The sequence below is a fragment of the Archocentrus centrarchus genome, chromosome 24, assembly GCF_007364275.1.
Source record: "Archocentrus centrarchus isolate MPI-CPG fArcCen1 chromosome 24, fArcCen1, whole genome shotgun sequence".
Taxonomy (NCBI): domain Eukaryota; kingdom Metazoa; phylum Chordata; class Actinopteri; order Cichliformes; family Cichlidae; genus Archocentrus; species Archocentrus centrarchus.
Window position 1 is genome coordinate 28,272,190 of NC_044369.1, and position 254,030 is coordinate 28,526,219.

Sequence of the window (254,030 nt, forward strand, 5' to 3'; positions counted from 1 at the left end):
TCCCCTCACCAAACACCATCCTGACCGTAAGCAAACGTGTGACATTGGGCATCACAGACATCCTGGAAATGAGATCATCGGAGGAGGGGAGAGCAGGGGAGAGAAGAGAGAAAGAGAGGAGCAGGGAGTGGTGGGGGATGAAAAAAAAAAACATCAAACAGATTATTTCAGTGATTCTGGAGGAACAAAGATAAGAAGGAGGACCAGAGCAGAGGAAAAAAAAAAAGAAGGGGGGAGCAGACGGGAACACCCATGGGAGAAGTTGGGAGAAGAGTAAGAAAAATGCTCTTGGGGAAGCAGCAGGAAGGATCAGACATTTTACAGAACATGAAAGTGGCTGAATGCAGAGATGAGGAAGACAAATGGACAAATTCAATCTTTCCTCCATAAAAAAAAAAAATCTCTGCTGATCGGCTCTTCAGTTGGTGGTGACCTGGTTATTGTCTTCTTCACGATCAGTAAGTTAGAGGTTCAGCCTGCAGTTTTTTTTAAGATTTTTTTTTTTATTTTAAAACAAAATAGACAAGCAGAGAAGGCAGTATTCAGCTCAGTCATTGTCTTGCAGCCACTTAAAGACCTGCAGTGAATGCGCACACACCCTAGCCTGCAGACCCTCATGGGCTGTAAAAACATAAACAATTACAGCAGCTCAGCAGCAGCACGAGAGTCCTGAGCTCAAGTCTGACATCATCCGCTCAGTTTCTCAGGATGAGATCATCATCTCAAACTACTGGCCTTACTCATTCAGCTAAACGTGTGTGTGTGTGTGTGTGTGTGTGCGTGCGCTAAAGAGACTGCGAGCAACTTTTGTGAACGTGTAAGTGGACAAACTGTGCGCGTGCACATCAGTGCTCATGCAGGTGTAGGAGACTCAGATTACCTGTAAAGCGCTGTGCGGTGATGAGATTAAAGCTGAAGGGCTTTTAAAAGCATCGATTTGAAGGACTATCGAGGGGAAGCTGCTCCCACATCAAGTGAAGAATAATCCCTTTTTCCCCGAACTATAGTAAAGTTAAAGCGCTCTTCAACTCAGCCGAAACATGGATAAATTTATCCTGCATTAATGCTTAAATAACAGAAACTGTAAACTATGTTTTAAATACTGGGCAACACCACAGCATGAAACACACAGTTTTACATGATTAGACTGTAATCTCTGTACATGTTGTCACAGAGCCGCTGATCTCAGCAAAGCTGTCTTGATTGTCTTGTGCAGACTTCATGTTTCTGCATGTTCCACTCGTCAAAGACAGCCTGTCTGGAACTGGCTGTTACCATGGAAACAGAGGACTGACGAGTACAGTGAGAAAGAGGTGAATGACTGCCGGAGAGAGTGAGTATCTGCTCATGCAACTATTTTTGTTCACGGGTTGACGACACCTCAGAAACTTGTTGGTCAGCAGTGGCTACGGTGGCCTTCTGGAGCTGTGTCGCTGAATATGTACATGTAGATGCTCTTCACTGGACCTGTGCACCAGCGTGGTCCATGTATGCCTATGGATGCAGAAACAACTATACAGGGAGTAAAATGTTATAAAACCCACCAGTTTAAAATGTATTGAGGTGTGGAGTCATAGATTATTAGGACCATAGCAATCTTTAGGTGAAAGATTGGTATAATGCAGGTGTTTAGTTGCAAGCTCAGCTAATTCAAGTCACTAAATTTACCCTATCAAATGCATTTGTGTTGGTGCCTTCTTGGAGCATTTTAATGCATTATCTGACAAATAACGTGGCATGCTGTGTGGTAAATTACACTAACAGCCCAGCCAAGAAGTCTGTACAAACAAAACTGTTGGCCATCAGAGATTCTGGCTTCATTCTTTAACCCTGGAGGCTGCCACTTGGATTTAGCATTAGGCCTACAGCTCTGCCAGACTCACAATGAACAACAAGAATAGGACCAGACGTATTAACTTTAATAATTAATTTTTTTTTTTAAATTGAAACTCAGCGATTCTATAGATCAGTGGTTCCCAAAGTCAAGAGCGCTGCGGCCCACTTAAAAACCAGAAAATCCCATGAACCTGCTCTCATCTGTGAAAAGCAAAGGGTGGACCTGCCAATTCTGGTATTTAATGGCAAATGCCAATCAGCCATTTACCCCTCTGCTATTTAACGGAGCAGATCAATAACCCAGAAGTTTAACTGACTTGGTGTTGTCCTCTGATTAAAAAGTGTTCCTTTAATTTTTTTGAGCAGTGTATGTATTTATATTATATTGGTTGATAATACAGTTTTCGGTCATAAGCCTCAGGCAGAGATGCTGAGCGGGCTGTAGATAGTCAGTGGTCTCAGTTCCTTCATCCTCCAGGAGCGGTCTGCATTTGAAGGGTAACATCTCATTTCTTAAAATGTGCCTTATTAGAATGCTGCTGAAATAAAACCCAACTATTGCTGATAAACTGGTAGGAGTTCACCTAATCTTGTGCTATAGGAGCATATATATATATATATTAGACATTCATAGTAACCCAGCAAATGGAGGAAAAAGTTCTTATCTTTTGGATTCTTAAACTGAAAATCCTAAACTCAACCAAAAGGTTTCAGCGCCTGAAACGAATAAGAAATGTACTTTAGTTGCACTGGAAGCTCAGGTCTAATGTACACATGTGCTTTTGTCTGTGTTAAAGCTCATTTCCTGAAGTCACATCATGCATTGAAGAATTCTAATAAGTTTGAAAGTCAGTATTTGGTGTGACCACCTTTATTCTTCGGCACAGTCTGAACTCTCTGAGGCAGCTTCCTTGTCATTCCTTTAAGTACGGTAGTCTCAGGAACAGCTCTCCGGGCGTCTTGAAGGACATTCAAAGCTCTTCTTTGGATGAAGATTTCTTTGTCAGGATGATCCCACACTGCTTCAGTAATGCTGAGGTCCAGGCTCTGGGGAGGCCAGTCCATAACTGATGGTGTTTGGGATCATTGTCATGCTGAAAAATTAATCCGTTTTCAATCACATGCTTTCCATATGATGCTGCATGGTGGATCAAAATCTGATGGCACTTTTCTGGGTTCATAATTCCATTAATTTTTTATTTATTTATTTTTTTTAAGCCTGTCATGTCTGGCAGATCTTGCAAACAGAACTGTGATCTGAATGCGTTGTTGTGCCAAACATATTTGCTCTTTCAAGGTGAGCTCTATAGGTTCTCTATAGGCTTCTCTTGTTAGTGTGTGACCTTTTATTTTATTTGAGTTATTTTTAGCATACTGTGTGACAAATTTTGCCAGAGCTGACAGGCTTAGGAAAAAGAAAAGAAGAAAAGAAAAAGGGAGAGAGAAAGAGAAAAAAAAATAGGAAAGAGCACAAGTAAAAAAACCAAATAATTAGTCACTTGTTAAACATAAAAGATACTAACAATACTTGCAAAATTAAAAACTGTGTGGGGAAAACAAAAATTGCTTGGTTACACAAACCAACCATTTTGTATTATGATTACGTGAGTGTTTGTGTCTGTGTCAAGAAATGTGATACCAATGAGGGCAGAACGCCACAGCTCTGCCCATCAGAAGCTAGAGGCAGGCAAAGAGAGCCCCAGGAAGCCCAGGCCACCAGCAGCCCATCAAGACCTACGAAGACCCGCGGCCACTCATTCCAAAGACAACCGTACACCCACCCCAGCAGACGGGGGAGGGAGGTCTCAGATGGAGTCCCTCCACTCAAGGAGCAAGGGCACCAGAGAATCCGAGGCAACGAGAAGCCAGCCCCCCCCAGCGGCCAGCTCCCTGCACGGGCCGGCAGCAGGGCCCCAGGGCCCCAGTACCCGAGGACCGCCCGAGCCCCCACAGTGCCCCCCCACCCCCACCCCCACCCCCCCACGCTGAAGAAGCCAATGCAGCCCCGCGCCGCAGCACCCAGGGGAGCAGGCTACCACCCACGTCAGAACATCCAGCCCCACCCAGGAACCCAGAGGTACCCACACCCCAGGGGGGCAGGAGGCAACCAGCAAGGAGCGGCCAGGAGGCAAGGCACAGGCCCAGACCCAGGTCCAGCCAAACATACCTCCACACGCACACCTGCAAGCACACCCGAGGTGTAAGAAATCAGGGTGTGAGATGACCCACCCCTCCTCCCCCCGCCCAACTTGTAAGTGTATGTGTTTATGTTTGTGAATGAATGAGGTGTATAGGGTGCAGTTAAAATTGAGGGGGCAGCTGTGCCACAAGCACCAACTGCTGGTCGTCAGTGCTCGCCCACACTGCCCCCCCAAAACCTTCCATGTCTAAAGTGCAAATAAAATTTGGGGACAGGCAGTAATGAGGATCTGAATGGGGCCACCTCAGCGGCCCCATTCATGACCATGACCAGGAAGGGAAAAAAAAAAAAAAACCCAACCTGGAAGAAAAGAGCCAGCTGTCCACTGGCTCAATAGGCACCCCTACCTCCCACACCCCAGCACAGGGCAGGGGGGGTTGAGCCCGGGGCCGCGGTGACAGCATCCCAGAGCACTGCAGCACCTGAGACTGGTGCCGCTGCCCCCATCGCAGAGGGTAGCCCACTCACACTTCCATTAATTTTGACAAGAGCTCCAACAGCTGAAATGCAGCTCCAAACCACGGCAGAGCCTCCACCATGTTTTACAGATGGCTGCAGACACTGTTTGATCTCTCCTAACCTCCATACATACTAACAACAATTTAAAGCAAAAAATTTCAAATTTGGACTCAATGCTCCATCAAACCTGTTGCCACTGATTTTCAGTCCAGTTCTCCAATAATGTGGCATACCTCCTCCTTCCACTTAGACCGTTTCTGATGAGGCTTCAGTGAACAGTAGATGGATCAGCTGAAAGGCTGGATTCATTTCTCAGGTCCTGTCTCAGGTCTTTGCTGCATTTCTTCCTGTTTCTTAAGGACATGACTTTCAGATGCTGTTGATCTTCTTTTTTCCAGTTTCCTCAAAATTGTTACACTACACACCATGCCAAAACATGCCAAGTTTTCGGCTAATAGCTCTTTGGGAATCACCTTGTTGGTGCAAAAATATTTATTTTATTCTGTCAAACTGGGATATTATTGCTCTTTTTAATATATTGAACAAAAGAAACTGAAACAAATGAAGTGTTTTTGCCTAAAGCTGTGATTTAAAATCGCTTCTTTGCTAAGTTGTCTGTTACGTGTAGACTCAACACTGGTTCATCCTTAGTGTTAGGTGCCTTTTTAATGCTTGAATGATTCATAGGTCTGTGTTAAGTGGCTTAGCAAACAAACAAAAAAAATCTCCTGAAACTGGTCAGATACAAAGACTGGACCCAAAATGAGTGAAAAAGCAGCCAGTGTCCTAAGAAAAACTCTGAAAGACCTTCAGAAAGTCTGTGCAGCTATTGCTGAAGACCACTTTAAAAGAATTAAAATAAAGTCTGGCTCCTTGGAAGCAAAATATAAAGAAATGAGGGATGCTCAAAATTTTTGCACAGTACTGTACAAAAATCACAAAGAAAAAACAATCTAAAGGCAGATAAAACTATACCCACGATCAGCTTCATCAGTCCTTTATAAAAAAGAAAGTACGTCTCATATCCGTGCTTTACTCTTTTTTTTCTGCCAGGGAAACAAAATCTGCCTGTAACGAAGATCATTTGCTTCCTGTCTTCCTGGATTTTTACTTATTTCCTGAGCACGTGTGCTGATGTGCCTTAATGGGCATAAATGATTTACAAATGATTTCAGTACAACAGCATGAACATCATTAAAGTTGTTCATTAAAGCATGAAGACAGTGTGAAGGAAAATACGCAGCAAACCATGTAAGACGAGAAGCATCTCAGTGGAAGAAGAGCTCAGCACCAGACTGGTGTAACGGGTGGGTGTGGGTGCCATCTTCTGGACAATAATGGTCATGCATCTTGATGTGGGACATTTTAACCCGAGTTTGAACTTCTCCCAGTAAACCTCTCATGCTGAAGCCCGACACTCAGTCCTCACTCTTTGCCCTGCAAGGACAATAAATCAGATATCGGCCCCTGAACGCCCGTCTGTGTTATCTGTCTGCCTCTTTTTGTTTTCCCTTTGTTTCCTCTTCTCTGCGCATTTACCAGAATCCTCTGAGTGCTACCCCTGAGGTCAGGAGTGAGGAGTGCCAGGTATCATTTCTAATGTGTACGCATAGTCTCTGATGGTTTTATCGCTACGTTCTCTTCATGTGAGGCAGATGCTCTCAGAGGTGGTGCATGTGTGCATGTGCAGACACAGGTCCCCGTGCAGCAGAGGTCAGGGGTGAGTTTTGCAGCGATGAGACTGGATGACAGTTACGACTCTCCGGAGTGAGGCTGAAGGAATCCTCAGTGACAATGATGATATAATGGTTTTCTATAAAAATGCCGTGCGCTCGTCGCTCTCACTGAGCCCTGCTGATCAGTGACTGTAGCACAGAGTTCATTTTGTGATGTTTCATGATAAACATTTACCTACCAAGCTCAGCGATGCATGACTAATATTGCTGCTGTGTTTGCAAATGATCCTCACACAGAGAAGCTGATGTTGATTTCATGCTGATTTTATAGTGTTCAGAATGAAGCTGCAACTGTCTTTCCCTCTGCTGTGGGATGACTGACGAACACGGACGGTTTCCTTTCTTGTTGCTTTCGCTCACAGTTGAAGTTGTCAAACGAATCCTTTAAAATCCTTCAACACAGAGCATTTCTCACCCTGTGTTGTTTTCAAATGACAGATGTCTTTGTGATTCAAACTAATCATGTCTATCAGTTGAAGAGCGTTGCTCTCCATAATATACGAGCATCATGTAATTGTATAAGTCATCACATGTAAGAACAGAGCATCAAACTGTCAAAATCCACCAAACCCACCAAGTTTGGACGGTATGAGGATTACAAAGCATAAATAATTATGCTTACAATATTTATGCGAATGCATAAATAATTATGCGAATTACTTATTTTTATTGAATTACTTGTTTTTATTCTTCTTATGAATTACTTATTTTTATTTTTATTCTTCTTATTTATATGTGTGTGTATATATGGTTGCAGGTACAAAATACATTTCACTGTGCATTGTACTGTGTATGTTATGATATTATGTTTTTTGTGCTTGTATTGCTCCTTATACTCATTTGTTGGCTTCATTGTAATAAAACGATCTTGTATATGTTACATATAATTCTGAATTTGATTTGCAGCCCAATTGAAAAGAAAACAAAACAAGATGAAATGTTCGTACATACTCTATATAATATGTGTATAATGTATTCTTCATTCATACAGTATCTGTGCATGAACATCGTAGGAAAAGAGTCCAGATTGTGTTTGCCTCTAACTGTGACTTAGATGAAAAAATACACTACTGTGCAAAAGTCTTGAGCCCAACACATAAAAAAGGCACCAAACACAAAGGTGTGACAACTTAGCAAAGAACCCATTTGAAATCATATCTTTCAGGCACTTTGTTGTTAGCAGACTGACACAAAAAAATTCTTTTTTATAAAAAAAATGGCAAAGATGACACAGTAACAGTGAGATGATTCCCAAAGATCTATTAGCCGAAAACCTGGCATATCTCAGGATGGTGTGCCGTGTAGCACCACAACATGAGCGGATGTTGTTTCTGCTTGTGTGTGTGTGTGTGTGTGTGTGTGTGTGTGTGTGTGTGTGTGTGTGTGTGTGTGTGTGTGTGTGCACACGCACACTGCTACCAGTAAAACAGATGACTCCATTTTCCAGTGCTCACAGCTTACTTTAGTAAAGATGCAATGATGTGAACTTCCCTGCTGCAGTTAGAGCAGGAAAATATTTCCTGACGTAACGGTGATTACCCACAGTGATAGATAGCATCATTACAGAGCCGCTGGACATTTTAAACAAGAGCTTCTCTTAAATGACTCAGCATAAAATCACTTTTAATGTATCTTGAATCTGTAAGCATATGATTGTACTATCCAAAGCAATGTCAGAATATAATGAGTGGCAATGACGCTGGAAAGGTGATTTCCTGGGAGTATTTGATTGAAGTGGTGTTTTTGAATATTGAGTAACAGATTTTCAAACATCCTCAGCTTCTCTAAGTGCTTTGGATTTATCTAAAGTGAAATGTTAAGCTTCTCAAATGTGAGCATGATTTGTTCCAGTGCTCTGGTGTACCTCCAATCTGTTTCTGAGGGCTTTAGAGGGCTGTTTTCAATTTAAAATCGCACTGCATGCAGCGTAGGGTATGAGCAAGGTTACCCACTTAGCTTGGACTGCACCATCATGTTACCATTGCATCCATATGGACACCATATGGAGTTGGAGCCTCAAATAAATCAACCATAATGTTCTGTATTACGCTGCAGAAGCAGGTCACATCTATTTATAGTTGTGAACGTTATTATTGCCAAAGCAAAGAGCATCACCTGAAAACTCAAAACAGACACACAAAATATATTCACAGCCATGAACGGGGATCAGCAGCTTCCTTTAACTGGCCAATGTAGCAACCAGTGAGAGTGAGCCTTCACAGGCCTCCCACACATCATTGCCAGTGGTGTTGTGTTGATCTATCCAAACCAGAGGGACCACAACTGGCAATCAAACCCAAATATTTTGTGGGTAAATGTTTTTTCCTGTGTTCCTCTCAACATCTCAACAAAACTGCTAGGTTTGGGATCTACGATCCAACGTCAGTCAGTGTTTAGTAAATGGACATAGACAGTTTTTTCTAATCTTGGCTCCGTATGCAGTCATAGAGATTTCCAGTTTCCTAATATGGTCATCCTGGGCACCCAACTCAAAAATATATTATTGTATTAGGGACATGACAGAACCATTTTACTTGATAATTATGGTAATAATAATAACCCTGTCCACAGCAGCTGTAACACATAAAGTGAGCAGCCTCTTGGTGACACACACACACACACACACACACACACACACACACACACACACACACACACACACACACACACACACACACACACACACACACACATTTCTGTTGTGGTTTAACACTTAACATCTAGTTATCATTTGCAAAGGGTCCCATCAAGACAGTGGGTCTACCTGGCCAATTAGTATGGTAGCATTTATGGGGGAAATACTTTTATTTCATTTCAGACATACTTTCAATACTGTACTTGCAAACTGGGATAAAAATTTGAGTTTTGTTGTTTTTCTTTTTTATCTAGCAGCGGGTGGAAACAATTATTTTAGCTGTTTAATGTTAGGACCATCTTGCAAGCATCCTCTACTGAACTGAACTGCTCTCAGTTTCTGTACAGTGGGATTAATAAGAACTGTGGTGGCTTTCCTAGATGGGCTCAGAGTGCGCCAAGGTCAGAGGTAAGATCACTGTTATACTGTGAATGATAAAAGGCTGCTCTACTAGAGTCCAAGAATAAAAATATGGAGCTGGAAACACAGGAATTCTTTATTCTTGTAATAACACAAGTCGTTGCATTTACTCCTGTTTATTTAAGTATTAGCATTAGCACTTCACCCTTGCTGTGACAGATAAAATAAGGATATGATCACATGTGATCACTCAAAATCAAGTCTAAACACCAAGAAACTGTTAAACTGATTAATCACAGCTTTTGAACTCGAAACAATCCCTCCATGCTGGAAACACTGCTGAGCCAAAACAACACAGCTGTAACCATAAAATGGAAATCAATGAAGCTGAAAGACACTAAAATTCTACATAAAGTTGAGAAGAAGCTGCAGCACCCACCAGGCTGATAACCCATCAGTGCTCACTGTTCATGTAATGATCCTGCCCTCAGCAGCTTGTAATCCTTTAAAAGCCTTCTCTTTTCACTCTTGCTAACTGACCTGTTATTTTTAGAGCACTCAGCACCGACTCCTATGTGTTTGTCTTAGGATAAGTAAATGTGCACTGCAGGCTAATCAACGAGGCTAATCAGACTGACAGCACTGCATGGAAACTGCAGCTGTCTTTGTTCTCTGCTCGTCTACCATGTGACAATTAACTGGGCCGAGTGACCTCCAAACAGCAGGGGAGAGAGAGAGAAAACAAAAAATAAGAAAGAGAGCGAGTAATACACACACACACACACACACACACGTTCCAACAATCAAACACACCAGTCTGAGCTGTCACCTGTTTAATAAATGACCTCAGCCTCTTCTTACTGTAACAAAGCCATATTTTAAGCCAGCATCCACAATTAGAAACAGGTCCAGGTGGTGACCCACTGAGCAAACAAAGAGTTGGGGTTATACTGCTCTGACCTTTGACCCCTTCAGGCAAGTAGGTATAACATCCTCTCCAGGGATATACAAGGCCTTTTCTTCTTGATCCTGAACATGTTTTTTGGGGGGGACTACTGTCAAGGCTCATTTAACAAAAGGTAACCTCCATATACAGCTACTATTAACCTCGTGCCTTGTGGCTGTAGGATTTTACATAAATATATATATATGCTGTAAATTTGGATCTACAATAAAGTGTAGGCAGCCAGCTAGTTTTGAACTTTCTCCCCAACAACTAGTGTTCAGTCTCATAAATAGGCGTGGCATGTCAGTCAGGAGTCTGCAATTTATTTTTAGATATAATCATATTTCCATGAATTGAGATCTGCCCCTCTAATTGTGTAAAATCCTATACACTGTTTCTTCTGCCAAAATCAGCTTGTACTTCTTTTTCATGCGTGGACTCATAATTCTTTCATTTTTGTGTAACCATGTGGTTTGAATTAATCACACTTCTATAGCTGATGGCAAACTGGAACATGTTAGCCTATAATATCAGGGTACACAAACATATGAGATACTGTTTCCCAGTGTTGAAGTCTGTCCAAATCTCTTCTGTTATGTTAGTTGATAAATATCTGGCACCTGTGAGGGGAAATATGTATAGAGTGCAAAGGTTAAACTGGTATTAAAAAGGACAAATAAATATACAAACTGGGGCTTTATAAATGAAATATGGGTCCATATTGTCACATGTAACTGATCTTCCAGGAATAGAAAATGTTTCCTGCCCCGGGCACACAGCTAAACATGGCATTCTGGCAACTTCTGGAGAGACGGCTTCCTTTGGGACAGTAATGATATTACACGAGGACAGGAAAAGCAATTTACAGGCGTCAGAGATAACAGAAAACCTTCTGAGGATCACAAGTCTCTGAAATTTGCAGAAACTGGGTGAAGAATTCTGAACAGACCATTTTACATTAGTTCAGCCTGCTCTCAGGGGCAAACAGGGATGTGTGCCTGTGGAGAAGCGAATTCCCCCTCTGATCTCGAAGCCTGTCGGCTGACTGCCACACTCTCATAAACTAAGGCCAGACCTCTGCCACGTCTTTGATCGCTGCACACCTCGGAGAACTGCTTCCCATATATCACTGCTTTAAAGGAGTGCTCAGTGATCTGATGATCTACTACATTCCTTGTGTGTTTGATAAGCAGCAGTTGGTAATTCTTATAGTGCTCCCCTCACAAACAAAAAGGTACTTATTTAAACCAGGGTCAGCTTTTAAAACCTTTCTACTTATCAGTCTTTCCAATATAACAATGGCTGAAGTGCAATGTAAAAGGCGTTATTTGTAGTGACAAACATACAGAGCAGGGTTATAATAGTTTTGGATTTTACATTATAGTTTAGTTTTAGTTAGTTTTTACTTTTTTTTCTCTAATTCAGTTAGTTTTAATTAGTTTTCAGAGTGGTTTTGCTCGTTTTTATTAGTTTTTATTTTTGGTTTTATGCTTAGTTTTAGTTAGTTTCAGTATTAGTTTTAGTATTTTCATACTTAATCAGGTACCCTTTAAAGATACCCTTTAAAGAAATATATTCAGCAACCAACTGTTCACAGACAGCAGAACTACATGCTAAATGTGTGTAATATTAAGGACACACATGAACATCAACAGGGAGAAACTGCTAACAATATGAACTCCAAAACTCGATAAATTCTACAATAAACTCCCAATAAAGTTCAGCCTCAGTGCAGCAGATTAACAACAGCTACATGTGGTGTTTGACAAAAACAAACTCCTTGAAGGAGTCAAAGCTCAAATCCAGCTGCATCCTGATGTTCTCTCCACCTGATGCTGCTTCTGTTTTGGAGCTAGCTTGGTTAGATGCTCGCTGATTAGACTTGCAGGGTCTTTGCGGCCTATGTAGCCTACGGAAGTGTCCGACCTCATGTCCGCATTTATGCATGTATAGCTGGATTGCGTGTGTTAATTACCTTGTGGTTGTGTGCTGGGGTTTTTTGGTCCTCGCTCTTTGTGCTGTTTTTAGGGTGCAAACATATTTGTTCCTGTTTTTTCACTTTCTTCATTCCTTCACGTCCATTCCCATAGTTTCAGCAGCTCCCTCCAGGAATTTGCTGACATTTGTGAGTCCTTATATTGATGCTTTGATTATTAGTCCTGATTGTTATTATCTGACTGATAAAGTAGCCGGAAACGCACAAGGACTAAACACAACATTGTGGCTGCGTTGACCCGACGAGTAGTCACGTTTCTCTGGAGGTGCAGGCCGGGTTGCCTTGTAGGATGAGAGCGGTTTCCGTAGCTGCCTTGTGTGCGCTTCTCAGGTCTACTTTGATGTTGGTGTTTTTTTTCTGACTAAGAAGTGTTCCGTACATCATCCACAACATCATCCACAACAAGACACTCGCTGCTATCTGTGCTATCATAGTAAAAAAAAAAAAAAAAAAACACCACATGGGACTCTCTGAGGAGCAGCGCGGTGTGCGCACACACACACATGCGCACACATTTGTCCGACGGCGTTCCGAGCTTAAACTCGGAGAGAGGAAAAAAATGATTTCATATCAATCCACAAGACTTGAAAAAATAACAATATCTATAATATCAGTTAGTTTTAGTTAGTTTTGTAAACTCACAATTCAGTTTTAGTTAGTTGTCGTTTCTTCCTTTTAATTTTAGTTTTTATTTATTTCAGTTAACGACAATGTTTTTTCAATTTCAGTTTTCGTTATTTCGTTCGTTTTCGTTAACTATAATAACCCTGATACAGAGATTTATCATGTGACTGATGACATCGTGGAGCATTCAGCAGTTAAAGAAACTTTTAGCCCAGCTGCTGAGGTGGAGACCAAAACAGAGCTAAAATTCAAGTAAATGTTGGATGAGTAAATAAGTCTGTATATAACTGATGTGCTAAATATATCAAATTTATACTGGATATGTTTGTCAGGTGAGCTTCCATTCAGCTGTTATTATGTGCCAGAAATAACAGTAAGAGTGAAAATTTGGGTAAAAAAAAAAAAAAAAAAAAGACTTTCAAATACATCATGGTTGAGGTGACCTAGCAAGCAGCAACATAAAGACACACCAGGTTATAGTGGCAGTCACTATGAACTCATCATTTTTCAGTGCGAAGGTTACTGGTGTGTAGGGTGAGTATTTTAATCCACATCACGTCTATTTTCCTTGGTGCAAATGAAACAAGCATGTGAAAATGAAATGCAAACATAGTGGAGAACAAAAAGAACCAAGTACAAAATATATAAAAGATCCAAATGGGATCCAAACCGCGGCTAACAAACCTATTCCTCATTGCCACTGGCACTCCTTCAACCTCCTAATGCAGAACTTCTAGGACTTTTAAAGGAGCATCCACACAGGAAGTGACTAGTGGTGACCAGAGACCACAGAAAGTCAATGACATTCAGCGACTTCAGGCGTCACAGTGAAATAACCGCTGGTGAAGTGAAGTGGGCCAGTCCTGAATTCAACTTTTCTATATTTTGAGGTGGGTGATTTACGTGACTACCAATGAGAGTGAAGTGAGGGGTACTGTATGGCCCATGACTGGGTGGCATTTTAGAGAGTTACCTAGGCAACAGGTGCCTGGAGTGTCTGCTAGCGATCAGCCTTCAGAGACAAAGTGATGGGTGACGAGGAAATTGCTTCCTATGTGGATGCTCATTATTATGGGGCTGTTATCTCTCAGTGGTCAGTGCCAAAAGACACATTATGTATAATTATTCACTGCTCAAAAGAGCCATTTTACTTTTCTGATTGGGATATAGCAGCAATATAATAACATTTGAAATCTTATAAACCACCACATGTGAACCACAATTAATGAAAAAAATAACATCATCTTTAAAAAGTGTAACCCCACTTTGGCTTTTTTCAGCCAAACCTCTGGTGTGGGTCTTTAAATTTCTCAGGTCTTACCTTTCCAGATCATAGCTGGCGTTTCCTCAGGGGTGCGCCTGTAGGCAGGGTCTCCTGCTGAAGCCTCTTTCTTTTCTTGCTCTAAATCCCAGCAGTAGGGCCTGCAGGGGGCAGAGGGGAACATAAAGCACGCCGCCCTGACATGCATGAAAGGCTGTGGCGGTGCTGTTCTGTGCAGGGGGGCTGCTGCAAGCTAAGGCAGGTCAGATACTGATGAATAAATGGATGAGAGACAGATTGATGGACACCCTGACCTAATGCCCACCCCCACGACTCAGACACGTGTTGGAGAGGAAGCCTGGCTACTAGTTGGCCTTTAGAATGGTGCCTCATGTTTCAGTAAAGCTACATAGCATCTTAGGCCCTGAGACGTTCAATAAATGTTTCAAGTTTTTATGTGCTTAGAAAAACTTTAGTGTTTGGCTGAATGCCCAAGAAGCTATTTAAAATGATATAATCAATGATTAACCTGATACAATCTCAGTTGTTCTGATAAGCCTTTCCATCTGGTCCAATGAGGAAAAACACACAAAAAAATTATCAGCTAATGGTTTTTGAATCAGGTCTGCTTCTAATCACTTTCAGAAACACAGCACACTACAACTGCTTCCGTAAACTTTGTCCAGGCTTATCATGTCCGCCTTTTGTTTTTAAAGGCTGATAATTTCCTTTTCACTCACTGCCTCCTTTCACCAGCCAGTTAAATGTTTCAAGATGGACAATCAATTAGCACAGGAGCAGCCCAGGAGCCTGTGTGTGTGTGTGTGTCTGTGTGTGTGTGTGTGTGCAATGTCAGTGACAGACTACTACACATAAAACACTGTAGACAGTTTTCTATGAATTTAGCTTAAAGCACATGATTTGAACACAGTGAGGGCCGATACATATAAGAGAGATGAGATACAAGATACAATATTACAATGCTCATGTCTGTCTGAATCGAGCGGTTACTTTTGCTGTTTGCAGTATCAGCTGCTGAAATGTCTCAACAATCCATTTTCACACGTCCAATGTTGGCCTGAACTTCTGCGTGCTCACTCCAGGAGGCTGCTCTGCTTAAATACCAGGAGTATCACCTGTGATGTGAATGTGTTTGAAGCAAGGAGAAAACCCCGAAACAAAACAAAACAACACTGCAAAAACTGCATGAGCCTGATTATTATCATTAAAAAAAAATATTTACAGCATGGTACAAAAACGGTTTTGGCCTCTATGGGTATGATTTTTATTTTTTTTTATTAGTCATCCACCTGGATAGTTGTGTAAGGGGAGTTTGTGTTGGCTAGGCCTCATCCACTACTATGAATCATTAAACTGAACCTGTGCCATTGTAGCCTTTAAGAACATTTTTAATAGACTTTCTGACTAATACTATGGTTCCTGTGTGGTACAGACCATCCCAGAAGTTTGTGTTTCAGTTTTGGTGTGTGAAATTCTAGTGTTGTATGCATCCACTACTAAGCACTAATTAGCTGATATGTGCATCTGTGCGTTGCTAACCAAGCTAGGTACCATAACCTGATAAATTAGCACTCCACTAATTTATCAGGTTACATATATGCTCATTTCTGCTCCAGAAAACTAACATGCAGTGGCCACATTGCTAACACTGAAGCTTCAAAATGTCCAAACTCAGTTGGAGGCATCACAGTTTTCATCTTTTACTGTCTTTGGTTTGTAGCAGACTATTTTCTACTATATGCTACATGTCAGAAAGGACAACTGGGAAGATAGAAATTTCACACTGTTAGCTTAAATGTCCTTGATTTAATAGTTCACTTTATTTCTACTTCATTTCATTGGTCTACCATAGCAAACGCTAGCATGCTAACACATTTAAATAAAGCTGGATTTAAAGCAGGAAAAAGAGGTTAAAAGGAGTCGCTGAGATTAAAAGGAGTCACTGAGTTTTTTGTATTATTAATTGAGTCTTTGATTTAATATTGCACCTGATCAAGTCATGTTATGACTCAGATTTATTCCAGCCCATTCTCATGTAGCGCCAAAGCCACCGGCATCTTACAGATAGGCAAAACGTTGGCAGTAAATGACACAACATTCATAAAAACACAGTGAGACAAGAGGTCAGGACAACATGCTGCACAGCAAGGATGGCTGTGGCTCAGGAGGTAGACTGGGTCATCGACTAATCGGAAGGTTGGTGATTCGATTCCTGGCTGCTCCAGTCTGCATGCCAAAGTATCCCTGGGCATGATACTGATCTCCAAATTGCTCTCTGATGCAACTGTCAGAGTGTGAATGTGTGTGAATGTTAGATAGAATGGGAAACAGTGCTTGGTAAATGCTGTATAAAGCACTTTGAGTGCTCAGCTATAGAAAAGCACTATAGAGTTAGACCATTTAACCTTGACATGCTGTAGTTCAATAAGACTACAGATGTGTAACTCAGAGTAGGGGTGTGCGATATATATTGTCTACGATAATATCGTAATTGCCGTGTTAATGATGTGCGAGCTGACATTATTGAGTATGCTAATTAGGGGGGGAAAACAACAATCACCACGCTTTCACTACTTTAGGCTTTTCTAGGCTGCTGCGCGTGCGCATTGAGAGCTCCCGTACTGTGCGCTAGCATAGCTGCCTAAACAACACACCTAAAGCTGGAAATGAATGAACACACTGCGCCAGGGGAGGAAATTCAGACATCGCCAGCCTCGTAGTCTACTGCCTTAATTCCCAGGCGAGGAGGTGGTTTGCAGTTTGCAGACTTGGTAAGAAAGCGGACAGCTCGACAACTAACCTGTTCTATCATCGGCGAGTATGAGGAATACGAAAAGTTTCGGGAACCGCCATCCAAGACAAACCAGGACTAGCGGAATAAAGAGGAAAATAATGAAAGGATGGATGTTAATATCCTTTAAGTTAAAGTAGGTATGTTACAATCACTGCGTCATAACCCAGCGACGTTCTTGGCACTCACCTGTTTGGAGCCTCGGATAATAGGCTGAAGCGTTCTTGCGAAAAAAGCAGGTTTCTGATCAGATGAGGGTGTGTAGTTTCTGTGATTTTATTTTGTTATAATGTAGGGGGAATCCCCTGGACAGCCTCTTTTTCGATTTTTTTTTTCTCATTCTGCCAAGCAATTGCTTTTTCTCTTTACATTTGTCATGCCCAGGACCAGGGGCGCAGCTATATACTTTCTGAGGTGCATGCGGACACATCTTTAGGCGCCCCCCCCCCAGGGGCGGGGGTGGTAATGCTAATTAGCAAGCTAATACTAACCGCTAAAAGCTGCTCCCGCTTGTTAATTGAGTGAAGGGGCCTACACATGTAACCAGAAAGCACATCTAAAGCCTAATCACAGTCTTCGTGAACCTGTAGTTACATTTCTCGAGGTTCATGTCATTTTTCTTGAAGGCCTTTCACAGCTCCACTGGTGCTGAAAACTAATGTTTGACTATGGCTTTCTTCCGTACTGCAGTTTTTCTCTGTCACATGTGTCAGACTCAAGGTCTGCGGGCCACTTCCGCCCCAGGATTTAATTTTATACGGGCAGCAAGATGATTTCATATAGCTATTATTAATTGCCTGCGGATAAATGTGCTCCCACCACTTATACTACACATCCCACAATGCACTGCAACAGCTGCCGGCAGGCCAAAAACTGTGCGCTAACCCGTTTTCCGTATTGCCGATTGATCAGTGATCAGTGGATAAAACATCAGTCAGCACTTTTTACAGTGACATTTAAGCTGCCTGACTCCCCAAAAATGACCAAAGGAAAAGTGGAAAACAGGGATTTTCCAAACAGGTGGGAGGCAAAAGACCTGAATGCTGACATCGGAGGTGAACCATCTGTCTCTTTTCCTCACTTGCGATGCGGGGAATAGAGCGGATTGGTGGGACAGATACGGAGAAGATGAAGAGGGAGACCTGCACAGGTGAGCTGACAGAGCATCACTGCGTCACACAGCAGGAAACGCTGCGCTATGGCAGGCCGTTTTAACATAAAATCCATTTGTCTGACTATCCGTAATTACATTTCAGATATCTAAAACTGCATTTTGACTAGACAAAACTACATTTTGACTATCCAGAATGGTAATTTAAGATATCCGCAATTACATTCTGGCTAGTAATTATAATAATTCAAGATATCTTCAATTACATTTTGACGAGTCAAAATGTAATTGAAGATATCTCAAATTATGTCACCGAATTCGTCATTTGACGGGTCACACATCCCTAATTACAATTTAAGATATCTCAAACGTAATTATAACTAGTCAAAATTACGTTTTAGATATCTGAATTTAACGATTGCGTGAAGGCCCCCTTGTGCTGTACTGAGCTGTCCAAACAATTGCCTGTGTAGATTTTCAGGTGGCTGCAAGGACGCTGGCCGTTATGGACAAAATTGTAATAAAATGCAACAATATAGAAAGAGCTCCTCAGTATGGGATATGCGGAGAGTGCGAGAATCGTGAACTTAAAGACTGCTTCAGAAATATGCACAGAATCTCTGATTTTATAGCAGGCCGTTTTAACAAACTGCCTTATAAACATTCCGCCAAAATGCTCCGTAACTCAAGATCTCAAACGTCACTCTGACTAGTCAGAATGTTAATTTAAGATATCTTAAATAGAAAAGCCGTCTAATTCAAGATATCTGTAATTCATTTTGAGATATCTTAAAAGGCATTTTGACTAGTCAAAATTACAGTTCCAGATATCTCTAATTTAGTTTTGCCTAGTCATTATTTGCTTTCAAGATATCTAGAATTTAATTTGCACTAGTCAAAACTATTTATCGCCTATCTAAAAATACATTTACGATATCTCGAAATATGGTGTCATTTAAGATATCTTTAATTAGAATTATGACTAGTCAGAATAAAAAACAAGATATCTTGAATTAACTTTATGACTAGTCATAATTTAATTGTAGATATCTGAAATGTGAGTTTCAGATAGTCAGTAATTCATTGAAGATATCTTGAATTGAAGCCGCCATACAAATGAATGGTAAATCTGACGTCATTTCGACTAGTCAGAATGTAGTTAGAGATATCTCAAATAGGTATTTTGTCTAATCAAAACATAATTAGAGATATCTCAATTTACTAATACGTCTAGTCATAAATCAATTTCAGATATCTGGAATGTAAGTGTGGTGAATCGGATTTTATGTTAAAACGGCCTGCCATACTGCGCAGCAAAGTCCTGAAGACAGAACGCGTCATAAACACCGAAACACAGACAGGGAACTTTATAAGCAACAAGAATGTGTTGGCTCTGCAGGTTCGGATGCTTTGTTGGATAACATCAGGTTGTTTAAGGCTGAAGGAGATTCCTGGAGTGGAAGAATTAATGTTTGCGTCCTACACTGACGGCCACACCACGTGTATGTGAGAGTTCCATGTTAAATTCACATGATTTGAGCAACATTCAATGCTTGCTTTGATATATGTTAGCAAAAAAAACAGCTAACGCAGTAGATTAGATGTTCACTTTGTATTACTCATTTGATTTTGTCTTAATTCATTAATGGCTTTGTGTTGATACCAAATGGTATGAAAGGGGGGGAAATGCAGCGATATTTTTTTAACACTTTCATTTATTATCTATACTTTCCTTACTGTCACCAGAGGCCCATTCAGTATTTTGTACTGTATGCTGGGTGGGTCTTTCCCACTGGTAGCAGCCTTACACTTTGCGTCATATACTGGATGGGACTTTCCCCGCCCATAGCAGTGGGACGTCTATCATTCCATACTATGTACTGTGAGGGCCGCTCTTCCACTGCCACGGGACTCATCCAGTATCTCAATACTTTACTTTCCCCATGGCTAATTACTGGCCCTGTTCCTAGGGGCCTCTGATGAGTCAGTGCTACTTTCATCTATTATCATTACATATATGGGAATATATCCACTGTATTGTCACTATTTTACTTTTATTACTTGAGACTATTTTATATTCTGTAGGGCCTTCATACTGGTGCATGGAGTCATTATTCTCATGTTTTAGATACCATGCGTCACTTTTATGGCCTGCGCAAAGTAAGAGAAAGCCCCCCCCCCCCCCCCCCCCCCCCCCCACACACACACACACACACACACCAGTGTATAGAGTGCTTTATATTCTCTGGGTCACTGGGGTGAGGGTGAGACCTGTTAGATCTTAGGTGTGTGTTTGAGGCTTTTGGAGAGTTGCCAGAGTGAGCGCTGCTCCTCATGACACCTGTAACTCTATGTTGTGCTTCAGCAGTGTTTTATGACAGGTACATTCCTAAAATGGAGTTCCATAGGCCCCCACCCTCATGCTCTTCTGGCCAGGAGGGGGTAGAGATAAGACTCGGCTAAGTGGAGTGGTACTAATGATGTTATCCTAGCAGATGTTTGAGTAGAAATGTTCATCATTTGTGACATCTGTCTGAACTGTCATAAACCAAAAGGTACCCCTGTGATGTGTGCACCTTGAACATGTGACTTTGGAGTGGGTGTAATATAGCCAAAAGACAATTGGTTGGGATTCAAGTTTCATGGGCTGAGACTTTATGTATATTAAAGGCAAGTCAACGGTAAGTGGGCAGTTATCATGTTTAAGATATAAAATGTTTGCTGCTCTTTATCTCATTCACCTCTCTCTGTGTGCTCTTCTCTTTCCTGTCCTCTCTTTTTTCCTGTTTCTGCTTCTTTCTCTGTCTCTGTGTTTCCCTCTTCTTTCTTCTTCTTCTGTCTCTGTGTGTATCTCAGGCTCAACTATGTTACTGTCTGTGTTTTGGTTTTTGTCTGTGTTGTGTGTAACTAATGTGTCTAATAAACAGCCTTCACCTGAACCTGCTCGTCCCAGTGAGTTTTTGGATATTTTGGGTTTAATTGGGTTTGAATCTTCGGCCAAAAGGAACATGGAGACCCTAAGAAAATGTCAGCGACAGCTCCCTGGCCAATCAATGGCATGCTGTTCTTCCTCGTCACATTTTCGGATAGCTTGAAACCCCGGCTGAGTAAGTACTAAAAAAGTACCTGGTACCAGGTACTAATGGAAACACTTTGAAAAAGTGCCGAGTCGAGTCGTGCCACACTGAGTAGATACTAATGGAAATGTGGCTTAAAATACCTGGTCAGTGTCAGTGTGGAAATCTAGATGGTTTTCCACAGTTTGAGTTCTTTTAATCAACTCATTTAAAGTTTGGATGAACACTGTCTTAAGTGATTCTCATGAAGGTCAGTTTTATGTCAAGATTTGTGTTCATTGTTATTTTGTGTTAAAGGTTAAGTGTATATGTTTGTGTTTGTGATCTTGGATTCACACCAGATCACGTTGTGGTTGATTTTAGGAAAGTGTCGACTGAGGAACGGTTCCCTCGCTGAGAGAAAATGTTTCTGAATAAAAGGGAAGTTCAGAAAGTGACCTCTGCTGATTAACTCAAGATCTCAGATTGATTTCACTGAAAATATAAAAAAACAGGATGTGAGACAGGGAACTAATCCTCTAAAAAAAAAACATTATGGCACACTTGTTAAAATGATGAGTGGGTATTTTCATACAGCCTGTGGCTGGATGGGTGAAAGGAGGAGGAGATATAAATCTTTATGTCTGATACTTTCCTCTTGCCACCTGAAACTTCAGAGGCAGAGCAGTAGCAGTTTCCTTCTTTATTCATTTATTTATCATCATTATTAGATTTGAAATCTGAGTCTGATTAGTGGCTTTAAAAGATGCAGTTTGATTTTTATCAGGTTATTCTGACATGAGATTAACACAGCTTCTGTCATGGCTCAGCCAGTTAAGGACTCCAAAACGCGGACTTGAAGACCAAGGATAACAGGTTTATTTACAACACAATACTGAGGATAAATCAGCAGGATTTCCATAGGAAGGTTTGCAGCGGTTATGGATTTCCACAGACTGACAGGGTCCAAAAGCTCCCAAACAAACAGACTTCAGCTGAGCCTCTCACCACTCCTCACTCAGGGACGCAGGTGAGGTCTGTGTGGAGAGAAACATACAGGTGAACAGATGTACTGTGAAGGTAAGTGGGGAAACAGGGAATGAACCAAGATCACTAACATGCATACTAGACAATCCAGCTTCAACTGATGGCCATAGCTCTGCATAAATACCGGCTAGATGAGCAGATCATCAACAGGTGTGCTGCAGCGGCCAAGCGGCGACTCAGAAGGACACACACACACACACACACACACACACACACACACACACTGAGGAGAGACAGAGTCACAGGCGTCTGGAAGGCCGACTGTGACAGCTTCATTTATAAGCTGAATATCTATTTTAATGGATGAAGGTTATCATTGTTAAATATATCAATAATATACTGTATACATTCAATTGTACCACTTGGCTCTATCGTGGACACTTTTGGCCAATTAAAACACATTAAAACTACATTTTTTAAAATTCGTTGTTACATTCAACATAAAATCACACATTTTGGGCACAACTGCCAAACTCAAGACATGGACTTTGTTATTTTTAACAGTTTCTACCAGATTTATCAATTTTTGGCCAAGCAGGCAATTTTATGTAATATTCTTACTTTCCAATGGGGGCATATGATGGCTTACTGCACTCCAGTGGAGCAAATAAATCACAAAATTTTGACAAAGGTGTGATGTCACATCAGCTTATGCTCCAGAGTTTGATTCACACAATTACCTATTAAAAATATACACTGTAAAAAAAATCCGTGAAAATACAGTACAATTTACTGTTTTTAAATGACGGAATTGTCCGTATTTATTTTTCACAGGCCTTTTTCCGTATTTTTTAAATCACGCATTGCATTCTGGGAAATCGACAAGAAGCGGGAACATTTAAGACACAAAGCAGCCATCTTCTTCGACATTCAGAGTCGGATGTAATTTTGCACGCTTTTCAGGTAAATATCATTTTAATTAAAAAATGACTATCTTAAAATGTTTTATTACAAATGCGCTATGTTGAAAACATTATTTTGTTGTAAGAATGGCCAGCCCGCGTCTGCCATTACCGAGAACAAAATTATAATTTGCAGAGTAATGTGGTGACTTAAGTCTAACATTATTTGTACTTCATTTTTAAAGTTTGTTAGGTGTGGCTGTGTAATCGTCAGCTTTTATTTGACAAGGACTGGTATAAAGAAATGCTAACGGCAGATGTCTGTTTCCCCATATCTAATAGTCTACACCTTTGCTAAATACATGTCTGCCAGCTAATGAACTAGCGAGTATTATCAAGATATTTGGCCCGTAGCGGATTCCCATTTCTGACGATTTCACAGAAGAGTCAGAAGGAGCCTGTGACTTAAACTAAGTTTTTCTGTCTGCTAGTTACGTTCAACAATTGCATTTAGATTCGACTCTTTATTGCTAATCCCACTTTTATCGTCAGGCATACACGATCGTTTGACAGAGTTTGGTAAACTCTTGTAATGCAAATATAATATCTGTATTTTGTGTTTTGTAACTCACTTTAGCTAATGTTGTAGTACAGAGTTGACCACTGCATTTCTGATTCTTATATATTTTATTCAAGGGATTACAAATGCTAACGTTAGCTTTGTTGACCAGCCATTCTGTAAAGGACTGCCTGCCTGGTGTGGAATGGTTTGTTTTAAACATGTACGAAAATGCGCATTCTTCGTGTCACTGTTTTAGGGTACTGTCAGAAAAAACTTTCAGCCCACGTGTGTGTTGGGAAGTGGGGGCTAATTAGTGCCAGTTTGCTAATTCAGGGACGGTGAACAGTTAGATAATATGCATGTAATATTCTGTGATAATGGTTGGTCCTACGGGTCATTGAATGCACCTGAATCTGATGGGACCACGTGACTTGATGCCGTATTGTGGCTTCCTCTAGTCTGTGTTACGATCATAGACGTATATGTCTGTGGTTACGATCCTCTGAAAGTAAAGCTGATCGCTATTTTGCCCCGCAAAATATAGTGTAAACAGGACCATTGGGAGATGGTGTTTGCACATTGTCCGCGTTTAGTTTGAAACTAATCAAATTAATCTAATCAAATTGTTGCAGACCTAACTGACTTACTACTTTTGTTAATAAAACAGTTTCTTTAGTATGTGTGCTGTTTAACTTGGTTTGGCAATTATATATATATATATATATATATATATATATATATATATATATATATATATATATATATATATATTAGGGGTGGGACTTTAACGCGTTAATTTCGATTAATTAATTATGGGGAAATTAACGCGTTAAAAATTTTAACGCATTTTAATCGCACTTTGCACCGTGGAACGTTTCTCAGTGCGCGAGTTCCCGGCATACAGATTATATCGACGCACAATGTCCAAATTAGGGGCCGCATCCTGCGAAGGACCCGGCTCACGTCTTTCGCATCCCACGAACACCACAAAGGCCGGAAGTGAGCGGCTCGCCTTCATATCAGCGTCACCTGCCGTCACCTCTGCGTAGCTCATGTCGCCTAGCAACCGTGAGTGCGAAGCACAGCTGTGTAAAAGCAGCTGGTTCAACTGAGAACGAACTTTTTCTCCTTTTTGTGGTTTAATTTTAAGTCTTTATTCAAAATAAGCTGTTAAAACAAGCATAACACATTTCAACATCAAGGAATACAGCTGAGAGAATGATTAATTTCCAACTATAACAAGTGAGACATTAATGTTGAATAAAACTATCCAGTTATGATGCTTAACTTTAGTTTCAGGTGTTTGCTTATCACAGGAGCACTTCCACCCTTCATTGGTCTGTGTAGTAGACTGGTGGGAAAATAAACAAAATTTTGAAGTTTAAGCTTATGTATATTGTAGGGTTTAATCCCGGGATCCGGGATTCCCGGGAAATGCGATCAGAACCATTTCCCGGGAAACGTTAGACGGGAAACCGGGAAAAAAGTCGCGCGCGTTGATTTGACTTTCAGAAAGAAAAGAAAGCTTCAGAATGTTAAATTTAAGGAAATATTGAGAGAAGGGTTCGTTTAATGCGAAAAGCATTATGCTTCATTTCAGGCACGTTCAGCCTCTGTTTAAGGCTTCAGCCTTCATCTCAAGCGTTTTAATAGAGGTATTACACAGTTGTACTTTTTTCCTCTTTAATTTGTTGAAATCGTAGGCAATGTGTTTACCCTAAGGTATTTTGTATTATATAATTTAATATAATTATTATATATTGTTATATTGCATTATATAGCCTATAAAATATGCCTGCCCTGAACAATAAAGAAATATCTGTTTAACTTCGAGTGTTTCTTTTCCTCGTTTGCAGCCGCTTACTAACAATCATGAATTAGGATGCGGGCCTAATGTGTGAAGAAATTATCATGAAATAGATTGCTTTAACATATTTCGCTTTTAAAATGGAGTTGAGTAAAATGTATATTTTTTAGGCTATAAGGATTGGCCAGTTTTTCAAAAGACGATTCACAGCGAACCTACTTTAACCCTCAGACACGGTGTTATAAATTTGCTGTTGCCAGAATGGCAATGACCAAGTCGTAGTGCATTACTCAAGGCCCTGTGTTATGCCATATTATAGTGTAGTACGGTAGTTAACTTTTCAATGACTATTACAGCGTTCCACTGGTGGAGATATAGCGCAACAGATGTCGCCACGACAGCGTGGCTGAGCCTTTATCAATGCTGTGGAGATGAACCGTATTGTTTTGCACCAGCAGTTGTAAAATATCTTGGTATAATTCCATGTACAATGGAGGAATATTCGAATTATATTTGTTAAGGGAGTGTTGAGGAACGATACAACACCGCATAGCTCGAGCACTCGAATGTCCAGATGTAGGTTTTATTGCGTTAATCAAGCCGACGTTACCCCCTACTGGGCATAACAGGACATAGCTGGAAAGCTACCTCTACAATATCACAATAGGTTAAGGCCGACACAGGCTACAGAAGGCCTAATTAAAATAAAAAAATAAATAAACTTTTTGATTCATGTCATTTTCGGGAAAAATATTAAACCCTAGTATGTTGATTTATTCATCAACTAAACTTAAATTAATATTTTTCATGTCAAACATTGAAATGCGATTAAAATGCGATTAATTTCGATTAATTAATTACAAAGCTTGTAATTAATTCGATTAATTTTTTTAATCGAGTCCCACCCCATATATATATATATATATATATATATATATATATATATATATATATATATATATATATATATATATATATATATATATATATATATATATGAGAGAGATCCATCCATTGAAAGTTTACCTGATATTTCTGTATGTACAGCAGATATATTTGTCTTTAAAACAATGTTAGTGGGTTTCTGTAGTGCTTAGCAGGTCATTTAACGTATGTGGCATATTCTTGAAGACACATAAGTGAGCTGTTGTGATTACATATATGAAGTAAAGTTCGGTTTGCTTCTGTATCATAGTTAAATATTTTCAGCAGCATTGGTACTGCAGATATAGCTTACTCTTCATGTGAGCCATACCTTTGAGGGTGTGGTTGGCCAGCTCAGGCGTGGGTGAGAGGGAGGAGAACGTGAACCATTTGAATCCAGTAAATTATCTTTCAGCAGCTTTTATTCTTTTTTTATAGGATGGCTCTGATGTGTGGAGCAAGAGTCTTAAATGCTTTCTGCAACGGAGAACAAGAGGAACTATGGAACGTGGTCATTTGAGCTTCCTTGCACTTAAAACTTTACCATCATTGTGAGCTCTGGTGTAAGTGAAAGAGGGGGGAGGAATCACTAACAATGCTTATCATAATTTGATTAAGAATTTTTTGTTATAGTAAATTGGGAATGATCACACTTTGCTGTTACTGTCTGCTTGGTTGCTGCCTTAGCTCTCCCACTAGCTTCTACTGAAATGTGGCAAGGTTAACTCAGAACAGGGCTGAATTAAATGGATCAGAACATAGATTGACTGATCTGATCCAGTTTTTGTGTCACAGTCCTTAGGAAATTATGTTGACTTGCAATGTGTCCACCTTTCTGATCACACAGAGAAGCTCCTTGGCTTTCTAGTTCAAACAAGGCTATCAGATGAACTGACAAGAAAAGAAAAGGCCATCAAGGAATTTCTTGACTTAAAAGGAATCGAGATGCATGAAAGGCCATTACCACTGGTTGCTGGGATTGCAAAATTCTTCAAGAAAAACCCTGACCATCTTTTGTACCAAAATGAGGTGGGTTTAAATTTTCTTTCTTTCTTTTAATTTTATTTCTGAGAATAAAATGTCTTGTTTTTTGTTTTTGTTTTGTTTTGTTTTTTGTTGGTCTGGTTTAGTTTACTCAAGTGTAAGATACACTTTTGAATGTAATGGCCAAAATACCTTAAACTTAATGCAAAATTATGCTTACCTCCCAAATGCCCATTTTGAGGCATGAAAAAAACTTTCAACACCTTTGTTCTAAAATGACATGACACATGGTAGGAAACAAAGGGGAAAAGATTATTTGCTACTTAGTAAAATTATTTTACACTCCTTGCTGTTTTTTAAACTTGATCTTTCAGCATCTCTGAATTGTTGACTAATTGGAGGAGCCTGGCAGTAAAGAAATCTATAGAACATTCATTGTGTTTCTTTGTTTTATTTTACAACAACAGATTTCCAGAAGTCCTGGAGTGAGCATCCCGTGCACCCCCTGGATACTTGTCATGGGTTTGTAGCCTATATTACTCTTTGCCAACTGCCATAGCAGGAAAAATTAATGTCCAATTTTAGCCGACTAAACGGGGGGGGGATGACTAAGGGATGATTCTAAAATTAAGACACTTACACCTTACTATTTACTTACTCACTTACTTACCTTACACCTTACTCAAAATAATAAACGAAGCAATTACAATCGGGCCCTAAATATATAATATATAATATTAGACCTAGTAAAAATATCAGGCCATGATTAACACGGTTGTCTTTATTTTCTTTTTTTTAATTTTTTTTTTTTTTTTTTTTTTTTTTTTAGAGCAAACTCAGGGTTGCACCTCCATCTGGTGGCAGATGGCTGCATAACATTTAGCACAGCCCTGAATGGCACTGGGTGTTTGTCAAAATCTTAACAATTAATAAATAAGTAAACAACATACTGCATTTGGACATGACAATTATCTTTTGTGATACTGGTGTTTTTATGATTTAAGGAGACCAACGATTCAAGATAGCGGTCGATCAAGAAATTGTAAATGACCACATCAGTTCCCCCATCGTGGCCTATGCTTTTGCTTTATTTTATGTCTTGAACATAAAATACCCGAAGGGGATGTCACTCACTCTGGAATTCATCCAAAGGTAGGCACTTAAAATTTTGATGTTAAATGGAGGATTGTGATGTATTAATTTTTTCATACCTTTGAGACATTTCACTGGTGGCACCATATATGACACTGCAAGGCTGGCAGGTCCACAACTGACTCTTTGTTCTCTGAACTAATAAGAGCAGGCTCACACTAAGCACATCTGACAGACATTAAAGAGTCTCTAGACATCGTGGCAGATTTTTTTTTTCCCCTACATTGTAAATTAATACTAAATTCATCCAAGCTATAAATAAATGCATATAGACTTCTTTTGTAAACAAAGTGTTAAACAAAGCAGAATATGTTTTAGATTTTTAGATTCTTTGAAGTAGGCACCTCGTGCTAAGATGACAGCTTCGCACATCTTGGCATTTTTCTCAGTCAGCATTATGAGGTAGTCACCTGGAATGGCTTTCAGTTAACAGCTCACACCTCAAGAGTTAATTTCTTGGCTACCATAGCATTTTACAGTGACATGCCATCCTATCTGATTTGCCTCCACAATTACCTGATCTAAACCCCCCTGAGATGGTTTGGGATGAATTGGACCACAGATTGAAGGTAAAGCAGCCAATAAGTGCTCAGCACCTCTGAGAACTCCTTCAAGACTATTGGATGCCACGAGTGTGCAAAGCTATAATCAAAGCAAAAGGTTACTACTTTGAAGAATCTAAACTCTAAAACATATTTTGGTTTGTTTAACACTTTGAAGTTTACTGCGTGATTCCTTATGTGTTCCTTCATAGTCTGGATGAGTTCAATATTAATTCACAATGTAGAAAAAAACACTGAATGAGAATGTGTGTTCAAACTTTTGACTGTTACTGTATAACTTGAACTTTTATGCTGTGATAACAGAGTGGATCAAGGTGCTTAGAATTTCTCTTTGCTTTCCTCCTGTTTTGTGAGATAAATATTACTGAACACACTGGCACCTTTTTTTTTTTTTTTTTTTTTTTTTTTTTTTTTTAATTCTTCAGTCCACTGGGTTAAAATGGAGGCTCTGCCTCTTATTCACTCATCATGGTAATGCGTGGTATTGGAGCTCTATTGCTGGTGGCTTTCTTTATCTACTCACATGCCTTTATCTCAAGGTGAACACAGTCTGAGTTGATTGAACTTTCTCTCATCTGCCTTTTATAGCAAATTCAGTTAATAAACTCAGGCTATTTTTTAACTCAGTTTGTTGAACTTGTTTCCTGGAATTGGGCAGGAGATGCATGAGTTCAGGTCTAGCATTTCCAATTTGGCTTAGCTTTATTTTGTATTTTTAACAATATATCAGTTTACCAGTATTGCAGTTAAAAAACAAAACCATGCATGCGCGCACATAGGTCTCTCTTGCAAACGAGACACTGAGTCTCAGTAGGACTACCTGTATAAATAAAGGTTAAATAAAAAAAAAAATAAATAACAAAAGTGCACCAAATGTGGAAGACCTTTGAATTGCATGTATGTCAATGTGGAGCACTTTGGTGGGATCTTCCCTTTTATCTTAATGAATAATTCCCAAATATACTCCCAAGTCTCTAGATCACTTTTGATATATTTGTTTTCCTTCAGTCTCATCTCATTCTACACATTACTCTGTAGTTGTCATTCACTTGTTTAACAAAAAATATTAAATATTCCACAGAGTTTTCCTGGGAATAAATCCTGAACGAGGGTCAAAGGCTGAGATGAAAGGGAAAAAGCAGCCACACATTCCACCAAGACTGCTCAAGTTCCTGACTGAACTCAACAACTTTGAAAATCCCTGGAAAATTTGAAATGAAACTGGATATCAAAATGGAACTCTTTGGGCTGCTTTTAGTAGCTTCTTCAAATGGACAAAGGTTCACTTACATACACATGGACAGCTTCCCTGCGCTTTTCCTTTAAAACTCCAGTTTTATCAATAGCAAGCATGACTATTTGGACAACTTTTTTACATAGAGTACAAAATGGAATCCAGTAATTTTGCAGAAGCATGCCAATTGATATTGTGAAATGCCACAGTTTGCATTTAGGTCAAACAAAAAGATCTTTGTTCTTAGCAAGAAATGTTCATAATGAAAAATACTGTAGCATTTGTATTGCAGCTTTGGTTTAGTGCTGCCAGAAAACACTTTTTTTTTTTTTTTTTAAGTTTTTGCTTGAAGTTTAAAGGGTTGTTTCCATTTTCTATTTTGTATGTGTGGTGGTTAACATTTTAGAAAGTAGCACTTTAATGTTGATTTGTTCATTGTTGCAAATGAATTAACATTTCAAATGTTTGTTAATCTGTTTAAAGAAGTCACTGATTGGACTTTTATCAGTAGCAGGGCCTTGATCACAGTAGATTTTATGCAGTTTACAGAAATAATTTCCCATTTCAGTTATTTATTCATGTTACTGGGGAAGAAAGAAATAACAATGCATAATGGTGCAGGTTCAGTTAACAGAATTTTCAGTTGTAAAGACATTTTCAGAACATTTAGCAAATTGCCAGTTAAGGTTAGAGAATATCTGTAAATTTACTGAATGATTTGTGGTGGAATTAACAGAAGTGTCCATAAAATGGTACAGAAAATGTACTGTAAATTTACAGAATTATCCATATTGAATTAACAGAAATGTCTGTGAGTGGTACGGAAAAGGTACTGTAAATTTACGGAATTATCAGTATTAAATTAACAGAAATATCCGTGAATGATATGGAAAAGGTACTGTAAATTTACGGAATTATCTGTATTAAATTAACAGAAATATCCGTGAATGATATGGAAAAGGTACTGTAAATTTACGGAATTATCTGTATTTCAGTTAACGGAAATGACCGTAAAAAAACAGGACAATGTCCTGGCAGAAAATTACCAGGACATTGTCCTGTTTTTTTACGGAATTTTTTTTTACTGTGTACATTTTCATAAGGTTCAGGCATTTCCCATAACTACACAAGTAACTGGACTGTAGTCATTGTTTTTTTGTTTTGTTTTTTTTATTCCAGTTATTACTGCACTATTATAAATGAAACAGATTATATAAACACAACTTAGTTTTGTTAATAAAATCTGAAATGTTCCCTCATGCAGTTTAATCTAATTCAACAATGTCAGTTCACAACAACAGTTATATGGCTATATAACTGTTGTTGTGAATATTGTAGAACAACCCCAACAATCATATGATCCCCTCTGAGCAAGCGCATGGCAACAGTGGGGAGGAAAAACTCCCTTTTAATAGGAAGAGACCTCCGGCAGAACCAGACTCAGGGTGGGGCAGCCATCTGCCTAGACCGGTTGGGGGTAAAATAAATATACATGTATATTTATTTTACACAGTAGATATTGACATTGTTGTAAATAAATCATTTAAATCGGGGGGAGGTGGAATTTCTTTTTGGAAATGGGTGGAAAGCATGCAGGTTTTGGCTGTTGTTTGTTGTCGCAAAGGAGAGGGAGGGTGGTGACTGGTTTGGCATTGCCAGGTAAATCTTTTATTGCAGGCGTTTTCCTGGCTTCTGCCTAAATTCCCGCTTTTATTTGCCGTGTTCCTCATACTGGACTAAATTAATCTGGCCAGTAGCAATTTTGGGCAGACAATCTTGTGGCTTTGGACACTTTGTCTGAAAGGAGGCCGTTCCTTCCCACATTAGTGTCTAAAATGGGAAGATTTTTTACGTGCAGCTTTGAGCTCTTAGGACAGATCACGATTTTGGCGTGTGTTCTTGGCGGCAGACTGTCGCCGAGACACCTCTGCCTTTAAAAATCACATAGGGATCCAGTCGCAATCAGGGAATAGCTCTTTTCTTTCCTCCTCTGCTGCTAGAAGACACTGTTCCCATTCATATCTCAGCCTTTCCCTCTCTTCATGAGCCTTTCTTTTAGTTTCTTTCATTTGGCGAGGTTTCCCTCTATTCAAGGCTATCCTCGCCTCTATGTCTGTCAAAGCTAGAAGATAGCGACGCCTTTGACTTTCCAGTCTCTTTTCCATTTCTGCCTGCTTTTCTTTCAGTTCATTTTCCAGTCTTATTCGTTCCCTCTCTTCATTAGCTTTTCTCTCAGATTGTGCTTTTATTTGGCGAAGTCTCTCTCTATCCATGGCTATCCTCGCCTGTCTGTCAGCCCCAGCTAGAAGATGGTGACGCCTTTGACTTTCCAGTCTCTTTTCCCTTTGTGCCTGCTTTTCTTTCAGTTCATTTTCCAGTCTTATTCGTTCCACCTCTTCTCTAGCCATTCTCTCAGTCATTCTCTGACGAGCGATCTCCCATTTTACTTTTCGGGCTTTATCCAAAAGAGGGATCGTGTCATAAGACTTTTGCTCTTTTCTTTCCTCCTCTTCTGCTAGAAGACGCTGATGCCATTTATATCTCAGCTTTTCCCTCTCTTCATTAGCCTTTCTCTCAGATTCTGCTTTCATTTGGCGAAGTCTCTCTATATCCATGGATATCCTCGCCTGTCTGTCAGCCCCAGCTAGAAGATGGTGACTCCTTTGACTTTCCAGTCTCTTTTCCCTTTCTGCCTGCTTTTCTTGCAGTTTATTTTCCAGTCTTATTTGTTCCATCTCTTCATTAGCCATTCTCTCAGTCATTCTCTGATGAGCGATCTCCCATTTTACTTTTGGGGCTTTATCCAAAAGAGGGATCGTGTCATAAGACTTTTGCTCTTTTCTTTCCTCCTCTTCTGCTAGAAGACACTGACGCCATTCATATCTCAGCCTTTTGATCTCTTCATTAGCCTTTCTTTCAATTTCTGCTTTGATTTGGCGAGGTTTCCCTCTATTCAAGGCTATCTTCGCCTTTATGTCTGTCTCAGCTAGAAGATAGCGACGCCTTTGACTTTCCAGTCTCTTTTCCCTTTGTGCCTGCTTTTCTTTCAGTTCATTTTCCAGTCTTATTCGTTCCCTCTCTTCATGAGCTTTTCTCTCAGATGCTGCTTTTATGTGGCGAAGTCTCTCTATATCCATAGATATCCTGGCCTGTCTGTCAGCCCCAGCTAGAAGATGGTGACGCCTTTGACTTTCCAGTCTCTTTTCCCTTTGTGCCTGCTTTTCTTTCAGTTCATTTTCAAGTATTATTTGTTCCATCTCTTCATTAGCTTTTCTCTCAGTCATTCTCTGACGAGAGATCTCCCATTTTACGTTTCGGGCTTTATCCAACTGATGAATCCAGCCAGAGTTTTGCTCTTTTCTTTCCTTCTCTTTTTGAATCCTGGTAATATGTTTTGTTGTGTTTTGTTGACCACTTGGCATTTTGATAAAACAGTTGCTTCTAAGACAAAGCGGTTTGTTTAAATTAAATGCTTCTAAAATGTCTGTAGAGGGTTTGTGTTTCGTTCACCGAGTTGTGTGCCTATATATACAGACTCGCATGTGACGTCATTTATTTTGATGCCTTAATGTTGTTAAGGTCCTTTGATTTCCGAGCATTCTAAAGGCCCCGCCCCGAGCACGAAATGTGCGAAGGACCTATTGTAATCCGCCCTTTTGGCAGAGTTCGGTGGCGTGTTTCCAGTTTAGTTTAGCAGTATAAATAAAGACGCGCTACAATGGAGTTCATTACATCACATAATCTTCCACGGATTTGTTTTGGCGACAGAACGATCAAGAGCCGAAAAGGGTTACAAACTCTTTTACGAGGGCTACATCTCCAGTTACGAGGGTGTGTAGTAATTTATTCATTAGCTGCTTGCTAGCTAGCTAGCGATAATCACCTAATGAGCATTAATCACTCCATCAGCTAACTTGACTAAGTGACTAATACCAACACGCTGTTTAAAATTTTCGTCTCCGTTTTAAGAGCTGTTATACTGCTTAGTATTTAGTTTGTTTATTTTAAGCTTTAAGTTGGACACAAGAAAGAACTGAGTTTCGTCCTTTTACACACAGTTTCATATACGGTCTGGAGGGATTAACAGTAAGGGCTAGGTGTCATCGGTCGATGAGAAAAAATGACGAGCCCCACGCAGTGCAGGTCTTTTAGATAGGAAGGTTCATCAAAAGCAAGACAAAATAATATTAAAATAGCAGTTAGCATTAGCTTGCTAATTAGCATTAGCTTGCTAACTAGCGGAGGCACTGGCCAGCTGTTGTCATCAGAATGCGATCTACCACTGAGCCCAATGTGCATGCGTGATCTAGCTACGGTAGTGCGCGCGCTCGATCTGGGAAAAACGACACTTTAACACGAGTGGATCGCTGACAAGTTTTTCCACGCCCCCACTGCTCCGTGCTGTGAGTGTGCATGTGTGTGAATGTCAGGCAAAAAGCGGGATCTGATGGCTGTCATTGGGTCATACAGTATCTGATGGGTGACATAAAGCCATCAGACACCGTTTCCCCCACAATAAACTGGGGGAACGGTTCCCATAATTTCTTTATATTCACCTTAAACAAACATTATATTAGCAAGTTTCTTATATTCACCGTAGAAACAAACAGCAGTCTCTTTATACTTCACACTGCTGGCTTACTTGTGGATCTTAAGAGTAGAATGGGAGGCAGAGCCTTCAGCTTTCAGGCCCCTCTTCTGTGGAACCAGGATTGGATTCAGGAGACAGACACCCTCTCTATTTTTAAGATTAGGCTTAAAACTTTTCTTTATGATCAAGCTTATAGTTAGGGCTGGATCAGGTGACCCTGAACCACCCCTTAGTTATGCTGCTATAGGCCTAGGCTGCTGGGGGTTCCCATAATGCACTGTTTCTTTTCATTCACCTTATTTACTCTTGTTTATACTTCACTCTGCATTTAATCATTAATTGATATTAATATCTGGCTCTCTTCCACAGCATGTCTTTTTTTCTCTCCCCTCAGCCCAACCGGCCACAGTAGCTGACTGCCCCTCCCTGAGCCTGGTTCTGCTGGAGGTTTCTTCCTGTTAAAAGGGAGTTTTTCCTTCCCACTGTCACCAAATGCTGCTCATAGGGGGTCGTTTTGATGTTGGGTTTTCTCTGTATTATTGTAGGGTCTTAACCTACAATGCAAAGCGCCTTGAGGCAACTTTTTGTTGTGATTTGGTGCTATATAAATAAAATTGAATCGAATTGATCAAAATCTGGCTGCCTTTAATCCTCCGTGACAAACCTGATCCATGAAACCTGCCTGCACCTGAGAATGAGCTGAAACTTACAGTGTATTACATTCCCATCATGGAGAAGCTTCCAGACTCTGGGAATCCTGTCAGTGAGCAGGGACTCATTCACTGTCCTCAGCTTTAAACAAACCCAGTCTCCATCTCAGGTTTTGACTCAGCCTGCTTTGGAGTCACTAATCTAGAAGCATCAGGCTACTTACTTTCAACACCATCTTTTTGTTACTGATTCATTAATATGTTTTACATTGTTGTTGTTTATCAGTGAAGGGAGCAGATTTGAGAACAGCAAAAAGAACCACTAAATCATCTTTTTTTTTCTTTTTTTTGTGGAAAAGGAGGTTCATCTTTAATACTTCAGGCTATATCAGCTACCAGTTTGTAAACCTGTTTTGTGCTGCAGCAACAATCAAACATGTCCGGTTCATACATCATTGTAGTTTGTGTCTTTGCTCTTTCAGAACTGAATTGGAAATCCAAAGGTGCTGCAAAGCTTCTTCTCCAACCCTCAAAGCCAGACTTCACCTATGAGAGCTGACAGCATGCAATCTTTTTCTCAGTGACATTCTCAGAAATAAAGGTGAGCAATAATACTTAATGTGTGCTTTTTGATTATCATGTTTAAAGGTTTGTCATTGCTCACAGTGGCCTTGTATTCATTAGGCATTTCCAGAATAGTATCCAGCAGTTTCTTGTGAGCTGAGCTGAATCATTTTTCTTTTAATACATGTGTAACATTCACTTGAGTATTACTTGTTATACATAACTGTGGCTGTTCATCCCCATAAAACTGCGTGGTGCAAGTAAAATGACCAAATCCTCTTTTGTCGCAGACGGCCTTCAGAAGAAGTCGAAGAAGAAATATTTGAGGCCACCAACTGAAATGGTATTTTTACCTGTTATCATGAGACATTTGGAGTGACAGTTCTCAGTTTTTGTTGTGCTTAATGCTTTCAGTCCAAGATTTCTGCTGTTGATATTTAACACAAAGAGAAAAGTTAAACAGCTTTTACAAGTTTGATATTCTGATCATTACTCTGTAGATGAGGTGCTGAGATTTCATTTCAAAGGTCCTGGTGAGCCATTTGCACTAGCCAGTGACAGTTTAATCAGAACATATTTGTAATTGAGATCCCAGATTTGGAAGAGATGTTTTGTGTTCTCCGTGCTTCAGGTTCACAGCAGATGGAAGGAAACTCAAACAGCCACTAATGTAGCCGTTGTGCTGACTGTAGACTGAGGGATCTCTTCAAATTGTTGTATTCCTCCTCTTCCTCGTCACCCACTGCTTCAGATCTCGCTGTCACCATCAGACTGCAGCAGTTATGTTATTTAGCCATGAAACATGTCGTCACCCTCCCAAAATTATGGTCTACTTTATTTTTTCAGGCTTTTCAGAAAACACAAAAAACTGAACCGGATGTTGAAAATCTAATTTAGACAAAAATAAAATTTAAAAAATGTCTTTGACCATTTTTTTAGGAGGGTGACGATATATAACCTTGTTCAGCCTGTTTAGGAATGCACTGAGATCAATAACCTAATTTCCAACGCAGATCTGGAGAAACAGCAAAAACCAACGGGACCCTACACAGCCACAGATGATGCTCCTGAGCTAGATGTTTTAAACCATAAACACCAACTTAAGAAACTTGCTAAGCCTGACAGGTCCAACGTAACCCCAGATACAGCCCAGCCACAAGGTGAACCAAATCTTTCAGATAATGACAACAGAGAACCAAATGCACCTCCCTCCTAAACTCACCAGCCTGCACCAACCTGACATTTCTCCTCCCTGAGTTAAACAGATGAATGGAAGTTAAGTGGTTACAAACATAAAAATCACTGGTCCACAGACAGGAGCAGTGAGCTGAAATCAACAGTTGAGGCTGTATTGAAATACTATATATCATTTCATTATGTGTCCTGACTGGTTTCACCTCAGATGGCCTTTCTCTTTTTGGTAGATTTCTCCCACCTCTGTTTTGATGCCAAGAAGAAGAAGAAGAAGCTGCTTCAGAGAGTGGTGCTTCATGTCTCAGTGCACCGGCTGCCTGTCACACTCACACAGCAACATGTGTTTTCACTGCCACAATCAAAACATTGAACAAAATCTGTGTTGTTTGGAAACGTGTCACATTACTGCATGCTAAGGTGTGTGATTAAAGAAAAAATTGAGTTCTATTTTTCTGGTTTGATGATATCCCAAGATTTTTGGTTACACATTTATTTCTCATAAGGAAATTTTTTTTTTTCCATATTTCTGTCTCTTGCTCTTGACAGTCACGGCTCTGTCTGGTCTCTGACAGAGCTCCTTAAAAATATTATTAGAAAGTACCTATTCATTTTACTTTCAAACAGCTTTATGTGAATGTTATCTTTTCATTTATTATTTTTAATCTATTAATCACAGTGTACAGTAGAGACCTTTTACTGTCCAAATGATGAGACTGGGCTGCTTGTCTGTGATTTGGAAGTTTGTGTCTTTGTGACTGCAGAGGTCAAAGCTGTGATCCAGTCTCAGCCTGGATCCACTGTTTGATTTGACTGGAGTTGCTAAACCAATTGTCAGACTCTAATTAGATACACAATGTGAAGTTCACAACTCTCTAAACAAATAAAATTCTAACGACAAACATGAACAGCTGTACTTATTTCAGAGACATGAATGTTTACAAACATAATATTTATTTTAAGGATATTTAAATCATTTTGTAGGCTGAAATTGTAATGGTGGACCTGAGATGTTCACTGGAATAATATTCAGGTGATGGCTGTGAAATGTCAACAGACTGAGACACAGATGTGAAATGCGCACACAATGACGTCACCTCATTAACTGCTAGCTACATCGTATCATTCATGATCATATATGTAAACAATGTTTAAAGATGCCGCCGCAGCTCTGCAGCTGTAATTGTTTCAAATCATATATTTTTGTTCGTTTGAACTCTGAGGATGTTTTTAAAACGGTCTTAAAAGGCTGTTGCTATGGCGGTTGTCATGGACGCCTCAGTAGCCTTTTGGGCTAACCTGGCGCGTCCGGTTCCTGCTGCTAGCTGTCTGCCGCAGGACCTTTTGTAGCCACTGATGACACACACACTAATGTGGACGTCACTGTGTGACTTCACTAAAACTTCTAAGGTATTGTTTATAAAATGGAAAATCTGATGATGGAGACTGGGGGCTCTGCACATGACGTTTCACAATCGTGAATGACTCGCTGTAGAGTCATAATTCATCAGAGCAAAGTTTAGACTGCACAGTGAGCGCAGCGCACTGTCATTGTGTCAGCTTTGAGCCTGCTGCCTTCATTTTTTTTTTTGTTTTTTTGATTTATAATCTTGAACCAAATGTTAGATATGACTGATGGGCTGCAGACCTGCAGGGTGCAACATAACTTTCACCCAAGGATCCCAGGATAGAGCCCATCCCCACCAAGACCCTGGGTGGATCAAAGGTGAAAATGAAGACTGATAATCAATATGGATATTAAATAATAATCCACTTATTATGCAATTTCCTACATATTTGTTGGATTCAGCAAGAGTAATATGGATGACATTTAGAGTCTGAATTACTAACCCTAACCCTAGCTCAGCATACAATGACGACCTGGACTGCCAGTATTATTAGTTTGAGAAGGAGAGTCGTTTTGGTCGCAGTTTTGATTATAAAATAAAAGGGGAAAATATAAACAAACAAAAAAGCTTAACATTGTGAAGACTTGGAAGAACAATGTGACACTGATGAGAGGATTAGGCTCATTTATGACGACAGACCAGTAATTCATGTTATATTGTAAATTGTCATTTTTTGGTATGCTTATGGTCACCACCCCTAATCCAGTTTTATATGTAAAAACAATAAAAATTGACACATTGATTATTCTGTTAATTGAGTATTGTATCGATTATTCCATCAATTAATCAAGTAATCAGATAAGAAATCATTTTTCGTACTAACAATTCATCTGCACATTTTAACTTCCTGTGGGGTTTTTGCTGAACACAACCCTTGTCAAGATGGCCACCCCATGGCTTGAGGTGCATGGAGATAAACAAAATGAGAGGTGACTCAATTATCCAGAGCTCTGTCTTTCTTTTACTTAGCGATTATACAAAAACAATAACGTCAACCACACATCTAACAATAACTCCAGTCCAGAAAAAAAAAAACCCAAAACCCCCTCTATTTATAGGTTACCTTCCTTATAACTACAGGGGAGTCATTCCCAAAGATATTTACAATTATGCACACACTATCTCATAAGATACCTGTATCAAACCCTAAAATGAATAACAAGAGCATCCTACCAAAACTAGCACAAATCTAAATAAAATTAAAGCCGCAAGCGGCGTTTTACGGCCCTCGCTGCCTGCGCGACCGCCAAACCCAGCGCGAGCCGCCAGTGAGCCCCCGCGAACCCCCAGCGAGTCACCTACGAGCTCCGCAAATCTCCAGCCAGCCACCTGCGAGCCCCGCAAACCCCACTGCATGCCGCCTGAGAGCCGCTGCTCCTGCAACCTGCGACCTGCCTTCCCTGCGAACAACCTGCCCTGCAAACAGCCTGCAACCCACCTGCGAGCCACCTGAGATCCCCCTTCAAGCTGTCAGAGAGCCACCTGTTCTGCCAAATGTAATCCCCACTGGCAAAAGATGAAAATCTGGGCAAGGACGGACATGATAACACTGTTGAATCTGTCTATTTGACTGTTGCGAAGTTTTCTAGCTTTTTTCATGCATATCAGAAAACCTAAATGTGATTCTCACCATCTAATGCTTTTGTTCTATCTGTAGGGGGCACTAGTGCACTTGTTGCTCTGAATCCACAAATCTAAATTAAGTCTTGTCCAGTACATAAGGGAAAGGAAATTGCAAGCAAAGTGCAGAAAGAGTGCGTGAGTGATTGCGCAATACGTGTGACAAGGTTGTGGTTTCTCCATAGTGACGTCATCTTGACATTGGGGTGGTGGTCACGGCTGCAGCGTGCAAAATAGGGCATAGGTCTGATAGACTTTTCTGATCAGGAGTATCTGAAGAAAATGTAAAAAAATGTTCATGCATTTCAAAGAAACTAATGCGGTGGGCCTCCATACAAAATTTCTGTTTCTTCTGCAGGGGGCGCTATTGCAGCAATCGCCATTGTTTCTCCACTTATGGATTCAGTGTAGGTGTGTTCATAAATGATTCCATTTTGGGGCAGATGGGGCAAAGCACGTGCGTTTGATGGCAGGAAAGAGGACGGGAATTTTTGGTCAAACGAACGCCAAATTCAGGGGCCTCATGTGACAAGCCCGTTGAATTGAATAGGAAGCCTTCGATAACTTTGGATGCCCCATGTCTCTAGATAATGCTGAGCCATTTTGGGTTTAGTGGGTCAAATGCCCTAGGAGAAGTTCGCACAAATACGAGGTGTCCAACAGTGCAAAATTGGCAAAAACAGAATTTCAAGCCAAGCTAGCGGATTTCCTGTGGGAATGTGGACATGGGTGTCATTGACTTTTTTGATCGTGCTGGGGTAAAGAATGTTTGTCTGGAATTGCATGCATGTCTGAGAAAGTAAATTGTTGGCTCCCCATATAAACGCAACGCACATTTGCGGTGTGGTGGCGCATGTGGCGTGCAAAATTGGGCATAGGTCTGATTGCCTTTTCTGACCAGGAGGATCTGAAGGTTGTGTAAAAAAATTTTCATGCATACCAGAGAAACTAATTTTGTGGACCCCCATACAAATTTTCATTTTGTTCTGTAGGGGGCGCTATGGCATCAATCGACGTGGTTTCTGCACTTATGGATTCAGTGTAGGTGTGTTCATAAATGATTCCATTTTGGGGCAGATCGGGCAAAGCATGTGCGATTGATGGCAGGAAAGAGGACGGGAATTTTTGGTCAAACGAAGGCCAACTTCAGGGGCCTAGTGTGACAAGACCATTGAATTGAATACGAAGCCTTCGATAACTTTAGATGCCCTATGTCTCTAAATGATGCTGAGCCATTTTGGTGTTTGTGGGTCAAATGCTGTAGGAGAAGTTCGCGCAAATACAAGGTGAGCGAAATTGCTGACTCGGCGAAAGCCAAATTTCAAGTCAACCTGGTGGATTTCCTGTGGGTCATGGAGGGGTGCCTCAAGAGGATTTATTGTTTGTCCAGACATGCTCTATGTGTGACGAGAATGTCATGACTCTAGGGCAAACTTGAATTTGGCCTCTCCCATAAGGGCACCGAAAATGAAATTTCCAGGGGGCGCTGTGGAGCCGTGTTTTGGAGTTAGTTTGTGGCGACATTAAAATACGTAATTTTTCGCCAGACCTGACCACCATGCAAAAAATGGTGACTTTTCGCGCATGTTCAGGGGGTCAAATTTGGGTTCAAAGAGAGAGAAAGTATAATAATAATAATAATAATAATAATAATAATAATAATAAAGAATAATGGAGAATTCGAGCAAAAACAATTAGGCGTTTTCCCAGTCACCCCGACGCATACCTTTTCGGAAACGTCTCGACCTGACCCACGTCCCTATGAGGTCGGGGGTCACTGGCGACCGCGTCCCATGCGACCGTGGGGATTTTAACGCATTTTGGGGTATGTGGCATAGTGAATCCAATAGGCTCCTCGCCGAGACTTCGTCGGCTCGGGCCTAAATAGAAAGCATTTTAACAAAAATCCCCATGGCAAAATAACCCCCTTCCCTGCCTTCCATATTCCATGGTTCAGTCCAATCCGTTGATTAAGAATGGAAGTCAGGTGGCCTATCCTCACGTGCGCGCTTCATGAAAACACCACCCCCCACCAATCAGAAATGGACCTCGGAAGACACAAGGGTTAATAACTGCCATAACTAATTACTTTAAAACCATCAACACCTTAAATACATTTAAATATATCAAATCGGTGCTCACATCATTCACTAGTATATGGTTTAACCAAATCTTTGAGATATCAAAATCTTCAGGCAATATCAAAGATATAAAATGATTCATCACCTATCAAGTGAAGGATGGCTCAGAGCTCCTTCACACTTCCGTACTGCAGTTTTGCTCTGTCACGTGTCAGACTCAAGCCCTGCGGGCCACTTCCGGCCCACATCTAATTGGTGATTTCATATAGCTATTATTAATTGCCCGCGGGTAAATGTGCTCCCACCACTTATACTACACATCCCACAATGCACTGCAACAGCTGCCGGCAGGCCAAGAACTGTGTGCTAACCCGTTTTCCCTGTTGCCGATTGATCAGTGATCAGCGGATAAAACATCAGTCAGCACTTTTTACAGTGACATTTAAGCTGCCTGACTGCCCAAAAATGACCAAAGGAAAAGTGGAAAACAGGGATTTTCCAAACAGGTGGGAGGCAAAAGATCTGAACGCTGACATCGGAGGTGAACCATCTGTCTCTTTTCCTCACTTGCGCTGCGGGGAATAGAGCGGATTGGTGGGACAGATACGGAGAAGATGAAGAGGGAGACCTGCACAGGTGAGCTGACAGAGCATCACTGCGTCACACAGCAGGAAACGCTGCGCAGCAAAGTCCTGAAGACACAACGCGTCATAAACACCGAAACACAGACAGGGAACTTTATAAGAGGCAAAGGTTTAAATCACACCCCTCTTTTCTGGAGTAAATAGCTTCTGAATTTGGTGACGTGCCTTATTACACAGGTGCGATGAGCTGCCTGAGGAAATCTGTCAGTTCATAGAAAGTGAAGGAAACGGCACCAAACAATCGCACAAACCAAACCACAACAGTGTGATTACCACCAGATTGTGGTTATAGTGATCGTTCTGGTGGCTACAGCTGATGTAGGGAAAAAATAACAGCTGACATTCTCTGCACAGCCAGTAAAACCACACAGACAATGGAGGCGTGGAAAAAACTTGTCAGCGATGATCCACTCGTGTAAAATCATGCCTGAAATTTTCATTTGATCTTCGTTTTTCTTCTTACTTCTCCTCATTCATGCTGGTTGTCATTTCGATTTCTGTAGCCGGGAAATCAAGTGCGCGCATGACCTTAGGGACATCAAACGTGCACATTGTGAACTTTCCCTGCTGTGGCTGATTGTAAATTGCAGTGAAATAATTCAGGCGTAAGCAGCGATAAAAGCAGCTCCTGTTTGCTAAATGCAGAGACAGCAGAGCTCCGAAGGTGAAGCGGAGAAATCCTCAGCCCGACTAGAGGGTGTCTCAGACCGGCGCGGCACCTTGCGATCAACCGCTAGCTAGAACACCACACACACACACACACACACACACACACACACACACACACACACACACACACACACACACACACACACACACACACCATCCGCATCCTCTCAACATTTACTGTGTTCATGTGTGCAGATCACTTATTCATGGACTTATAAAATACAAGACTTCTATGAGATCACTTGCCGACTGTCTTTAAACGGGACAGGAGGAAGGGAGGTGAAGGAGCGCAGGGGCGCCTAATCAGTGCCGCGCCTGTTATTGATCATGTCATATGCACAGCTGTTAAATACAGAAAATGCAACTAGAGAAATATTTTCCCACATCGTTTTGGCGCCCCCCTCTTGTGCGGCGCCCCTATGCATTGCGTATAGTGCATACCCCCTTTTTGCACCACTGCCCAGGACACTCTTGAAAAAGAGATTTTAATCTTAATGTGTTTTTCCTGATTAAATAAAGGTTAAATAAAATTTAAAAAAAATAAGTTAATGTCTCAAAAACACTGATTTAAGTCTTATATTTTACTAGCTTGCACTTCTTATATGAACACATTTTTAAATAATGCAAAATATCGTTTATTATGTTATTGAGAAAATTACAGAAAATATCGAGATATTATTTTTTGTCAATATCACACACCCCTAACTCAGAGGCAAATGTTTGGCTAGGTGAGTAACTGACATGAACAATCTAAAATGTTTCATCACAACTGCTTAAGTAGGTCTTCCAGTCAAAGCTGAACAGATTTGTAGTGTGCACAAGAACGTTATGTGTCTAATATAACCACAGCTAGTGTGTCAACACATAGATGATAAACTTGTGTATCTGTGTTGCCAGCAGTATCTGACAGAGCACACTGTATATTTTCCACTGTAACTGTCCTCGCAAATAAAGTTATGATAGGATCATTGTGTTTCACTGCAGACCCCAGCTTGATCTAGAGCCATTAAATGTGAAAAAAACGCTGTGATGAACCTGTTCAGTTCTTGTGCGTTTCCATCTACTTTATCAGTGAGAGAATAACGATCAGGAATAATAATCAAAGCATCAGTATAAGGACTCACAAATGTCAGCAAATTCCTGGAGGGAGACTGCTGTCGGAATGGACGTGAGGAAATGAAGGAAGTGGAAAAACAGGGACAAATATGTTTGCAGCCAAAAAACTGAACACAAAGAGGGAGGACCAAAAAAAGTCCCAGCTGGCACTGCAGCACACGACCACAAGGTAATTAACACACACAACACACACAGCCACACAAGCATAAATGCGGACATGAGGTCGGACACTTGTTGTGTACAGAGGCTGCAAAGACCCTGCAAGTCTAATCAGCGAGCATCTAACCAAGCTAACAGAAGCAGCTTCAGGTGGTGAGAACATCAGGATGCAGCTGGATTTGACCTTTGACTCCTTCAAATAGTTTGTTTTTGTCAAACAGCACATGTAGCTGTTGTTAATCTACTGCACTGACACTGGAGTTTATTGGGAGTTTATTGTAGAATTTATTGAGTTTGGGAGTTCATGTTTTTCTTTGTTTCTCCCTGTTGATGTTCATGTGTGTCCTAATTATTACACATTTAGCATGTAGTGCTGCTGTCTTGTGAACTGTTGGTTGTTGAATATATTTCTTTATGGTATCTTTTGTTGAGTTTTTATTACACAATAGTCACTTTTGTGCATTGAATCTTGCACCTGACAAAGTATGAAAATACTAAAACTAATACTGAAACTAACGAAACTAAACTAAAACTAAGCATTAAACCTAAAATAAAAACTAATAAAAACGAGCAAAACCGCTCTGAAAACTAATTAAAACTAACCGAATTAGAGAAACAAAAGTAAAAACTAACTGAAACTAAACGATAATGTAAAATCCAAAACTATTATATCCCTGCTACCAGCAAATAAACCTGTTAGTGACATGTGTAATAGCACGCTGTTGAGTAAAACATACTTCATTCAGATTTGATTCCACAAGACTGAATCACATCTGGCACAAAGCTACTGTTGTTAGACGCTGAAAAAAAACAGACTTATTGGAGATTCAAGGTTTTCACCTGACAGTCACCATAGCTATCAAGTGACCACTGCCCCCCCCCCCCCCCCAGACAGGAATATGGCTGTTTTTCAAACTGTCACCATGGCAGCTCGGAGGAAGCGTGGAATGATTATACTGCACGACAGGGAGCATGCTTCAAGCACTGGGGTTTTAGTGGGGAGAGGCTCAGGAGGGCAGAGTGTGAAATGTGTGTGTGTGTGTGTGTGTGTGTGCGTGTGTGTGTATTTGAAGTGTGCTACTGTGTCTGTCAGGTCTATTACTCAGAGAAACTACGCTCTGTGGGGTAACTGTTGGTGTGTGTGTGTGTGTGTGTGTGTGGTAAATTAACTTCTGTCTACTTCCATTTAGTCTCAGGGTCTAAACGTAAGTGACAGCCCACATTGTTGCTCCTGACCTCTACTCTCAACATCCTCCAGCTTCTGATCTGAGATCAGCAGGACTCCATTTTTCAGCACAGCATGGAGAAGCCACTGAGGCTGCAGTCACATGTTGTAATGGTCTCTGGAGCTTGAAAAAAGGCGACTGGACTTCTTTTTGTTTCTTGAAGACGTTTCACCTCTCATCCGAAAGGCTTCTTCAGTTCTCAACCAAATGGTGGAGAGACCCAGGTATTTAAACCCCTGTGGGCGTAGTCCCCTGGAGGTGGTTATGACCCTCTATTGATCGTGTGCTTGAACACATGTGCCCAGGTGTGAAGGGGGCGTGGGTCATATTTAATCAGTGGTTTCAGTTGAAACCAACTTAGGACTCCGCTCCATTGTTTCCTGTGGCCTATTGAGGTCACTGGAACAAAGGTGTGAATGGGGGTTGAGACGTCTGGGAAGGGAGCTCAGGACAGCACTGTAAGCGGGGGAAAGTTGGTGACGTAATCCACCTCCTCTGTTCAATGATGGTTGTTCACAGTGGACATAGATGGCTTCTTTCACTCCTCTTTCAAACCATCTGTTTTCCCTGTCCAAAATGTGGACATTGGCATCCTCAAAAGAGTGCCCTTTTTCCTTCAGATGCAGATGTACTGCTGAATCTTGTCCTGTCGAAGTGGCTCTTCTATGTTGTGCCATTCGTTTGTGAAGAGGCTGTTTGGTTTCACCAATGTAGAGGTCCGAGCACTCTTCACTGCACTGAACAGCATACACTACATCGCTGATCTTGTGTTTGGCGGGTTTGTCCTTGGGATGAACCAGTTTTTGTCTTAGGGTGTGACTTGGTTTGAAGTATACTGAGATGTCATGCTTGGAGAAAATTCTTCTGAGTTTCTCTGACAAGCCTGACACATATGGGATGACAATGTTGTTCCTCTTGTCCTTCCCATTCTCTGTAGTTTGTGTTTGGCCTTCATTCCTGTGCATCTTAGCTGATTTGATGAAGGCCCAGTTGGGGTAACCGCATGTTTTGAGGGCTTTCTTAATGTGTGTGTGTTCCTTATGCTTCCCTTCTGCCTTAGAGGGAACACTTTCCGCACGGTGTTGTAGGGTCCTGATCACCCCAAGTTTGTGTTCCAGAGGGTGGTGGGAGTCAAAGAGGAGATACTGGTCTGTGTGTGTGGGCTTCCGGTAAACTTCAATGTTGAGGCTTCCATCTTCCTCGATAAGCACCGCACAGTCCAGGAATGGTAACTTGTTATCTCTGGTGTCCTCCCTGGTAAAACGTATGTATTTATCCACTGAGTTAATGTGACGAGTGAAGGCTTCTACTTCTTGGGTTTTGATTTTGACCCAGGTGTCATCTACATATCTGTACCAGTGGCTAGGTGCCATCCCTTTGAAAGAACCAAGAGCTTTACTTTCCACTTCCTCCATGTAAAGGTTGGCTACAATGGGAGACACTGGGGAGCCCATGGCACATCCATGCTTCTGTCTGTAGAATCCATCATTGTATTTAAAATATGTTGTGGTAAGGCAGAGATCTAAAAGTGCACAAATCTGATCTGGGGTGAAGCTGGTTCTGTTCAGTAAGGAATCGTCTTCCTGTAGTCGTCTTCTGACGGTCTCCACTGCCTCAGTTGTAGGTATGCAAGTGAAAAGTGAAACCACATCAAAGGACACCATGGTTTCATCTGGATCCAGTACAAGATTCTGGACCTTGTTAGTAAAATCTGTAGAGTTTTCAATGTGGTGGGGTGTGATGCCAACAAGCGGTGATAAGATGGTGGCGAGGTGTTTGGAAATGTTGTAGGTGACCGAGTTTATACTGCTGATAATGGGTCGAAGTGGGACTCCTTCTTTGTGGATCTTTGGGAGTCCATAAATGCATGGAGTGGCTTCTCCAGGGTACAGGCGGTAGTAAGTGGGGCGGTCAATGGCTTTTTCCTTTTCAAGTTGTTGCAGGCAGCAAACAACTTTTTTCTTGTAGTTGCTTGTGGGATCACGTCTCAAGACCTCATAAGTATTGTTGTCACTGAGGAGTGTAGTAATTTTGTTGTGGTAATCCGATGAATTCAGCACAACCGTGCACCTCCCCTTGTCGGCTGGCAGTATGGTGATGTTTTGATCCTTGCTTAGGGCTGTGATGGCCTTCTTCTCCTGAATGGTGAGGTTGGATGGAGGAAGTCTTGCACTGGCGAGAGTGGCTGAAACTTTCATCCTGATCTGTTCTGCTACAGGATGAGAAAGTTTGTTATTTCTTATAGCGGTTTCTGTTGCTGTGATGAGGTCTACTATAGGAAGCTGTTGTGGGGCTATGGCAAAGTTGAGTCCTTTGGCTAGCACATTTTCTTCTGGTTTGGTGAGGACCCTGTCTGATAGGTTCTTCACCCACTTTCCTTGGTTTCCATTGCTTATCGTGTCGTCCTGTTTGTTAACAGATGAATGGTATGCCTTGGTTTGCAGAGTTTGAAATTTACGTAGTTGTCTTTCCTTGCCTTTGATGTGTTGTGCGAGCTGGGCTTTGTCCACAAATGTAGAAACTTCTTCTGCGATGGTGTGAGGTAAGAGTGATGAGAGTTTCTGCTGAGTCTGGTGGATTTTGTTCTGGAGTGCATCTATGGTGAAATGGACCTGTCTTATCCTTTCACTTAAAAGGTGGTTCTGTGCTCTCCATAGAATTTGGTCAGCTCTATGTCCTTTTACTGTGGACCCAAGGTGCAAACTCTTGGGAACCAGTCTGGACTGTCTGCATCTCAAGTTGAAACGAAGGTGGTTCCTGTAGTCCGCTAGCTTTCTTGAGTCCCTTTCATACTCCCGCACCAATTGAAGGGTGTTCCTCCCAAAGTGCAAGGCAATATGTCTGTGTAGATTCTCAGTTATCCAGGTCATAGTAGTCTCTGGAGCTTGAAAAAAGGCGACTGGACTTCTTTTTGTTTCTTGAAGACGTTTCACCTCTCATCCGAAAGGCTTCTTCAGTTCTCAACCAAATGGTGGAGAGACCCAGGTATTTAAACCCCTGTGGGCGTAGTCCCCTGGAGGTGGTTATGACCCTCTATTGATCGTGTGCTTGAACACATGTGCCCAGGTGTGAAGGGGGCGTGGGTCATATTTAATCAGTGGTTTCAGTTGAAACCAACTTAGGACTCCGCTCCATTGTTTCCTGTGGCCTATTGAGGTCACTGGAACAAAGGTGTGAATGGGGGTTGAGACGTCTGGGAAGGGAGCTCAGGACAGCACTGTAAGCGGGGGAAAGTTGGTGACGTAATCCACCTCCTCTGTTCAATGATGGTTGTTCACAGTGGACATAGATGGCTTCTTTCACTCCTCTTTCAAACCATCTGTTTTCCCTGTCCAAAATGTGGACATTGGCATCCTCAAAAGAGTGCCCTTTTTCCTTCAGATGCAGATGTACTGCTGAATCTTGTCCTGTCGAAGTGGCTCTTCTATGTTGTGCCATTCGTTTGTGAAGAGGCTGTTTGGTTTCACCAATGTAGAGGTCCGAGCACTCTTCACTGCACTGAACAGCATACACTACATCGCTGATCTTGTGTTTGGCGGGTTTGTCCTTGGGATGAACCAGTTTTTGTCTTAGGGTGTGACTTGGTTTGAAGTATACTGAGATGTCATGCTTGGAGAAAATTCTTCTGAGTTTCTCTGACAAGCCTGACACATATGGGATGACAATGTTGTTCCTCTTGTCCTTCCCATTCTCTGTAGTTTGTGTTTGGCCTTCATTCCTGTGCATCTTAGCTGATTTGATGAAGGCCCAGTTGGGGTAACCGCATGTTTTGAGGGCTTTCTTAATGTGTGTGTGTTCCTTATGCTTCCCTTCTGCCTTAGAGGGAACACTTTCCGCACGGTGTTGTAGGGTCCTGATCACCCCAAGTTTGTGTTCCAGAGGGTGGTGGGAGTCAAAGAGGAGATACTGGTCTGTGTGTGTGGGCTTCCGGTAAACTTCAATGTTGAGGCTTCCATCTTCCTCGATAAGCACCGCACAGTCCAGGAATGGTAACTTGTTATCTCTGGTGTCCTCCCTGGTAAAACGTATGTATTTATCCACTGAGTTAATGTGACGAGTGAAGGCTTCTACTTCTCGGGTTTTGATTTTGACCCAGGTGTCATCTACATATCTGTACCAGTGGCTAGGTGCCGTCCCTTTGAAAGAACCAAGAGCTTTACTTTCCACTTCCTCCATGTAAAGGTTGGCTACAATGGGAGACACTGGGGAGCCCATGGCACATCCATGCTTCTGTCTGTAGAATCCATCATTGTATTTAAAATATGTTGTGGTAAGGCAGAGATCTAAAAGTGCACAAATCTGATCTGGGGTGAAGCTGGTTCTGTTCAGTAAGGAATCGTCTTCCTGTAGTCGTCTTCTGACGGTCTCCACTGCCTCAGTTGTAGGTATGCAAGTGAAAAGTGAAACCACATCAAAGGACACCATGGTTTCATCTGGATCCAGTACAAGATTCTGGACCTTGTTAGTAAAATCTGTAGAGTTTTCAATGTGGTGGGGTGTGATGCCAACAAGCGGTGATAAGATGGTGGCGAGGTGTTTGGAAATGTTGTAGGTGACCGAGTTTATACTGCTGATAATGGGTCGAAGTGGGACTCCTTCTTTGTGGATCTTTGGGAGTCCATAAATGCATGGAGTGGCTTCTCCAGGGTACAGGCGGTAGTAAGTGGGGCGGTCAATGGCTTTTTCCTTTTCAAGTTGTTGCAGGCAGCAAACAACTTTTTTCTTGTAGTTGCTTGTGGGATCACGTCTCAAGACCTCATAAGTATTGTTGTCACTGAGGAGTGTAGTAATTTTGTTGTGGTAATCCGATGAATTCAGCACAACCGTGCACCTCCCCTTGTCGGCTGGCAGTATGGTGATGTTTTGATCCTTGCTTAGGGCTGTGATGGCCTTCTTCTCCTGAATGGTGAGGTTGGATGGAGGAAGTCTTGCACTGGCGAGAGTGGCTGAAACTTTCATCCTGATCTGTTCTGCTACAGGATGAGAAAGTTTGTTATTTCTTATAGCGGTTTCTGTTGCTGTGATGAGGTCTACTATAGGAAGCTGTTGTGGGGCTATGGCAAAGTTGAGTCCTTTGGCTAGCACATTTTCTTCTGGTTTGGTGAGGACCCTGTCTGATAGGTTCTTCACCCACTTTCCTTGGTTTCCATTGCTTATCGTGTCGTCCTGTTTGTTAACAGATGAATGGTATGCCTTGGTTTGCAGAGTTTGAAATTTACGTAGTTGTCTTTCCTTGCCTTTGATGTGTTGTGCGAGCTGGGCTTTGTCCACAAATGTAGAAACTTCTTCTGCGATGGTGTGAGGTAAGAGTGATGAGAGTTTCTGCTGAGTCTGGTGGATTTTGTTCTGGAGTGCATCTATGGTGAAATGGACCTGTCTTATCCTTTCACTTAAAAGGTGGTTCTGTGCTCTCCATAGAATTTGGTCAGCTCTATGTCCTTTTACTGTGGACCCAAGGTGCAAACTCTTGGGAACCAGTCTGGACTGTCTGCATCTCAAGTTGAAACGAAGGTGGTTCCTGTAGTCCGCTAGCTTTCTTGAGTCCCTTTCATACTCCCGCACCAATTGAAGGGTGTTCCTCCCAAAGTGCAAGGCAATATGTCTGTGTAGATTCTCAGTTATCCAGGTCATAGTAGTCTCTGGAGCTTGAAAAAAGGCGACTGGACTTCTTTTTGTTTCTTGAAGACGTTTCACCTCTCATCCGAAAGGCTTCTTCAGTTCTCAACCAAATGGTGGAGAGACCCAGGTATTTAAACCCCTGTGGGCGTAGTCCCCTGGAGGTGGTTATGACCCTCTATTGATCGTGTGCTTGAACACATGTGCCCAGGTGTGAAGGGGGCGTGGGTCATATTTAATCAGTGGTTTCAGTTGAAACCAACTTAGGACTCCGCTCCATTGTTTCCTGTGGCCTATTGAGGTCACTGGAACAAAGGTGTGAATGGGGGTTGAGACGTCTGGGAAGGGAGCTCAGGACAGCACTGTAAGCGGGGGAAAGTTGGTGACGTAATCCACCTCCTCTGTTCAATGATGGTTGTTCACAGTGGACATAGATGGCTTCTTTCACTCCTCTTTCAAACCATCTGTTTTCCCTGTCCAAAATGTGGACATTGGCATCCTCAAAAGAGTGCCCTTTTTCCTTCAGATGCAGATGTACTGCTGAATCTTGTCCTGTCGAAGTGGCTCTTCTATGTTGTGCCATTCGTTTGTGAAGAGGCTGTTTGGTTTCACCAATGTAGAGGTCCGAGCACTCTTCCCTTCTGCCTTAGAGGGACTCCCACCACCCTCTGGAACACAAACTTGGGGTGATCAGGACCCTACAACACCGTGCGGAAAGTGTTCCCTCTAAGGCAGAAGGGAAGCATAAGGAACACACACACATTAAGAAAGCCCTCAAAACATGCGGTTACCCCAACTGGGCCTTCATCAAATCAGCTAAGATGCACAGGAATGAAGGCCAAACACAAACTACAGAGAATGGGAAGGACAAGAGGAACAACATTGTCATCCCATATGTGTCAGGCTTGTCAGAGAAACTCAGAAGAATTTTCTCCAAGCATGACATCTCAGTATACTTCAAACCAAGTCACACCCTAAGACAAAAACTGGTTCATCCCAAGGACAAACCCGCCAAACACAAGATCAGCGATGTAGTGTATGCTGTTCAGTGCAGTGAAGAGTGCTCGGACCTCTACATTGGTGAAACCAAACAGCCTCTTCACAAACGAATGGCACAACATAGAAGAGCCACTTCGACAGGACAAGATTCAGCAGTACATCTGCATCTGAAGGAAAAAGGGCACTCTTTTGAGGATGCCAATGTCCACATTTTGGACAGGGAAAACAGATGGTTTGAAAGAGGAGTGAAAGAAGCCATCTATGTCCACTGTGAACAACCATCATTGAACAGAGGAGGTGGATTACGTCACCAACTTTCCCCCGCTTACAGTGCTGTCCTGAGCTCCCTTCCCAGACGTCTCAACCCCCATTCACACCTTTGTTCCAGTGACCTCAATAGGCCACAGGAAACAATGGAGCGGAGTCCTAAGTTGGTTTCAACTGAAACCACTGATTAAATATGACCCACGCCCCCTTCACACCTGGGCACATGTGTTCAAGCACACGATCAATAGAGGGTCATAACCACCTCCAGGGGACTACGCCCACAGGGGTTTAAATACCTGGGTCTCTCCACCATTTGGTTGAGAACTGAAGAAGCCTTTCGGATGAGAGGTGAAACGTCTTCAAGAAACAAAAAGAAGTCCAGTCGCCTTTTTTCAAGCTCCAGAGACTACTATGACCTGGATAACTGAGAATCTACACAGACATATTGCCTTGCACTTTGGGAGGAACACCCTTCAATTGGTGCGGGAGTATGAAAGGGACTCAAGAAAGCTAGCGGACTACAGGAACCACCTTCGTTTCAACTTGAGATGCAGACAGTCCAGACTGGTTCCCAAGAGTTTGCACCTTGGGTCCACAGTAAAAGGACATAGAGCTGACCAAATTCTATGGAGAGCACAGAACCACCTTTTAAGTGAAAGGATAAGACAGGTCCATTTCACCATAGATGCACTCCAGAACAAAATCCACCAGACTCAGCAGAAACTCTCATCACTCTTACCTCACACCATCGCAGAAGAAGTTTCTACATTTGTGGACAAAGCCCAGCTCGCACAACACATCAAAGGCAAGGAAAGACAACTACGTAAATTTCAAACTCTGCAAACCAAGGCATACCATTCATCTGTTAACAAACAGGACGACACGATAAGCAATGGAAACCAAGGAAAGTGGGTGAAGAACCTATCAGACAGGGTCCTCACCAAACCAGAAGAAAATGTGCTAGCCAAAGGACTCAACTTTGCCATAGCCCCACAACAGCTTCCTATAGTAGACCTCATCACAGCAACAGAAACCGCTATAAGAAATAACAAACTTTCTCATCCTGTAGCAGAACAGATCAGGATGAAAGTTTCAGCCACTCTCGCCAGTGCAAGACTTCCTCCATCCAACCTCACCATTCAGGAGAAGAAGGCCATCACAGCCCTAAGCAAGGATCAAAACATCACCATACTGCCAGCCGACAAGGGGAGGTGCACGGTTGTGCTGAATTCATCGGATTACCACAACAAAATTACTACACTCCTCAGTGACAACAATACTTATGAGGTCTTGAGACGTGATCCCACAAGCAACTACAAGAAAAAAGTTGTTTGCTGCCTGCAACAACTTGAAAAGGAAAAAGCCATTGACCGCCCCACTTACTACCGCCTGTACCCTGGAGAAGCCACTCCATGCATTTATGGACTCCCAAAGATCCACAAAGAAGGAGTCCCACTTCGACCCATTATCAGCAGTATAAACTCGGTCACCTACAACATTTCCAAACACCTCGCCACCATCTTATCACCGCTTGTTGGCATCACACCCCACCACATTGAAAACTCTACAGATTTTACTAACAAGGTCCAGAATCTTGTACTGGATCCAGATGAAACCATGGTGTCCTTTGATGTGGTTTCACTTTTCACTTGCATACCTACAACTGAGGCAGTGGAGACCGTCAGAAGACGACTACAGGAAGACGATTCCTTACTGAACAGAACCAGCTTCACCCCAGATCAGATTTGTGCACTTTTAGATCTCTGCCTTACCACAACATATTTTAAATACAATGATGGATTCTACAGACAGAAGCATGGATGTGCCATGGGCTCCCCAGTGTCTCCCATTGTAGCCAACCTTTACATGGAGGAAGTGGAAAGTAAAGCTCTTGGTTCTTTCAAAGGGACGGCACCTAGCCACTGGTACAGATATGTAGATGACACCTGGGTCAAAATCAAAACCCGAGAAGTAGAAGCCTTCACTCGTCACATTAACTCAGTGGATAAATACATACGTTTTACCAGGGAGGACACCAGAGATAACAAGTTACCATTCCTGGACTGTGCGGTGCTTATCGAGGAAGATGGAAGCCTCAACATTGAAGTTTACCGGAAGCCCACACACACAGACCAGTATCTCCTCTTTGACTCCCACCACCCTCTGGAACACAAACTTGGGGTGATCAGGACCCTACAACACCGTGCGGAAAGTGTTCCCTCTAAGGCAGAAGGGAAGCATAAGGAACACACACACATTAAGAAAGCCCTCAAAACATGCGGTTACCCCAACTGGGCCTTCATCAAATCAGCTAAGATGCACAGGAATGAAGGCCAAACACAAACTACAGAGAATGGGAAGGACAAGAGGAACAACATTGTCATCCCATATGTGTCAGGCTTGTCAGAGAAACTCAGAAGAATTTTCTCCAAGCATGACATCTCAGTATACTTCAAACCAAGTCACACCCTAAGACAAAAACTGGTTCATCCCAAGGACAAACCCGCCAAACACAAGATCAGCGATGTAGTGTATGCTGTTCAGTGCAGTGAAGAGTGCTCGGACCTCTACATTGGTGAAACCAAACAGCCTCTTCACAAACGAATGGCACAACATAGAAGAGCCACTTCGACAGGACAAGATTCAGCAGTACATCTGCATCTGAAGGAAAAAAGGGCACTCTTTTGAGGATGCCAATGTCCACATTTTGGACAGGGAAAACAGATGGTTTGAAAGAGGAGTGAAAGAAGCCATCTATGTCCACTGTGAACAACCATCATTGAACAGAGGAGGTGGATTACGTCACCAACTTTCCCCCGCTTACAGTGCTGTCCTGAGCTCCCTTCCCAGACGTCTCAACCCCCATTCACACCTTTGTTCCAGTGACCTCAATAGGCCACAGGAAACAATGGAGCGGAGTCCTAAGTTGGTTTCAACTGAAACCACTGATTAAATATGACCCACGCCCCCTTCACACCTGGGCACATGTGTTCAAGCACACGATCAATAGAGGGTCATAACCACCTCCAGGGGACTACGCCCACAGGGGTTTAAATACCTGGGTCTCTCCACCATTTGGTTGAGAACTGAAGAAGCCTTTCGGATGAGAGGTGAAACGTCTTCAAGAAACAAAAAGAAGTCCAGTCGCCTTTTTTCAAGCTCCAGAGACTACTATGACCTGGATAACTGAGAATCTACACAGACACATGTTGTAATGGCCTGCCTGCACTGGAAACCTGGAATGAAGAGGTTCTGCTACCTTGTTGCTGCAGGTTTTTAAGTTAAACTTTAACTCACATTGTCTCTCACTGTCCTCTATGAAGGATGGTCATTTCTGACCAACAAAATTCCATCCATCTGCCAATATCAGAGATGTAATCCAGAAGCCACTAAAATGGAAACCTTTCAGCAAAGGGTAAAATCCAGGATCCAACAAAACAAAGCCTAACAGAAGCACTTATTTTAGAAAATCTTGGAAATTGTCTGAATTTCTCAAGTAAAGTCATTTTTACAGCATAAATCAATTTTCATCGTGTTATTATTTGCACTTCAGTCTAACATTAAGTGCACCAAAGTGTTGGACTGACTGAGGAACCAGTGTAATCATAATTTTTAGTTTAATGTCATTTTGCTGCCATAGGTAGTCATGAGATGTTAATTCATTTTCTAAGAGTGACACACGTAAACCACAATATATCAGATTTCCTCAGCCTCCACCGGGAAATTGGGGACACATCTTTGGCAGGCTTAGATATGGTTATTATCCACCTCTTATATAAATTTTGCCACTTTAGATCATCTAAGCGTAAAAGCTTTTAACAGAGAAAGGTAATTAGTATGTGGCTAAAATAAAACCCAACCCTAATCCTAAACAGCCCCCCTGGTGACCTGGTGGATATTGTCTTCTAATTGTGGTATCTCTGATTTGCTGTACTTCACAGATAATACGGCTCTTATCTTATGTCTGACTAGCTTTGCTATCACCTGAAACGACAGCTGGCTTCCTCCACGGCTTCTTGGCTGTGATCGCTGTGTGAGTCTGTGAAACTCATGCAGACAGAAAACAAGCTGGAATCCACGCCTCTGTGAGCAACACCCTGAAGGCAACGCAATGACAGGCCATCTGACAGCAGCAGCAACACCAGGTCTTTAACATTACACTTTCTAAATGAGCCCCTACAATGCCATGATAAAGTCAGACTCTGGAAACCATGTATTATCAGAGACAGGAGTAAAACTGCCCACAGCTGGAGCATCAGAGACTTTTTATGAAGACATAAGGTAGACATAACACATAGAGTGACTGACAAAGAAAAAAGACAGCATGGGGCATCCCCAGTGATGCCTCATGCTGTCTTTGTTGCTGTCTGCATGTACATGCACTTAAAAGAGATAAACAGATAGTTCAGCTTCAGACACAGGTTGGTTATGACACTCAGTAGGAGCAGGAACATGGTAAGAGTGAAGCATGGTAACCAATAACTGAGAATAATTTTTATTTTTTTTTTAAAAGAGATCGAGAACAGAAGGCAGCGCTCAAAAAGATCCACATAATATCTTAAATCTTTAGTGTCTTCAGCTCACTGAGATGGTTTTACATTTAGCTGAGTTGGGAACTCCATTTAAGCCAGCCTTTATTCACTATTCCAGGTTTTTGGCACTTTCACACTGGCTTCAGTAGCTAATTAGCAACTTACTTTGCATAATAAAGGATATTTTTTGAGGAGCTGGGGGAGACCAAAAGAGAGCTAAAAGGTGAGTGAATATCAGAGCAGAACTACAGATAGAAGGAAATGTTACTCTGTAAGTTGTTTCCATCTGCCCAAGCAGCAAGCCAGTGACAGAGTAGCTTATTCAGCTCCTGATCCTTCACAGTTCACAGGTTATTGTAATGTAATTATGGCTGTATTGCAAAACCCACTAAGGAGTAAAGGAGGCTCAAACTTCCCTTCTTCTTTTGGCTGCTTGCGTTAGGGGTCACCACAGTGACCCTCCATCTACCGCCATATCAACCTCTCCCTAGCATCATCTTCTGTCACACCAACCCTCTGTATGTCCTCCTTCACTACATCCATGAGCCTCTGTGGGCTTCCTCTTTTCCTCCAGCCTGGCAGCTCCATCTTCAGCATCCTTTATCTAATACAGGGGTGGGCAACTCCAGGCCTCGAGGGCCGGTGTCCTGCAGGTTTTAGATGTGTCCCTGATCCAACACACCTGAGTCAAATATAGAAGTCATTAGCAGGACTCTGGAGAACTTGACTGCATACTGAGGAGGTAATTCAGCCATTTGATTCAGGTGTGTTGGATCAGGGACACATCTAAAACCTGCAGGACACCAGCCCTCAAGGCCTGGAGTTGCCCACCCCTGGTCTAATATATCCACTATCCCTCCTCTGCACACGTCCAAACCCTCTCAGCCTTTGTCTCCTAACCGCTCAACCTCATTCCTAATCCTGTCCATCCTAATCACTTCCCAATTAAAGATCTTAGAATCTTCAGCCCTGCCACCTCCAGCTCTGTCTGCTGTCTTTTTGGCAGTGCCACCATCTCCAAACCAGCCATCCCAGCAGGTCTCACTACCATCTTGTAAACCTTCTCCTTCACTCTTGCTGCTCTCGCCACAAAACAGTATAACACAACCCTACAGCGTTCTTGAGTCATGGATAAAGTTGAGTTAATCTCTGACAGATCAGAGAGCAGCCATGAAAATATTAGACTTTACACAGTAAGCAGGGTTCTAGCCAGCGTTTGATTGCACGGCGTTGGGCCATGCTGAGGTCATCTCGTACCGGGCTGAAACTTTTTTTCTGTCTAGAACTCCAAATAAGTATCACACAACAACAAAATAACTTGTGTGAGTTTAAGTGAGTGGCCATAGAGCTCAGTAATTAGCAGCAGGCTGACTGTTATTCCACCTCCGGCTCATTTCAGTATTAAATACACTCCAAATAGCCAGAGAAAAAGTGGTCTGCCATTGGCTAAGCTGCTGCCAATTTAAAATCACTTTTAGAGTCAACATTGGTGGCAGAAGTTAATGTACTGTGGTGTAGGTTAAATTCCTCTGTAAACAACCCTTCTGAATATAGTGACAAAGTAATAGCAGGCTGGGGTCAAGTAAACAGGTTAGCTGGATTCCTTCTGCTCCCCAAACAGTCAGTGGTTAGCCACCTGGTGCTAGGCTGCATGTCTACTGTACTGGGCCCCTTGGAAGTGTAATAGTGTTTCTGTAACTGATACTACACTCAATTCACACATACCTGCTCACAGAAAAGTGTATTCCACAGACTGGTTTTGGGTTATTTGCTGCCTTTTTCATCTTGGGTAATGAATTACTTACAAAAAGATGTTTTTATAAATGTTTGGACACTGAGGACATATACCATAAGGTACCATCTCCCACGCACTCATGCTTTCATACACCTACACACTGAAAGACCCACCCCCCACAACCTCAGCAGACATGCATCAGCTGGCTGCTGCTCTACTCCCCGTGAAAAGGGAGATTCCCAAAGTACAGCATGGAATTAAAATAGGAGAAATAAAGCAACGTCAAAGGAGTGTTTCACCATGACAGTAGACCTACAGGAGTAGGTGCTGACTCATTGGGTATATTTCCAACAATCCAGTGAAGCATAAAGATAATGAAAGTGCTTTATAATGATGGACAAATAAAGGCATAGAGGACAAATATAGACACAACTCATTATGGACCGTCAACAGAAACATTTACAGTGCTTTCAAATGTTTAACTGTATATTTTTAGACTTCCACTTGAACCCCATCTGAGAAATTTATCTGTAGTGTCCAGTATTTAGTGCTTCAGAGGCAGTGATGTCATGGCATGGCATGAGAACAGTCCTAACTCAAACCACTCTGTCTGCCAGTTCTCAGAGATAAAAGAAATCATGTTCACAGATCAGTGAGCCCTGCCTATCTGTGGTGTGTTGCTGAGGTCAAGGTGGCTGGCCTTCCCACACAGCTGCCACCCAGAGCCCTTGATGTTTATTAAAGGAAAACACTGGGATTTTTTTTTTTTTTTAGCTAAGGCCTTAAGGACCAGCCACCTCAATATTTAGGGTTTTCTTTGAAGCCGTTTTCAAGAATTAAACATGTTGCCAATGTGCAAACAGATTGGTACCCTACTTGTAAAAAAACCCCAAAAAATTCATTCTTAACTGTCTTGGTTGACTTTGGTCTAATTTATATCTGAATATCTTAGAATGGATTTTCTATGATATGATGTTTAGAGTATAAAAAGGGTGTGGCTGCCAGCTGTTAAACGAAGCCAATGAGGTGCCTTATACCTGCCTTCTTTTTCACGGTCAACAGGGGGCGATACCTGCAGTTGCAAAAACATGGTCCTATAGATGTTTATAGGAAAACTGCCCTCTGCCCTGACCATAGTACACTTTCCTAATGAGTTTATGGTCTCAGTCACTTGTTTCAGATTACACCGTTCGTTTTGTAAACTGTGGTCATTCTAAGGGTATGCTCATTGGCTAGTCATTAAGCAACAGGACCCTGCAGTTGACTGTGATAGAAAGAACTTCAAGCCCTTCTGCTGACTGAACTGAGTTTAGTAAGTCCACCAAAGTACTACTCAAGTATCAGGTACTTCTCCCCCTTCATGTGCAGATCCTGTAATCCAGGTTTAAATACACTGTCTTGTTCAGATTCAGGAGCTGCTGCAGCAGCATGAGCCTCACAGTTTCCCGAACGTCACAGAGCTCATTTTAAATGCTTGTGGAGTTTAAATGAAAGGAACGCCATAAAATATTTCAGCAGACCTGTGTATGGAGTAAGAAGCCTATAAACCAAGCTAGCTGTTTGATCTGTTAACTTTACAGCTGCTGTCAAGTATCCGGTTTAGAGTTTAAAGACATAAAGGTTTGAAGGAAGAGTTTGCCTTCGAACTTTGGGAGTGGACACAAGAAAATTATAAATAGCCGTCTCAGCTCCAAACCCTCAGACAGGCTTTTATTTTCTTTCATGGGATGTACTGTGCTGGCAGTCCCACCTTTGCTTTTCCTGATAATTTAAAGTGGTCAAGTTTGAAACACTGCTGTGTTGCCCTCAAAACACTACTCCTTCAGAATTCAGTGCTAAAAACTGTCTCGGCGTGTTGAGGGCACTGTTCATTCACAGTCTCTGTGTTTTTCCTTTCCATGAAATATCAGTTCTACGTTTCTCTCCATCCTGCTGGCTGCTGCTTTTTCTATGCTGTCAGAGCTGTGGGCGTCAAGGACGGTGTATGGACGTATGAATGCCTGGCTTTGTGTGCTGGCGTGCGTGGGCTGGGATCACCTCTAAGTCTTGCCATTTAGGTGGAGAAGGAAAAAACATTGAGCTCGTCTTTCTATAGTATATAAAATCCTATTTTTAGCATCAAATTCCACACATTTATTTATGGTTTTCAAATTAAAATGGATTCTATGGTGCTCATCCACATGAAAGCACAGGGAGGAGCTGCGATTGTTAATAAAGAAATACGTTGTTGCAACTGGAGGTATGTGCAGTAGTAGCAATTCACATTTCTCTGGCTAAAAGCTTTCCTTGGAGGGGAAAATGTGCAGGAAGGAAAGCAGAGGAGGAGGTGTGGGGTGCGGGAAAAGGTCTGTGAGGACCAGTAACCAACTTTGCTCCCAACTGTCAGTGTAATATATTCAGGTAGCTGTATGTATCTGTTTCAGCCAAACAGGCCCCATGGGCCAGCTTTAAGTAAGGGTGGACTCCCACGTGCCTCACCAGATAAATACACGTCAGCGGGGACAAAGAACACCTTTTAGAAAACAAAAATTCCAACTAGTGTGAATCCAGAGTGAAACAGAGGCAGCGTGCTGTTTGCTTTGGATGGGGTTTCACTGTTAAACTCCTGCCTCTGCAGCTGAACCTGCTGCTGGAGGCGACAGCCGGTGTAGGTGGTGGCGGACAAGCATGCACACACAGAAAGAGCTAACCTTGTTTTCGTCTCTTTCCTTCTCTCTCAAACCCCCAGGAAAAAGTGCTTTCTTCACTTTCAAGCCTTTAGCTTTTTTATTTTTATCTTTTAAACTCTGACTCTCATTAAAGGCGCTGCTGCTGCTGCTGCTGCTGCCAGTCTGGCTTTCTGCTACATGAGGGAATCAGTTGAGCGGTCAGGTTGGACCAAGTGCAGTCAAGCACACCTTTGGCCCCATAAGACCCTCAAGTCTCAGCCGGACTTTCCCTTGTAGGGACTTAAGTGTGGGATCCTTTCAGTGTTCATTTTGGACGTTTCAGAATGGGGATTATGTTGAGTTAATTTGCTTTGGTGACGTCTTTGTAAGGCGATCATCTCTGCGGAGCACCGACGCATGAATCTTGAATATTGTATGACTTTATCTTGTTTACTTTTTCCTTTTTTGTTTTCTTTTTTCCTTCTCTTTTTCAGCTACCGTAGCCATAATAACTTACAATACCCTGACGTATTCTTCTCATTATACCATGTGGACCGCTGCTGTTGCTTCTGGAAACAGAAAACATATGACCACCTATGGGGATATTTTTTTTTTCTGGGAAAGACCTACCTGACTCTGATTTTGGGAGAACAATGTAAATATTTTCACGAGTTGGATCATATAGTGTAGGATTACCAATAGGTTAAAGTATAGAGTGTAGAATGGTGCAAGAACTTAAGAAAAAATGTATTTTTATGTGTAGATAACATTGATTTTTCTTTTCATTTGAAGGGAACACTCACAGCTCTTCTGACCTTCTGACCTGGTCCTACAGGGGTCACTTTTTGGTATAAGGTCAACTTTGCTTGTCCTTCAGTTTAGGAAGAAGCACTATTTCTCCTTTGTTGGGGGACGAAAGGTCTTAAATAGTTTTTTCAGCACTCAAATGTTTAACCTTCCATTATAGTACAAAGCACAAATAAGCACTCAATCTGTAGAGCACCAAGTAAATGTCAGAACAAGCTTGTTATTGTGCCAGAATCTACCAGTTCTATTCAGACTAATGTTTTCCCTGGAGTACCAGCCTCAGAGTGAAAGTTCATATCGGGCTGCACCAAAACAGACAAAACAAGCAGCTAATAAAGACTATGCAGTTTCAAACACGAGTAAGTTTTCCCACGAGAGGGATGCTGTACACAGCGGCAGGGATGTATGCGATTCCTGCAAACACATGGTAATCATTAGGCAGCAAGTGAGGCGCACATAAATTGAGAAATTGTGCAAATCTGTTGTTTTTATTTACAGCTGTGTTCGAGTATGGTGACCATGTGTGGGCGATTATGTTGGACTTGGTTCAGGTGTAGGATCAAGGTTCAGTTTTGGCGGATGGACACCGAATTGATGGACTCTTCCTCTTTCTCTTCCTGTCTGTCTGTCCTTTCCTCCTGTGCTGAACTCCCCAATCTGGCCTCCCCTGCACATAATGTGAGAAAAGGACTTTTATAGTCCACTCACTGAGCACAACAAAATTAAACAGCACTTGTTAAGGCATTTTACTGAATATAAAAGTGGTGTCGGTGAAGTTTAGCTTGGTGGCGGTTTCTGGATTTACTGGACTTTGAGGATCTTTGCAGAATACACAGATTGGTATGCATGTGTTTATCTGTGGGAATGAGCGTGCATACGTGTAGATGTTTAGTGAGGGTCTCTGGTGTCTAAAGCCCTGCAGTTCCTAATTTATTCTACCTCACATCCCCATAAACATCCTGCTGCAACTCCCTCGAGGTTTGATTATGAGCTCAACCTCTTCAAACAAAGCCCACACAGGAGGCCAGTTTCATCTCGTAAGACAACAAGGGAATCGCACTAAAAGTCATCCCGTCATTCACGCACTGTGCCATCATTGGCAGCTATTAAGCAGCACACAAAGGGTCATAAAATAAAAGGCACGTAGACGTCGGCAATTACCCGGGGTAAAGAATACAAAAGAACTGGAGCTGTTCCTTTGTAGAATATGCCTGATTATTGCTTTTATAGAGGCATGTGGCACTTTGGAGTAAATTGATAGCTTACACCCTGCATCAGTTATCCATTTGCACTGCGTGGTTTCCCTAATAATCTCCTGCTTTCTTTTAAGCTAGGACAATAAGAGACCATGTGTATGGGAGCATGATGCACTGCCAGTGAGTGCATAAATAAATAAAATGAATGAACACGTACTTCAGAAAACTGAAATTCTTAGACTGAGCCAATTCAGGACATCCTCACCCTCATGAAGGATAATACTATCCCCATCCTCACAAGGCCTGTGTTAATGCAGACTTCTTAGACTAACATCCGTGATGATAAGGCCTGGGGGTAATGACTATAATGACAGAGAAATTGTTTCCCCTGCGCCCCACCCGGCATCCCTGGGACAGCAGCTAAAGCACAGCAGAATGCATATCAACGGCCAAGGCCCGAGTCTGCCTATTTATTTCCACATATGATCATAATGAGACATTATCTTTAAAAAAATAAGAGGAAGCGTGCCTGTGTTAGTGTGGAGGGTATCAGATTTTGCAAGTTTTTAAGGTGGAAGTACAAACATGAATCTGCGCATGAATTGCAGTTGAGTCCATTTTAAAGCTGCTGTAGTCAGTATTTGTATATTACCATTGTGGTTGGAAAACTGTGTGTAATGTTGAAGGTGTGGCCTGCAGTGACAAAGCCACAGTAAACTTTAAGCTGTCCCTGGAGATTAAACAGACTTATCAAAGTTTTTGGTGTTCAGTTTTTTTGGGTTGCAACTTTGGTTCAATCTCACCATTCTCACGGGACTTTTCCCAGCTATCACACACACACACACACACACACACACACACACACACACACACACACACACATACACACACACTTTCAGCAAAAAAAAGAAAGAAAGAAAAAAGCAGCCCTGATAATCCCACAACATGCTACCTGCCAGCAGCACAGACAAGATACAGTAAGTTTGTAGCTAGTGTAGACCAACGCATTAAATAAAATATGTCTGTTGTGCTTGTTTGTATTTTTATTCTAGTATAGTTTTACTGTGGGGAGGAAGAACTCCATCTCAACAGAACCAGCAGAACCAGGCTCAGGGAGGGGCAGCCATCGACTGTGACCACTTTTGGGGCTGAGAGGAAAAAGAAGAAAACAGAGAAACAAGGACTAAACCCAAAATACTGGAGAGAGGACAAAGCTTAATGACATGCAGTAGTGATGTGTAAATAAATGGAGAATGAAAAGAGGGCAGACGAAATGCTCAGTGCATCATGGGAAATCCCCCTGCAGCCAGAGCCTATAGCCGCATGACTAAGGGATGGTTCAGGACTACCGGACTCAGATCAAAATACAAGCTTTATCAGGAAAGTCTGTCTCCCAGAACCCAAACTGGAGTCTCATTCTTAACTGGAAATGGCAACATCACTTGTATTGTAATAGCCATTCTTAACTTGTTCAGTCTTGCTCCTGGCATATTCAGTACTTTTGGCTGCTCGCTTATTTCACTAAAGGTCGCCACAAGTTTAATACCGCCACAGCAGATGGATCTGTTTATTTGATTTGGCACAGCTTCTGAGCCGGATGCCCTTCCTGTCACAACCCTCCCATTTTTTTCCAGGCTTGGGACTGGCACATGGAGGGCACTCGTTTGTGATCCCCTGAGGCTGGGTTTGTATCTCCTCCCAGTCTCAAACAAATGAAATGTTAATGAAACAGGTTCAAACCAACACCGACACTAATGAAAACTGAAATCAAACATTTTCAAATAATAAGAACTAAACTGAAATGAACAGGCTCACTCTGGAAGCTAATAAAAACCGATTAAGGATTAAAACAACATAATTGGGAACCGATACTGTAGAAGTTAATTAACATTAAAAAGGAGAATTCAGAGGAGTCTGAAGCCTGAGCCGTTTGAAACCTTTGGCATTTTTTTACATAACAGTCCAGCCCTATAACCCTATACTGTATGTGTGGCTTAAACTAAGAAAAGGCATTAGATGGCTCAGTTCCATTAAGTGCTCAATAAGCCATGATAGTGAAGTAGCAATGACAAAAACAGCACCACCATTAGGTGGATGTCAGCCATCAATTACTTACCTTTTGAATCTGAACTTTTGGAGGGCAAACAATGCCTAACTTGAAGAGGGCTGTTAACGTTTTGGGTCTGTGCTTTTCTATTCTTTGAAAGGTACCAAGATGCTATGAGCCAGTAACTGCTGATTTTTATACATGCTGGAAATTCTCTGCTTTATTTTATTGCTCAGTGTTACCAGAAATATTTGACCACTGTGGCTAAATTCAGCAGGATTAAAGAAGTGAAACATAACATTCATCATCCTAACAGTGCTTTAATGCTTTGATCACAGTCCAACAACAGAATCCTGAAATCGTGGGAGGACACGAGCCATCGTAAACATGAGGCCGTCACAGCGCTGCAGCACTCAAATTTCAAGATTATTAAACTTGTGCTACAGCATGTGAACGAGGGTCACTGCCAGAAGGAACGTGTATTTACATGACCTTTATTTGGACCATGAACACACCACTGCCTATTATTTCCTCTAAATTTAGCTTTTGACATTTTGACTCTTGATAGCAACTCTAATAATGAAAGCCAAACGCTGCGTCTTAATCCAGTCAGGCTCACCACGTTCACTTTTATTTTTTGTCTCTCTCTGTCTGAGGTGAGTTTAAAAGATTGGCCACTTTTCTGCTGGGGGACTATAAAAGAGTGGAGATAAGTTTCGGAAACAGTGGCTCCTGCTGTTTGTGTAAAGTCTGGAAAACATGAAAGCACTTTGTGTGCGAGTTTGCTCAGGACTACTGTATGTTTGCTGTACACACAAAGCAGTGTGACATATGAAGCTAGTTTGTCTTGTGAGTACAAATGGCCTCGGGGGGGGGGGGACAAAAGCCTGCAAAGAAAAAAATCAGTCAGTGAGTTGAGACTCATTTAGTGAGTCCAGAGCTTCATGGAAATCCACTCCAGAGCCACCTCCCCCGAGGCTCAAGTCCTTTCAGCGCAGCAGAGCATACCACACTAGAAGAGGCATTTAAAGGTTCCTCCAAAGTGCGAAATAACAACTGGGGGTCTCCCACAATAGTTAAGGCAAACAAAATCCCCTGACCTGCACAAATGTGAAATGCAGGCCAAGCCACGAAGAATGTCAAGATGGCAGCTGCAAAGCATCGGAAACATGCGCCGGTCAAAACCACACACACACAAAGTCTAGATAAAGACTTGAAGGAAGCGGTGGGAGTAGATAAAAAATGAAACGGGCACAATGGGAGCAACTGAAAATCATGTAATACACATTTTTCTAAATACACACCAACTTGTATGCGAACTGTTTACAGGAACAATGCCTTGATCCACACATATTGTATGTTTCTACCACAGAAAGGCTTGTTGTTTGTTTTGTTGTGTACGGCCTAATCTTGCCTATTTATAATGGCAGTGATGCAGTGGTCTCCACCCCCCCCTCCGCAGGAATGTTAATCTTCCCAAGGGCTTTGGTCAAGAGTCCAGTGGCCCATGCAGCGAACGCCGAGCAGCTCGAATGGTCTATCAGAGCACATCCCTGTGGAAGCTTGTTCCTCTAAGAAAGATGCAATTAATCCATAACCACAGGAAAGGGAAAGAAATGTCGTCCAGTTGCATTTTTCAAAGGCAGCCTCACAGTGTAACCGCATAAACCGATGAAAGAGCCAGAGATTCCTGTGAAATGAAGCAAAATGTGAGGACGGAAAGCAGAAGAGGCTCATCAGCAAGTTTCAGTCTGCAGCACACACAAAGCCTGTCACAGTGGCAGATGGTATTGAGCTCCCTGGCTCTGGGACAGTGTCTATATGAAGGTTATGCACAGCTTTGGGGCCAGAGCAAGGTCAAGCTTTGGGGACCCTGGAGTGAGGAAGTAGTACCAACATGATATTTGTACTAGCATGGCTCCAGAATAAAATATCTGAAAATAATTTGCTTGGATTGGCACATGTAACACATACATTCATGGTATCCAGAGAATGAAGCCTTAATTACTTCCCCATACTTTTCCATCATGAGGCCGCTTTATGGGTTTTAATGAAAAAAAGGCAAAACCATCTTCAGCTATCAAAAAATGTGGTACAAACATCCTTGTTACCTTCAGGATGGATCCTTATTGCATGGGTAATTCCCTTTACTGGTCCCAAAGTATCCAGTCCAGACCACTGGCTGGCTTTGCAAAGTGTGAAAATTGTGGCAAAGGGGTGGATCATTTTTAGACTTTTGGAAAGGGTTGAAAGTGTCTGTTAATTTCATGTAAGCTAGATGTCTGAATCATTGTTCAGTTCACGATGGCCTGCCAAACCATAACAAAGTAATGTTTAACCCAAGGACCCATGCCAATATGGTTCTTCTAGTTCTGCCAGTAGTGTTTCTTTGTAAAGACAAGGGCATACTTGTGAAACTGCCCTTATTCTTCTTAAGACAATTTAGACTGTCATACATACACCAAAAGAAAGGGAACATTTTTTGGTGTTTTTATAGATTTAATGTAGTGGTTTTACTGGTCTGGCCCACTCAGCTTGTTGATATATGTGGATCACATGAACTAAAACCCCTAACTCTAACTCAGAGCAATCAGTTGATACTTTATTTTAATTGATAATTAGCACACTGACGCATGCTAACCATCCATCCATGGCCATTGAACTACTAAAACTTTAACAAGTTAGCACTGTCTGCATGTTAGCATCACAGACTGTATATAAAATCTATCCACAGCCACTGAGATGTCAGCCATTGTTTTTTGTTTGTATCTTTGTTTGTTTGCTTTTTTATGGGAGGAATTTTTAGCATTAATTTTGAATAAGACATTAGAAAGTCACAAGAAGCTAGGGTGACCATGAGAGGGAATAACATGCATGAAGTAGTCGAGGCAGACTCAAATTCAGGCCCCTGCAGGCTTTTGGCATATGGGTAAACCAGGTGAGCTATAGCCAAACGGTTGGTTGTAGATTTTGAACATTAATACAGTAGCATTAAAAAATGCCTGTAGCTCTCAGGTCTGAAAAAAGAAGCCCGCACACAAGTGACTTAAACCTGGATTGTTATTTAAAGACCGCCAGGGGGCGATAGCTGTGGCTGTAAAAAGACTTTCATTCTTACAGTTTGTGATTCCTACAGTTTCCTACAATTTGTGACTCCTACAGACAGTGACTGCCCACGGTTTTAGGGATTCACTTCCAGAAGTCAATTTCCCATCCATTTCTCCATTGATGTTTCACAAAATCCTTCTATAAAGAGTTTTAAGCCTTGAACCAAACCAACCAACTACATGGTGAAGATCCACCCTTCGCCACATCCGGTTTCAACTCACCGGACAGATGTCAAGATGTTGACAGCGAAATGCTTATCTTGAGCCTTTAGAACAGGATTTGACAGTCCAGTGGGAGAAGTCATGGTAGCAACATCCATCTTACATTTTGTTTGGTATTTTTGAAGGTCAAGATTAGCTTTTGGCTGCCACCACGTTGTATTTGGAGCCAGATGTGACTATTTGGACAAGAAGGTCCAGTGCTTATCTATCAGCTAATGCCAGCTAGCAAGTTCATTCACAAACTGTATGGGTGCAAAATACATGCACACACTGCTAATTAGTGGCATGTAAGTAAAATAACAGAAATTCATTCACCAAAACTGAAGCAAAACTTCTTGGACAGTTTGTACCACTTAGCAAACCTTATTATTTGATAGATAACTCAATTTGAATTAAAAAAAAATCTCAGAAAGGCAACAAAAGCGCAAACATGATGAAGAGGTCCAGTTCAGTTAAATTAGTGGCGGTCAGGCCTAACAGGCTATAGCTACATGTGTCAGCACACTAGGAATGATGGGGGATAGACTTGCATTTGCAGTATTGCCAATTTAGCGACAATGTCGCTAGTGACGTTTCCTAGTGACTTTTTTAAAAAAAGGACTAGTGACAACCTTAGCAACTTTTTCCGGTGACGTCAGCGACTTTTGGAGAGTTTTGGAGATAGGCCGGAAACCTGTAATCCTCTGCTGTCGCTGTGTCAACCGTTGAGACAATGCCATCCCTTAACCTATGAGTAATTTATAGGAGACCAAAAACAAGATAGTATTTATATAAAGCAAGAAGAATAATAAATAGTGAGGAAATAGATACATAAATAAAAGAAAAAGAAAAAAAGAGGCAGATAATCTCATTCAAGGTATTCTAAATAAAACTGAAGGGCTGATAAACATTTCTTGCTATCTTCTAAATATTTTAGAGACAAAGTAGAATTTCATTTCAATTAAAAATAACATAAATGATGGGGTTGCTTTTGACAACTTTGCTTTATGAATGTGAAATTTACCCAATAAAATAAAAAGGTTGATAATGTTATACCTATTTTGAGGAAAAAAAACAAACATTTTTTTTTCTCTTTTAATTGAAAATTAACTGTAGTTTTGTTAAATAAAAATTTGACCACGTCTTTCCAAAAAGTAACAGAAAATGAACATTAATAAAATAAATGATACTTTCAGATTCAATTTGACAAAAAATACATTTATCATCAGCATCTGAGAATCTAGAAATATATATTCAAGATTCAAGATTCAAAAAGACTTTATTGTCATTATATGTAAACATATAACGGAATTTGCGTTCCAGAACACCCATCCAAGAGAAGTACAAACAACAGAAACAAACAGGGGGGACAGGTATCTGAGGTCATGCAGCCGTTTATATTTGTTGGATAAATGTTGTGTAATATTTTAAGATATAGTTCTCTAACTTTGTTAGATAATAAAACCTTAAAGGGAACACGCCAGGCTCTGCGCCAATTCATGTCTTTAATTTGAGAATTCCATGCTCCAAAGATGTTATTCCTCTCTCCTACAGCCTTGATTGCAACTACATGCAAATGACCAATTATGCAAATTAGATGATGTCATACAGCAACTTTTAGGACAGCCAATAGCTACTTTCCTTATTGAGGCATTGTGTGCCTCAATGTGCATTTGGAGTCAGCATTAAGCAGTCATTAGAGAAACTTCAGTCTTTGCTACTTCTATGCTGTGCTTTATTTTTTGTTAGCATATTCATGTTAAAGGAGGAGGTCCTCACACAGCTTTTTGGTGTGCGAACCTCCTCCTTTTTCATTGCGTTTTGCTTGGATCCAGCACCCTGGTTAATTTTTTGGATGTGCGTGTTTCTCTTTTTTATTGTTAGCATTAAGCTCAAAGCACTAGATGAGCACAACTATATTGCCTTAGCCATATAAGAAGTAAATGGTAGCATTAATTGTGGCATTAAAACAATTTAGAAAGAGGACCTTGTATTACTGTACAGTCATTTATTTTTCTCAGTGATGTGTAATGTCCACAGCTAACATCTTGCTTTTTCGATGTAAAGGGACTTTTACTGTAGGGGGAAAAAACGTCCTGTGCTGTTTAAATCAGTAGACTCCTGAGTTATAAAATACCCGTCAAGAGTTTGGAGACATTCACTCATGAACAGGTGAGTGTATCCACACTTTTGACTGTTACTGTATGTTGTGCTGTGAAGAGCAAACAGAAGCTGAATGAACTGAATGAAGTTTGCTTAAAATGTGCAGTAGATAAGCTGCCAACACCTGTCTCCAATTGACACATGGACTTGTAGCACTTCTAAATTCCAACTGGTACTAATTTTCACATCTTATTCGGGAAGTGGTACCAATTAATCTTGGGAAAGTTTGGCTTCAGAAAAGGAAGTAATTTAGAGGAGGATTTTTGTCTGAAAACAACAGGGTGTCACTGTGTCCATGTGTCTGTCCAAAATAATCCATTTTTTAAGATTTATAGTTGACTAAGGGGAGTGTGGGCAATATTTTGCACATTCCATCATGATGAACGCCGTTGTTCTTCACAGCCCTCGCCCCTTCCCAACATTTCACACCAGTTAAAGTTTAGATCCTTCTTATATCTGGCTTGTGTCACACATCACGTGGTTTGTGAGGCCTCTCATTTATTCTCACCCTTATCACCTAGACTGCAGGCTGGCCTTCATCTCAGACCAGCAACAGGCCATTTGAAAGGTACAGTAGCAACATTATAGCCTGCAGCAACAGTTAATGAGCCATGAGCCTTTTGGAAAAAGTACAGTGGGTCTACCATTACTAAACAGAGGTCACTACTTCCCAATCTGATTAATATGTTCCAGCTTTTGTTTGGCAGGGATTTAGTGCATAGCATGGCATGGATCTACAGAGGTCAGGGGTCACTGTGCTGGCAATCAAGTTCGCAAAGCTAGAACTGGTCAAAGGCTAATTTTTTAAGCCCACCAGATGCTTTGTTAACTGTCACACTGATTTCTGAGGACGCTGAGTTACTTGGTAAAGTGCATAAAAAAGAAAGGCGAACACGGCGGTCATGGAACAACATGTACCACATTCGGCTTCTTAACACAGGTGCGTGGATGCCAACGATTTATTTGAGCAATGTTCTGAGCTAGCAGAGTTTATTAGTATGATTTCACCAATTTGCCAGCTATCTGTTTAACATCATGCATAAGCAGGTAACAGCTGTATGTTCCTGTTATGGTCTCATCCTCCTCAGCATGCCTGGCTCTGCTCTCAGTGGGGAGTCTGCAATAGCGCAGCTGGGAGAGCTGATCTCATTTGCGGGGTGATGGGAGGGCTGCTGAGCAGGGCATTCTTCTGTGGCAGCAGTGGAGGAGATGCACAGCTTTTAGTGAGTGAAAGCATGGAAATAAACCAACAGACCGATGGAAGTCCAGGAAAAGAAAACAGCCTCCTACAGCGATTCTCACAAAAGTTGCTCAGAAGGAAACAGAAAATGTTCGAGGCTCTCTGAACATGAATAACCAAACCCAAAAAAGAAACCCAGCTTTTTTTTTTTCTCCTGTTTGACTCACAGAGCACCAACAATGGGAGTCCAGTAAATGTTCCCAATTGCATTTTAATTTAATTTAATACAATGTACAAATAAAAATGATGTTTTTAAACTGACTTTGGGCACTGTGTCACTCACAGGAGAACTGCTGAGACTGCAGCTGTCTATTTTTAACTTTTGGGCATGTCGGCCCAATTTGGATACAGATAATAGCAGGAAAGAGGTAAAAGAGGAAATGAAGCGCAACGTAAATCATGGCATGAAGTCAAGCTGTCGCTTGGCTCCGAGAGTACAGCAGTATCAATCGCACCTTATGAACAGCCTCCTTATCCAGAGGATGAAGAGCTCCTACTACTTACTGTCTGTGTGTGGGTTTGTGTGTGTGTGCGCGATTTTTATTTGGGCTGTTAGATGTCATCCATTCTCAGACTGAGGTCTGCCATCAACCTACTATAAAAGATCCTTACACTGAATACAGATTTTTACCTTTGAAAGGAGGGTTAATAAATGATTGAGAGCCCTTTTGTTGTTGAGTTTTGTTGCACATAACTTAGCTTTACAAAACAACATGTCATATGTAATTAATGTGTTAGTTTAGCAAAAGGTTTATTCAGCCTGGTGTTGGCAGTAAATTTTATTTGTTAATTTAAGGTAGCAAACAGGCTGCCTAGCCTACATTAACTTATAAATAACCTCATGAAATGATAATGCCTACAACACAGGCTCGGGCTGGTAATTATTACTGAGCTATCTGGGCTGTTATTTGGTTGTCTCACTTTCACATAAGTCAGTTTTTTGCCTCCCAAATATGCCATGGCACCTCAAAGTCTGGGCTACGTGAAGAGCCAGTTAAACCCAAATTATAAAAATACCTCTGGCAGTAGTCTGTTTCATCAGCCGTGCCTTTATTGTTGTCAGCATGTTGGCTCTTTGGAGCTGAAGTGACTGCATTTAGACAAAGATATAGTGCTAACTTATTAGCTAAAGTGAGCTAGCTTGGTTTGCTAAATGTAACTAGCTAGGTCCATGAATACTGACTGTATGGGTGCAACTCACAGACGCAGATACCTGCTTATTAGTAACGCATAAATAAAATGCTAGAGTTTCTTGGATGATCTGTAACACACAGTAAGCTTTATCATTGTTGGTTAATTCTACTGAAGAGACTCCAAACGGTACCAAACCACCAATATGATCGGCAGGTCGGGTTCAGTGACTTGAGTTAGCTTTGGGGACGCGTAACAGACAGCGCCCAGCTGGTTCCTGTACCCAAGCTGTCAAATAGTAGTATTTATGGAAGTGATGGCATTTCAAAGTTAAAAAGTTAAAATTAGCTATTGAGACCAAACAGCATTTTTGCACCAGGGTGTAAACACGGTTATTGTAAATTAGGCCATTTTACCTATTGGGATTAACTCTTTTTTTTTTGTGCCAGCCTCAAGCAGCCGCTGGAGGAACTGCAGTTTTTAACACTTGGCTATAATTTTTTATCTCCAGAGGGTACAGTTTTTTTTCTTTTGCTTTCAGCTGACATAAGCTGGTCACAAATGTAGACAATTTTTAACACAGGCTGGAGGTTTTTCATTAATATCAACATTTTGGACATCAGTATTTTTACATTGAATTAAACGAATCAGTGATAATACGAGAACAAGTGGTCATATTTAGTTCTACATTTATGGATTAAATAAAATAAAGAGACCTGACATATTCTCTGTCAACACTGCAGTCATAAAAACACTTCTATTTTCACATAATTTGTCTGAAACACAATGTAAACTCATCTGCATGAGGACCGAACAGCAAACCCTGAGGCTAGACTCCCATGGTTAAATGTCCAATTTTACACCTTTATAAAGCACATTTACAGCCTGGTACAAAAAGCTGTTTTGGCCTCTGTACTGGAGATAAATTTTTATTAATAGTAATTCATCCATCCAGATACTGGAGTTAGGGGTGTGGCCTTTTTGACTGAGCCATCCTTTATATACACTATCTATCAATGGCCATCTTTTATGTCCAGGATATGTAATTAGGGTGCAGGACTGCGCATGAGCCTTAAAGTGTGGTAGTTTGCATCTTAGTCTGATGATTTAGGTTTGCTGGCTTTAAAGTTTTTAACTTTCATGGCTGTGTGTGTACTTGTTTTGTGTATTTTGCTGTATGCGTTTATGAGTGCATGGTTATTATTCATGTAAGCAATTCTGATTCAATTGCTTCCTACCTTTCCTGGTTAACTAAATTTTAAAGTTAAATAAATAAATGAATAAATAAAAATACTCTGTGAAACATTCACGTATGAGAAGATAAGTATCACTCTTGGGAGGTTGATTTGTTTAACATTGTTATTTGGTTGTAAAATTGTTTTGGCAGGGCAGAAAGTGAAGTACACTTCCAGTGTACTGAGTATCAAAACGAAACGGAAAAATAGGGGCGGGTTGGGGGGCATACAGAGAGAGGGGGAGGGAGAGAGAGGGAGAGCTGGCATGGGGGCTCATTGAGCTCATGAAACTTGTTACTCCACTCTTCAGCAGCAGTCAGCCTCCAGCACAGTCGCGGTTCAGCGTCTGAAATGCACTTGACTGGACTCCGCGGGGCTTTTTCATCCTGTGAAGTCATGGCTCAGCGCCTTCATTTACCGACAGTGCGTCACTGAACGTATCCTGGGGGCTTTTTCTTGGAGGAACTTTTGACCTAAATGACATTCATTTGTTTTTAGCTTGCACTGGACTTAATGATGGAGCCTTTATTTTACCTGTTTGCTTTCTTACTAACCCGTGTTTGTTCGGGTCTCGGATATGCGGAGTCTAGTATTCCAGCGGGTCAGAGAGCGGCGAGCAGACACAGGTAAGCTCTACCTGTGCGAAAATATTAACAACCTGTTCGGTTCAAGCTGTTTATGTACCTGAAAATAGTTGCAACGGAAAACTTGAAGTGAAAAACTGATTATTTTGTTGTTTTTTTTGATTTCCAAAAGTAAGGTTCGAGACACCCTGGATTTTCCAGGAGCTTTTTCCACAATTCATGGATGAAACTATGGATTTGTCAACAACTGCATGAATTTTGCTTCTATTACATCTGTTTATATCATATTAACGTCAAATGAATGTTCCATTTATAAGCAGCCTACACATAGACTGAACTCTCATTTTCACATGAGATGTGTTATTGATGATAAGGTCTCTTACTCAGCAGGGACTCTGAATCAAGAGCACAGCGTGAGTAAGTGGGTGGGTGGTTGGATGGGGTGTGATGATTCAGGGGGCCCAGAGCTGGACGGGGCTTATAGGGATTACAGATATTTACTGTTCCAGATCCCCAAGTGAAAAACTTTCAGGAGGCCCTGAATCTGTACCAGCGCCTCCGTGTCAGAGGGGAATTTATCAACTCCGCCTTAGAGCCTCTTAAGTGCGGTGAATGGACTCTGCTGGCAGCGGTACATTGTATACTGGAATATTGAGGTGTCCCACGTGACTTTGAAGGCAAATGTTTTTTTAATTTCTGGTTTGTGCTGCACTTGTCACAGTTTCACTACAGCTAGCTAGAAACAAGCCCATCACTATTATCAAACTACAACTGCAGCAGTATGCTAGCTACCAAGGAAACCACAAATGGGATTTTTTTTTCCCACCTAGTTGGGAATATAGATTTTTCCCTAGACTGGGGCTTTAGCAATCATTTTCCCAGAAACTGACATCAACCTCCAGCAACCACTCACAGCCTGTGAATTCTCAATTTCCCCTCATGACAGGTGGTTGCCAGAAGGCCATGGACTGGTCTCTTACTCACTTGAGCTTATATTGTGGCCATGCTTGTCACATGTCCAAAATGGCAGACAGGTTAATGTCACGTGGTTAGTGATGGCCTGTGTGCAAAATGTCAATAGATACCATTAATTTTCTTTTTTTTTTTTGCCCTTTAACAATCATTCCCAGCACACAGGATGGAGCAATAGGTTATCAGCTAAGGCTAGCAAGCCTGGTTGGAGAGCTGAATTTCTAAACAGTATGACTGCAGTGCTGTATATATCTGTGTGCTTCTTGAGTAACAAATATTAGAATTTATACTACTAGAACACAAAGTGTTTGGGTATGTATACAGTAAACCATATTATTTGTAAAATAACTCCATTAAAAGGCACCTGAAGCAAGGTGGTGCGTAATAGATTGCTACTGGCTACAGCGTCCTGTGTCAGCACATCTGTCAACTGCAGCTGCCCTTAATAGCCTGTAAACAGGCTCTTTGATTCTGTTAAGGTTCTGGCCCTTTCATGCTGGCTTCAATTTTAAGTGCTGATGGTTGCCACTTGGTTTGAGCTGCTACCATCTTGCCCTCTTTTATGGGTAATTATTTCAATCCAGAGACTGCTGCTTAGTAGTTACTTGCAAATCAGTGATGGCTGCTGGAGTTCCAGCTCCATCCCAGTTGTTGATACTGTTAGTGGGCATGTATGCTTTATTACCCCATCTCACCCCCGTAGTTTGTTATTAGCATGTAATTGATCGCCTCCATCAGGGGCCCGTGTGTGGACGACCCCCTCAGACATCAGTGCCTGTGACTCGTGTGCTTGTAAATTAATGAATAAGGAACTTTTGGCAATCTGAATGACTGATGACGTAGGTGTACGTGCATGTGTGTGCATAAAAAGGGTCACAGCAGAATATCATTGCTCACATGTGGTATGGCTCTGCCTCCAGGGCTGCATGTGTTTGTAGTTAGTATTCATGTATATGCAGGATGGGCCACGCTTCTGGGAGTTGAGCTCCTGCAGTACAGGTTTCTGTCAGGTTTCTCTGCAACTGATGCTGTCTGTGATGGAAAGCTGCTGTTTGTGTATGCAGTCAAGTTGAGCTGTAACTATAGACAGAGGAGGACACAATATGGAGAAAGAGTTGGACTAAGTGGAAGTAAGAGATAAAAAGTTAAAAGGAAAAAAATCAGAAGGAGATCAGAAGCTAGGTGAAGAAAACACAGAAGAGGAGCTGGTATAAAAGCCATAGAGTATCTGGAGTGAGACCAAGCGAGCAGGCGTGACAAGAGAGGATGAAAGAGTGAGAAACGGCAGGGAGGAGCGACAAGAAAAGAAAAAAGGCAGACTGACAGGGGAAGAAGGAGGGGGCTTTGAGTCCTAAAAGCCTTCCTCCTGCTGAAACCAGTAGGCTATGAAGGAGTCAGCATGGTTGGCCTGTGATACACACACACACACACACACACACACACAAAGTGATGTATCAGGAAGAAGAATGCACTGGCCCATAGCGGTTCAGTTTGCCCCTCTGACATCTGTCTGAACTCAATTGATCTGTTTTGACAGATGTATGAAGTATTCCTAAAGTGGCAAAGGCTTTCAAATGAACTGAAGACATCCAGCAGAGGTCTTATTGAGGGATCGGGAGCACCCAGAACTATCTGACACATCTCCTGCCAAAATATCAGAGCTGCAGATATTGACTGAGGAGGAGTGAAGTGTGTTGGAGGCGAGATGCAGGTGGACTGCAGACCTGTTTTGGACGAGGCCTTAGATCACCACTGGAGGGTAGCAAGGTGCAGAGACAGGACATGATCCACTGTTATTTATCACACTTAGGTTCTCTTATACAAACGCCATGAAGGGAGACAAATACACTCTGCTCTTGTTCAGTCGCTGGAGTACTAGATCGAAGGGTGGGGGTACGAGGCAATGGTTTTCTTCCCCACCACCCAGGGGACCCTACTGACTAAGATAAAGTAAGAGGAAGGGTCTCCTATAGGTAATGGAACTGAAATATCATTACGGTGAAAATATTAAAAACATAAATAGAAGAAAATACACTGAAATATATGTCAGGAATTAAATTAGCCTCCATCTTTTCAGGTGTCTGATGACACACTGGTAACTGATGAAATATATAGTGTTGGATTAGGTTTAAATAGCAGTAGAGACATTCACCTCCTCCAGATCCCTCCCCATAATGCTGCCTTTTTGATCCCTTTGGGGATTATTTTCTTTTGAAGGCATCACGGGGTGGACAGAGAGAGTCTGTGTCCTATTGAAATCCCATCACACCAACAAATGATCAGACTCTATAACTTTGTTGTACCTCCTTATGCAACATATGGCTCTGGGATAAGATGGCCACCTCACATTTTATTTTAGTGTCATCAAACATGCATGTGGAGGCCTGATTTTTTTGTACTTATTTCTGTGGCTTAACCGAAACATCAGTCATACACACTGAGATTCACTCTCAGCCCTTCATAACTGATTTACAAGGGCTTCTTTGTTCTAGCGTTTAAGGATCCCTGGAAAAAGGAATCAAACACAAAGATGCCAGTTTCTTGACCAAAAGTTACCTCAATGGACCGTACAACCACAAGACTCTTACTGTTTTCACTTTCTAACCTTCTCACTGTGATTTACTGTTGAGAATGCTTTCCTAAGTACACAACTGCTAAGTTCTGTTAAGGAAATGAGAGCAGAAGCATACACACGGGGATTATTCTTAAGAATACACCAGAGCTTAGCAACTGTCCACAATTTAGCTTCTCTTAATTGCCTCTAAGCAAGCTAATCAACCTTAGTGGTTGATTAACGATCCTGGAAGTTTAAAGACAGCCTTCATTGGACACAGTCCTCTTCTGTGGTTGCTCGGGATTTTACATCAGTGCATAAAAAATGTAATGCCTGTCAGTAACAATGTCTGTATAAATCTAAAGGGAGCTAAGACTTGGACTAATGCTTTGATGCTTCTGAGTCCAAGGTATGTTGACAACTGTTGTTCTCCCACATGCTGTCCAGCACTAAATGGTCTTATTATACTCACCTTATAAAGTGCTTATTAAACTGATCCTAATACAGGCTGAGACTAAACAATGACTGGGTTGAATTTTTATTTGGACTTGAGCGCACTCAAATGCTAAAGTTTGGCTCTGTGGATGGTAATGTATGCCAGCTGATACACACTGCATGATCTCAGCATTTGTGGTATTTTTTTTTTCTCTCGGACCACCATGGAGTTCAAATTTGTGGTTTTGAGTGAAATGTCTCAGCAACTTTTGGATGACTTGCCATGAAGTTCAATGCAGAAATTGATGTCCCTCTCAGGGTAAAAAACACAAATAGTGTTAAATATATAAATATGAATATGCAGAATCTGTTGGCAGGGGTGCGGGAAGCTTTCTAGTTTCCACCCTAGTCCAAGAATTATTGACCTGCAACATTTGAGGGAGTTTGGCTGCATGTGGGTAAACAGTCTGTGTGGCTGAAATCCAATCCCTAAATCATCAACTATCCTTTATATTTGTGTGTTTTATCACCTTTTTAAAATGTATTTGCATTTATAGTCTAATGGACTGTAAACAGTTATCTGTGTGCAGACTAAGGCCTCGGCTGAGATGTTGGTTATCTGTTAAATCTGCTGGCTGACACTGGAAGCATTGTTGTCTCCAGGCTAAACCATCAAATGATAGTGATGGGTTCCCAGGATGTCACCAGGGATGAAATGTCAAGCACAGAAACACAAGAATTTATTAAATTTCATCTCATGTAAGCAGCTGATCAGAGATCTCCAATTATTTTTCTGGGGCAAAAAGATAAAATACACAGTGAATTCAATGGGGCTGCACAGTCAGACCATACAAATGGTAGCACTGTGTATCCAGGATATCAGGCTGGATTGTCTCCTACTTAACCAAAACTTGGAAAGTGTCCCAATTCACTTTATCTGTGTGTGATTTTCTGCTTCCTGTTAATTAGGCCAGTAAAAAAAAAAAAACAATCTCCTTACATATGCTAATGCCATGTGGGAACAGGGATGCACTCCAGACACAGCCATTGTAACCTATTTACCATGTTTCTAGCATGCAGTGCATATCAGGAAGCCGTCCTTTGTTTATATAAACCTGCAGAACACCATAAAGGCTGGGATTGCTTCTGAACACCCCCCCCCCCCCCCCCACACACACACACACACACACAAAACTGAACAGTTGAAGCTATAAGCCTCCACCTCCCCTCAGGTCAACGAATAAATGACATGATGCCATTTGTAGTTCGGAGCAGCTTGTAAAGTTTTACCTTGCTATTCTGGGCAGCTGTGATTTCAAGGCTTTGAGCACTTGTGCTTCAAACTCACATGCTTCCATAAATGGCTAAAATTCAAGTGGGTCACCAAAAATCCCCCGCAGACCTCTGAATGCTGACGTATCTTAGCAGTAATATTAAAGCAAATGGCAGCATCATAGACATTCTCGGTATATCTTGGTGACTGTCAGGCTAAACAATCAGAGAGAAGTTTACACAGTCACGCTGTTCCTTGTTGTTGGAAGAGCTCCAAAAGTAAAATGGTATGTGTGTGAGTAAAAGAGCGAGTGGAGAGCCTGGAAGCATGCGTGTGTCTGCCTTTCTGTATGTTTGCCTGTCCAAATGGGATCGCTCAGGCACGAGTGAGTGCTCTCAGAATCAGAATCAGAATCAGAAGGTTTTTATTGCCATATGTGTGAACAGGTTCACAGCATTAGGAAATTGCTGCGGTACTTCGTGCTTACAGAAAAAAAAAAAAACAAATAAGTATAAAAACTATAAGACAATATACAAGTATACAAATTGCAAATATACAGAGATATTAGAGCTATAACTATAGCACAATATTACAAAATTACAAAATATACAGTGCAGAGACTAATTAAAAGATAGAAGAATGTAGACTATATTCCACTAATATGTACATCAGTGCAGTCAGACAGGTGCATAGACATAGGGTCATCAGCGTTTGTGGAGGGTGGTGGTAACAGTCATCTGTGACGATCTGTGTGCCTTTGGGTGCGTATGCAGGGGTATATCTTTACAAGAACATTGTAGGGGTGCTCGACCTCTGGTTCGCAGTTCAAATGCTAAGACACACCCCTTTCAATCCTCTTATTCGGGTTGCTGTCGAGGCCTCCTCTTGAAGCTAAGTGAAAGGTTGTTCAACAATGGGCGCCGCTGAGGGATTTCTTTAAGTACTAAACCTCAGCCCACGCTTTTCTTTCTTTCATTCCCGCTTCCTCCCACTTACTCTCTGTGAATATTCTAGTTTCACCCACAATTTCTGTCTGTAGGTCTCATGCAGTGATGCTGTTTAATATAATGAACCTGGAATGTGTGGGTAGAGATGTCAGACCACAACTTTATGCTTGGCTGTGATGTTTCTGTCTGCTGTTTTGCAGGGACGTGAATTTTATTTGGCATTAAAGTGAGGCTCAGACAGGTGGAAGAGCTTCACTCACGCTGAGTCATAGCTCTGTATATAAAAACAAGAGGTATGCATTCAGAGATTCACTGCTGTGTGCCCACGAGAGGGGTAATGAAGACATAGTTTGCATGTTTGCGTCTGTAGGAGACCAACAAAGTCACTGTGCGTGTGTGAAAGTGTGTTTCCTGTTTTTGGCAATCCAATATTAAAGGCCATCCTTTGGGTTGCTTTCTTGTATGGCAGAGGTACAGTCTTCCCATCTCTTTCTACTTTAAAGCTATCGATAGCTTTACAGTAGCAATGGCTCACACTACTGTGTACATGAAGGGCTTGCTCATAGTTACAAACTCCTGAGGCAGCCTTAGGATGTGGGGGTACAACAGCATGTATGTCTTACCATATTAAAGTGACTTGATGGTCCTACTCACCTTTACTGGTCATTGTACCACCTTTCAGCTCATTTTGTTTTGGTTTTACAGTCTGTAGCTTTAGTGCTTTTTTCATAGCCAAAAAGTAAAGCGGACACAAACACAGCTTAAATAAATAATGTTAATTATTAGTTCTAAAGAGTAATGTTTTTGCAAGTGGATTCACATTTTTGACATAACATGGAAACTCTGCCATTTCACAGAATCTGGCTGCAGTGCTTGTGATTTACAGTGCTGTGAACAACTATTTTACCCTTTCCTGATTTTTCACACTTACATGTTTCAGATCCTCAAACAGTCATTAATATTAGATAAATATAACCCGAGTAAATACAAAATGCCCTCCATCCATCCATCCATCCATCCATCCATCCATCCATTTCCTTCCACATATCCAGGGCTGGGTTGCGGGGGCAGCAGCCCAAGCAGAGAAACCCAGACCTCCCTCGCCCCAGCCACCTCCTCCAGCTCATCCAGGGGGAATATCGAGACATTCCCAGGCCAGCTGAAAGATATAATCTCTCCTATAAACTCTCCAGGGTGTCCTTGGTTTGGGCCTCCTCCTGGTAGAACACCTCACCCAAGAATGTCTGGTCTTGAGGCATCCTAGTCAGATGCCCGAACCACCTCAACTGGCTCCTTTCGATGTGGGGGAGTAACGGCTCTACTCTGAGCCCCCCTCGAATGACTGCTCTCTTCACCCTGTGTCTAAGGGAGAGGACAGCCGCTCTTCGGAGGAAGCTCATTTCCACCGCTTGTATCCAGGATCTCATTCTTTCAGTCACTACCCAAAGCCAAGTGACCATAGGTGAGGGTAGGGATGTAGATCAACCAGTAAATCGTCAGCTTCGCTTTTACGCTCATTCCTGCTCATTTAATCAAAATGGCAAGTGCTATAAAGTGGTGCTGTGGTGTTCCCTAATATTAACAGAAAAGCATTTTAATACAATTGAAAGCATGCAAAAAATGGTTGTGTATCTATTGTCTCAACCGCATCTAAAAAATAATAACAATTACCAGAAATTTTTTTCTGTGCTACCCAATGAATGCCATATTCTTGGGCTACACCTCCAAAGAGCTGCATTCTTATGTCCTCTTAACTGACAGAAAGCTTCTGTTACTGCTGATGGTTCAGAGCTGTTCCACTGAACAGCTCTGAACCATCAGCACGTTCTCCAGTCCAAACGGTAATATCATTGTCATTTGTTCGAAAACGACCCATATAAGCATTTCCAAAATGAGCACTCCTACATGTGTCATGTCGGTCATGTCAGTGTGTTATGTGGTTGTAGCTCTGGAGGTACAGCGGGTCACCTATTAATTGCAAGGTTGGTAGTTCAGTCCCCGGCTGTTCCAGTCTGCGTTCCAGAGTACCTTGGGCAAAGTACTGAAGTGCTTGTATAAGTGAGGCATGTTGTATAAAGTGCTTTGAGTGCGCGTGTACAGTAGAAAAGCGCTGTTTAAGAGCCAGCCTATTTATTTAATGTTTAAACTTTTCCTGTGGCATCCAGTGCCATTATTCCCCATTTTCAGAAATTGGAGAAAATTCAGATTTATGTATTTCTTCTGGATTTGCTGGGGAAAGTGGAACACGTTATTCACACGCCCTTTTGTGTATGACCACTATAGGTTGCTTAATTTTATTTTAAAACGTAGCTTTTGGACATGTTTGAAAAAAATGACCCATGAGGTTGTTTTTTTTTAAAGGAGGACAGGCTCTCATAAATGTACCAGTGTACCTGCTGAGAGAGGGAGGACGCAGGGGGTGCTTATGAGCAAACACAGGTGCAAAAAGTGTTGGTTTTGAATTTTTTTTAACGCTATATGATGTGGAAAAAGTTTACACAATTGCAATTTTTTTTAAATGGATGCAAAATTTGGAAATGTCTTTTCTATGTCTCCATGTGGATTATTTCCACATTACCCCGGTCTCAATTATATCTTCTTTCTGCACTTACAAAACTGGCCAGTTAGTCCACTTACACTTGAAATCTTTCCACTTGTAAAAACCAAATTGTGGCATAAGAAAATCTTCCAATAAAATTTCCAAGGAAAGCACCAAATAGCTACAGACTCAGCCTACATGAGCATTTAAAAAAAAAAAAGTTCAACAAGTTTAACAATGTTTGGTTGCACAGCACAATACATGTTTCATGGCATAAACAACTCAGAAGTTTAAATATTGGAGAAATCATTGTACTGTTGGCTTTATCTGCTACTATCAGACAAGCATTTTGAAAACACAATGTAGTCATAAACATTCTGCAACATGTGCAGGAAGTGCTCCGTATGTGTGCTTTTTTTTTTTAACCTTGGAGCTGATATTGTAAAGGAAACAGGGAGATTTGCAGCTGAATAGCCCACTGAAGGGAGCTTATAGTACAGACCCATACATGGAGACATGCATTTCAAACTCAAGTGCTTAACGCCTTTAAATCACAATAGCTCAGAATATTGGCTTTACGAGCTGCTCTCAAGTCCAGATGTTGTAATGTCATTTATCCTGAGACTTGTTTATAGTTTCAGTTGATGACTTATGTGGTGAGATGTCACGAGCATTAGGAAAAAATCCAAGTCTTTTTGTAATGTTTTGTCACTTTATTTAGGCAAAGAAAAGAAGGGCTTCTCATAATTTAAATTCATTAACAGCAATAAACTATAAGTGATACTTAGAATAAGCAAACTGGAGAAAAAAGGTACCATTCTGGCAACCCTGCTGCACTTTAACATGGAAATACAGCAGTGTACTGTGATTCAGATTCATTACAGTAATGTACAGTTAGATCCATGCACTTTTTTGCCTCTGTATACCATCACAGTAGATTTTAAAACAAGCAATCAATATGTGACTGAAGTGCAGACTTTCAGTTTAATTCAAGGGATTTAACAAAAATAATGCATTAACTGTTTAGCAATTACAGCTATTTTTATTCACAGTCCCCTATTTTCAGAGGCTTGAAAATAATGGGACGATTGACTGACAAGCAGTTTCTTGGCCGGATGAGGCCTGTTGCTGCATTATTTCATGACAAATGAAGCAGATAAAAGAGTTCATTCCAAGTGTTGAACTTGAATGTGGTGTATTTTGGTGTTGCTCTCTACTGGAACTCTCCATATGAGGTTGAAAGAGATGTTGGTGCAAATGAGGCCATCATTAGGATGAAAGTCCAAAATGAACCTATGAGGGAGACAGCAAAAACATCATGAGTGGGCAAATCAACAGTCTGGTAGAAGGAATATACAACTGTGCAAGTGAACGATCGCTGAGGTCTTTACTTGGTTAAGAAAAACAACTTTACAACATTTAGCAAAAATCAAGAACAGCAAGCTGCAAACCACTGGTTACACTCCAGATTACATGTTGCCAGAAAACACACAGCACAGCTTTGAAAAACAGGTTTTGGACACATGAAACCAAGATTAACTTGAGGGAAGAGAAAAGTATGGGAGAAAGACAGAAAGGATAGAGGAAATCCACGGGTCCTGGACCTCAGGCAGACATGGATTTTAAAGGCTTTTCATCCAAGTATTAAAACATTCCTCCTCTTGAAAATTATATTAGTTTGTCCAATTACTTTTGAGCCGTTGAAAATGGGGCACTGTATGAAAATCTCTATTAATCCTAAACAGTTAATGCAATACTTTAAATTATCTTTTTTGTATGATTTAAAATCCAGAGAGGCAAAACTTCAAACATGTCCAAATACTTAATTGTACTATAAAGTAGATAAAAGCAGGGGAACTTGCTGGAAACCCTGCTGCAAGTATTTTATTAATCTGCAAGTGACAGTCCTTTACAGCAGGATCACATGTTCTGACCATGTTACATTATGACCTGTGATTTTAATGTTTGCTTGACATAAGTTCATAACAGCAATGGGGTGTTATGTTTAAGTGAAATAAACTGGAAAAATATACAGACCAGATTCAGTGTTTTTGCGTCTGCGTTTGCACCCTGCATGTGCTACTGCTAGTTTGGGAATGCACATCTGCGTGTGTGTATGTGTGTGTGCGCTCGTAATTGCATTTTACACTTATGGAAAAAGATGCCAAGTCTAGTTAGTGGACTTTCATCTGAGCGATTTCTCTGCAGTCGTTTGGATTAATGGGACTTTATTGGATTACTGTTGAGAATGCTTAAATTCATGCTGATTAGCCAGAGAGAAGAAAAGGCCGGTGGCTTTGTTGAAAGCTGAAATGTTTCAAAGGTGTCATCCATGCAGCAGGGAGCCTGAATGCTTTTGGGATTGGCACGCACGCGCGCACACACACACTTATTGAGTCTTGCACTTAGACTTCGTCATCATCTGACAAACATAAAGACTTCTCTCATGTATTTCACTGGTGTGAAAATCCTGTGATGGAAAGATGGAAAACGAGCCCACAACGAGGGCGGTGTGTGTGTGTGTGTGTGTGTGTGTGAGAAAAGCGAAAGCTGCCAAAACAGAGGCTGTTATGGATGTATATGGATATGGGTGCGTGCGTGTTTGCACATCTGTGTCTGCTCACAAGTGAAAAAATGATAGATGGTTACGTTTATTTATATGAGCCAGCACCTGTTCTCTGTCAGAGGAGATAGGGCGTGGGTGTCGCCAGCTTTATGCTTTATCTGCTGTCTGTGACGCTGAGAGTCAGTGAGTCGAGATAATAGATCAGCACTGCTGTCCCACTGAATCACTGTGACAGAAGCAACACGGCTGAAGTGCAAGAACAGAAATATGAGCTGTGATGATTTAGCGCCGCTGTCTGATTTTAACTGCTGTCTTTCTGTTTTGATGAAGTTGTTAGATTCCTGTTTCTCAATCATTTTAAGCAGAAGAAACCAAAACCAGAGCAAGATAACACAGCAAACCACCACCTAGCATGATGCAGTGCAATGGACCAGCGGACCGTGGGAGCTGTGTTTGAAAGCACCGGCGGCTGATTTGAATCACTGGCTCTCTTCCACATGAGCGGGGAGTCTGACTCTGAATAATCAGTGCTGTAGCGTTCTGATAAAGACATTAAATGCAATGTAACTGAAGAAAATGCAATATATTAAAATATCCAATGCACAGCTAGTGGAACAAATCACATGATTCTCTGTGCTGACTCTGTGGAAACACATAGAGGCTGTTTGGATGAATGAGCCAGCGTTGGATGATTTCAGCCAAGTGACTTTCACTTTGTTGGATCTGGTGTTGACTCCAGGCTGAACTGAATCCCACCAAAATTTGCAACCACTTCACATCAATTTGAGGCAACATGATATGCTGTAAATGTACCAAATAAGCCACAAGTTTCTGCACACGGTTTTGATCTTCCATCAATATTTCGTGTTATTTCCATAAACCCTGTTCTCAAATATTATGTCTTATAGGGGGGAAAAAATACGACCATCCCACATATTATTAGCCTGTATGACTAGAGCTACACCATCAGGAGACTTTGAAAATCAGTTACATTGTAAAAAAAGAAAAACAGAAAACATTCTTTTTATTATTTAATCACACATTCTTATATTATTTAAAAACCAGATGGACAAATTATAGTAATTTAAACATATAGTTATAATGTGATAATGACATGTTTTTTTTAATCCAGCTGGGACAGAAATATATTACACCAGTGGTCCTCTGAAACATGCTGTTTTAGATCTAGCCTGCTCCTGCATGAGACTGGAGGTCAGAGAAGCTTCCTAATAACCTGCAGGTAATTCAATTTCATTCAATTTATATAGCGCCAAATCACAACAAACACTCACCTCAAGGCACTTTATATTGTAAGCTAAAAACCCAACAATAATTACAGAGAAAACCCAACAATCAAACAAGCCCCAATGAGCAGCACTTGGCCACAGTGGGAAGGAAAAACTTCCTTTTAACAGGAAGAAACCTCCAGCAGAACCAGGCTCAGGGAGGGGGGGTCATCTGCTGCGACCGGTTGGGGGTGAGGGGAGAGAGAGACAGGTCACAGTATCCAGAGTTGTACGCAGTGAGGATGTGAAACCTCTGACGAGTTAATCAACCTCTGTGGGAAAGCTCAGACCTCTGTGGGCGTTCTGAGGTTTTGGAGAATGACTGCCCAGAACCTCAGAACAAAAGCTTCAGAACACTTAAACTAAAATACTGCTGTGATTGAATCCAGCAGAAACGATATGAAAATAACTAAGAAATAAATTTAGTAATTATCTTCATTAAACTTCTCACCTTCCAGTGTACATGTGAATATGAGCATCTACTTAGAGGGAAATTGTTATTATTATTCAAAGAGCTTATTTTCATTAAGCTGCTCATTCAGCATGGTTCTACCATAACAGTACACAAGAAGACTATAAATAATAGTTCAACACCATAACGCACGTCAGAGGGAAAAGTTAATACAGTCTCTCAGGACTTAACAGAGGTTAACGGCTGTTTTTTTGTCATTATATTACACAAGTAAACAGCGGCTCTGTAGTATAGTGGTTTACACATTCACCTAAAAGGTGAAAGCTGGGAGGACACACAAATCCCTGTCAGGAGGGTATCTGGTGTGGGAAAAATAAAAAAGAGAGAGCATGTACGCACAAATGTAGATTCTCAGAGAATAAAGGTACCATTAACACCATACGACTCATCTGCTTGACTTAGAGCAGGCTATCCATTTGTGTGTGTGTTTTAATTGTTGCATTACACTGATTCATAGTTAAACAGATATATCTGCTTTTTTTAATTTCTCTGCTTGTACCTCATGTAATGCTAAGATCAGGTTCAGTCAGAGACTCTGGAGACAGGCATTAGGAAAAAACCCAGAAAACAAACAAACAAAAACTGTCTGTGGTGTTTGGTACAGTCTGAACTTTTGATTTGGCTTTGTGTGCACTCTGGCCTAATAATGTGTAACTATGGCTAGATGAACATATGCCATTGTGGATACATATGACAGAAAATCTAAAAAAATACAAATCAAAAAGTCCCATTTAAAAGTAGAACACTAAAACTTACATGCTTAACTTTGATTTTAAATGAAAGGTATTTATTATAGTAAGAGATTGTGAGACATTGCCTGACCCACCCTCTATCCCGTGTGGAAATGATGTCTGTCTGTGTGCGGTTCAGTTTTTGGCGTCGTACCGCAACCAGTTTTGACCAGAGGGATGATGTCGGGGTTTCAGCCATACTTGCTGGCTGTTTGCACGTTTGCATCTTGGCTCAGCAGTTTCCAGGCATGCAGAAAGGTTCAGTTTCATTTTCCCAAGTTTTGGGAAACCTTGTTGCAACTGAGGCAAATCAACATTTGCTTTCTCTGCTTATAATATCAATATATAAAAAAAAAAAACATTAGAAAAAAATAAACAACATCCAAGAATAATCTACAGTTTTTGACAGTGACATTGACAAGCTGTGGCACCAAAGTAAATCCTATCCATCTGCATTACATAGCATGTCTATAATTTTCAGGTCAACAAACATTTACAACAGAGCTTGATTAGTTCACTTTCCCATGAATAGAGGTAAAAGGGCATGGGGGGGTGGGGTAGAGAGGGTCAAAACATGATAAACTCTTGTTGTCAATGAGACAAGCTCTGGAATGAAGAGGGGAACAGTTGGGGGATGAGGAGACGTGTGGTGAGACTGAGGGATACAAGAGGAGACAGAAAAAAAGGAACGTAAAGGAGACGAGAAGCAGATAATAAACAGAGATGGACAACGAGAGGCTCAGGTGCCAAAAACTGTGTGAGATTAGACAGTAACACAGACGAGGATAGCCTATAAAGAGTAATAGAGATAGAAAAAGGGACATGAAGACATGAAGGCAGAGTGACTGAAGCTGCTGATTGACTTTCCAGTATGAATGAACTCGTTGTATTCTCCAACTTTTCTCCATAAACGCTTCATAGTTCTGCACAGATGAATCTGGGAGTGACACTAATTGGCCATAATGACCACTGTAGAAATAGCAGTGGATGGGGACTGTGGGTAATATGAAAATGATGATAGAAAGTGACTGAAGGACGTCTGTGGCTCAAATCTATCTGCAGTTGTTAACATGAGAGACATCTCAGGGTCAAGGGAGATAAGGGGGATGAGGACAAACTGAGCAGCCTGCAGACTGTGGGAGTATGTGGGAGTGTGGGTGTTGTGGTATAAAAACATGTTGATGGGGACATTTTTGTTATTTTAACAAATTTTTGACAGTCCACTTCATGAGAATTATTTTAAAATTAATATTTGAGTTGGCATCAAAAGTATGGATTAAGTTAAAACCTGCACCTAACCTTATAAAGCTGCTATAATGAGTTTTATTTTATAAACAATGGATTAAATTTAGTGTGAAAGGTTCTTTTCAGTTAAGCACCCAGTGTTATTTCAGCCAGGGGGGCTGTAGGGGTGGCTGCAGCTCAGGAGGTAGAGCAGGTCATCTACTAATCGGAAGGTTGGTGGTTCAATCCCTGGCTGCTCCAGTCTGCGTGCCTTGGGCAAAATACTGAACCCCAAGTTGCTCTTCAGTGCAACTGATGGGAGTATGAATGTTAGATAGTAAGCACTTAGCTGTAGAAGACTGCTTGTGTGAATGGGTAAATTGTATTAGGCGCTTTGAGTGCTCAGCTAGAGTAGAAAAGCGCTAAATAAGAACAAGAACTAGTCCATTTACCATTAACCACAGCAGGCAGCTGTTTCCACTGAAGAAGCTCAGATCTGTTCCACAGTACTTACCGAGCACCAACTGGCAAAGTTTGCAACTAGATTGTGAACAAGATACATTTAGGAGCTAAAGAGCCAAATATTCACCTCAAGGCTTAGCAAAGGGGGAAAAAGTACATAGTGTGAGTTAATATTTGGCTGGAAACATAACTTCATGTGGTGAATGCTGCTGTTGCTCCGTTAAGCTATTTTTGCCAACAAGATCACTATACTGTGGTAACCCCAATTTGATAAAGACATGAAGAACTAAAAGGTCCTGTCAGCAGTGATGTGTATACACGCACCGGACACTAGATTAGGTACACCTTGGAAGTACTAGGTTGGTAGTACTAGGTTGGACCCCCTTTTGCCTTCAGAACTGCTTCAATCCTTCATGGCACAGATTCAACATGGTACTGGAAACATTCCTCAGAGATTTTGGTCCGCATTGACGTGACAGCATCACAGTTACTGTAGATTTGTTAGCTTCACATCCATGATGTGAATCTCCCGCTCCACCACATCCCAAAGGTGCTCTATTAGATTGAGACCTGGTGACTGTGGAGGCCATTTGATTGCAGTGAACTCAGTGTCATGTTCAGGAAACCAGTTTGAGATGATTTGAGCTTTCTGCGTTCCTGCTGAGAGCAGCCATCAGAACAACTGTGGTCATAAACAGCTGGACATGGTCAGCAGCAATACTCAAGTGGGCTGTGTTATTAATTTCACCACCACCAGTTCAGGCAGGATGGATCCATGCTTTCATGGTGTTTACACCAAATTCTGACCCTACCATCCAAATGCTGCAGCAGAAACTGAGAGTCATCAGACCAGGCAAGGTTTTTCCAATCTCTGTCCATTTTTGGTGTGCCTGTGCTAACTGTAGCCTCAGTTTCCTGTTCTTAGCTGACAGGAGTGGCACCTGTGTGGTCTTCTGCTGCTGTAGCCCATCTGCTTCAAGGTTCAGTATGTTGTGCATTCAGGGATGCTACTCTGCATACTTTGGTTGTAACGAGTGGTTTGTATGAGTTACTTATACCTTCCTATCAGCTTGAAGCAGCCTGGCCCTTCTCCTCTGACCTCTGACATCAACAAGCCATTCTATCCCGGAGAACCGCTGCTCAGTGGATATTCTCTAAAACCTTTAAAAAATTGTGTGAGGAAAATCCCATCAGATTTCAGAAGTCATTTCACCTTTCTTCCACATTTTGGAGCTTCGTTTCAAATTCAGCAGGCTGTCTTGACCATGTCTACGTATATTTAGTTGCTGCCTATTGCAGCTCAAAGGGTCCTGCTACATTTGCACTCTATATCTATTGCAGAAGTTTAGTAAAACAATCACAGAAAACACCATATGACCAGTGTATACCGAGGTTACTATCAAATCAGCTTTTCAAAAAAGTGCTTTCTGCATGATTTCTTTTAAATTTTGTTCAAAAGTTTGACTGAAAACAAATGAAATGAGCCCACCTGCATGTTATTAGTTTTGCTTTTCAGTAAGTCTGATAACTAGCCCAATATTAGAACAACTAGCTTGTGAAAATTGAACATCTCCAAAATTAACAAAGACAGTAAATATAATTGCATATTTGACTGGTTAAAAAAAAAAAAATGCAATTATGCTGTACAGCTGGAAGCTAATGTAGCTGGTATCTGTGTGCTAATACGTCACGCACTGTAAAGAGCTTAGAGCACAGTGCTAGGCTAGGTAAGCTAGGCAAAATGTTTTATGGCACTTAATATTATTGCTATACCTGTACAGGGAAATGCAAACAGGGACGTAAATACTTGAAGCACCTTTAGAGTATAGCCACTTGAAGATTTATACAGTGCTAATATTTGCCAATATTTATTTTGGCGTAACCTATAAAAGCATTTTGTATAGAGCGTGAGCTGTGATTTGTATTCATATCTGCACTGAACTTGTTTTAAGAAGGTATCTTTTTATATATTTATTTCCTGGACTTTGATAATGTTCCTAACATGAAACGTAGAGAAAGAGACTGTAAATCATCAGCTAACATTTAGATCTCAGATTTCTGGAAATAAATATGAAACTATGCATCTGGCGGGCAAGCAAAGTTTTTATAAATATTGTACTGGGTGTTTGTGAATAAATGTAACTTTGGGTTTACTGCAAAGATATGCAGTATAAATACTGCAATGAACTTGGTGTCGGCGTGTTGGTGTGGAGTTGGACAAGTAAAACAATTGCAGTCATTGTTAAATACATGCACTTATCATGAACTGATCCGACATTTGCACCAATTTTGCCTGAGTGCAGTTCAGAATAATAACTGAGTCCAAGGTCTGAGATATTGATCTCAAAACTCAAAACAGTGGAGACTGGCATTCAACATGTGATCAGATGTTTGATTATTATTCCGTCTGTCTCTCTTTATTCTGCCAGGGAACATAGAAAACAGAGTGAGGGTGAGGTCTGCTATGTTTGTGTTAACGCCTGACTCTAAACTCCGAGCAAACTGATAGCATCACACACTCATTCATCTGTCATTTCCTCTTCCCTGCTTATGTCATTTAACAGGAACTGGTGTGCTTATGTGGTGACACGCACAGTTAGCTGCGTGATGGAGGACGGTGTGGAAACGTACATCAAACCAGACTATCAGCGCTGTGCCTGGGGACAGTGTCCTCGAGTGGCGTGAGTATCTATCCTTCATCTCTCTGTTTCTGGATTCTAATCTGCATTCAGTCTTTCTCCTCAGACATGCCATCTTCAAAGCCACAGACGTTTTGCATCCTCTATCCATCCATCATCTTGCTCTCTTTCCTCTCTGTGGATTTCACTCGGCTCTTTCAATCTTCCGTCTCTCGAGCTTCAGCTGTCTGGAAGGTGTCTGGTTGTAGCTTGGCTTGTATCACTGTACACATGATTACAGCTCTATATTGGTCTGGAGAAACTCAGTGATAAAGTCTCAAGTCTCTTTGGTGCAGACCTGGGAATATCTACTGTTACAAGTAATGGAGCATATTTACTATTGATAGAACTGACTAAATGGTTTTTCCAAATCTGCATGTAATGCTTGGCGGAATCATTAATCAAGCATGGCTGATGTTTTTCCCCCTTTGAAGTTTTCACTGTGTTGTCTAACCTTGGCCTAGCTGCTTGATTCCCATGTCTGCCGGGGGCCTGGGCCTAAACCTGGGCTATGCTAAGAATGAAGCCAACAGGGGTTCCAGGCACCGCAGTCTAGTCTCCTGCCCTGTGAAAACAATCTACTTCTCACTCTGTCTTTCTTCCTTTTATGATTCTCCTGCTTTCTTTCTCTAACTCTGCCCAACTCCTGCCTCCATTTCTCCAAGCCTGTTTTGTTTTTCCTCTGAGAGGACCTTTTTTTCTCACGCTCTCCAAGGAGAGAGCTGGAAGATTAATTTTTCTTTGCTTTTTTTATGGCACAGAAAAGGCTCTGTGTTACCTACAGTAAAGTTTGTGTAATGTCATGAATGGGAAAAACCAGCTGAACGTTTGCAGCCAGGGCTTGTTAACATGCCTGTGACGATAAATCCTTATTGAGAGTTCAGGCCAATTCTGGTCTATTTATTGGTACTGTAGCTTCAGATTCAGCTCAGCCACACATTCAGCTTCAGATGCAAAGCTGAATGGCACATTAGTTTATATATATATATATATATATATATATATATATATATATATATATACACATACATATATATGTGTGCACTTCCTTTGGAAAATGGAACAGGAATAAGATTTGAGGTCATTGTAATCCCATCCATCATCAGTAGATGATTTGCTGCTCTTTTCCTGCTATCTAAGGGCCTTTGCACATGAATATCAGTGTACAGCACAGTGATCATATTTCATGCAGGGTTTAGGAGCCATTACAGGTCCTCCATTTGGTTACTTTACATATATTAAACATATAGTCAACATAACCTTTCAGCAAAAGTAAAAGCATATATATATATATATATATATATATATATATATATATATATATATATATATATATATATATATATATATATATATATATATATATATATATATATATATATATATATATATATGCGCCTAAATCTTGCCTGTAATCTGTGCCCTTCATTCAGTGATACTTAAAAAGACTACAAGTAATACTGAAACTAATACAAATTAAACTAAACAATAAAAAATAGTAACAATTATAACAAAAACCCCTGAAATTAAACTGAGTTAAAAGAAAAAGTCAAAATGAAATAAACCCCATCACGTTTATTTTTGTGGAGCCAGGAGGTCGAGTTTGCAGCTAATGCCAGTAAGCTTGGTTGGCACACTGCATCAATGAATTATGAGTGCAATGAACAGACACTCACCAAAGCTGCGGCTGTTATAAAGGTAAATTTGGCTGTAGAAACCAAAACAGTTTTTTGATGCCAGGCTGTAAAGTTGAGTAACAAACAGCCTTCTGTGTACCCCACCCCCCCCCCCCCCCCCCCCCAGCCCCCCCTTGGCTATGCCCAGGTCCTGACAGGTCCAAATACATGAAAATCTGGATGTCATTTCACAAACTTCCATTTCACCCTCAGCTATCGGACATACAGGAGGCCGAGGTATAAAGTAGCTTACAAGATGGTGACAGAAATGGAGTGGAGGTGTTGCCATGGTTACTCGGGGGAGGACTGCCACAATGGACCACAGGGGACCCCTGAGACCGGTGTCACGGAGCTGGACCACAACACAGGGCAGCGGGGAGGAGAAGGTGAAATGGAAAAAGAATTTAATTGAAATGTTGTTGAAAACATCAAATATGCGTAACTTAAATAAGTTGAAGTTAAGCAGACTGAAAAACATAGTTATTAGGGCTGTCTGTCATTTTCAAGGGTCATCGTTTTGAGTAGGCATTTTGCAAGCAGCAAATATAATATTTGTAGAATTAAGCAGCTCATTGAATGCTTTTTGTTCAGCTGATCCTTATCCTGCATTTGCGTTTGTCCAGGTGACACAGAGAAGATCAAACAGCTGGAGGACACCGTCCATGGTCTGACCAAAGACCTCAACAACATGCAGACCACCATTAATGGAATAAACCAGAGGCTGTATGTGTTATTTCACAGAGTGTGTTTGGTGCTTAATGAAACACAGTTTAACAGAAATAAAGAAACACCAGAAGTGGTGTTAGGACCATGTGTGGACAGCACGCTGTGTTTCGTTTCCTGTTTATTGCACTGGAATGGATGAAAGCTCCATTTTCTTCATGCACTGCTCTGTTTTTTTAGTGTGGCAAATTATCTCCATGCTTTATAATATTTAATGTATAACTGGGCTAAAACACAAGGAAATCAAAACCTTTTCTTTTTCTTAGGCATGTGCTGAATGGGGCCATCATCCCTGCCGATTCAGCTCAGCCACACATGAAAGAAACCATCAACAGCATCCAGAACAAGCTGGATCAGCTCTATAACAGAACACAGGTAGTTACCATGTGTTTCTGCAACTGTCTACATATCTGCTATTGGTAAATCCAAGGATGGATGGCGTTCATTTCTGTCATGTTTTTGGTTGTTTAGGTGCATGATCAGACCCTGCTTACTATCAACAACCACCTGGTGAATGGAGGAGGCAATGAACTGGATGGAGTATCCAGAGACAGAGGACACGGCGGGAACCAGCTGAACACACTGAAGGAGGAGATCCTGACAGAGCTGGAAAGAAGGGTGTCTCTTTCCTGCTCTGCCTGTCAGGTGAAACTCGATATGTCATAATTATAAAAGCATGGCAAAAACATTCACCCTTCACACACACACCCCCACACCCCTCAAACAAACAAAAGGAGAAAAAAAAAAAGAAAGAAAAAAAAAGTAGACTGAGTGCTTGTGGTTTATTTACTAGAAGTTAGATTTTCGTGCATCTCTCCCTGTGGGAAGTGATTTCTGCCGCCTAAAGCAGTAAAAGATAATGGCCCCATGCTGGCTGTAATGCAAGAGATCAGCACTCGACAAAAACCACTGCACAAACAGACAATAAACAGAAAAAGGATTACTGCAAAAAAAAAAAAAAAGGCCGTAATCAGGCTCTGAAAGAAAGATTAGAAATGTTACCTGCTGTTTGAAAAAAAAATGCACAGTTAAGACTGAACATAAATCAGGTTTTATTTGTATGAAGTGAGTTTTTAATTTGCCTTATGTTCATGTGCTATAGGCTCAGACACATACAGTGCACAAACCGACTCCTTTGTTTGTCGCAGTTGTTGCTGTGTAAAATCTTTCCAAATTATCCTACAATGTCAGACTGACACTCAAAATACTCGGAGCAAATATAATATAAATCGCTGCGTTCAAAGGATTACAGCGAGGGCGAATCCACTGTTACTAATGACACCTACACCTGAGTCGTAAACTAGAGAAGGCACAAGCTAACAATAGGCTAAACAGTGATGAGACACATGAGAATGATTATTTTGCACTACTGCGTGTACTGTATGTTATGTTATCAACAACATTAGTGCACATACTGTATGCCTACCTTCCTGTATAAAGGCAACAAAGATGGCTTGGATATGACAAAGCTACCAATGCCAGATGCATGCAGTGTAGCTAAAGGGACATCTATACAGGAAGTGATTCGCTCGTCTCGTATCCGTCTTTGATGCTTGATGCTAGCATACATTACAGGCTCCAGTTGCCTAGGCAACACCTTAATGAATTTACCACCCTGTCGTACATCCATTGGTCTCATCCTGCACTCTTATTGGTAGTCAACGCAACACGTTTTAATCCACCCACTCCACCCACAGCGGGTATTTTGCCCCTAGTCTCCTGAAGTCGCCTAATGCCATCAGATTTTTTTTGGTCTCTGGTCTCCACGTCACTGCTAGTCACTTCCTGCATGGATGCCGCTGAAGTTAGTGGCTAGCTATCTCCCTAACCACCCCTGTGTTGGCTAATACTTTAGAAAGCAAGTATTAGTCATTAATCTTAGCTTTGTGTTCTTAGAAAACCTGCTGAAGAGCATTTCCTTTCAGCCCATAAACAACATAAAAAGTGGATGTAGCTACCGTGAAGTCCCGCTTTGAAGCCTTGAAATTAGTGTTTTCAACATCACCATCTTTGTTTCAAAAAAAGGATGTGAAAAGAAGGGGTGGGTCTGACTGCTCATTGGCTAACAACATGTTACTCTTAAGTTGTTAATGACCCTTATTTTCCTCATTATGTCTTTTTACCTCTAGGCCGGAGTGGAGGACCTGAGGCGCCAGCAGCAGAAGGACAGGGAGAGGATCACTGCCCTGGAGAAACTGATCAGCTCATTAGACCAGCACTTGAGGCTGGAAATCTCTCGCCGTGAGACAGAGCACTCCCAGGCCTGCTGCAACACAGTCACTGAGCTGGAAAGGAGGCTGTCTGATGTAGAGGACCAACTCACCTCAACTACAAACAAGTGTGACACCATTAAAGAGCGGCTGGATAAGGAGCAAGGAAAGGGAAGAGTGACAGAGGACCGGCTGAACGGCAGGCTGAGAGAATTGGAAAAGAGGATGAATAACACGATGAGGAAGACAGAGCAGAGGTGTACTAACACTGGGAACAACATGAAAGAAACTGTGCAGAGGGATGTCACTCACCTGCGCAACACAGTCCTCACTCAGCTGGATGACCACAGCTACAAGATTGGGAAAATAGAGCTGGATGTGGCTGTTCTTGGAGACACGGTCACAGACCATAGTCGACGCTTGGGCCAGCTGGAGAACATTACAACCTTCCTTGACAGAAGGCTAACATCAACCACAGACATGTGCAGTGAGACCTGTGGGCCGAACGGAAAAGGTCGGATAAGTGATGACACTGTGAAAACCTTGGAGTGGAGGGTTGTGGCCAACCATGATGACATCCAAAAATTTAACACCAAGCTGAACGACTTGTCATTATCAGGAGACTCCCTGTTTGATCGAGTGCTTAACTTAACAAGTGATGTGAAAAAGATCACAGCTGTGACAGGGAAGAATGGTGAGCACTTCAACAGGATCTTCACAGAAGTTGAAACTCTGGGCCGTGATTTTAAGAAGTGTTTGATTTGCAGCACTGTAGAGAAGGACCTGTTCGCATTTAAAAACTCCACCGTGATCAGTCTCAACAGATGCCAGACAGAACTGACGGATCTGCGGAGGAAAGTCGACTCGGGAGAATCTGTCTGCTCTCAGGTGTGCTCCAACCTTCAGGAGGAGGTGGGACGACTCAGAGAGGAAGTGGAGGAGTGTACAGCACAATGTAAAACCAACATAAACGATCTAAAGAAACATCTGAAAGGTCATACTGTACATAGTGAAAGATTAGGGGGGGATCTGAAGTCCATCCAAGGAGAGCTGGCTGAGGTCATGGTTACATTCAGCTCCATTAATGACACTCTGAAGGGCCTGGGCAGGACTGTGCAGACACATGGGAACACGATAACTGATCTGACCAGCAGTAAGGACGATATCATCTCTGAGGTAAGATTATGTGGCCGATTGGCATCTTTTTTTTTTTTTTAAACTTCATATTGTCACATTGGATGGGCTGGGTCGAACCTCGGACGGGCTTTCACTTGATGGACAGACCTTCAAGACTTGAGATGGTTCAAAAGTGACATTCAGTTAGCATTAGTTCAACTGGATCAGCCTGTACAAAAACATGTTTAGTTGGTGGCCCAATACAACCAGGTAGAACGCAATCTGGTCTTGTGAGAGGGGAGGTTGGAGAGAGGATCAGTGAATCTTCAGCTGATATCTTGTCAACATGATAGACATTTTGGACAAAGTCGTAGCAGTTCTTTCTTCAAATTCTGTTGATAGTTTACTCTTTTTGAAAGGTTCACTCCTAGTTTAAACACAGGAATGTACAATAAGTACCTTTAAAGCAGAGCCTACTCCATACCTCTTGTTGAGTTGCAAGCAGATTAACCAAAAAGCCTCACAATAGCACGTCTAAAACTCTTTCGCCACTATTATGAGTCAGCGCAAAAGCTGCAAGCTAAAATGGAGGGAAAGTTAAAACCCTGTATCTTTCCCCATTTCCTGTCACTCTCCACTGTCAATAAAAGCCGCTGTGGCCAAAAATGCAAAAATAAATAAATAAAAGTGGATGCTATCCCAACCATGCCTTTATTCACACCATGTCAGCTGTGAATGATTGCTTTGTTGAAGTGAAACATACCACATAAAAAATTAAGCAGCTGCCATGACCATTAGGCTAAAGTATCTCAGAGATACTTCACTAAAACCAAATAGGTCGTGCTTATGACAGCATTATAGCATTTATATGGAACACAGTATTAATAGCAGAACTTTCAACACTCTTTTCAAGGTGAACAACTTGCAGAAGGACCTGACGGAGCATGTTGCTGACTCAAGGACTCGATTCAGCGGTCTGGGCAAAGAGATCCAAATAATTAGGAGCAACTACGTGACTGAGATTGGGGAATGCCGGCGGTCCAGTGATGGCCTGGACCAAAGGCTCTCCAAACTTGAGGAAGTGTGTGAACGCTTCGACTCTTTTTCAGACAGCCTGGTCACAATCAAGGAGGGCCTGAACCGACATGTGTCTGGGCTGTGGAACTGCGTTAATGGGCTCAATGTTACAGTTACATCTCAAGGAGATGCTATCGAAAATATCCAGAATGTCCAGCTGGAGCGTGTCCACTCCAACATACATAGGCTGAACTCTTCAGTGGTGGACCTGGTCAGGGATTTCCACAGATTCAAAACACAGGACTTTAAGGGTGAGTCATGAAGGACAGAGGGTGTGGGATTTGACTGCTGGTCAAGAGATAGTAGCTCTTACTTGAAGGGAGGCATGGCTGGGCTAACGGATAAATGGATAAAAAAAAAAATTCACTAAAGAAGCTCATGAAGTGTGCTGTCTGAAAGCTAATCTTTAGCAAATATGAGAATAAAAGCACATCTCATGTCAAACCTGGGTAAATGTCTTGGCTTCCTTGGCTTATTGTACATGTTTTTAGAGTCCTTATAGTGTTACTGATAAAGAGAACTTTTAGTAGGGTGTTTCCCAGCTGTGTTGTCACCAAACATTTCACTCCCTCAGGTCCACCTGGTCCACCTGGGCTCCGTGGGGAGCAGGGCCCCCGGGGTCCTATGGGACCTGAAGGGAGGGTAGGACCACAAGGCAGAGATGGCGAGCGGGGACCAATGGGACCCCCAGGTAAATACTATAGGCCCAGTTTGTAGACTCAAATTTGATATTTTAGCTGTTGCTGTTGTTCTTTTGGAGCCAGAAGTGATCGTCTTTGGATAAGAGGCTGGAGTGTTTAACTTAGCCAAGCTAGCTAATGTTTGCTATGTTGGTTAGTAAGGTACATCTGTGCACTGTTTCAATATAATTGACTCCTGCCAGTGTGTGCTAATATATAAATATAATAACAGTAGAAAAAATAAACTCACTGAACCTGCTATCCCTTTAGGAGATAGTCAAAGGAGGCTGAGGAAGGATGCTTTTGGCACTTCCATGTTAGCTTAATTTTTAAGCCCCTGACAATGCCACTTGATGCAAACTTTACTAAGTACAATAACATGTACTGATTTTGCTGAATCTTTGATTTCTCTTCATTAACATTTCACATATTTGCAGTGTGATAAAAAATAAAATATTAACTTCAGGAATTGTATTTTTGGATGAGTAACTCACTGTTATCTTTCATCTTCCTTTCCAGGTCTCAGAGGTGAACAGGGTACGTGTTGTTCCTATTAAAGTGCAGATGAAAGCGCTCCCAACTCTTTGATCTGGAATCCACGCTAACACCTGCGCTCTGTTTCTGCTCTCTCATCAGGTCCTCCAGGCTCTGATGCCCATGTGCCACGCCTCTCCTTCTCTGCTGCGCTGACCCGCCCGATGAGAAGCACAGGAACCATAGTGTTCAACAAAGTCTTTGTCAATGAAAATAATGTCTATGATCCCAAATCAGGTGGGTTTTAGTACAATTTCAGCTGGCACATGTCAGGTCAATAGTCTAAAAAAAATTCTTAGTCATTCTTACCATCTCCTGTCCTTCAGGTTATTTCACAGCTCCAGTGCGTGGGACGTACTTCTTCAGCGGCATCCTGACAGGTCACAAAAACATAAAGATCGAGGCAGTGCTGTCCAAGTCCAACACCGGTGTGGCCCGAGCGGACTCGGCTGGATATCAGCCCGAAGGCCTGGAGAAGCCCATGGCTGAGGCAAAACACATCCCTGGAGCTCTAGCTATCTTTAACATCATCCTGCCCATGGAGGCCGGGGACACCGTCTGTATCGACCTCGTAACTGGCAAGCTGGCCTACTCCTCTGAACCTCTGACCGTCTTCAGTGGGATGCTGCTCTACGAGACCATCTGATTGGATGTGTAAAAATCCTGAGCACGAGAGCTTCTGATTTGTCTGTTGGACTCCAAGAGACAAAGCTGCTGAGAGGGCAGTCAGAGAAACTGATATTCCTGGACTGGATTTATTCAGCAAGAAAATAAGATTATTTTTTACTTTAAGTGCCAAGAAGGATATAAAAAGACCTTTTTAACCACAGTGATCTGTTTTGTGTTTCACAGCTTTAAAGGAAAACTGTTTTTGGCAAGAGTCATTGCATTCGTTTGATTTTTTTTAATCCATTAACATGTATTCTGAAAATGCAACTGTCAGGTTACCTTATAATTATGTAATTCCATATTTTCATGCAATTCTATGAACTTGAATTTACAACAACAAATCATTCAGGTTTCGGTGGTGTTTAGAGGAGACCTACTATATTTTTCTGTCATATATATACAACATAATTCCAAAAAAAGTTGGGACACTGAGCAAAATGGAAATAAAAACAGAATGCAATGATTTACAAATCTCCCATAATTGATTCATGATAGAATATAGAAAACATATCAAAAGTTTAAGCTGAGAAAATGTGCCATTTTGAGAAAAACATCAATATTGAACTTGATGGCAGCAACGTGTCTCAAAAAAGCTGGGACAGGGGCGCGTTTACCACCGTGTAACATCCCCTCGTCTTTCATCGACAGTCCCTAAACGTCTGGGAAGTGAGGAGAGCAGCTGCCGGACTTTGGGAGAGGAATGGTGTCCCATTCTGGTCTGATAAAAGATTCCAGCTGCTCAACAGTCCCGAGTCTGCTTAGTTCCGTCTGTGGTTCAGGATTGTTTTGATTTTCCCTGAAAAAGACGTCTCAGTTTAAACATTTGATATTTTTTTTCCATGTGAATAAAATATGTATTTATGAGATTTGCAAATCATTGCATTCTCTCTCTTTTTTTTTTCCATTTTCCACGGCGTCCCAATTTTCTTAGAAGTGGGCTATGCTGTTACAGTGGTGGATGCTCATACTAAATGTAGCCAAAGTTTCCAATAATGAAGTCGGCGAATGTACAAGTAATACCTGTGATCCAAAAGCTCAGGATTCAGACAGTTTTTTCTACTATTTGTTCTGTATGATGTCAGTGAGAATGGATATACCCTATATGGTCATCTATGTGGGAGAGCCAGTAAGAAGAAAGTTGGCTTAAAGGGAGGGGACGGGAGCTTAAACAGCTTCTTCCAGACAGAGGATGAACTAACAGGCTGCACCAAGGCTCAGTATAAGATAAAGAAGGGTTATTTCTAAATAGGAGTTCAGCAGAGTTACTCCAGCAGAGTCCAAGAATAAAAACACGGAGCTGGAAATGAGCACAATCGGTCCCCTTTAAAGAAAGGTTATCTTATAAAAAGATTATTTATGTGGGGGCTTTTTGTGCGTTATCCACTCACAGCATACCAAATGATCAAAGGTTATTACACAGACTTCCTGACTTATAGCTCAGAGTTTCATTCTTACCACAAGCAAATTCCCAGAAATACAACGCAGAGTGCCAATTGTATTGGAAAAAATGCAGAGCGATGAAGTCCAAACCACTATTCTTTAGGAGGAAGTGCACAAATGAAGTCACTGACAGTTCAGTGGAGAAACCACAGGATTTTATAAATCATACAAAACTAAACAATAAGACCATTTTAGGACATTAGCCATGCCTAGAAACACAAGAGGAGGTGGAGGATGGCCAAAGGCAAGAGCAGAGAATAGGTTATTTTAATGTCCCTTATAAGGGACATGTAAACTTAGTGGGAAATCAAATGGTCAGAGTTATGTAGCTGCTACTATCAATCCATCTTACAGTGGAGATTTTTATGCAAACCAAACAATAACAAATATGACAGCTACACAGCTCTTTATATCTACGCTACAAATCCCACTTCTTTTATGAAAACACACATGCTGCCTTTGTTTTTCACTTGTGCATTTTATAAAGTTTTGTACATATTTTTAAATGGCTTAAAAAAAATATTGCACGTTTTATGAAGATTGCTGATTCATTTTACATTTTTTTACATTATGGTTTAACAGTGTATCCACATATTAGGGTTTTTTTTTCTTACCATTCATTTTTCCTTTGCAAAGAGGACATCAGTCTTTTGGTGTGGAAGTGTAACCGCATGTGTCTATGCATTGTGTAACCTTAACAGACTGTAAATATTTCTGTGCCTTTCCAAGATTTTTAAGAATTGCCACTTCACTTTGCGAGGTACTTTATATGTTTTGTATGTTTTGCCACGTGTGCTTCAAAAATAGATACCCAGTGTTACACGGCTCATGTCAACAGTCTGACTCTTATCTGGATTTGGTTACTTTTATTAAATGAGCTGGTATGCATCAGGTTTTACACACTGCTCTGCCTTCTTTGGCCCTCACTTATTTCATCTGGCACTTCTTTGGCCTTCACAAATACACACAGCTGGGCTGACTTTTGTTTCTGGCTCCTACTTCAAACCTCCATCATCCCCTCTCTTGACTTCAGAAAGCTAATTTTAGCTTAAGACGCCAACGAGACTGCTGGAAATTTGTTCTTATGCTGCACTGCAGTGACCCCTGGTGTTCAGGATATTTACTCCAGCAGGTGTTAAGAAGCTGCTGGAAAGGCTTGAAGTATTGCTCAAGAAGTTACAGATGTGTTTACGAGCACTACACTCAGTAGCTTCCATCCAACTGGCACACAGACAAATTAAGTCATCCCTAACAAGAGTATGTAAGCTGATCTGTTGATCAAGCGGCTGGAAACTGGAAACTTTAACTTCTGTACTTAAGGATTTAAGGATGCATAACAAGATGGGAGAGAGATATAACAGAGAGATAATAAATATAAATATTTATCAATTAAGGACGCTCCTTAATTGAAATACACTATATTGCCAAAAGTATTCACTCATCCATCCAAATCACTGAACTCAGGTGTTCCAGTCACTTCCATGGCCACAGGCGTATAAACCAAACACCTCGGCATTCAGACTGCTTCTACAAACATTTGTGGAAGAATGGGTCGCTCTCAGGAGCTCAGTGAATTCCAGTGTGGTACCGTGATAGGATGCCACCTGTGCAGCAAATCCAGTTGTGAAATTTCCTTACTACTAAATATTCAACAATCAGCTGTTAGTGGTATAATAACAAAGTGGAAGTGATTGGGAACGACAGCAACGCTGCCACCAACTTCAGATTAGCTCAAGAACAGTGTGTAGAGAGCTTGATGGAATGGGTTTCCATGGCCGAGCAGCTGCATCCATGCTTACATCACTAAGCTCAATGCAAAGTGTCAGATGCAGAGGTGTAAAGCACAAAGCCACTTGACTCTAGAGCAGTGGAGACGTGTTCTCTGGAGTGATGAATCACACTTCTTCATCTGACAATCTGATGGATGAGTCTGGGTTTGGTGGTTGCCAGGAGAACGGTATTTGTCTGACTGCATCGTGCCAAGTGTAAAGTTTGGTGGAGGGGGGGGGGGGGGGGGGGATTATGGGGTGGGGTTGTTTTTCAGGAGACATGGATGAGCGAGTTTGCTGTGGAAAAACTTGCCTGACCTCAACCTGATAGAACACCTTTGGGGTGAATTAGAGTGGAGACTTGTGAGCCAGGCCTTCTTGTCCAACATCAGTGTCTGACCTCACAGATGCACTTCTGGAAGAATGGTCAAAAAATTCCCATAAACACTCCTAAACCTTGTGGAAAACCTTTCAGGAAGAGTTAGAGCTCTTATAGCTGCATATGAAACCCTGTGGACTACGAATGGGATGTCACTCAAGTTCATTTGTGTGTGAAGGGTGAATACATTGTGCATGAAATAATTCCACAGTGGCAAACATAGTGATATAAGTACCAGAGGGAGCTTTTAAAACTTTATGATGGGCAAAGCCAGCGAACCATTTGAGCAGTTTTTTTTTATCGTTTGTGCTTTTTTTGTTTGTTTGTTTTTTAATATCCTGCTGACCATTGAAACTGACGTTAATAACGCTTTAAAATTACTCGCTAAGTAAGTGTTTGACGATGAATGCAGAGGGGGTGGGGGGGGGGGGGGGTCTCCTAGAATAATTGCAGTATTGCCGAGCTTATCACGAGCACCTGAAAGCAGCATCAGGAGAAACGAGGACCTGCCCGGGATTTTCACGCGTCCCGTTGCCATGGAGCCGACTTTGTTTTCTCCTCCCGGCGCACAGAAAAGTTTAAAGCTGTGTTTGAAGGGGGACCAAATCCCTGGGTGGGAAAGTAGGTACAAACGGGACACTCGCTGACTTGGATATGTGGACAGCAAAGAGCAACAAGTATTAAAAAAAAAAAAAGGAAAGGAAACGGGTGAGGACCGCGTGCCAATCAGGAAGAGCCGGTGCGTGCCGCAGGTGGGTGTTATGATGTGCTGACACAGCCTTTTAGTTTAGGGTTTATGACTCTATATTAACAGCTTTTCTAAAAAATAATGCTGACTTTATTTTTCATGTACTGTGCTAATGTTCAGCATCATGTCAAATGGTCCAGCCGCAGTTAAAAACAGCACTGGGCCATGGTTACTTTGTATATAAATAGCCATTCACAGGAGGAACATTCATTAACAGGAAGCTTTATTTGAACTTTACTACTTTTTTCTCAGAAGGAAAAAATAAACACCAAATATCTGAATTCAGTTGAAACAGGTTCAGAACTTCTTCAAAGTTTCCTTTGAATGTTGAGGTTTCCTTATAAAACCTCAACACAAGTGCTTGATGAAATTGTGAACTAAGGGGCATAACAGTGACACTTATGCATGCATATTTTTAAGTTCTAATTCTCATTTTTCATGCTGCGTTTCAGTGAGTCCACAATGAGCAGCAGTGTTGCACAGGGACGCCTGCAGATCCTGCAGATCTACCGCCTGATTCAGTGGGTCCACAAAGTTGATAAGGTGCAGATAGAGAAGATGGTGCAGCTCGGGGTACAAAACCTTATCAATCTCACTGAGCCGCAGGATGGAATAGGGGTGCTCCACGTGGCAGTTTCAGCCAACAATCCTGGTAATCCTGTCTCTGTCAGATTAAATATAGTTATATGCTGTGGCTGTGTGGCAAGCTCTTCCTTTCCAAAAATCAGACGCATTTGGTAGATGCAAACATTTCACAATACACAATTCCTATGTTTATATAATTCACTGGAGGCATTTACAGTACATTGAGGTTATTAAATTTTGTGTTTGCCTCTTTCATAACCCCTTGTTTACATGTCTTGTTTCTTGCCAAAGAAAATATGCCCAGAAAGATTTGCGTCAGCTGGAAAATGGCAGTGTAATCGGAAAATAAATGGATGATTTTAAACATCTTAATCACTGCCTGCAGTAACAGTAACACTGGGGAAAGATGAGTGTGCATGAACATGAGTTGAGATATTTCCACCCCCCACCCCCCTCCAAAAAAAAAAACAATATTGTGTGGGCACTTTAAAATCAGTCTGTAAAATTCAGTTGTTTGGTGAATTTACCACAACCCAGAAAGTCATCTTTGAGAGTCGTTCCCGGCCCCTGATTCTTTCTCCTCTCTCTTTGCGTTTTCCCAGATCTTGTCAACTTCCTCGTCTCCCTCGGAGCAGATCCTAATATTCAGGATAAAAAGGGCCACACCCCAATTATGTTAGCTGCTGAGCTGGGCAACGATCCCATTGTGTCTCTTTTGGCTCACAACCGAGCCGACCTGAGGCTCCTGGATGCAGAGGGCAAAGGTGAGTTGCTGAAGGCAATACTGCTGTAGCATGTGTGGTGTTAGCAGAGAAACTGTGCAAGGCAAGCGCTTGAACCCACTGATATACATATACTGATGTATATAAGACAGATACCTGTGTGAAATCTGTTCATGGCACTCACATAACAGTTAACTTAAGTATGTGCTTTAACCGATAAGCTCATTAATCTCTGAATTCGAGTGTTTTCAGTTACATTTTCACAGGTGTATAAAATCAAGCATCTGGCCATGCAGTCTGCCTTTACAAACATTTGTGAAAGAATGGGTTGTTCTAAGGAGCTTACTGAATCCAAGTGTGGTACTGTAATAGCATACCACCATTACAATAAGTCAGTTTGTCAAATTCTATCTTTCCTAAATATTCTCGATATTAGCATTAAATGGTGTTATTGCAACGTGGAAGCAACTCAGGAGAGTGGTGTACCACCTAAAATTGGGGTCAGAGTGGGGTCACCGAGTGCTGATGCACACAGTGCGTAAAAGCCGCCAACGCTCTGCTGACTCAGTAACTCAATAACTTGAGTGATATCCCATTCTTAACCCATCCTTGGAGCTATAACAGCCTCAACTCTTCTAGAAAGGCTTTCCACAAAGTTTAGGAGTGAGTTTATGGGAATTTTTGATCATTCTTCCATAAGCGCATCTGTGAGGTCAGACACTGATGTTGGACGAGAAGGCCTGGCTCAAAGTCGCCGCTCTAATTCATCCCAAAGGTGTTCTGTCAGGTTGAGATCAGGACTCTGTGCAGGCCAGTCAAGTTCTTCCACACTAGTTCACAAATGTTTGTAGAAGCAGTCTGCATACTTAGGTTTACACACCTGCGGCCATGGAAGTGACTGGAACACCTGAATTCAGTGATTTGGATGGGTGAGTGAATACTTTTGGCGATATAGTGTGTGTCCACACCGTAAGTGATTTGGTGACCAGAGTCAATAGAAATTCAATAACTTAAAGCAACTATTGGTGAAAAAAACATTTTAATGCACCAGTGAAGCTCTTACATTGTGCACAGTGTACCAAGGTATTAAATTGCTTTAAGTATGAGGTAATGGAAGATTAATGTATTCTCATTTGAGCTTGAAGTCTCCGTTACCCAAATAAAGGTGTTTCCATCTCAAGTTAGGTCAGCTGAATCTCTTGCATTGTCTTTCAGCTCATGAAAATGCATGGTGTGTCTGTTTAGGTATTGATGAGGATGTGGTATCCCAGACAACTCCAATCAGAGGGCCCAAAGTCCTCCTGAAGGACCTTGTTGAAGTAATTGTGATAATGACCCCAATTACAGGGTGGCCGTTACTGTAAACGGCTCTCCTTTGAGAGACAGATAGAGAAGGCAGAACAATTTGTGTGCAATTGGATACACTGCACGCTTTGTGTAATTTACATACTGTATGCATGCATGTGTGAATAACCATATGAGAGTGCGGCTGTGTTTGTGCTATGCCACATGGACACATCTAATTACAGATCACGACCTAATGATCCTCTCTTGTGGAACATGCTGAGTAACCTGATATCACCCAGCTCTCTCTGGGTATTGTTCAGCCTAGTCTCAGTACTCACAGCAGGCCGAGTTTCAGTAGTCACACACCTGTTTGTGTTATCCGTAGTGTTAGCCTTAAATTTAGAGGCTTGTCGCAATGAATCTGAGTACAGAAAGTAAAACACCGCATCTGACCCTCCCTCCTTACAGCAGCTTGAGTAGCATTTAATCCCCCAGCAGCTGGCAGGTGAGAATGTAGCTGGTAGTAGAGGTGTGGGGGTAACTGTATCAGTGAGTGTGTAAGGTATCTCTCAAAGTGGAATTTCCTGGATAGGTAAAAGTGTCCATATCTTCCACTGGAAAGCACTTGGATCATTGGCCCTTGCTTTTAATTATGGGATATATAAATAAAGTAGAGTTAGGTAGCTGATAACTGTAGAGGACCTGAAACAAGCAACTACACTGAGGAATAACAACAAAGGTCCTCGTTATTAATTGAAACTGTGATGTTGCTATCATGTCACAGCTACCAAGCCGTCCCTACCTCAAGTTATTTTGATAATATTGATTTGATAATAAGATTAGGGGTGGGACTCGATTAAAAAAAATAATCAAATTAATTAGAAGCTTTGTAATTAATTAATCAAAATTAATTGCATTTTAATCACATTTTAATATTTAACATGAGAAATATTAATTTAAGTTTGGTTGATGAATGAATCAATGTACATAAGCTTAAACTTCAAAATTTTATTTTCCCACCAGTCTACTACACAGACCAACTAAGGGTGAAAGTGCTCCTGTGATAAACTCCTGAAATTAAAGTTAAGCATCATAACTGGATAGTTTTATTCAACATTAATGTCTCACTTAATATAGTTGGAAATTAATCATTCGCTCAGCTTTATTCCTTGATGTTGTTATGCTTGTTTTAACAGCTTATTTTGAATTAAAGACTTAAAATTAAGCCACAAAAAGGAGAAAAAGTTCGTTCTCCGTTTAACCAGCTGTTTTTACACAGCTGTGCTTCGCACTCACAGTTGCTAGGTGACATGAGCTATGCAGAGGTGACGGCAGCTGATATGAAGGCTAGCCGCTCACTTCCGGCCTTTGTGGTCTTCACGGGCTGCGAAGGACATGGGCCGGGTCCTTCGAAGGATGCGGCCCCTGAATTTGGACATTGTGCGTCGATATAATCTGTATGCCTGGAACTCGTGCACTGAGAAACGTTCCACGGTGCAAACTGCAATTAAAATGTGTTAAAAATTTTAATTCGTTAATTTCCCCGTAATTAATTAATCGAAATTAACGCATTAAAGTCCCACCCCTAGTAAAGATATATTGTTGACTGTCAGTGGCTTTTTCTGCCTCATTCTCCTTACCTTTTCCTAAACCTTTGTACCCATGTCCTTTTCTCGCTGTTATTCAGGTGTGCTGTTCTACTGCGTTTACCCCACCAAACGCCACAGCCGCTGCCTACAGGTGCTGCTCAAGTGCGGGGCTGATGCCAACAACGTGTCAGCGCAGGGGACTCACATCTTTCACCTGATGTGTGAAAAGGCCCAGGAGTGCACCCCATTGTGTCTCCTTATGCTGGATGCTGGGGCAGACCCCAATGCAGCACATCAGGTAAAAAGAAAAAGTAGATGTCCTTGATGGGCCTGAGGGATCAGGATACATGAAGACAGAGTCTGTGGGAACTGATCCCCTTTCCTTCTCTTCTCCTCTCCTTTCAGAAAACTGGTGTCACAGTGTTAATGGAGGCAGCCAAAGCAGGTTCCCTGCCGCTCGTTAGAGCTATAATCAGGATGGGGGGGGACCCCAACGCCCTTGACACAAAGCGCCACGCAGCAGTGCACTATGCTGCCATGGGGGGCTTTTTTGAGGTGTAGTAGTTGTTCAGACACACAATCTCACTTTTATATCACCAAATGATGACTAACATATAAACAGCACTTTGGATTTAGGATTCTCTGATGTGTTTCTCTGTGGTGATTTTATGTGTTGCAGGTCATTCAGGTGCTGTCTGCACACTCAGCAGACATGAGTGTGATGAATCTGGATAACTGCACACCCTTACACTATGCTGCTGCTTCAGGCAACGCAAACTGCTGCAAGTTCCTAGTGCAGAGAGGTACTAAAAGAAAGTCTTTAGGCAGTTCACAATTAATCCTCCTCATGCCTAAACTGGAAGACGTGAAGCTTATTATATCAATGTTACAATCAGTAACTTAAGTATGATGTAAAAAAAAAAAACTGTAGACATGTTAGTTTTTAGGAAATTTCAAAATATGATCTCACTCGTAAGCTAGCATTGATGTTTGCAGCACGCTCTGTCTTTCAAACATAATAAATAAATCAGATATTCCTCAAAATGTACATCAAAACGTGTATTGAATGCCTGGCCTTGACGAATATGAAAGCAAACAGAATACTGGCACGAAGTAATTTGTGCTCCTTTTAATATTTATTGTTGAACATTAAAAGAAGTGCGTATTACTTCATGTGTTTCAGCTATGAGGTTTCATCAATGTAATCCAAAGAAAAATAACAGGAAAAAATAAACAAACCCAAGACATTAATGTAGCTTTATATAAAAACCGGGATTATGTGTGCCTCAGCACCAAGGAGTTTGAGGTTTCTGTGCAGTATCGTGGTCGCTCCTTAGATGGTTCTCTTCCGCACTGAGACCTCTGAAGTTATGCTTGGAATCTGCTGGAGCTGGTGTTCCAGTTTGGGGTTACAGCTCCTAATGCTCCCATTACCACTGGGGCCTCTTTGGACTTTACCTTCCACATCTCCAGGTGTTCTTTCAGCCTCTCCTACTTGTCACGTTCCTTCTTTCTGATGTTACTGTAAACTGGGATTACCACATCTGTCACAACTGCGGCCTTCTGCTCTGTCCGTCTCAGCTCTGTGTGGTTGGTTGTCCAGAAGCTGGCTGTCTGTTTGGATCTGGAGGCTCTTCTAGCCATTTCTAGCCACATTTCTAGTTACTTGTATAAACCAGTGGCTTCTGGAACTGGTTTTCAGCATAACCAAGTGCTGAAACCAGTTGCAGAAGCCATCAGTAAGGGGATCAGCAGTTGCAGCTGAGCGTGCAACACCACCAGCTCAATGGCTTTTGTAAAGGCAGGAGAACAACTCAGAGACGTGCACAAGGAGGTGGCAACAGGCATCCCATCAACAGCTCAGGACTGGAAGCTCTCAGTGGACCTGGAGAAACAGCTGAGGTTCCCACAGCGTATTGTCAGCACCACTCTGAGTCCTTCTGGTCTCAGAGTCTACCAAGAATATCATCATCATGGAACTGACAGTTCCGTGAGAGGATCACCTGGGAGAGGCGCATGAATGCAAGAGGTCTAAATATGATCAGTTGGTGACAAACTGTCGTGAGCAGGGCTGGAAGGAGAGGTGTATGCCCATAGAAGTAGTCTGCAGAGGTTTTATGGGGCACTCACTGCACTCAGTACACTGGGCATTACAGGAGGAGCGAGGAGCAGAGCCATCAAGAACATCACTGAAGCAGCTGAGAGAGCCTCGAGATGGCTCTGGATACGAAGAGATGATCCATGGGGACAAGCGGTTGCTACCTGAATGCAGGCTGCAGTCTGATCAACTGTGGTCGGGTCGCATGGGAGAGGGTGTATGATGTTAGAAGACCCCAAACACCCGATGACCCCAGGATACATTACTGATGTGTTCAGGTGCATCTGTAAATGTATTTTAGAACTGTTTTTTTTTTTTTTAAATCTTGTATTAAATGGACTAGTTCTTATATAGCACTTTTCTACTCTGTCTGAGCACTCAAAACACTTATACAACATGTTTACATTTACCCCATTCACACCCTTTCATACAAGCACTTCCATGAGTAACTAAGCTAAGTGCTTTTTTATTATCTAACATTCACGCACATTCACACTCCAATGGTTGCATCGGAGAGCAACTTAGGGTTAAGTATCTTGCCCAAGGATACATTGGCATGCAGCCTGGAGTAGCCAGGAACCGAACCACCGACCTTCCGATCAGTAGGTGACCTGCTGTACCTCCTGAGCTACAGCCACCCCAATCTTTTAGTTTTGCCTACATACGTGGACATTCAACAAGTTTCCATTGTGGGGATATAAAAGTAGCTCCCTCTTTTATCAGGGCACCATGTAGGGCACAATTGAAACATGGGAAATTTTCACCTGAAATAAACATGGATCAAACTAACATTTTATGATAAAACATATTCCACTGACAGTAATTTCAGAGATTAACATAGTCCATTGTCAGCTTCCACTGTGATTAGGTGCCTTTTTGGAGCAGATTGCTTACTGCCCAGCTGGAGAAGATGTAACAATTCCCATCCTTCCTGTTTCTTAAAGTGATTTAGAGTCATTTTTGACCAGGATATGTCCTTCAATACACATATTAAACAAATAAGTAGGACTGCTTTTTTTTTGCATTTGCACAGTATCTCTAAAATTAGAAACATCCTGTCTCAGAGTGATGCTGAAAAACTAGTTCATGCCTTTATTACTTCTAGGCTGGATTATTGTAATTCATTATTATCAGGCTGTCCTAAAAGCTCCCTAAAAATCCTTAAGCTGAGGGACTAGAAGAGAGAGAGCATATCTCTCCCATATTGGCTTCTCTTCATTGGCTCCCTGTTAAATCTAGAATAGAATTTAAAATACTTCTTCTCCCATACAAGGTCTTGAGTAATCAGGAGTGAGTGTATGAGTGTTTGTCTTCACCCACCTCTTTTTCACTCTCCATGTGTTTATACGCCAGTCTGCATTTAATCTTTAGTAATTATTTAAAACTATGGCTTTTGTCCTGTCTCTGTGTTAATACCAAGTTTTGGTTGAAGAGAGCATTTATAACGTATTCACGCCCACAAGTTAAAATAGCTGGGGTTCCAATAAGGGTTTGCTGTTACAGCATCAGTATTCTCCCTTTTATATTTGTATAAATCTGATATGATGAGATCCAGGAAAGTGAATTAAACTGAAGAATATGCAGCTGCAAAGACAGTCCTGAATTAGATTAAGTAATTCTACCATGTGTTTATATTTTTATTAAAAGTGTGCTCTGTGTTCAGGTTGTAACCCTAAACTGAAGAACCAGGAGGGTGTGCTGCCACGTCAGATTGCCAAAGGTTCTGGTTACAAAGCAGCAGCCAAGGAGCTCAGGAAGGCAGAGAGGAAACAGGGAAAAGGCAGCAGCTCCAGCAGTACTGGCCAAATGTCACATCTCTGGGCACTGACCCTCCACGACTGGTCTCAAGAGTATGAAGCTGAATTATGGCAAGCCTTTGGTACCAAATCAGACACAGTTACCGCTGAGATGTTCATTTCTGTATTAGAGAAGCTTCAAGCTCCAGTTGAACCAGACCAGATCCAAGCAGTCATCTCATCCCATGGGGGAGATGGGCGTGTCAACATCAGTGACTTCATCAGAGGTGTCAAATATATAGCAAAACCATTCCGCCTCTCCTCTTATATGCCTAAAAAGAAAAGGGCAGGAAGGGAAAGAAAAGGAAGCAAGAAGAAGAAGAAAGATAAATTTGTTCTCCCCATACCCATTTGCACCCTCCCACCAGAGCTCAAGCCCCGGCGAGCAGACGGAGGCCCACCCAACTTCATGATTGGGTCGTATTTTAACTGCTCAGACATCCGTCGTTTTGACTCAAATCACCCGCCAGTGCATCCCGTAATGAACGACTCGGGGTGGTACATACAGAAGCCACCAACGGCGTACATCAATGTTAACTACTGTGTGAGAACCAATGACCTGGAGTCTCTGGACTACGCCTTCAGTGAGGGGGTTCCTGTAGACGTTCAAGATGAGTTTTACAAGACACCGCTGATGGTGGCCTGCTCCAGTGGCAACTGTGACATGGCTCAGTACCTCCTCAGCAAGGGGTGAGAAAGCTCTTTTTTTTTGGTGTTTTGTGTGACATTCGAGAGGTGGCTGCTGAAAATGATTCTTGTCGTATTCCTGTACTAGAGATCACAAAGTCAAACCTAGAAGACAAAGAATAGGCTAACTGATAATTTAAGGCATTGCTTAAAAACCTGATTGCACATGTTTATGACAGGGCTGATGTGAACGTGTGTGACCAGTTCTTCTGGACTCCCCTTCACCATGCAGCCCACGCCGGGCAGCTGGAACTTATTGAACTTCTGGTGAGTGCTGGGGCCAACATTGATGCCAAGGCCCTGGGTGGAGGCACGCCCCTTATGAGGGCCATTGAGAGCTCTCGAGTCTCCTGTGTGGATTTCCTCATCAACACAGGTGCCAATGTGCTTGCAGAGAACAAGAAAGGTGTGATATAGTTCAAAGTTTGAAATCTAAACATCTTAGGTCACATTGTTCTTGAGCTATTATTACATTTCAAACAATGCTTTGTTCACTTCAAGCATTTTATCTACCTCACATCTTTGGCCAATTTAGAATCACCATGTGTCTTTTGGACGTGCATGTTAGGTTAATTGCTGCTGTTGTCATTTGACTGTATTGTATTTCTTTGCAGAGCAAAACTGTCTTGATCTTGCCAAGGATTTTGCAAACTCTGTAATAATTGACTTGGTCAGACAAAAGATGGATTCTCTGCCTAAACCAAAGGACAAAGCAAAAAGAAAACGGACCGAAGCTAAAAAGCCTAAATCAGCAACAGCGAAGGTACTCAAGCAAATAAATGAGCCCTCTGAAAACTCCCTTCAAACTTTCCCTGTTTACTTTGTTTTGTCTGTATTTTATTTGCTAAAAGGAAACATCACTGTTCTTTGCTTTAGCAGTGTCATGTATAAGAATATAGCAAATCAGGGGGTAACTCGAGGTTCGGTTGTTTACACAAGGATACTTCAACATGTAGACTAGAGGAGCTGATTTGTAGATGACCCACTCTGTCTCCTGAGCCACAGCCACCTCATCGTGACCTCTAAATGATGTAAAACTACACTGAGCTGCACATGCCGGTTTTGATCTGTTCTCCCTTACAGCAGGAGGGAAACCCAAGCCTGCGAAGGGACCTGATTACTTAAAGCTGGGAACTCGTAAGCAAATGACACCAGATGTGTTTGGTTACAGCTACACCGTGCTGGTGTTTAAATTTGCATTCGCTCTAACCAGGTCACAATCAGTTCAAATGTATTGATTGTGTCAGTAGCACGTGTTTGTGTGGCACAACTGAATCAGGAATGTTTATAAATCAGTATAGCTGCAAGTAGCAGTTCTGGGGACAATAAAAAGATAGAAAGTCTATCAAACTTTCATATACTGGGACTTCTGAACTAATGAGTCACTGTAAATAATGCATGCACCCTCACCCTACTCACATATGGCACTATGTGAGTGAATTAGAAGAAGTGCTGTGGTCATCCTTTCCTCTAATCATAGCTGTGGGAACATGTTTCACGTAGGCGGCACTGTGGGAATGACACAATGTAGGTTCATAAGAATACACTGCAGCACTTTCTTCCCATGGTCTTGCCTCATAAATACAGGTTTTTACTAAACTGACCATAGTGTTCAGACAGCCCAGAATATCAAGCTTAGCCGCAGTCCTGGCAGATCAGCTGAGACCTTTTTTAAAAATGCTTTCAGCAAATCTCATGGTGCTTTAGTCTGCACACAGTTGTTGCACATTTGCAAGCCACTTTGCAAGTCACCTGCTCCTCTCTTCGTGCTGTTTCTGACTTAATCACTTTCATATCACACCTGCTCTGCTCTGTGCTGGGATCTTAAATCCCCACCTCAGAGAGGTCCAAGAACAGAGGCCGTGCAGCCAAATGTGACAACTGCAGATGAAGATTGTGATCTTCTTTTGACTACAGTGGTTCTGACTGTGGTACACAGCATCTATAGATTGTCTGGTTTGACTGAGCCTGTGTCTTTTAAGTACTTTTTACTTTTTGTTTTTTCCACTCTACAACCTCAAATTGATTTGCATATCAGCTGAATGTTACATGCTTTCTGAATTCCAGTAATAAACTTTCATTGTTGTAATGACACAAACGAGTTCACCACCTGCCATAGAAGGAGATGACAAGCTGATCAGCGTAAGCAGATAGAGTGAGCAGAGGAACCAGGACTCGCTAGAATAGATGCAAAGTACTTGAAAACAGGCCTAGATGATACACATCTGCAGATGTGCAGGACCTTCAGTTGCAGTTCAGTGTGGCACCATCTAGAAGCAGCATCACGAAGTAAGCATTAGTTGTCTGGTGCCTTTTATTGGTGTAAATCATTAATACAGTAGTTCGATATCGTGGGTGTAACAGGTAGATTTTTGGTTTGGATCTTCCTCTTTATCCTGTTTCTCCACCATTACTGAAAATCATTAAGTTTTAATTGTTATTGGTGACCTAATCTCGTGTGTTATTTTTGATATCTCCAACTGCCTTCAACCAGCCTGAATCTGACACTTGTTAGCCTTTGCTTTGTAAAGCCCGCAGTAAGTATGGCGAGGCTGTGAAAATGTGAAAATCTTGGTATTCACTGCAGGTTGCTGCTGCCCAAGTGGCATTGCAAGCAGAGACCTCATCTGCAGCAGCAGCAGCAGCAGCAACAACTCCACCCCAGAAGGATTCAAACAGTGTGATCCTGCAGAACTCCAGGATCACTGCAGGGAAAACCAGAATTGTGGACATCACCTTTGTGCCTAAAACGGTGAGCCTCTTCACTGGTTACAATAAGAAGCCTTAATGTAGCGTCTGCTGGCAGGGTAATCACAGCAGTCACAATGTGCACAAACCAACCATGCATCAAATGCACCAGTGCACAAAAGTTCCCCACAGATCTACCTGTGTAATTACACGCACGCCTCTCTGTGACTTGTCTTTTTGTCTCAGGTTTGGGGAAAGCCGCCCACAACCAGCCAGCTGATGTCAAAGATAGAGAGAGGGAATAAGCACCTGTCCCTCGAGGTGGACTTGGACGATCTCATGACGCCTTTCAGCCATGACATCCAGGGGAGGATGCTGGAGCTACCAAACACCACAGAGTAAAGGGCAGGAAGGTTAGGCAGACAGAGACTGACATCTCGGACCCAAACCAGCCACTTAAAATAATTATGAATATGTAATCTTTTCAGTACAGCTTCTTTGTTGTTGGACATCATGCTTTGATCATTTTAAGGAGACTATGCATACATGTGTGCTGATGGTGGGAACATGCTGCTTTTATTATGCCTCTGTGCCAGTGACAGACGTGGCACAGAGGTTTTCAGGTCAATAACTCAGGAATACCTGAAGAATTAGTGAGTTGTTTTTTTGTAAGTAGACAAGCATCCACTTGGACTCAAGGATGAACTGATTTGACATTGCAGATTAACCTTTATTGTCTCCTTTTGGAAAATTTCGTCTTGGACATCAGTGAAAAACTCACACATCCAGCTACACTTAATGTACATCATCACAGCCGAGCCATTAAACACCACGAACACACACACGCATCAAGAACACTGCACAATAACCTGTGACACACAAAATACTACACAAAATACTTTTTAACCCAAGGATCCATACCCTAACTACAACAAAAATTGTATACAAAGGTGTAATGAGATACAATGATGAAGTAATAACATTAAAGCCAGAGGGTCAAAGGTTATCTTCACTGTCAAATCATAATGTTTTGCAAATATGTTCTCTAACACCGTAACTCAGAAGGAGAAACTGTGACCATATTTCACATGTGGTCAGCTGCTGTCACTCATTTTTGGCTGCTCCATCTTAGAAATATTCAGTCGATCTGCTGCACAGTTGGACTGAAGAATGAACCTTATTGGTCAAATGTGCCATCACAGACTTTGACTCTGTTTTTTGTTTATTTCATTAAACTTATAAACTACTCCTATAATGGTGGGTGCTTTTATTAAGCAATTTTCATATAATCAGTGGATCACAGAATGTGATCACAGAAGCCCCGCTCACCTGCTCCGGGTGGCAGCCAATCACGAGAAAGATGGATTAAAAAGAGGGGAAAAGATGATGGAACAGGTGGTTTTCACACAGTGGATGAACTGAAGGTCTGCACCAAGGTCCAGTAGAAGATAGAAAAGAGCTTATTTTGAGTTGTGATTTATGCAAAGCTACTCTAGCAGAAATCTGGAGCTGGAAATTAGTATAGTATGTGACTGAAATGAAAGTGTGTGGATACTGCAGATGGTTAAAATCCTCTCAGCTCTGCAGTATGTGGAGTTGGAGAATCTCTTTCTTTCTTATAAAAAACATGTATTTAAAATGGGCTGTCGTACAAAGAAGGAACACATACTCATCGGTCACTGTTTGCTTATGATGGCTCTCCTGCCTTCATGTCGTGGTAATTGGGTTTCACCGCTAGGAGTTCTCCTTGCAAACCATCAAACTGCATGGCGTTCCAGCCCCGTGTACTTCCATATTTTTACCAGCACATGGCGCTGTTTGGTAAAATTTCCAAAGCAGCGGAAGAGCTGTTTACTAGAAGAGAAAACTTGGAGCAAGCTCTTATGTTTCTAGCACAGGAAGACATCAAAATGGCAGCCGTGTGTATTTACTGATCTCGTATTAGACACTCCTGGTTTCCAACCGACAATCAGCAGATTTTATATGAATGAAAAGCTGCTTTTACTTTAAGACAGTGATTCTCAAATCCAGGCCTCGTGGTCCAATGTCCTGCAGGTTTTACATGTGTCCCTGATTCAACACACCTGAGTCAAATATAGAAGTCATTAGCAGGACTCTGGAGAACTTGACTGCATACTGAGGAGGTAATTCAGCCATTTGATTCAGGTGTGTTGGATCAGGGACACATCTAAAACCTGCAGGACACTGGGCCACAAGGCCTGGATTTGAGAATCACTGCTTTAAGATGTTCAGGAATGGACCTTCACCTTCCTCCTTGTTTGATTTTTGCCTTGACTGCATTAACGATACTGCGTCTGAGCACTGTTTGGATAATATTTTAGTTGCTGATGCTCATATCAAAAACAATTATTGGAAGTAGGTATTGTTTTCTGTTTTAAATGTTGTAATGAGGCACACCCATCATCATCACCAGATAAATTAGATTGCAGTGTCCTCAAGGTCCACGGGGATGGAGTTATATAATCAAATACACATGCAGAGAGTGGTGAGGTTTCAGGATCCCAATACAGGCCCAGGATTGTTTAAATATACACAACCACAATACCACTGATGACAAGGATGTGAAGAGAAAGAGGAAAAGAAGGGATGGATGAAAGCAGTGAGAGGAGGCAGAAAAAGGCACACACAAATATAATGATATACAGAAAGAGGAAAGAGACAGTGAGCAGGGAACGACAAACATTGCTGAAAGGCCAGCAGAGCCATTCATAAAGAGACCTGAGAGATGAGGGAAGGTGAGGACTGATGGTGAGAAGGCAAAAGGATACAATGTCACGGTTAGGCTGTGTGGCAGGTGAGGTTGGACCCCAACGCAGGACGCATGAGAACAGAGTGAAACTCGAAAACAGCTTTATTGCTGAAACTCTCTGACAATGTCCAAAATATTAAATTCCCAAAAAGTAAGGTCAGGAATTAAGCCATAAAACTTGGAAACCAAAAGGGAACACGCACACACAGTTGGCCGAAAACACAGACGAGGACGTGACAAGGAGCAAGAGAAAATGCAGACAGTGTAAACACAGAGGGATAATGAGGGAAGTGGAAACATCTGGGGAGAGCAGGTGAACAAAACACACTAACGAGACACAGGAAGCAAAATCAAACACAAAGCACACAGTACAAGGAACTGCCAAAATAAAACAGGAAGTGACCAAACATGTCCGAGAGTCTTTTTTTTTTTGCAGATAGGAGTCTTTTTGGAGCATCTCCTCTTGCCTCATCTCCCCTCCTGTCTCCTCCTCCCCCCCACCCTCTGCTGAGTATCAGTCTGAGCTCAAATCAGTGTGTGTTGCAGCCAGCAGCACTGCAGTCTCCCAGCTCTGGACCTGCACTGCTTACTCAGCACTTCATCCCTTCATTTCCCAAAACAACAGCTCGGACACACACACACACACACACACACACACACACACACACAGATGTGCTCACACGTGCATACATAATCCAATAATTACATACTTCAGCAGAGAAGCCATACACAGGCAGACACTGTGGATATACACATGCATAAACACACATGCAGTACTTTCTGCAGTTTCCTGAAACACATGGTAATAATGTAAGTATATGCAGACATTAATGATTTAGTAATTACAGCAGTCTCTCTGCACTACAATGCAAAATGCTTTTCTGTTTAATGAATGACTTTAATTAATACTCTGTAGCACATGTTAGCTTTAAAGGTTAGATGACAACATTTTGGTTTCATTCTTTTTGGGGTGTTTTGGAATTTCTTGCTAAGATGCATTTGGTGCTCATGGTGTCTCTATTTCTCACCATTATCTGTAAACACAGTAGTGGTGATACGGCAGTGCACTGCCTACTGCGTCTGTACAGCAGAGGTGGCAAAAGTACTGACATTCTGTACTTAAGTAGAAGTACAAGTACTTATGTTAAAAAATACTTTAGTAAAAGTCGAAGTACTGGTTCAACTTCTCTACTTAAGTAAAAGTAAAAAAGTACAGGCTCTGAAATGTACTCAAAGTAAGAAAGTAAAAGTAGTTCTTTGGAGGATGTTTCTACCTGCTATTTTTGTGTAAAACAAACCGAACCTCATTATATATTATTGTAATAATATAAAATAGTACATGAGAATACAAATGTTATTCCAATCTAAATTTTAATTCTAATGAATGCACTCGGCTTGAATCTGTTATGTAGGACACAAACTGTGAAAGGGAATTTAAGCACAGCTCTGTTCTCTGTGTCCTCCATAGTAGAGGGTGACTGTGCCTCCACCTAAACACCCAGTATTTCACAGCTATCTGAGCTGATCTCCATCCCCTACACTGACAGCATACAGGCTGTAGAAATGTTGGATTCAGTGAATGAATCTCAGCATCAGCAGCTTTGATTCAAACTCATCTCTGCTGCACTGATGTAACCTGTAACTCTGACCATGAACACAAACACTGTGCTCCAGTCCAACACAGAGCTTTACTGTAAATACAGTACAACAAACTAACCTATTTATTAAACACTAAACTGCAGCATTTTCATAGAATCTTTGAATTACACAAAGTCAGCATACTTCAGTTTGTTTTCCAGTCCTTACCTTTAACTCTAACCTCTCTTCTTCCTCTCCTGTCCTCTTTCTCCATCTCTGAGTGAACTTCTCTCTCTTTGCTCTCCCTGAAATACAGCAGCTCTTCTTTTAGCTAGCAGACACACTGTGTGACAAACTGCACACACTTTGTGTGTTTGCTGATATTTGTTGAGCATTTAGAAACGTTGCATTTACCTGCCACACGTTAATCCCTTCATGCTCACTCCTCTTCAGTAGCGCTAGCTAAGCTGTTTATGTGCCGCAGCGCAACTTACGGACTCGGTCCGGCCCGATTATAGCGCTATAAATGATACATTAATTATATGGGTTTGCGTATTTAATCCCTTTGTACGAGATAAGCCCCGGTGATGGAGGATACGCAGTACGATTGTCTCTTATATGTTATTATTCCTCCATTTAGGCTCAGATCGTTTTATATTTGAAGGCGCACTGACCGGAAATGCAAACTTCTCTCTGACGTTAAAAAGTAACGAGTCTGTTTGAAAATGTAAGAAGTAGAAAGTACAGATACTTGCGTAAAAATGTAGGGAGTAAAAGTAAAAAGTAGTCAGAAAAATAAATACTTAAGTAAAGTACAGATACCTGAAAAATCTACTTAAGTACAGTAACGAAGTATTTGTACTTCGTTACTTCCCACCTCTGCTGTACAGTGACAGCATTGTACAGATTTGTTATCCATTATTGAAAAGGGAGTGAGGTTTTACACCAGCCTGACTGAGCTCAACGTGTCAGAGCATGTACAGTAAGCTTTGCAGGCATCCTTTGTTTGTCTTTGTTTAGCACCTGTGCAGGTTTACTGAGTAGGGTGTCTGTGTGTGTGTGTGTGTGTGTGTTATCATTTGTAGCCTGATATTTTAGCCTAAATAAGCAAAAAAGAATGGTTTGTGTGCTGAGAAGACCTTTTGCCTTCAGTCTTTTTTATGATAAACTTTATAATTGCTTTATTTTGTGCATTTGTCATTTGTTTAAAAAAAAAAAAAGAACATTCTTTTGTTTAACATTTTAAATAAACTTTTAATGTTGCAGTAGGACGGGTTATAGTTGCAGTTTCGGGGAGGGTGGTGGATGCCACAACAGCTGTTTGTTCGGGACCAGAATCACCAGGGTCAGTAGACTGAGACCTGGCTTGCCCTCTTTACTCCAGCTGCACCAAGGGATGGACAGTTCTGACATGTCGGTGCAGGTTTGTGGTGGAATCTGCTCTAATTCTAATTTTCAGTTTACAGTGACGCCACTCTGATCTGCTATTTCCATTTTGTTTAAATTGCAGCCAAATGCTGCTTCTTTAATGGGTATCACTCACATTCTTGGGTTTTTGCACCGCTGTCTGCCGTCTTGCTGTCTGTATCTGGATTACGCCCACGCACGGTGGAACATTTACCTCCCCCTCTGCTTTAACATAATGGTATAATCCCATGTCCCCCTGTGTGATTGGCTGCATAGTGTGCCCATCAGTTCAGTTCAGGTCAGATGTTAAAATGATGTTTCTATTACAGAAGACTTCCACCACTTACAGACAGATGTTTAGAATACAGTTGAATAAATATTTAAATTTTAAAACATATAATTTGATCATTTCTAGAGCAGGCTTGCCATCAGTCTTCACGATCTCCATTAACACCATCAACATGCCGCGATTTTCCCTCATGTTCCTTCCTGAGTAAAATATTTTTAATATAAATTTTATCGATTTGCTCAGAAACAAATAAAACACTGAAATTAACCAAACATCAGCTATTAGAGATCATCTGAGTGAATTATCTGTGTTTAACTTCCGCTCAGCGGCGAAAACCAGCAGGAGTTTTGAAAACAGTGTCCTGGGAGTCAGGCGTTCTCCCCGCGTATAGCGAGCCTCTGCTGTTAGAGCAGCACAATCTCCGAAAACGTCGGAGCACTTTTGCAATTAAGCAACATCTTGATAAACTGAGCAGATATTTGATGTTTACGCATCTACATTCTCGCCTGAAAACACCGTAAAAGTTTATTTTGTGTCACAGAAGCAGTAATATTTCAAAATTTACTCATAGTTTTAGCCGCCCTACTCCGCCATTGCTGGGTTTGAGCTTCGTTCGAAATGCATTCTGGGATACTTGGCTGCACCAAGACCACACAAGTCACCACCGATGCAGACTCGATAGAAGGGGCGGAGCAAGAACACATCCGGGTATTTTGAGCGAACTTGCCTTTATGTGAACTTTGAATTGGAGCAGTACTTGGACTGAGAGTCCACACAAGTACGCATATTGAGAAATGGCCTTTGTGCGCTCGGCTGCTGAGTTCTACGCACACGAGCTGTTGAATTTATTCTCAAGGAATGAATACCTGCATTACTATGTTTTTTCCTCGCACATGACTTTTGACCTAAATGTAATTCCATACTTGTCTTATCCATAATTGGAATTTGCAATTTTCCAGTCTACACTCATTAAAAACAGCAACTCTCTGTCTTTGGGGGAGGGGTGGGGTCACAAATAGACTGACAGGTCACATGCAGTCACGCAGGCCCGACCCAGGTGGAGAAATTTTCATTTTAGACTTTACGACTCATTTTATTTCTCCAGCTCATAACTATTCAATCAGATAGTTTTTCATTAAAAAAAAAACTGTTACAGTTTCAAGCATTATATCCAATATTCAAGCACTTTAAAAAAAAAAATCCATAAAATCTATTTGATATTAGTTTTGTTTCACTATTGCCAACATAAAAAAAAAGTTTTTTGTATGTGTGAATGATATTTCTTCGGGGGTGCTTATTTGGAGATTCGGCTGTTTTGTATGTGCTGTAAAAACACATTGAAGACTGAATCCAGTTCCAGTAATCTAGACTAAAAGCCAAAGTAAGAACACGGCAAGAGCCAAAGTCTAATGGCACCCCTGTGGTCTCCATGATCACTGCCAGCAACACGGATGAGCTGTTTCCAGGACAGAGGAAATTATCATTTGTTCCTGCGGTTTGTGGTAAGGAAGTGGATTAAAGCCAATGTGTCACTCACAGAAACAAAACACATATAATAATCTATTAAAACATAAAGACAATTAGTGCCTTAGGTATTTTAAAATGTGTTTTAAAATCACATTATTGTGGATTTGATTCCTTTTAGACATTTCTTTAGTCTCCTGTTGTTCTCCATTTGTTCAAATACAGTTAAATGGAAATATGGTTTCTAAGTAGCACTTCTTAAATCCTGTTTTTACTGAAATACAGTCAGTAAAATGGTGCAGCTGTGAGACATTTACTATATCAGCTTTTGGTCTGTTTACGTGAGCCAAGACCCCGTCCTCTTTCTATTCTATTCTATATTCTATTATTAGTCTCATTATGAAATTCAGATCAATATTTTCATAACAAAAGTTCCAGGCCTGCAGCAAACTAGAATCTAAAGCTTAGACAGCTAAAGAGATCTATGGCACTGCCTAGGCTGCACTAATGACTGATGAATCACTGCAACACACACACACACACACACACACACACACACACACACACACACACACACACACACACACACACACACACACACACACACACACACACACACACACACAAAGAATACCTACTCAGTAAACCTGCACAGGTGCTAAACAAAGACAAACAAAGGATGCCTGCAAAGCTTACTGTACATGCTCTGTCACATTGAGCTCAGTTAGGCTGGTGTGAAATCTCACTCCCTTTTCAATAATGGATAACAAATCTGTACAATGCTGTCACTGTACAGACGCAGTAGGCAGTGCACTGCCGTATCACCACTACTGTGTTTACAGATAATGGTGAGAAATAGAGACACCATGAGCACCAAATCCATCTTAGCAAGAAATTCCAAAACACCCCAAAAAGAATGAAACCAAATGTTGTCATCTAACCTTTAAAGCTAACATGTGCTACAGAGTATTAATTAAAGTCATTCATTAAACAGAAAAGCATTTTGTATTGTAGTGCAGAGAGTTAAGACTGCTATAATTACTAAATCATTGATATTAATGTCTGCATATACTCATGGTATTAACGTGTTTGCTTCAAAACTTTGTCCAACTTTTCTCTTGTAATAAACAGCTCTTCCGCAGCTTTGAAAAATATACCAAACAGCGCCATGTGCTGGTAAAAATATGGAAGTACACGGGGCTGGAGTGCCACGCAGTTTGATGGTTTGCAAGGAGGACTCCTAGCGGTGAAACCCAATTACCACGACATGAAGGAGGCAGGAGAGCCATCATAAGCAAACTGTGACTGATGAGTACGTGTGCCTTTTTTGTACGACAGCCCATTTTAAATACATGTTTTGATCCGGGCACAGAGGAAGGAAGAAAGAGATTCTTCATGTCTCCCACAGCAACTCTAGATACTGCAGAGCTGAGAGGATTTTAACCATCTGCAGTATCCACACACTTTCATTTCAGTCACATACTATACTAATTTCCAGCTCCAGATTTCTGCTAGAGTAGCTTTGCATAAATCACAACTCAAAATAAGCTCTTCTTTATCTTCTACTGGACCTTGGTGCAGACCTTCAGTTCATCCACTGTGTGAAACCACCTGTTCCATCATCTTTTCCCCTCTTTTTAATCCATCTTTCTCCTGATTGGCTGCCACCCGGAGCAGGTGAGCAGGGCTTCTGTGATCACATCACATATGAAAATTTGAAAGCACCCACCATTATAGCAGTAGTTCATTAGTTTAATGAAATAAACAAACAAACAAACAAAAAAAAACAGAGTCAAAGTCTGTGATGGCACATTTGACCAATACGGTTCATTCTCATGGAACACAAAGTTGTTGTCATGGTCCCTCCACCCTCCTGGCTCTCTCTCTCCTCTCCTGTGTGTATGTTCTCTGGTCTCAAGTTTGAGGGGTGGAGCGCGATCCACATCTTCACCCTCGTTATCTGACTCACCTGGGAGTAAGGAGACACACCTGTTTCTGGCTCATCTGGTCTCCTACTTAAGCTGACTGGTGGCGTATCGTTGCCGTAAACAGTGCTGACGGCACTTCTTCAGGTTTCCTGCTGCTTTTACGCACCAGCTTGCTGATCTTATGCCCTCTTGTCTTTATGCTCAGGTATCTGGAGAAAGGAGTCAAGAACGTGTCATATGGGATATGTGGATGTGAGCTCTGGACCAGAGGACCATCACAGGAGAGTGTCAGAGTGGGTTTTCTTGTGAACTGGACTGGACCCCAAGAGAAAAGAAGGCTTTCCTGCTTTTTTTCCCCCTCGTCACCTGCACATTGTAAATAAACAGAGTCAAATTCTAACCTTGGAGTTCTGCTTGTTTGAGTCCACTAGCTCCCAGCCATGACAGTTGTAGCTGTGACAGTGGAAAAAGCTTCAAGTATAGATGTTCTTGAAAAAAAGCTACAGTTTCTAAAATAACCTTTGACCCTCTGGCTATAATGTTATTACTTCATCATTGTAGCTCATTACACCTTTGTATACAATTTTTGTTGTAGTTAGTGTATGGATCCTTGGGTTAAAAAGTATTTTGTGTGTCACAGGTTATTGTGCAGTGTTCTTGGTGTGTGTGTGTGTGTGTGTGTGTGTGTGTGTGTGTGTGGTGTGTGTGTGTGTGTGTGTGTGTGTTCCTGATGTTTAATCACTGGGCTGTGATAATGTCCATATCCAAGATAAAATTTTCCAAAAGGAGACAATAAAGGTTAAACATGGTTGACTCGCTCTCGTTTCGTGCTGCTCATTTTTATGTTGAGGCAGCGGAGGGTGCTGCCGGTGTTGTGCTATAAAGAGATTTTCAGTATGTGCCAAAAATGATTGCCTGCATTTAAATGGCTGTAAATGAGTTGTTGACCTATAATCTGCGAAACATGTCAAACATAGCTCTTATGAATGATATCAGGTCATTTTGAGCGAGAAAGAGCATTTGTATCAAAAGGTAGAAGCTGCAATCAGTTTCTGGCAGAGTGACTTTTATATATTCGTTTTTAATCAAGGTAAAAACTGTCATTGACATTAAAAATGTCCTTTTAAACAGAAATCTGGCTCAGAAGGCTGCAGAAATCAAAACAAATATAACATCACAGTTCTATAAAGATATTTTAAGTGGCCAAACAACACTGGATTGATTATAATGTATTTGCAATAACACAGACTGCTAAAGATTCTTGAAAAACAAGTTATTTCTTCATTTAATATATAAGCCCGTCATAAATTGTGCTGACTGCACAGCAAAGACATTACACATTAAAGCACATAGAAACATTGGAATCACTTTATGGCAGATGATCACTTTTTGGCACCAGCAGCTGTTGAATGTAACTAATAAAGTAACTTGTAATCTAACTTAGTTACTTCTAAAATTAAGTAATCAGTAATCTTTTTAAAGGAGCAATCAGTAATCGGATTACTTTTTCAAGGTAACTGTGCCATCACTAGTGATGGCAGATAACTGGTGATGGCAGATAACTGATGGCTACCTTTTGCAAGAAAAATCATTAGGATATATTAATTATGATAACCTTCTTCTTCTTCTTGTTAGTAGTAGTAGTGATCACGAAGTGAATTTGTTGTATTAATTTATTTTTGTTAGTTTCTTAGTGTATTTTTGGTCTCTCTTCGTTGTATTTTATGTACTGTTTTACATCTATATACCGTTTGGCGGTTTTATTTTGAAGGTAGAAAACGGAAGTTAAAACTTTTCCCCCCCAGGTGGTGTGCATACGGAACGTGCGCTGTGACAAACTTCCGTCAGGAATTGGACTACAAATATTCCCGGATCGTCGGATTCTTTTTTTTCGGTTGGTTGGGCTCTTCCAGCACCCTGTCTGTGAACTCCGGCCGCGGCAGGACTCGCTAAAACAGCCGCTTGTTGGAAAAGCTGAGCATAAATGCGCCGTCCGCCAGGTTTGTGTCAAAACTATGTTAGCGTTGTTTGAACAACGGTGTTCATCAAGTTTTGTTTTTACACTTTCCAGCCAGCCGGCTGGAAATTCAAACTTAAAACTGCGTCGGTTGTCGTGAACGTCACCACTACTGCGTACTAACGCACACCAGCGTTAACTAGTCAGGTTATTTTGCCAGACGTTAAATTTGCTGTAGTCTCCTACAAACAGGGAAACTGTTGCAAGGGTGGACTCGAGTTTCGCGTTTAACAGTTGGGTTATAATTGGGCGAGGCTCCGTCTAATCTGTGGACAAGCGAGTTAAAGTGGGACGTGATGGTCACACTTATCAACTGTTTTAAGTTTCACTGAACGTGTAACTACGTCTTAAACTGTGCACGTGTGTCGTAAATACGGACGGTATCATCGGTGTGTAAAGTTCCTGTCTGTGTGTAAGGTGTTTGTGTGCCTGGGCCGTCTGACAGTGCAAATAGCAGTGGCAGTTTTATTTATATAGCACATTTCCTTACATGGAAACACAGTGCGCTTAACATAGAAGATACAAACCTGTTTACAGTGAAAGCAGCAAAACAAAGACAAATCAGCAGCACCTGTGAAGCGCAGGGAGAATTAAAAGGTTTTTGCCTTATTGCCACCTTTTTCCATTTCTGCCCATTGCTTAACAAGACCTGTACTTTTAGACTAGTCCATGTATTGTAGGATCTTTTTTTTTTTTTTTTTCCCTTTAGCTTCATGTTTGTGTCAAAAGACAACAATACAGAACAGAAATGTCTTGTTTTTTTGTTTTTTTTACAGTGGAAGAAAACTAAACCTCAAGTTTAGGCTTTTTTATTATAGAAGTGAAACCTAATGTAGATCCTGCCTGCATTTGTGATGGAAACACAGGTAGTTCCACCAAAGGTTTTTGACCCCCGGTTCTGTGGATTACATTGGACACTTGCTGCTTTCTATATGGTTACTTAACACCCCTTCTCTCATTATCGGGAACATGTCCACTCTGACCTGTTCGCCCTATAACTTTGTGTGCCAACTTGTCTGTTTCCACAGCAGAATGAGTCTACGGGAAATCAGTGAGAACGTGAAGCTGGCCCGGGAATACGCCCTGCTGGGAAACTACAGCTCAGCTAGCGTTCTCTATCATGGGCTGCTTGAACAAATCAAGAAGTATGTGTACACAATGGGAGACAGCAGTTTTCAGCAGAGATGGCAGCAGGTAAATGTAGCGCTCATAATTTATCTGATCGTATGAGGAGGGAATTCCAACGTCTCTTATTTGTGTGTGTGCGTTATGTGTTTCTCTCTCAGCTGTGGCAAGAAATCAGTGAAGAGAATCAACAAGTTCAGGACATAATGTCAACTCTAGAGAACTTTCAGCTGGACACGACACCTGCCAAACCGAGCAGCCACGATGACTTTGAAATAAGGCCTTTGCATGTGGAGCAGAGGTACTGCATTGGTTATTTACATAAATCTATTTTCTGCTTATTCATTGCTTAGGAAATTTACTGTGCTTCCAGTTCTGACACTTTCTGAACACTGTATATCTGGTTCTGGTCTAATTTTGCAGTTTTCTGGATTGTGACGGGTGTTGTGTAAGCCAAGAACAATAGCTCTGATGTAGTCATATGATTGAGATCAGTGAACTTGAGCCTCTGTGAGCTTTTGTTCCTCCTCTGCCCTCCAGAAACATTTCTTGTAAACTTCAGTCTCTTTATTTTTTTTTTTTTCCTTCATTTTATTCTGGTTTTAACTGTTCTGGGGGTGCGCTGCTCAGCTCTTCAGTTTTTACCAGTTTGCCAACACGGCGTAAATAGTACGCAGCAGATGATGATCAGCCACTAACATGTAAATACAATCTGTTAGCCAATATCAGTCAAGAGGGGTCATATTTGCTATTACGCTGGTGTGTCCTAATAATGTTAATAATTTTGGTTGTATTACTATCTTTTCATTGAGCATTTCAATAATAATAACTCCATAATTAAATCTTAGTATGGCCTCAGTAGAATTTAGCTGACTTTTCCTGCAGGCTTGGACAGGTTGTTGATCGTGGTGACACTGACAGCAGCAGATTTACTTTCTTTAATTTTATTATGAAATTATCATTTTGATTTTGGCTTCTTAAATTGATCAGTGTGCTTGAAACATTTTTTGCTGCATCCTGTGTTGTGACACGAACATCTGAATGTGGATAATTTGTGTTATCGTTACTGGATAGAAGTCATTGTATCGTCAACACTTTTAGAGCTTAATTGCCACTTTGGCTTATGTGTGATGAACATGGCGACTGTTTCATTACTTTTTTTTTCTCCACATTTTGAACATCTCCCCCCCCCCCCCCCCCCACCCACCCCCCTCAACTGTTTGTGGCAGATGGCTGCCCCTCCCCAAAACCTGATTTAGACTTCTGTGCTGAATCTTTGTAGAGCCCCGTGTAAGTGGCTGACATTGTTGGCAGCATTTATGCTTGTGCAGATGCTTTATGTGTTAATTACCATGTGGTCCTGTCCCAGTGTTTTACATGTGGTGCCGGCCAGTAGAAACAAGTAAAATCCTGGGACTCTTCCCACCTGGGTCCTCGCTTTTTGTTGTGGTCAGCTCATTGTGGGTGCAAACATATTTGCCCCTCTAGTTGTTCCTCATGTCCATTCGGTTTCAACAATATTCATCCAGGAATTTGCTGATATTTGAGTCCTTATATTGATATGATTATAGTTTCTTATATTGAGACAATGATTGTTATTCTCTCACTGATAAAATTAAACTGTGCTTAAAAAGTAGCCGGAGATGCACAGGTGGGATCAGCCGTGCTGAACGTCGATCGTGTTCCTTATGTGTAGTTTTTTATTTCTCAGGAGGTGCACGTCAGGTTACGGCGGAGGGTTCAGAGGGCTTTCCGGTTACAGCGTAGAGTTCCCGCTGAAGTCTAAATTCCCAGTAAGCCTGGCTCTGCCAGAGGTCTCTTCCTGTTAAAAGGAAGTTCTTCTACCCCACCATTGTCAAATGCTGCTCACAGGGGATTGTCTGATTGTTCTTTCTCTCTAATATTGTCGACTCTTTGCCTTACAATATAAAATCACCTTGAGATGACTGTTGGTGCTATACAGTATAAATAAAACTTACTTGAATTGGGAGGGTGGAGTTATCTGCTAGTGCTAGCAAGCTTGGTTTGCAGACTGGGTCAATAAACTGTATGTTTGTAAGACAAAAACACACAAATCAGTGCTGAGTTAGAGTCTAATGAAATGCTAGCTTTTTACTCACTAAACCTAGCAGGTTATATTATTTGTCAGGCTACAGCTGCTTGTGTGGGAATTCCTGTCAGAGTGGCCATGAACAAAACAACAGTTTCTAGGTGGATGTGTTTTTTTTTAATCACCCACTGTACAGTCATAAAGAGCGAAATTATCCATAGAAACCAAAAATGCTTTTGTGCAGGCTGTAAACATGTTTGTCTCTGTCGTGTTGGCTGTTTTCATGGAACTGTCATTTAGGTGCTGGTTTCTGGTCCCCCCCGCCCCCCCATTCTCAGAAGTTGCTGGGAATGGAAACGGAAAGCAGATTGTGCTGAGAGTCTGGAAAAGTTGGAGCTGCTGGTGTTCCGATGTGGAACTTGAGCCATGGATTTAATAACTGTTGATTCCTCAGTCTACTGCCAGTGCTGAGCATTCCTTCAGCTCTCCCTGATGGATGAATACATCTCAGGACTGGGTGGACTTGTACTTATTACTGCTGAGGCTGTTTTGTGTGTTTGGCCATCAAAAAAATGCTAGTTTACAATCTTCAACGAGGACACTCACAAGAGATTCTTGATCGTTCACGTCCTTAACTTTTTTTTTTTTTTCTTTTAAGAAAATGTGGCATCAACTTAACTATAGCCAAATCAGACATTATGGTATTCAGCTCTTTAGTTGGCTTTTCTCTTGTCCGTGCTCTTGGTAAACACATTTGTATATGGGATTAAATGTCTGCAACAGACTGACTTGTCTAGGGGGTACCCCACCTCTCACCCTATGGTAGCTGGGATAATACTCCAGCCTCCCCGTGACCCTTGATTGGATAAGCGGAAGAAAATAGATGGATGGGATTAAATGTTGAAATTTAATACAACAACTAAATCAAAAAGAATGTTTAAAACCCCTCAAAATTAATGGCTTGCAGTTGAAATTAATGCCACAATCTTGCCTCTCTTTTCTCCAGACATTCTCCCTGTCCTGTCAGGCGTCCTTCGAACCCTTATAAAGACAGCAAACCTCCAAACAACCGCCTGAGTGTGGCTGTGAAGGCCCAGCAGAGGCACCTGCCCCGAGGAGCCAATGGCGACAGAAGCAGGCCTTCCAAGGGCAAAGAAAAGAGAGAACCCAAAGAGGCTGCCAGCAAAGCAAAGGATGATAAGGTGAACAACGTGTTGGTGGTTTCAGGTTGCAACACACCAGCGCCTTCTCTATTATAATACCACATAACATTCAGACACAAAGTACTGCTGATCAAACAGAATCACACGCTGTGTACTCACTGCCTAACCTGTCATTCCAGTTTGTTTTTTGTTTGTTTTTGTCAGGGGATTCATTCAGGGAACTGGGAAGAATATCTCTTTCTTATCCATCTACTTATTTTTATATTTAGTTATTGATTTTGTCTGCCTCTCAGAACAAGGGCGATGTCCAGGAGAAAGAAGCAAAGAGGTTTGATGGGGCAGGATATGATAAAGACCTCGTGGAAGCTCTGGAGAGGGATATTATATCTCAAAATCCAAATATTAAATGGTAGGTGAACTACATGAATGCTGATCATCAATATCTCCAACATCCAGCTGTATCAATATGGTGAACAGGTTGGGATTTCTTTCTTTCTTTCTTTTCTTTCTTTCTTTTTTGTTCATAAAAAAAGTCAGTTTAGTTTTTGATGTCAGGGAAACAGGCTAACACAAGACATTTAACATAAGAGAGCTAAGGGAAAACTACTTTCCACTGAAGTGGTGCTTAGAACTGATCTACAGAGAACTAGTTAATAACTTGAATGATTAATCTTTAGTCTTTGATCTTTCCTCTATTAAAGGAACTGCAGCTTTTTGGCACTTCTGCTCTGGCTTCACTTTATAGCCTCAGAGGCTGCCACGCTCTGCACCAGGCGGCAGCCTCGTAAGCACCTTGCTTACTTAGAATGTGTGTCCTGTAGAGGTTAATCCATCTTTCTTGGCATGAGTTTTCACATGTAATCTCAGTCTAACCTGTGTTACAGGGACGACATTGCAGACTTGGAAGATGCAAAAAAACTCCTCAAAGAAGCAGTCGTACTGCCGATGTGGATGCCAGCTTTTTTTAAAGGAATACGGAGACCCTGGAAGGTAGTGATCCCAACACTGGTTTGTCATTCCTTCTGTTGCATGTATTCCTTTTACATGGAAGTTCTTCTTTAGGGTGTACTTATGGTGGGACCTCCAGGCACAGGGAAAACACTTCTGGCTAAAGCGGTTGCCACCGAATGTAGAACCACGTTCTTCAACGTCTCCTCATCGACTCTGACCTCTAAGTACAGAGGAGAGTCTGAGAAGCTGGTTCGCCTTCTCTTTGAAATGGTAAGTTCAGATACATTGGACTGTCAGTGTTTTGTTTATAACTGTTTTTGTCATCATTAGTGGTATTTAATTTGTCAGGAATGAGTTAGTTTTAGAGCCCTCTAGTGGTTGAATTCACCCACTGCACCTTTAGTTCTAAAAGTGTCTCGTCTCATTTCACGTAGTCAATAAACTGAATAAAACCTGCTCTGACATTCAGTTAAGCAACTTTTGTGAACAAAATAACTTTGCCATATTCTTGTGTGTTAAACGTATAACAGTTTCTCTTAACATTAAAAAAAAAAAAAAAAAAAACACTTGTTTTTCTTGAACTGAGTCATTACACGTGTCCCTGTACAGGCACGTTTTTATGCTCCCACCACGATCTTCATTGATGAAATTGACTCGATGTGCAGCCGCAGAGGAACCTCAGAGGAGCATGAAGCCAGCAGGAGAGTGAAGGCAGAGCTGCTTGTGCAGATGGATGGTATAACATCTCTCCAGATGCTCAAAATCAATCAAAACGTTTACATGCAAAAATTTATTTGGTCTTAACATTTTCTTTTTCTGTTGAATGACTGAAAAATGGTTGAAAGAAGCTTCATTTGAATTATATGCAGTATTTTTATGTGTGTTAAATGTATTTGCCTCTCGGTGAAAACTTGTTTTGAGGGTTTTTCTGTTGTGGCTTTTGTGCAGGTGTTGGTGGAGCGTCTGAGAACGACGACCCTTCAAAGATGGTGATGGTCCTGGCTGCCACCAATTTTCCGTGGGACATTGACGAGGCTCTGAGGAGGCGCCTGGAGAAGCGGATCTATATTCCTCTTCCTTCAAGTACAACTGTTTTACTGATTCCCACTTTGTAGGCAATGAAATGTGAACATTGCCACAGAGTCCAATCTGACCTGTATAGTTCTTCAACAACCAAAAAGCATTTTGTTGAGCATGACGGAATAAACAAACTCTTTAGTTTCACATGTTTTAATAACTCGATAATAAAAGGGTCATAACAGATTAACTTACTAGCCTCGGTGGCAAACATCATCCGCTGAGCCCCCACATTTCTCACATTCCACTGATATGAAGCACACAGCTGACGGCACATCCAGCTTTTTAAAACTACCTTTCTGTTCCACTTAAAAAATTTTAAAAAGTAACTTAAACTCACGGCTGAATGCCGCCTGGTCCAATGTCTGCTATAGTCCCAACATAATCGGAAGCGCTAAATTGCTAACAATGCTGAGTAAATTATGACCTTTTTTTCTTCATCTAAATATTGCTGATGATAGCAGAAAATATTACATTTCCTCCTTGCTGTACTTACTGTTGGCTCTTTGTTTGCAGCCAAGGGGCGAGTGGAGCTGCTCAAGATTAACCTGAGGGAGCTGGAGCTGGCCAGCGACGTGGACTTGGACAAGATCGCAGAGCAGATGGAGGGTTATTCAGGAGCTGACATCACTAACGTGTGCAGGTCAGTGCATTTTTCAAAATGAAGTTTTTACACCAAGCTTAACACTGATATTAAATGTTGGCCGTGGTGGTTAAATGAGCTGTAGTCTTCATTCTGTTCGTGGCATTTGAGCATGTTTGGAAGCTCACATCAGTCAAATCGGTGATACATGTGACTGCCCTGCACTATTCTGTTTGTACTGTTGTATTTACTGTATGTTATATGTCTCGTACAAATGAGACTATCTGTCAGGACTGAGTTAGTTTTGGAGCACTCGAGTGGTTGCAAATCCACCTAACGCACCTTTTGAATTTCAGTCTCATTTCATAATCCTTTCTGAAGCCATCAGGTAAGGTGGACAACTAGCATTTCTACTGAGACATGAGTTAACTGTAACCTGAAACTCTCAGTTCAGAAGGTTAGCTGAGAAACTGATTTAAATATAGGTACCAGATCAGCTACAGGAGTGTTGATAAATAACTGAACTTACTAGAGCCGGCCGATATTGGATTTTTAAGGACGGATACAGATTTTGGGGGACTTTCTTGAAACATGAACAAATGTGTGTTTCTCTTCTTTACTACTTCTGTTTTCATAAATCAGTCGGGTTCTATAGCTTACCCACTCAGGGCGGTACTTTGCTACAGAAGACAGATTGCAATTCATCCGTGTTAGCGCTAAAGCTGGTGTTTGCTAACACCGTCCAAATGGCAGAAAGTTCAGTCAGATTTGAGCCCAAACCAGATTCTCCCTCTGAATCCATTACTCTGCTGATGTTTGTCAAAACCCTGTTCGCCCACACTGGCCTCTGTGCTTCCTGATTGTTAGCTAATGTTAATCTGCTGGCTAAAGTGGACAAATTGAAGTCTGATTGATTAGTGGACTCAAATCCTAATCTGCTGTTAGCCTGTGCCGCTTGCTTAAAACTTTATCTTCTTGGGTGCTGAAGAGAGACGTTGAATAATCTCCACAAATAGCTGCAACTTTTGGAATGTCAGTCTTTTGAAAAATGAATGTTTAAATGAAACTGCTGTTGTGTGATGGCGCAGGGATGCATCTCTGATGGCCATGAGGCGAAGGATCGAAGGCCTCACACCAGAAGAGATCCGTAACATTTCCCGGGATGAGATGCACATGCCCACCACCATGGAGGACTTTGAGTCGGCTCTGAGGAAAGTGTCCAAATCCGTTTCTGCAGCTGACCTGGAGAAGTACGAAAAGTGGATCGAAGAGTTCGGCTCCTGCTGATAAAAGTTTCAGCGAGCAGTTTAGTGTGAGGCTTCATGTTCCTCAAACAGTGGTGTGTGTGTGTGTGTGTGTGTGTGTGTGTGTGTGTGTGTGTGTGTGTGTCACGCTGAGTGCATTCCTGAATCAGCAGGCAGGTTTATTAACAATTGGAGCACCTGAAAAATGGCAACTCTTCCTTTTGTAAATGTGGACCTTGAAGCGTGTCTAAAGAAGAACGTGATGGGTGATACAATTCATGTTTGGACTCTGTGAAATCATTTCAGATTGATCCTGAACGTGCCATCAAAAATGTTAATAAATCAGATGTAGCTACAGGAAAAACTGACAATATGGAGGCAGCATTTCCCGAAACACACTAAGTGCCAGAAATGTTATATTATTTTGTCATGTTGTGGTTTTTTTTTTTTTTTTTTTTTGTGTTCTTCTGTTGCACTTGATGTTATTTTGAACCATATGGTTCTTTAACACTTTCTTTCTTATGAACATTAAACTAAGAAGCCATTTCTATAAATAAATTATTTAATAACATTGCCGTATGTGTAAGTTAATTTATTACTAAATATATCTGCTGGGGGGGGGGGAGATCCTACACTCAGAGTTTACGCCCCCCCCCAACCAAAATGGTTTAACTTGACTATAAAGAACAGAGGAGTCATATTTGACCCAAGGGCAAGATCAGTGTCAAAAACCCCTGCAAACTGACCCTGCAACGGACATCCCTGAAGCTCCACCTCCTGCTCAAACCTCCATGAGTGCAGCCAGCAGCCGAGGTTTCAAAGTACACAAAGCAGCTGCACCGAGGCCCAGCACAAGATCTAAGATGAATCTGAAGCGGCTCAATAGAGTTCAAGAATGATGCTGGGAGTGAGCAAAATGGAAACTAAATGTGAAAACAGTCACAAATTTAAAGAGCGGGAAAACTGGAGTTTTTTGTTTTTACACATTTGTTACGGTTGTACTGGTCCAGCCCACCGTGCTGTGTGGCGCCTATGAGCTAAGATCTCTATAAGTACGATACTTGTTATCTACAGGCACTTTGTATCCTATTCTCAGTCTTGTGGCTGTTTGTCAGTGAGATTACACAAAAACTAAGTTAAATTTAATGAAAATTGGAGATTCAAAGTTTCGTTGATCTGGATCACTTTAAATTGCAAAGGTGCTGAACTACACCAAGTATTCTTTTAGTTTTATGGCTGTAGTCTCACATGTGTAAAGTTGTCCTATGATGTGTGCTTGCTCTGCAACACCTGCATAAATGGCAGGACTCGTGTTCACCTGTGAAACCTTGAGATGACCAATATTGTGGCTCATCAGTTTGCACAGCAACACAGATGAACTTCAAACTAATTAGATTTATTATTGTTTGGCTTTTTTTTTTTTTTTTTTTACAGCACCTTCATTTGTAAGCCTCAACATGAAGTGTAGAAAATCTGACAAACTTGTGTAGTGCTCGATTAAAAATTCACTAATGGAGGTTTTCTCAGATACAGTTATCAGAGAATACATCGTGATGGTCTTAAGGAAAGCTTTTAATTAGCATGATGTTAGACCCAAACACAGTCCAGCTGTAATTCATACAATGTTTGCAAACACATGTCAAAAAGGATGTCACACCGATATAACAAAGACCAAATTAAAACGTTCATATTGTCGTTTAACTCACCAATTTGGTGTCACGTACAGCACTCTGTCGCACACTTCAAGTTGGAACATGAGGCCGACTCCAACACTGTTAAGTCATCGTGCAGTTTCCTAGTTTTCATGGATAACTTGCTGATGGAGCACCAAACTGCATTCACTAGCTACACTACACATGCACCTTTTTGCTAACACAGTACATCATGCACCCTGCAGTTTAACTGAGCCTTAGGGGGACAAACTCATGACCTCACAAGCTGATCTTTTGGGGTGTCTTTGAAAAATCATCACAAGTATTAGAACAATAATACAACACACACACCCAATATAAATATATGTGTGTGTGTGTGTGTGTGAGAGACAGATGCTGAGTTTAGGATTAATGAAAACTCAGCCTGTCCACCTGTTTGAGCCTTAACTTAACCCTGAAAACCACGTTTACCAGGTAACACGCTGCACACCTGTCCGGCTCTGGAGCTATGTTTGAGATAACAGATCAACACATCTAAATCTCCAACACCTGCTGACTGTTTTTTTCTTTTTTTTTGGAAAATATTCACGTCACCATGACATGAAGTCATCTGCACCCAGCTGGTAACCACCTTTGTGTGACTGCTGATCTCGGGGTAAGTGAAGCCACAGATAACAGCTACTGTGCAGTACAGGCCACTGACGTGATAGTGAGGACATGCAGATTTGTTCTTTCAACAACAATTTACACACTGAAATTGTGATCAAGTCTTATTACATCAGTCTACTCGTAGTAGTTTGATATTTGTAGAGTGCATAGACATTCTGAACAACTTCACTGACATTCTCCAATATTAGTAAAGGGAAGCCACACACAAATCCGATTGAAGTAGACCGCATATTCCTCCTTCCCATCAAAGAATCCCTATAAAAGAAACTGAGGCACAGTGGGGGGAAAAAAGACAATCAACAGATGAACCTCAATAAATGCAGTCAAAGGGAGACCCAGAAATGGGAGAATCTGACACAGTAATCTGCATCGCTTTGTCTTTCTTTATTAATTCCTCAGACATTTCTAAAGCAGCAGATGTAAGCAACCATCGCGTCTTTGCCTCAGTTTAATTTTAAATATATATAAAGTATTTAGTGCACTTAGAGGCGTCTTCATTTTTCCAGTTGTAGGGGAAGAATTCTGGAGGACAAAAAAACATATATAAGGCTAACAAAAATATGGGCTGTAAAGAACTGCTAAATACACAGAGTGTTTTCAGGGAATTCTTAAGTGCTTCAGTGCAGTTCCTAAAATGCTCAGTTTGTCCATCCTTCTAGGTTAAGCCCACTGCATCTAGTTTATTCCTTTAAACCTGAATCTACCCTAAACTGCACTGCCAAATTATCAGCCTGGGAGCAGGCAAAGCCTCTTGAGGAAATGGGGAGATTTTCCAAAAGGATCACACCCTGAAAAACATTTCTACACACCCACTGGTAAAACACTGCCCCCTGGTGGTAAAGGTTTTAATACTGAGTTGATCACATCGCGGCTACAAGGGAAGACAGAAAATGTGGGAACTGGTTGAGCTGAACTGTTTTACGACTACCAAACAGACCCGTTACAGTTGTTGAGGTCTGTGTGTCGGTGACGTGTGTAACATTTGTGGGCAGGTGCATGGCAGACTGTTTCACAGGGCGCAGGGGCTGCAGCCACAGGGCAGATTTAAAGCAGTACTACAAATGAAGCCTAAGCAGTCCCTAAAACCACAAGTTGCTGTTGTTTAGGTTTGAAGGTTTGAAACAGACATTCAGCTCATTTAATAATGTTTTGGACCTTGTAGCTCCTGGTAATGTAACTGTAAGCTTTCCGCACTTAAATCTCATCGTATCATGAGGAGATTCAGCACTACAAATCACTCCCTTTGTTCCCAATTTTGAGGGATTGGCCTAAACTAACATTAACTTAGCTTCTGTTTTGTGGCTAATGAAAAGATCATGAAAGCGTAAAGTGACATGGAAAGCTGCGGTGCTTCACAGATCAGAACAAAACCAGGCCATGCCAAACCGCAGCTCAAAGAACAAATAGGAACAAACTGGAGGAGCTGGTCGAGTCAGTCTTCATTCAAGGCTTCTTCTCTTCTTCCTCTACTTCTATTTCCATGTTCTCTAACAGATTGTGCTTTTCATCCTCTGGCATCACAGGGATGGGGTTTACATGAAAAATGTGCCTGAAAAAACAGAAAATAAAAAGCGTGTTGGAAGTAATCACAGGGTGCATCATGATATTACCATGAAACAAACCGAGCGGCAGCCTCTGGGTCCCAAAAATGAAGCCAATGCCAAAAACTGCAGTTTCTCTAATGGGCACCTGAGGCCAGCACCAAAAACAAGTCAAATTCCCAAAGACTCCCATGTTAAAACAGCCACATTTACAGCAAACATAAACATGCTTACAGCTTCTACAAATGAATATATCCCTTGATAACAACTGTATGGTGGTTTTTGTAACTCACTCATTTGGTTTTGGACGTTCAAAGGTGTGTGTGTGTGTGTGTGTGTGTGTGTGTGTGTGTGTGTTGGGGGGGGCTGCTAGCTGAAGTGGGCCCACCTCCAGTGTTTCTGCTGTCAGTACAGACCGTCCAAGACGTTTGCCCATCTGTTCAAATTCTAACCGGTTACTTAGCACTACGTGTGTCAGCACAGCATGAATGCCGCTTTCTAACCAGCCTTGCTACCATTAGCAACGTAGCACTCCACCCTCTCATTCACATCTGGTGGCAGTAAAGAAACCAACAGGTGAAAACACTTTGGCTGCATCCATCTGTGAGCTGTGCGACAAACTCACTTCTGTTCACAAGTTGGGAAGAACACGTCTAAGATTTTGACGACGACTGCCGATCCGACAACGCCGACCACCACCACCCACATAACCAGGAAGAAGACAGGCAGGGATTCGGAGCAGAAGCGCCGCAGTCGCTCCCTGGTTTGCTCTACCCACTGACACATGGCCTGCGGAGAGGATTGACAGATATTAGGATATTATGGAAGAGATTTCCAAACAACGCGAGAAGATGTGTGCACACTTTTTGAAGTTAGAAATGTCCAAATGGAGAGATCACATGCTTTTAACTGCAGATAGCATCATTTCCCTCCTTGTATGGCTAATTTAGTGTTGTTTGTATTAGCAATATTACTCATTATTTTCTCCTGACAGTATTAAATAACTGCAAAGTTTGACATTTTTCCAGATCTTTCATTTTGATCCTCCTGGAACGATCCCAAATATGTAAACTCAAACCACGTTTAAAAAGGGACTTATTATGCTCAATTCTGGCTCCCTGTTTTTATTCTGAGACTCCAATGAGTAGCTTTGTGTGATTACAGTTTAAAACAATCATTATTTATTTTATACTGGGCCTTGGTTCATGCTCTATATTAAACCCTCCTTTTACCTTCTGAGCCTGTGTGTACTGTATGAATCTATCTGCAGACTTGTACTTACAGAGTAAGATGATATGAATTCGTTGGGTGGAGTTTCCATCTGATTCTGATCGGGCTGGCTCGGGTAACTGTCATCAAGTTCATCATCAAATCTGACATCATACAGCAAGTCGGGGTCCATACGCAGGGGGGTCTCTGGGAGCTTTCCAGGGGCTGCGATCTCTTCCCGGGTGGTCTCTGTGTGCTTCAGAGGATACTGGCTGGTGGTCTGAGAGATCAGTTGCTCTTCATCTGATTTGAAAAGTGCCAAAAAATGAGATCACATACTAAACTGGGCAGCTGTCGAGTAGCTTCCTGATGATAATGGACACAAAAAGCAAACCTGTTCTAGAATTCGGTGGATCTGTGACAACCACATCATTTTCTCTGGGAATCCTGAAGATCTCACTGTGTCCGATGGGGTAGATGTTGGTGAACTGAGCCAGCTTCTGGAAATCTGGGCTCATCAGTATTTTCACCTCACACATGTCAGGCTGCTGGACCTGAATGACATAAAAGCATGTAAAAAAAACAAAAAAACAATGCAACAACTTTTTAAAATAATAAACAATTAAAAATACTTCAGAAAAAAATACAGACTAGTGGCACATTCAAATACAACATGTATACTCAAGCTGCCTTTTTAATGCATATTTTTCTTACCGTCCTCACTCTCAAAAGGGGAACCTCACAATATATTTGGAATTTTACTTGAATGACAAAAAATAGAGGAAGATGAACTGTTTTGTTCACTTAGTGTCTGCAGTCATCAGTCTATGTAAAAGTTTGAAGAAGCTCCACCACTACTGGTTCTGCTCTCGGTACCTTAGACTGCATGCAAAATAGACCCAGCCGCCATAATGTCTGCAAATCTATTTCCAGTTTCTGCATAAGCACACAGTCTTTAACTGTGAACTTTGTGTGAGCAGTCTGAAGCCTTTTGACTTCCAGGAAACACTTGTGTATGTGCTGATCTTGAAGCTTTCGCCACGTTTAATATAAGCAATCAGCATTGTAACAGAAAACAAGGAAAAAGTATCACAGACACTCTTTAAGGACACAACAGTATTGTACATTTTGAGAAAAAGGAAACCAAGTTCTATAAGTACTTTCTCAGTGATTACATTTCAGCAACTTGAGTGAAAAAGATTTTTGGATACACTTGGAATATGATTTCAGTTATATCACTCAATGAAAACAAAACAGAAACTGACGTTCAAACTGCACAGAAGAGCCGTAAGATTAGTGTTTACCTCTTTGCCATCCATCTCTATCACTTCACTGAAGACCTGAAGAGCCAACACCTCCTCTGAGCTGCTGTACAGCCTATTCTGGCTCACCATCACCCGGGTGACGGTGGACACCAAGTCCCCAGACTCAAACTCGCTGCTTCCATTGACACTGTCCACTGGAAGGTGGTGGTGGGGAGTACCGGAATTAGAGGTTGAAATGTCAGCCAAGAAATCCATCAGTTAATCTAAACCATTAAAAACGGCTGAAATTATGCATCGAGTGAAAATGCAAACATTTGCTGTTTTGTTAATTTCACCATGTAAGCTGAATATATGACACCTTAATCATAAAGAATATGTTTTGTCATCATTTCTGAACAAAAGATCAGTGAGGCAGGTGTGCGCACTGAAAAAATAAGGAGAGTGGGACAAAATACACTAAATAATACAGACGTCCCTTTAAAAGCAAAAGCTGAAGCGTAGTCTAACCAGTCTCCACAAGATAAGTGTGAGGACCTTGTGCACAACTGAGCACAAGGATAAGAACTTGTAGCGTGAGAAACAGACATTTCACAGGCTCCAACTGGCAGCTTCAATAGGGCATATTTTCCACTGACTGTTTTTCTTGTGTGAATCTTCATCTTTTATTGGCCCGTCTCAGATATCGCACACAGTTTTGTTCAAAGGAACTCTGCTTAGAAGCCCAACATCCTGAAGTCATCTCGTCACTGATGGCATTAGGCTCCTGTTTTATAGGTGCACTTTAATGAAGCTGCCAGCTGAAGACTTGTAAGGCCGAACACTCAAATGTTTTTCAGTTGTTCACCAGCTCCTCAACTGGTCAGATGTGTTGCTTCGTTAATCAGCAGTACAGTTTTGAAAAGGTCTTCCTAATGACCACTTAGCCTTTTAAAATGATAAACTTGCCTGGAACCCACGACTCCATATGCCTATATGGGTATTCCATTAAAAACCATTAATGATTTATGATTATTCAGAAGTCCGTTATCATTGACATTTCCAATCAATGTAATGCTACTTCTCTTTTAAGTGAACTTATGTCAATGTCCAGCTCTGCTTTTTTCAGTTCAATTCAATTTTATTTATGTAGCACCAAATCACAACAACAATCGCCTCGAGGATCTTTACACTGTAAGTTAAAGACCCTACAATATCAGAGAGAAAACCCCAACAATCAGACAACCTCCTATGAGCAAGTATTTGGCAACAGTGGGAAGGAAAATCTTCCTTTTAACAGGAAGAAACCTCCTGCTGAACCAGGCTCAGGGAGGGGCAGTCATCTGCTGTGACTGGCTGGGGGAGAGGGGAGGGAAAGCGGACAAAAAAATGGATCATGGAAGAGAGCCAGCAATAATAACTAATGATTAAATGCAGAGTTGTGTATAAACACATTTTTATTCTTGGACTCTACTAAACTAACGTAACATGACTCACAGTTCAAAATAATCCGTATTTATCTTATACTGAGCCTTGGTGCTGCCCTTCAGTTCATCTGCTGTCTGAAACAAACTGTTTTGAAACTTTGATGATATTTAATACGATAATCCACGATACACTAAGTATTTGCTCGTCTGCCTGTCATTTATCTGAGTGTCAGCTGAAACAATCTGATATGCATTTGAAATCACTCGATTAAACAAATGGATTAGGAGAAATGAAAGCAACTGCACTGAATTTATAGCGACAGGAATACTTAAATTTGTATTTGTGTATTTCTCCTGAGTAAAACAATATGATTTAGGACTTAAATGAATGTGAGGAAAACTCACAGAGAAGCGCTTGGCAGTTGAACCGAGTGACCCCTGACAGCTCCACTGGGACGTCATTGACCAGCACCTGCTCTTCACCCACCGATATGTTTAAATTTATCTGAAAAGAAAAGACGACCAATTGTCACAGTCTGTACTTACAGAAAAAGAACCTTTGCTTACTGAGCAGTGTAACTGTGTACCTGTAGGTTGTTAGAATCTTGCAGCTGTGCATCTGCCAGTGTCCCCGCTGTCACGTTAATAAGGATGTTTTCCTATGGAGGTTGATGAGTACAAGTGAAACAAGGTGCTTGTCAGTCAGGTTATTTCCTGTACAGGCAGCTGGGCTCTATTCCAGCAAGCAGATTCAACAAACTGAGTTTAGAAATAAACTCTGAGATTTGCAGAACAGGTGATCACGGTTAGTTCAATCAGCTGAGTATGTTCCCACTGAGTATATAGCACGTGCGTGAGTAGAGAAAGCAAGCCGTCATGAATGGAGCTCCAATTCCAGGATTCAATAAAGAGCAGAGCCTCCATTTTAATCCAGTGAACTGAGGAATATGAATGTGTATCAGTGTGAACTGTGACTTTTATCTTAAAAAACAGGAGAGAAGAAAAGAGTCATTTTACTAAGTTTGGGCCACTCTGCCATCATCTTAGACACATAAGTTTTGTTTTATACTGTCTATGGTCTTCATTTACCCAACCTGGAGGAGTCGTAATTTTACATCTGATTTGATGCAATTATTCAGCTGTAACCTGACAGGAGCAAAATGTGTTTGTTTTTCTTTAAATAGAGGATTTCATTATTTCTCCCATGGATAAAAAATGCTTAGTAAAACTAGCAGAAACACTGCTTTAATGTTGCCCAGTTTATAATATGATCTAATATTAGCCTTCACTAATACGTGACGGCTCTCTTACAGTCACAGCAGAGATGATGTTACTGTAATAATAACTGTAGCAATAACTGTTTTACAGTTAACTCAAAAAAATGCAGGGCAACTTTTCACATCTGTAATGAATGTAATGTTTCATCAGCAAAGGCAAACAAGAAATGCCTAAGCTTTTACAGAGCTGCCTACATGCTGCTTAGATAGTTCAGTATAATTATGAAAGGAGACATTTTAAATGAGGAATACAAATCGTGTTGGGACAAAATAAGCCACTATGAACGGATCAAAAACAGATCCAGACAGAATGAGTTGGGAAATGGCTGGATCTGGATTGCATCCAATTCTGGACTTGATCCAATATGAATCTGTGATCTTCATCCGCTGTGCAAGAGGCAGACACAGTTTACTGATCCATTATGGATCTTATGATACCTTTGGACTGCTGGATCCAGTTCAGAGTCATTGGATATCTGAGTAGACCCACTGAAACTGACTTACAGGATATTCACTGGAAAATATGTTGATAATTATCAGGCAGACATTGAATTTCAGACACTCTACCTCTCAAAATGCTGATCGACATCATTTAATGACTGAATCCTAGTCTGTGAACACATTTCAACATTAAATATAAGTTAGACTGTCTGCAGCCTGCTTCTAAAAAGCCACTTTAACAAACATTTACTTCTTTTTAAAATCTTAAGTCACTTCAGCCTCCTGATCACTCAAACATTCACACCATCTTCAAGATCTCAGCTGTGAAACATATTTTTCCATCAGTGTGACCAATTACAGGAAAACTGTAAAACTTTCCAGGGAAACTGGCTGACAGTCAGACAGCTGCATCAGTTGTCTGTCAGAGTTAGAAAGGTGGGGACCTAGGGCACCTGGGTGGCTTAGTGGTAAAGCCGGCGACCACATACATATGCCGCGATGCGGTGCGGGCGGCACGCGTGCCCGCGTTGTCTTCCCCTGTATCTTTACCCCATTTCCTGTCGCTCTCCACTGCCCATAAAAGCTGCTGTGGCTAAAAAAAAAAAAAAGATGGGGACCTATCCTTTGGGGTTTATTCTGAGCTGATAACACATCGCTGTCTCCGTGCTTGTTTTGATAATAAAAGCGTTCACGATAAGTACAAAAAATAAATAACTAATGTCTAATTTAATAAGTGAAAACGCTCCGCTATGTGCTTTGCTCGCGGAGGAGGAGGAAGGGAGGAGTCTTCACTAAAACCTGCCAGTAAGCAGGTTAAGTTAACAGAATCTGTTACATCGGGAACTGACTCAGAGTTTACGTTAACTCTCTTTCTGGAAAAGAATACTTGGAGTTTTCCTCACTCAAGGTTAACAAACTCAGCGCTATTGGCTAAACCTGGTTCCTGGAAATAGGGCCCTGGAGGCTGAGTAAGCTAACGCGACACTGACATTATCAAGTGAGCTCAATATATTTGCAACTTCCGTGGCTCTTACCGTATTCAGCTGCCCAGTTGACGACTCTGTGCGAGTAGCCGAGACAAAAAGAAATAATATAACACAAACTGTCGACCCTCTCATTTCCATTTTGAGTTAACTTGCCAGCAGGAAACAGCGGCGGGGTAGCTAAAACAAAAACATTGAGCAACACATAAACTGCGCAGGCGCAGATATTCATCTCGCGAGAAGAGGAACGTCAGCATGGCGGTGCTCCTTGAAACGACTCTGGGCGATATCGTAATCGATTTGTTCACAGAAGAAAGGCCCAAAAGTAAGAATATAAAATTTTGCACTTAGTGGTAGGTAATTTCTGGAAGTGGCTGCTGGTTGGGTCACCCACTGGGACGTTAAATTACAGAATGAGTGGGTGCTAGCTAGTGTGGTTAGCATCTTTGCTTGCTGTTCGCTTGTGTAGTTAACGTTAGCCGGTCTGCCGCGTACATCGTAACGCTGAATGTACTCTGTTAATAAAGATTTAGTTAACTGTAGTGACTGTCGGTTTAATTTGGACTCTCTGTTTTTTTTTCAGCTTGCCTAAACTTTCTGAAATTATGCAAGATAAAATACTACAACTACTGCCTCATCCACAATGTGCAGGTAAAGCGACATTCCCGTGTAAACCGTGTTGATCTGTTCAAGCATGTCCCAGAGGTTGCTTATGTATGCAAACATGACATTTGTAACGTGACCACACGTTAAATCGACAGGAGGACAGTATGTAGGGCAGGCAGCAGTAATGATGGGTGTAAGCAGTGTTGTATTTGCATCCTGTACCAAGCTAATGTGGCAGAGTTCAAGTTACACTTCGTAATAATATGAAAATAAACTGTTGTGATCACAGCAAAACGAATTTGTAAACCAGCATGTAGATGTTAACCTGCAAGAAAGAGACTGCTGTTACTACTACTCTGGTTGCTTTCTTATCTTCAGATTAGTTGAGTAGTTTAAGTTTTAATTTCCTTTTAACAGATTATGAAATTAGTAGCTAGGGACACCACTACCTTCTTCCATAGAGCACTACTGGAGGACCTGTTGACACTTGTTCCCACAGCAGAAACCAATAGTGAGCTGAACTGAGATCCAGCTCAAAGCGTTAGCCACAACTTTCTTGAGACAATTAGTCCACACAGCTTCATCCATGTTCCCCCGACTCACCTTTATCAGCAGGACAAACCCCCAAACACTCCCAGTTTATTATTTACTCTTTGTTTAGCACCTGCATGTTTCTCAGCTCAGCTGAATGTTCAGCAGTAGATGCAGCCATATGGAGGCATTTTTTTTTTTTGTGTTGTGCTCAAAAGTCATGCCGTCTGTCACTAACCTGGGTATGATCAAAAGCATGAGATTGCAAATAGAAGCGGCAGAACTGAGTTTCTCACAAAGTGATAGGGTGAGGAGTTTGGTCTTTCAGGAGGGACTGAGAATAGGGCCACTACTCCTCCACATTAAAGGGGGCAGTTGAGGTGGTTCAGGCGTCTGACTAGGATGCCTCCTAGGTGAGGCACCAAGGAGGTGAGATGTGGATTCGTCTTACTAGGAGGAGGCCCCTGGGCAGACCTAAGACTTACTGGAGAGATCATATTCAGCTCCCAGTTTGGATTTGGGAGACAGACACCCACTCCATTTTTAAGATTAGGCTTAAAACTTTCCTTTTTGATAAGGCTTATAGTTAGGGCTGGATCAGGTGATAAGCAGGAGTTAGTGGCAAGGACAAACAGCAGCAGAAGATGGATGATAGATCATTGGGATTTCTTATTACCCTGGCATACAGTAAAAATGTGAAACTGCCTAAATTTAAACTGTGACTGCACAGTTTTTCCTAAAACATACTTAAAACAGATCTCGACTGTAAATAACAGCTGGGAAATATTTCATTACTGTTAAATTATCAGAAGTCACAGACCTGTTTATTTTTTCTGTTACATGGCACTGAACAGGAGTGGCCCTCCAATCTCATTGTACATCCTGTATAATGACAATAAAGGCATTCTATTCTATTCTATTCTATTCTATTCTAATCAATATATTTTAGACAGAATAGCAGAATACCTCGTAGTGTTCAACATTTTCCCCTGCTGGGGAAAATGAGCAGCTGCTGGGAATCTGCAGCAGAGTTTACAAAAAAAATGATGCTGTCACTGTGTAAAGGAAACCCACGCTCAGCATTTACAGGCCCTGGACCGTTGGGCCTTTGGTTATGTTGAACCCTTTGGTTGTCACATGCCAAATTTTATCCATATATTAAATGTTATCTAGATTTTACAAATTTTATGTTAAATGTTTATACTGAAATTTTCCCATAAATTTTCAGGCTCTAAAGAAGATTCTGCACTTTTTTCTGCCTGTTCATGTCATATTTGTGTTTGTGTTAGACACGCTGTAACCTCGTCCTCTCCTTTTCAGAGAGACTTCATTCTGCAGGCTGGAGATCCGACCGGCACAGGCCGTGGAGGAGAGTCGGTGTATAGGTGATTTTTTTTTTTTTCTTCTTCTTCTTTTAAGTGGTCGGAGAGACAGCAGCAGTTGAACAAAAATAAAGATGCTCTCTGTTGTGTCTTATTAGCAAACTGTATGGGGACCAGGCACGCTTTTTTGATGCAGAGAAAACTCCACGCATCAAACACAAGAAGAAGGGGACGGTGTCCATGGTGAACAATGGAAGTGATCAGCATGGTTCTCAGGTGAATGGGGACACTCGGTGTTGTTTGCCAAGATAGAAAAAGCCTTCAGACCAGAAACCACAGAAAAAAATACATATTTATTCATCATCCGTTCATCAGATTACATAATCATTCAACATATTCAGCAGTCGTACAGAAATCATAGCTGTGAACATATTTGAAATATTTAAAAGTGTACCCTCAGAATGTTCTACATAATAATCTTTATCTAGAGGTACCTTATACTTCTTCCTAGTTTCTAATCACCACTGGGGAGAACCTGGACTACCTGGATGGAGTTCATACAGTGTTTGGGGAGGTGACAGAGGGCATGGACATCCTGAAGAAAATCAATGAGGCCTTTGTTGACAAGGATTTTGTCCCATTTCAGGATATCAGGTGAGCCAAGATAAACTATATTGCGCTTGAAGTTTTATCAGCTCGAGGAATAGTGTTACTGTTGCGTTCCTTATCACTTTTTAGCGAAACCTCAGGGCTTATTGTTCGTTATATAACATATATGGCCTTTTTGCTGCAGGATAAACCACACAGTGATCCTGGATGACCCGTTCGATGACCCCCCTGACCTGCCAGTGCCTGATCGATCACCCGAACCCACCAAAGAGCAGCTGGATGTGAGTATAGGACCACAGCTTCACACTATTAACAATTAAGATAATGAAGATAAGATAAAAAGATATGTATTTGTGAAGTGTTTTTCCTTACAGCAGTTTAAGTATTGTGTTATACCTGTCCTTTTGGCAGTTGAGCTCAATCAGTCTGTTAGAGAAATTGCTCAAAAATATTTTTGCACACAGATTGTGGTTAAAGTGGAGAAAACATCTCAGTTATTATTAATGTGATTCCCATGGATTCGTGGTGCGGAGGAGGCTATGTGTGTTGTTAAATGAATTATCCGTTTCCCCCTTTGCAAATATTTTATTTGCAAAGTGCATTGATAGAAAAAGCAGAACACTATAATCAGCTGTCTCTTTAGTGAGTCTCTGTATCTCCACATCCACCTCAAGATGTGGATGAGCCCTGACTATGATGGACTGCAGCTGTCATCAGTAGTCTTTGTTCTCAGTGAGCCTGATATGGAGGCGCGTGAACCAGTCCTCCATTTGCTGCAGGTTCTGGTTCGAGTGACCCTCCATCATACGGTGGAGCCCCAAAGCAGAGCACGGGCTACCATCACCGGCTGCAGTTTAAGATGATGAAGTTGGAGTACATAAAACCACATAATCCTCTTGTGGGAAGCAGCTGAATCATATCAAGGAGTGCCACAACAGCAGCCTGCTGGTTAGCAATGAGGATTGTCCATTAGTAAATCTACGGCACATGTCCTGGTTCTTTTTACCGTGTTACCGTATGATCTGGGCCTGAAATCCAGTTTGTTCCACCTGCGGAAAAAAGTACTTCCCCTTGTCCATATTTTTCACAGTAATACCTTATATAGATATACAGCATGACTGATATACTCTCAGCAGTGCGGGAAACTCTTGATGCTGAGAAACTGGATAAAACAGCTTGCAAACAGCCAAATGACTCCGAGTCATTTGGCTCCTCACTGTCGTGATGCTGTGAAAAATCTGGGTGTCATTTTAGATAGTAGTTTTAAAATGGAGAAGCAAGTAAGTGCTGTTACCAAAATCAGTTTTTACCAACTCAGAGTCATTGCCAAGGTAAAACCTTATCTCCCACAGCAGGACCTGGAAAAAGTTATTCATGCTTTTATTACTTCCCGCCTGGACTACTGTAATTCTCTGTACTTTGGCATAGATCAATCATCTGTGCGCCGCCTGCAGGTAGTCCAGAATGCGGCAGCTCGTCTTTTAACCGGTTTAAAAAAGCATGAACACATTACCCCAGTCCTGTCATCCCTTCACTGGCTCCCTGTCCGTTTTAGAATCGATTTTAAGATTTTATTGCTTACTTTTAAAGCCTTAAACGGACTGGCACCTTTGTATCTGTCTGAGCTGCTTCACTGTCACACCCCTGTAAGAGCTCTGAGGTCATCGAACCAGCTGCTCTTACAGAGGCCTAAAACCAGACTAAAACAGAGAGGTGATCGAGCTTTTGCAGCAGCAGCACCAAAGCTATGGAACGATCTACCTCTCCATATCCGCACAGCTCAGACGATACACACATTTAAATCTCTATTAAAAACACATTTCTTTTCCTTGGCATTTGGCTGCAGTGCTACCTCCTTTTAGATGATTGTTTTATGGTATTTTATGGTACTTGTTTTAAACGTTTTAATTTTTAATTTTCTTATGTTATTTATTGTTCTTAATGTTTTTATTTATTTATTTTTATTTTATTATTTTATTTATTTATTTATATATTTTTATTTTTATTTAGTATAGTCCTTGGGGTTACAGATCTTGTACAGCACTTTGGTCAACGTCGTTGTTTTAAATGTGCTTTATAAATAAACTTGACTTGACTTGACTTGCAGAAGGATATCATAGTAATTTATAGCAGATTCTGGGGTTGAAATAAAATGCTATCTTTGTTTTTAGTTATAAAATAAAATACATGGAGTATATTTATTATTAATAAATGAATGAAAAATAGTAAATACATCTTTTTTTTTTTTTTAAGAATATGGCAATAGACAAATGGAAGCTCACATTTTCAATTGTCAAAGAGTAAACATAACTTATCAAAATGGAAATGTTATGTTCCAGGTACCAACATAAAGTGTAAATTCAAAGTTTACTTTCAAATATCTGCAATAAAAAAAAGACCCAAATTCCTCTGAATATGAACAGGTACAAGGACTGGACTTACAGTGAGAAAGCAGCCAATGCCCAAAGAAGGAAAACCTTCGGAAAGCCTGGAGAACTATTGCTCAAGACCACTTTAATAACTGGCTTAGCAAAACACTAAGAAATGAGTGGTGGCTCAAGACTTTTGCACAGTACTGTAAGTAACCACATATGTTTCTGCCGTGGCTGTGCAGAGTGGCCGTATCGGTGCAGATGAAGTGATCGACGACACGGATGGGAAAGGAGCCGAGGAACTGGAGGAGAAGCTGTTGGAGAAAGACGCCAAGACCCAGGCTATCCTGCTGGAGATGGTAAGCTGAAGAGTGTGTGTGTGTGTGTGTGTGTGTGTGTGTGTGTGTGTGTGTGTGTGTGTGTGTGTGTGTGTGTGTGTGTGTGTGACATTTATACACTCTTCTGTTGAACCTCCCTCCAGGTGGGCGACCTCCCTGACGCAGATGTGAAGCCTCCAGAGAACGTGCTGTTTGTGTGCAAACTGAACCCAGTGACCACAGACGAGGACCTGGAAATCATCTTCTCTCGCTTTGGACTCATAAAAAGGTGACGCTTACCTCCAAATGCTACAAAATGTTTTGTTTTCCAGTTATTTATGAAAGACCTGTGCCTTATGAAGTTTTATTTGTGCTTACGTTTTGCTTTAGTTCCACATTGTCCGACCGTAACGTCAAAATAATCCTTTGTTCTCTGTAGCTGTGAGATCATCAGAGACTGGAAAACTGGAGATTCCCTCTGTTACGCTTTTATAGAGTTTGAAAAGGTAAGTGTGTAAGTGGTGATGTGTTGACATTTTAAAGGAAAGTTCTGTATTTTTTCCTTAATCATCATCATGCATTTTATTTATAGAGCTTTTTAAGGTGCTTGGTTAGCCTGGTTAGCTCACTGATTAGCATGTCCCCAATGACATGTTTGTGTGTATACATCAAACCAACTGTTGCCTTTACTGTCACGCTGTAACTAGCTGGGGGTGGAAATGGAAAAATAAATAGATCTGGGCTTCTCTTAAATCTACAGTTTATTTATTCTTTTCACCTTTAAAGCTCAGTTTCTTATTCCACACTGACCTGTAAGGGTCGCTGCATTTCAGGAGTATTTATCATAGAACTACACTGTATTGCATTGTATTTGTGGCAGTGGTGGGAGCAGTGGCTTTGTGTGCTGTGTTTGTGCACAATAAGGAAAGCGTATCTATAAGTAGAGTAAAATGCAGTATATGTAGTAAAAGTAACAGATGGAGAAACTGTGGCAGGAGATTAATAATGGAAATCGGTCAAAAACTCAGTTTGTTCTTGTGATGAGAGGTTGGAGAAACCCGGCTCTAATTGGGGTTACGTACTTTATCCACTTGTTCCAAGTGGAATCATTATAATAGAGAAGTGAGACCTAAATGTATTATATAATACTGTGTTTATCATTAACCTGCTGTCGGCTTGCTGTCTACTATGAAAATAAAAATCATAGAACATTTATTTTGTGGAATTTGCCCCGGGTTATGACTGTAATTACTTAGAGCTCTTTAAGAGCAACTTCCCTGTGATAAACTCATAAATCTATCATGAGATAATGAGGAACACAATTATGGAGCTTGAGGTTTTTTCCCTGACTATAGTGAAGTCTCTGTAGACCACGTGTTTTACACCTTCATGTGCACCACCTGGGGCCGTCAAAGGTGTCCCAGTCACATTTGGTTACTCATTCATAAACAAACTCATTATGTCCACAAGAGGGCAAAACAGTATAAGGCAGTTCATAGGTACTTGTAGAGAAACATGTATTCCAACATAAACATGTCTTTAAAAAGCTTTCTAAGCATGCGCACTGCAAATTAAACAGACAAAATAATCAGATTAAATTACATAGAATGGATACTTGACCCCCTGAGGGAGCTCTGCCATGAAGGCATTGAACAGCAGCCTCAGTGTGAAACATTTATGGAACCATCAGCTGGGTTCCTCTGAGGCTGCCTCTCTCTCTGTGTGTTTATACACCACTGCTGTATTTAAGCATTAGCAGTTATTAAACTCTGGCTCTCTTCTGCTCTCTTCTCTTTCCCCCCACCCCCCAGTGGTCACTGACTCTGCCATTATTCCCACATCTTTTGTTATTGAAGTAGTCCAAGCCACATTTGTGAAATTTAAGGCATAGTCCGCAAAAACGCAAGAAACTAAGCAGACAGACACACCTCCACTACACCTGCATGCTAACACGCAAGCTAACACAGAATAGCACATCAACGAAAAGGTTCCTTCTGAAGGCGGACGATCTCAAGAGTCTCTTTAGATTTGGGAAGTAAAAGGAGAGGCCCGTGTGTCCGTTTGGTATGAAAGGATGTCACACACCGTCTTGTCATTCTGAAACCACACAATCAGATTACGGCGATGTGACAGAGTCGCTGAACTGATCGGTGTGCAGCTGCGTAACAAAAGTATCTTTCTGTTGTACAAACAAGTTTCATTATAGCAGAGGGAATTACTCGGTCGGCCATCGGCCTTCATTTACATTTTAAAGGTTTTTGTGTGCTATCAAATTTCATGCTAGAAAGCTACTTTGTATTGAATAGGTAGACGACATAATCCAAACTCTTTTGCCTTCATTTTTTTTAATTTAAATTTTACATATAACTGTTATCATGTTCAAGCCTTTGGAACACAAAGCCTCTGTGAGTTGTTTGTTGAGACCTTTATTAACAGAAATCCAGGACTACATTTGGGGCTTGATTTGATCCCGATTTCCCAGTATCGCTCTGGAATTGAATTTGACACTTCAGCTGTTATTGCTAATGTATTCACTTACCTTACTGTTACCATTAACCATCTATACAAAATAAAAACGGCTTAAGAGTTAGAATTAGTCCAGTGTTGTTTACCTTTAGTTGTTCATTCATGTATGTTCCTTTTTTTTTTTTTTTTTTATATTTGATTAATCAGATTTTGAATATTCATTGATAGCTCTGGATGGCAGTGAAATGGGACAAAAAGGGAGGTGCAGTGAATATTTAAACCATTAGAGGGTGATGGGTGGTTTGTTACAGATGAAATGTGTTTTCACTCAGTTTCTTTTTACCATTGGCTTCCAGAAACAATGTGAGGAAATATATATAAGCTGTTTTTTTGTTTTTTGTTTGTTTTTTTTTAATGAGACACAAAGATGCCATCATGAAGATGGAATATGAGCACCAGCCAAGGGGTTTTCCTTTGGTTGGCGCATATATTCAATTCACAGAGGGTTTTATATGGGGAAGCTGACCTTACCCATTGCTGTGCTGGCAGTCTGAGCTTCTGTGATTAGGCACTTGAAATCAAACGCTTTCTCAAGGCTTTTCCTTGTTCTCAGATATCTGGTAGCAGGCAGTGATAATGGTCCTTATTGGAAATGATATGTCCTGCAGTGCATGACTGGCAGAAAACCACTGCTGTTATTTAGAGGGTTTATTATTGTTTGCTTGGTTCATTAATGTTGAGAAGATTCAGTCAAATTTTAGATTAGCTTAGTTAAAATTTAAAGTGACTTTACCAGTGTCACTTGCAGATGTCTTTTTCTTTTTTTTTAAAGATTAATACCAGATTTTTTAAATTAAAAATATTAAAATGATTATAAATATCATAAAGAATCATAATTATTCATAATTTTTAATGGAGTATCTACACAGGATACAGACAACTACTGATTTCAGTTTCCAGTAACTTCATGTTATCAGTCTTGAGTTTTGTTTCACATGGCTGCTGTCGCATTAATTCCTGCATGCCCACCAAGAATATGCACAGATGTGCTTATATTTGTCTGCTATATATAAGCTTGTGAAAACTTAAATGTGAGGTTTTACACGCCCTCATGAAAAGGGTCTGCAGGTCTCCCGATGAAACCGACTCGGCCCCGGTCTGCACCATAGACTGTATATAAAAGATGGACTTCACTTTGGATTCTGCAACAATATCAGTGCTTTGGTCTTGTTAGTATTGTAGAGCCATAAGTGACCATATTTAGACCAGAGTGTGCTAAGTTATTAGGTAATGCTAGCTAGCTTGGTTAGCAAGTTACATCTATATATTGAATGAGTAGAACATAAAAACACACATATCAGCTAATTAATGCTAACACACTATAAAGTACTAAAATGTCTTGGACCATCTGGACAACACAACAGGATTTTTCTTATTGGTCAGATAAATCCATTAAAAACACAGGGGGGGGGGGGCAGTTCAGAATTAGCAGGGGTGAAACCTAGCGAACAGCTAACCACCACAGTTGGCTATGTCAGCAAACCTGTAAGTCAGAGTGGCTGTGGCTGACTTTAAAACTTAATAATAAGTGAATGAAAGAGTAAAAAAAAACGACCCATTGCCTACTGCAAAGTTTTTATGAACAGGAAAACTGTTTATAGAGCCCAAAACTATTTTGTGTACCAAGCAGCACTGCTGTAAACTTAGGAGTCTGTGGAGAATGATTTGCTTTAGGAGCCAGCCTCAAGTGGCTGTAAGAGGAGCTACAGTTCGTAGCACTTCACTGTTGGTGGAGGTTGCCATTTGGCATGCACATGCAAATGTCATGGTGGCAGCAGGCAAGGGTTCATAGTTGTTCTTGTGAGATGGGCTTTGAACACCCTTGAATCAAGGCATAATTCTACTGTACAACCCCAGCGTCCCTCCCCACCACCACCACCTTTAATTTATTTAGATTTTTTTTCTTTTAATGTATATTGAAAGTTCAAGGAAATCCACTGTAAGAGCCCATTTTCCCACCTTCTGTCTCCACAGCAAGAAGACTGTGAGAAAGCTTACTTCAAAATGGACAATGTGCTCATTGATGACAGACGCATTCACGTAGACTTCAGTCAGTCTGTTGCAAAGATCAAATGGAAAGGGAAAGGTAAGCTTAAGGCTTGCAAAATGTATCCTTGTTGTTTACCAAGGTAAGGCTAGCCCCTGTTCTGTGTTGTTGTCCTCCTCACTTTGTGTTACCATGCCTTTTCATTAGCTGTGACCTTCACAGCCCTCTCTGTTTCCTAGGGGGAAAGTATACTAAAGACGACTTCAAAACCTACGAGAAGGATGTGGAGAACCGATCCAAACTGGCTCTGAAGGATCAGGCGAAGCCAAAACAAGAGTATCCTTGTGTGTCAATAGGCTGGAGTTGAATTTTCCAGTTTTTCCACTTCATGCCACAACACATCATTGTGCAGTATGCAGCCATACGTGCCAGGTGCCATGTGCCCCCCCATCCCCCTTTCTTTTTTTTTTTTTTTTTTTTTTGAGTTGGCTGACCTTTCAGCACTGACTTTCTCAGCTTCCTGGAGATTTCCATAACTCACCCAAAAGTTCCAAGTATAACCTGATAATTGAGGAAGAAGAGGAGGCACAGAGTCATCGTCACTCTGAGAAGAAACACAAGGAGAAAAGGCACCATCATTCCGATGATGAGGACAGCAGGAAGTCCAAAAAACGCAAGGTACTTGTCATTCCATGACACGTTTTTACTTTTTCTCTCTGGTTGTTCAGGAAGAATTATTTTTAAAGTTTTAATTCTGTTAGTGACACACCTATACATTCACTGGCCACTTCATTAGGTACAACCTTTTAGATGTTCAATAATGAGTATCTAATGATCTTGAGTTTCACATGGCAGCAACTCAGTGCATTTAGGCATGTAGACATGGCCAAGATTGAGAATCTTGGCCATGAGAACCTGTTAAAATTGAGAATCAGAAAAGGGAAGAAAAGTCATTTAAGTGACTTTGAACATGACATGGTTGTTGGTGCCAGATGACCTGGTCTAAGTATTTTAGAAACTGCTGATTTACTGGGATTTTCCCACATGATCGTCTCTAGAGTTTACAGAGAGAAAATATCCTGGATTTCTCTGGATGCTTCTCTCACCTTGTTGGGGTCAGAGGTTCAATTCAATTCAATTCAATTCAATTTTATTTATATAGCGCCAAATCACAACAAACTGTGATTTGGCGCTATATAAATAAAATTCAATTTTATTTATATAGCGCCAAATCACAACAAACTGTCGCCTCAAGGCGCTTTGTATTGTGGGTAAAGACCCTACAATAATACAGAGAAAACCCAACAGTCAAAACGACCCCCTATGAGCAGCACTTGGTGACAGTGGAAAGGAAAAACTCCCTTTTAACAGGAAGAAACCTCCAGCAGAACCAGGCTCAGGGAGGGGCAGTCATCTGCCGCGACCGGTTGAGGTCAGAGGAGAATGGCCAGACTGCTTTAGACTTATATGACAGCGACTCAAATAGCCACTGATTACAATATGCAGGAGAGCATCGCTTGAGTCTGATGAGCTCGAATTCTGCAGTGACATTCGGATGGCGGGGTCAGAGAGCGCGGAGCCATCCTGCCTTTATCAACGGTTCAGGCTGGAGGCGGCGGTGATATTTTCTTGCAATACTTTCGGCTTCTTAGTAGCCAATGAGCACTGCTTAAATGCCAGAGCTGAACTGAGTATTGTTGCTGGCCATGCCCACCCTTATATGATTACAGCATACCCATCTTCTGATGACCATGTCACAGAGCTCAGATCATCTCATACTGGTTTCTTGAACATGACAGTGAGTTCGCTGTCTTCAGATGGCCTCCAGAGTCACCAGATCAGATTTGTTTAGGCCCCGGATTTCACCATCATCATTGGTGAATATCTTCACTCTTTCCCTTTTGGTGCCTAGTACAGGTAATCCTTGTTTCTCTTGTCTGAACTGAGTGTTTTTTGTTTTTTTTTGTTTGTTTGTTTGGTTTTTTTTGCGTTTTTGGCCACAGCGGCTTTTGTTGGCAGTGGAGAGAGACAGGAAATGGGGGAAAGATACAGGGGAAGACACGCAGGCAAATTGGCGACAGGCCGGGACGCGAACCCGCGCCGCCCGCACCGCAACGCGGCATATGTATGTGGTCGCCGGCTTCACCACTAAGCCACCCAGGCGCCGAACTGAGTGTTTTCTGTCATATTTCAGGCCTGCGTCCAGAGCAAAATGAGATCAGAAGTTAGTGAATGTGATCTCTGCCTATACAGCTTAGTAGGGCTAGCCTTGGAAAAACTGGGAACCTATTCTAAGGTCATCAAACCTCATCTTTATTGATATATATTGAGGTTTCAAAACTTATCATTGGGGAGGTCGTCAAATGGCATCTTTATAGGGGAAAGAGTTAATTGAATATCAGAGTACTGTTTGTGAGATTACTTTAGTTTCATGCTGTTTCATTCCAAAAAAAAAGCTAAATGCCAGTATCGAAGTGTCACTTCCAGTCAGGCAGGTATGCAAATAAGAATGTTTCAAGGTATTTGTGAGTCACTTGTTCTGAATGTTGAATATTTGACTTTTTGCGGGGGTGGAGACAGGATATTGTCCTGTGGTTACCTTCATAACTCTGGTTTTGGCATCTTTGATCATCATCTGTGAAGTATCACAGTCACAAGCTTGAGAGGTGTGTCTTGGTCATAGTTTTGGTTTTCAGTGGTTCACGTACATCAGTTTGTTTTTCTAAAAGGTAAATTTTTGTTTTTTTTAAGTCGTTTTGGAAATATGAAAAATCCAGTTGTTATAATAATTCTCTGTTTTGACTTTTCTAACCACCTGAACAATGAAGCTGTCAGTGCCCAAAGGTGAACCTTGGGGTGGAATGTGTTGGACTGCTGTCACTCACTAGGGTTTAATATTTTTCCCGAAAATGGCATGAATCAAATCCCGGGAAAAGACGAGCAATTTCCCGGGAATCCCGGGAAAAAGTGGGTTTTATTTATTTTTATTTTAATTAGGCCTTCTGTAGCCTGTGTCTGGCTTAACCTATTTTGATATTGTAGATATTTTACTCAACTCCATTTTAAAAGCGAAATATGTTTAAGTAATCTATTTCATGAGACCTTCTTCACACATTAGGCCCGTATTCTAATTCATGATTGTTAGTAAGTGGCTGCAAACGAGGAAAAGAAACACTCGAAGTTAAACAGATATTTCTTTATTGTTCAGGCATATACTATAGGCTATATAATGCAAGATAACAATATATAATAATATAAAATTAACAACAAATTAAAGAGGAAAGAAGTACAACTGTGTATTAAAACGCTTGAAACGGAGGCTGAACGTGCCTGAAATGAAAAGTAATGCTTTCGCATTAAACGAACCCTTCTGTCAATATTTCCTTAACTTTAACATTCGGAAGCTTTCTTTTTTTTCTGAAAGTGTGCTTTTAAGAAGCAGAGAGCATCGAGAGATTCTGCGCTTAAGCGATTTCGGAGTTTAGTGACAAATTGGCCGCAGATAGAAAATGCTCTCTCCGCCTCCACGGATGTAGCCTGAACAGAATGCAGGGCATCAAACAACTGCTGCAGGTGGGGCGGTCTCCTGTTTGTAGCTTCGAACAGAGAAAACTCTTTGGTCAGAACTTTCATGAGGTCACCCTCTTTGATTTCATCTGACGCCGGCGTAGTGGTCATTGAAATGGCCTGCTGCAGATCCAATGCTAGGTTCCCTTCAGTTGAGACGTCTTCAGTCGGTGATGTAGGTCTGGCATCTGCATCACCCTCGCTCGCGCTCTCTTCGGAGAAACGGCCGAGGAAAAGACGCTCCACAAGTCCCTTAGCCGTCCGTATCAGCATCTGTCTTGATGGCATGGTGAAAATCTCAGTGGGCCTTGGTGCTGGTGCGACTAGAACACCGGGATCCAGAAGGTACCTGCCAAAAAATATAGTAATGAAAATGAGCGGATTGACCAAGGCCTCATTCTCCGATCACAAAATTAATAGGCTACGTTACTACTACTACTACTACTACTACTACTACTATAATAATAATAATAATAATAATGCTCACCTATACAAAGATACCAAGTTCTTCTGTCTCCGTTCCATGAATCTCCTCTCAATCGCATCCCTCATTTCAAGGCTCAGGGGGGTGTCCTGCTTTGTCAACTGGTCAATCATGAAGATGAAAATCCCATCAGCTTTAACGAGGGTGGTGTCACGGTTACAAAGCGATTCGACTCCCATCTTCACCGGCTTTAAGCAGGAGCTGAGTTGCTGAATGAGTGCAAGCTCTTCGTTGGTGATGATTAGTGCATTGTTGATATCAACGAGGGTCTTCGTCACTGGTCTGTGTAGTGCAATGTAGCGGTCCAGCATGTCAGCCAAACTGTTCCATCTGGTGCGACAATCCAAGATGAGTGCCAACTCTTTCCCCTGGTCTTGTTTGACACATTCCCTCAGCTTGTCGTTGCTGACTGGGGATTTGTGGAAGTGCCTCGCAATTTTACGCACTCGCTCCACGCTCCTGTACATGTCCTCTCTCACTGACCGATACCCATCCTCGCACACAGCTAACTCGTCATCAGAGTCTTCACTGCTCTCCTCCTCTTCTTCACTTGCTTTGCTCTCTCCATCAGAGGTGGCACGGTGGTAGAGCACATCTGTGACAGCCAGGTGAACTGCGTGGGCATAGCACAGCTGTAATTCCGGCAGCACCAGTCTCCCAAACTTCACCATCACTGATGCTCCATCCGTAGTGCAGCACACAATGTGTTGGTTCATGTCAAGCTTGAAACATTGAAGCTGATCGTCAACCAATGCTTTCACTTTTTCTGCTGGCATTGTTCCACGGACATGTATGACACCTAAATTCCAGTAAGTTTGCGCACCGTGCACATTTATGCTCATGTACCGCTTATGTTGGGAAGAAGTGTATTCGTCAATGGTCAACGAAAAACGCAACCCTTTCTTCACCATGTCTTGGAACATTTCGGCCAGTTTAATTTTCTCCTCGTTCGCAAACACTCTAACCTGCTTGGAGATTTCTGTGGGATTCTTTGGGAGAGTGTAGCCATCCCTCTTGAGTGCTGATCTCAGATACTCACATTTCGCCATACTATTAAAGGAGAATCCATCAAAAGCTGCCATCTCCGCTAGTATTTCTTCAAGAGACTTGCTGCTAACTCGGCTAAAGTAGCCATCCAGCATTTTAGCACGTTTTGAACATGATGGCCTTTCTTCGTGTTTGTCATGTTTGGACTCTAAATGTCTGCGTAGTCCGCTTGTTGATCCACCAGAACATTTGACGACTCGGTCACACAACATACATTTGGCGCTGTCATTATCTATTTTTGTAAAATGCCCCCACACAAAACTGTTCGTAGACATCATTGCCTGTATGCGCCTCGCTTCTGCTGAGTTACCGCAATACCGTAAGTACTGTTGACTCATCACCCCATCAATGTTACCGTATGACAACAAATCGACGTGCGCGACTTTTTTCCCGGTTTCCCGTCTTACGTTTCCCGGGAAACGGGAAATGGTTCTGATCGCATTTCCCGGGAATCCCGGATCCCGGGCTTAAACCCTATCACTCACTGAGCCACAGAGAGAGAGGTGTGTGTCTGCAGTAGCAGAAACTGCTGACACACCTTGTTGTAGTAGTAGTAGTAGTAGTAGTAGTAGCATAAGAGTAACAGAGCTCATGTTCACTTGGCAGAACTGTTGAATCTCTTCTGTGAAAAGTGGCATTTTGTAACAAAAGTCACACAATTTGTGACTTTGATTCTTTTTGTTAGTTCCTGAAAGCCTCTGAAAAGTTTATCTGTTGTTTTGTTTTTTTATTTCTTTTTTGTGTTAACGGGAGCCGTAGGACTGGGAGGGAGCAGGAAAACCACAGCAAGTTTCATGATTGTGTTTGACAACAATTTCATGGAGTACCAAAAATTTGTACTCTGTGTCCTTGGTGTTATTTACTTAATGTCCCTATTCACCACAGGATCGCATATAAATATTTGTTGAATTGCCCTCTTTGGTTGATTGGGCTCATCGCCAGTTATAAAAGTCCATGAGCTTGTTCTCCAGCGTCTCTGTTTACATGCGAGGAGTTACCTGGCTGGCAGCCTAATGTGGTTATCAAGTGATAGTCTCCATTGTTTACTCCGACCTTTGATGTGTGGAGTTTCCTTGTTGCCATTAAAGCCATCTGTCAGTGTGTGGCCCCACACACCGAGGACAGTCTTCTGTTCTCATTTCTGCAGTGACTGCACAGAAGATCGTGTCACATGCTGAACTGCATCATATGGAATTTAACAGTCAGCATGTTTTTCACAGATGTCAAGCTAACCCCGGCTTATCATGTGATGTGTTTCCTTGTGTCTTTTGTTTATTATACATTTGCCTTGTCAGTATTGACTTTTTGATTTTATTCTTTTTCTAAAGTCTTTAATCTCTGTCCCCTTTTGTCATGTGATACACTTGTGTAAATGTGTCTGGAATAATGCACTTTAAGTCCTGGTGGCACCGAACGTCTGTCAGGTGATCAGTAGTTCTGTGCAACTGGACAATAACAATCAGTTAGCATGTGTGACTATAGCAGCATATGCTCATGAGTTTATGGTCATTTTTGTTTAACAAAGAAAAGCACAAATGTGACATTACATTGTTACAACATGACTGGCAGTATTTTGGCACTTTAGTGTATAGTGTACAACACAGTGTGGGTATTTCAATCGTGGTAATTTATGTACAAGCGTAACTTAAAGGTCACATAAAGATTTTTCTGGATCTGAAGGAGAACGTACATGACCATCGTAATCTGTTACCGTACAGTTAGAGCAGTTTTTTTTTTTTACTGTACTCGACAGAAGCCTCCTCATTTTTCTGTTATGTCTGACTTTTTTTTAAGACATATCTTAAAAAAAAAAAGTCACATGCTTGAGTAAATCCATCCCCAGAGAACAACAACAAAAAAGTGATCATCTTGTAAAAAGTGAAACATGAATTTGTTCCTGCGCCTTATCTTGTTATCTTGTCTGTCACAGATGAACACTCGTGTCGGCTCAGATTCCTTTTGGCTGTTTTCACTCTCTCTGTTTTGACTTGTCCGTGATGGATATAAATCTTGGCTGACAGATCTTGTCATTTCTGCAGGGAGGACGTCATTTTCAGTCACTGAATTATTTTTCCTCCATCACACACGCCTTCAGAATCTCCTGAAACTGAAACGAGCTGCGCCGAGCGGCATCAGGGCTGCAAAACACCTTCAACCCTCTTTGGAGAAGACTGTTTATACCTGATGTTTTTTCAACATGACAGCTAATGAAAAACATTGTTTTATACCTGTGAAAGCCTTAGAATAGTCTGCTATTGTGGGCTTGAAGACAACCAGCTTTATTAAAGTTTCTCCCCTTCGTGTCCTTTCTCTGTCTCCAGGACAGCGAGGAGGGCAGGCGTGACAGAAAAGGAGGCCGCCAGCGGTCCCGCTCGCGATCCCGCTCAAGAGACAGGGACCGGAAACACAGCAAGTCCCGGGTCAAACATGGAAAAGAGGGGCATGATAAAGGGCACAGGGACAGGAGCCGCAGCCGCTCCCCCAAGAGGTCAAAGGACAAAGAGAGGAGCAGATACAGATGAGGGGGGGGATAGAGGAAGATTGATGGTTCTTGTATATACAATACTGAACTGTGAGCAGCATGAAATGGTGTCTGAATATTCATCATCCTAAACTTCCTCTAAAATCACTTGACCTTGACTTTAAGGGAACTGGTCAGGTGATTATCAGGTCTTTGTCACATTGTCTAGATCAACACAATGAAATGTTTTTATATGTAAATTAAAAGTTCACTGTAACGTGCCATTTGTCTGTCTTCACTTAAATACCATGGCACATTTCACCAAGTAAGTGTTGTTTACTTCCTCTGCCCCCTCCCTCCCCCCAAAACACTCACTCATTCACTCACTCATGATTTAGAACAAAAGTGGTAGATGATTAATATCCAACCTTCAACTTTCTGACTTCTGGGTCTTTTACATTTAGAAAATGTCAACATGGAAAATTGCTGGGTGGTGTCACCACAGTGCTGAGGGAATTCACTGGTGTCTCCCTCCACCCACCTCATAGAGCAGGGGGTCATACACCATCTCAAAATGCCACAATTGAATTTGAAACTAACATTTGTGCCTGCAAGGGGAATATTTTAGGTCTTATCATTATGGTTTGAGGTTATTAATGGTTACTAAAGAAGAAGAGATAAGAGGGAAAAAAATGAGCTATTGAAATAAAAATGAAATTGCTGTAAGCTGGTAAGACGTGAGCTTTTTTTGTAATTGTGGACGGGGGGTAAAGCCAAGGCAGGTGGCCACCACAGAGTAGTCTGGCCGCACACAAAGCAGCATGGTAGTGCAGTGGTTAGCACTTCACCACAACAAGAAGGTTCCTGGCTGCAGCCTGATGCATGTCTTTGGGTTTCCTCCCAGAGACATAAACGTGTAGAGCAAAGTTATTAAAGTCAACTAAAACTGACCTTAAAAATAGATGTGAAAAACATTTTAGCTCACTAAAATAAACTGGCGTCAGTGATCATGCACACACATCTTCAGGAAAGGAGCTACAACTGACACATTCCTGATACTAAGCAGAGATGATGCTGGGTGTTCACCTAAACAATAAACTGGACTGGACTCATAACACTGATGCGCTCTACAGGAAGGGTCAGAGCAGACTCTACCTGCTGAGAAGGCTGAGGTCTTTTGGAGTGCAGGGGACACTCCTGAAGACCTTCTATGACTCTGTGGTGGCATCAGCCATCTTCTATGCAGCAGTATGTTGGAGCAGCAGCTTGTCTACAGCTGAGAGGAAGAGGATAGACAAGCTCATCAGGAAAGCCAGCTCTGTCCTAGGATGTCCTCTCGACTCAGTGCAGGTGGTGGGAGACAGAAGGACTCTGACCAAAATAACATCACTGATGGACAAGGTCTCCCATCCCATGCATGAAACTGTTGCTGAGCTGGAGAGCTCCTTCAGTGACAGACTGCTGCATCCTAAATGCACAAAGGAGCGTTACCGCAGATCCTTCCTCCCAGCAGCTGTAAGACTTTATAACCATCACTGCTCCCAACAAAAACCACAATAACCTACACAATGTAGGATAATATATAATATACTGTAAATAGTCCGGCACATCATGCACATTGTATATAGTGTTATTATTATTAGTAGTATTAAGGTTAATATTGTTTGTTGATTTTATATATATTCTTTTCTTAATAGTGTGAATTATTATATCTTTATTTATATTTATAATAACTGCGGCTGCTGTTACACCCAAATTTCCCCTCTGTGGGACAATAAAGGCTGTTTCTTCTTCTTCTTCTTCTGCTTCTGACAAGTAAGGGGAAAATGTACTGGACTGTAGCTCGTTTCAGATGAAAGTAAATTTTGTTATTTGGAAATCAAGGTGCTGGAGTCTTGGAGGAAGAGTGGTGAAGCACAGAAGCCTGTGTGAGGTTTCTTCATGCTTCCATCGGCTGAAAGCTTTATGGAGATACAGATTTCATTTCCGGCAGGACTTGGCGCCTGCCCACAGCTCCAAAACTGAGCGTGTTATTACTGTGAGGTAAGGGTTTCAGTCCCTGCCTTGCTCAGAGTTGCTCTGAGTCTTTTCACTCAAAGCTGCAACTTTTTAGGCTACGTGAGGAGTCAGATCTGTGGAAATGAGCCCTGGAGTTCACGTAACTTCTACACAAAAGCCGGAGGAAGTGGAATTTGTTTTTCTTGGCGATGCTGATGATGAGCATGTAACCAGAAAAAAAAGCTACTTATGCTAAGCTGAGATAATATGAGAAGCCCACAGACTAAGCAGTCAGATCAGTGGAGCAGAGGATGTAGACAGCAGCACACATTAAAAACAAGCTGCAGCATCCAGAGAGTGCATCGCACCACAGATATCATAGTTAATAATTTTCTGATCGTTTTTTTTTTTGTTTTGCTTTGACTTTTTTTGTTTTTAATTCAGTTCATTTCCAGAGTGGGTCGGCTCCTTTCAGTTTAGTTTTTATTGTTTGAAAATGTTTAAGTTTCAGTTTAGTTTTTACTGGTTTCAGTGTTAGTTTTAGTCTTTTTTATGTATTAAGTATGGAGAAGATGCAGAAGATCTTCCTGGAAGCAAGCTTTAGGAAATTAAAAACACGGAACGTTCTGAAAGCAGCTGACTCGCAGTCTTGTAAACATCCAAATAAACGTGCATCAAAGCCACATCAGGCAAGACTAAGAAGATGTACTCTATATTTTTACTTCATTTACATTTTTTTAATTCACTTTATTTTATTATTATTATTTTTGAATTCTAGTTTTTATTATTTTAGTGAACTAAAATGTTTGTTTTTTCACATCTAGTTTTAGTCCAAAGACGTGCACTGGTGTGAATGAACCAGACTGTGCCCTGCCCTCCACCCTCTGACAGCTGAATGGATGAATGCATTCTGAGGATCTCTGAAAGCTGCCAGCAAGTCAGTGTAGCTGGTATGTCACCAGGCACGTGTACTAGAACAAGAACGAGATTCTTGCCATCTGTTTAAGAATGATTTGAGTGTGAAACACTGGCAGACAGCTCCTCATATGGAATCCAGCTGAGGCAAGGCTCAGATTTACCTGTGTAAAAGTCATTAAGTTGTAATTACACATGGCGTACACTGACAGCTGTTAACGTGGCAGCTCTCACCACCTTTAAAGGGGACGCATAAAAGCAAAACTGAGAGGCTAATTCAAGAAATGGAAGCACAGATGACCAAAAAGCGCTGTGGGGTTTCTTCCTGTTAAAGGGGAGTTTTTTTCTTCCCACTGTTGCCAAGTGCTTGTTCACAGGAGCTCATTTTGATTGTTGGGTTTTCTCTGTAATTATTGTAGGGTCTTTACCTTACAATATAGAGCATTCATTGATTCACATGAATGAAATATCATACAAGAATGTGTCATATGTCAAAATTAAAGTACAGTCTAAAATATCTTTTCATTTTTAAGTCGCCTTTGTGGTTAATTTACTGTGTTGCTTTGTAGCTATTCCTTATCAGAAAGCTCCATCAGAGGTAATAATGAGATAAAAATGAGTTATTAGGCAACAAAAATGCCTATTTCGTGTCTATTTCAGACACGAATTCAAGATAATTCGTGTCTGAAATAGATTAACCTTAAATAGGTCTTTGTGGGGTGTTATCATTCTCCAGAATTAACTTGACATGACTATTCTAACCACAAACACAGACATTAGTAATCTCTAGAATAAGAAATGTAACTCTTAAGAAAGAGTTAGCACACACTGTTTTGAATTCCCCGAATACGCATTGATTTGTAGGTGGTGAGAGTTGTGTGGTGAGCAGTAATGGAACTAAAGGGTGAACCCTTTGGAACCGAAAGAAGAGAGTGGAAATAAAGGGTTGCACCCCTTTACACCCCCGAGTGGAACCACTGGTAGAGACTTGCCCTGCTGCCTACGCTGTGTGCTCACCCCCTTATCACCATTAACTTCCTGTAAACAGCGCAGCAAGAATGCAGCACACCCAAACGGGTGCTGGCTCTGTGATGACAGTGTTAAGATGTTCACTTGTGACATGAGCACTGATTTCTGCTCATGTTAGCATCTTTACAGAAGACGAGTAGCACTGAGAAATGAACTGTTGGGCTCGCTGAATGGGAAGCTGTGCTGTCAGTCCATATTCTTTACACACTGTGGACACCACAGGGCCATGCACACATAATACTCTCTGAGCTATTAATGGACTCGCAAAAGTACACTTAGTGTAAATATACTGTACACAAGTCATCAATAAGTTATGTTTTCTCTTACCTGAGCTCATGTCTGTTACACCTCCACTGATTCTTGTGGATTTGCACGGAGAAAAGAAACGATTGATTGAAAGATGATTAACCATACTGCTGTATGTAGGTATTTATTTTAATATCGACTAAAAACTGGGAGCTAAAATCAAATCTGAAACTAAAAAGCTGACTATTGCTGTGATCGGTGCAAACAGGTGCACAGGGTGTCATTTGTTGCGATTTACAACTGAAGGTGAAGCGCTGAAATGAGTCAAACTGTGGGGTTAAACTTACAGCTTAAAGGGTTTCAACTGTCAGTCAGCAGAGCTTAATGCACGTCTGAATTCACACAAACAGCATGGGAACTGAAGGCTGCTTAAAGCATTTGAAACTATTTTAAGCTCTGTTTGGAGTTGCAGATGCACAGCTAAATGCAACCAAATGTAATGCAAGTGCAGTGGAAGGAAACTGCTCCTCCTACACATTCTCAGCGGCTTCATTTGTTACCTCAAGCGTGAAAGAATTTATTATGCTGATAAGTGGGCCTGATAAGACTGTACACTGCTCAGGGGTCCTGTATCAGATCTTTTAGAAGGTTATAAATGATGTGAGCTTCTCTTGTCTTCACGTTGTTACTCATAAAAAGGAATGTATTACTCATTACTTCAAACTTATGGAAAAGTAAGGCTTTACTTGTTTGCTCCCAGTAGAAAGTCATTTGTTACACTAGTCACATTATGTTGGGTTACTCCTCAACATGGCCTGTGAAATTCCCAGTTGAAAATTTGAAAAACTGAACTCTTCATATGCCCAAAAATCTGTGTCCTAATAATGAAGACTTACACAAGACCTTTCTTGTAATAGCTTATTTTTGTGTTACATTCTTGTGAAAGTATTATCTCTTCAACACCTCAAGGGTATTTCCATAACTGACGATGTCTTAAACTTGTAGTAGCCACTGTGACCTCACAAGCAGCACTATAAAATGTTATTTTATAGCTAAAAAGGTCAATTCTAGACGGACATGGATGAAACCTGCACCACCTTACTGGCCTTACAGTGCAAGACTCTTTGGATGGTGATTGGGCTTAATTACTTAATTACCCACAATACTCTTCTAGCTACCCTTCACGATAATTTCCCTTGTGGGATCAATAAAGTATCTCTCTATCTATGGTAAATGGACTAGTTCTTATATAGCGCTTTTCTACTCTGTCTGAGCACTCAAAGCACTTCTACAACACGTTTACATTTACCCCATTCGTACAAGCACTTCCATGAGTAACTAAGCTGAGTGCTTTTATTGTCTAACATTCACACACACATTCGTACTCCAACACTTGCATCAGAGAGCAACTTGGGGTTCAGTATCTTGCCCAAGGATACTTTGGCATGCAACCCGAAGCAGCCAGGAATCAAACCGCCGACCTTCCTATCTATCGATCTTCTATATTTATACTTGTACTTGGATATGTAGCAATTCTGTCCTGTCTCCTCCTCTCACCCCGAACTGGTCGTGGCAGATGGCTGCCCCTCCTGGCTCTGCCGGAGGTTTCTTCCTGTTAAACGGAAGGTTTTCTTTCCCGCTCTCGCCAGCTGCTTTCGACTGTTTTGATTGTTGGGTTTTCTCTGTGTTACTGTAGGTCTTTACCTTACATTATAAAGTGGTGTGAGGAGACTGTTGTGATTTGGTGCTATAAAACTAAAATTGAATTGGACTGAATCTTTATAGGTGGCATTTTACACCCATGTCTGAAAACAATAAAAACAAACTTTCCGTAGACCTGACGCGTGTGGAAAATTTCATAATCTTTTGAGCATGTTCAGGCAATCAAAAAAGGTGATTCGTTTGCCTGAATCATAATAAACAGCAGATCCAACAGGGCTTCTTACTGTCAGTGCTCGGGCACTAAACATACACGATATATAATATAATAATTAAATCCAATGAACCTTTTTGCTTGATAAAACAGTTGCACTTATGATTAATGATATGAACTTCTGATGGTACATTTTTCATATTTCTGCAATTTCCTTTCAACCATTAAAGTAATCTTACTGTGTGGTGCACAAGCATTTTTTTGATAGCCTATTTCTTTTACATTAATAACTCGACAGCAACTAGCTTAATCACTTTTATTCACACAAGAAGTAATTAAGAATGCAAGATAAGCAGCACTAATCTCTGAGTGTCCTTGCTTGCACTGCCACTTTTCACATTCAGCCACGTGTATTTCCAGGAATAAATCAAAACAAAACAACTAAAGTCACTCACAAGACCACCTTAAAAGAGAACAAGCCTACACTAACCCTTTTAGGAAAGTCTTGCTCACGGAAAAAGTTATCCATCAACATTACCTGTACTTGTTCCTCATTTTCTATGGTGTAAATACACAGGGGAAAACTCAGATGTCATTTTAAGGAACCAAAAGTATCATGTTATTTCAGAAATAAACATGCATGCCGGCTGAGAAGTGGTGATTTATCTGGTGGAAAACACCTGTTCCACATTAGTGTCCCAGTGTGCCCTGCTTACATATAGTTGTCCCAAGAAAGTGTGACCTTTGACATACTGACTGTAGGATAATATTAAAGCATGCCTAAGTGATCATTACACAGCCAGCAAGCTGGTGCATGACCTGCTGGCTAGCTGGGGCCTGCCTATGTGGAGTTGGCATGTTCTTCCTGTGCCTGCCTGAAAAGGGAAAAGTGATGCCAGTGCAGCAGTGATTCAGTCCTCAATCAATGGCCGGCAGGGGGCAAACTCCTCCAGCTGCAAAAAGACATCTGGTCACGTTCAGGAACGTAACACTTCAGCTCTCTTTGTCCATGACCTCAATAAAACACAATTAATGAGTTTATAGTTTCAATTTCTGGTTTCAAGTTTACTGAAAACAACACTGTGTTCATTTGGTTAAATTACCCATTCGAGCCAAAATGGAGGAAGAGCCAGGTGGGCTTTATTAAGTGATTAATATGTGCGATTGGTCTCTCGGTCACAGCTGCCCCTCACTTCACCAAGACAGAGATGGTGAAAACCCTCAACTTGAAGCTTCACAGCAGGACTTCACTAGCCAAAGGGTGATGCCATGTGGCCATGTCCATCATTTATATACAGTCTGTAGGCCAATAAGCCATTAGAATAATGATGGATGGACAGGATTAAAATGGAAGTGCAATATCTGCCTCTAAAATATAGTGGACCTCAGACATAAATGCTCACAAATACAACACTTCATGATGTAATTTCCTTTCTCAAGTGTGCTTGTTTTGCACTGCTAAGCTGTTCTGCTGCTTGTGCTGGTAACACTATTGCAATGGAATTTGTGGGTGTGACACTAAAAATAGAGCACTTAAAATAGGAATTAGGCATGCTATGGGCTTTAACTCTTGAAAAATTGTAGTAGCTAAATAAGCTGACTGACAACTAAGTCTTTGTGAAGGCATTTGCATGCTGCAGGCACAAACGTGTTCCAATGCACCTTTAAAATTATGTTCACTGGAAACACATTCATGCTTAATGCATCTATTCACACACTATTTTCAGTTTTTCCAGCTTGTGCTGATTTGGTCTTTTCTGGGTTTAAAGGTGAAACAAACAGTAACCGCTCGGTGACTTCTGTGGCAGCATGTTGCACCACCATGACATAACTACTTTATAGTCATGCCAAAAACTCTTCGAGGTACTTAATGATGTATTTAATGCCACGAGGGACGGAAGACTGTGGCAAGAAATACGCTTTTATTCACTCTAGATGGTCTTTGCAAGTGTTGCTGTAAATTACAGCATCATTTAGGTAAACAACACAACCCATCTGTCCAGTAATGACACAGCTGATTAACCTCTGGAGGTTGGCTTGGATATTCCTTAGGCAAAAAGTTATGTCCTTGTATGAGTACAACCCAGAAGGTGCCATAAATGAATTAGTTCCTTGAGCCTGTTTAGCTAGAGGCACCTGATAATGCCCCTTCTTCAGCTCAAATTTGCCAACAAACTTGGCACAGCCCACTTGTCCGCACAGTCTTCTATGTAAGTCAGAGTTTGTGGTTTTATTCATCTTTCTAAACCCTGTGCATGGCTGGTCAGGTTTTGTCAACAGTGCCAGGATCGTGACAGATAGAACCGCTGATGAACAGGTTTAGCGTCATCAGTACATCAATATCATGCTAAATTAAGTTGGTCTGAGAGGGCCTGTCTGAAAACAAGGAGGGAAGGAGCACATGAAACTGACCTGCTCCACTTTCTTGGATTCAGGCAGATGCCCCAGCAACAGCAGTGGCTGCTGGGGAGCAGAAATGGTTTAGTTCTGATCTGAAACCTGTTCAATAACTGTACTCAGACCGGTGAACCAGGCCTGAAATGGAGAACTTACAACAGGAAAGAGAGCCAAAACATTGTCGCCTGGGCTATGATGGTCAGTGTTTCAACAACTGATTTGGTGGTGATGTTGTACAATGGGTAAGTCACTGGATAACTTGCAGTTAAACGCATACAGTTAACAAACACATGCTTTAGACCTGGGAAAAGGTCCCACACAGTCATTAAGAAGATGTTCAAAGGGCTGACCAACTACTGAAACACAACACAAAGGTGCGGGCTCAGTGAGCTGGTTAGGCTTGCCTGTAAATCAACAAGTATGGCAAGTCCTAATAACAATAAGCTGAAATGTCCTTTTTCATTCTGGGCCAAGTGCTCTGCGGGGACAGTATAATAAAGGTTTTTTAAGGTATAATGAGGGCTGAGTGTTCAGGACTTTATACGCGAGCAGAGGGATTTTAAATTCAGTTCTGGATTTAACAGGGAGCCAGTGAAGAGAAAGCAACATGGGAAACATGAGCGAGAACAAAACTAACCAAAAGTCATTTAAAAAATGCAACAGATAGTTAGCTTTAAACACAAAAAATGGTTTCAATGGAGAACGCTCTGATTTAAGATCAATTCATATGTGTCTATAAAAAGTAGTAATAGTAATGTTGCATAGAATATAGTGATCGGCCACCACACTGAAACCACCTGCCTAATATTGTGTGGCTCAGTTCCCCGGCTCCTCCGTCCATGAGCCGAAGTATCCGCAGGCAAGACACTGAATCCCAAGTTTTGCCCAGCGCATCCATCGGAGTGTGAATGTGTGTGTTAACAAAAGTGCTTAGGCAAAGTGCTGTATGAATGTGTGTGTGTGTGTTGTAGTAGTAGTAGTAGTAGTAGTAGTAGTAGTAGTAGTAGTAGTAGTAGTAGTAGTAGTAGTAGTAGTAGTAGTAGTAGTAGTAGAAGTAGCAGCAGTAGTAATTGCTTTGAGTGCTCAAATTGACTAGAAAGGTGCTGTATGAGTCTATTTCCCACCGGTGACATTGGAAGAGCACTTTCAGTCACTTTAAATTCACAACAGTAACATCTAGTTTATACCCACAAAACTTTAATTATGCACAACACTCTGCCCAGTCTGTGATGATGCAGTTGTGTTCTGACATGGTTCTATTAAATTAAAGCTTCAGAAAGTTTGTGCTGCAGGAGCTTCTCTGTGGGACCAGACCAGAGGGGCCGGCTTTCACCAGGCTCACCAGGTCTCCTTCTTTGAACCCCTTCTAGTGGGCACTAATCGATTCATACTGAGGACAGCCCGAGATGTCCTGTGTTTTAAAGATGCTCTGTCCCAGATCTCTAGCCAGTCATCACCTTATAACATTTCTTGTTTCCAATTAGCTGTCTTAGCTGTTGATAGGCCTATGTCCAACCTTCCTTTTCTCTCAAAGATTCTTGAAAGAGTAGTTGTAAAACAGCTAACTGATCATCTGCAGAGGAACGGTTTATTTGAAGAGTTTCAGTCAGGTTTCAGAATTCATCACAGTACAGAAACAGCATTAGTGAAGGTTACCAATGATCTTCTTAGAGCCTCTGACAGTGGACTCATCTCTGTTCTTGTCCTGTTGGACCTCAGTGCAGCTTTTGATACTGTTGACCATAACATTTTATTACAGAGATTAGAGCATACTATAGGTATTAAAGGTACTGCACTGCAGTGGTTTGAATCATATTTATCTAATTGACTCCAGTTTGTTTATGTAAATGTGGAGTCTTCTTCACACACTAAGGTTAATTATGGAGTTCCACAGGGTTCTGTGCTAGGACCAATTCTATTTACACTATACATGCTTCCCTTAGGCAGTATTATTAGAAAGCATTGCATACATTTTCATTACTATGCAGATGATACCCAGCTTCATCTATCCATGAAGCCAGATGACGCACATCAATTAGTTAAACTGCAGGAATGTCTTAAAGACATTAAGGCCTGGATGACCTCTAAATTCCTGCTTCTAAATTCAGATAAAACTGAAATTCTTGTTCTCGGCCCCACAAATCTTAGAAACATGGTGTCTAACCAGATACTTACTCTGGATGGCATTACTCTGGCCTCCAGTAACACTGAGAAATCTTGGAGTCATGTTTGACCAGGATATGTCCTTCAATGCACATATTAAACAAATATGTAGGACCGCTTTTTTGCATTTGCGCAATATTTCTAAAATTAGAAACATCCTTTCTCAGAGTGATGCTGAAAAGCTAATTCATGCATTTATTACTTCTAGGCTGGATTATTGTAATTCATTATTATCAGGCTGTCCTAAAAGCTCCCTGAAAAGCCTTCAGCTGATCCAAAATGCTGCAGCTAGAGTACTGACAGGGACTAGAAAGAGAGAGCAGATTTCTCCCATATTGGCTTCTCTTCATTGGCTCCCTGTTAAATCTAGAATAGAATTTAAAATCCTTCTCCTCACATACAAGGTCTTGAATAATCAGGCACCATCTTATCTCAAAGACCTCATAGTCCCATATCACCCCAATAGAGCACTTCGCTCTCAGACTGCTGGCTTACTTGTGGTTCCTAGGATACTTAAGAGTAGAATGGGAGGCAGAGCCTTCAGCTTTCAGACCCCTCTTCTGTGGAACCAGCTTCCAGCTTGGATTCAGGAGACAGACACCCTCTCTATTTTTAAGATTAGGCTTAAAACTTTCCTTTTTGATCAAGCTTATAGTTAGGGCTGGATCAGGTGACCCTGAACCAGCCTTTAGTTATGCTGCTATAGGCCTAGACTGCTGGGGGTGTTTCTTTTCATTCACCTCTTTTTACTCTGCTTATACAACGCTCTGCATGTAATCATTAGTTATTATTAATCTCCGTCTCTCTTCCAGTGTGTCTTTTGTCCTGTCTCTCTCCCCTCAGCCCCAACCGGTCATGACAGATGACCATCCCTCCCTGATCCTGGTTCTGCCAAAGGTTTCTTCAAGTTAAAAGGGAGTTTTTCCCTCCAAGTGATGCCAAGTGCTTGTTCATAAGGGGTCATTTTGATTGATTTTTTTTTTTTTGTAATTATTGTAGGGTCTTTACCTACAATATAAAGCACCTTGAGGCAACTGTTGTGATTTTGCGCTATATAAATAAAACTGAATTGAACTGAACACATCATCTTCAAGAAATGACTGTTTACTTTCTCCCTGATATGTTTCATGAGCACCACTGTAATGAGACATTCACCTGCTGCTGCTGGTTTTATTGTGCCCACACAGTGTATATTATCACAAAATAAAATGACCTTAAAGCATCGACACCATCTTATTAGAGCAGATTTTTGGCAGTGGTGTGTTGTGTTGTGCTAGATTTCCATCAACAGAACACACACCAAAACTTTTTTCTTTTTCCGTTGACTTTCCTGACCTAACAGTGTACTTGTCTTGAATTTTCACCTCATGGTAAACATGTACGCAAGTATGAGTAAAAAAATTCCAATCAGCAATTGTTGACCTGCCCCTCCCTTCTGAACTATCTCTTTCTCTCTCTCTCTCTCTCACACACACACACACACACACACACACACACACTACCAAGTCCCCATTAAAATCATATTATTTCCTTTTTGTGCATGTCCAACATCCTGGTTAGATAGTGCACAAGCAAAAAAACATGGGCGGCGTTACTGCTGTTTCATTGTGACAGTGGCTTTTCCTGTTCCTCATCACCTATATCATTCTTCTGTATTCACATCATTCTTGAGTTTTCCTTTCCTCCTTTCATGCCATCATCATAATATCATCATGGGGTCATCAGTCTGTTTCTCATCTCAGTAAACGTTTTTTGTTTTTGTTTTTTTTTTTTTATGTAAGGGTTGAAAACTGTATGCCAGAAAGCCCATTGACTGGTAATGAATCCACAGTGGCTTTGTGTGGGAACAAACACCAACACCTCAGTGTGTGCACTTTGACCAGTGCAGCTCCCAGAACTAGAGGCATTTCAGGTAACGTATATCTCGCTATTGCAGTCTGTGGTGCCAGATTTTTTTTAATGTATTATGAATATCACAAATTATCCATCCATGCATAAATAAAAACTCAGTTCCTGTTCCTGGAAAAAAAGTAACGCTTCCAAAAGCCCATCTGCGTGAAGGCCCGGGCCTGTGATCGCTCAGGTGCCTGATTTGAGCCGGCGGCGTCTCAGGATGGAAGCGCACACGGTCGTTTGATTTCTGTGTGACAGTGTAAAGATCACATGTCACTGTTATTGTTGTTGAGATGCTGTGAAGATTAAAATGTGTCACTTTGGTTAGATTGGATGTCACCTTCTGGTTGTGTCTGCGTCAGTACTGCCTGATATGTTATCACTACAGGATTCATGCTTGATTTGTTTGATCTGTTCTGTGTGATAAAAAGGTTAGCAAACTGACATGTGTGATGTGTTTAAGGTCTCTTCTAAATCTCTTATCAGTGATATAATAACATATATGCTATGTTGTGTGTTATGTTGGAAAATCTAAGGCTGGAGAACAAATTTAGGCCCATATAGAATATCTGAAAGACTGTGACTTGTATGCTGTAAATTTTTTAGTAATTTTGGTATTTCATTTCATTTCATTTCTCATCAGCAGAACTTTTGAAACTCTGCATTACTTTTCTTTTTCTTTTTTTAGGCAACATAAGACAGCCACATTGCTTCACACATGACACCTTCTTCCTCATTGCTGTCACCACAAAGTGAAAAATATAAATATAATTTTTAAGTGTACACCCAATGACCATCCTATAGTAGCAGACACAGGCATTATGCACATGAACTCCAAGCCTGACAGTAGACTTACTTAAAACCATACACGTAGTCCCGAAATAGCGGACAAATGGCAGAAAATGGCACAGATTTGCCTTAAACACACTTATATTGAAAGAAAATGTCAAATCGACTGATAAAGGGTCAGCAGTCTAAAACCTTAGTCTAACTTTGGCATGCTTCCTGGAGAAACAGACGTTCAATTATTACACCACTCCACAAGAGCTCAAAAAAAAAAAAAAAAAAAAAAGCGAGGAGAAAGGTCAAATATATATCCCTTTGACTCCCAGATCCCAGATCAGCCCTGGCTGCTGCAGATAAGGAAGTTCAGATCACTAATTTACATGTTCTCTTCCTTACTGGTCACAGTGGGGTTTTTTCTCTTCGTTTTTTTTTTTCTCAGCAGCATTTACTTCCTCCAATGAGTAATGAGTAATAAGAGCTACTTCACACAGACCAGCGGTTTTGTCGGGGTAAGTCACTCAGTGAGAGCAGATCACACACACAGAGGAGAGAGACTCACGCTGCGCCTGCGAGCCGCCACCTGCTGAATCTGTAAGTCTGAACTAAAAGTCGGTGCAGCTCTGCTTGCTGTTCGTGTTGTTGAGTGTGAGCTCCACGGTTGTGGTGTTGTGTTACTGAAGCCTGTCATGCGGCAGATTGCGAGAGATGGCTGGTTGTCCGCCTCAGACTGTGCGGACTGCCCTGGGCGCAGCGCTGCAGAGCGCAAAGGTTGTTGGATAGGCGCGGGGAACGCGCAGAGATTTGTGTGGAGTCATCGGAAAAGTGCGTGAGGACCCTGCAGACTATCAGCTGATCAGAGAAGGATGTGGTCTGGTGCAAGCTGTAGCACGCCTGTGCAGAGTGAAGCCCCTTGCAGAGTGAAGTGCTGGAGAGGATGTGTCAGATAAAAACACCCTCTCCCGGTTTGTGGAATGTCCTTTTCTAGTGAGAAAAACATTTTTTTCCCCCTCATACTTTAAATGTTACGTTAACATGTGAATGGCAGAAAAGTAATCCGTTCAACTTGCTAAAAGAGTTAAACAATGAACCAAAACTTCAAAGTACGATGGTATGTTTTATCTGGAAACGCTGCGCGCTGGCTCACTGACTCTTCTTTCAAGCGGTTTAATTGTTTCAGGCGTGAGAAGATTGTAAAGGTCTTGCACTCGAAATAGCTCTGCCTTTGTAGGAGGAAAGACAGAAGAAGTGGGTTGAGTCATTCAGCAGTTTTTTGTTTTTTTTTTTCACCCTCACACACATCAGTGTGATCTGTCTTTGGACCTGGAGCTCGGGGGGGGTTTCCAGAAAGCACGCGTCAGGAATGGGAGCGGCTCCTGCTCGCATCAGTGCCCACAGTCTCATCAGTTCCATTCATTCATGATTTGGTAGCAGACCTGGGTGACACTGCAAGTAAAATTAGAGCAGTGATCAGCGCAGACCCTTTGCGCCTCTGTTAATGTTTGTGTGTGAGAGACAGGGGCTTTCCTAACCGGCATGACGTCAGTGAAGCGTCTGCTAGTCATGAGTTTGTGGTAAGTAGAGCCGATTCAATCAACCGCACTCAAATTTGTCTAAAAACCCCTGTGAGACCGCAGCTGCGCTTCCTGTGTTTATACCGACAGGCTTTGGCTCCACCCCTCGCCCCCCCCCCCCCTCACTTTTTTTTCTTTTTTTGACACTTGTCAACTGTTCCAAAACACAGGTTGTCTCCGTGGAAACGCTGATGAGCCACCATAAGGAGGCGAAAAGTTGGATTCCCCAGTCAGACGGCCCCGAGCGCGCAGAGGAGGAGGAGAGGAAACATTCTGATTCGCTGTCAGCCATGGACGCCAAAGTGGAGCGCTTTCTCAAGTTAGGATACGATCACGACGACATCCTCAGGGTTCTGGAGAGCCTCCGACACGACGCGCAGACCAACGACATCCTAGAGGAGCTGATAAAGACGTGCCACACTCGCACCTACAACAACAAGAGCGTGCCAAACAGCCCCAAGCTGGTGCCGAGAGGCTGCAGCCCCAGTCCCAGTCCCAGCCAAGCCAGACCGGGACCGGACAGAGAAGCGGCTGCTGGATTTCGACCCGTGGTTATAGATGGCAGCAACGTGGCCATGAGGTGGGTCAGCTACACGAGATTTACTTTGTGTATGTTTTCGCAATACAGTGAAAGTAGTACTCGGGTTACAGCAGCACCACCCTAAGCAGTACGTGATGTAACTACTGGATTATTTCATCTGTAAATTCGTTCTATGCAAAGTAACCATATCTGACAGATATTATGTAGGGGGTAGAAAAGTGATGAGTTCATCTTATGTCAGCTTTTTAACACGTGACACGTTTGGGGACGTCTCACCTACTAAAAAGGAAAATCTAAAAAAGAAAGGGCACAATTTCGATCATGTGGCTGCAATGCTGCCTCACTCTGACCTTAACCCTAAATTTGTGCCAGAGACCTGATGGATGTTCAGAACTGTGCTGAAGCCGTGCTGTCACTTTACCCTCTAGACAAACTAAACAGTCTCAGACACAAAGAAACTGAACATTTTTTTTTCACACGACAGTGAAAGAAAATAAGTGTAATCACTTCCTGGAAAAAAAACACTTGCTTGAGTTGTGGGTAAGAAAAGAGCAGAGGCACGTTGTGCTGTGTGTGAAGCTGAAGGAGAAACATTATAACAGGACTACTTTACTTTTCAAATTATTACCAGCAGCTCTGTCTGCGTTAGAGCTCGTTTCAGTTCACATTTATGATTGCAACACACTTCCTCTTTAAAGATGTGGGAAGTGAAAAGATGATCTGAGCTGACATTCTTCTCCCTTTTGTTTTTTTTTTTACTCAATTCCAGATTACATTATGTCCTGAAGGGCAGTGTGACATCCACACCGCTTCATCCTTAATTTTCACATCAGGTTTAAGCTGTTTTGAGTGATGTTTGTGTCTACTGTGACTTGTGACACATGCAACAATTTACTATAGCGTCATATGCTGTCATCACAAGGAAGTTCAGAGTTAAAATTCGCTCAGTTCAAAGAGGGTATGGTATGGTATGAATTCCAAACAACAACAAAAAAAAGAAAGAACAATGTTTTCATAACACTTCTTCCTGTAAGGACATGTAGGGAGCTGAAAGAGGAAGCAGGCTCGAGTATTTACCGTCACTGCTTTATTCCCAGGTAAGGCGGTGTAACTGTAGTCCGGCCTCAGGTGTGAAACCTCAGAGGCTGCGAGGGGGCTGGCTCACATCAGTCTCCCTCTATTGTTTCCCTTCTCCAAGATCTGCTGTGGAACTGACACTCAGCCTGTCATCGTTAAGTGGAACCCGAGTTTCTCATGGGAAACATCAGCCTAATTTCAGCCCTCGGTGGCGCTCGCTACTCTCTCTCAATCTGATTACTTTATGTGGACATTTAAAGACTGAGATTCTTGGTACTGCAGTGCAATTAAAGTGGGTTACCTGCAAAAGAGATTTAGGCCCTGCTGCAAAAATTACCACTCCTACATTTCCCACAATGCAATTCACATCATGTTTTGCAAGATCCTTGCAAACGCCCACGTCTCTTTGGAGCGAGCACCCACGCATTCTTTCGTTGGTAAATTTGTCATTTCTGAACCCATGCCTACATTTATCATATAATCTCACTTCAGTCCTTTTTCTCACATTTTGGCACACAACTGCGTTCACACATGTGCCCCACAGCGAGGGCTTCACACATCAGAAAGGTAAAAATCTGAAAAGTAAAGCACTCTATAATCTGCGGTTATTCACACATTCATGGAAATTTTACACTTCACTTCTACACTTCAGCGTTTCCTAAGATGCGTGACAGAATTTAAAATTTTTTTTTTTTAGACTTGTGTCTTTGCGTAAAACATTTTTGGAGGGAAAATTTGTAGATGATCTGTGAGAGCATTGATCTGACAGCTCAGGTATCCCGTGTGGGGATATAAAGCCGCGGCGATTTATAGATTACTGATGGATTTAAAGGCTGTCATGCAGTGTGAAGGATGTCGCTCACAGTGACAAACCCACAGGGAAATATTTTTCAGACTGTAGTTCCCCTCAGCCTTACAGAACACTCTGGCCTATTTTAGCTAATTATTAAGCCTGCAACTTCAGTGTTTACAGCTGCAGCAGATGGCAGCTTACAATTAACACTGCAGTGATAAATTCACTGCACACTGCCCACCCAGCAGCACATGGACTCAAGAAACCTGACTATCAAGCAGCAGACAGCTGTTTTTTTGTGAAAAAATTCTCTATAAATAGATTATAAATATATATATATATATATATATATATATATATATATATATATTTTTCCTTTAATGTGCCTGCCCAGCAGCAGACAGACAGTGCTTGCACCAAGCTATCAAACACCAGAGTCTGACATAAGCCAAAATCACGTGACTCAAGTGAGTCAAGCCAAATGTATGATTCGTTCAGTGTGTTTTATACTAGTCATTTGCTTGTGTAATGTTTGAAAGCTTTTCAAATCAGTGACTCAAGAAGCACAACTTCAAAACACAAACACTCCTTTACAACTTTAAGAAATTGGGCAATAAGTTGCAACCAAATGAGGCTCAGAGCTGGACAAACAGCACCTCCCGGGAGTGTGCAAGACAGTCTAGAAAGTACTGAAAGCTGATCAAAGCAGAGCTAAAAATGGCACCACAAACTAGACTAATAATAATAATAATAATAATAATTTCTACTGAAGCACACAAAGTGCTTCATAAAGCATGTCTCATTCATACAAGTGCTTTTTTTTCTATACCTGATTTCTTTCTATCTAACGTTCACACACATCCACACTCCAAGGAACACATCAGAGAGCAACTCAGGGTTCAGTATTTTACCCAAGGATACTTTGGCCTGCAGACCGGAGCAGCCAGGGATTGAACCACCAACCTTCCAATTAGTAGATGACCTGCTCCACCTCCTGAGATACAGCCACCCTGAATTAAACTGATAATAATAAAGACAATGATACAAGCAGGGAGTAACATTGTTATCCACACAAACTTTGAAATTAATTGAAATATTGTTAAAAATGGTCGGTCTGTAAAACGTTCACACGCCTCTGCTGTTCCCTTTGCAGCTGTCTGAATTCATTTGGCTGCTCTGCAAGTTTAAACTAGCAAGGAAATATAATTTAAGTATCATCTGTGATCGATCAGCAAAGTTATGCAAGGCAGATTAGATTATACAGAACCCATAAACTAGCTCATGCCAACCTTTATCTTTGTTACCTGTTGTATGCAAAGTTGTCTTGCCACTTCCTGCTGATGAATAGAAGGGGAACACCCACACACGCACACACCTTTTTCTTTTTCTTTTCCTGAAGGCAAAACGATCTTGTTTACTTCTGAAGCCTTTTGAATGCATCCCAGTCATGCGGGTTACACAGTAGGTTTGTATTTCAGAGAATTAACACTGAACTGTTGCAAAGAATGAAGGTTGAAGTAGAACAAACAGAAGCACCGTGTTGTCGCAGACTCTGCAGGGCAGGTATGATAATAATTGCAGTGCAACAGTGGAAGGTTTTCTCCTTATACGTGTGTTTTTCTGAAAAAACAAAACAAATGAGACCTTCTGTTTTGCTCAAATTTCCAATAACTTCTCATGACAGGTACGTTCCTGGAGAAGGCTGTTGATATCACCCCCCCACCCCCAATTAGACAAAATGAATCCAAATGAAGAGTCTCACTTAAGTCAAAAATGACTCATCTGTGCTTTTGCAGTTGTGAAGTACTGAACTTACAGCATACTTGCAACACCATCAGTTTCCTGAAAAAAGGGAGAAGCATGTATGTGTACAATGTGCACGTTAGCTCAAAAGAAGGAGGGTTTTTTTTTTTTCCTTTCGTTTTTTTCCATATTTGTTGACTCTGGCTTTTGTGTCTTTTTTAGCCATGGCAACAAGAGGGTGTTTTCGTGCCAGGGCCTCCAGCTGGCAGTAAACTGGTTTTGGGAGAAAGGGCTGCGCAACATCACTGTGTTTGTCCCACTGTGGAGGAAGGAGCAGCCAAAGCCCGAGGCACCCATCACAGGTAAGGTCACCTGACGGCGCTCAGCTGACCTCATGCTGTGTCAGAATGACACGGCATGAGGTCAGCTAAAGGGAAATGACATCTGTAATTGTAACGTCTCCACAAATGATTCTTGTTCACTGATGAGGAAGTGCTGTGATAATAGAGACCTGCTAATCAGGGCGAACTAGAATCAAAGCTTTATGTGGATTCACCAGCTCCAACCCTGCAGTTACTTCATGACTTCAGGTTTTGTAATTGGAGCAACGTTTACATTCAAGCGTCACACTTTAGTCACACAGCTTCATGGCTCAGTAGTTTCTGGTGTCGCTGCTTCACAAAATGTAAAATGTTAGTCCTAACTATAAACTTTATCATAAAGGAAAGTTTTAAGCCTAATCTTAAAAATAGAGAGGGTGTCTGTCTCCTGAATCCAATCCTGGTTCCACAGAAGAGGGGCCTGAAAGCTGAAGGCTCTGCCTCCCATTCTACTCTTAAGTATCCACAAGTAAGCCAGCAGCCTGAGAGCAAAGTGCTCTATTTGGATAATTTGGTACGATGAGGTCTTTGAGATTTGGTTAATCAAGATTTTGTATGTGAGGAGAAAGATTTTGAATTCAATTCTGAACAGACTGAAGCACATCAGTGACAACAGATATGAATAATAATAATAACACTGATGAAGCCAGAAGCCACACTGAAGGAGGAGCTGAGGTCCACGTAGGTTGCAAAGCGGTTTGCAGCGGTAGCCGCAACTGTACGTAGGCTGAAACTGTCTATATAGCATCACACGAACGGGATTTGCCGATAAGATGCACAGGAGGCCGTCAGCTGAGCTGTCAGCTGGAACGGAGTTCAGATGCAGTTGGCTGGTTCCACATTTTGTCTATTTATTTATTTCTTCCACCACGTGTGTCATAATCCAAACGGGGGCAATGGTAATAAAGTTAATATGTCATGCGGTTTTGAAATGCATAGAAATGCAATACAATGAAATACACAAACTGTGTGTGTGCATGTTTTTAAATAAACCCAAGCTGAAACTGTGATGCACGACACTTGAACTTTTAATTGCTGCGATTATCAGAAAATCAGATTTTTTTTTTTTGTTTTTTTCCTTCAGTTCATGAGTGTCAGCTGTCGTCTGAAGTACTTTATAAACAGTCACAGTTTCCATACAGAAAAGTCTGCTTCACAGGAAATGATGCATTTTACAGTTAGAGAAGCAGCTCATTTAAATGAACTGAAGAAAACAGTGCAAGCTGCAGAGCTGCGTATCACACAGTGCGCCGTGTCTGATCAGTTATCAGCAAAGCACTCGCGAACCGGTGCTTTTACTACAAGCCTCACTCGCCGGTTCACACGGGGCTTTACTCTGTGCTGTCACGTCCTTTTTAACATTCATGCACGCTCAGACGGACCCTCTGAACAGCAAAGGATCTGTTCTACCCTCTGAGCCACAGCTCAGCGTTTCAAGGAAGTAAAATCTTTATAACTGTTCTGTCATGTACTTTGCCAGTCTGGGACATAACAGACGGCTGCTGGTAAATCCCCGTTCCTCCTTCCTGGCTGTTAGATTCATCCTGTTTGGCAGCTGGCAACTTCAGCGGATTCCAGTAGAGCCCATCTAATAGTTTTATCCTGGTTTTGTTGTGACAAGCAGGCCTCCTTTAAACAATGAGGAAGTGTAACCACCAAAACTGAAGTCCCATACGTTGTGCATGTCGGATCATGCCGACTAAAAATAGCTTCTTTCCTGAAAGCAGTGATCAGCATATTACACGGTTTTATCAGTGCTGAGTAAAAACTGACACCTTTTCTCTTCCTGCTGTAAAAACAAAGACTGAAGAAAGATCACAGCTCACCTGCCTGAATTCCCGTGCACCATTTAAAGTAATCTCTAACCTGTGTAATGTTTGTATAATGTGTGCTATGGTACTTTTTGTTAAGATATCATCTTTATAATGATAAAAGGATTAAAAATGCACTCCACCAAACGGTTAACACCGGGTATTCTCGTGTGACTCATAGATCAACATATTCTCCACGAGCTGGAGAGGAGGAAGATCCTGGTGTACACACCATCCCGCTGCGTAAACGGGAAGAGGGTGGTGTGCTACGATGACCGGTACATCATCAAACTGGCCTTTGACTCAGACGGCATCATTGTGTCCAACGACAACTACCGCGACCTGCAGACAGAGAACCCCCAGTGGAAGAAGTTCATAGAGGAGAGGCTGCTGATGTACACCTTCGCCAATGACAAGTAAGACTTCTTACAGTGTTTGCAGGCCAGGGCACATGTTTGGAGGGCACGTTAGAGCTGATTGAGCTCACTGTTGCACAATGCATTCAGCTAGGCTGACTGTAACTCTGTGTCGGTGCAGGTTTATGCCTCCAGATGATCCTCTGGGCAGAAATGGACCCACTATAGATGATTTTCTGAGGAAGAAGCCGTGGACCCCAGAAAACAAGCTGCAGCACTGTCCATACGGTTAGTACAAATATCATTACAAACAGACTGCTCACATTACACTTCCTTGTGCTCTCCTAAAGAATTTTAGAGCATGTACAGCAGCAATGAGCCGAAGCTCTGCGAGTGTATAATCAACATTGCAATCAATGAAACTGCTGGGTAAACAAATGTGTGATTTCTGAGGAGATATCCCACACCCAAACTGCTGTTTAACTTAACCTGAGGAGGCAAACACGACACCAAGCAAACACTTTGCAGCTCCTGCACCAAAAGTTTCCAACCAACATTTCCAGTCCAAACTGCACATGCAAACAGCTGCTTTCACACCACCGCCACACGCAGGCATCAAGTGATCCATTATAGTGACCGATTAAGCTCATTTGACCTGTTCTGCTTTTTTCAAGCTCCATCTTTTTATTCTTGTCAAAGAAGTGACATCTTCTGGTTTTTGAAAGTAGTGCTTGTGGCTAAAATACAACCCTGAACCTAACCCTAAGCTGCTGCAGAGGTTAATAACCATAGATCCCCATAGTTACATAATCACCAGCATAACCAGCACATAAAAGAGTCTGAAACTACAGTAAAACTCAGAGACAAAAACAGTACTGCAGTAAGGCCCAGGCTTTCTGACTGCTGGGTAGGCAATCTGGGAACCAGACTGACCACAGCGGATTCCTGAAATTATCTCACCAGTTTCTGAAAATATTTCATAAGACTAGAATGATTTCTCAGCCCACAGAGGAAGTATAAAGTCTCCAAATGTCATTACTAAACTCTGATTTCAACACATCACAATCTTTTTTTTTTTTTTTTTAACATAGACTTGTCCAATGTTTTTAATGTGTAAGGGAATTTAGTGTTGAAATCCTGTACTCGCTCGCTGTCAAACAAACGATGAGAAACTGAACCAGTAGGGGGCTCTCCTTTCACTCATTCAGCAGTGAATTGCAACTGGAGAATTTGCAATTTGTTTAAGGCACTCATCTGTCAGGAAGAGCTTAGCTGAGGAGTGGCTCAGTTGCTTGTCTGTCAGTCAGTGATTGGGCCTTAGAGACACCCATCTGTCTGACAGCTAGCCTGAACTCTACAACGTGGCAGCTGTTTATCAAAGGAACAAAGACTTACTTCAGACACGCATCCTGAGCCGACAGATGTTTCGGGAAGAAATTTAATATTTCTCAATTTTTATTTCTCCCTTTCAGGAAAGAAGTGTACTTATGGAGTAAAGTGCAAGTTCTACCATCCAGAGAGGGCCAACCAGTCCCAGCTGTCAGTGGCTGATGAGCTAAGGGCCCTGAGAGACAGAGCCAAGAACGTCTCGCCTTCTGCATATCAGTCAGAGCTCAGGTACACCTCCTGCACCCCTCCACCCCTAGGTGTAGATGAGCCGTCACACAGGGCTTCACCTGGGGAGCAGTCCATCTGTCATAGGGACACTAGCAGCCCGAGAAACCAAATGAACTCAAGTCTCCACCACTGCCCGAGTCCAGATTTAGATGAAGCCTTCAGTTCCATGGAGAGTTCTCTGTCCAGGATCTACATCAATGACATGCAATACAGCAGGGAGCAGCCCATGCACAGCTACAGCAGCGGGGTGGCCAGCTACAGCCTGAGTCATGACGAGTACTTGGGCTCGTATGGTGGTAACGGCCAGAGGATCTGCCTGAACGGGGGTGGTTACTACCCGCAGCCAAACGGGTTGACATCCTGTGAGCGCCCCTTGTGCAGCCAGTGCAGATGTTGTCAGCAGCAGACCAGAATGTCCCCAAACAGCCACCACCACCACCACCACCACCATCACCAGCAGCAGGCATGGAGCTCCTGTCCACCTGTGCCACCACATAATGGGGATCCTGCTCATTTTGCAGAGAAGCAGTACTACAGACAGCCCTCCCAGAGACAGACACACAGCCTGCCCAGGGACCCATGGGGGCAGGTGAACCCTTTGGACCCCAGATTGAGCAGTGGGGCTAAGAGCCCAAATTGCGAGCGGAGGAAGGGCTTAAGGAGCCAGCTTAGCACCCTGTTCCCCCAGAACATGGTGGAGCAAGTCATGAATACTTACCCAGATGTGTCAGATGTGTCTGAACTGATTTCCCTCATCCGGACCCACAGAGCGAGCCAATTCTCCTTCTAGAACACACTTTTTTTTTTTGGTGCCTTCAAACTTGAGCCCATGTTGGAGTTCTCATTACAAAAGAGAAGACAAAACTGAAGCGAGTACTTAACTGTGAATTTATGTCATTATAACAGTTTATACTGTGCAAAATGATTCCCCTTGCTTGAACTTGATGCAAACCTTCATTTGAAGCATTACAAAGTGGCTGGATCTGCAGAAAGTGTAGCAGACTGAATGCTTTTTCTTTATCCTAGTGTTAAAAGTGCAATGCACTACGCTCCATACAAGCTACTTATTGTAGCCCGACAAATGTTTTATCAAAGCAGCATGTGTTGTTTTCCCATGTTGCCTCAAAGTGAGGAACGCTATATTCTGTATTTCTGTAAAGAATGTCATTGATCTGTTTTTAATATGAATCCTAAAGGCTTCTATATTTGCTGAGAAATAAATGCATTCAAACCACTTTGGCTAGTTCTCTATGTTGAATGTTTCAAAGTGTTTTTATAGAGAGGGCAAGATAAAGCAGTGGAATAAGGTTATTAAAAATCATGCTGGGTGTGTCTGCGGTGCCCTCTGATGGTAGCTTCAGTAAGGCAGCTGTGTGTGAATCATCTGCCTCGGTGCATCCCCTCAGTCTGAAATCAGCGATTTAAGCTCCCCTCCCCTATTTCTGTAAGCCAGCGTTCTTTTTGGCCGCTCCATTAAAACACAAGACCGACAGCTTTCGTGTTAACACCTAGGACTGCGTCAGAGCCTTATACTTTAAGTTAAAGAGTTTCTGGATCTGAAAAGTCTCTTCAGAAGTGCCTTAAACCTGAATTCTTCCTAATGGCCAGCAGAGGGCAACTCCTCCAGCAGCAAAAAAAAAAAAAGACCTGGTAGAACCTAAGCATTTCACTCACTGGGAGTTTTGTGCTTATACTACATGATTTCAGACACTGGCCATGATTAACAGGAGCATCAACTACTGGAACAGTATAGAACAGCAAATAAGGGAAAGCAGAATACATCCTCTTTAAAGTGCTGCCAGTGTGCTAACCAGCAATGACACTGCAGGTGTTTTACTTCACCCATCAAGGCCATCATCTACCTGCTGAGACACACGTTTCTGAGCCAGTTTTTAAACCTGTGTGCCAGATTTTTTTGATTTTTTTTGCATTTCCCATAAAATTGTTGACTTACAAAAGAGGATAAAAAACAAGGAAGCAGGAAATAGAGAATAAGGAGAGGCCAAAGTGCTCTCTGATATGGGAGAGCTTTTGTAATCACTTGGTCTCACTCTTCCCTGTTCTATAAAGGCTGAAATGTGATAACTGATATTTTGCCTACGTCTCCAGAGTAAAATTAACAAAATTATTAAAAGTTAAACATATTTAATTTCATTAGTTTTTTCTTTTTTTTTTTTTTTTTTTTTAAAGAGGAGACTATAAATCTCTTTATCATTCCATAAATCAGAAAATGCTGTCAACAGGCCCTCCAAAGCTGCTGCATGAAGTCAGAATACAGGTAGGAATAAATCTGGAAACTTTGCTCTCAGTGCTGCTGAATGGAAAAATCTTATTTTGAGTAAACATTTAATATGTAAAAATTCTAAAATATCACCATCAAAGTAAACTAAATGTTTTGCACTGCAAGTCTTCTGAATTATTTTTAGATTCAAGTATGCAAATGAGGCATATATCTAAAAATTTGCTACTTTGCATATGTTGGCAAACATAAGACCAGGTTGAAAATTCTCATTTGTTTGTCGTCATATTTCAGGCGAAGGTTTACAGAGGGAATTAATTCTTGTGTAAATCATCCAAATCTTCAGAATACAGACCAGAATAAATCTGGAAAGTTGATTATTTATATTGTACTTTAAAATGAGAGCTCATGAAAGAACAGAGAACATGCAGCAAACACGTATTTAGGACATCTTCCACTTGACGATAGTTTCTCTCAAAACATTATGTGAAAAGCCACAAAAAGCGTTCCTCTAAACCGGGGTGGCCAACTCCAGGCCTCGAGAGCCCCTGTCCTGCAGGTTTTAGATGTGTCCCTGATCCAACGCACCTGAATCAAATGGCTGAATTACCTCCTCAGTATGCAGTCAAGTTCTCCAGAGTCCTGCTAATGACTTCTATATTTGACTCAGGTGTGTTGAAGCAGAGACACATCTAAAACCTGCAGGACAGGGGCTCTCGAGGCCTGGAGTTGGCCACCCCTGCGGCCTGCACACGCTGCGCTGTACTGCCATCTGCTGGAGAGAACATTCAGAACATAAACACACCACGAACATTCAGAATAGATTTTTTTTTTTTATTTTTACAAATAACTTATCTGTTACAAAGACAGTTTTCCCAGCTAAAATCAAAACACTTTAGATGTCCAAATTATGGTTTTTTTTTTGTTTTTTCATGAATTAAAACATGAATAAACTGCCTCTTCACACCAAGGTTCAGATAAAGCTGAAAACTGGTTTTTTGGGGGGGTTGGAAAAAGAAAAAAAAAAATGATGTAAGTGCTTAAGAGACAAGAATTCATTTGTAATTCATAATTCAGTGAGTTTAAAATCATATGAAAATTTGGGTTTCCAAAAAGAAAAGAAATTAAAAAAAAAAAAGGCACTTTGATGTGACAGGATAGATTACCAACACAAAGGCACTAATGCAAGCCAACGTTTCACATATCCCACAGTGAAACATGACAGGAAGTACACTTTAGAAAGACCCTCTGCAATAAAAGCTTAGGAGGCTCCAAATAAAAGCATGCAGAGTGGACAGTTCGTTTCGCCTCTTCTGCTTCCGAGATGTAACAAGCCTGACTGTAAGGCACGGGAACACTTTAAACAGAAATATATTCACTTTGATCTTTGGTACCAAACAAAAAGCCAATTCAGGCACAAAGCAACATGGAAACTGTTCCAGGAGCACTTTGACGTGGTTCCTGATTGCACTGGAGAATGAGTGTCTCTTTGCACTGAGGTGTCGTCGTCCTCCAAACATCAAAACTACATTCCAGTTGTCAGATAAGATGGCAGTTTGTCATTTTGCTTTTTAACCCCTCCCACCCCCACCCTTCTCCGCATCCTCCCCCAACAGTCCCGAACATATGTGGTGTCCTGGAAAACAAAACACACTCGCACTTACTCACTCACACTCTCTCTCACACACACACACACACACACACACACACACACACACAAAAGGAGACTCCTCCATCGCCTTCCACTTTTGCTGCATCTGCAGATCGTACACAGGAACCTCAGCAATGACACGGGCGATGAACGGGCCGGGCAGACGTAGCTTCATGATGACTGCGAGGGGTTTTAACCGCCCCACTCCTCTCCTTCTGCAAGGCTTCAACTCTCACAGAAATCAAAGCTTAAAAAGGGAGCACGGTGCTTATTTGGTTGAAAGAAGGGAATCAAACAAGTTAATAAAGTCTATAAAGCTATACTTACAGGAAATACAAGTGATTCATAGTGTGAGGAAGAAGGGTTTTAAAGGCACGTTCTAAAATTATGTACAGTAAAAAGCTCGAGGGGAGTTTCTGCCTCCGTGTTCTGTACACAAAGCATGCAGCCGGTTTTTTGTAACTCATGACTGGAGAGAAAGGAAATGGTGCTGAGGAAAGGAGGCACATTTGAGTGACAGCAACACTGGTGGTTCCTCCTTTGGCATCCTCTACAAACAGCTAACAAACTTTAAAGTCCACGCGTTCCCTTCAGGTGGAGAACAGTGGCTCAACCCCCCCCCCCCCCAAACCCCCACCCCGTCATGCCACCACCACCACAGAAGAAGAAGGAAATTAAAAAAAAAAAATTATCAACAAAAGGCACATCTGTGTTGAGTGTGCATGTGCGCAATCACGCTGCAGGGCCACGCTTGTAATACTGTGAAGTGGGAGCAGCGAGGTATCCCCGGGGTAAAGTGTCACCTGTTGAGCAAGGGGGGTGGGAGGGGGAGAAGGGGACCCCACACCATGCCAGTCTCTAAGGTGAGGTATTATCCGACTCTGCCGGCCTATAGGAAGAAACGTAAGCTGTAAACACCGTCCAGTCAAGCCTTCAGTGGACAGCGTTCTACACGCCTATAGAGAGGAGAAAACACAAGAGGGAAAAAAAAAAAAAAAAAAAAAAAAAGGAAAAACGGGCTGCACAATGTATGATGACTACACCCTGTCCCGGTTTTCATACATCTAGGGGGAAAAGTAACAGACAGAGCCCTTGTCTGTTCCAGTCTGCTAGAAGACAGCCGGGCAGAGGAAGGGGCGGCGCGTCGCAGCCTTGCTGGCTCAGAAGTTCCGCGGGAAATCACACTGTTCACAGCGGATGAGGGCGGGGTGGTTGAGGAAGGTGCAGGCTGTGCAGCTCCACTGCGTCCCCTCGTCCTCCTGGTCTGTGATGGGCTTCACACTCTTACCGCCCGTGTCTGAGAGCAAGAAGAGGAGGAGGAGGAGAAAGGGGAGGAGTCGAGTGTGGGATGGGAGAGTTGCAATACATTATTTTTACTGTATAAATAAAATGTTACATATATATGTATGTATAAACAAATGTTACAGATCAGCATTTATATGTAATATTTTGTTAATGCCTCCCTTCTGTATGTGAGAGTGTGCCTTGGTGACAGATTACAATAAACCAGTTAACATAATTAAAACAAAACAAAAAACCCTAAACTTTATCTAACCAGTAAATGAAACTCTTGAGATCAAGAATCTATTCAGCCAGTGTCCTGGAACTTTCCATGTTTTAGAAAGCGAAACCAGAAGTGCTGGAGAAACCACGGGGAGAACACAGAAGGTTTAAACCTCTGGACCTTCTTAGAAAAGTGGAAGAAGCTCAGCTCCTCTACTGTGAGCCGGGCCTCATGGCCACATGTGAAATAGTCATGAAAACACTGATTGTTCGTGTTCATGCTCATGAACCGTCCTGGTTTTTGTTTCAGTCAGCACAACCTGACCTGAACATAATTTTTGTTCAATAATGTTTTGTTCCTGTTTCCCACTGAGGGGAGGAGCCAGAGACATATTTTAAAAAGATAGTGTATAAATGATGGGCTCCGTGAGGGAATCAAACAGCAGTCTGTGATGTGAGGGCTGAAATGCAGCCTCCAAGTATGGAGCTCTTCATGTTACACCTGAGAAAATGTCACTTTTTGTACAAGGCCATAAATCAACAGATGAACAGTGATATAACACGTATTACTAGATTCAATTTCCCGAGTATTTCAAGAACTGCTGTGAGACCTACTGCAGCAGTTCCGCTGTATCAGCGACACAGAACAGCCTCCAAAAAGCTGTTTGGTCCACGTTTCTACAACATGCAAATCAGAGGATGAATATGAGGCCGGCCTCTTCAGACCTCAATTTTTCAAACTGAAATAAAAACAGCCTCCCACTTGATTCTAACTCAGACACTGTGTCTCTATACCGCACTAGTGTTTAGTTTTAAGGCTCACAAGTGGAAAAACTGTTCTGTATTTCTGGATGGCACCGCCTTCATTTTTCTCCCTTCAGTGTTGTGTAAGCGTAACACTTTACAACACATGTAGTTTATAAAAGAACTGATACTTCCTGGCATTCAGTTTCCATGAGATTAATTTGCAGCTGATCACCTCTGGGGATCAGCACTGGTCCTGTTCACTGTTATCATTGTAATGGTAAATGTGTGTCCACTATTTATCTGTTGTGTCACAGCAATTACATGCGGGCAGTGTGAAGAAGAGCTAAAATACTCACAAATGCTGCAACTAATTCTGAGAGAAGCAAATCAAATAAAGAGGGTATGCTATCTGAACATGCATCACATGGGCTTAGAAATTTGTGAAACATGCAAAAGAGGTTCATAGTCGATGGACACAGGAAGAACCAGAAGCACTCCACTATGACATCTGAGGTCACACTGGATGTACATCGTCTCCTGTGTGGCCCAGAGATCGATGGGTAGTGTTAGACTGATCAGTGAAACGTTGTGCGGCTAAGAACAGTAAACACGAGGAGACAAAAGTGCACCAACTCCTGACCTCATAAGGGCTGATACAAATAAAGTAAATCCAATGAAAGTGTCCAGTGAAATGAGAAATGTCAGACACGAGCATGCAGTCAGTTCTAAACTTACCAACAGATAAAGTACCTTTGGGTTTGGGTGGGACAGGACCGAGGAATCCAATGTTGTCGTAAAAGTTGTGGATTACGCTGGGATTAAAGTGTGGTCCTGCACACAGAAGGAAAGAGTGAAACCATGTGTTTGCATCTTAAAGGAACAGTAATGCAAAGCTGTGGTATACATTAGGTACTTTCACACTACAGAGTTCTAGGGACTTCCTGTGCTGGGGTGCTCCCCTGAGAACAACATTACCTTCACTGCCTTATTTCTGTTTGCAGTCACCCCACCAGGAAGAATGCTAATATGACATAATATCCAGCTGCAGGCTGGCATAGCAATAGCTACAACAAAAAGATGGAGGATGCCTTGATCAAAGCTGCGTGCCTGTTGTGTGTTTCATGATGACAATGAGCTAGAGGCCAGATTTCAGCCAGAAAAGTTGTTAAGCCCCAGCAGCTGTTTTGTTCTATTTTTAGAACCAACTGTTGCTAACAAACCAGATATTTACATGTGTTTGTTCCAGATCTGGATATTTAAAAAAAAAAAAAAAAAAAAAAAAAAAAATGTATGCAAATGTCTGGTCTAGAAAAAAGGTGATGTAGGGAGAGCCACTGCACATCCCACTGATCCTGCTGTTTATAATAAAAAAAAAATGGTTGCAATCCATCCAGAGATGATGCAAGGCAAACAGGTGTGAATGCAGCCAAACGGCTAAAATACTTATTTATATTTGCTTCAGGACAAAGAAAAAAAGTTTTTGCAAATACAGTATGATTATGTGGCTGAATTAAAAATCAAACAATACTAATATAACTTTATTCCACCCTAGAATTTTACTAATGAATGCCATTTGTTAGGAACTTACATGGCACACTAACCTTCCAAACAGTAATTAGAACAGACATTATGAGCATAGTTAAATGGACTGTCTGATGAGCACCTTAGAGGAATTTTTTATTTATATTATATTATATTTTATGAGCAGTGGAGGGAGACAGGAAATGAGGGAAAGATACAGGGGGGACACGTGCACACATTGGCAACAGGCTGGGACTCGAACCCACACCGCCTGCACCACAACGCATCTTATGTATGTGGTCGCTGGCTTCACCACTAAGCCACCCAGGTGCCCTAGAGGACTAATATTAATGAAATCTATCTCATACATCTCTGTCACTCAAGGCTCCTCATGTGCTGTAGTACCAACCCTGACACATCCTGCTTGACTATAGTAAAAATCATAGTCATCACTGTGGCTAATACTTTAATCTTGTTGATTACATTTTTTTTTTTTGTTTTGGCCACAGAGCCTGCCTCAACTGTGAGACGTCTGTGGCTACAGTTGGGGAAAAAGAGCCCCAGGCAGCAGCAGACTTGCCCGCCTTGGCAGACCTGCATGGCAGCCATTGGGCGAGCGACAAAAAGCTGAAGCTGACTGCACAGGTTCCACCGGTTCATCTACGGTAACTCTGAGACTCTTACTTCCTGTAGACAGATCGTTAACAGAAGGCGCTCTTTCAGTCATCTGAGCTCTATTTGCACTAAACAGCGAGTGAGTTCAAAATTTAAGGGAGAAGTAAAATCTCTCTGCTGTTAAGGGAAGTGGTGCGTTGGAAGCCAAAAATGAAACTGATGTTAAAATTAAATTAACTGACCTGTCTTGGCCTGAAGTAGTACATTAATAAAGTGGTTCTGTGACCCCAGGTTTAAATCTCAGGTTATGCCAAGTGTGAGAGCATTATTTATTCTTTCCTCTTCACCTGTGAAGACCCATAGCCAGTGGCAGTATCTGTCAGTAATGGAGGGCTGCCAGGGGGCCAATAAATCCCTTGTTACCAACTAGCAACAGGATGCAATTCAGGAAGAACTGGTAGTTAGCAGCACAATGGCAGCACCTTGGGTGCATGTGTCGAGAGGATGTGAGCAGGCCAGAGCGACGTGCTACTGCTGCCAGGCCTCAATCTGATCTGACTTGCCTCATTTAATGACTTACTGCTGATTTCATAAACTGAAAATACATGTAGATACAAATATATCAGAGACAGAGAGCCAGACTCATACCTTTTGTTTGAAGGAGATCAATTTCTTTGCTGAGGCAGTCTATGTCAATCTGCAGTGACCTGTTTTGGGATCGCAACTGCTTCATTTCATCAATCTGAAAGAGAAAGAGAGAGAAAGGCTTCAGACGTGGAGCTTCAAATGCAGGCAGCTTGGAGTCAGTGTAGCAGATCTGTGACCGTGTCATGAGGAAAGCTGTTCCACTCTCCAGAGCTGGCTCACCTCAGTAAACAACACCGAACCAAGGAGCTACTGAGCTCAGCAACACCAGCCAATTAACCATCCGCAGCTGCTTTCTCCCTCTCTCTGTTGACTCAAGCCGACAAAAACAGCTGACTTGACACAAAGCGGAAAGCACCACTCTATCTGAACCCGCAACGTTTCAACAAGGTCATAGCTTAAAATCTAACAGTGATGGTAAGCCGTGCAGAAAATTTAAAAAAAAAGAGATGTTTTCTTTTCTCTGAAAACAGCCGCACGGCTCCAAACTGAACTGCAAAGTGAATCAGACATAAACTGTGTGCTCTGTCAGTCTGAAAATGTGGAGCGCTATCAGCCAAATCATAAGCGGACCCTGTAATCAACATACTTTCAGGGTGTAGGAGCACTGATGCGAGTGGCAATATGACCCAGATAATATGGTTTTGTCTATTCAGCCTTTTGTCTGTCAATAACCAGAAATACATTTGTTTCCAGTTATGGGATTTCTCTGCTGATTCTTTAGCTCATTTATTTTCAAGTCAGCTGCTAATGCAATCATAATAAACACAGTTATTCATGGGTCTACCAGTAAAAAGTGTTGGTTGGGAGACTTTTGACATTTTTTCTTTCAAACATAACAATCTGGCTGGTTTTAGCTAAGAGATCACTAGGAGATCTCCATCTATGAGATGTTTTGCACCGTGTGTTAGACATTGCTCTCCACCACCATTATCAAAACAACAAATGAGGAAATTTTGCAGTGAGAGGTGAAGCTGATATGGCAGTCTGTTAGGTAGCAGTTTCTGAAGCAATATTAACCTTCCCTTGCTTTCTTGGTTGCCTCTCACAGCCTGTGGAGTAATCTTTAGCCTGAAACGCCTCGCTTCCAGCAACAGCAGCGAGCAACACTAGTTCAGAGGTAGCTAGCTAACACCGGCTCCACATTATCAGTTAACATTACAAACAATCACCAAACCTATGCATTGTATTTAAGGATATTTTTTCTTTCAAATGTTAAGCCAAAATTCCCTGCAAAAAGACACCTCCACCCACAATAGACAGTTTCTTTTAAACAAAGGAATTCTCCTTACAGAGGGAATCTGGGAGGCTGAGTTGGATCTCTCCAGACGTCTCCTGGTCAGGTCATTCTCCATTTCATTGACTTCCTCTTTTAGTTTCTCCAGCTTCTTCTTCTTCATCTCCAACTCGTGCCACAGCCTTTCCATTCGTGCCTTCTGATGCACCAACAACGCTAAAAGAAAAGAGATAAATGCAAAGGCCGCTCAGTATCAAATATAGCTCTCTGAGATACATTTGCTGATTTAGTAATCTTTAATGAGAAATGACAACATAATTTAGCCTGATGTGTAATAAAGGAAGGGGGTTAAATTCATGAATAATTCAAGCAAAACTCCCACTTAAAAAACAACGCTGTCAACAAGCCGTTCAGGCAGCGCTGTGCTTTCAGGGTGTAAAGTAACACATTTTCAAATACACCACAAACTGCACATAACTGTCAAACCAGTTTAGATAATTCTCTTTGCATAAAGACAACCCTGTGTAAGGAGAGACAGGGAAGCAACATTAGACCACTCACTGCTGCCTTTCATCACCTATTGCGGTAACATGAGGAGATGAGACACTTTGGTTAGCAAACTGCTGCAGGCAAATTCTGCCTTAAGCATGCATATAATGGACTCAAGTCTCTGCAGTACATTTCCCATAATTCATTACAGTTCTTGCACTCTCTCACAGGTGGGAACACCTCCTACAGACGCTTTTCATGACAAACAATTCTCCCTCTCCTGCAATACACAAACTCATGCCACTGCACACTGGGGAGTTATAGCACGATGGCCTACCGGGTACTTCAGTAGTGATTCCATTATCTTACCTGATTCAGTGGATATGAGTGAGAGGTTGTCAGCTAAACAAGTTGAACGGTATTAAGTCAAAACATTGATTCATTATCCTCTGCCTACGACTTCATCCACTTCCCGAAAATGAAAATCAGCTTGAAGGGGAGTCCGTTTTGACACAATGGAACATATCCAGCATGCACTGCAGAGGTAAACTGTGGCACATGTCCACTCATGCACACACGGAAGCGATAACCAAACTGTGGTGTCCCTCTCTGTGTCCCCCCTCCTGCTCTGTCCGTGTCACCACACATTTATCGGTTTTATAGCTGATGGACAGTGCTACATAAAAACGTCTGTGAAGCCAATACAGAAGTACATATTTTCTCAGTAACAGAGTAAACAGAATTTCCCCCAAACTGAAACAGCTCTGTACCACACAGAAGATCGTACTATCAGATAATTATACTCCAAAAAGGTACAAACACTGCAGAGCGGTCCAGTTCAGTGACTCGAATAAAGAGAAGTGCAGCCTAACAGCCAGCTATCAGCTACAGCTGTGTCAGCACACCTGCCAATCAAGGTGATCACAACTGTAATTCAAGGATCCAGATGTATGATTTACCCTGTACAAAAAAAATGGGGTTAAGGCTATAAACATGTTTTTGAATGCTGTAAAGCTGGGCATTCTTACATGGGAGTCTATGGGGCCTGACTCGCTTCTGGAGGCAGCCTCAAGTGGCTACTTCCACGTTGGCTTCATCTTTCAGTCCCAGAGGTTATCAAAAGGAATCAACACACAGGCAAATGTTATAACGCTGCCACCCCCTGTGGCTTGAAGCAAACATAGTTAAAAACTTTCCTGGCAGAAACTCCATATATAAAAGTTACCTATAAGGTAGTGGCTAAACAGGTATTCACTCACCAATCAGAACCAACTGTTTAACAGTTGTTATGCAATAATACTAATGTTATTCTGCTGCCAAACAATAGCACGTACATTCCTGTAACGGCCAACACGGTAATGTTCAGCTAACAGTTATGTGGTGACAGGTGTGTCTGCAAAACACCAGCTTCCAAAGTGACTCCGCCAAGCACAACAGTAGGGGATAACACACTTTTCCCCGAACCAACATGGATAAAGTGAGGGAACACTGCACTGATGAGGGTCGATAGCAGAGGCAGCATGCCTGGTGTGAAGCCCCTCTTGGTGATAGTCACCACAGCGCAGGAGCCATAGCCGGTGACTCACACATAATACAGTCAAAAGCCCAAAAAAGGAAACAACAGTCTGCTCTGACACGTTTGACTCAGACAACAGAATCTGCTAGTCTCAGGGGCCGATGGAGCAAATGCAGCATTTAGTGTGGACGACTCACACTACGGTCATAATCACAACCGGCCCCCACTCAGCGAGTCACCTTTGCTCTTCAACTACTTTGTGGAGATGAACACAACATGGTTATGGCTATGGCAAGCATATATAGTTTGGCTCAAGAAAAACATTACAGCCGATGTTACGGAAAAAAAGACCTTTAAAAATCACACAGTAAACTTTATAGTAAAATGACTTTCTTGGCAGAAAGCAGTGGAAAAAGCATTTAGGCCTACCGTGAGTAGGAAAAACCTATATACTATTTGTTATTAAAACACGACTCAAACAAGAACTTTTGGCCTCATCACTATACACAGGAGGATTGTAGAAGACATGCACTCTTCACTCACTTGACCTTGGCTGCGTAGCCAATAAACTATAAAAGCAGTTTCTAACAAAGTTTTAAAGGGCTACATGAAGGACTCATAGTGTAAAACAATTCTTGTCTGTTCAGCCCAAAACTTTAGATTTAACAGACATCAGAAGAACCCAAAATCTAAAGTATGTATTTAAAAAAAACTTGCAGGCAGAAGATCCACTTTGTGCAGTAATATAATGACAACACTGTAAAAATAATTAAGAAGTAATTTAAAAATGGAAATCGTCTTTTTTGAAGATTGTTTTCATTATATACTACTGACCAACAATTTCCTGAGTGTAAATACATCCTGGTGCATTATTCTAGCACAGTGATGAGACTCAGCATTACTCACCTTGTGTGTATGCTGCATCATCAGAGCCCATGCTAAGTCGGCGAGGCTCACTTGGTCTCTCTCGGTGTGGCGATAGTGGGTCTGAGAGATGCAGGGGGTCTGGCTCTGCGAAGTGGTGGTCTGAGGGTAGGCTGAGGAGATTGTTAGGCTCAAAAGTTGGGGACACGACTCCAGGGGACACAGCTGGGGGCTTGTTGGGAGACACCGTGATTTTAAAAGTGTATTTGGTGTTAGGCTGAGTGACCACCACACGTGGGGAAGAAGCTGTGCCCCCTCCTCCCACAGAGGCGCGGGACTTAGGTGGATGATGGTGGATGTAGGCAGGGCCCATGCTCACTTGTCCCCCTATGTTCCTGGCCCCTGGGGGCCCCTGTAAGGGAGGGTTTGTTGAGATGAAGAGTGTGTGAGGGTTCCTACCCAACTTGGGCTGTGGGCGAGAGCCGGCTGAGGCAACAATGACTTCCTCAGAGGGAGTGGTAGCAGCAGTAGAGATGTAAACAGTGGGACCCGGGCCTCCGATTGCCAGAGGGGTGGCAGGGACAGAAGCTGCCCCAGCAGATGAGGAGGAAGAGGAAGGGCAGGAGGACGTGGAGGATGAGCGGGGCCCGCTGCTCGTCCGCAGCACGGCTGTTGTGGAATTGCTCCTTTGGGGAGACTCAAGTTTGATCTCGATCTGATTCTTCCGTGGGCCGGTGGAGATGTTCTGGATGTTGTACTGGCTGATAGTAGAGAGGGAGCCGGGCATGACTGAAGAGGAGGAAGAGGAGGAGGAGCATGAGGAGACACCAGAGGAAGAGGCCTGGCTTCCAGTAAGGACAGAGGAGGGTGGCTGGGGATTTGTAGGGGAGCTGATGGGCATGTAGACGTGAGAGGTTTGATGGCCCTGGGTCTGGGGCTGTGAGGTATGAGAGGAGGAGGAGGAAGAGTGCTGAGGGCCGGACCAGGAGCTTGACAGGGAGGAAGGATGTGAGATCTGGTAGATCTGCTGCTGAGGCTGGGAAGTGGGGCTGTACTGAGCCCTGCCTCCCTGCTGCTGGTTTTGCCGCGTCGTACCGGACTGGCTAAGGTAAGGCCGGATGTAGATTGAGTTACCCTGTGGACTACTTAGGCCCGACTGTGGCCCACCATGTATGTGCAAAGAAGTAGGGGTGTTGCGGCCTGTCTGGATGTTAGGGGCTAGCGTCACGGTGATTGGGTTGAAGCGTGGTGTCTGCTGTGCACCCATAGATGTTCCTTTGACACCCAGAGGGTAGAGTCCAAGGTGCTGTGGAGGCTGCGGTTTACGCGTGGGCTCCATCACGCCAAATACATTGAAAGTAGAGGGCACCTGCACTGGGGCTGTCTGGGGCTCCTGCTGAAAGAAGTCACTGTTAGTGGCCTGGCCTGCAGGGAGGGGCCCTTCACTCAGGCTGTGGGCCAGAGTCCGGCTGCCATTCATTCTCAGGCCGTCCCGAACCGGGGCCACGTGCACATTCTGAGGCTGCAGGTCCAGGTTCAGCTGGGTCATGTGATTACGGAGCCTGGTGAAGCTGGGGTCGTCCGAAAAGCTGAGGTTCCCTTCTTCACTGTACAGGTAGCCCGGACTGACCTGGGACAAATATTCACAGCAGGCGTCTAAATTGTTGTTATTCTGCAGGAAAGAGAGAGAGAAGAGACACACATTTACTTATGTTTTATGTTTACTCCCTCACAGGAATCCTGAAAGGCGAAAAAACAAAGATACTCACACTATTTATATTTTTGAGAATACCATTTTATTGCAGAGTTGGGGAAGGTGAGACAGTTTTTACTTAAGTCAACCTAAAGATAAAGAAGTGAAACTGGAATAAAAGTAAAGCATCCCAGGGATGCCCCCATCTAAAATCTAAATCAGATATTGGTCCGATCGTTAAGCTGGATCACGTATCGGTGACAGAGAGACAATGTTGTTCTGTGTTTATAACGTAAGTCAGCAGCAGTGTACTGTTTGCTAGTTTGGAGAAGTAACATGGTATGAAATTAAAGGTACTTCACACCTGCTATGTCAACAGTTAGTCATATTTCACGTCAAAAACTTTAGTAATCGCACTAAGTGAGCTGAAACATCTGAGAAGCTCAGATGATGATGCGCGCTCTCTCTCTCATTGCACTAACATGCTGTTCTGCACTCCATAATTATTACTTAACTTCACCGTCTCTCATAAGCTCCACTCTGTGTGTGAGAAGGTGCACTCACGGTGAGACTGCGAGCAAAGAAAGGTGAAACTAGTGTGTGCACTAAAGGCTCACAACAAGCTTTGCTAAGTCTAGTGGAAACAAATGAAATTTATAACAGTTTTTTATTTCATCATTTTATTTATATTAGTCAAGGGTTTGCTTCTTTTTTTTTTTTGCTCATGAGCTTCTCATTTAAGGCATAATGCTAAACTTTTTTGCCAATAAACATAACCTAAAAGTTAACATATCAAAACTGCAGCCAATGACAAACACACATGGACAGAACTTGCTATTCAAAATGACAACAATACCTAGACCTACAACAACACAACTATTGCAAAATTATATGTTTGGATCACAGCTGTAAAAAAGGGTGCTGAGCTAGTTTTTTTGCGTAATTATATGGCACCATTGCTCTCATGCAACATCTAATATATGAAACAGAAATTAAGTAGCTCATCCAGCTCATGAGCCATCACAATTCACAAGTTAGTGCCGTTTAAATGACAAATGACCTTGAGCAGAATTAGGCTGAAGACCCTTTAGTGCAAGTTTGATTAAATTTTGAATAATCACTCCAGCAAACCAGAACTACACTTCATCCAATTCACTCACAGTTTTACACATCGCCATATCATATCACATCTCACATAAACTATCTAAACTGAAATAACTGGCTGCTTTTCACCAAGCTCACTCTCCTCTATGCCTCTTAGCTTAATTGATTATTATTGTTCAACTTTCAATAGTATGGAAACTGCTTTATCTTATTCAGCAGGTATCTCAGTCTGTGGGGGTTTATTTGTTACACTTGCTACCAAGACACCAGTACTGAGGTACTGACAGTTAATACAAAAACCAGGTGACAAAGGGAAACAAAACCAGCTTAAATTGTGTAGAGTTCATTTTCATGACTTTCGCTCACATATTTCCCGGCACTTCTTTCTTATAATTACGACTTCAGAGGTTTTATAAAGCTCCTTACCTGCAGAACACACTGGGAGACAACACCCTCTGGGACTTCAGGGAACTTTTGGCGCAGGTCATGCAAAACCTGAGTGTCAATCTGGTGGCTTCCCTGGGCCATTCGTATGATGCCAGGTCTGTTTGTTCTGTTCAGCGCACGGGGGGAGTCAGTCTTGGCAGCAAACCGCCTTCATTATGAACATCTTCTGAAGTGAAACAAAGAAAGGAAGGAAAGAATCTGATAAGAAAACAATGCTCTCTCAATGTGATTCTGTAAAAAAATAAAGATGCACAAAGAGCCTCTCTCACTATAGACAATACTCTGAAGTACTTCTTCACTGTTATGAGTTGTATGAGTGTGTTTTTATTAACATTCAGTGAAAAGAAAAAAGACCATCCGAGAGGCAGAAAAAGAGCGAATGTGGTCTATTGCAATTTTCTCTACAAGACATCCGTCAGACGTTTGAGGTCGTCTTTTTCATTATGCCTGGGAGCTTTCAAAACAACGTTTCAGAGATCTTCAATGAGAACGGACAGCATTCATTTCAAAAGCCCTCCTCCCCACAAAGCTCCTTAATAAAAGAGCAGCAGAGGGAGGAAACCACCTCTGACTACTGAGAAAAACAGCCTTTCCAACTGATCTCAACATCAACAGTCACATATTACAGAAAAGAAAGGGGCTGAAAAGCAGTCTGTTGAGGACACACATCTTCACATACAGATAGGCAGCTCTGCAGAACAGCTGATTCCTTAGGATCCCACTGCACCATAAAGACCGAGCTAAAGGGCTGCGCGCTGTTTGTTAAGCACCATTTCGCACACATAAATCTGAGAGAGTTGCTACTTGTTGCTTAACCCAAGTGAACCACTGAAAGACAACAGGAGCAGACTTGCGAGCCACGGTCAGTAATGATGCTCCTGATTTCTTATGTTTTACAGCTTTTGAACAAAGCACTGTTAATCTGCTGTTGGACAATTATAAAATAAACAGGTTTAACTGAACATGAAGAGAATGAGACTGCTACAGAATAACCAAGCACTTAAATCTTTGCCTCAAAGTGCAAACATAACATTTCTTTTTCCAAATTATGACCTCAGTATATGTACAAGTAATCACTATGAATACCCTAAATGCAGAGAAGCCCCTCCTGCTGTTCAAGACTCTCTGTGAGGCCAGCCAATTACAACACTGCATTAAAGGGAGGGCAGTCTAACAGAGGGAGCAGCTAAGACAGCTTGTTAGTTTGTAAAGTGCAAAGCTGGTCAAAATACAGATCGGTCAATTTAAGAGATTTACTTAAAAAGCAGTTACTTGACCCAGCTGTCTTAGCCAATTATAGGCCAATCGCCAACCTTACTTTTATTTCAAAAATTCTTGAAAGAGTAGCTGTCAAAGAGTCAACTGATCATCTGCAGAGGAACGGTTTATTTGAAGAGCTTCAGTCAGGATTTAGAATGGATCACAGCACAGAAGCAGCAGCAGTGAAGGTTACAAATGATCCTCTTACGGCCTCTGACGGTGGACTCATCTCTGTGATCATCCTGCTAGACCTCAGCGCAGCCTTCAATACTGATGCCATGATATTTTAGTACAGAGATTAGAGCATACCATAGGTATTAAAGGTACTACTTTACAGCACTTTGAATCATATCTAATTGACTCCAGTTTATTCATGTAAATTGTGAGTCTTCCTCACACAGTAAGGTTAAGTCTGGAGGTCCACGGAGGCAGTTAAATTCTACTTTCTAGTTCAGTTATTTCTGAATTATGCTGGCAGCTATTTCTCATATTTAGTGTATCATCGAGTTGACGTATTCGACGTGTGTATTGATGTGTATTAGAAGACACTTTTCTGTATAGTTTAAAATACAATAAACAAAATCAAATGTACAGGCTCCAAACCAAGACTAAAGATGGGGGGAGGGGAACACTCCTATAACAAGCCGAATGTTGAACTTCAATTAAAAGTAAGATTTATTGTAAAACTGGTGCATTGGACTGTATTAGTTTTAGCTTTTTAAAAAAAAAAAAAAAGTAAACTGGAAGCTGAGTGTGTTTTAAAAATGTGAGGTAGCTGGTAGGTTGTACTTCATTCAACATATAAGCTTTTACTCATACTTGGGAACTGGCAAAAGGCAACCACACTTCACCACCAGCCACTGCAGTCATCTTTCCTTCACTTCACTGCAGGAACTGATCTGGAAAACCCTTTTCTATAATCCCACTTCTCCACCCATTATCCAGCTGTGTGGAGGAAGCAGAAGCAGACAAAAGTGAACCCAACAGTCATGAGAACTTCAAAGTGTTAGCTCATGACAGCCATGTTTTGTCTTCTCCCACACTTTTATTCTAACCGCACTCTTTCAAAACAGTTTTCAGTGGGAGGTTCAAATATGCCAATCACAACATTATGACACATCAAGCACACCCCGTTGTGCTTGACGCCAATCAATGCTGAAGAGAAGCAGTGACGCACCGACAGCAATCCTAATACTTAAAAGTGAGTTTTAAGAGGGGAATCAGATGCTTAAACACAATTAATAATGAGGGAATCGAGTGTGCTTCAAATCTCACTGGGCTCTTATTTCAGCCAAAAAGCAGCTCTGTTTGCCTTATCTGTGCAATGAGGATGTGTAATGTCATAACTGCAACGTTGTAAATCAACTCTGCAAAACATCCGTCTATAGCTGATAACAGTAGGACGAGCCATTAGCTACGGTCACTAGTAGAATATCAACTGCAAGAAGCCACTGAAGCCCAGAGAGACTTTACAAAAGAACTTAAGCAGGAACCTGAAGCTAAATCTAAAGAGGTCCTCAGGAAAGTGCTATCAACAGTCAAATTTTAATTGTAAAACAAACCATTTCATTCAGAAAAGATACAACTTATGAGTCTCCATTTCTGAAAGACTTTTCCAGGTCTGCTTGAAAGAGTAGAAGCATTAAAGTCTTGATAAAACTCGGTAATTGTCAGTTAGTACTTTTTGTCTTCTGAAATACAAGCAAATGGAAAGCTTTGCTAGCACGCCACCAGACTGTGGAATTCATTTAGAGGGTGTCAAAAAGAAGCACAAAAACACAGCACGAAGAGTGTCTAACTGCAAACCAGAGGAAAACTGTGCAGAATCTCAGATTACATGTTTAAAGTAAAGCCTACTTCCTCCTGTAAAGCATGTTCTGTCTGCTCCAGCACATGAAGCTAATGAAGCCTCAAGAAATGTAGCCTTTTAAGTATCTAACTTTGGGAACCTAATACATGATCAGTTTACATCTACCTGTCTGATTTACAGGCCAAGAGGACACATGAGTGCAGGGAGGCAGAGGGCCACCATTCAGAAAGCTGGGAAGTTCAGCCGTTGTGGGAACAACGGGAAAGGAAATTTGCTGTTTGGCGGCTGACCCAGTTACAGGTCAATAGTGTAGTTAGATTGCTTCCTGGCTTCAAAAACAATAAGGTCCACACCTCTTCACTGTAGGTAATTATAGGTCTGCGACTGGCTCATGTTTGAAGGTGGTTCTGACAGGAGCAGATCTGTGCTTGCTGTCCCTGAAGGCAGCAGTGGAACAGGGCCTGAAGCAGCACAGATAGAGACAAAGCTCCCATTGCTGAGGCTGTTATTCACTGTGCCAAAGCATTGACCCACAGCCCCACACTCATTTCTGGAGGTAGCAGGCCTTGCCATGGTCCATCAATGGACTCATTCACTCTGCCAGAGTGAATGCTCCTAAAAACGTCCAAATCAATTAAAGCTTAAATAAAACGGGAATAAATGATCAACAGGAGTGCTTGGCAGTAACATCAGCCCAGCACCTGACTCTAGTGCAATATCTGATGACGACGACAAAATAAAAAAAGAAAAAAGAAAAAATAGCTGAAGAAAAACAAAGAAGCTACACATTAGAAGGAACACCCCCCACCCCACCCCACACCCCAAAAAGAAAATGTCATGCCATACTGTCTTCTGCTTGCAGAGAGTGGAATGTCTGATAGTGATTGTTTGGGACAGCGCTGATCTCGTCATGCCAAATCTTCAAGTGATCGCTCTTCTGCAGAAATGGGAGTTCAAACATACAACTTGAATCAGAAACATCCTCTGCAGCTTTAAGGAGCAGTGCAGCAGCAGCGCTACATGGAATGTTTCTGGTCCAGCAAAACTTAAACAAATAAAGGGGCTAATTAGCAGCCCGCGCCCCAGCATCTCCCCCATTCCTCCTCCCCCCAAAACACCCTAAATAAATAAATGCAACTCATGTATGTTAATGTGTGTGCAAGCAAACACACTAACACAGGCATGTACAGGACCAGTATCCACTTGTGAGTCATGTCTGTGACAAATTATTTTCACAACAGCAAATCAAGCTGCTTACTTATTGATTTGAAATAATGTTGCATATGAGCAACACATTTACAACACAGAGCTCCCAATGAGGCAATTAAAATCCGACTAATTACACCTAAGAATGCAAAGAATGTAGTAAAGAAAACACAAAGCTGGTTACACATTGACAGATCAAATGTCCTGCACTACATAATGCAAGATTAATGATTATGCTGAGCTATAATGCAATTTACAACAGTCTCAGAAATCTGCGTCCATTTTTTCATATTACTCACATATACTCGTCGTTCTTAAAGAATGCAACCTGACTCATACTTTTTGCTGCATTTCATTTTGATTCAATGACTCTGACCAATCACAGGCCTTACCTTGTCTCCCACAGACCATTGGAACGCATTGAAATTTTATTGAGGAGACTAGTCTTAACAAAAGAGCTTCTGAAGTCATCACATAAGCTGCGACCCACTGAATCAAAGTGATTTCCCACCATATTAATGTCACAAATCCTACTAAAATAAACTTTAAGATAAACTGAAGTTGTATCATCAATAAAAACTGTTCCAACAAGACTGTCTTAAAACATCCTGATCCTTCATCTTGAAAGGTCAAACCAAAATAAGTGCAAATTTTGAGTCTTATTACCCGTTTATACACTGTGTGAGTGACAGACCCACCAGACAATATTTTTTCTTCATGGATTACACATCGCACTAATGTGAACATTACTTTACAACAAATTAATGGTAAGTTGTACTATACACACACACGTACACACATGGCTATTCTTTTGTTCCAGACAATGCCTGCAGAACAGAAACAAACCGCACACAACTGCCATTCACTGTGCCATGAAGCCTGGGCCTCAAAGTGCACACAGAGCTGGGATAAAAACTCTGCTCAGCTTTTAGTTACCCACTTTTGAAAACAGGGTTCATGTGCATGTGTAGGCCTGGTAGGGAAGTGTGTGTGTGTGTGTGTGTGTGTGTGTGTGTGTGTGTGTGGTGTAGGAAATCAAAAATTCTTCAGGACCGCAGCCTGCAGATGGTGGTAGATTGGAAGCAGGCGAGGGCACCAGCTCCCCAGGTTAACCAACCCCTCCCAATGCACTGTGGGAAACTGGGAGGTCTCAGGACTGAGAAGACGCGCCTCTCTCCAGGCCTCTCTGTGCAATCTTTGGACTGCCAGCATTTTCCAGCTTTTTGTTTTCTTCTGTAAACACTTTAAATAACAGGTAAAAAGGCTGCCTGGCTGGTTGTTTCCATCTTGGCCAAATAAGGGAAGGAAAGCAAATGAAGCGGGTACTTAGAGGAGGTAAGTAGGTGAAGCTGTCAGGCACTTGCCCAACTAGCTCCTCTGTGTGAAAATGTGTGCTCAACTCAGACATTAGTTGACTCTAACATCCTTTTTTATCCTCCTCCACTCCTCTACTTATCTCTTCAGTACAAAATGTCTGTGGGCAGCACAATGCTGAGCTCATATCCAGCTTTTTAAGAGTACGAATGTGTGTGTTCCATCATGAAGCCAGCCCAACAGCTGTTTTCACCTGCAGCCACCTCAACCACGAGCAGAATGTTGGCAGGCGGCTCATCCATTAACAGATCTAATTAAAGATACAACTGCAGCAATGCTGCAAACTGACAACAGTAGTTTCCAACCTGCAGCCCCCAAAGGCTGAATGAGGGAATTAATGAATAAATAAATAAAACATGATTATTAAAAGGATATAAAGAGAAAACAAAAGTAAGACAATAAACTTTATTTTTACCTTTAGTTAACCAGGCGAGTCTTTAAAAACACATTATTACCAATGGCAGCCTGGAAAAAAGCAAAGCTTCTCAAAGAATTCATGAATTGTAGGCAGTAGTTAAATGGTACTGGATGCTACTGGGGGACTATAACGTACAAAATGAGCATCGTGTTGTGTCAACTAAGGTGTTAAAACACCAACTGAGACCATAAAGTAATCAGGACAGTGTTTATTGAGGTCACATCAAAAGGAGCTAAAGCCACTTTTCCACTAGTACCTACTCAGCTCGACTCAACTCAGCTCGGTTTTGTGGATTTTCCATTAGGTGGCATTACCTGGTACTAGGTACTTTTTAGTACCTACTCAGCCGGTTATCCAAATGAGCTGAGTTGAGCCGAAAATGTGACGTCAGACTGCATGTCACTGATTGGCGAGATAGTGATGTCAGTAGATGACTCATGAGAGTGACCCCTTCACTAGAATCAAACCTGCTGGTTTTTAAACCTGGTAAAGAGGGAAATGGCTACACACTAACCAGCACAGACGTTTTTGTGCTTGGTGGCTGAGCACACAATCCAGAGGAAGGTAGACAGTGCGATCGATTGCGTTTGTGTCACTAACAAATGACGTCACAGGACTTTTGGGCCACTTTGCTGAGGTGGTACTCAGTTGTAATGGAAAACATCCAAAACCGAGTAGAGTTGAGTTGAACAGAGCAGGTACTAGTGGAAAAGGGGCATAATCTTCTATGCAACTTGCTACTTTCTGCAATCAGTCTCCCCCAGCTGGCAATTAAAAAGATGCAGGTTCAGGCTATTTCCACATCCGCTTAACTTTTCATTTCTTAAAAACAGTCTATGGCTAAAACATTATCTGTATCGATTCTCTTCTGCTCATCCTGTTCAGGGTCACGGGGGGGCTGGAGCCTATCCCAGCTGACATAGGGCGAGAGGCAGGGTACACCCTGTACAGGTCACCAGCCTGTCACAGGGCTAACACAGAGAGACAGACAACCATTCACACTCACACCTATGGGCAATTTAGAGTGACCAGTTATCCTAACCCAGGGGTCAGCAACCTGCAGTACTAACCACCATGCCACCGTGCCGCCCAGGTTGCTGAATTGATTTATCTAATTTTCTTTTTGTAGTGCAAACCTAGAATTCCTTTTCTTTTGCAAACACATTTAAAACACATTAAACTAAAATCAAAAAACACAAATTGTTAAAAAAAAAAAAAAAAGACAATCTAGCTCAGGGCTCTTCAACTCCAGGCCTCGAGAGCCGGTGTCCTGCAGGTTTTAGATGTGTCTCTGCTTCAACACACCTGAGTCAAAGAAGTCATTAGCAGGACTCTGGAGAACTTGACTGCATACTGAGGAGGTAATTCAGCCATTTGATTCAGGTGTGTTGGATCAGGGTGTGCTGCAAACGTATTTGCAGCACAAGAAAGGGGAGCGTGTTCTCCCACGTTTGTGCACTTCGGAGTCCGTGTCCAGACGAGGACCCACCCACACTCATACGTAAAGGAGCAGTTCACAGAAACACGGGCCAGTTATTAAGCATTTCGCTGGTTCACTGAAACCAGCACGAGCACAATGATGATTGACTGGTTCAACAGAGACATGAAAGGCATAGCTTACATGTTATTAACTTAGGTTTGGCTATAATAAGGACTTTGATGAAGATCAGATAATTTTTTTAGTATTCATTTCAGAAATCCAGGTTATTCTTGCAAGTGTGTGGTTCATAAGTTGTCACGTTACCAGAATTTCAAGATCAATACCCTGGAAAATACTAAATACCATTTTTGATACCACAGGGGCTTTTTAAGTAAAAGATCGGAATACAAACAATATCAGTGACAACACTATTTTTAAGTTGACCGATGTAGTGCACAAAATACATTAACATGAGTATAAAAAAAAAGAAAAAAAAAGAAAAATTTTTTGGTTGCCTGATGCAGGCTGTGCTTCTACTGACTTAGCTCCACATTTTCACTGCTGATCAATTAGAGTTGGTGAGTCAGGCTGCCGCTGTTTCTGTCTAGTAGCTGGCAGCCTTTTCTGCACTTCAACCTGGGACTTTATGAGACATCAGTTGTTAGACAAATAATTGCGTTATCCTGTTAAATTAACACCATCCATTATAATGTTACAGCCAGGCAGGACTGATAACGTTAGCTGCCTCGCTCCAACATTAACACTATCATTTTATTATTATCCATAACAGATAACCTCTAGAAAGAGCAAATAGAGCACCTGAGACCATAAAGATGGCTAATGTGGCTATCCAATAAAAGTGCCCTCAGCTGCTCCCTTATTTCCACAGGGGTTATTTGATTTTGCAAAGATTTTATGATGGATGCACTTCTTGATGCAACCTGCCCAATTATCAACGCTTCGCACTGTGTTGTTCTATGTTGCGAATATCAACTACTGAGTGGAAGGGCTGAAGTTGTGTGTCAACTGGAGGAGGTAAAGATGGCAGTGTTGGTATTGACAGTGTTGCAACTGAATATCTAATCCAATAGTAATTTTTAGTATCAACTAGTATCTGAGAATAGTTTTCTTCAACAACCCTAAACGTGCATTATAAATAACTGAATTGAATAAAATATTAAATTATGCATGGTTTAAATAAACACTGCTATATAAAAATGCAAATGCAAGTCTGGTCTACCTTTGTGCACGGTACACCAATAAACTGAATCCCAAGCATCACCATCTCTGTCAGGCTAACGGCTAAATGTAAGTGAATGATTTCACCATGAACACAGGGCTATCTGTCCATGGATATGAATATGACAAGCTGGAACACTCTGCTCAACATTATACCAGTCACAAATCAACCTATAATGAGTCACTGTGTGTTATTAAAATGGAAAAAATAAAATGACATTTCCTGCACTGGTTTATAAAAACAAAATTTAACAATCAGCTTTTCCCCAATTCTGATTTATCTTAGCATTACAGCTAAAAGACACCATGTGTGAAACACCATGAAGGTGTAAAACCCTGCCGTATGCTTATATTTGGATGGTATTCCTTGATCTCTTCCATTTCCAGCAACTGACATTTCATTTCTTATCAAATTACATTCTTTCTATATGGCAAACTTCAACAACAGCAACTAAAACACTGATAGCATTATTTGGTTAGTAGAGTTCTCTGCATTCCTTCTGAATTGGAAAGGTTAGGGGTCACAATGTGAACTACACTGACATGCAAGAATGACAACGAGTATTGCTCCACAGTTGATCACAGGAGGTCCTTTTACTCAGACTGGAGCCACTAAGCTGAGTGACTCAGCAAACAGATGCCAGCTTGCAGTCATTTTCAGACTTTCAGGACTTTGCTAACAAAACTGTAAGTAAGAACGCAAATATCCAGTGTAGTTTAATCTGCAAGCTCCCTAGTACAGTCCACGTGTTGCCAGATTGTGTCAATGTGTGAATAGTGCTGCTTGTATTTGTTGCATTTACTACTAAGTGAGATTCATGTGTGCTGCCTCGTTCTCGCTCTATCCAAGCAAGTCCTTGTCTAAAGCAGATTATCCCCTGCTGAATTTGTAAGTCTGCTCACTTCCAAAAATTGAACAGTGTCTAATTTTTATGGTAGTTTCGATAATAAAGTGAGACAGAATATCAACAGAAAATCCAGAAGAAAAAAAATATTTCTTCCTTATTCTCCTTATTGGAGAATAAGGAAGAAATATTTTCCATACTTTTTCTCCAAACTGAATTAAGTTCATGTGCTCAGATGGCTTAAGATGGATCACGAAGTGAATAGAAGCTAAGAGCTCTTCACGCCAGACTGGATCTGCATGAATACACAAGTCCTTTTGATTTTCCTTCCTCAAGTAGGATTTCATCATAAATATCTGTGTGTGTGTCCACACACACACACACACACACACACACACACACACACACACACACACACACACACACACACACACACACACACACACACACGCAGGAACTGCTTGTCTATGGAAACCCATGCCATGAAGCTCCCAGTGCACAGCTTTTGTGCTGACAATAATTCCAGAGGAGGTTTGGAACTCTGTAGTTATTGAGTCAGCACAACGTTGGCGACTTTCACGCACCATGAGCCTCAGCACTTGGCGATCCTGTTCTGTAACTTTGTGGCCTGCCACTTCTTTGCTGAGGTTCCTAAACACTTCCAGTTAGCAATAACACCGCTTACAGTTGACAGAATATCTAGGAGGCGAGAAATTTCATGAAATGACTTGTTGCAACGGTGGCATCCTATCACAGTACCACCCTTGAAGTCAGTGAGCTCTGTAGAATGACACATTTTTCATAAATGTCTGTAAAAGCTGACTGCATGGCTAGGTGCTTAATTTTATACACCTGTGGCAATAGGACTAAAACCACCTGAATTCAAAGATTAAGCGGTGTGGCCCAATACTTTTGTTCATATAGTGTATTAAGAACCAATCTGAGTACAGCCCAAAGGACCCTGATGTGTGCCTTGACTATCATAATGAAAGCCAGCGGTATATCCTACTGAGTTACTCTAGTTACTGATCACTCTTTTTCCAGTACTTTCAGCAGTGTAATAAAATGTTTACATAATCAGGATTTACATTTTTATTTACAAAGTATGAATCAGCCAAAGGAGTAGCTCTTCAGTGAGGCTGTGCAACAATCCTCCACCTCTGCACAGCAGTTGTTTTTGCAGACCCTCCTCCCCGCTTTACTTTCCTTAGGCATTATATGTCAGGACCACAGCCCGAGCTTAAAATAGAACCCTCAACAACATGAAAAGCCTTATCCTAAACCACTAATCTTTCTGTCTGCCTTCCTCCAAGGAAATCTGAATTAAGAAAAGAGGGTGTGAGCAATCTACAAAGCAAAAATTAATAAGTGAAAACAAAATACAAGTGTACAGCAATGAGGGCCTCAGCAGGGAATCGTGTTTTTCCTTACATTGTGGAAACATTAATTGTCAGCTGACAAGCCCCAACACAGACTCTCATTGAGCAGGTAGGGTAGAAAGTATAAGCTAAACTTTCCGAGCCTTGTCTCAGGAAGGAGAGATAGAGATTAGTTTTCTGTCCTTAACCCAATCAGCAAAGCAGCAGTGTCCAAACCATGTGACTGTGTACATTACTTTCACACTTTACAGGGCCAGCATGCTTGGGAGGAGGAAAATGCTGTACAGACTGTTGGCACTCATTGAAAGCTGTGCAATTTTCACCCAAATACTGCCAGAGGCCAAGAGGAGGGTGGAGATTTAAACCAACCAATCCAAGCTGAGACTACTAGTAAAAAAAACAAAAAAAACAAAACAACAGCAATTCAAACATTAAAATGGGTATATGAAGCTGTTGGATGCATGTCTGAACACTTTATACCACAGGAGAGCACACAGTCTGCCTCCGGTGTGACCAAACAGCTATTCATTTTCTGCTCCATATATGATTATTTATTATTCCCATCACTGGATTTCTTCATGGATCCTGTTGTATTTGGACAACCACTAAGTTAAAAAAAAATCTTCAGATCTACTCCCAAAACTACAATAACTACGTGTGGGATGGCAAACAGCAAACCCTGGAAAACAACGAGCACGAGGATGCAGCAGATCTGCATTTGGTTTGTAAGCATGCGGAAGGACTGAGAAGGCAGATAAAGGCATGTTCCTGTGTCCTATACAACAGCCGAAAGGTTCAGTGAAGCAGCTCCGAGTCAGCGAGAGTCCCCGCTCTTCCTTTTCCTTTAACCCAAACACTCACTGTACTTTTTCACCAATTTTGACAACTGTACACTGCATACACACACATAACTGTACATTTCTGACAACCACAGTGTACATAAACCATCAAAACAGCTTCCAGTTTATTTACAGTCTGTCGACTAATCATTTCAGCTCTACTGGTAGATATACAATGTTTCCCACACACACATTTTTGGCAGCCCAAAATCTTTTGCAGGGCTTTTTGTTTTGTTTTATTCATCCACTTCAGATCAGTTTGCTGTTGCGTAATGACCTTGCTATGATATTGAAAGTACTAAACTATTACTAAACTACCAGACACTACTACTCTACAGCCGTAGTTCAATTTTTTTTAATTATCTCATTAACAAAAATGGATCAAATTTGAATTTTACTTAAAGATCAGTGCAATAGTTCCTGTTTTTCACCTAACTGCTGCCCCCCCCCCACTCTGATCTATACTGATCTATTATTAATAAATATTTCATATAGTTCAACATTTAATTTTAAACTTATAAACACTGACAGTGTTAATAGTTGTAATTTTTATGCAATTTTAAAACAAGGCATTTTGCAATCATCAACATCATTTCAAATTAAGATTTTTTTTCCATACAGTTTTAAAATTAACGTTTTTAATCAGAGGCCTGACACAAACCTGGCAATTGGTAATGTTAGGTTATGGCAGCTGTCTCCACAGACAGTGCCAGAGGTTTTTGGCGGGTAGTTGTCAGTCACTAGAAGGACTAACCCTGCTTCCATGAGTTTGGCCAAAGCTCCCATTTACAGCTGTCAAGTGGTAATTATAAAGCCACTGTGTTCTGCCTCTGAATCACAAATGCAACTAAGGCCAGATTGAAGAACCTTTCACTGAAAACAGAGCCTCAACTGACCTGTCAAGTAAAAACAATCATTCTGCATGTGCATGGACAGTAAAACAAACTTTATCAGGTTTATTTTAGTTGCTCACTTGTTTTTCTGCAGTGGCATGCAAATGTTTAGGCACAGTTTTAAAAGACTTAAGTGGGTGACCTGATCTTCAAAAGCCAAAAAAATAAATATTTTAAAAATATAGTATTAAAAAAATGTAAACCTTTTTTTTTTTTTTTTTTAATTAGAGGTTTTATACCTAATAATCTCTCAGACCTTAATTAGCTTGTTCTGGCTACAGCCTATTCACGATTATCATTAGAAAAGACAGCCAGAGAACGTTTCAAAACTTTAGAAATCTCTTCGCGTTCTCTAGCATTAACAACAAAATACGAATTAGGTACATCCGGGCTAGGTTACCAGTCCATCCAGAGAACAACACAGAGACAGATATTTTCATGATTAGAACACCTGTTATGCAAGGTTTGGCTTAATCGAGCTTTTTACTGACTGAGGGAAGAATATATACAATTTTTTTTTTAAATTATGGGAAGCTAAAAATCACAGCATATTTAAAAAAAACTGAAGATGAAAGGAAGATAGCTTTCACAACAGGATAATAATCATATACATATCTCGGAATCCACAATGGGCTATCTCAAGGGCCAGCTGATGGTCTTGCCGCGTCCCTGACAGTCCCCTGAATGAAACACTGAAAACCTGTGGGCTGACTGGATCATGTGCAACTTGTAAACTGCATTAATTGTTTTTCTAGTACAAGGCACCTGAAGGTAGGATATTCTTGGCAGAAAGTAAATTGTCAGAAAGTTAAAGTTGTTTCTGGATAACAAAATACACAAGACAGCAAAACCAGCAGATAAATGGAGGAACTCGCTGTGCTGAACGAAGTCTATCCACAACAAGTCATACAGTGACTCATGGACATGTGGCAGAAGTAACCTGCTGGCTGCTCAAAAAACAAGTGAATACCAGCTGAGTTGTTAAGTGGAACAGAGCATTGCACAAGCAGATTATGAATTACATTTATCAGCTACAAAACACTGTAGACAATTAACTTTTACTAAAATGTGGGCCCCTCTTCCTCTCACAACAACACAACTGACAGCTTTTTTTTTTAGTCCTCTTACAGAAAGACAGCAAAGCACCGAGGAAAATCCAAGTGATGTGAAAACCTATCTGATGAGGAGTTGGGTGTAGATGAACTGTGTGTGTGTGTTTAGAAACAGTTGGTTCTGATAAATTTTCTGCCAGAAGTTTCAAAGACCGCTTGGTTTTACTGTCCAGCTGCGTGGCAGCAGATTCCTCTACTACACGTTTCACAGTTATACATTATTTGGCAGCTTGAGATCCAAGGCAACAACTTCAGCCTCATTAGTGGCTGCTCAGACTTGGGAGTTTATTGGCCTTTCTTACTTTAGCATCCTACAAATCAAATCAGGATGTGACAAAAGCTGAAGCTTTAGTACTGTAGCAAGCATTTAAATGAGAGCATCAATAAACCTACAGAACTGGTGAATAGGTCAGTTTTCTTTTGGTTATAAGTAAACTGTCAAATGAATTAAACTTCTGACATCAAAAATAAATAAACAAACAAATATGTTGAATATTTTGATAGCAAAGAGCTAGGATCTAGGGTTAAAGTTCATCACTATCACTGATGATTTAGACCTCCCAGGGTGAATCAGTAAGACTGTGTGTCTGACAGATTGAGTGGAGAAAGGTGCAGCGCAGTGTGTTGGCTGCCGAGACATTTCCGAAACACATTATTTGAAAATCATGAGTAACATCTTCAGTCTGGACTGAACAGTCTGAACTCTGACTAATACCTGGTTTACAGTGTGGTATCTTAACCATTCCCTGAGATAACAATGCTGCACACACAAAAAAGCCATAAATACCAGACATAACTTCCATGTCAATCTCATTCCACAGCCCCACCTTCAAGAGGAAGTCCATCTCTCTCTCTCTCTCTCACACACACACACACACACACACACACACACACACACACACACACACACTTTTCTCAGTAGTGCAACAATACAGACACGCAAACGGAGCAAGCCATCTCCTGCTGAGATCACACCCAATATTTCCTGCAAAACAAAACAAGTCTTTAGACGCTGACATTGTGCAGGTTATTTATGCTGCTTTGCTGTGAGTTCTGCATGGGTCAGTATTCCAGCTTTCAGAAAATAGGCAGACCCAAGTGGGATCCAGGTAATTTACATCAACCTTTTTAGGGTTCAGCGTGACTTTTTGACCTCCGGTACAAACTAGAGATGAATTTATCTTATTTACATTTGGGAAATCCATAACAAACTATTCACCTGAGTAATTATTTGTCACATTGCTCAATGAGCTTTTCCACCTTGGTGATGACATGCCATTCATTTTCAGACCTGCTCTGCATTTCCAATTGCCTTCTTGCTTATTCCAGTACATTTACAGCTATCTACTGTTCAAGAAGCCCTGAGTGCCCTGCTTAAAGGGACATCCACTGAGGAAGAGGAAGCACTTCCCCTCCATCTCCATCCTAAGCTCAGCTGGCCTGGGATTCAAATTGGCGACCTTCCGGCTCACTGCAGTGAGAGCTTGGGTGGCAGTGGCATCTCTCAGCACGCGCTGCAAGGCAAGTGAACACAATTTGACTGCTAGCACTCAGACGCTTGGTGATGACATGCCAAGTATGCACCATCCAAATCTTCACCCTTTATTACCTTTACGAAATGCACTTACTGTATGTCATCATGCTCTTTGAAGCACACAGAGAGACATTAGCAGCACTTCTGTCTTTGGTCTGCTCATTCCATCTGTTCGCCCTCTGTTATCAGGTCTTCACACACAGGGGAAAAAAGGCCCCAGTGAAGCCTTTAAACCACACTTTAAACAAGTTCTTATTGCAGATATGGGTTGAGGCTAAAAGAACTCGAATTTAGGCTTTTTCCAAAATAAGATCCTTTCAGATTCCCTTTAAGGAAAGTGGCATCATCAACCCAACAGAGGTCTTTTGTGATTAGTAGAACAAAACAAAGCTTTTAAAATCTGGTGCAAGGAGAAGTAATCATCAATGCATCCCTGCTTGAGTGTATTGCTAGACCACTGTCTGCTTGGCTGAGGAGAAAACCCTCTACCGGAAATGCTTCCTGCAGCTGTTAGGAGTATCATTCCCCCACCTTGAGGCCAACCAAAAGACAAATAGCAGCCAAGTCATGTGACTCCTCTGCTGCTGAGATGCCATTCGGTCTTATTCTACCCTTTTAAAAACATTCAAGTCATACTTGTCTCCTACCGCGAGTGAGTCCTTTTCACCCACATCAGGGTAATAGACTTGTAATGCAACCCTACAAATAACTATGACCATAAACTAAGCTTTTGGACATCAGTGGTCAGTTTATCTAATCTATGTTAAAGATTTCTCAGTATTTGATGATTTTCTTTGTCACACAAACATTAAAAGAATCTCTTTGAGCTGATAGAAAAAGCAAGGACTCAGAAGACACCACTTTGATGTGGGAGTTTCACTTTATATTCTTGAGGGTTTTTTTTTTTTTTTTTTTTAGCTCAAACCTGAACTCAGCTAATATATCTTGCACACCTGTGACTGGCCGATCTGTAGCAAAAACCCAATTTGTTCTACACATGCCATTAAGATTAGGGTGAGGGGTAGGTTTCTATGGCATGTGTGTGAATCACAGCTACACACATGTAAAACAAACTGTGAAGTCCTCACATCGGGTAATGACAGCATCTATATACAGCCTATGAACTTGCTAAGGGACTATTACAAGATAGCAGTAATTATTTGCTATCATCTTAGTGCCCCCAAAGATTATTGACCCACATAACTAATCTTACAAATAATTGTGCACATCACAAAGGGAAAACCAATGTTAAGTGTCCATTAACCACAGCAAAATAATCTTATTGCAATAACATTCTTAAATTATTAAAAACACTGTCTGCCAAATTTAGAATGGATTACAGCCCCCCCCCCCCCCCCCCCCCCCCCCCCCCCCCCCCCCCCCCCCCCCCCCCCCCCCCCCCCCCCCCCCCCCCCCCACACACACACACACACACCACACAGCCATGGACCATCTGAACTACCCTCACATCTCATACAGAAACTCTGTCAGTTTTTACCATACCACACTGCACCAATTAAGGGAGGAAAGAACGTGCTCACAGAAGGCTACACCCACAGAACTAATTACAATGTGACACTTTGGTCTGAGAAGCAGCTGATAGTGCTCACGTACTTTCTTAACTGATACGTGATGGGTATCAACAGCATTTCAACACTGTTGCTCTCATGTTATATGATAAACACTAATAAGTAAAACACAGGTGGAGCTTGGATACATTCCTGGCAGCTTGCCAGCTTGCTAACAAGATATAACATGCGATTAGACTGTTTTGGAATCCTTGGAAAGTCTAAAGTGCTTTTTTTTTTTTTTTTTTTTTTTTTTTTTTTTAAACCTACTAATTGAAGCTAGGCTAAACATGCCCCAGACCTGTCCCTGCACTGAAGACAGCCAGAGGACTCCAGGAAACAGGGCAAACGCTCATGTGTTTAAAAGCCGGGTGTCTCATAATGTTAGGTCTGAACAAATACAAGCTGGCTCCCAAGCAGTTGATCAGGTAATGACAGAGCCTATGAACTTGCTAATGGACCATTAGATTTTGTTCTACGTCTATTCCATTATGTTTACACACTGATTGATCAAGTGCATTTTAGATTTGTGAAGCTGTGACACCATTGCTGCGTTTCCATTAGTACCTACTCAGCGCAGCTCGACTCGGCATTTCCTTTAGTACCTGGTACCAGGTATTTTTTTAGTACTGACTCAGCCAGGGTTCCAAGCGATCCGAGGCGATCTGAATATGTGATGTCACAGAACAACGTGCCACTGATTGGCCGGGGAGTGTCGTCACTAGTGGAGTCACGTGAGCAACTTCTTCACCAGAATCAAGTGCGCCATTTTTAAAACCCCACACCAAGAAACTGGAGGCATGCGAACCAACACCATAGTCGAAGGAAGAGGTACAGACATTTCTTTGCTTGGTGGGAGATGAGGCGAGAAATGAGAAAGCTCGGAGACCTCATCATAAACTAATGGATCTCAAGGGTATGATCGCACAACACAGCAGCGTAGACAAAAGCTAACACACTCTGAGTCACGTACAAATTACGTCACGAGACTTCTGCCCGCGTTGCTATATCTACTCCAACCACACCACAGTTGTAAAGGAAACAAAACAAAACCGTGGAGAGTCGTGTCGAGTCGACCCGCGCTGAGTAGGTACTAATGGAAATGCAGCACATGTGTGCAGCGGGTAGCTGGGGTGACGACTATCACTGTGTTAGCACAGACGCGCTATGTTTTTGTTGAGCTCTTTCCATTAATCTTTCTTGTGAGTAGGTCAATGCTTGTAAAACTATTCCCAGAGTAATTCTTTAACTGTAACAACAGTATTGGGAATCATAACAAGGCTGTCTTACTTAATTAGATAGTTGAGGTAAATAAAGACCCTGTTGGTTATGTGAAGAAGCACAGAATTGCTTAAGTGTTGCACTTTTGCTTATAAGAAAGGTTGCAAAGTTAGAATTTGTCAACAGCCCCAAAATTCAAAATCTATAAAGTTGTAACCTTTGCTCCTTACCATTTAATCCTTGTCTATAAGAGTGCTTTTTTTTTTTTTTTTTTTTTTTTTTAGAACTATACAAAGGCTCTTAAGATAGTAGCAATAATTTGATAAGTGCTGAAAGCCAATTAAAAAAAAAAAGGGTTTGAAGGTAATTCTTGACCTTGATCATCACTTATTACTCGGTGAAGCCAGGCTTTCTTTGTGAAATTTATCAAAATGCCAAAAATTACTAACAGTACTGCTTTTTCCCTTTGTCTTGAAGGATTAAATAATTGTGTCTTAAATGTGCTCCTGTCCTTTGCTCAGCTGAAAATGCAAATAGGGGAACGTGCAAGGATTGTTAATTTTTTGTTCCGAAACCAAGTATGGCCTGTAAAGTGAGATCTGTAACCCAGATATCTCAGCACCTGCATAAAAACTCACTGAGTCACTGGTGCTGATCAACAACTCTATACATTTTGCAGTCAATCATCAGTGTTGGTTCACAGTTTAATGTATGCATGGCTCTCTTTTTCCCCCACACACCCACAGTTCTGCTGGGCTGATGCCTGCAGAGGACGGGAGGGACAACACAGCACCGGTTCTGCCTAGACCGGCACCAACAGGTGTGCCTAGGAGGGTGCCAGTGCCAGTTCATGCACGAACAGCAGCCAAACCGCACACGTACACACACACCAGAACCCAACGCAGTGCATTCCTCTAAGGAATACCACAGCGGCTCTGTTGTGACATCTCTAACCAGGCACTGCGGCAGGCAAAAAGGGCAACACAGAGGAAAGAGGGAAGAAAGGGTTATGGGGATAGGTACGGGAATGAGGGGAGGGGTGAGTGGACTCCATGATCCAGGGATATCCCAATACTGTCTCTACTCATGTGCTATACATCGAAGGGAAGTTTCCTCTGATCAGTAACCAAGCACAGGAAACCGTTCAAACAAAGGGAGACCCTGTCCTGCTGGGAGAAAGTGCAAAGGTCCTAGAAAACAAGATCCTGTGTTTGCACTGGAGCAGTTGTCAGGCAAAGACAGACATCTCTGCATTAAACCAAGCGTTTGTGAACTAAGACGTTCTGCCCCCAACCATCTCAGGTAGCTCTGTCTAAGTTCAGAAGGATTGCAAAGCATCTGCAAATGCAGAGTCTAATTTAATAGACCACTACTAGCTGAAGAATTTCATAGAGACCCACACAGGCAGTTGCCCTTGGCAAAGCAACACCGAACCACAACAAACAAAGGCTTTTCAGCTGGGTGGACTCGGTTGTCCACCACGCCCTGACAATATGTTTTCAGAGTGAGACAGTGAGGGAGTATAAGAGCCCGGGGGCCCTGCTATTACTGATAGGACAACCAGATCAAAGCCCTTTCCCATAGTTAGTGAGTACAAAAAAAACTTGAGAGAGATGAAAGACCGTCAGCAGATTGCGGGAGAAATGATGAAGGACAGAGCAGCCCCTGTATGGCACTTCCAAACAGCTTCCTGTGTTGCCTCTGCAAGTAAAAGTCGGTGGGAGTAAGAGGGAGCACAGGGCCAGATCCTGGTAAGCACAGGATAAGCACTGTGATATGACAGCAGCCTCAACCTGCAATATCACTGCTGCAGAATACAAGCTGGGAGGTCAGTTTACAATCTGCTTCCTCACAGTGCACCGATTCAGTGAAGACACCAAAAGAAAAATGCATTGAAAAAGACGTGAAAGTGTCGTAAAAGTTGCACCTCGGAATATTAGTTCCATGTTACTTCTCGTTTTTCCGTGAACTTGTGTCAACCTATTCTTCCACAGTTGGTAATTTTCCTTAGGTAGGCAATTCATCTGTGGAAACTGAAACAACCTCAGGAAATGTCATGCTTGATTTAAATGCAATTTTAAAAGGGAGTTTGCAATATGCAGTGTTGCTTGATTGGTGAAGGTTGCCACTGGAAAATTGACAAAATATTCTTAAATGAACACAAAGCTCAAGAAATCTATAATCATTTTCAGGGAAACATTTTTTACTTTGTTCAAAATTTGTGTGTTGCTTGGTTCTGGTTTGATTATAAATTATCTGCCGTTCCTTTTACTGTTATATTCAAGAATTTAATTTGAAGAAAAACAATAATTAGCAGCAGATAGTGTCAGCAAATTTTAGAATCCCATTGTCAGACTTTCCCCAAATAAATGCTGAATTTGTTCCACTAGCAGCAACGGTCAAAAGCCCTTCATAATTTAACTGCGGGAGTAAAAAATAAATAAATAAATAAAAAAAAGAGGTTCCCCATATACTGTAACCAGCCACCAAAAAAGGAAAGAAAAAAAAAAAGAAAGAAAAGAAAAACAATGGGAGGAATTTCTTCAAGTCGGTGTATCTGCTGCTGTAGGAAACTTCAATTTTAGCAGGCAGATGTGTGTTTCACAGACATGCTGTACAACCTCCCCCACTCCAATAATTAGCTTCAGGATGTCAGGTAAGGTCAGGAAATGCTCTGGTAGAGATCAGTGTAGTGTTCATTTCTTTGTTTCACAGTAGACAAAAGACAGAAAAGGCCATTATACAGATTATAAAGGGAATAAGAATAAGCAGGAGAACCAACAAAACATGCCAACGTTCTTGCATTTGCATCACGTAGGCTGTAAACATCTTAAAGTGCCCATATTACACTTTGTGGGTTTCAATGGTCTGTTATTTTGCTGTATCTCCTTTGAAAGGTCAAGCATGTGTAAAGTACCAAAGTGCACACTAAGCTGACTTTTTTTTCTTTCCCCACCACAAAAACAGCTTGAAACACCTCAATGACCGTTTAACACATGGTGTTCTGCAGTTAGCTGCAAGAGCTAACACAGGAGACTTCACGCAGTCTTGGAAATGAAGAGACAGGGAATTTATTTTAATGGCAATAATATAAGAGGCTCTCTTTGTTCTGGGTCTGATTCTGGGTCAAATGTGCAATGTAGGCAGATATCAGAAGCAGTCAGATTAGGGCTGCAACGATTCATCGATTAACTCGATTAAATCGATTCTAAAAATTTATCGACACAAATTTACTGTGTCGATGCTTCGTTTAAACTCTGCAGCGCTCAGCTGTCTCGGTGTAAGCGGCGCTCCTCACTAGCATTAGCAGCATTAGTGCTGACGTTTTTTTGTGGGTTTATTGGGGGCTGGCAAACCAACATAGAACTGCATTACCGCCACCTACTGGACTGGAGTGTGAATCACTCACGTATACACAAGCACACATTCTAAAAAGCTCTCCGTCGCTGCGATGGATTTCCTTTAACACAGAGTGGATCATTACTAGAGTTGCCACCTGTCTCGTAAAATACAGAACCCCGTATGTTACGGGACTCCGTGGAATACGGCTCCGTAACATGCCGTGTTCCGTACTTTATGGGACGGGTGGCAACTGTCGCTAACATGCATTTCCACGCCTCCACTGCTCTCCACTGTGTGTTGTGCTCGCTGAGAATTTCAGCTGCTATTTTTGTCTTTACTTCAGCTGTAGCTACCAGAACTGGTTTGCTAGCGAGCGCGGGCCATTAGCACTAGCGATGGTTCGGTACCGGAAGGCCCGCCCCCCAGGACCGAGGGGCTCCTTCAAAATATTTTTTATACTTTAATCCCTTATTAGTGACTAAATATAGACCTGCAGTAGAAACGTATTTTCGAGAATGCTTGTGAATACAAAGCATTACACCATTACTCACACATGCGCCATGGCTCCCGCAGCCACTAGTTTTTCAAAACACTCATAGCAGGCAGCGGTTTTAACTGCGCAAGCGCAAAGAGGCGAAGCTGTGACGGTGAGCTCAAGTAGTGAAAAAGGAAACGTTTTTCCAGCGTCCAAAACAGCAGCTTTTTCTTTTAGTAACCACCATTAAATCTGTGAAACAGCTGGAGGTCCTTCATCAAGCACCTGATCAGCAAGTGTTAAGGTGAAGAAAAGAGAACTTTGTAGCTGCTCCATTCACCGCTGTTAGTTCACATGGCGAGAAACTGCATTACGGAAGTTAAAATATGCAGATAAACTGTTAATAAAAAAAAGTCTTTCTTATCCGATTACTCGATTAATCGCTGGAATAATCGATAGAATACTCGATTACTAAAATAATCGTTTTATGCAGCCCTAATTCAGATTTTCACACTATGCTATTTCATACAAAGTTTAATTTTTGAGGATCATTCCCCTCTCAAAAGAGTGTATGTGGTTGTGGTAGTCTTCCCTGGCTGAGTGTGAATTGAAACTGCTTTTCATTTATTCTTTGCTTCTAGCTGCATTACAGCCATCTTCTGCAGTAGTATTAAATACTACCATCGACAGGTTAAAAAAAACAGGAATAAATAAATTTGTGCACTAGTGTACTTTGCTGGTTGAGCCAGTGACCGATATGCCAAGCAGCTACTGCAGAGCCCTGGGTTTATTCTGCCCTGGATCATTTGCTGCATGTAGTTCCCCCTTGTTAGGCCTGAAACGTAATGGGAAAAAACCCTAAAAAACAAAGATGTAGCACAGAAGAAATGAAAAGATCAGATGCATCAGTGTGCCTCTGCTCTTACAGCTCCTCATTAATAAAGCCCATTCCCAAAATTGAGGATCATATCTACATTTATGTCATGCGCAGCATTTAACAGAATGCTTTAACTGCTTGCTCACAGGGGCTTTTCTCTCTATTATTGCAGGGTCTCTACTTTACAATATAAAGAGCCTTGAGGCAACTGTTGTTGTGATTTGGCACTATATAAATAAAACCGAATTGAATTAAAACTGAATCGTATGGGCCACCATCCCAGAATACAAAATGTGAAAATGCAAAGTGAGGAGTTTCTGAAAGTAATGTGAAGTGAGAGGAAGTGTTTGTGTCAAACACACACATCCTGCAGCAGAGGCTACGGTCTGCATGACTGTGAGGAGCACAGAGGCCAAAGATAACCACTGAACCATCTTCCTGTATGTTGTCACACAGAGGTTACACATTAAAAAAAGAAGAGCACCCTACGCTGAAACAGCAGCACCAACTGCTTACACTGTGAAAGCAGAGTAACACCTGAGATTTGTGGGTAAAAGAGAAAGCAGACAAACAAATGACAAGGATATTTGTAATTTATACTTAATATTTAGCTTGTTTGTGAACGCTGAACAGCACCAGTTTGCACCGAAAAGGGGGTCTAGGAAAAGTCACAGCTGGCCAATTTGAAATCTGAGAGATGTCTGTGGTTGAAAATTCAAAACAGCCATTAGCTGATGTGGAAGAATGTGATACTGCTAGTAGCATGAGCCTCAAGTCACAAACCATGAAGGAATTAACAGCAAGTTGTAAGAATGATTTGTAAAGAAGATACAAGGAAAACTAATCAGAATGACTAAAAACAACTTTTATAGACCAAAACCACATCAAATACTCTATCATGAATAAATATGAAAATGCAATTTGTAAAACAAAGAATTGTGCCCGATTCTTATTATATTAACATAATAAAATGCCATTTCTAAATGCCTCTATCTTGTCAAAATTGAATCCTAGATCTTGTTGGTTCTTGCACCTGATTCTATGTGAAACACAACCAAAAGCACAACACAACAACAGGAAGTAAACAAGTTTTCTGAAAGCTCAAGCGATTTCTAATATGGTGCTGTTGTAATAGTGTATTCTGTTGTCATTCAAAAGAAAGAGCAACCTAATCCTTACTGGTCTGCTGCTTCTATTGACCAATAAATCATAAAAAAGAAGCGAGGGTGGAATTGAATGCTTCAAGCACAACACTGATCCCACTAACAATGCCAAAGTGTCTCAAGAGCTGCACTGCTGTCTTTCCAAACATGCCTGTTTAACACACCAGCAGTTCTGGTTCCAATTAGTTTAAATGCTGCATCCAAAGGGAGCCGGCCAGGGAGCTCTACAATATTCCTTTAATTGATGGTTGTGCTACTATCCTATTTCATAGCAGAGTTTCTGCAAAGGAGACTTGAAAAGCACTTCATTAGCATGAAAAGCTCCTCTTTAATTATTCCATCGCACTCAAGTCTGATTTACAAGTGCCATTACATGGGATGTCTATTTTGAGTTAATTTATTTAGCTGAACAATTCCCTCGCCTGTAAACTCTGCTAATACTGGAGTTGATGTGCTGTTGTCTCCGAGAGCTAATGAACGCAGACGATAGCAATTTTAGTCGATAATTCTTCACACCATTGACATGGGAAAGTTTCTCCATTTAACAACATGTTTTTCCCTTTTATTCATCACTGGGGAGTTACTAACAAAATGAAACATGTTCACAAACATGCAAATGTAATTGAAGTCCTTTATTGATTGTTGACGATCAAAACATCGATCCACCTCACAAACAATACGTAAATCAACACTATATTCATCTTTTAAAAACTTTGGAATTCATCAGCTACGCAATTAACTTAATGAACAGTGAATTTCTGCAATAAATGTGAATGGTTGTGTGTCTCCGTGTTAAGCCTGTGACAGGCTTGCGACCTGTCCAGGGTGTACCCTGCCTCTGGCCCCATTACAGCTGGGATAGACCCTGAAAAGGATAAGCAGAAGAAAATGGATGGAAGGAAGGAAATGTGGAGCATCAGCAGCCTTATTCAAGAGAGCAGACAGCTACCAGATAAATCCTTCAACAGCCAACCAATGAATGCCAAGTCTGAAGGCTTAACGTTAAAACTACGTGTGCCCAAATGAAAGGTGGAGCTGCTGGTCTACTCTGCGTGACTTCTACATTTTGTGCATTTTTACTTTGGATCTGAGCTTGCCCACTAAAATACAAAGGTCACAAAATAACACACACTAAGTAATCAAGGCTGTTGCAAAGAATTTCCATGTTTTGCAAGATGTGCACCGCAGTATACGGCTTTAGTTTCTGTGCCAGGTGGTGCTGCTGCTGTCTGCTCTGGGGTGTGCTCACAGCCATCTACTACAGGTACCCCACTAACTGTGGACCAGAACCTCATAAAATCCCACTGCAAAGAAAATGAAACAGTGGGATCTGAGTGAAAAAGGTTTAACCAGTTAAATGATTCATTTTTCTAAAAGGTCAGAATGCAATGTGTGAAGTGGGTTTACTGACTTTTACGAACATATCGATCCAAAATTTTGATCCAATATCAGTCCAAATATTGAGAGAGCTAAAACAGTATGGAGGAAGCTAAGGGCAAAGGATCAGCAGTTTGAATGTATTTCACGCCTTTGATGTCAACGGCATTATTTATTTATTTATTTTTTGTATGTTTGCAAGAGTTTTGGACTTGACCACAAATTGTGATCAAGTTAACATGACAAAAAAAGCTCAGACAACAATACTTCTCCTGTTGGCTTTTCATTCTTATCATGTTCAGTGTAACGCTTGCTAGGAAGCTTTTATTCCACCTCAATAGTTACAATTTCACTCCACCTGTCTCTTACCAGCGCCGCTCCATGTGCGATGTGCGTGAGGAGGTGAGAGCAGGAAACTAGAGGAACTGTAAATCACAGTATGTAGTAAAAACTCTCCCACTGAGCTGAAAGGAGACTAGCGCATAGAGTAACTAGCATTTGGAAAGGAGTGTTTAAGCTGAGCCTGAAATGGTCTTACACATAAAGAATGACTCAAAGTCTCTTCCTCACAATGTGGAAGGCGGCTTATTAAACTAAAACTGATGCTCGGTATCTGCAGATACCTGAAGCCAAGATATCAGTCTTGGAAATGAGAAAAATTGGCTCAGTACATAGCCGCTAAGCTTTCTGAAAACTGTAGTACAGCCTCACTGAGAAACCAACTGCTTATAAATATGACTTAAAAATTACTTTATTAAATATTTTTTTATCATTTATATTGATCAGTCTTTTAATAAAAATGGTTCTGACACCTCACATGTTGCTTTTGTTACAGTATACAGAGACATATATAATGTACCCCCATTTAGCCTTATATACAGTAGGGTCACTATCAACTGTATGTGTGTGTGAGCTTATTAAAATGTGAATCAAGACAGAGCTGATGGAGCATTTAGCCGGATGATCAGGCCTAGATTTGTTTGTTTATTTCATGTGAAACAGGGTTCTAGACAGTTTTGCAGCATCAGACTTACCCAAGTAATTCTAGGTCTGTGTCAGAGGAAGTTTAGTCAGTTTAGGGAACCTGAGGCAGCGATCTTACTGTAGTAAAAAGGAATAAGAGATGAAACCCAGAGGCCACGCTGGGAGCAACGTGATGGGGGAGGGGCAACATACGCGGAGTCTTTAGGTTACAGCTCACTCGTCTTATGTTGTTTGGTGCACATAATAAACAGTACCAAGCTATGAAAACAGCACCTTCAACAGCAGTGCGTGTGCCTTTGAAGGCACATCATCGGGCCAACAAAGTGGAACTGAAACTCAAATGCCCAGAATTGCAGAAACCAACAGACCACAGGCGCATCGGGTGAAGCTGCCTCATGCAACTTTCACCTGAATTGAGAACGCAGAGTTCACCTTAAAACTTTAAATAAAAATGTTAGAGCTCCAAATTATAGGTAACAAAGGCTCTGATGTACCCCCACCAATTACAATTACTTTGACCTAAAATGTGGTTAAAATTCCCACCCATTTAAGTCAACAATGCTCAGTCACTGAACGCATCATTAAGTGACTCTTTAATCGGACATCTAAGAAATGCCGTAAATCACAACAAACAGTGACACAAAGAGCTCGGGAAAAACAAAAATGTGGCTGGCGACTAAAAGGGAAACTTCTTAGCTCGAACGGAAATGTACGCTGCAAAACTGGAAGACTTCTTTTGAGATGATCCAGTTTCAGTTCCAGCGCAACGGCAACATCACTGCTGTCTTTTAGAAAGCTCCACATCTCACTTATACATCAGACGTTACCTAATGTCAGTGGCGTTACTTCAAACTAAGCAAGCAGTGCTAACGCAGCCAATTCTAAAAAAAAAAAAAAAAAAAAATATGTAAAAAAAATATGTAAAAATGTCCATGTAGAGTGCAGGAGGCTGCCAGCATTTACAAGACAATAAAAGACAGCAAAAAACTGTGCACTTTAATCTGGTCCCATTTGTCTTATTAAACTGTGGAAGATGATGTTTTTGTGTGCGTGTGTGTCTGTGGAGGAGACATGGTCTCTGCTTACCTTTCTGTAAGTCACCACACGTCACTGCCTAATCTTCACTTCCTTATCGGCATTAGTGCTACAATACCCTTAAGAGTTTGTCAATCTGACTCGTTGGACCATCGTGCCAACGACTAAACAAAGATCGGACTTAAAGATAAGTGAAGGACTCAGCAGAGTCCATGCGGGTAATGAATATGTTTAACATACCTTTGCTTATATTGGTTTTCATGACTTCTCTTCCCTGCCTGATCCCCTTTTATGACCTTTTATTAATTTTTATAAATTTCTTTAGAACAGTAAAAAAAAATAGTATAAAATACCCAAGACCTATGTGTGACTTTTTTGTCAAGTATACTTAAACATATTTACCAGTATGCTGTCCTAAAAAAGTATGACCATAGCAATAAACAGAAGCACTGCAAACTCCCAGAATTTGGCTGATTTCAGCAACAGTAAGGCAATCAGTTGCCAGTGCGCAGAGCATCACTCTGCACACTCCCACCTGTGTTACCACAGTGACAGCTACGCTGCAACAACGATTTTCACTCTTTGCAAGAGGCATGGTCAGCGACTACTTCAGGCAACAAACTGTATTTTGTCTGATAGAATAAAATATCAGCACTGTAATCAGCTATTTGTTGAGTTTGCCTGTGTAGTTTTATTTATTCCCCTTTTGTGCTAGAAAAACAAGCCCTCAGTATAATAGTCACACTTGAAGTTTTCAACTGTTCACTACTGTGACTTAACATAAATATTAGCTACTGTCAGTGTCAGTAAATGTCTTCTTTCCCCAATATCACTGAATAAGTCCGATATCAGCATATACAGATATATGACCGATATATCTGCATTTCTACTGTAAACATAAAGTAACTAATGAAGAACAACTTGGTGCCATAGAGTCCATAAATTACTTCAGCAAAGAGGAACCTAGATCACACAAACTCTGGATGCTAAAAATATTAACACAAGTGTACACTACAGTGTAAACTTTTCAGGTGTTTTGCACGGAAACATCTTTTTGATTTAATTTGAAGCCTTATTTGAACTTTTGGACAGAGGCCATTTTTATTTATTTGCACATTATATTTTCATTTAAAAATAAAAATTTATTTCACTTTAATATGCATTGTTTATTTGATATTTATTGTGATGGTCACAATGTTAAAAATGCAAACTCATTTTTATGGGTCATTATTTTAATTGTGAGAAGAGACAACAAAGTGATGTTAACAGGTGGGCAGGCTTGAACAGGTGAGGGAAGATTGAAATAATCATTGACTAATAGACTAATCAATAAAGTAACTGACAGATTATTCGACTTCCAAAACAATCTTTAGTTGCAGCGCTACTACACTCACAACACAACTACTCTTAAAGTCTGAAGTGGGGCTCACTTAAACTGTTTAAGTTAAGCAAATACAATTAATGTTGTCAACTCAAATACTGAGAAACGTGACAGAAACTCTAGAAACATGTAAAATTACGTTTACCCTACTTAATCCCTTTAATTGCTTTGAGCATTCAGGTTCACAACATGCATATTTAAGCCTTCGTTAATCAGTGGGCTTGCTCACAGTAGCAATTTCACCTGTGCAGCACAAACAAGAAAGACAAGCAGGTAGAAACTAAAGAACCAGATGTCATTAAGACACATTAATGGAGATAAATCCAGGAATTATAGGGAACTTTATATTGGATTAAAATATATTTAGTGGCCAGAAACAAGCCAAGCTCCTGCCTTGTTTCCTGGATGTGTACATTTATTGTAGCTCTGCATTTTGTTAGCTCAGTGAGGAGTTCTTCTGCCTCGGTGAGATGCTAATGTCACTGAAGCCTAATCATGCACAGCTCCACGTCTCCATGGAACATTTGTAAAGCTGCCGCAAAATTCACATCACAAAATGAAAAAGCTTGCAACCTTTGGCAGTTAGAGGTACAGAAGAGTGTGCGGTGTCAGCCTCAGTGCGTGCAATTTAACCCTTGAACCGGAGACGACCATGAGGAGCATGTGTAATGGAGGACTCGTGTTTTAAAGCAGAGAAGTCAGAAGAACTGGACAGGGGGAGGGGGCTCTTCCTGACAACCACACACTGGAGAGGGGGAGGGTTAAAAAACACTGAGCTCTCTTCCTGAGTCTGCAGCATTTGGGCATAATGTGATGGATCCTTCTTTTTCACTTAACTCCCATTTGGCCTTACAGGTTTTTACACTGACACCCCTGAAGAAAACAAACGCTCCAAAATAACTTACGTGGACAAGTCACTGAGCAGAACGCTTTTGAAAGGACAGGTATCAAGTTATTGTTACACTAGTTCAGCATTTGTAGCCTCTTAGATACAATCTGCTCTGACACTCAGTAAAAGGTAAGCCAATATCATTTCCTGGGTTAAACTGACGCTGCAATCTTCATCCGAACAACAAGAAGTTGTACTCAGTCCAAGCACACTAATATGCAGCAATTATCCTTCCCCTTGTGAAAGGCTGTGGGGGGGGGGGGGCAACACAACCCTTCCACCCCCACCTTTTGCTCTGCAGCGATAACTTGTTGTACAAACTGCAAATGATAAATCATCAAACAGGTTTTTCCAGGAATGAAGATTTAAGTATTGGCACAGGCCTCACGACATCATACCACAGACTCTCAGGCTGGTTGTCGAACTTCTCAAGTGTTAGTCTTGCTTGTTTATTATGTACAGGAGCAATTAGAACAAGGGAGCCTGTTTCTCTTCACCTCTCTGAAAAAGCATCAGGATAACATAGAACAACTCCCTGTTAGAATATGCTTTAATGGTAACCAAATAAAGCAATCAGCAGCACGCCGTTCTGTACAACTCCATAATCCTCCTCAGAATCCTCATTTAGCACTTATCGCTCTGACTCCAGCATTCATTGTCTCCAAAGAGTGGCAAATCAGCAAGGTCTCCTAGCAACATATTTGCCCAGCTAAAGGCACACATGGTTTCAGTTAGGGGTCTGCACCTATAAACAGTTGGCCGTGGCAGCTTATTGGTCAGGAAGTGAAATGCTGACTGCAAGTCAAGACAGGCAAAAGCTGCTAATGAATAATATACACTCTTACAATCTAGCTACACCAGCAAGGTTTAGATTGGAGGCAGAAAGAGAAGGGATTCTGAGTTCGGCAGTTTCAAAACAGTCGACCAAAGAGTCGGTGAACCTCTGCTGAGCAGCGAGTCACATAAAAAGCCAGTCAGGTAGGCTGTGCCGTGACGGGCCGTTTCTTTAACAACAGAAGCAGAGAGGAGGGGCAGAAGAAAAAAAAAATTCATGCCAAATAACAAAGTCAATTCAGGATTTTAAAGCTGCCAATTTTAGCATAAAAACAACTAATTGTACACAGATTGATCACCTTCCAAAGTGCCTGCTAGAGCCAGCAGACTTTCCAGCCACAACCACCATTGTGCATCATTCAGCTGGTGGCTTGTCTTAATAGGAACACCAGGCTGAGTGAGAGAACATGGAGAAAACACACCCCGAGGGGGGTTCACTGGGCCAAGTGGACCACGACAAACGATTGTTACCCTGCACTGAAAGAAGTGTAGCAAGCACAAAGTGTGTCTTTAATCTGTCACATAATAATTCAGTTCAATCTGAATACATTTACACAGATAAAAAAAACATAAAGGAAAGAAACCAACACAGAGATCTGCTGTGAGACTACTGTACTCCCACTTTAAACCTTCATAATACGTCAAATGTATCACCCAGCCCATGCTGGCACCTTTAGTGTTTTCACAAGTATAAATAATACAACACAGGACAGAAAAGTCAACATCCCGACAGGTTAAATGATTTCAGGACAAACACGTCTCATCCCAACTATACCTGGAGCTGTCACTCTGGCTGGTAAAGGTTAGGACCCACTCCTTATCACAACTGCCACAAATCCATCCGATCCATATGGGCAAAAGGCCAGAAAGAAAGTCACTCTGTTATGGCCTTAGTTATTAAACAACCAAAAACCACAGTCAGTGTTGGGACCTTAGAGGCTCTGCTTGTACATGATATACACCGCAGAGCGTCTATGACTTGTATGTGTCATAATTTCGCTTGTGTAGACACAACTGTGTGTAAGTTGGTCAACAAGTAAGTTTTTGTGCTTCCAGTGTCGTATCGACGGTACAAACAATTAACTGAGGTGTAGCGGCTTCATTTTGAGGCTCGCAAGGGATCAAATATTCCGGGGAGGAGAATAAGTGAAGCTTCAAGTTTATGATTTAACGTTTCCATCCACGACTAATCATGCGACGTTTCAACGGAGAGCTCAATGGAAAAAATAGCATGAGCTAACACAGACTATAAAACATGTAGCGCCAGGCAGTGTAACCCTAAAATAAAGAGACCCTGAATAACTACTCGGAGATATGTATATTAAAGAGGACTTAGCGGCGAAGCTAACGAGTTGGTTTTAAAATGTAAGCAGTGGTTTGCCAACTCGGAGATTTGAACAGGCTCCAAACACTTCAAGTTAGCTAACTTAGTTAGCTGCTTAATGTGGACAAAAACTTTTTCCACATCAGAAAAGATTTTTTTTTTTTCCTCTCCATTTTCTTTCAAACAGAATGGGACCGTATATAGAAGCACTTGCGGCATAAGAAGCCGAAGTGCCTTTTCTTTTTACTGTAACGCTATTAAAACTGTGTTCTTCCGGCTGTTGCTAAATGGCGAAAGCCGTGTTAATTAAATGTAACTTACCCTCCAGTCTCCGCTGCCGCCTCTGCCGCTCCCCGGACCGCCTTCAACACCCGAGACCGCCGCTGGACCTCCGGAGGGCCGCGGAGCTGGGAGAAGAGCAGCAAAGAGGGGTCCAGCTACTACCAGGGAGACGAAGAGCCAACTTGCACCGAGGCCCCGGGCCTTCTGTGTCCTCGAAATAGAGTTAGGGGGAGGGATACCGAGCCTTAGCCCTCCGCCGTTTGACAGAGACTCGGGAATACCTTTTTGACAGCTCCTCTTCTTGTGCCCCCCCTCCCCTCGACAGCCCTTCACTTTTCTCTTTTTCCTCACTTCCAGCAGATACGAATCAAAATACTGTCAAAGAATATGGCGGCTGCTTAAACTAGCTACTATCGCGAGAAGAAAAGTTTTTCTTTCTTTCTTTCTTTTTTTTTTTTTCCAGTTTCCCAAGTTGTGTTGAGGGAGGGAGGAGAAAGTTGTGATTGCAAAATAGGCAGAAGGTGCAAAGGGAGAGAGACGTGTTTCATGAATTACATTAAAGATTACTGGAATAAGTTGGAGGCGATACTCTTGGTCTGACATATATGAAATGAGACATTATGAGTGATGCTGATCTTTGTTCACAGAGAGAGCACAGCGGAGGCGACTGAAGTAAAAGTAAACACATACATTTGATAAGATGGCTTTATTCAAAACACATGGAAAGAAAGAAAGTCAACCTGAGAGGGACAAGTTATAAAAGCGTGTTTATTTTGAGTTTTTAGATTTTTTTTTTTATTTCTGAAATGCACTTTATGCAACCTTAGTTTGGCAAATGTTATAAATACAGTTAGAGACTGTGAATGACCTAGATAAGAGTATTTGTATGCAGCATTTACATTACGTGTTTTCACTTTTTGTTGCAATTTGCATTATGGCCCAAAAACCGTACAGTTACAGGAATGCAACAGCTGAACTGACTGGGAGTCAAACAAGAAAAACTGTCTCCCCGACATAAAGCTTCATACATTATTCCATTTCTATGTTTGTCTTACAGTATCACAGACCGTCCGTATCTTAACAGCAAAAACCACAAAGTAGGGTATGCAGAGAACAGCTTCCCCTTATCGCTCACTGACACCTCGCTCTGTTTAGCGAAAACAAAAATATTGCTGTTAGGAATGAACACTTCTGGAGCCGGTGGAGACCGCACTTTTTAACACTCGTGCATACGTGAAGGTAACTTTTAGGTCACTATCAGCAGCAGCAGTGAGCCCCCACTGCTGGCACATTTATCATGGTTCATTAATGCATTTCATTCAGACATAACTGTATTTCTCAAGCAACAGCCTATTTATGATGATAAGATGATGAGATGATAGCAAGCATCATGCACACTTAAAAGTCTGGCCAGTCTAGACAAGAGGAGCTACACTGTAAATTCCAATAGCTTTCCTGACTTACATAAATTCCTTAACTTTACTTGGAAATCAAGAATATATGCTTTTTGTGAGCTTTTGTTAAGTTACTGCTAACTGTGTGGTGAAAATAACAGTTTACTCATTGTTTTTGGGTGATGTTAATCTGTGGCCCCCCAAGAGTACTGAAGACCCCAGACAAAACATCCCAGTTACAACCACGTGCCTGGCCCTACAGTCAAAGCACAAGGGACCAGAGGCAAAGGGCTACCAACCTATAGGTAGGTAGATAGATAGATAGATAGATAGATAGATAGATAGATAGATAGATAGATAGATAGATAGATAGATAGATAGATAGATAGATAGATAGATAGATTGATCTTTGACATTGGCAGACTAAATCTGGTTTTTGCCATTTCGGCCTCATCTACAAATGATATTACCAAAAAGAATTCCACATACTGGCCTTCTGCTGATACCTCCACTGCCACTGGTGTAAATTACATTTCCAGATAAGCAGTGTCAGTTGTTTTAGAAGAGGAGAGTATAAATATGCATATTACTGTAATTTGAACAGCTTTTAAAAAGTCAAAAAAAGATTTTAAGTCTATTTTCCCTTTCTTTTTATTTCAGTGTACTAAAATGTTTTTTTTTTTTTCCTTTTAGTGTTTAGAGCTAGTTTAGTTTTAGTTAACTATGAAGGCTTTTGTTTTCTCCTGATGATGAGTTTGACTGAGAACTGTTAAAAAAAAAACACGGGGCAGTGGAGGAGTTTCAGGGCTGCTGTCCACGGCTGGATTCAGTAAAATGTTTGAGACTAAGTCTAAGTCATCAGAGGTGCTGACCCTAACTCTTTCGTAGCTCTACATTTTGGAGAAAGGCAGAACGGACTTTTGGGGGGAAATGTGAACAGTTTTTAATGTGTGCGTTTGAGTGTTTATCTAACAAACATCCATTATTTAAAGTTTTGGGGCCTTTTTGCCATTATTAGAACAGTGAAAACAGAAAGAAAGGTGGAGAGAGAGAGAGGGGCGGGGGAGGGGGGGGGGGGGGGGGGGCACTGACACGAACCCAGGCCGCCTGCACCGCAGCCATGTGTGGTCACCTGCTCACCTACTGAGGCTCCCACCCCGGCATCCACCCATCCATTTTTTTAAAACTGCTTATACAGGCAGGGGGCTCAATCCAATTCCAAGTGTTACAGGGTGAGAGATGGGGTTACATCCTACAGATCACCAGTCTATTAAAGAGTGATCACAGAGAGACTGACAACCATTCACATCTACAGCAACTTTAGAGCTGGCCAGTTTGTTTGAACCCAGGACCTTCTGCTGTGAGGCGACAGTGCTCAGCAATGCACCACCGTGCCACCCTGTGTCCAGAGTATTTACAGTAATGAGAACAAGTATGAAGCAGACTCTGTCGTATTCTGAAAGAGCAGCTACTGACATTGCCCCATCCCGATTTTGCTGACAATATATGGAGCTCATGCATAAAATCGGCTTTAATGTTTTAGGGCAACATCTAGTGCAGATATTTGGACAATGGAGAACAGATCAGCAGGGCACTCAGTGCAGCAGTCATTGTTCACAGTCCAACTATTAATGCAGTTCATTAAATGGTTTTGAGGTAAACATCAACTAGAAACCAGACCAACAGCCTCATGCCTTCCATGTTCTAGTCTTCATTTCTCAGTGTTAGTTATTTATTACCTCCTGTTTTATTTTGGAATCACTGACTTTGTGTATTTTTGTATTCTCTGATCAACAATTAAAAGTTTGTGTTTTTGTTCATTTTGCCTATCCTCTTGCAACTCAAATGACACATATAAATTTATAGGAATGAAGTGAGGAAGGCCATGAGGTGTGAGTGGAAGTCAGTAAAAGCAAGTAAGCGGACTTTGAGTTAAGAGTTTTCTGCTAAAACTAGAAGTTTTCCAGAAGTTGGCGAGGATGGGAAGGAAGAAAACCCTTTTAACAGGAAGAGACCTCCTGCACACAGCTGTGTGGGGAGAGACGAGAGAAAAGCAGAGTGTGGAGAGACCACGAGCAACAACACAGGACAAAACACAGAGGGTAGAGAAAAGTTAGTGACATGTATTAGTGGCATATAAACCCATGGCGGAGTGACTTTGGGTGAAAGGCAGGGAACACTCTGGACAAGTCACCGGTCTATTGCAGGGCTTATTTTGTTTAAATAATAAAGTGCACTACCAGCACATCAGGACACAGTCACATTTCATTTGCCTCAGTTTTGCTGTCATATGCACTACGCTGAGCCATCACGTCCTCCTTGAAGAGCACTCCCCAGTTTAAAAGCCTGGGCCCACTTCTCCTCAGTTTGACGTTATTTTTTTTTTTCACCCTGTCTGAACACCATAAACAGGTGTCTCGTGTAATTTTTCTTTTAGAGCATAATTAGCTTGGATCACGTCTCCCGCTCCTTGCCGCAGTAACCCACACACAGGGTGAGCGAGAAAACAGACGCTTGTGGGAACTCTTGTGAAAAAGGACGGCGTATTTGTTCTTCAGTGAACTGGGCGGAAACATATGGCATCTCGTGTGTTGGCGCAGCGCAGTGACTCTTTCTCTCTCTCACACACACACACACACACACACAAATTGTAGCCCCAGCTATCTCACACAGACTGTGACCCCTTGACTCTGGGTTTGAAGCCCAGAAAGAAGAAATCCCCTTCAGTGGGAGCAGCAAACTGACAGCACAGTGCAGCCTCTTATCCTCTCTGGCCACTGCTCTCGTTACTTTGCACAATGCCTTCTACACTTTGAGATGAGCCGGTGGTAAACGGGGGTCTTTGTGTCAAGCCAGTGAATCAGCAAGAAAAATGAAAGCAGCAGAATCAAAATTCTTGAGAAGTTCCAGTGAATTCATGTGGTGACCGTGGCTTCAGTTTATTTAATCTCTAGTTCTCTAAGCTGCCTAAAAAGTAGAAATGAACTTATAAAGTCTCCGACACACACACACACACACACACACACACACACACACACACACACACACACACACACACACACACACACACACACACGCGCACACACACAGACTCCAGCTCCATTGCCCTACATGTGTGCATGCTGAAACATATTACAAGAATGAACTTAACCATTTTTTTTAAGGAGGGCAAAGTTTGCACCTAACAGCACCCAGCTGAGAGAAATCTGCTATAGCAACCGGTCTCGGTCCTCAGATAGGCTTTTTGGAACAAGAAAGCCGGCCACCCACATTCTTGGCATGGAAAGAGAACCGTTTGTCACGGTCTGAGGACAGCTTGTCATGGGTCAGCGGTTTAGATTTAGCCGCGCAGTAGGTCTCCAGTAATTATTCCCCTCTTAAGCAAACTTCTGTGCTTGTCCACCGGACATTTAGTGAGCGCTTTGCAGCGTCTCAAGTGTGAACTAGTTTGACACAGTGTTATTGAGGGCGGGGGGGGGGGACAGAGAGGGCAGGAAGCAGCCCTATTCTCAGACACACAACAGTGAGATATGAAAGTGGAAGTCTGAGCATTCACAAAGGTGCAATAAACCCTGTACAGTGTCTCATAACCACAAATATATTTCACTGCACAACGCTTCAATCACAGTTGGACGTCGTGAGGTTGAAAATTTTCAAAACACAACACATAAAACTCATTCAACCAAAAACAGCATGGCAGCACGTATATAATCATGTGTTAAACACATCAGTTGCTTAATCACAGTATACTTTAACTCATATCTGTCTATAGTATGCTGCACTATAACAGTATACTGTATATATCAGTATGCTATCCTGCATATGCAAATCTCTGCTAATAAAAACTTTCTACACTGACATATTTTCTGGTAAATGTGTTCCGTTTATTGTTAAATATCTTCTGTTTGATTCTTACTTTGCTCATTATTCAGGTTTTTAACCTTTGTGCATTCCCTTAGTGCTTTCAGCATTTAGTTTCAGTTACAGTGTATGTTTCTCTTCTTCTGTGTCCATTACCCCAGCTTTAGTTTAGTTCTGTGTCTGTGTTTCCTGTTGAGTTATTGCTTCCCTCTTTTATTTTGTCTCTTGTGCTTAGCTTCACTTCCTCCCCTGCTTCATTACATTGATCGTCCACACCTGTGCTAGTTTGCGGTCTCCACCCTTGTCGCGCTGCACTGTTTTCCCCACCTGCCTGTTCTTTGTTTCCACTTGGATTTTTGTTACTTTGATTTGTGGGCTCTGTCTTGGATTTATAATAAATAAATGTGCTATATCACAGAAATGCCCTTTTATCAACACCACCAAACATGTTTGAAAAAAGATTATTTAAACTGATTTGAAACTAGGTGGATGTTATGATTCCTTTTTAAAGTTCAACTAAAACCACTCGTCTTTAGTTCAAGGAATGCAGTCAGTGGTCAATCTGGAAAGAGATGAATGCAAGTACTAGCCCAGTTGTAGCAAGAAATACAAAAAATGCAAAAATATCCCTTTAGCTAAGATGTAAACCAGGCAAGTACTGAGCCAGAATGCCCATCACTCCTTAAACCTGCCAACAAAACGAGGGAGCAGCAAGCAGGATAAGCCTGTGAAACTGTGTGTGCTATTGTATGCATGAAAACTGCAAAAGAAAATTATTTTACAACTGAACTGGCCTCAATAACTAAGAGATAACAACACAAACATATTGTGGGCTTGTTTTGAGCAGAGTGAAGAGTTTATTTCTAAGAGGCAATTGAAATGTCAAGGTCTGTGGAGTGTAAGCATCCAGTTGTGGTTGGAGGCTGCTCTGAAAGCAGACTGGGAGTGAGTGGTGTTATGGCGGAGCTCCAGGTACCAATCTCCTACCCTTAAGGTCAAACTGACACTACGTGGATGAGTGCAGCGCTTTCTAGCCAGAGCTGAAGTGGATAGAAAGGACATGCAGCTCACGCTTTTGCTGAGGTTGCTTTTAGGCTGATTGCATTAAAAAAAAAAAAAGATTAGATTAGAATATGATTTTTACCTATGGACCATCCTCACAGTTGTTATGGAAGCTTTCTCACCTGTATGTAAAGATGTTAGCAGTATGGCTCAATAGAGCCTTTGTTTGGTCCACCACTATGGTCCAGATAATTATCTCACCATCTGTTTGATGCATTGACATGGCATTTGTTACAGACATTCGTCGTCTCCAGGGTTGATTTTGATGATCCCTTCACGTCACTTTTATTGTCAGCATGAGGTTAACACGTTTTAGTGTAGCTTTCAATCTTTAACCTGTCATCTTGCACTCTAGATCATCCCCAAAACCTCATCGTCAGCACCAAGTTTTATCCACTGACTGTATATAAAAGATGGACATAGCCAGTGTGACATCATCCATTTGTTAGTGAAGTCCCGGTGTGACGCCTCATGCTGAGCATTTTCACATTAGACAAGTGAGGGGTGGATCTGACTGGCAAAATCAATGAACATTGGAAATTAATTGGCTAATAACATCAATCACAAGTCACACACTGGTTTTTCTTTTTTTCCGACTCTAATAACAACCAATAATTATAAAATAAAAATTACTTCATGGTGTATTCAGGATAACTTGAAACTGGTGGTTGAGTCCATAAGATCACAAAGAACGTGTTCACTTCTATGTAACCTGAAGTCTTTCTGCAACCAGAGGAGTCACACCATGCACCAATGCAGGTTGAGGGCACGTTTGCATTAGTTTCAGTTTCCAGACCTGGAAGTTAAGTCCATATTTTATATACTATATACCAGGGATCCTCAAATTCAGGCCCCGAGGTCCAGTGTCCTGCAGGTTTTAGTTGTGTCCCTGATTCAACACACCTGAGTCAAATGCAGAAGTCATTAGCAGGACTCTGGAGAACTTGACTGCATACTGAGGAGGTAATTCAGCCATTTGAATCAGGTGTGTTGGATCAGGGACACATCAAATCCTGCAGGACACCGGACCTCGAGGCCTGGATTTGAGGATCCCTGCTATATACAGTAGGTTAGAAAGACTACTAGTTAGCTCAGAAGTGTTTCTAGCTGACTGAGCTAACTAGTAGTCATCATACTAAAGACCCACACAGCAGTCTTTTATTGCTTATATAGAAAAAGTAGAAGGAAAATTGTTAGCCACTGAGACAGTCCAGAGTCTGTAGTAATGAACTCACCATACAAGAAATGATAATTTATAAATGGTATTACTGTTGCAGTGGCACAAGTGGGCTCATTGGTTTCAGTAATATGTGTAGTGGGGCTGGTGCATAGAGCAGTGTTTGCACATAACATTTATTATAAAGGGAGAAATTCTCTTTAGAGACCAGAAGCATTTTATAACAGGCTACCATTATTTTTGATGCTGTAAAGGCGGGGATTTCAACATGGGAGTCTGTGGGGATAGACTTCCTTTTAGAGCTAGCTTCAAGTGGCCATGAGAGCAACTACAGTTTTTGGCACTAAAAGCAACCAAAGGACTAAAAAAGGAGAAAGGACACCTTCTTTAATTCCAGAACTTCAGGAGAAGAGTCATCTTATGATGACTTTATAAAAAAATATAAAGGGGTGTGACAGTGTAAGTGATTTTTTTTCTGAGGCAATTTGTAGTTTTAGAATGAAGGATCACTGTAGTCTCTGTAGTTCCCCACCTTCACTTGGCTGGTGAAAACACCAACACTGTCTCCACTTAGTAAACTCAGTACAGGAAGTATTTAACCTCATAACAACAAACTTAGGAATATCAGGCTATTCTATAAATTGGCCAAAATCAATAATTCTGATAACAGAGAACTCATGTAATCCTGAAGACCAAGATCCACACTTCTCTTTTCCAAATGATCCGATTTAGTTCACTTAAACTTCACTCTCCTTTTGGATAAGATCAATAGCAACGTGAAATGCTGGAACAATCTTCATATCTCCTTATTAGGGTGAATAGCTACTGTCAAAATACATTTTTTTACCCCAAATTAATTTTTTTTATTTATTTATTTTTTTAATCAGAGATTCAATTCATTACTACATCCAAATGTTTTCAATCACTAGACTCCAACATCATAAACTTCTAGTCAAAAAACAAAAAAAGCTAAAATCTTTCCACTCTTCAGAAAAACAAAGGTAAGGAGGTTTGGAGGCTCCTAATTTTTTGTACTACTATTTAGCTAACCAAATACAACACATTATCAAATGGATTTACTCGATTGCAGCCCACAAGTCTGGAATAGAATTAGAACAAAAAGAGACTGTAACAATATTAAACTTTCAGAGCTTCCCTTTATTGCTGCTTAAATTAAACATGATAACTGTTTCAAAAGCCCATTGATCTGCTCCACCTTGTCAAGGTGGCCATTACAACACTCAAATGGAACCCTGTAGGCTCCCTCCAATCTGGCACAACCCAGACTGATACAAGCATTTTCTTTGTTTCCTGGATCACATGATTTGCTTGCAGACAGAGAAACTTGAGCTTAGCAATGGATTTTTTTTTAACCATATTATCCACAATGCTTTATCTATTCAGTGATTGGTCTAAAGTTAAGTATCTGACATGCGCGCACCATGCAAGTTTGTCACCAATGTATTGCACCTGAATGGAATTTATTTTATTGAATTTTCTTTTTGCTGCATAAAGAATTGTCTCAGTTTTGCCAAGATGTAACGAGAACCTGTTATCAATCAGCCATTCTCTGATTGATTCCATTTCCCTTGACAGTCTATGTTGGATAGCCTCAGGACTCTTATCTGCCACAATAAGGGCTGAGCCATCTGCATATAAGAGCAGTTTACATAAAATAGTTGATGCAGTATCATTTATGTAGACTAGGAACAGCAGCAGACAAAGAATAGCTCCTTGGGGTACACCACAAGTAATATTTTCTGGTTCAGATAATGTGTTCCCTAGTTTGAAACATTGCTGTCTGTTCTGCAAGAATGAGGCAAACCAATCTATAGCTGATTCATGAAGCCCTATTGCTTCAAGTTTCATAATTAGAATACTGTGGTCCACTGTAGCAAAGGCTTTCTGGAGGTCCAGCAATGCCATCCCTGTGTAACTGCCTTTGTCTTTTTCTAATCTTACATAAGACCTGAGATCTGACCAAGACCTAGATCTTGGTCAAGAAAGACAAATGAAAACCTGACTGAAACTCATATAGGAGTTTCTGATCAGAGAGATAATGGTACATTTGGACATACACCACTCTCAAATAATTTGATGATGGAAAGGATTGACACAGGTTCATAGTTATCAGGATCCGTTTCACAGATTTTTTTATGTAGTGGAATAACCCATCTTTAAATCATCTGGAATTTGACATGAAGATAAATATGAAATATGGGCAAGGGGTTCAGAGATGAGCTTGGTACCATCTTTAGAAAATTTGGGGGATAACAATCCCAACTGGTAGCCTTGCTTAAATTTAGATTAGACAGGATCTTGCACCCATCATTTACAGATATCTAGGAAAGAAAAAACATTCACCACATTATAAAATTATGGAACTTACAGTACCCATAATAACACATTCTGACTTATTCAAAGTGTCAACCATCATGCATAAAGTTCTGCAAAAAAAAATCATTTTGCTGAGGAGGCCTATAGCCCCCACCGAGTGGCTTGTTCTTTGGTAAACTTAATTCCAACAGACTGTTTGTAGGCTATCACCAGTGTGTTTTCTGTGGTGGAAAGCAATGTCTTTACGCATGCATGCAACCCATCCCCCGATGATTTCAGTCCTTTTGCACATGAATCCATCCAGGGATCACAACCTATCACCGAATCACCCAGCCATAATTCTGCAATCCTGATGACACTGGAATGAGCCTTGGTTGCTAGTTCACGAAGTTCGTCAACTTTTGGCAGAAGGCTATGCACATTCTTTAGGTGACTGAACACGTTTACTATTTGAGGAAAGTCCATGGTGTTAAAACCTGATATTTTATCTTGGTTGGCATGCACAGAGTTCTCAAAGAATGAGTCTGATGGGGGTAGTAATTAGCATTAGTTGCTACTACCAAGTGTATGATATTCATTGATGGAGATGTGTTTGAGGGCTTATGGATCCTAATGTCTCACCTTTGTGGGAGTTTGAGCAGGGTTGTCTGAGGTTGGTGAGCACAAAGAGAGGTGTTTCTCTCCAGCCCCTTATCTGGGTGCTGTGCCTTGCCATCCCCACCTTAGCTGGCATGGTTTGGAACCTCTCAGTCTCCCTTTCCCATGCCCTTTCCCTCTGTGCTGTGCTGGCCTGCTCAGTGCCTGGCCCTTGGGTCCGGCCCTCTGGGGTGGGGCGAGTGCCTTCTGCTCTGTGGGGGAGTCGGGGGATGTGGGGTTGGGTTATCCTGTGCCACTGCAGATGTGCACCAGTGCCTTGGTAGTGCCAGCTGGTGTCCTTCCTGGATTTTGGGTCTATTTGTTGTTCCTTGGTTCCTTGTGAGTGATGCTGTGTGTCCTTGTTTGAGTGTTTGATTTCTGGCTTTAAATGTGGTGCATTTTGCTTTCTTTGAAGGGAAATGGTTGTTGGGGCGGGATGTTGGGGAAGGTCACAAGTTTAAAAATAAACATAAAGGGCTAATGATGTATCCGAAAAATACAAGGTGACATATGTCTCAGCTTGTAGCTGGTGGCACACGTGACATGTCAGTTTGCTATCTGTTTCATCTACAGCAGCAGTCTCAAACTCGCTTTCCCGTCCAATTAAGAGGAGTTAGCAAAATGTCAAAAAAGTAACTTAAAGGGCCAAATTGTCTTATATTTTTGACATCAAATCGCGGACCCGAAGTAGGGAGTGGGGCTGGATGTGGCCCGCGGGCCGCGAATTTGAGACGCCTGATCTACAGGATTGTCAAGTCAGAAATGTCAACCTAAAGTAATCTCTGTTCCCTTCTGAATACAAACACATCAGGTGTGAATCCAGTTCAATATTATGTTTAAATTTATACACGTTTCACTCTTGGGTGGACTAAAACCAGTGGTGAATTCCAAGCTTTATTAAAGAACACAAGGAAGCAGATGGCACTGATTTTAATTCTCACTGAAAGTGAGGAGTGAAATTAAAACAACCACCCATATTTGTCATATTTTGGCATACGATATGTAGGACATTTTGTTTTCGAGGTGGTGCCTGTCTGTCTGACAGCATACTTGCACAACAGGTTCATCATGTTCACTAGAATTCATGCTAAAGGCACCTGTGTGTTTAAAAAAAGTATGATAATCTGATAATGTGTCATGTTCAGCAGAAACCAGGGAATGCACAGAAATATTATAAAATAATTCAACAGAAAAATTGCTACCAGTTTGTGTGAAAGCATACAGCTGATTGAAAACTAGAAAAGTTGAAGAGATGAACTTACTAACCATATTTTCTGTCCTGTATAAACTATTACAATGGCTCAGTGCCTATTAAAAAAATCCCTTTGAGCCAAAAGCTCAGTTTGCAATTTTTTTCCCACTCCTGGGTCTGCTTGACATCAGTGAGAAGGGCTTTCCTTATATGGTCACAGTAAGAGCTGTACTCACAGCACAGTCACCCGCTTTGTCTTACACTCTACAAGCTCTCTCAGAAAATGTGTTTTCTGTTGTGAAGCAAAGTTAGATTTGTTTGTTTATTCATCATAAAGAAAGCACAAAACAAGTTCTATTTTCTGACCAACAGAAGCCCAACATACACTGTTTTACAGAGGATCTTTTCCTTTTATAAAAAGAGCCCTGAAGCTAAACGATGGGGTTGCTCCATCTGTGAAGGGAAAAGTTCAGAATCAGAAACACAAGCTGTTAATGCTGTCATATCAGATAACTGGACTGAATGACTTGTTACTACAGTTTGAGTGGAAATATGCAATATAGCTAAACCACGGTTTAAAATTCAACTAACTCAGTCACAGCAGAAAATTACTTTTCCTTTTGCCACATTACATTTTGTATTCCCTCAACAGCAGACGCTTTAATCAGCTAGTTTAGTGCATTCACACACTCATACCTGTTAACAGGGATACATAAACACCATTTTCTATAACTTGTCAGTGAAAAACAATATTTATAGAATGAAGATTGGTACAGATGTTCTATGAAAGTGTGTGAATTTTAAAACAGACTGGGAAATTCTGAGGATTCTTTTGTATGTGGAAGCCAAATAAGAGGAGTGGGCATTTGGAGAGGTGTACATAAAGAAACAGTTAAAATGGTTTGTTTTATGCTGCATTCCTTTTACCTCAGAAACTGGATGTCAGAGCTGGGAGCAGTGATACAAAGTGATGGTTGTTCACCCATAGAGAACAGTCAGTGACCTGTGTATGGTTTAATTAGTCACAAATATATAGTGGCAATACAGAGTACAAGTTTTACTACTGTTTACGTGCACTGGTGCCATCTTGCATTGTTATCTTCTCCACCTTTCTAAGTTGGAAGTCTGAGCTGAAGCATACTCGAGTTGAAAATTCCAGTTTGGAACTCTGGATTTCCAACTTTCTACCTTAACTGTAGCATTTGACTAAGTGGCAACCTCCAGAGGTCAAAAATGAAGCCCATACAGAAGTGGGCTGCAGGTCCTTGAATGGCTACGTGAGGTTTGCTGTCAAAGTTAAACCCCATAGGTTTCCATGTTAAAATGCCTGACTTTACAGCCTGAAAACAACTGTCAACATATAGTTTTGGCCTCTGAGGTGAGTGTTCACCTTTATTACAATTGTACAGGGTAAATATTTGTATGACCCACCTGTTTAAACTTTTTTAATGCTTAAAGGTTTTCACTAACACAGTCCACATCAGACTATATGTCTGATGTGGTAGTCTGCAGCATGGGGGTGCCACAGGGCACAGTCCTCCTACCCTTTCTGTTCAGTCTGTAAACTTCAGACCACTGCCACCTACAGAAGTTCTCAGATGATACAGCCATCATCGGACGTGTATCAGATAGGAACGACAAGGAATACAGGGAGGGTCATCATTGCCTTTGTCAGCTGGTGTGAGACCAATGCTCTTCAAATCAACACCAGCAAGACGAAGGAGATGGTCATAGACTTCAGGAGGAAGTCACCCCCTACAGCACCGGTGAACATCCAGGGAAAGGACATCAAGACAGTGGTCTCTTACAAGTACCTGGGTGTTCACCTCAACAACAAGCTGGACTGGACTACAAACACAGGCGTCCTGTTTAAGAAGGGCCAGAGTCGACGCCACCTGCTGAGGAGACTGAGGTCCTTTGGTGTCTGCAGGACTCTGTTAAAGACTTTTTATGACTCATCTGTAGCATCTGCCCTTTTCTATGCAGTGGCCAGGATTGACAAACTGGTGCAGAGGTCGAGCTTTGCACTGGGGTGTCCTCTAGAGTCTGTGATGGTGGTGGGCAAGACATCCATCATGGACAACCCCCATCACCTTCTGCATGAGACCGTGGGTGAGCTGAGCAGCTCCTTCAGTCAGAGACTGAAATGTCCTCGCTGCAGGAAGGAGCGCTTTCGCAGGTCATTCATCCCAACAGCAGTTAGACTGTACAACACATCATGATGTCATGAGTCACTTAGACACTTTACTGTAATGCCATCATTTATGCACACAGTGTACCTTTACATATAGTACATACAGGTGCTGGTCATAAAATTAGAATATCATGAAAACGTTGATTTATTTCAGTAATTCCATTCAAAAAGTGAAACTTGTATATTATATTCATTCATTACACACAGACTGATATATTTCAAATGTTTATTTATTTTAATTTTGATGATTATAACTGACAACTAATGTAAACCCCAAATTCAGTATCTCAGAAAATTAGAATATTGTGAAAAGGTTCAATATTGAAGACACCTGGTGCCACACTCTAATCAGCTAATTACCTCCAAACACCTGCAAAGGCCTTTAAATGGTCTCTCAGTCTAGTTCTGTAGGCTGCACAATCATGGGGAAGACTGCTGACTTGACAGTTGTCCAAAAGACGACCTTTGACACCTCGCACAAGGAGGGCAAGACACAAAAGGTCATTGCTAAAGAGGCTGGCTGTTCACAGAGCTCTGTGTCCAAGCACATTAATAGAGAGGTGAAGGGAAGGAAAAGATGTGGTAGAAAAAAGTGTACATGCAATAGGGATAACTATTGCTTACACTATTGGGATAACTCTACAAACTGTGCTGAGGCATTACTGTCCTCTACTTTTACCCCCAGCCTTTAGTATGACTGGTAAAAACAAAAAACACAAACAGAGAGTAACTTAAGAAAATCTAAACTGAGGGAAATGACAATGAAACACTAGGAGTACAGCAGACACAGCCACAACAAGACTCTAACAAGTGACAAGGGGAAGACAACAAACACACAGGAGGGTGATTAGGGAAGTGGAGACAGCTGGGGCAGAGCAGGTGCACAGAATGACACTAATGAGACTAAAGGAAGTAACGCAAAACACAAAGCACTTGGGACAGCAAAATAAAACAGGAAGTGAGAAGACGCAGAAACACAGACTAGACAGGGTGGCTGTAGCTCAGTAGGTAGAGCAGGTCACCTACTGATCGGAAGGTCAGCGGTCGAATCCTGGCTACTCCGGGCTACATGCCAATGTATCCTTGGGCAAGATACTTAACCCCAAGTTGCTCTCCGACCGTTCTGTCGGAGTGTGAATGTTAGGTAATTAAAAGCACCTAGCTTCGTAAAAATGGGAGTGCATGGGTGAATGCAAACAGGTTGTATAAGCGCTTTGAGTGCTCATACTGAGTAGAAAAGCGCTATATAAGAACTAGTCCATTTACCATTTACAACACAGGGAGACAGACACACCGAGGAAAACAAGACTCTACACAATAGGGAGGAACACTAAAGTGAAAACACAGAGAGAACTAAACTCTAAAGCTACTGGGAACAGACAAACACAAGGAGAACAATATCAACCATAAACAAACCAGAGATTACAAAAATGAACTAATTCTAAAAATCCATTCAACAAAGAAACACAGGATCACTGACCCAGGACCATAACACAACACTAACTGTTTGCAGCTTAACAATCCACTGCTGACTGAAGATTGTTAAGCTTCTTCTTAAATAGTGCACAGCAAATCAGCTGATGACCAACAAGTGAGTAGAACTGAAGGGCTGGAGGAGAGGTAGGAGCCACCCTTGAAGCACAAAGTGTGGTTAACACACACAAACAAGCCAGAGGGAGAAGAGAGAGAGAGAGAGAAAGACAAAATGAGTGAGCCAGCACAGGAGGACTGGAGGATGATGACACTGAGAGTGACCAGGATGGACAAGATTAGAAATGAGTGTATCAGAGGGACAGCTCAGGGGTTTGAAGACAAAGTTAGCGAGGCAGAGGAGGGATAGTGGATATTTCAGACAAAGGATGTTGAAGATGGAGCTGTCAGGTGGGAAGAAGCCCACAGAGGAGATTCATGGATGTATGGAGGGCATACAGAGGGTTGGTGTGACAGAGTAGGATGCCAGGGATAGGGTGAGATGGAAGCAGATAATCCACTGTGGCGAGTTAAAATATTCCTCTAAAAGTAATAGATAAACGATGAAAACTTAAGCTAGAAGTAGTGGGTAAATGGCTGAAGCAACAAAATGAAGTTGTATAATAGACACAACCTTTCCATCCTATCACCAATGTTTTGTCAGTCCACGTGCACGGTGGAAAAGATGATATGTTCCAGATAAATGTACCTCATGTTTATCTGGGGGGTGGGGGGGGGGTTACAAATGCATAAAGAATGCAAAAGACTGTTTGTTTGTCAGGGTCATAAAATGGGAAGCACGTCTCTGACTTACTCACTGGCTCCTCTCAGCTTTATTCAGTCCACGATAGCAGCGGAACCCCTGCAAATGTTCATGTCTGTATCTTGCACAGCTGTGATGCTATTGTGTTGAAAAAAATCTATCTAAAGAAAGAGGTTTGTGGTATTCCCGCTTCAGTTTGTGTTTCACATACCTGCTTTACTATCATGGAAGGTAAATATTTATCTGTTAAATAGCACGGCCGCAACAGGAAGCTACAAGTTAAAGATCCATTTCTTAAAAC

At 41.6% G+C, this 254,030-nt stretch overlaps 8 protein-coding genes and 1 long non-coding RNA gene across 15 annotated transcripts; 6 read left to right on the forward strand and 3 right to left on the reverse strand.

Moving 5' to 3' along the window:
• Positions 1-22,898: 22,898 nt before the first annotated feature.
• LOC115774907 (uncharacterized) lies at positions 22,899-30,532 on the forward strand. The gene is made up of 6 exons (XR_004019226.1): positions 22,899-22,982; positions 26,653-26,777; positions 27,062-27,243; positions 27,666-27,720; positions 28,203-28,350; positions 29,995-30,532. It is a non-coding gene; the product is annotated as an uncharacterized LOC115774907 (long non-coding RNA).
• Positions 30,533-75,309: 44,777 nt separating this feature from the next.
• Positions 75,310-104,775, forward strand: emilin1a (elastin microfibril interfacer 1a). The gene is made up of 12 exons (XM_030722185.1): positions 75,310-75,617; positions 93,601-93,717; positions 95,604-95,776; positions 96,014-96,113; positions 96,380-96,488; positions 96,585-96,758; positions 98,243-99,499; positions 100,353-100,767; positions 101,091-101,207; positions 101,716-101,733; positions 101,833-101,967; positions 102,057-104,775. The coding sequence occupies exons 1-12, from the start codon at positions 75,505-75,507 to the stop codon at positions 102,374-102,376; spliced, it is 3,048 nt and encodes a 1,015-aa protein (XP_030578045.1). The 5' UTR covers positions 75,310-75,504; the 3' UTR covers positions 102,377-104,775.
• Positions 104,776-106,522: 1,747 nt separating this feature from the next.
• ankef1a (ankyrin repeat and EF-hand domain containing 1a) lies at positions 106,523-119,309 on the forward strand. Of its 2 annotated transcripts, none has more exons than XR_004019204.1 (11): positions 106,523-106,739; positions 107,188-107,387; positions 107,923-108,084; positions 111,017-111,216; positions 111,324-111,473; positions 111,598-111,721; positions 114,680-115,502; positions 115,679-115,905; positions 116,114-116,262; positions 117,619-117,788; positions 118,087-118,215. XR_004019204.1 is itself a non-coding variant. In XM_030721946.1 (11 exons), the coding sequence occupies exons 2-11, from the start codon at positions 107,198-107,200 to the stop codon at positions 118,587-118,589; spliced, it is 2,346 nt and encodes a 781-aa protein (XP_030577806.1). In that variant the 5' UTR covers positions 106,523-106,739; positions 107,188-107,197; the 3' UTR covers positions 118,590-119,309. The 2 variants fall into 2 exon arrangements, 1 of the variants encoding a protein (XP_030577806.1); XM_030721946.1 differs by lacking the exon at positions 117,619-117,788 and adding an exon at positions 118,434-119,309 and having other exon boundaries at positions 118,087-118,251.
• Positions 119,310-129,429: 10,120 nt separating this feature from the next.
• katna1 (katanin p60 (ATPase containing) subunit A 1) lies at positions 129,430-142,030 on the forward strand. 3 transcript variants are annotated; one of them, XR_004019207.1, is made up of 12 exons: positions 129,430-129,623; positions 130,669-130,834; positions 130,927-131,066; positions 133,822-134,017; positions 134,272-134,387; positions 134,863-134,968; positions 135,041-135,199; positions 135,539-135,665; positions 135,878-136,012; positions 136,523-136,649; positions 137,678-137,976; positions 142,013-142,030. XR_004019207.1 is itself a non-coding variant. In XM_030722195.1 (11 exons), exons 2-11 carry the CDS (start codon positions 130,673-130,675, stop codon positions 137,874-137,876), a joined length of 1,467 nt encoding a protein of 488 aa, XP_030578055.1. In that variant the 5' UTR covers positions 129,430-129,623; position 130,672; the 3' UTR covers positions 137,877-138,422. The 3 variants fall into 3 exon arrangements, 2 of the variants coding, with proteins under 2 accessions (XP_030578055.1, XP_030578054.1); XM_030722195.1 differs by lacking the exon at positions 142,013-142,030 and having other exon boundaries at positions 130,672-130,834; positions 137,678-138,422; XM_030722194.1 differs by lacking the exon at positions 142,013-142,030 and having other exon boundaries at positions 137,678-138,421.
• ginm1 (glycoprotein integral membrane 1) lies at positions 140,053-148,479 on the reverse strand. Its single transcript, XM_030722197.1, has 8 exons — positions 148,325-148,479; positions 146,160-146,231; positions 145,978-146,077; positions 144,209-144,363; positions 143,299-143,458; positions 142,978-143,207; positions 142,321-142,484; positions 140,053-141,703 (listed from the first exon to the last, which is right to left on the reverse strand). Exons 1-8 carry the CDS (start codon positions 148,412-148,414, stop codon positions 141,598-141,600), a joined length of 1,077 nt encoding a protein of 358 aa, XP_030578057.1. The 5' UTR covers positions 148,415-148,479; the 3' UTR covers positions 140,053-141,597.
• Position 148,480: 1 nt separating this feature from the next.
• ppil4 (peptidylprolyl isomerase (cyclophilin)-like 4) lies at positions 148,481-166,383 on the forward strand. The gene is made up of 13 exons (XM_030722196.1): positions 148,481-148,598; positions 148,857-148,924; positions 150,731-150,795; positions 150,891-151,008; positions 151,244-151,386; positions 151,526-151,622; positions 153,956-154,072; positions 154,195-154,319; positions 154,470-154,536; positions 158,531-158,642; positions 158,783-158,879; positions 159,092-159,221; positions 165,963-166,383. Exons 1-13 carry the CDS (start codon positions 148,529-148,531, stop codon positions 166,161-166,163), a joined length of 1,410 nt encoding a protein of 469 aa, XP_030578056.1. The 5' UTR covers positions 148,481-148,528; the 3' UTR covers positions 166,164-166,383.
• LOC115774781 (zinc finger BED domain-containing protein 4-like) lies at positions 161,875-164,092 on the reverse strand. The gene is made up of 2 exons (XM_030722193.1): positions 162,598-164,092; positions 161,875-162,459 (listed from the first exon to the last, which is right to left on the reverse strand). The coding sequence occupies exons 1-2, from the start codon at positions 163,977-163,979 to the stop codon at positions 161,934-161,936; spliced, it is 1,908 nt and encodes a 635-aa protein (XP_030578053.1). The 5' UTR covers positions 163,980-164,092; the 3' UTR covers positions 161,875-161,933.
• Positions 166,384-179,902: 13,519 nt separating the features above from the next.
• Positions 179,903-190,517, forward strand: LOC115774389 (probable ribonuclease ZC3H12D). Of its 2 annotated transcripts, none has more exons than XM_030721647.1 (6): positions 179,903-179,993; positions 181,144-181,553; positions 185,350-185,489; positions 187,500-187,734; positions 187,856-187,962; positions 189,147-190,516. In XM_030721647.1, exons 2-6 carry the CDS (start codon positions 181,165-181,167, stop codon positions 190,079-190,081), a joined length of 1,806 nt encoding a protein of 601 aa, XP_030577507.1. In that variant the 5' UTR covers positions 179,903-179,993; positions 181,144-181,164; the 3' UTR covers positions 190,082-190,516. The 2 variants fall into 2 exon arrangements, with proteins under 2 accessions (XP_030577507.1, XP_030577509.1); XM_030721649.1 differs by lacking the exon at positions 179,903-179,993 and adding an exon at positions 180,842-180,973 and having other exon boundaries at positions 189,147-190,517.
• A 3,335-nt stretch (positions 190,518-193,852) lies between these two features.
• tab2 (TGF-beta activated kinase 1 (MAP3K7) binding protein 2) lies at positions 193,853-238,030 on the reverse strand. 3 transcript variants are annotated; one of them, XM_030721432.1, is made up of 7 exons: positions 237,683-238,030; positions 205,542-205,725; positions 202,361-203,990; positions 199,505-199,665; positions 198,216-198,309; positions 196,182-196,262; positions 193,853-194,478 (listed from the first exon to the last, which is right to left on the reverse strand). In XM_030721432.1, exons 2-7 carry the CDS (start codon positions 205,641-205,643, stop codon positions 194,342-194,344), a joined length of 2,205 nt encoding a protein of 734 aa, XP_030577292.1. In that variant the 5' UTR covers positions 205,644-205,725; positions 237,683-238,030; the 3' UTR covers positions 193,853-194,341. The 3 variants fall into 3 exon arrangements, with proteins under 3 accessions (XP_030577292.1, XP_030577290.1, XP_030577291.1); XM_030721430.1 differs by having other exon boundaries at positions 196,167-196,262; XM_030721431.1 differs by having other exon boundaries at positions 196,167-196,262; positions 205,542-205,728.
• Between the last annotated feature and the right edge of the window lie 16,000 nt (positions 238,031-254,030).

Excerpts from the sequence above, each read along its gene's own strand:
- emilin1a (XM_030722185.1), top strand. The coding sequence starts at position 75,505 with ATGATGGAGCCTTTATTTTACCTGTTTGCTTTCTTACTAACCCGTGTT. Across the intron at positions 96,759-98,242 it reads TTTCCTGCTCTGCCTGTCAG|GCCGGAGTGGAGGACCTGAG; the intron begins GTGAAACTCGAT and ends TTTTACCTCTAG. Across the intron at positions 101,968-102,056 it reads TGTCTATGATCCCAAATCAG|GTTATTTCACAGCTCCAGTG; the intron begins GTGGGTTTTAGT and ends CCTGTCCTTCAG.
- tab2 (XM_030721430.1), bottom strand. The coding sequence starts at position 205,643 with ATGGCCCAGGGAAGCCACCAGATTGACACTCAGGTTTTGCATGACCTG. Across the intron at positions 199,666-202,360 it reads TGATGCAGCATACACACAAG|CGTTGTTGGTGCATCAGAAG; the intron begins GTGAGTAATGCT and ends CTTTTCTTTTAG. Across the intron at positions 194,479-196,166 it reads CAAAGGTACTTTATCTGTTG|ACACGGGCGGTAAGAGTGTG; the intron begins GTAAGTTTAGAA and ends TCTTGCTCTCAG.
- katna1 (XM_030722195.1), top strand. The coding sequence starts at position 130,673 with ATGAGTCTACGGGAAATCAGTGAGAACGTGAAGCTGGCCCGGGAATAC. Across the intron at positions 134,018-134,271 it reads GCAAAGCAAAGGATGATAAG|AACAAGGGCGATGTCCAGGA; the intron begins GTGAACAACGTG and ends TCTGCCTCTCAG. Across the intron at positions 135,200-135,538 it reads TTCGCCTTCTCTTTGAAATG|GCACGTTTTTATGCTCCCAC; the intron begins GTAAGTTCAGAT and ends GTCCCTGTACAG.
- ankef1a (XM_030721946.1), top strand. The coding sequence starts at position 107,198 with ATGAGCAGCAGTGTTGCACAGGGACGCCTGCAGATCCTGCAGATCTAC. Across the intron at positions 116,263-118,086 it reads CTAAATCAGCAACAGCGAAG|GTTGCTGCTGCCCAAGTGGC; the intron begins GTACTCAAGCAA and ends TATTCACTGCAG. Across the intron at positions 118,252-118,433 it reads TCACCTTTGTGCCTAAAACG|GTTTGGGGAAAGCCGCCCAC; the intron begins GTGAGCCTCTTC and ends TTTTTGTCTCAG.
- LOC115774781 (XM_030722193.1), bottom strand. The coding sequence starts at position 163,979 with ATGAGTCAACAGTACTTACGGTATTGCGGTAACTCAGCAGAAGCGAGG. Across the intron at positions 162,460-162,597 it reads AACTTGGTATCTTTGTATAG|GTACCTTCTGGATCCCGGTG; the intron begins GTGAGCATTATT and ends ATTTTTTGGCAG.
- ppil4 (XM_030722196.1), top strand. The coding sequence starts at position 148,529 with ATGGCGGTGCTCCTTGAAACGACTCTGGGCGATATCGTAATCGATTTG. Across the intron at positions 151,009-151,243 it reads GTGATCAGCATGGTTCTCAG|TTTCTAATCACCACTGGGGA; the intron begins GTGAATGGGGAC and ends ACTTCTTCCTAG. Across the intron at positions 151,623-153,955 it reads CCACCAAAGAGCAGCTGGAT|AGTGGCCGTATCGGTGCAGA; the intron begins GTGAGTATAGGA and ends GTGGCTGTGCAG.
- ginm1 (XM_030722197.1), bottom strand. The coding sequence starts at position 148,414 with ATGGAAATGAGAGGGTCGACAGTTTGTGTTATATTATTTCTTTTTGTC. Across the intron at positions 146,232-148,324 it reads CAACTGGGCAGCTGAATACG|GAAAACATCCTTATTAACGT; the intron begins GTAAGAGCCACG and ends CAACCTCCATAG. Across the intron at positions 144,364-145,977 it reads CAACTGCCAAGCGCTTCTCT|TGGACAGTGTCAATGGAAGC; the intron begins GTGAGTTTTCCT and ends ACCACCTTCCAG.
- LOC115774389 (XM_030721647.1), top strand. The coding sequence starts at position 181,165 with ATGAGCCACCATAAGGAGGCGAAAAGTTGGATTCCCCAGTCAGACGGC. Across the intron at positions 187,735-187,855 it reads TACACCTTCGCCAATGACAA|GTTTATGCCTCCAGATGATC; the intron begins GTAAGACTTCTT and ends GTGTCGGTGCAG. Across the intron at positions 187,963-189,146 it reads GCTGCAGCACTGTCCATACG|GAAAGAAGTGTACTTATGGA; the intron begins GTTAGTACAAAT and ends TCTCCCTTTCAG.